The sequence below is a fragment of the Melospiza georgiana genome, chromosome 3 (genome assembly GCF_028018845.1).
Source record: "Melospiza georgiana isolate bMelGeo1 chromosome 3, bMelGeo1.pri, whole genome shotgun sequence".
Taxonomy (NCBI): Eukaryota; Metazoa; Chordata; class Aves; order Passeriformes; family Passerellidae; genus Melospiza; species Melospiza georgiana.
Window position 1 is genome coordinate 70,426,727 of NC_080432.1, and position 231,315 is coordinate 70,658,041.

At 39.3% G+C, this 231,315-nt stretch overlaps 4 protein-coding genes across 12 annotated transcripts in view; 2 read left to right on the top strand and 2 right to left on the bottom strand.

Annotated features, from left to right (window-relative positions):
* The window catches only part of SLC22A3 (solute carrier family 22 member 3), a 26,552-nt gene extending 19,375 nt beyond the window's left edge, over positions 1-7,177 (top strand). Inside the window, exons 6-11 of the mRNA XM_058020691.1 lie at positions 1,516-1,613; positions 1,750-1,964; positions 4,472-4,580; positions 4,825-4,937; positions 6,101-6,200; positions 6,938-7,177. Of these exons, the coding sequence (XP_057876674.1) occupies positions 1,516-1,613; positions 1,750-1,964; positions 4,472-4,580; positions 4,825-4,937; positions 6,101-6,200; positions 6,938-6,995 (693 nt within the window). The 3' untranslated portion in view covers positions 6,996-7,177. The remainder of the gene's footprint in view (positions 1-1,515; positions 1,614-1,749; positions 1,965-4,471; positions 4,581-4,824; positions 4,938-6,100; positions 6,201-6,937) is intronic.
* A 4,370-nt stretch (positions 7,178-11,547) lies between these two features.
* LOC131081223 (plasminogen-like) lies at positions 11,548-35,229 on the bottom strand. 2 transcript variants are annotated; one of them, XM_058020176.1, is made up of 20 exons: positions 35,120-35,229; positions 31,910-32,045; positions 29,624-29,730; positions 26,670-26,784; positions 25,693-25,832; positions 24,959-25,079; positions 24,709-24,827; positions 23,211-23,373; positions 22,519-22,649; positions 21,694-21,859; positions 20,769-20,935; positions 20,369-20,392; positions 19,715-19,863; positions 18,180-18,273; positions 16,491-16,611; positions 15,689-15,763; positions 15,203-15,343; positions 13,981-14,087; positions 12,998-13,143; positions 11,548-12,240 (listed from the first exon to the last, which is right to left on the bottom strand). In XM_058020176.1, the coding sequence occupies exons 1-20, from the start codon at positions 35,166-35,168 to the stop codon at positions 12,079-12,081; spliced, it is 2,433 nt and encodes an 810-aa protein (XP_057876159.1). In that variant the 5' UTR covers positions 35,169-35,229; the 3' UTR covers positions 11,548-12,078. The 2 variants fall into 2 exon arrangements, with proteins under 2 accessions (XP_057876159.1, XP_057876160.1); XM_058020177.1 differs by lacking the exon at positions 20,369-20,392.
* A 12,559-nt stretch (positions 35,230-47,788) lies between these two features.
* AHI1 (Abelson helper integration site 1) lies at positions 47,789-133,134 on the top strand. Of its 3 annotated transcripts, XM_058021069.1 has the most exons (26): positions 47,789-47,835; positions 49,149-49,305; positions 51,874-51,946; positions 52,778-52,899; positions 59,145-59,755; positions 60,304-60,464; positions 60,765-60,978; positions 61,890-62,079; positions 63,575-63,670; positions 65,141-65,326; positions 66,312-66,452; positions 67,430-67,562; positions 68,555-68,678; positions 70,825-71,054; positions 72,064-72,167; positions 72,974-73,092; positions 76,061-76,191; positions 77,481-77,621; positions 79,495-79,697; positions 87,244-87,361; positions 108,720-108,778; positions 114,130-114,195; positions 116,464-116,626; positions 118,032-118,132; positions 128,369-128,448; positions 132,017-133,134. In XM_058021069.1, the coding sequence occupies exons 3-26, from the start codon at positions 51,937-51,939 to the stop codon at positions 132,252-132,254; spliced, it is 3,741 nt and encodes a 1,246-aa protein (XP_057877052.1). In that variant the 5' UTR covers positions 47,789-47,835; positions 49,149-49,305; positions 51,874-51,936; the 3' UTR covers positions 132,255-133,134. The 3 variants fall into 3 exon arrangements, with proteins under 3 accessions (XP_057877052.1, XP_057877053.1, XP_057877051.1); XM_058021070.1 differs by lacking the exon at positions 49,149-49,305 and having other exon boundaries at positions 47,805-47,835; XM_058021068.1 differs by lacking the exon at positions 47,789-47,835 and having other exon boundaries at positions 48,430-49,305.
* Positions 133,135-159,750: 26,616 nt separating this feature from the next.
* MYB (MYB proto-oncogene, transcription factor) lies at positions 159,751-187,118 on the bottom strand. 6 transcript variants are annotated; one of them, XM_058020716.1, is made up of 16 exons: positions 187,081-187,103; positions 183,388-183,505; positions 181,684-181,755; positions 180,939-181,031; positions 180,323-180,543; positions 178,570-178,807; positions 177,710-177,790; positions 177,214-177,309; positions 175,588-175,845; positions 174,177-174,542; positions 172,532-172,674; positions 171,767-171,881; positions 171,551-171,676; positions 170,763-170,873; positions 170,034-170,141; positions 159,751-160,519 (listed from the first exon to the last, which is right to left on the bottom strand). In XM_058020716.1, exons 1-16 carry the CDS (start codon positions 187,101-187,103, stop codon positions 160,403-160,405), a joined length of 2,286 nt encoding a protein of 761 aa, XP_057876699.1. In that variant the 3' UTR covers positions 159,751-160,402. The 6 variants fall into 6 exon arrangements, with proteins under 6 accessions (XP_057876699.1, XP_057876700.1, XP_057876698.1 ...); XM_058020717.1 differs by having other exon boundaries at positions 175,636-175,845; positions 177,205-177,309; XM_058020715.1 differs by having other exon boundaries at positions 177,205-177,309.
* Positions 187,119-231,315: the final 44,197 nt, after the last annotated feature.

The window sequence follows — 231,315 nt, forward strand, 5'->3', positions numbered from 1 at the left end:
TACAGCAATGAACTTCAAAGGATAAACACAGGACTGTTTGAAATCCTGCTCTTTTCTGTTAGTGTTAAACCCTCTAACCAGTAGTTTCATTGAGTATCTCATTGTGACTGATTGCAGGCAGCTTAGAGCAGATTTATTATACTTTGTAGGCAGTATGAGAACCATTGATTCATACTTAGCACATTATTTTTTTCAGGGTAAAAGCCATGTTCAGCACAGCGTGTGTGTATTTATATCAGGACCCTCTGAATTTCACTGGTTGAATATTTTGTAGCACTCAAGCTAGATCATAGATGTCATAGATCTCTGCTCTTTCTCTCACTCCCCTTTTCTTCCTGCTGCCCAGCTTGCTGCCAGTGATGTTGCCAAGCCCATTGCCTGCTGCTCAGCCCTTCTCTCCCTGCTTCTCTGAGCCCATTACTTTGCCCTGTCTGCTCCTCCCTGCCATCCCTGGCAGAAGGCAATTCTGTGCCCAGTGGCCCTGATGTGACAATGATTGCTTGTTACCTTCCAAGTAAATCCAGGTCAACAAGGAGGAAATAATTTTTCCGTTCTCAAGTTAAGATTGGCGATTTTTAAATTGATTTTTGCACAATCATCTCATTAAGGAAAGCTAACAGCCATATCCAGTTATTAGCTGTTCCAACACCTGTGCACTGCTCTGGAGTGCTATGAGCAGCAAGCTGGCTTGCCAACACCTTTGCTTACTGGACTGGAATATTGCTGATCACTGTATTTACACAGAAACTGTGTCCCAGTGTGTTGCTCTTGTGCCGAGACTGAGGCAGGAACAGGCGAGAGGCAGGATCGTAGAAAAGGCAAAGAAGGCTTTATTCAAAAGAACCCTGCTGTCACAGACACATTTTATGAAAAATCCTTTCCTTAGGATTTTTTCTCCTGAGAAGCTGAGGCCTCAGGAACAAAATGTAAACAGTGGTTATCTGCTGCTGTGGAATGCAACAGGTCCATCTGTGATTGGTCTCGTGTGGTTGTTTTTAATTAATGGCCAACCACAGTCAGCTGGATCGGACTCTCTGTCCGAGACACAAGCTTTTGTTATCATTCCTTCCTTTTCTATTCTTAGCTAGCCTTCTGATGAAATCCTTTCTTCTAGTCTTTTAGTATAGTTTGACTATAATATATATCATAAAATAATAAATCAAGCCTTCTGAAACATGGAGTCAGATCCTCGTCTCTTCCCTCATCCTAAGATCCCTGCGAACACTGTCACACCGCGTGGTTTTTACAGAGTGGTATGATAGGTTCTATTCTTTTGGCTAACTAACAGAAACATCTTTCTCATGCACTGTCCTTGAGATGAACAGAAAAATAAAGTAGAAAAACACCCCCTGCAAATTGTTTATACTCAACAAGTTATCACATTTTTCCAACTCCCTAAAACTTCTCACAAGCCGCTGTGAGAAATGCTTGCTGTTTCTCTCTCTCTGTCCCATGGCATCCCCACCAGTGCCTGCCTGCCTGTGACAGCTGACTGCTGCCCACTTGTCTCCTCAGATCACTATTACCAACGAGGAGGTCAGCAACCCCTCCTTTCTGGACCTGGTGAGGACTCCCCAGATGAGGAGGAACACGCTCATCCTGATGTACGCCTGGTGAGTGCCCATGTCACCCAGTTTGTTACCTGGGTGAGGGGTCTTGAGGGAAGATTCCCTTGTGCCTTTTAGGGTCTCTCCAGCTGCTTGCAACCATTTGTTTGCCACCCAACTCTTTTTTCCCTCTGCTGTTTAGGTTCACAAGTGCCCTCATCTACCAGGGGCTTGTCATGCGCCTGGGAATTACCGGAGGAAACCTCTACCTGGACTTCTTCATCTCAGGAGCTGTGGAGCTGCCCTCTGCTTTCCTCATCATAGTGACAATGGATCGCATCGGCCGGCGCCTGCCTTTCGCCATGGGCAACATCGTGGCCAGCGTGGCGTGCCTCATCACTGCCTTCCTGCCAGAAGGTAATTCATTCCCTGCCCTGGGACAGGCTCTGCTGCTCAATGGCACCCCCTGAGCAAGGATAGTGAGCCCACAGAGCTGCAGGTAAAAGTAAAAGCATCTGGTGATACAGACAGCACCCAGTCATGGAACAGCACACCCTATCTGCATGTAGCAGAGCACCTCGTTTCCCTGGCACATGGAACAGCCATCTCTTTGATGGGTTATGAACAACAGCTGGGAGCAGCCCTAGAGAAAACTTCTGTCAAGGCTCTGCACGCTCTGTAAAGGCAAATGCAAGGGGAAAACATAGAAACATAATGGGAAAATACATTCCCTGACCTGGAACACACTTAGTGATGTAAGAAATCAGTGATTTTGGTGACTCATCTTGGTAAGTCTTTTCCTTTACCAACAAAACAATGCAACAACACAACACAATGTAGGGGCTTTGGTTGGCATCACAGAGATTGTTGCCTCGCCCTCACTCTCCCAGGGGTTTGGACAATGCTAAGAGGCTGGGAGAAAGATATGGCTTTTGATTAAGCCATTCTTATCTGGTTTCAAGGACAGAGAAGAGGTCTGATATTGCACAAAGGCTTCCCAGCACTCCTCTCCTTTCTTTCTTTAAAGTGTTTTCCCTACCTTTCCCTACCTTCCCTACCCTTTTTTTGGAGGATTTTTTTTGTTCTTGTTGTTTTTTGGGTTTGTTTTTTTTTTTTTTTGTGGGTTTTTGTTTGTTTGGGTTTTTGGGGTTGTTTGTTTGTTTGGTTTTTTTTTGTTTTTTTTTTTTTGTGGGGGGGGGTTTGTATTCCTAGAGAGGCATTTGGAGGTGCTTTGGATTGTATATAACCAAAGCATTATGCCTTATTGTGGCTGGGGACCAGAAGCTCAATGGACATCAAAAAGGCTTATTCCTCCCCAGAACTGTTCCTATCAAAGTGAGGGACAGTCCTGGCCATCCTAAGAGGTTTTAGTTTCTCAAGGTATATATCATGGGGCTGCCAACAGCCTTCTCTCAGTAGGAGAGGACAGCCTTGGGATTAAGATACTTACAGTTGGACATTTGAGGTCCAAGTCCTGCTTTAAAGAAATCTGTTTATACAGATGGAAAAAACTGCAGCTCTCAGATCTGAGCCCCTTCACACTGTGTTGCTCACAAAATTCCAGTCCCCTGGCAGAGGGAGGGCCCACATGGACGTCACCATCACCTTGGGAGTCTGATGGACTGAAGGGATGCCATGCAGATGACGTGGATTTGTTTTGTTCTTTCCAGCCTTTGTTTATCTTATATATTTTTGAAAACAGAACTCTTCAGGGCAAAAGCAGTGTCTTACAACACGGGATGAAGTTTGATGGTGGTTTGTTTGGTTGTTTTGGAAGGGAAAAAACCCCAAGTGTCTCATTTTTTGGTTCAGGGAAAACGGAAATGTTTTCTTCTTCTTCCACTGAAGATTTGAGTAAACTCAATCAGTGCCAGAGCCCTCTCCAGTGGCAGAGCTCCCCTTTGTGCCAAGTTCAGGCTTGTTGTTTCACTTGCCTTTCTCTCTGCCTAGTGATGGTTAGACCGTGCAGGAGACTGCCCTCTCCCAAGAGCGTGACAGAAGTGCTTGTCACATTCCTTGTCATGCACTTCCAGAGAGCACCAGATCTCCAGAGAGGGGTTGCTCACAATGAGAGGGGCAGCTCTGCCCTGCTGTGTGTGAGTGGCCACTGCATCCCTGCTGATGTCCAAGGGCTTCCTGCTGATGTATTCAGGGCAGTGGCTGCTCACCAGAGCTTGAGTGGAGCTGGGAGAGCTGGGCAGAGCCCACGGGGCAGTGCCAGGTACAGCCTGTGCCAGGTATGATGGAAGGGGAGGGGAGGATGACCAGGATTAGCATAATTAGGAGTGGCTAGAAAAATCACAAAGGGTAGATGGACTGCTCTAGGGAGAATGATTTTAATGCAGCCTTCCTGGAGGTTTCTAAGAGATGTGTAGATGTGGCACTTAGGGACATGGTTTAGTGATGGAGGAGCAGGGGTGGGTTAACAGTTGGACTCCATGGTCCTAAAAGTCTTTTCCAACCTAAGTGATTCTATGATTCCATGCAGCTTTAGAGGTACTTTCCTTGGGGTCAGAAGGTTTTGGGAGGTGACTCAACAGTGTTTCTTGCAGCATAACATCTCTCTGTAGAAAAATACTCCTTTGTGGAGCACAATTTGGATGTGGAAGCTTATCATGGTTATTCTCCCACCCATGCTGTTATGCCCCACCAGTATCTTGAATCAATCAACTCTAGTGATTTCTAATCTCCATCTCACATAACATTTGAAAGCAATAAATGCCATTATAGATTGATACCTACAGCAGCAGCCTTTCAGTCTGATTTGCAGTGTTCCTGTGGTATAATTTCTGCTGACAGGCCTTGGGCTCTCAGAAATGCTCTGCTGGTGTGGCAGAGCACACTTCATGCAGAAGTGTTTCTTTTTGTACTGCTGGTGTGGCAGAGCACACTTCATGCAGAAGTGTTTCTTTTTGTATGAACAGATATCCCATGGCTCAAAACAACAGTTGCCACGCTGGGAAGACTGAGCATCACAATAGCTTTTGAAGTTGTCTATCTAGTGAACAGTGAATTGTACCCTACAACACTGAGGTATGTCACAAGCTCCCAGGAATCTTTCAACTTTTCCCTGTGCTTTTCACCATTTCCAATTTCCTTTGGTTAAACTTGGTTGTCTCCAGAGTTTCCTGCTCTGAATAGCCACTGTTTAAAAAAATGTGGAAGGCATACACTGAAGAGATAATTTTGGAGCTAAGTCTACATTCTATTCCTGAAACTTCTGGCTACTCTGTTTGGTAGCCCCTCTCTAATATCTGGTACTTTTTGTCTTTTGCAGAAACTTTGGTGTTTCCCTGTGTTCAAGTCTGTGTGATCTTGGTGGGATCATAGCCCCATTCCTGCTTTTCCGATTAGCAGCCATTTGGTTGGAGCTACCTCTAGTTATTTTCAGTAAGATTTAATTTACAATATACTTTTGGTTTAAATATCCTTCTCCTAACAGGGCTTTTCTTTTGGGTCAAAAGCAGTGGCCTTATCTCCCCTGCAGAGCAGTGCTTCTCCACCTTATTGCCTAGAGCAAGAGGCTGAATGGCAAATGGTGAAAGGCGATTGCACAGTGTGGAAGAGCTCAGGTCTGCTTAGGTAACTCTGAGCTATGTCAAGTGCTTTAAGACTGAGAAAAATTTCAGCTAGGTTCTGTAATTGCATGGGAGTCTGTGGGTAAACCAGACTTCTTTCTACAAGGTAGATGTGACTGGAAAAAATCAAAATGAAAAGGATAGAATATGAGGGGAAATTTGCACCAGTGACAACTTTAGCTGAAAACAAAATTGGAAAGACAATAGACTTTAATATTTCAAAAGATTACCATTATTTCAAGAAAATTTATAGATAGAAGTACAGTGTTCGCATTATCTAATTATTAAATTCTGCTGCCTCTGAGGGACATATGAATCCCCTCTGTCTTAAGTAAACAGCTACAAAATGAGAGAGGATCAGAGTGAACTATGCAACACTCAGGGAACATTTGATTTTTTGCTCCAGCCCTTCTATTTTTGACTTAATACATTAATATGAATTATATCTATGCAGGAAATTATTCCAAAATATCCATTCCTAATTCAGATTGTATCTGAATGCTGCTCCCCAAGGAGGAGTTTTTGTTCTGAACCACATAATTTACTTTGGCCATGGATAAAGAAGAGAGTATTCAGGAAAATCTCAGAGGTTTCAGGAAACACAGATGCATCCACATGACAGAGCCCTTTGAGAAAAGGCAGATTTGTTCTACATGAGAAATCCCACCCTGGTTCCCGTGCTGTTTTTGTACATTTGCCCATGTGCACTTACCTCAGGTTTTTGACTTCTAAGATCTCCCTTTGCAGAGATCAGGCTGCAAATGAGCTCCTAGCCCTCAAGTGATTTTGTAATAGGCTAAATTAATGTAACATAGAGATGTTTGATTAGAATAGGTTAATCAGAAATAGCTGACGCACTTAAAACATCTCACTTCAAACTCAATCTGAATAAACTTTTCTCAGTGGATAAATGCTGAAAATAAAAAAAGTAACAATGTCCTCATTGCTTTTGTATTTCTTCAATGTTCATTGTAGGTATTCTTGCAGCTGTCTGTGGCCTCCTGGTATTGCTTTTACCAGAGACAAAGGGAATGTCATTGCCAGAGACAGTGGAGGATGTGGAGCAGCTTCCAAGGTATGAGATGGATTTTCTTACTTACACTTGGGTGAGGTTTTCAGGGGATGCTCTCCTCCAACTTTACCAACTGTCATAAAGTATTGATGTTTTCCAGTGTCAAAGTAAATTCCCTAGTTGGGTAGATGCCATGAGCAGGTGGTATTTTCCTCAACAGAAAGCTGAACTTTGCAATATCACTAAGAAAGGCTATTAAAATAATGTATGGTGATAAAACCTGTATTTTTCTCATAGAGACACAAAGTTGTCCTATGCATCTCTGGAAGCAAAAAGCAACAACAGTGCACAAGAGAGGTGCTGCAAAGCATAGTCTGCAACTCTCTGCTCAAAAAACCTAGCCATTACCTCAGTCAAAGCATCCTGTGAAGAAGGGCCCCTTATAGATGCAATTCCACAATTTGTGAGATCGTTTAAAAGTCACATATGAGATGGATTTATAGCTGAAGAGTTTTAGGCACAGCTTACCCACTCCTGGTACACAGCAAGCCAGACTGCCCTGCAAATATCCAGGGACCTTGGCTAAATAATTTGAGGTCCTAGTGCTATAAATGAGTTTCAAGGAGAGGCTTTGAATATTACATTAACAACTTTTGCCTGATTCAATGTACAAACAAAAGAAAGAGGAAATTTTCTATGGAAAAAAATAATGTTTCAGTACTGCAGCTTGGACTACAACTTAAACTACATATTTGCCTGGTTTTTCACAATTATACCCCTCTCTCCTTCTGTTTCAACAGTCATTTTGGAAAATGTGGCAAGAAACGGAAACACCGGGACACCAACTCTTATATTTGACTTTTGAAGGACAGCACTGAGCTAAGAACTTTGTTCCCATACTGGGAATTTGTTCTCCAGCTGCCACCACTTCAAAATTTGCTGCAGAATATGGATTAAACTTCATGTTTTCCTTCTAAGCACAAGGACATTTAATACAAGTAGTGTATTTTTCTATGAATATGGAATAAATACTTGTTTTTTCTGAGTACGCCATTTGCAAGAAAGGACTGTGGTTCTTCACAGAGAACAGAACAGCTTTAAAAATATGGAATGTCCAGCTCAGTGACCTTGTATTTATTTCTGTATCTATTTGAGACTTTTGTTTATTGTTTTGTTAGCATTTACATTTGTGTGGGAAGGATTTAAATGGTAGTGCTTGTTTAGATGACCTTGAGGAGGAGAGGATGGCTATTTTAACCTGTCCTCCTGTGCCCCTGAAGAATCTGGACCAATAGAAGTTATGATGGCTGAAGAAGGAGGGCACTGATCAGGGTGACACTTTCCCTGGTTGACAGGGATGGAAATCGGCAGTGTGCATCAGCAGAACTTCTCTCTGGTCTGATTGTCATCCACAGGGACCCTTTTCAACAAGTGCCCTTCTTCCCTCCTCGTTCAAGGGCTTTCTGAAACGTGGAAACAGTCTCCTCCTCATCTTTCCAGGGCTTTATGTAGGTGTCAGTCCCTGCACAGGGCATTAGCTCTGCAGCACAGATTGTCCTGCTGCCCATTAGTGCCTTCCCCAGACACAGCTGGGGTTCATGTGACACCCCTCATCTCCCCAAGGGAAAGGCTCCTGCCTCCTCTCTCCTCTCCTCTCCTCTCCTCTCCTCTCCTCTCCTCTCCTCTCCTCTCCTCTCCTCTCCTCTCCTCTCCTCTCCTCTCCTCTCCTCTCCTCTCCTCTCCTCTCCTCTCCTCTCCTCTCCTCTCCTCTCCTCTCCTCTCCTCTCCTCTCCTCTCCTCTCCTCTCCTCTCCTCTCCTCTCCTCTCCTCTCCTCTCCTCTCCTCTCCTCTCCTCTCCTCTCCTCTCCTCTCCTCTCCTCTCCTCTCCTCTCCTCTCCTCTCCTCTCCTCTCCTCTCCTCTCCTCTCCGTGCTTTTCAAACACCTCTTTCAAGAATATGCTGATTTTTTCCTTTACAAATCATGCTCTCTGCCCATCCCTACAAACCAAATTCCTTCACCCTGACCACTGCCAAGATGACCTGCAATTTCTGCATTCTGTTCATTATCACTATTTGTCATCTTTCTGTCTTGGGCATAATTTTTTTTAGGTTCTTGACAGGGATGTCAAGCTGTCTTGGGCAGGGATGAGCCGGGAGCTTTGGTTATGAAGGGAGGTAAGTGTTTATTAGTCCTTTGAAGCTGACATGTAACAGAGTAATTCTCTGGCTCTGTAGCAGATACCAGGGACAGACTGCCTTTCCCTTCTTCTGTATTACCTTCATCAAGAATTCTGTCCTGGCCACTGACTGGTGAACAATTCACTCCTTGCAGGGAAGGACTTGAGAAGATGTGGCATTCAAAAGCTATCCTATTATAAACAGAGAAATAAATAAAAGAAAGTCAGTGAGATGTTGTAAAGGACCTTATAAGCTCACAGAAAAACATGTTTGGCACAAGCAGATATAGGACTGAGTTTGGAAGGTTCATACCACAAATCAGTAGCACTTTGGTACAGTCAGTGAAAATGAATGATCACTGCTCCAGTCTCACCATCCTAGGACTCCAGGAGGATTTCCTGTGGTGAGGAATATACTGTGCTTTTCAGCAATTCCCAACTCTCCCTGCCTTTTCCCAGCAACTGCCTTTATCACCAGCCCTTCTGGAGGAAAACAGGACCTTTAATAAAAATCCCAGCCTAGTGTTTGCACACTTTAGGCAGTTAGTGATAAAAGCCTGTCTTTCAAGGCTGTTTCTAACTTACTCTGAGGCACAGCAAAGGTCAAAGGTATGCTTAGCAAAAGTCAGTAATGACTTGGAGATATGAAACTAAATTAACATCTCACAATATATATGGTTAATCTAGAAGACACCACACAAAACTGGAGCTACTGCTACAAGGAGAAACCTTCTCCTAGACCAATACAATCTTCTGTGGACAGCTGATAGCCCAAGGCTGGCTGGCAGACACCAGCCCTGAACTGGAAGCTATGGGTGTGCACTGGCCAGAGGCTGTGTCTCAGTGAGAACCCCAGCCACAAAACTCAGCCCAGCCAACCTCTACTGAAGGCGCCTTGGAGAACCAGGGTGAAGTGATCACATGTGATGCTGGGTGAGCTGAACCCCCCTCTTCCATTCAGCACTTCTTCTTTGTGATTTTTTTAAAAATTGGTGTTTTAAACACTAGCAGCTTGAGAAGATTGCAGAGATCTTTTAAAGCTACAGCTTTCCAAATAAATGTGAATAATATTTGATAGCTTCTTCAGTTAGTGGACAACTAAAACACATTGAGAAATGAGAGATGCAAAGACTTGTTTCCTCCTTTCAGATTATACTTTGTTTTGCATGTGTTGCTCAAAAGATAATGTGAGTGATAAATTCTGGTGGGTAAAATGGCTTGGGGCAGTGTCAGAAGTTTGAATATTTTTATTTCTTAATAATTTGTTTTGTAAAGGACGGCAGAAAAAAGCCTATGCATAATGTTTTGACTTCTAATCTAGTAGTGCTAAGCAACTTCAGGTGGAGTTTGTATTTGGTCATTGCTTTTGTGCTAACTCTTGTCCCTAACAGGGATTTTGTAAGTTGAAAAGCCCTTCCATCTCTGTGAGACTTTGTGTTGGCTCCCGAAGGTGTAGTGGGTGTATGACCAGCAGCCTGGTAATGGTGGGGATACCCTCTTGTGGGCGAGAGGTGACAGAGGAGGTGGTGGAACCAGATGAACAGCTTCAGCAAGGGAGAACCCCAAGCAAAACCAGCTGCCTGGAGGTGGATGCACTTGGGCATGCAGACCACAGAACAGGCTGTTTGTTCAAAAAAAAGAGTCATTCTAAATTCATATGTGCCTCCAACTGCTTAATACTTACAGGAAAGTTCTGCCAGCTTCTCAGGAGGCACAGCAGTGTTCTCCTAAGTTGCTGACACAAAAAGGGCTGTTGTGAGAGGCACCTCTTCACTGAGGGCCGGAACTCTGTCAGCTATAATTGTCCTGCATGTGTGTCCTCCAGAGGCACAGTGAGAGATATGAGGTACACAAGAGACAAAGGGTCACTGTACCATCACCACAGGCACACAAACAATATGTCCTCAGAAACCCAAGTGTGTTTTTCCTGTTGGCAAAGAGGTTTCTTGGACCAACAAACAGATGGAAGTGCTATTTTGGGTCAAATGTGCCACTGCCACCACATGTGCTGGGTTACTTTATCCAGTCTGTGCAAAGGGTTACCACAAAAAATGACAAATTTATTGTCCCTGACAGTCTTGCAGAAGGAAAGGATCATGACTGGCACTGTTTGAAGCGTTATGAGGTGGGACTTCTGTGGCCTCTCAGGCATATCCCAAAATTTCTAGCCAGTTTGGCAAGGAGACCAGGGCCAATAGGTTTCTTTGTCTATAAGCCAGGTATTAACCATGCCTTCAAGAGTTCACATCTGAAGAGCTTAAGAAATCAAAGCCCAAGCTGCAACACAGAATTTCTGTTGTCAGGGAAGAACTGTACAAATCTCTTGGCTGGCTTAATGACCAAAGTGGATATATATGGAAAATATGCAGGATGGTATTTGTGCTCAGTGGATCCCTCTGACCAGACAGGTGGGTGATGTGTGCTTTATCAGAGCTGCTCCTGCTCAGGAAGGCAACGCCTTGAGATGATTTCATCTCCCAGAATCAGACTCCAGAAGTAGAAGCTTCAGAAACCACCCTGCCACCTAACTATGCTTAATAGCTCTCATCTCCCTTTAAGGCACTGGGAGAAAAAACAAACCAAACCAAAACTCTTAGGATGCAACACATCCCTTCTGCATGTGCAAGCTTACAAAAAAACCATAAAGACAATTTTAAAATGACATGCAGCTTGGCTTGTCTGAGAGTGCAGCAAATGGACAGGACAAATGCCACCCCAGGAAGTAGCTGTGTTACTTGGAATAGCCTCAGCACACCCTGGGGATGCCAGAAGGACCCCGTGCAGAGCTGGGGGTCTCCAGATGCCTGTGGGGAGCTCCCCGGTTTATCTGCCAGAGAGCAGGATGGGAGCAGGAGTTCACTGTCAGCAACTGCTTCACTTTGGCAAGTATGAGTCAAGCTTTCCCTGGAAAGAATTTTGGAAGGTTTAAGCTTACGCTCCCTATAACCACATTTGTACATTATCTTCTTATGGAGGAGAAATATGTACATCTAACTATTATGTAGTTATGTATTTATACAAAGAAATAAATGGGTACAGAATTTTATAATATGTAGAAGCATTGTCACTATTTGTGGTACCTATAGATAGCTATTTTCTTTTCTTTACTAGGGACTAACTTCAGGGTGAGGCTATTTTTTAATTCACTGTTTTATATCTTTGATGCAACATTTATACTTTTGTGACACATGTATTTCCTTGACGATAAAAAATATGAAAACACAAACCAAAGGTGTTTCCTTCCTTTTTTTTCCATCCCATGTATTTAATGCTATCAGATGTAACTAATAAAACTGCACAGGCATATAAGATATGTACTGTGAGATTCTTCTTTGGTTTGTAGCATCAAATTGGTAATAGGTTCAGACAACTCATAGAAAATAAAAAGTATTCTCATTTCTTCATATCTTAGAAGCAGAACATCTTGAAAATGATGACCTTAAAAGAAAATGTCATTGAAGAGCTTAAAAAAAATTAAAATACAGGTGTCCAGTTACAGTTAAGGTTGGAATTTTCAACATGTATTTCAGAGGTGGGTATGTCTATTGTCAGACATAGCAAACAAACTATCGAACATATAGAAACAGGGTAACAGACAGTCAGCTGGGCTTCTTGGCAATGACTACTAATTTATACCAATTTAAAATGGATGATCGTATTTATTTTGCTTCCTTACGAATGATTGTAGCTTTAATATTGCACTTGGAATCTTGTATTTCTGACGTGCATGCTGCTTTCCAGGAGAGGGCAGTCCGTACCCAGGATCAGTTGCTTTCCATCACACTTTTAATCCAAGGAATGTAGTTGGAGACTCGAACATAAACACCAGGTTTCATGGGCTGGGCACAGCCAAGGCCCCAAGAGGTGACTCCATGTTGGACAAATTTATCTTGGTCCAGACACACTAGAGGTCCTCCACTGTCCCCCTAAAGAGCAAAAGAACAGGTTGATTCCTTCTTGGACAGACCCTTCCCACAGGAGGCACAGAAACAGAAGTACCTCCTACACGCAAAGTACACAGGAGTTTTAGGGAACACTGGAATTCCAGCAAGGCAAGAGTTTTCCATGCATTTTGTTGAACACTTTTATAATAAAAGCTCTCTTCATGTCACCCAGGCACTACATTTATTTTTCAAGTAAGGGGATTTATTGAAAAAGAATCTGATTGTTAAACTGTAAATTTCTGTGCTTCCTCCCTCAGTCTCTTCTCTGAGGTCTCCGTGGGTTTCTGTTATTACTAGATGATCCTGTGGCACTGATACTTGGAAGTTCATAGTTCCTTTGGCCCTTGTTTTGCCTGCATGGCACTGCATCCTTCCTTGACTGCTAACTGAGATGCTGTTAACTGAGCTAGCTTGGACATTGGAGGTAATCTGGTTGAGGCTAGCAAGGGGGCCTGGGGAAAGAAAATCAGACCTTTTGTCATTCTAAGTTGGCTTCCACACACCTGACTTGTGCAGCTGTGTGTTCTGGAGTTCAGACTTATCTGAAAAATTTCCCTACTTCGCAGCAGCAGACAAGGGAGCAAGGAAAGAGAAGAATCCATGGGCATTTCACTGCTCAGATGCACGTGGTGTGGTAACACCCCAAGGATAATTCTGGGCCTCTAAAGCCCAAAAAAGCAATGCCCTATTTGGTCTGAATGTGCTTACAAGTGACTCTCATGCTGACAGACTTTCTCACCTGGCAGGTATCTGTGCCTCCATGAATATTCCCAGCACAGAGCTCATGCTTTTTAACTCTACCGTTCAAGAATTCAGGGCGGTTGCATATTTTATTCTCAATTACAGGAAAGCCAGTTTCCTTTAAGTAGCCCTCACCAGGAGTACCTTTGGAAATGAAAAGAGATGAAAAAAGAATGAATGACAAAGGTAATTATCGTATTCACAACACACAAATATCAGGATATGGATAAGCAGTAAAATCAGCATAGTGTGCGCTGTGCATACACTTCCCAGGCCCAATATGAAGATATACCAAAATCAGCAGGCATTATCATCAATATTATGGTACTTACCACCTTCTACCACCCACCAGTGACCTTCCTGCTCTCACAGTACATCCATGTGGATCCAGTACCCACAGATACTTGTGGGAGCCATTCCCAAGCCATTTTATTTCTCTATATCTGAATTTTGTGTGGAAGAAATTAGGTAGGAAGCAAACAGTAGAAAAAGGCATGGTGGGAAAGGAGGCAGAGAAGGTACCAATGCACTTCTGAACCAAGATAGAGTGAGAGGTTTTGAAAATGAGGGGTTTATTTTTGTGAGATGTGAACCAGCCTGGTTGGGAGGAAGAATCACTCAAGAGAATAAGAAAAGTCACATTTATGTGATTAAGAAATAACCTAAATCTAGAAAACTTTCCATCCAATTGGGCAAAAGCCCACTTTGGGGAAAAGCATACGGACTGAGAGAGAAGTGACTCCTTAGCTCTGCTTCTTCTCTTGTAGCATCTATTTAGAGGGTTTCAGTTTACATGGCACTGGATGAATTAGGAGAATCAGCGTCAGAGAGACAGTGGGAAGTCTGGCAGCACCTGATGAATTTTGATGAAACAAGTTTTTCATCAATAGCTTGCGTGGGGCACAAGAGAGGGCACACTTTTTTACAAGTATATACCAGTCTGCAAACATGGAGCTTTTAAATGTGTCAGTGCTGTCTCACCTCTTGTGTCTCCCCAGCCCGTCACATAGCACTCCTCTCTTCCTCCTAACACGGAGTTTTCTTTTGGTAAACAAACTGGGATTACATGATTATTAATGACTGCTGGTCTGGAATGAACAAAGAGGAACAATCATTAGCACAATTATACTTCATACTAGGTTCTAATTCAGGTTTCTAAAAAGATTTTATACACATTTAGTCTTTTATCATTTAAATCCTTAGTTTTGTTTGAGTTTTTTTTTTCTAACATGCAAAATTGCTTTTTAGGCTCTAAATCCACAGAAAGTGATACACAAAAGAGAAAAGTCTGAAATGGATAAGGATATAAAAAGAGCCAACAATAATCCAGGAGAATGCTTTGAATTAGGCTAATGCATAGCAAATAGAACCAAATTAGAAATAATTTAGTGGTATTTGTAAAAAATATATATATATTATATATATATAGGTATAATTTAGTGGCATTTGACACCTAGGTGTTAGATTGCTCTTTCTGCATCCAGTCTGATTTGAAATCACTTTCTGTCAGGACACTGAGCACACAGCAGAACTTAAGTCCATCTGGCTTGCCATCTGACTTGCCTTTGGGTGCAGCAAAAGCTCATTTAGAAGACCACATTTTTAATCTGACCCTGTATCTGTTTCAGACATGCACTGCAACCACAGCACTGAAAGCCCAAGCAGCACACATTCACATCTGCTGGCAGCTGCATGGACAAATTCCTTTTGATTGCACAGTTCCACAGAGGGCATTTCCAAGGAATGAAAACAGATGCAAGAAGGGCCATGCTGGGCATTACATCAAACTCTTTGCCTGCCCACTGGCGAGCCCTGCTGGAAGAGGAAATCTCCCCACCATAGCATGGAAACACCATGGACTGGCATCATGCTAATGTTGCAGGTTTCAATCATCATTACCTTATCAAGCATGTAGAAACACAGACTAAAATCTCCTCTAAGCATTACCTCCCGCTATTCTGCTGCCACTGCCTCACCTTGCAGCAGCTGACTCCCAGTGCATTTCCAGCCTGGCTAACTGTCCCCAGCCCTCCTCCCCTCCCAAAGACAGCCTTTCCCTTTCTGTAACCCCAGAGCCTCTGCAAGGAAAGAAAGAGGGGGTCTCAAATCACCAATTGAACACAAAGTACGCAAAAACACTCATTTCTACAACACCAGCAACCACTTTGTCCAGAACAAAGGAGTGCTTCAGGGAAGAAGGTACCTGCTCAGTTTGAGCAGAGCAATATCTGCTCTGCGTGGCTCCTTGAACAACTTCTCTACATCACGGATTTGTACTGACGGCTCAGTTGCCATTTCTCTGTGTAATCCAAGGTACACTTTATATGCAGCTGGTCGTGAGGACCTATTGGAAATGATTGCACATGGTGAGCTGATGAATACACAACCAGAACAGAGACCACTTTCAATGTTACTGAGCGCCTTGCTCTGTCAAAGCCAGATAGCCAGCTTTGGAGTAAACTCAATCCCTTATAATGGCACATGAAATCAAATTGGCAGGAGTTTTCACTGTCACTCTGCTTTACAGTCAAAATTCAGTTTTAATGAATGACAAATAGACTTGGCTCAATTCTTGACTGCTTGCAAGCTGTTTGCAACCAGCTTGGGTTAGTTATCAGGTCTCTTGTTTCTCCTGGTTTTTTCTATCTTGTGTAAGAAGTTGCTGGTGGAGACTATAACAGATACTTACTTTTCTAAGCAGTGGGCAGCAGTAAGAACCCATTGAGGATCTATCAGAGTTCCCCCACAGAAATGCAAGCCATAACTGTAATAGAGCAAAATGTCATGAAAAGGGCGGTGGTTTAAGATGGGGAAGTTAATCCTACTGTAATTTATCAGGTAATATTTCCAACATGTCTGCCTTTACAAGCTAAAGACATTACTCCACAATTTCATTAAGAAATGTTTTGCTTTCCTAGAATAATGCTTCTTACAATGACAGTAAGAGTCTGTGGACATTTTTAGGAGGCCTTGCATGAAAACACCTAGATCTTCATTCTTAGTCAGTGTTTCTATTACTGGAAAAACCCCTGTGTGCAGTGAGGTTCACTATTTTAGAGATTTTGACTTTTTATAGCTCTAATCACAGTCATAAAGCTCTGCAACTGGCTTGATTACCAGTTTTATTAATAATTTTGCCAGTAGGAGCAAATGTTTACATGGAAGGACTGATCAAGAAGTCTACTAGCCATACTGTTGCTTTTATTCGTTGGAAACTGATTCTGTTATAGAATATAGTGACAGATTTAGAGTCATTCTGCCTTCTACTGAAAATGTTCTTGAAATTAACAATTAACAATTGATTCGTCACAAAATAGAGTGTTCTTGGTTGTCCAAATGACCTTCTTTAAGAATAGCACACACAGTGTTTAGCCTTGAGCTATGTTTAAATTGAAATCAAGTTTAGAATGCCTGAACCACTTACTGTAAGACTGTATGAGAGGCCAGGTTTCTTTGCATGTAAAGTCCAACGTAATGGGGAATAACCATACCTGGTACGGAGGCTGATCTGCCAGGGCCAGGAGTGTGGGTGTGAAATACACCCTGCAACAATCCTTTGAGCACACAGTTTTGGTCTGAACTTGGATTTCCCACATTCATACTGAGGAGGAGCTTCAGAAAAGAAAACAATATCACTGTTAGGAACTTAAGTGATTTGCTGTATATTCACTATGAACTCGGTGAACTAGAAGGTGAACCTTTTACATTTGTCACTTCAGCTTCTGATTCTCTTCAAGGAATTCTATACCATGCATCACATATATTTTGTTAGGTTACCTTCATCTGGAACACCTAAAAATGCCTAGTAAATTTTTCTTTTTCACATACAGTTCTCAGTGGCCAGCAAATTACACACAAGTAGCTCTACAGTCAGACAGAAAAAAACCCAACCAAACAAACCCAAAACAAAAACAGAAGAGGAAGGAGAAGAAAAGAGAGAGAAAAAAGAAATAAAGCCTTCCATCATTTTTAAATGGTCTCTTATGGACAACAGCAGTTTAAACATCAGAAGCTGATGTTTTAAACAGATGTTTTAAGCTAGTCTTGCAAAATTCTAAGGCTGTCTTTGAGGAACAAAATTTTGTCAACTCTTATTTCAGGATCATTTGGCAGTTCAGATTTCTCTATTAAAAAAGTAGTTCTTATTTGGCCTTGGTGAACTGAGTCTTATCAACAGAGAATTTAGAATTTTGTCAGCAAAAAGAGCTAACTAAAGAAATTAAAAGCAAATGCCATATTTCCTCTGTTTTTTAGATTACCTTCTCAACAAAAAAACCAGTACTAATTTAAAGAAGAAATGGATCATCAAAATACAATACAATAGTGATGTGAAACTGTCTTGTGAAAATGTGATTTTTTTTTTCCTTAAGAATCTCAGCACAACACGTTCACTGCAGTAACACTTTCACAGGTCCAGTGTGTTTACAACAACAATTTTCTTTTTCTTGTTTGCTCCGCTTTTGGGTTTTGATCTGAGCACATTTTCTTCTGCTCACTGCTGAGGGGATAAAGCAGCAAGAAAAGTCACCCTTCTTTTGAGAGCTACCTCTCTTCCTAGCATAGCTTTTGTTGTTGATAGACATGAAAGGACTGGAAACCAAAATGTTATAAAACTTTATCATTGTACACTTTGCCGCACCACCTCATTCAGAGCTTGATTACTAGTAACAAAGACAAAGGGCATTTGGTTAAACATTTAGGGTCAGATGCATTTTGCAGACACCAGATATGGTACAATATCAGAGGAGGGACAATCTGGTTGTCATCCAGAACAGAACCAGAGCCACGTGAGAGGGAGTGCAAAGATTTTGCTGGTATAAGAGTGTGCCTTGTTCAGCAAGGCCACGCACAGAGTTATGCCAGGAGATTGGGCTGGGGCAGGGGAAATTTCTGCTGGAACTGCCTATTTTGAAGCACATGACAAAACTCCATAAGCTTCAGTGGCCTCCATATCTTGTGGTGCATTTGGAGCTTTCAAGGAAGACCAATCTTAGGTCTTCAGACAGAGACCCTAAGAACATGACTTCCCAAGAGCCTTAATTTCTTATCTATATCTGTTTCACTTAGATCAGTCTTTCACTAAACACCAAGTACTCTCCAGCTGTTATAAAAAGGTACAGGAAAGGGAGACAGTAGTCTTTAAGGGGAAGGGAGACACTAGTCTTTAAAGGAATAATTACGGCACTTGGGAATGTCACAGTACTCCCAGGCTTTTCTCGGGTCTGTTGTGTAGCACCAAGGTCCATTCACATCTCCATCAGGATTCCTGCAATACTGTAACAAAGAATAAAGGCACCAGCTATTAACCAGGGAATAAAAAGGCCAACCAATTAAAGCTTTAAAATAAAATAAAATAAAATAAAATAAAATTGGGAAATATTTTTTAATTTTCATTCTTATAAGTGACTTCCCATTCCTTTTGTCAAATATTATTTCATTTTTCCATTTGCTCTAGAGTTTGGAAAAGGATAATAAAAATCAAACTTCCTCAACTGTCTTCAGACATTAAACTTCACTAGGGCAACCTTGGATCCCTGAGATCTCAAAAATTGGGAGATCTTGACTTCGATGAAGCTTTCTAAAGCACAGAAAATATTTACTCCTGCGGACCTGCAGTTAATAGGAGCAGTAGGATCAGTCCTGAGGTCTTTCCACATCCACTCTGGCTGCATGACTCAGAGACAGGAGAGTGTTGTGTAAGCTGTTCTTGCTCAACCTGTGATGAGGCAGGGCTGCAGTGCTCCCCCTCATGCAGGTGCTGAATCACTCTCTGGGCTTTCCCTGGGCATACTGACTGATCCCTGCCCAGCACACACACCTCACACAACTGCATGCTACCAGCTATCTTTTCCAGCTCCCTTCCCTATCCTGAAACATATCCCATGTCTTAGAGAAAATATATGCTACCAAGAGCCCCTGACAAGTGCAAGAACCAAGAATTTATGACAGGCAGCTTTTAAGAGACAGTTTCCCCAATCTGGAATTCAATACAGGGTATGTGATGCCATCAAAGAATTGACTCAAGCAAGTTCTAAAGTCATCTACCTGGTAAAAAAATAGTTCAAGCTGTCAGCATCAAATAAGCTCTTTGTATCACATGCAAAGCTTGTCACAAATCAGGCAAATACTGTAAATGGGATGTTACAAGGCTAAAGAGCTGCTGATGAGTACATTTTTTAGGACTAGGAAGATAGAGGTTAGAAAGGGTGACTGCCTTCCAGGGTGGTCAGGTACAGGTATCACCCTGAATAAAGGGCTGTGGCAGAGGCTGGAGGGCTGAAGGGGAATTACTGGGGCATGGGGGGCTACAATCCATCTGCTACACATCTCAAGGAACCTGCACTGAACATTGGATCCATCACATCTCCTGTCCCAGGTACTACTGAAACCTATGAGCCCAGGTGTTCTTTCTGTCAGAGGAGACAGAGGCCCTGCCCACAGACCAGCTCTGGCTGGTCCTCAGTACTGAGGAGAAGCAAGGGCCCATCTGAAGCCCCTTGGATGTGCTGCAGAAGCATTCAGTGGAGCTTCTGGGCATCTCTGTGTCCCACAGTGACCACACTGGTCATGGCAGCAAGAACTATCATGATCAGGTTTTTGGATTGAACTGAGGAAAAGAAATTAACAAGGACTTGTCGCCAAATGCTTGCTGAGGGACCCTAAAAAAGATAAGCAAAGCTCAATGACAACAAGTATTAAATGAACAGTTGTTTACATTTTTTTCCAGGCCCGCTCTTGGATGAGTTGTGGGAGTGAAATAGTCGTGGCTATGAGGTCTCTGAGAGCTCCACTCCTGACAAGTTCTGCCCCTTGCAGTTTTTGCCACTGTGCCACGGTAGTCTACACCATTTTCAATAATGCACTCTGTGAAAAATGAAGGAAAGGAAATGGTTGTTAGCTGTGAGCTATTGGGCCACATCCTTGATGGTGAGGAAGCAGAGATAAATTTGAGGAAATACCACTACAATTTACACATCCTACATATTATGTAGATGAGGAAATAAGGGCTACATAGTGTCAAGGATGACTAACAATGATATTTTAATTTCCTTGCATCTTAACAATTTTCTTCATGATCACGAAAGTCATAAATAAAAGAAGCTTACATTTAGTAATCCTTCAAGACTCCAGAAATCAGGTCTACAAATACCATGCACTCATAAAGTATTTCCCTTGCAGGCACTGATATCTGTCCAATGCCACATTTTACAGTAGGTAAAACACAGTAACACGTATTCAGCCAAAATTATTAACCTTCTAACCAGTGAAACATGTCATAGCAAAAACAAATTAAAAAAAGAAAGCTGCAGAACTCTAACCATCTACTGCATAACAGAGTTGCATCTGAACTGAATCAAAAAAAGCCAGCTGTCCTCTGATGGTAAGTGGAACTCTAGAATTGTGAAAGCATGGCACAGGAAAAGACTTTTTGGAGCAGGTGCCAGCAAAATGCCATCACTGCTCCATTTTCTGTTATTACTAGTTGCCCTCCCACAGTAGAGCCATCTGCTTCCTCATGTTTCCAATATTGCCAGATGTAGCAGGTAAAAGATGTGGTATTAGCCTAAAAACTAATGCAGAAACCCTGCTATAAAATACTAACTACAAAAGTGCTCAGAAAATTAAGAGCGTGGATACAATACTGTATTAAATTCTGTATTTATTTAGAGTTTCCTGCATTTCATTTCTTATTAAATTCTTGAAAGTGCTTCCATAAAAACCAGCTTCCTGGTTATGAGCACTTCTGGGGAAGCTGAAAGTATTCTCACCAGGGTTTTTTTCCTCTGCTGTCTGAGGAGGCTTAGGTACAGTCTGTAGCCCCTGGTCGTCACACTTCTTCAGGTCACAGTACTCCCACCTCACGCTGGGGTCGGTGGTGTAGCACCATGGACGGCTGTCGGCATCTGGGTTTCTGCAGTAATTTTGGCTCAGGCCCCTGCAAATGCAAACATATTATATTCCTACCCATGCCATTGTCCTGGGGAGAGCTCACAAGAACACTTTAGAAAGCAGATCTGCTTCTAAATCTGGAGTTAGCATATACCATTTATCATGTACATTCTGTCATGGCCAATTAAAATCGTTTTTACAGCAGAAAGAAATCAGGACACATACATTAAATATTTAAATATGCAAATACTTATTCAGTGATTAACACTTAAAGTAGAATATAATTAAAAAATCCAGATAAGTAAATGCATACATGTATAGCAAAGACATAATTTATTTTTTTCAAATATGGCAATAGTTTTAAAAAAGGAATAGTTTTTTGCATTTTGGAAAAAATAAGTGATAAATATTAGGAATAAGAAAACAATCTATCCCTTCTTCAAAGTTTTAATGACTTGCAGACTAGGAAGCAAAGACTTAAACTCGTGAATAAATTAATGCATAGAAACAGTTCATTTCAGCATAAGGGAAAATTTATTATAACTATTAATTACCTTAGAAGCAATGTAGAAACACACAGTTAATTAGTCTAAAGTATAATAGTGGCACCTGCGGTTTCTTTCAAGATGAAGTTAATAAAAATGTTTCCATGATAAAAGAAGAAGAAGAGGAAGGGATTATTTTTATCCAGTACACTCCCTTCCCAGCTTTATAATCACTGTTGTGCAACGATGATGCACATCCAAACAAGTTCAATGGAACGACCACTGCCCAAGGAAAGCCGGCGATGGGAAGCACACGTACGCGTTGGGGTAGTTCTTGGCCGTTTTGTTGTGCCGGTGCGGCGACATCGAGCTCCAGGCCTGGCACTTCTTCCCCGAGCGAGTGAAAGAGGCTGTGCCACGGTAAGTGACCCCATTGCCCTGATAGCACTCCTCAGTAACTTCAGCCTGCTCAGGCACATCCACAGCTGCAGTGAATAACAGAAACCAATCTCTTGCATCTTAACTCTTTGACACTGATGCTTAAGCATAGAAAGACAACAGAAAACAAGAAGCCAGAGTATTTCACTGATCACCACAGCATGCTCTCTGTAACAGAATCCTTCTCAGACAGTAGATCAAAATGAAGATCTCAAAAGATGCTTGCAAAAATTTAATGATATTCTAGATTAAAATCACTTGTACTTAATTTTACTGTCACACATGGGGATTTATTTCAGATAACAAGCCAAATAGTTAATATACGAATCAAAATTTTTTCAGGATGGGGGCTGCCTGTGTCTTTGCCATGCAATCTTAGGTTTTTGCTACACATTCAGTTTTTAAGGAGCTGGCATGTAAAGCTAACTAACTTTTCCATGGAGCATTTAAAAATACCCCCACTGGGCAAATTGAAAAGACTTCTTTTACTGCAAAATTTCCTGATCTGAGGCAGCAGCTGACTTAAAACCTTCTGCACTTGGCCGCCAGACTGAACACACCAGTGTGGGCTCCACATCACACCCAGAGCTCAACTAGACACGGCAATGCCAACAGTGACAGCAGCAATGCAACTGAGCAGAGTTACAGGAGATTTTTCAAAATGAACCACAATGACCCTTCACTTCCACTTGTTTCCTGTTCTTACCAGGGGCCTCTGGCTTGGCACTGTCACAGGAGGGGATGTTGCAATATTCCCACCGGGCAGTTGTGTTTGTGGTGTAACACCATGGCCTCTGCTCACCATCAGGATTTCTGCAGTAGTTTTCATCTAGGCCCCTAGAACAGAAAACTTGGCTGATAAAAGTCTCTCTTGGAAATCTAAAAGTTATGAACAAATGGAGAATCTCTTGCTGCCTAGTTTAATGTTGCATTTACTAATGCCATTTGTCACATGAATAATTGCAATTTGCTGGTGTTTTGGATGTGCTAAACCAGACACCTGCACAACTGATGAATGAATTAAGAGGCTGTAATACTTTGAAGTCAAGAGTAGCACAGCAGAGAGAATCTAGGGTGAAAGAATCTAGCTCCAAGTAAATATCATAGCTGTACCCTTCTTACTCCACATGGTTTCATCTGAGCAATACAGTACAAGGATGAAATGAGGAGGGAAAAAGTCAGCCAAGAAGAGCTTGAAAGTCAGAAGAGGAGACACCAGTATTCAAGAACAAAGAAATCAATAAAAAGAAATGTATGAAAAAATTGAAAATATGAGATCCAGCAGGTGATGAATGCTGGTGTAACTGAAGGACTTTGCAATACAGATGAAGAAAACTGAAGTAATTTTGAGACTTGGCATTTCTCATGGACACGGAGTGACAGAGGGGTTTCACTTACTGGCAGGGATAGTTTTCAGGAGTGCGAGCGTGTCTGTGGGGAGACTGAGAGCTCCAGTGCTGGCAGGTATTTCCTGATTCAGTAACAGATATTGTGCCTCGATAGTCTTCTCCTCTCCCTGACAGACACTGGCGTCCTGGGACAGGAGGTGGTGGGGGTGTTGCTGTGACAAAAAAAAGGAACTGAAATTAATCCGTGCCTTCTAGATATAGCAAAAAACTAAACCAACAAACCACTCTGATCTTTATAATCAAGTGGGCTTTTTAGATTTCTTGGCAGGTAAGTTCTAAATATCAAAATATTTGAAAAGTCCAAAAGGCAGATAAGAGATCTAAAGATATCTTTCTTGACTTTTCTTTCTCCCATTTTGAGTTCTTCACAAGCAGTCAGGCTGCCAGAAGGGCATTTGCATCTGCCTCTTTACAGCAGCCAGGATTCAAAAGTCAGGATATGAAAATTCTAGCAGCCTCATCAGAACAGATCTGGAAAGTGAGCAAGTGGTAATACTGTGAAGAAAACTGGGGTGAAAGTGTCTGGCCCATCAGTGATACAGACAGGTGTACATGTAAAATAGACGTACTCTGAGTGGTGAGAGACAGCAAGGATGAGGTCTAGTGAGAAATCCCAAGAAAAAGTATAATGGCAAGGACAGGCCTTTAGGGGAAAAGAAAACTGAAAAGGTGGAGAATTCATTTGAAGAGCAAAGCAAAAGCCAAAGTATTTTCAGGAAGAGTGAAACTCTTGGAATCAAAAGAGGAACAACAGAAGAAACAGCAGAAATGCCGGGTGTTTTGTGGAGAAAAGAAGAGAACCCCACAACTTTGTAAAAGTTGTAAAGCTGGTACGTTTATTACAGCACTGGACGCATGCGGAGATTGCTCTCCTCAAAAAAGGCATGCGTACCTCTGAGAACTTCAGGTCTCTTTTTATCTCTCTCTCAAATACATATGCATACAGTTTCACAATAGGTTCATACATATTCATTTTATGGGTTTTGTGTGACATTTACCACTAGTTCCTTTTTATCAGAAAGAATTCCGAGGTCAGGTTGACTTGCCCTTACAGCAGTCCCTGTCACTCTCTATCATCTTCTGTCTCCTCCCCTTTATCTCTGTCCTTCGCTGAAGTAACTTCACTGAGCTTAGGCCTTGCAGTCTGGCTAAATAATTATGGTTTCTAACCACAGACTCAACTCAAAAATGTACATTTCACCTAAATTAAAATGGATTTCTATCCTGGAAAATTTTCACTTTGCCTCATTGGTCATAGGAAAACACACCAAGGAAGGGAGATGTGCTCCAGACAAAACCATTAGAAATGCCTCTGACAGAAATGTCTAGATTCAATAAAGCTATCAGAAGTTCATTTTAAAGTGATTAATTTTTTTCTCTGAGATAATTCAGCTGTCTTTTATACTTTTCTTATCTTTGGGACCTCTTCTCTTTGTTTTAGATCCTCACACCACTCTGACGGGAAGAAGCCTAGAAGCCAGACTCACTGCAACGAGGAATGTCACAATATTCCCAGCGTTTAGTTGGACTGGTAGTGAAACACCAGGGCCGAGGTTCTCCATCAGGATTACGACAATAATTATTCTTCAGATCCTTCTCTGGAAAACTAAACCAGAAAAATAAGATTTTTAGGTTTTAAGATACACTACTAATAGCTGTAACAATTCTCCTGGCTGGTGCAGGGTGGTCTTCAGCCCACCGCTGGTGATAAAGAGCCCATCACAGAACCTGACTCACTTTTCTGGGAGGTATCCATGGGAGTGAGGTTCCTGGGAGTCCCAGCGCTGGCACTCAAGCCCAGACGTTGTTGTTGCAACCACACCATGGTAGTTTTCTCCACTGCAGTGCATGCACTCTACTGTAGGAGCAAGGCAGAGTAAGGACAAGAGAAACAGAAAACCTCTGATCAACTGGTCCAGAAACATTCCTCCTTGTCTCACACGAAGCACAAGAGCCTGATCAGAGCACAAGGCCGTAGTACAGTCATTTTTTGGCAAAGTAAAAGCTTAGTTTCCTTGGTAAGATTACTTTAACAATAAACTTGTTAAAGTCATTTTAGTTGTTGTATTATTCCATGAAAAAAAAACAACCTCAAACCAACACTACAGACTACAGGCTTTAAAAGAACCAAATTGAATCTATTAATATATAATTTAAAATCTGTGCTTTGCTACTGTCACATTTTATTGAGTTCTGCACTAGCAACTGTCATTTTGTTCAATTCTAATTTTATGATATATCAATACACCCATACGCCTTTTTTATCTACGGAAAAAAATACTTTGTGTTGGTGTTTTCAGGGTCTTTTGATATCTTCCTTGTTGATGTTGAAAATGTTTTGGAAAATTTCGTGTTGAACTAAATTCAAGTTTGAAACAAATGCTCAATTGAAAATAAAAGTGTCTGAATAACTTCACATTCTTCAACACATCTTGAAAAAATTGGAAAGAAGTCAGCATGTGTGTCCCGACCTTCACATTCAGGGATGTTACAGTAGTCAAATCTGGTATCGGGATCTGTTGTGTAACACCAGGGTCCCTTTACATCCTTGTCAGGATTTCTGCAGTAGTTTTCCTCCAGTCCTGCTTTGGGATATTTTTCAGGCGTGTAACTGGAACAGAATTAAATGGGATTACAGAATAAGGAAAGCGTCCCAATTATTCAGCTCAGGGCTCTAAAAACAAAATCTTTATCTGAGGACAATTTTGTAGATGTTGGTGCTTAGAGGGCCCTTACGAGTTAGTGTGTGCAATTGCTGAAGCATGAGAAGTGCTACAATGATAGACTTAAGAAATACAGTGCCTCTATGGCCAGTTATGCCCTTAACACTTGCATTTTCTTTGGCTATTGGTTTCCTGCTCAGGCAGGGTACCATTTGGCATGTAGGGAAGTGCCTCCTCTGGGATATGTTCCCTGGGAGACACAATGACAATGTATTTGCTGAAATGTGAGAGTCCTCTGTAACCTGAATGCTACAGCATACGAATAGAAGGTTACTAAATAAACCCAGTTAGGTGTTTTCAATTAAATACAAGAAATACTGCCTTGTTAATTGGGGATTCACTGAAAAAATGATGCACCTCTATCTCATCTGCCGCATGTTATACCTTTGGCCAAGAGAAGTTCTTGCTCTGGTGAGACTACTAAAAAATTCTGATTTCAGCAGAACCAGATGTTTCTCTGTCTAGTGTTTTGCTCATGTAAAGCCCATAAAATTTGAATGCAGCTGCCAAAACTGACAGTGTCTCTGTTGATGATGTAGCATCACTTAGAGGTCTCTGAGTAACAACTCAGATTAGAGAATTATCTTATGCTGGATAGGTACAGAAAATTATTTTATACGGAGATTTCTAACACCAAAAAAAATTGCTTACAAGACAAATTAGCACCTATGTGTGGCTTAACAAAATTTCAGAAAAACATATGAACAGATACGAAAAGACCTTACTTTGGTTTATGTGGGGTATTATCAGCCCACTTCTGGCACTTCACACCTTTCTGAGTTTTGGCTTCTGTTCCTCTGTAATCCACTCCATTTCCCTCCTTGCATTCTAGAAGATATACTGAAATGATATGTGCTTAATCAGTATCACAACATATCAATTGGATTCTAGCATACACAAAATCCATTTTCATGACAGCACACTTAAATATGCTTGATCATATTTTCACTTTCTTATGTTCTCAAAACTAGACATTTTACATTGTAAAAATCTGCTAGATAGCTGATGTCTAAGATGACTTGATTGGGACTGAAAAATGTATCTGAATGCAAAAGAATTTCTGCACCAGAATTCTAGAGAAATAAGTGTAACAAAACCCAGTTATTTTGGGAACACGCCATAGTAGATTTAAATAATAAAGTACACTTTAAATACATTTAAATAGATACTATAACAAAATAGAAAAACATTCTCTTTTTCTTACCTCCTATAAGATTATTATAGTCATGCACAGTAATTAAAATCAAATCTTTAAAGATGGTCACCTGAATTCAGCTGAAGACAAGACAGCTGCAGTTTAGGGACAGTCACTGTAAGGCAATGTGTCCTCTGGCTCAGAAAACTAAGTAGGAAACTCATTTACCATTTCCCTGGAGAAGCAATCTGTCTTTTAGGTTGTGACCTGGTTTGTCTAAGGGTCTTTAAGTAGTGTACAAACTGAATATTCAGTAGAGACGGAGTTCTGCAACAGTTTTTCCCAGCATCAAAGTTGTAACAAAGCTGACATACAAACAGAAGATTAACAGAAATCTGGAGAAATAATGCCATTTTACACAGACCTGTCTTGCCTACAGTGAAAAGAACTAATATTTGAATCCAAAATATGGTTCAGCTTTTCTGAGGGCTGATATTTTAGACCTGAATTTATAGATGCACCCTTAGGAATGCTTTTATTTCAATGTATACATAGAGGCAAGTTTACTCTAGAAACTTTAGCTGGAAGACATTTGGATCCCTCAAACAATTTTGCAATAAAATAACATTAAACCCCTCAATCACTGAACATTGAATCAGTCAAGTGCTGACTCTTCTTGTTTGTGTAAACTTTTGACCGTTTATATAACCTTCAGGGCTTTTCCTTTCTGATGACAAATTACTAACTTTGATCCCCAAACTCAACCCGTGTCCCTTGGGTTAACTCTTTCCAAACAGATATGTAGGTAACAATTCCCGAATGCAGCTTTAATTCTTGTTACTTTTACTGTAAGTCAGAAATTATTAACTTTCTCTTTTATAGCACATACTGTTAAAAAAATAACTTCTGAAACTGTCAGTTTTATAGTAATTGTCATCCTTTTTGTTGAACACAATGATAAATAGCAACTAGGTCCCATCAAGTAATTGCTTAGACTGAAAAAATTACTGCAGGTACAAGGCTGAGCAACACAGACAGCATCTGACACATAATCTGACACATACACACTAGGATGTGTATTTGATGTTTATGATAACAAAGGTCATCTTTTGGTTTCTGCAGGCAGAGGTGCAATTTTTGGAAATTTTGGTTTTGTCAAACAAGTTTTTCACACTTTTAGTGGCGTGTTTCTGTTATTTCAAGAAACTAAAACACATGTCTATGGCCCCAAAACATGTAACAAATCCTCAATGAGTATTGCAGTACCAGGTTCTAACTTCAGTAAATCCAAGGGATGTCTCAAAAATAAACCAAAATTGCAATCTAGCTCCTGATCACAGAAAGAAAAACCAATATGATTATTTACATATAACTTACTCATACAAACTCTTAGCTTTGTTACTCATTAATTGATTCACTCAGTTTTCCTTCTAAATAAGAGCTGCAGAAGACTTCTTAGTGTTACTTATTTGTGATGTATGGAAATTCCCACCTGCTTCTGTGTATAATGCAAGAAATAATGTTCTAAACATTAAATTACTTGCAGAAAAAAATGCAGCTGGCCAAAGGCTTCAGAAAATACCAGGTTGAAAAGGACCCTCAGTTGTCTTTGGTCCATAGCCCCAGAAAGAGCACATTCAGGTTCCAAGGTGAGTGAGACTGCTCAGGGCTGTGGCCAGCCAATATCTGCAAGGGTGAAGGCTCCACAGCCTCTCTGGGCAATGTGGCCCAGTACTCACACACCTTTCTGTGAAAAATTACCTCCTTATCTTCCTTATCAGGCCCTTATCCACAGTGCCTGAACAAAACCTCATTTGGATGTTCGGCTGCAATCTGGCTAAAGCTGTTGAACTACTGTCTAAAATCTCCTTGCAGCTGCTATAGACACAGCATTGTCTTAGCCCACAGGGAGGGATAAGCCATCAAGGTCAACAGAGAAGTAAAGATACATTTTTCTGAAGGTCATGGGTGTTTACTATCAAGTTATTGAGATTCTTGCCTTTTGCTTAGAAACTGGCCCATCAAAACCATTCCATGATTTTCAGCAGTTGAGAACCTGGTTCATTTTCTATTACCAAAGTTAAGTATTACTGTATTATTAAAATCAGTGAACAGCACAATGAAATTTATGTGACATAAAAAATAAACCACATTCCTTCTTCCTTGTATACAGCAAGAGCTCCATGCTTGACAATGAAATTGAAAAATAGTCTTAAAACACAATTGTTTCCTTGCATCTGGCATAAGGTGATAATTTTTGAAACAGGATAAAGAATTGGATAGCTACCATTCCTCAGAGACACATTTCCTATTTTCAGAAAGAATTAGAGACCATTTCTGTCAAATAATCCTCATCTATGACAAAAATATTCATAAAATTCACCACGTCAATTAATGACATAATAAAAATAATAATGGGATAAAAATGTCACCAATTAATTAACTGAAGAGTATGAACATCATACAACAATATACAAATACTATAAAAATAGATCATTTTTATCTGAACCACAGTTTAGTAACGCAAAAAAGATACAGACATACTTCTTTTTTCATAAAGAACTGCATTTGCTCTTCTGAATATCATTGCTGTTTTGGTGTTCTCACTCAATGTTAAACACTGCTGGTCTTTACTGGTAAATAAGAAGGCCCTGTCAAATTTAAGAGAAGAGAGCAATGTAAGAAACAAAACTGAATATATGCTTATTTTCCTGAAAACATTTTTGAGTATTCAGTTGTCATTTTATCAAACACTACAGTTCAGCGATATTTAAGATTGAGATTCAAATTTTTACATATTAAGAAAATATCAATATTTGGGACTGATATTTAAGACTGATATTTCTAATCACTGAGTATTACAGCTCACATTTTCAGTAGTGATTTTCACTTCTAAGTATTCATATCAAACCTAAGTTGAAAGGGAGCTACAAGAAGAAATTATAACAAGGGATTTATAACTTGCCAGAGGTTCAAGAGACCATGTCGAAGGGGATATATACACAAGGCACTTTCACCGAATTTAAAAAATATAAGCAGTCATTCAAGGAGTTAGACACTCCACAGCATGCAGTAGTTACCACAAGGAGCAGGTAAAACACAATCCAGGACCTTAAATTATCTTGTGGTAACTCTTCTGAGAGTAAGCACTCCATAAGTCATAGCCTTCTGTAAACTGCAAAACTGGAGCAGATGGTGTAGCCTCTAGAATAGCATCTAAGGAAACCTTCTGACAGGCCAAATAATTCCTACAGCTTGTTTTTGGGACCAAAAAGAAAAGAGCAATAGCAGCATGGCATTCAATGGGTAACAAGAAAGCTTAATTGGTTAAGCCAATTAAGCTGTCAGTAATGTTAAATTTGTAAGTAGGAAAGTAACTAAGGAGCATGGCTCAATCCACCTCTAAGGTGGGATAATAAATCTGAAGTATTGATCTGAACACATTGGTCTGAAGCATTAATGTGAGGATGCTGCAGTGCTGCCCTGGTCCTAAGCTCTGACTAACATTTATCTTTCTTCCCCCAGATCCTTCCTGCCAGACAGCACCTGTTCTTGCTTGATTGTAATAGATCTCATGTAATTAATTAAGGAGGCATTAACCTGATGTCATTCCAGTGCCAAGCGATGGCAGGCTTAGACCCCAGGGCAGAAGCTAAGGAATGATACTGTGTCTGAATATGCCTCAAAAGGGAACAGTAATTAACTGCCAACTGTAAATATATAATCTGAATATACAGACTTGCCCTCTCTGCCTTCCTCCCTAATATCCTGAACCACGTGCCACTGCAGCTCTGCCCTCTTTGTGGTTTTCAGAGTGAAGCTGGATCCAGGGGAATTGGTGGTATTTCATACAGTCAGCAGACCCCTGTCATCCTTCAGGCTTCCACCTTTTTAGAACAAGTCTCATTTTCTCATTGGAGTTAAAGCCCAAAGTTACAAAACACAGTTAAGAAGTCAGGACCACTGTATCCCTGCCTTGAATAAAAGCATTAAGTAGAACCAAGTACTTGAAACAGCACTGCAGGCACTCTGCTGAGTTCAGAAAGGCGTGCTGCAGAAGGGCTACACTGGAAGAGACAACGCCTCTGCCCTGTATGTGCAGACTGCCTCCCACCACAGCAATGGACATCCCTCCTCACTGCCCCAGTTTCCTGCTACACTGCTGGAGCTCAGTGGGCTGCAAGGCTTTGGCACAGGAGATCCAGCAGCCTCAGGCTCAGAGCAATGGACTCCTGTGGGGCAGAAACCTGAGCAAAGACCAACAATGAACAAAGGTTCATCAGCACCTTTCACGCTTTCTAGCCCCTTCAGCCTGGTTAATGCAAGTGCAGGGAGAGGACTTGGCTGAAAGGGTTTAGAGTCATAAAGGTCTAGGTGGCCATCTCCTTGTCAAAGTAAATAGCAGTTAGAGAAGTCCAAATTCTAGTAAAATTCTGAAAAATGGATTTATCTGCAAGATAGGCAATGCAATGAAAATAAGCAATCCTATCCTAAATTTACAAGAAATTAATTATGACTCTTTATTGCAGAAAGAGTGCAAGAGTCTTGATAAAACCATGCCAAGTTTGTTTGCAGCATGTCAAGTTGTGCATCGAGATATTGTAATTTTTTCAATAAAAGTTCAACATAACTTTCTTAAGTTCTCTATTTTTTCTGTCTTCATCTATATGTCCCAGGCATTCTGTTTGTTTACATTCTTTGTTTTTCCAGCAAACCTCAAACCCCCACAAAGTCATAAGAAAACCCCTGAAACTTCAGACTGCAGGTAAAAAAGGCATATTGTTCCACCACTTGCAATGAAAGATGTGTGGGGGAACCAGTGGAAATTACCTGCAAGCAAACTTTTCTTCATTTTCACATTTCTCTGCACATTCTTCATCACTATTTGCTCTATAAACTTGCTTCATTGGATTGAGCAACCAAGCTCCCTCTGTTTTCACATAGCGGTCTAGAACGCTTCCTTGCACTAAAATGAAAAAGAGAGAAAGGAGTGAAAATGGGAATGATGATTAATTTCAAACTCTCACATTAAATTCTTTGTCATCGAGTCATGTGACATCACCATTTAATTACTGGAATAGTTGGTTAATGGTGACAAAATATGGGTAAATCTAAAATGTCTTCCTGGTATGGCAAAAGGCAGCATTACTGAAAACCCAGTGTTAAGGCAGGACAGAGAAATGGCTTGAACAATGATAACACAAACCTATGGTATAAAGTAATGGCAGCACAAAAGATGACACAAGGAGAAAAAAGAGGGAAGGTGTTTCAGAAAGAAAATATTGGCCATGCATACTTTGGACAAAGCAGAGAAATGGGGCTCAAGAAAGGTGTGGAACAACATTTGTCCCATGCTGTCCATCTATCCTCATGGAATGACTTCAGATTTATCGGTAACCTCCTTACAAAGGCTCCTTTTAAAAGAAACAAACCATCCTCAGTCACTGAGGTTGTCAGATGTTCAGTTTGTCACTTTTGTAATAAACCTGTACTGAACTTACTTAATAATCAAGGTGGCAGTTGTTGCCCTCCATTGCAATGAATTAAGACAAGACACTAAACTGGTAAATAAATTCACCTAACAACCTCTGGGCTACAGCTGCATGTCAAATATATAGGATACTAAAAAGTACAGCTATGTTTAATGGTAAACTCAAAAATTGTTCAAGAACATTTCTTCTTGTAAAGGACTTTGGCATTTAGTATTTTCCTGTTACAGCTGTGCAATCTCAGAATTAGTGCACAGCACAGTGATTTTCATGACTTCCAGCTGCAGGGTCATGGAGTTGCATGAGTCCTATGATTTTTACAGTTTCTTTATCAGTGAGCATATGACTCTTCTGACAAACATCTGGCCCTGGGAGTTACCTGTTCTGTAGGGTTTCAACCCCAGACAGGCACCCTGGCCCCTGGTCACTGCAGGGCATCTCAGTCCTGCTCTGTGCTGCTGTGCCTGGCCTTACGCAATTGCCGAATCAAAGGCAGACAGGGGATGAACCAGACCATGGCTGGAATCTCAGGAATAACAGCCATGCTGCAGAGAGGAACTTCACTTTCTCTGCCCCCTGTCTGTCTCAGCCATGGCCCAATGCCAGCAGCATTGGGTTGTTCAGTGATGTCTTTCCAGCTGAGAAAGGCAACAGCTCCTCCCTTTCCCGAGTAACACTCTTTAGTGTGAAGTGGGCTCAGAAGTATCCTGCTACTAAATTCCTTCACTTGAGAGATAGCTCAGCCTGCAACTGGGCATTTTCTTAAAGATCATTTGGCATCTACAAGTTGAAGCTGGTAAAATAGGGATAAAAGCCAAATTATGCTTCCTCTCATGCGATTGCAAGAGCATACAAGTTACTGCAGGGGTTTTACTGCATTTAAAAACTCCTGGGAAGAGCTTGTCCCTAAGAGTTGGCAATTACCTTAACAGTATGCATGGGAAAAATGGATAGCTGCTGGAAAACAAAAGAATAAGTGAAAAAGAGTCCAATGGCATTTCCACTAGTTATTTCAAAACAAAAACATTGAGAATAAATGAGTTTTGAGACAAAACATTAAACTAGGTTAAGACAATATCATAGGGATGCTGCAATGCTCTCCACAAGGAAAAGAAAAACAAGCAAAGAATTCCTATTATGGTACAGCTTCCATGAAAACTTAGTTCAGTTCTTTTGCAACATTTTGCAACAACATTGCCACTATTAATACAACATTTTATTTTAGAAATATTGACAGGGTCATAATTGATTTGAGTCATAAAATTATTTTTCCCCTTGTTATATTTACATAGCAGGGGATTACTTGTAGGGAAAATAAAAAGGAAAATATGCAATCAATAAAAAGCAGTAAATTATCATGCTACCATTTGCATTATATCTATGATGTTTTACAGTCTCAGAAAGATGTATTACTATCTTATTCAGAAATGCAAATATTTACAACCATTTGTTAAAGAATTTGAAGAAAAAAGTATAATATTTCAGATAAAAGCCCAAATTGTATATTTTTCTCCCTTATATAAAATTCCTACTTAATTGAGGAAGGTATTTGACTTTACAAAGGCTGTTCTTTTGCAAAAACAAAGCTTAGAAACTAGAATTTAAACCAAGATAAAAATTAAGTAAGAGATTTTTTTTATGCTGGGGCATGTCTCCAATACTTCCAGCTAAAATCTACCTATATATTTTCCTAACTGTTACTTTTTCTTATGCTTTAAAACTGCATACGTAAAATGTTTGTCTATTTTACTGTATCTTTATATAAGCATTAGCACACTCACAACTATATTTTTTACTACAATCACAACATATTGTGTAGTTATATAGAGGCCTGCAAGAAGATGTGTGGTCTCAATCTCACAGTTCACTGGAGTTTAAAGATTCCAGGACGGAGAATATTCATATGTATGAAACCCATAGAAATATATCTAAGGAGCTCAATTCAGTTCTTGTGCGCTCCAAAATTTTTGTTCCACAACAATACCTTTTGTACCAAAAATATTGCAGAAACTAACAGTGATCAGATTTGGCCTCCATATCATATGGAATGAAAAATTCACTGTTAAGAATGTAGTTATGAAAAAGACCAAAACTGCAGTGTGTAGAACAAGCTTTCCTTTCCTGTACGATTCTGTTTTGCACAAGCATTAACAAACTTTAGAGCAATCAGAATAAGGATCACAGTGGCTGGAAATAACAGAAAAAAAATTTCCCCAAACCTAAGACAAAAGGCTGCTGAAACCAGAGGGAGCCTTGCCTTTGTGCAAGCCTTGGACAGGCTGCTCCCCAAGGGTGCCCCTGCTGGGAGCCATCAGTGCCCATGCAGACACCACGGCTGCTCCTCTTCTGGTGCCTGTAATGGGCACAGCCCGGGAGCAATGACAGCTCTCACTCTGCTCTGCAGCAGCTCTTGCTGCCCAGCAAGCCCCAAATCCACCATCGTCCAGGGGAGCTGTGACGCAGGGATTTGGGGACCTACCTTCATCACATGGAGCTTGCAAGGGTCTGGCCCCAGCCTCACCCAGGCAAGCAGAAGGCAAAGGACTCTTACCTGAGCTGAGAAAGAACAGGAGGAGAAAGGCAGCTTTGCTAATCCCCATTTTGGGCCAGCTTGGAGGGTGCTGGAAGTTGTGTGTGTCGGTGCTCAAAGTTTTATTGACTTGCACTGGAGTGAGGCAGCATCAAACAAACAGGGCAAGAGGATTAAGTTAATCATTCTCCCATGCTGCTCCCCCCTTGCCGTGGTGTGGCTGTTCAAACAACCTTGAATTGGATGGATTACCAAATCAGATTCAATCATTCCTACTGGATGCTATTAAATGCAAAGGCACTTTCTTGTTTTGCCGGATATATTTCATTCTCAAATGGTTAGGTCTTTCTCTACTAGAGAAAAGACAAGAATAATGTTGCTGGAAAGTATGGGAAAACATGTGTCCAGGCAGGATCTGAATTTCTCTTGACACTAGAGTCCCAATAGTAAATTCAGCCATGCATGCCTGTACTGATTTATAAGGAGCAACTTCTGTTTAATCTCATGGTAAGCATGATTATAATATTCAGATATTAACTCTGTAAAATAGTTTAATTTTACTTCTTTATTAAAGAATTCCTTTTCTGCTGTCTCCTTGAATTACACTTTTCTTTTTTTTTTTCTTCTATTTGGGAGTAGGACTTTATTTTGATTTCATTTAGATTTAAGAGGATACTCTAAACCTTAAACACTAGGTTTAAGAATCATAGATAGCAATTTAGTGTTCTTCCTTACCAGACATTTACCCTCACACTGCATGCACAAATTCACCCAGCGAGGGTGTCAGACTTTGCTCATCTGTGTGTTATCCTGATTTCAACATCAGCTCACTCTGTATTTCCCAAGCAGCCTTTACCTTGGAAAAGTTGCACTGCAGCACCATTTCATGGCTTCTCCAGCATGCTAACTCTCCGGTGTTGCTTCCAAACAACTTACTGAATCAAATGTGCTAGTGACTCACCAGAGGCAGTCACTAGCACATTTGATGAATGAATGAATAGGAGAATATTGGATGGGAAGAACAGACTTGAATGCACACTGCTGGATCAATCTTCTGCAATTGGAGGCCAAAAGTTTACAGAATCATGAGTTCCTTCTAAAAATTAATGAGGCTGTCCACTTCTACATCATCCTGCCTGCTTTAAGTAGAACTTACACTGTACTGAGGGTTTGGGATAAAGCTAGGAGTGCAGGAGTAAATATGTGAGAGAGGCATTCTAGAATGAGAAACACACACTAGCTTATATTTTACTGTTTATGTGAAAAATTTAAAGCTGATCCTGCTTGTGGTCCTATGCTGTTTTTCTCCTGTCAGGTAGTATAATACCATGCTATTTGGCTGTGTTCTGTCTTGAATCTGTTTTAATGCAACTTGTGAACAAGAGCAAAGAACGGGATATCTGCAGAGGCTTGGGATACCACTGATGTTAGTGCAGGGAAAAAAAGCAGATGGGCCAAGGAGTGGAGCTGATGGGAGCTGGACTCAGCTCAGGGAAACATTTGAAGGGTGACAGGGAGAATGGGTGGGATATAATGCAATCACATGTGGGATCAGGCTTATCAGGTTTTAGGACCAGTTACTCATTGGGAAAGAATGGTAAAACAAAGGAGCAGAACACCAAGTAGGCTTTACTAGCAAGCAGACTTTTGAGAGCTATCCAAGCCTGGTTTAGCTCCACATTTTTAACAATCTTAACCTTATTTTCAATTCCATCTCTAGATCCTTGTTTTCATCTCTCCTGCTCTATATCCCCTGACTCCCTGGCTACAAACAGCATCTGGTCACCAATCCCTGGGCCTCCTTCCCATCGGCTATTATCACATAGTGAGTCTTTTCCTTACTCCAATGCAAAATTGGTTTTCTGCTCAGCCCTGCCCTCTCCAGCATCTCTGGCATCTTCCCCAGTTTTCTGTATCTCCCATTTCCACTGAGGTAGTCACTGGGTCACTGTGTTATGGTGGACATCTGGTGGTAAAAGTCTAACAAAAAAAACTGCATAAGTGGATGAGTGCAGCTGTTTCTGCTGCATGGGGAGGTTTGAAAGGCTGCGAGTCTTAACTGAGTTTGTAAAATTCATCAATAAACACTATGTGTTAGACATTTTAATTAGATCAGCTTTTCCTACTGCTTTTCAAAACCAAAGAAGCTAATTGTGGTAGCCAAAGATTTGTTAACACATGTCCAGGATAGTTTGGGAAAATTTGCATGCATCAGGTCAGCAGACTCTTTTGCAAGTTTTCCTCATGTTAAAGGTCTATATACACTTCAAAATCTATACTCCTTCCTTATAGTTGTTGCTGGTTTGGCTCTGGTTCTTTTCTCAATATCATTGTCTCAAATCTGATTAAAATGCACTTACACTGGTGCATTTTAAGAAAGCAAAGAACACTCATATTGCCATTTCATTCAAAGATGGCAATGCAGATTTGAAGAATTCTTAATCATCTCTATCTAAATGGATCTGATCTTGGAAAACGAGACTTTTTACTCCTGGTAAAAAACCCATTCTGTAAATTTTCCACAAGAAAATGACAAAACAGAGGTGTCTTTCATCTGCCACACTGGCACTCCTCACTGTTGTCTTGTGACAAGGATGTGACTTGTCAAGGCATTATGTTTGACAGGATCCTTGTAAACTGTTGATTTATCCTTTTGTGCCTTTCCTTCTTTCCTCTTTCCCCTCACTGATGCACACAGTATCTAAATCTCTCTCCAGTTCTAATCTTGTGGTGTTTGTTCTCATTTATTTGATCACTGTGAGGATCACCCATAGGTGGAAGTTTATCAGATCTTATTTCAGAGTCAGGGTACATTGGTTAGCACAGTGGTTAAAATATAAACAACACTAGGAGGCTTTTTAAATAGAAGTTGACCCTTGAAATTGGATTTACTGTAAGTTCAGAAAAATACCCCCACAAAAGTAATTGCAAACAATGTCAGAACACAGAGCACAATTTTTTGAATAAATTCCCTTAAACATAAATTCTCTAAATTTCAGAATCAGGAAACATCAGAAAACAGACACTGATCTGATATCACTGATATCACTTACTTGCTAAGAGGAAAGAATCAAAGGAAAGATTTTGTTATCTTTAAATGTCTTCAAAGGAAGGGAAAATTTCAAAAGGCATGTCAAAGGTATTGCACATGCACAAGACTGGGATGAGCATGAAGTAAAGGAGTTCATGTAATTGCTCCAAAGAGTACTGCCATGACATAGAGCCATGAGCAGCTGGGAAATAAGGAAGGTATTTTTACTTTCTTTTCAAACACCAACAGAAAAAGTAACAAAAGTGAGAGGGAACTTTGGGCAGCAGCCCCAGATGGATAATGTGGATGGCTTCTAACAGCAGATGCTGCTGACCGTAAGGTAGCGAGGAGTTTGGGAGGGGGAAAGGTAGCCAAGTTAAAAATAAATTCTGTCCTTGCTCTGCACATGAAAGAACACAGAGGGCAGAAGATCTGATAGATAAACTCATCTCTGTGACTTCTAGCCACAGATGTTAATGGATCCAAGGTAAGGAAAATGAGAGGAGGCACAGAGAGGATGTTTCTCCAGTAGTGAAAGCTTCTGTCTCTAAAATGTTCATTTGTTCTGGCTGCTGCCAAATGTAAGAAACCAGCAGAATAAAATCAGACAAATGAGAAGCTAGAAGTGAGCAAACTAAGTGTCACCTTTAGAGCAGAAAGATCTAAAGAATTAATTAGTGAGGTTTCTGGATTGCTGAAAAAGTATCTGGAAATACAGGGATTGTGCAATTGCCTTTAACAGAGGTGTGGAGAGCATTAAAGCCATAGGGAACCTGACAGCCAGCACTTAGCACACAGTGTGCTCTAAGCCTTTGCACATGAGTGACGACTGCATCATGGTGCTGTGAGACAAGAGGGTAAAATCATTCTTCGTTTCCTACTCAGAGAACATCAGACAAACCACAACTAAGCTCAAGAATTACAGACAGCAGAGGAATTGTGCAGCTTTGAGCCCTGCTTGAGTATCCCAGCCTGTAACATCCAGCAACAGCACTGCTTTGGGAATTGGTTCAACCAAACTGCAGTGGTGATCTGCTGTAGCCTGCTCCACGTGTCTGTCAGGGGGAGCACATGTCCTGCACCCAAACTTGTCCTTCCTTGATTTTGTTATTCTCCTGCTGTACTGCTGTCACCACCCTGCCCAAAGAGTGCTACCCACTCTTTACATGTGGGGCTGCAAAACACAGACAGAGAAGCAGCACATAATAGGGCCTGAAATGCAACCCATATGTCTGATTTTCCTTTTCTGTTCTTCTTGGAAGAACCTTTATGTATTCAGGCTCCTCAAAGACTGGTGCACACCAGGTCATTGCTGCAGCTCTTTGTGTTCAGCAGTTCCTGTCTCTGCTGTTCCAAGTCACAGGACTCAGCTGAGAGCTGTGCTCTGGAGCCCATGCAGGGCCAGGGTTGTTGAACTCTTATCAGTCCTTCCTCTGACACCTCATGGTGCAACTTAACCCTTTCACCACTCTGTTCAAAATGTGTAGAGTCACTGGGGAGTCCTTGGATGAGGGTAAGGGCAATTTGGCAGCAGAATGTGAAAGATAAAATGAAGAAAAGAAGCATAACAATTATTCTACTTCTGGTTTAGAAAAGCAAAGGACAAACTGCAGGGGAAAATTTTGCATTTTACCCAACAGTTGTTCAAGTGCTTCCAAAGACCCCTGAAAATACTTGCTATTTTTAAGGTGCTGTTCTGGTCTTTTTCTACACACTTAGGCAGTTCTATACAATGATCAGTGTTGAAGTGTTTTGCTAACTGATGATTCCAGTCAGTGATGAAATCAACTGTCTACAAACATCATTGAGATAAGACGAATGTTTACAGTTCTTTACTTTTCTGACAGTTTCAGAAAAGAGGGACAAGCTACCACCATTTTCCACACAAAGTGTATATTGAAATTTCCAAGTGCATTTTCTGCTTGTCACTTACATATAGGTTTATTTCCATGCTCATTCTTGTGTCATTAACTTGCATAAAGGAGGGATGTTCTAACCAGTTTAATCTTATTGAAAGTAAGTGTTAAAAGGATAAGACAAAAAAATGATGTTAATGTTCCATTCAGGGCTGTTTGGAATGGGATCAGTTCAAGACACTTGAGTCACAGAGATTTTCAACAGTATGTTAGCAAGCTGAGAATACTACCTCTAGGTTAATTTAATATTTTGACAAATTGCATTTGTGTGTGTGGGCATGCATATGTGTGAATGTGTTTATGTGTGTGAATATATCCTAATATAACATCTCTGTTTACAAACAGTTAATAAAATTAATGGCAGTTCCAGTTTAATAGATTTTGTATAAAACTCCTCTATTCTTTAATCATTTTTATGTCCCTATGCAAAAAGACCTTGTCATTATATCCCACAGCCTGCATTTGCTGAAGAAAACATTCGAAAAATTGATTGGTTCTTTTTTTCCTGACTCTCATGTAAACTCCCAAGTTGAGATCAGGAAATTTTGCATTAGAAATCATGGAAAATTTGCTGATCAGCTTTATCATTTGCTCCTATTATACTTTAATTCAACGTAAATTTCTGAAAGATGTGCCATTTACATGTGCTGTGTGTCCCAAATACTGTAGCATACCATGTTCTATTTTTGGCATAGAAAGTGCAAAAATATGAATCACCACAAACTGTGGGGTGGAAGGTGGATGAAAGTGGGGTAAAAAATTAAACAGATGATGCTGTCAGCAACTGGAATTATCTTAATAACTTTTTCCAAACTTGTTCTTCAAACTCTGCAAAATGTTCCCTAGTTGCAAACTACCCATTAGTCTCCTGACATCTTGTGTAAGATACCTTCTTGGGAAAAAAAATGCTTTTCTAGAACTCTGAAAGTTTTGAAGTGTTACAGGTGTCTACAGGGTTAGGATATAGGAAAATAAAAAAAAAATCCAGTGGAACTACATTTGAAAATGTGACAGAATAAGGACAAACAGATCACCAAAGCAGACCCAGAAAGATGAAATGAGAAGGACAGTACTTGTGTGCCAAGGATGCAGAGTCCCATCCAATGATGAAGTGCTGTAGGGTCCAAGTTCTTACATTCTATGACAATATATTGATACAGTCCTAGTAGTAATGGCACACTCCCAGTATTCAACTGTAAATATGGGAAAAAATTTATTATTTAGGCACATCAAATACTGGAAAATGCTTGAAATCTTGCCAGAAGTATCACCTGAAAAGGTGCCTGAATTAGGACAGATGACTGATAGTAAATCAAGAATTCCCAGGCTGCTAGAGAACAGATAAAGCTCCAACTCAGCTGGAGAAAATAATGCAAGATATCCAGACTGTATTCTCACAAAAGCCAAAAAACTACCCCAAGTCACAGAACAACAGAGAGAAAAGACTCAAATAACTGTGAAATCAAGTCAGAGAAGATTCACAGAATATTGCAAAGTGAAGGTCTGACAGTCTTTAGCTCCGGAGAACATCCTATAGCAAGAGGATGGGTTGTTAATGAGTCACACAGATTTCTGGGCAAGACACCTGGTTTCCAAATGTGATGCTCAATAACATCAACATTGCTACTCTGACAGTCACCTCAAGTCTAACCAAAGAGCACTGAGAGGTACAAAAGTCTCCAAGAAGGGTAGCCTTTTTTAAACCTTAAAATCAAGAACCTTTGTTTTCCATTAATCAGCAGCAGCATTTCAGTGACATGGGGCTGGTGGGTTCCATGTCTGTCCTGCTGGGATCTGTGCCTTACAGGCAGACTGTGCAAAGCCTCTGCAGGCAACAGCATCACCCAGGGGGACAGATCCCCAGCAGGCACAGCTCAGCATCTGCTAGCAAAAGACAGAATCAAATCCCAGAAATTTCCATTAGACAGTGCCCACAGGACCTGCAGAATGTCTCACAGCAACCAAAAGAAACAGGAACAATTTTTGGGCCGGGCCATTTATTACAGAGAATTGCTGCCAATGTTTTTTTAAAGAACAGCACTTCTGGCAGAACTTTCAAAGCCAACAGTGCATGGGGGACAGAAAGCAAGTGCCAGATGGCAGCAACCCTTGTGTGTGTGCTCAACAGGTTCTGAAAGCATCCAAATTTACTGAGCATGAAGCTCAAGAAAAGCCCTTGGGGCTGTAGTACAACGGGAGAAAGAGGCAGAGACACACTGAGGACTAAACCTGAGCAAGGGAGCTGGTTTTGAGTTCATATTTCAGGTTTTTCTCTGACCTTGTCCCACTGGTTGATTAGTGAGGGAAATGGCAACAGCAGGCTGCAGAAGTGGCTGTAGGCTGAAGCATGGTCCCCTGTACCTGCCTGTTCAGATGATCACACAGGGAAAAGTGGAGGAGAGCCACCACCATTTCCAGCATTCCTTGGCTAGAGTACAAGGGCCTGGGGTACTGTGACAAACTCCACACCAAGGCCCACGTGCTTGGGAAAGGCAGCCTGCTCTTATGGCCCTGGTGGGGACACAGAGCTACGGGCAGACTGAAGGGGAGAGCAGGAGCTTGGAGACAGGAACAATAATCACGACTTGGAAGGAATCCAAGGAAAAGGTGCTGTCAAGGAAGACTCTTACAGAAGAGCTATTCAAACAAAAGAAATTGATGAATGGGTTAGAATGGAAGCCATAAATCATTGATGAAGATTATTAGGGAGTAAGCAGAGAATCTGCAAATATTTTACTGCTTTTTAGCTGTAGCTTTTTTAAAAATCCCAAAATGAATTTTTGTAGGGTTTGTTATAGCAATGATAAAATACCTAAATACTAGATATAAATACTTTCTATGAGATGTTCAACAGAAAGACTGAAAAATCTAGATGTTCTTGTTCAGATTTAGAGGTCCATTTCTATCGGGCAGGTGTGCATTTTTTTCATAGGTACATCAATACATATTCTCTTTGGAGGTGATATGTTTTTAAATGATTCACAGTAAACTAGAACAACAGCTAAAAATTCTGGAATTAGCTTTGGTTACTAACTGGGAGTCTGGGGGTCTCATGTGTTTCTGTTGATTTTTGTTGCTGCTGGAACATGCCCCGCTCAGTTTCCTTCGGTCACTGCAGTACTGCTTGAAGGACTAAGCCAGACTTTCCTGACACTTTCAGTGGCAATCCTTTTCCACCATCCAGGCCTGATTCCATGGCTCTGGGAGGCTTCACTAACCTGTGGGTGCTTCTTTCTCCACTTCCCTGCAGGAGAGTTAGCTTAGATTTACACTGATTTGAACTCTTTCAAATTTAAGGTGTTTTCCAGACAAGCAAGATTTTCTGAAACCAAGGTTGAATTTTCCAAAATAGAGTTTATTTAGAGGTGGGATTCTGGGACTACAAATTAGTCTCCAAATGGACTTGATTAAAAAACCAAGCCTTTAGAAGAAAGAAAAGATATCTGATGAACCACATCAACAATTACACTCTGAAACAAAACAAGTACATTTCAAAAAAATAAATACTTTTCTGAAAAAAAAAAAGATTGTGGGACTTAGTCTACAGATAAAGTATTGTTAGCCACAGGATACGATAGGGCTATTGAGGAGTTGGGTTTCTCTCTATTAAAGCTTATTGTTTAGCTATTAAAAAGCACAAAAGGGAAAAAAAACCAAAAACATATGCAAATATGCACTAACAGTACAAAGGGAACAACTGTATTTTGAAAAGTTAAAAAGCAACAATGCTGCACTGAGTTACAGGCAAATTCTAGCTCCAATATCCAACGCTTCCAGAACACATCACAAAAATTAGATTTAATGACAAGTGCTGTTACACTGCCATCCTGTGGCAAAGTACCTGAAGTTTCCTGAGAACACAAATGATAACCTGCTTTCAAAAAGACTCAGCATTCTTGTTCTGAGGACAGGAAAACATCAGTAGAGATTTAGCTACACCTCTGGAGATGTTGCTCAGGAAACACTAATACTGAAAACACAATAAAATTTGTCTTCAGAGGGTTCATGACATCATTGTCTGGACACACAGTTTGAACCTGTGGCTTCTGAAACCTAGTTTTCTGGCAGTGAAATAAAATATGTTCACCTTCTTTTCCTCGTGTTGCAAAGTAAATAGACATTCTAGTATGTTAAGCATATTGAAATACGAGGGACTGTTCATGTGACTAATAACTTCAGCCAATTTAAAATGAAAAATATTTATTAAAAATACTCAAAATTACTTATTAAAATTTTAGGAGTCTTGCATTCCCTCTTAATACCAGATCCATAAGATTGTGCCACTGCATAATTCCAGCCTTGCTTCAAGTCTCTGCATTAATATGAAAAAATCTGATTTCCTTAAAACATTTTGAAGTCCTAAACTGAAAACATATTCAAAAAAGAAAGAAGAAACTAGGCTTCTTTAAATGTTTTGCTGAATTTTAGTGTAAGATTTTTTTTTTTGCTCTTGGCCTACAAGTAAAAAATGTAGTAGAATGTGAAAAAACTTTTCTGCATTACAGAATTTTAGCTTTGGGAGAACTGCCACCCACAAGAAGCTGGTAATACACAACAAAAATAAAACCCGTGGTCATAACTGGTCTTGTACCTACTCTGGAGAGAACTTTGAGAAGGTAAATGTGGCTCAACAAAGGCAATGAGGATAAAGAACATTCCTAAACTCTCTTCTGAGAAAGGACTGCTCACTTGCCCCCATGAACTAAGGCCACACACTTCAGGATGAGGAGACAAGTCGAGGACAGAACTAACAGTGAAATCCTTTCAGTTCAAAGACTTTCAGATCTCTGAGAAATAGTCACAGAAATTTAGATTGCCAAATAAACATGTACAGGCATTTCTACTGCCAATAAATATCCACATATTTGGGGCACACCAGCTTTCTAGCATAGTTAGTCCTTATGACTTGCATTCAAAGCACTAGAAATTTAGCATGCAAGATGCAATCATCTCAGGATGCAGAACACCTTGCACAATTGTTCTCTTATTATTAACGAAATTGGTTATTAACTTTAACTTTTTGATCCTTTTTTTCTTATCAATATACGTAAATTTCTTCTCTCAGTTGCCCCAACTCAAGATTCAACTTGTATCAATCAGATCGTTTGCTCAGAATGCCAAATACCAGAAACCCGATTATATATTGCTATCAAGAGAAAATAACCCACTGATCAGTTAAACAATTAACTTGTGCCAAAATATCCCTGCACCTTTAGCACTCTAAGTTATCCAACCCCGATCTTGTTTCTGTTTTGTGCACTCGAGTGACACCTCGAGGCTGTCCCTGCCTGTGACAGATTTTACCTTCTGTCGAAAGTTAGGCTCTGACAAGAACCTTGATCCATTCTTCATCATCCTGGAATTCTTGTGAGATTTTCAGAATGCATCTGGTATCTACAAGCTGTTCACCTGTAACCCACAACATGCCACCTTAGCTCACGTCCCTTTCTGCTTCCCACACATCCCAAATGTAAGATAATGGAAAGCTTTCTCTGAACAAGCACTTAAAACTGAAATAGCAGGTGAACACAGGCAGCACATGCTTTTGAAGCCATTGAAAAACTCTCTACATACGTGTCCATATTTTTTTTCAAAAGCCTTGCTTTTCTCCTTCCAGCAGAATAGAAATTGCACACTTGTCTCTGCTTACAAACAGGATGTGTTGTGCTTGGAGTATGCTTTCTTTTCTTTGGTTTGTTCCACAGGCCATCAAGGTACAGACAAAACTCATCCTGTTGTTTTGGGGGCTGTACAGGTTCCCCTGCTGCTCCTGACTTGCATTGCTTTTGCAATAATGAGCAAAGTCCAAATATTTTTTTTAAATTTCACTGTCAGGAAATGGAAAAAAAATATTTGGGACACTGACACAGGAATACACATTGCAACATCTTTAGCTGTAATGGAAATTTGATTATCAGCCTCAGGAACTGCTTAATATCAGCAGGTCATGTTTTGCACCGTGCAAAGTACATCAGAAAAACTGTAAGACATAGGACCTTGCAAGAAGTAACATGAGGTGAAAAAGTCTTCTTTACATCAGCATGTCAATCCTTGGCTTACAGGAGCTTTCTATCTGGAACATTCTTAACTGCAGAGCAGTGATTTTTAACTAGTCCAGGATGAAAGCAACAAATTTAACACAGACTTATTTGTTTTATCAATTATTTATGAGTAAGAACTGCAGTATTGCCATCTCTCTCTATCCCCAAAAACCCAACTAAACAAGTCAGCTAAAGAGGTCAGATTTATTCTCCCCTGACACAGATAATGGCCCTGACCACTACTTGCTTATAGATCTCAGATGGCACAAAATACCTCATGTTTGTCAAAGGTGTAATGGCCACAGAAATCTTAAAGACATTCTTTTGAAACAAGTGTTCCTGGAAACTTGGCACAAGCTTTTGGTAGTGACGGAAAACCTGCTGATGTCTCGTGCCAGGCTTATTTAGAAGGCTTTACAGCCCCATCACTGCTGGTCAAATTAGACAATATCAAATTTGCTTTCCATGTCAGTGACTAAAAATGACAGGCTTTGAGTTGGCCATAACTGAGCCTCTCAGCTGCCAGGAAGTTAGTTAGGAAGGAATATCTGGATTTCTGGTCCAATCTCTTGTTCAATGCAAGGCCAACCTGAAGGTGAGACCAGGTTGCTCAAGGCCATTATTTCATGGAGTCTGGGGTACTATGAAGGACAGAGAGATAAAAGAATGGAGATGCACTAAGGATAAAGGGAAGCACAGGAATGCTGAGCACTTGGTTTTTGTTGTGTTATGCCAAGGCAACCCAGGACACCTGCCTAAGGAAACCAGAAATATCCCCACCCATCAGCTGAGGGCATGCCAGCATTTGAGAAAGCAGAGGGCAGCTGAGTACAAAAAGAGATAGTAGTGTCTGTCACTGACAACTCATGAGGAACAGGGAAGCCAGGTCTCAGAAGGTACATTCTTTTGGAGGCCAGTGTTATTCATTGACAGAATTTGAGGGATGCAATGCTTGGGAACTATGTCACAAGCATCTGCTCACCTCTAGTTTCTGCGAATTCCTGCCAACTGAAGGCTAATTTTACCCAACTCTACTTCTGAAACAAACTAACCACGTTCATCAAAAACCTTGCACTGATTTCTCAAACCTTCTAGTGTATGAGAGATCATTGACATCTACAATTTTAAATAAATTTTACAATTTTACACAGAAGTGAATTTACAAGTTTTCAAATATGACAAATATGCTTAAGTTTATTAGGTAATTATCCCTGGGGAGGGGGGAGGGGGATCTCCCAAAACACTGCTTAAATCAACTACTAAATGAGGCAACAAATGAAAGTTTCTCCATAGCTCGCTATTTGTGCAGCTATTTGCAGAAAGCTTGTCACTTGCATTCCAAGCCCTTGTCACTCGCATTCCCAGCCTTTGTCACTTGCCCAACAGAGCCCATTACCCAGGGACTTCAATTCTTCCGCAACAAATTTTGTTCGTCTCAGCTCTGAGAGCTAATACGTACTTTCGGCACACTTTTCTTTTACAGCGGACCCGTGGGAGGGCTCCCGTTTCTAATGCATTTCACCCGGGTTTGTTTGTTTGTTTGTTTGCTTTGTGTTTATTTCCTTTCCCGGCGCTTCCCCGCGCCCGCCGTTTCCTTGGGAGCCGGGATTGTTTTGGGCGGAACCACCGGCACGGCGCTGCGGAGGGGGGAGCGGGCCCGAGGAAGAGCCCACTGGCGGAGGGAAGGGGGGAGGCGGGGCGGCCGCAGCCGGGCCACGTCGCGGCGGCCACGGGAGCGGACGGGGCCGGGTGAGCGATGGCCGAGCTGAGCGATGCCCTCGGCGGGGAGCGGGGCCGCGCCCCGGGCCGGGCCCCGCCGGGCGTGTGCCGCCGCTGGTGGCAGTGCGCGGCCCCGGGGGCGGGTTGGGCTGGGTAACGCCTCCCGCCGCTGTTCCCTCCCCCGGCTCCCCTTCCCGCCCCGGGGCGGGGGGCTCAGCCTGGGGCTGGGCACGGCCGCAGCCGCTCGGGGGCCGCGCGGGGCCCGCCGCCGTTGGCGCGCGCGGGCGGGGAGCGGGATCGGGATCGGGGCTGCGCTGGGGAGCGGGAGCAGGGGCGGGAGCGCGGGCGGGCTGGGCGGCGGCCAGCGCGGGCCGGGGAGCGCGGGCGGGCTGGGCGCGCCCGGCGGGGAGCGGGCAGCGGCAGCGGCAGCGGGAGCGGGTGGCGCGGCCGGAGTGGCCCCGGCGGGACTGTGCCGTGCCGTGCCGTGCCGGGCCGGCGGAGCGGCGGCCGAGGGTGACCTGCGCGCTGTGGCTGCCTGGTGCCGGCGCGGCGGCACGGGGCAGAGCCGCGGGAAGCCCTAATCCCAGCTCGGCGTTGTTCCGCCCCCCCCCCCCCCTGCGCTTTTCACGGGCTTTGTAGTTCACTGGGGTGACGTGCGTGGGCATTGCAGTGAACACACTTCTCCATGCTTCCACGTGCTTCTCCATGCCTGGCACCTTGGCTCCACAGCGGAGATGCCTCCTGCACGCGGAATGCCCGTGTGGATGCATCACATCCTCGCTAAATAATTGCCTCGGTTCGTCCAGTTGTGGTGTGTAGCGGGAATGTCCCTTCGTGTCTTTTAAATCTACCACTATTCTTCCGGGCACAGCAGAATGTGACATTGGAAATTAAAATACTTAGGGTGGTCTCTTGCTGAGAACACTGTTTCATATTTAGCATCTAAGATAAAGCAGAAACTTAAAGCTTAATAAAAAATAAAAGTCTTGGATATTTCCTTACATAGAACTGAAGTCAGTAATTTTGATGTCAAGAGTCTGTTCACAACTTTCTCTTGACTAACGGTGCCAAATTTCTGGAGTAAAAGCCCCAACTTGACAGTTCCTATGAAGCAAAAACTTTCTGATACATTACTACTAGAAAACCAAGGGTAGCGCCAGCTTTTTAAAACACTTTAAAAAACTTTTATTAGTATGAGTGTAAAGTCTTTACAGGCACATCTAAACTGGTAGAAAACTGCTGCACTTCTATTAGTTTTTACATAGGTGTTTCCTCATCTGTCAGTTTTCTGGACTGAAATACTGAATTTTCACTAATAAAATTAGATTTTTTTTTAATGTCAGATTTGTCAGTAGTGAAGGGGAACAGATTCATCTCCGTGTAATTTTGCTGCATAATTCTGAGCTGAAGTTCTTTCACATCTCAGAGTAATGATCCCTACATGTTGCTAAATTAGAAGCCTGCTAGTAAAACCCAAGATTTCCCTCTGTGATCCAAAAGGTGAGAAATAAACAAGGCCTGATGTTCTACTTGTTTCCAGCCACTGAAGTTTATGCTCATTTATTACAAGGAAAGAAAAATGAGGAGTGTATTCAGGAAAATCCTAAGTGTGTAATTCTATTTTGTCAGCTCAGTTTCCTGAATGGCCATAATTAGGTAGGAAATTTTTCACTTCCCATTGTGTAGTGCAAATTCTGTATGTTTTGCTCATTGTAGTATGGATTTAATTTATATCTTTTATTAGTGGTCAGTAAAAGTAGGTTTTGTTTGTAGCGACTCTTGTGGCATGTTTAGCATAAAATCTCTGTATTACAGATACAGAATATAGCAACTCAATGAGTACTGTAAAATACTGTGAAAAGATGAAGAGTTTAATGTAGAATCACTTTATAAATATGAATAGAATATTAGAGAAGAGCAAACTGGGTTATTTTCAGGAAAGTATAGGAATTGGAAGTTTAGGCTTTATCAATTTGTATTGTTGTTTATTCCTGGTATCTGGACTATGTCACTTCCCAGGTATGTGTTTTTGTCAGTCTTGGATTGTCTTATATTTACTAACATGGAAGAGATCCAATCTGATCAGACAAAAATGTGTTTTAACAAAATTAATGGTAACTGAGCTTACTCAGGCTGGGGCATGGTGGTTGCTGAACTTTGATACACAATTAAATCTCTCCTATTCTAAGGTGAGATTACACTAAGTAAACAGCCTTGTTCTTATCCTTGTTGATTAATGATCTATATTTACACAAGCCTGATAGTTGCTTTAATGCAGCCTGTCAAAGACCATGAAGCTCTAAATTGGAAATACCTATTAAACAATAGCACTGTCATTTGAAGGCTTTATCTCTTAGTTTTATTGCCACAACAGGCTAGACGCTGAATAAATAAACAAACAGTGATGCAGTCATTGGTGGATTTTGCTAATTCTTCATTTTAGAGTGCTTGTAGATGCAAGGTGACCCTAGCTTTTGGTAAGATGTTTACTCCATTATAATAAAAAATGATCTGTAAAATTAATATTTTGACCTATAGGTTGGTTGGGTTTTTTGGTGGACTGGTTTATTTAACCTTTGACCAGAAGCTTATTTCTGTACTTAGAATAGGTATGCACTTATTTAGTTTTGCTTTTGTGTGCTATATTGTCTCTCATATTTTTTGCTTTAATTTTAAGAGCCCTTCAGTATTTAATTTCTTGTTTCTAATTAGTTTTTGAGGGCTTGTTGAAATCACTCAGCTAATTATAAGATGCTCTTCCATGTTTCTGTTGTTCTCAGTCAGTGATTAAAGTGATAGAATCTGCTGTATTTTTTGAATTTATTTAGTTTTCTGCTCTTCTAAATTATGTGTTTTCTAGCCAATTGTGAATTGACTACTTGGAAAGCAGCACTTAGTAGCTAGTACTTTTCAAATGCCCATTAGGTTTAACCAAGTATAAATTGCAAAAGCAGTTTTATTTTTCAATTGTGTTTTTTAATTTATTGTAAGAAGTGTTATTTTTAACAGTTACTGGTTTAATAGTGACAATGAAGCTTTGTTGTAGGAGCCAGAAGATGTTTTAGATAGTGAAAATATTGCAACCTCATCAGTGTCATTTCAGGCATAGTTTGGATGCGTGTTAGGTGGCCTGGACCAAAATGGTGTGAGAATAATGCAGCCACACATCCTGGCAGTGTTTAATGCTGTGCCTGAATTTGTTAGGATCAGTGCAGTCTGGCTGTCAGGGAATGTGGGTTACTGATGTCTGACAGGAGGTGTTTCCTAGGGAGAACTCGGAGCTGTTACCTGCTGGGATTGGGGGACACAGGTACCAGAGTTCTTGCATGGAAGGCTCAGGGGAGCATCCCACCTTCCTAGGAACCTACACTTCATTAGTTCTGCTGTTTACAAAACAGCTCTTTGTATTAAGCTGTTTTGTAGAGCAGTCTGAATTTTCTTGATGAAAAGATAAACCTGTGTGATATTTTTATTTGCCTTCAAGCTTTGTTTGGATTGCATTTGCAGGCTTTTTTTCACAACCGGGAGCCTGACAATTTTTTTTCTTTAGAGAAATAAATTTCATGTAGTTACTTGTCTGCTTTATAAAAGTACAAATGCTTATATAAACATAAATATTTAGAGATTTGTAATAAAGTTAGATCTGCTGGCAGATACTAACCTTTGTATTGAAAATTGTCAGCCAGGTTCCTCAATGATACTGTCAGGAGAGGAATCTGATTAGAATGGCTTCAATATAAATGGTTTCATGGGTCATTATTATTTAAATAAACTGTTGGATTTTTTAGAAGGCTGGAGGACAACAGTCCTGAATTACTTGGCTACCACCCAGAAATAGCCAAATAGCTAATTAAATTACTATAATGTTGTTTTTTATTTGCCCACAAATAATAAGTATCAGAGCTGGGATTTGATAGCAGAAAATTTCTAATAATTTAGACAAATAGGGAAATACTTATTTCTAAATAAAACACAGTCATCCCTAATACTAATTAGCACAGATTTAATTATTAACTTGAAGTCTATGGAGCACTTATGCTAATGACAGTTGTTAAATATTTTAAATAGAATGGTGAATTCTGAGGAAGAAGCAGCTGTTGTGTTGAGCCACTTCAAAACTGAGGACTGAAAATGAGAGCAGGTAAGGACACTTCGTGTTTGATTTCCTGTACATATTTTATAGTTAGAACTAGGTGCAAATGATAGAAGTTATTTCTGTCCTATATAAATCCTTAATGCTCCATTGTCACCTTTTAGAGTTTGTGATTATAGCTGGTTTTCAAAGTGGTGTTATTTTCTTATTTTAAATTCAGGGGCTTTTGCAAAAAGTTGTAATGACAGTGATAAATATGCTATAGCTGAAGATTCAATAGCCTTTTTCAGTGGTGTTTCAGGCTGCATTTTGAATTCTTAGTTACAAATTAAGCATTACCTGAGGGGAGCTAGAACACCTAGTGCTTCAAGGGTTGAAATGCTGCTGATGACAGTGTCATGATCACAGAAAGGCAAGTGTGCCAGTCCCTGGCTCTTACAGGTCTGACTCAGGATGGTGCTGCTCTGGTTTCCAGAGCCAGTAAGAACCCAGAGCTGCTGCTTCTCCTGGAAGACAGTGTGTCACCTCTGCTCATAAACAGGCACGGAGGGCAGTAATCTGTCCTCTGCTTTGGCTAGCCCAAGTTTTGTACTGATCCTGATGTGTGTGCTCTTCAAAATGTGCTTTCTTCAGGAGACAGGGTGGATGGTGCTGACTTCAGCAACAAGTGAAAGACTGGTGTGTGTGAGTCTGTGTAAAGCTGCTGAGTTATCCTTGCATGGGTTATGTTGCCAGTGGAAATTCTTAAAGTGAATTTCTTGATAAACTTTCCCTGATAAATAATTCTCATCCTTTGCAATTTTAGAGCATGACTATTCACCTTTTTCAGCAATGATGATTAATGAGATAGCAAATCATGCTCTTGATTTCTTTTTGCAGTTGAAAGTGAGGCGAAGGCAAAAACCAAAGTCCGCTTTGAGGAGATCTTCAGACGCCATGCTGGCCTAGCAGACGCAAAGAATCCAAAGAAAAAGAAGTTTGACTCTCAAGAGAGTATTGTGGTGAGTTACAACACATGCAGGCTTTTTTTGGCTGCCTTCCTTAACAGAAAAAGATCAGGAAAATATATTGCAGAAAGTAGATGTAATCATTTAAAAAAAAAATGAAGTGTAAAGTATGTTTCTGCACATACCCCTTGTTTTTGGTGTGGCTTTTATTTTCTTGTGTACCAGTAAAGCATCCTTCTAGCTTGGAGGTATGGCTAAATGCTGTAGACTATAATGGTGGTGAAAAGAAAATGTCACATGCAGGCATGCACTTGTTTAATGTCCATCAGTACTTGCTTTTCCATACCCCTTTATCATAAAATTTTTTACATTTTTCGTACAATTTTTCATAAATTTTTCATAAAATTTTTCAAATTCAATACTGACTTTACTGGGAGTTAATTAGATATTTGAGGGCTAGTAGAATTACATCTGTGAAAGTATTTAATTTTGAGAGTGCTATATCTGTGTAATACAGGTATATCTGTCTAATACAGCTGTGAATTGAGAACTGATGGGAAAACATAATACTATTAGACATAATAATTAATTATGCAATTTTCTACTTTTTTTTAAATCTCAGTAATTAGTGAATTTCTGCATGTACTGAGCTTTGTGTCTTGAGTGATTCCTTGTTCACATGTGAACATTTTTTTGAAGCTTTTGACCTCAGCTTGTGACTTGCAGCTTAGGAAGGGTTCCATCACGCCGACTTTATAGTTAGATTACATTTTTGTTTGTGGCGTATCTGTCACTAACGGAGCCTCAGAAATCCCTCTGAGTTATGATTCATACTGTAATCTTTTTCCTGAAGAGCAAAATAAAAGTTCAATATGAACTTATTCTCTATATACCTGATTATTGACTTAGAAGATTTGGCATTTGGAAAGAATGTAAATTATTTAGGAGACGAATGTTCTGGTTTTTTATTTTCCTCCTGATAGGTTTTTTGTTTTTAGTCTTTTTTTCTTACAATTGTGTCCATATCAGACTCTGGAAATGAACATTCCTTCATTAATACTAATTTAAGACAAATGGATGGTATTTCATGTTATATCATAAGACAAATGGGTGGTATTTCATATAATATCATAAGTGTTACGTGTAGTTATATATATTAAGTATATTCAGAATAGATACATTAAACTTAGTATTGCTAAATATTGGTCTTATGTTGACAATTTGAAGTTGGATTTTGTATGGACTTCTAAAAAATTTATATTCTTTGACGTATATGCTAGTCAATAGTCTATACAAAGAATCAACTTGATGTCTAAAAATAGTAGAGAGTTAGAAGGTGGGGGTTTTTTCCTTATTTACATGTATGTAGATTTAAAAAAAGTAAGTTCTTTCTCATTTAAGTTTACTTTTTAATGAAATGTGAATTTTTAATTCTGTAATATATATTTTTGAACACATAACTGTATGTTCATATTACTTGTAAGTATTTTAAGCTCGCTTTGGTTTTAGAATTGGTTTCCATTCCAGAAGTCTCTGATGTGAAACACTAGTGTTTTGGAGTTATGTAGAAACGCTTAAAATCATACTGACCAGAATCAAAACTCAGTGGTTTGCAAGCAAATTAAGAAGCATTTTTAGGATCAGTGAGGGAGGTCAAATTTCTGTCTTCATTGAAGCTATAAATATTACAAATTAAACCACTTAAAAATTAAGGATTTGAGGAGAGCTTGTATTGAAACCTATTACTGACCACTTGGAGTATTTCCTTAAAGTGTGACAAAGTTGCAGGAGCTCAGGTTGATATTTTCCATGCTGGTTGCGTTCAAGTAGAAATTTCTGTAAAAGCTTCAGCAAATAAACAGTCATTTCTCTGTAAAAAATTCCACTCTGTGTGTGGGAGTGGAAGAGTAGGTAGATGGAGGGGGTTGACTGGTTTTGTTCCCGTTTTCTTCAGTTTGTATGATTTAACAGTACAGAGTTTCACAAATCTTGAAATAATGTGAAATTTGTCAGTGATGGTTGGCTTCATGTCATGCACTTGCCATAAATGGTCTCCCAGCTTTGATCAAAAACAGGTCATAGTTCACAGCCTATTTCCACTTGAAGTGTTCCAGTCTGTTTCCTTTGTCTTAGCTCTAGCCTTTTTGAAAGATTAATAAGACTTTTTCCCTTATGCTCCACTGTTTCTTTGAAACCTGAGTTCTGGAGCTGCAGGGGGTTGCTCTGGTTTTAAATGACAGAAGTGAGGATAAGGAGAGTGCCTGCCTGCTTGCCTGCTCTGCCTTGTGTGCCTCTTGCCTGGAGAGCCTGCCTGGACAGCAGGGAAGCAGTCTGCTTGGAAGAGGAAAGGTTGATGTCTGTAGGGCAGGATGAGTTGAAGCCCCAACTGATAGGAATGAAGAGCTTCTAATGGAGATGGAAATACACATCAGCTGTGGCCAGTGAAAGCTCTGCTTTGCTGTTCAGTAAATAGCTACTGGGGCAGTGGGTGTGACTTAAAGGCACTGTGGAAAAAACAAGCAATTGAGACACATTTAGAAAGTGAATTGGCTAATGTCCCTTCTAGGGCAGCTACTATATTTATTTTTTACCAATTGTAGCTCCTGTTACAACTTTTTAGAGTGAGGCAAGCCACAGATCAGGGAATGTCCAGGTACATGAATCTGTCTAAAGTCATCATGAAAATGGTTGAATTTATTTCATTCAATCTAAATTATGTGGTTGAAGAGAGGATGTTTAAAAACTTTTTACCAGATGAAAATGTTATATCACTGTATGGAGGCAAAAATTTCTTAGACTATAATCTGATCAGATTACAATATTGGAATGGACAGGCATTGGTAACTTGGGTTTTGTGTTCCAGGCAGGGCTGCAGCAGATTTATCTGGCTTGTAGGCTGAAAGGCACTGAATAATTGTTGAGATTTCTACTGGATTTTACCCCTTTGTTTCTTGTGCATAAAATAGGAGAACTGATAATAGTTGACTATATAATCGATCCACACATTTTCTCAATGTTTTCCGTTAAAATTTGGTGGAAAAATTCCAAGCTCAAAATTTTATCTGTAAATTAAAGTTCTAGCTTTGAGTGTCTATATTTTATAGCCTTACACAAGCAATGGCAGTAAAATTGGTTTCATAGTACATTAAGATTTTCTTAAACATCCCACCCAACAAGCCATTATCACAAGTACATTCAGTAACAATCTAGCTGTAGGTTAAGGGTCTTTTATAACCAGTACATATCAGTGTGGGGGGATAGAATATAAGATAATAAAGATAGTGTAGAAAGTAATCTTACCCCTAAGGAGTCACAGCTGGGCCAGTCATCAAAGATTAGGAACAGGCCTGACTTAAACAGGTCTGTAAAGGCTGTCTGACTTACACAGCTGTAACCAATGAGAAGAAGAGTGCTCTAAAAGAGTGGGGTGGCTGGTTGAGAAGGGAACTGGAGTCAGTTGGCTGCTTTGTGAAGAAGAAAGAGTCAGTGCTCTGAGGAGATGCCCACGAGAAACGCCAAGAAGGTGTGGAACTTTTGTGGTAAGAAGACAACAGTATGGAACCCCTGTGATATAATGACAGCATATCAGCGCTTCAGTGGGCTGGCAGTGTCCATCCCCAGTTTTTCAAGGTGTGATTAAGGGCAGAAATTCAGGTACCTCTGTAAATCAGGTTGCACAAGTTTCAAACACCCATGACAAACTCACTCTACAATGCCAGCTTTCACTCATGCATGTTTGAGAAGTCCTTGTGGAAAGGTGTAAGTCCTTTGAAAAGGCGTTGTCCCTGCTGACAGCTCTGGGGCATGAATGGCAGTCATGTGACCTCTGATTGACTAATTTTTTAATTGTGGTGTGAGCCTTGAGTGTCAGCCCATGTGTGTGCCCCTTGGCTGGCATCCATTCCCTGGTCCTCCCAAGCCAGTAGTGCAAGCAAGGCTGTTTCCAGGGGGGAGTGCTTCCTCTGCCCTGGTGTAATGTGGCCACAGAGATGTTGTGAAACAAAGCCTTCTTATTTGTTCCATATTTTAAGCTGAGAAAGCCAAGTTCAGGTCACCAGTCCTCTGGAGTTACTCCAGAGACTGGCCTGTCTTTCTGAGCTGCTTTTCCACCCTAACTCCTTCCTCTAATTTAGTTCAGTGTTTATGTATTGGTTGCTCTTAGTTAATATCTCTCAGTCACGTGTTTCAGAGAATCTATACCAGTATTCCCTCCTGGCCAGAATCCTAATCTGAAGGTTTTTATGAACCTCTTGCCTTTTGCTTTATTGTTTTGTAACTTCTTTGTGTCTTTCCTCTATGTTTAATTATGTCATGTAATTATAGCATGTGGGAAAGCTGGTCTGAATTGAGATTGTATTTATCTGAGGAATTTATGTTTGAACTGCTGTAGCAGCTTTGTGCTGCCTGCAGTATCTATTAATGTTCCTGAAATTTGCTGTAGTTTGAGATTGTGGTGTGTTTTCATTATAGGGAAATGGCCTCAAGTTGTGCTAGAAGAGGTTTAGATATTAGGAAAAATTTTTCCTTTGGAGGGATAGTTAGACATTGGCTGCCCAAGGAAATTATGGGGGTACCATCCCTAGAGCTGTTCAAAAGGCATGTGAACATGGGGATATAGTTTAGGGGTGCTGGATTAATGGTTGCACTTGATTTTAGAAGTCTTTTCCAACCTGACTGATTCTATGAATCTATGATTTTTTGTTTGGAGGCAATAATAAATAGCAAGTTCTAGTAAGTGTTTCAAGCCAGCTTTTGCATCAGGTAGATTCCTTTAGGGAGATTAATCTTGAGTATCAGAGTTACTTTAGAAACTCTTTACCAGGTCATAGATGAGGGCTTTTTGTTTAGGATTTCTCAAATAATCCTGCTACTTGCACTTAGTGGATTGATATTTTATCAAATACAAAAATCAGCAAGACCTTAGTTATTGGCCACTATTGGGTTTTAATTGTCAGTGTGTTTTAATCTTCATTTCTCATACTCTACAGTTAAAGTTACTCACAGAAATAAAGATAAGGAAGTGAACAATCTATTAGGAACATTATTCCATTTCGGGGTTTTTCTTAGTTTATACAAAGCTTGCTCTTTAATTCTTCTCTTTTCCTTACTCTGTTCTGTATTTCAAGTTATTTCTATGAAATTTTCCCCGTCCTCTTGAATCATTGGCTTACAAACAAATGTGATGTTAGTGGTTTCTTTAAGCACGTATAAGGTGAAAATCAAAGGACAATTTTTTCATATTTACTACACATTTTTACAAGTATTTGAGACAAACATGATTCTATGACTGGGAGTTGTACCCTCACTAGAAGGGAACAATGTCTGTGTTTATTGAGGAAGAAGGTGTTGGCAAATAAAGCTTCGTAGGCAGATATGTATATTTCTGTAGGCAGATATGTATATTTTCTCCAAACTTTTAAATTTGCTTTTGTTGTGTTTTAAAGCCCTTTCTGATGTTTCATGTTGAAGCTCTTAAGAGAGATTTCTGTAAGACAACAGCGTAAATGAACCTCAGTGACTTTATAGAAGTTATATCAAAGAACAGAGATCTCCATGTTGACCCGACAGAATTAGACCTCAGTTACTTGCTGTGATCTTTGGGATTATCGTGGAATCATAGTTTGGATTGAAAGGAACCTTAAAGGTGATCTAACCCAAGTGCCCTGCCATGATCAGGAATATCTTGAATTAGATCAGGATGCTCAGAGCTCCTTCCAACCTGACCTTGAACATATCCAGAGAGGCTGGGAAGTGGCACTATGGCCTTTAGTAACCAGAAATAGAAACTTGAAGAAGAGAGGAAAGTTTACAATGTTTTTTATAAAACCATAAAGAAGTGCTTAAACAAATGCATCAGCTGAAATTTACTTCTGACAAGTGACTTTCAGTATAAGAGACTGCAAACAACTGAGCCTGAAATCTGTCTCTAACTTGGATTTTCAGTGGATGAAAGTATTTGTTTTTGTGGTGCATGAAGTCTTCCCATCTTTCACAGTGTAAAACACTAGCATCTGTTTATGGAGTAGACTTTTTGATTTCCTCTTTGTACTGGGTATGTATAAAAGTCATATGAAAATGTAGTGTAACATTGAGGATGAGGTGCCCAAATATTTTTTTCTAGTGTGAACTTTCTGTTGACTTTCAATCTGTTGCTTGTCAAATTGAAACAACAAAATAACTAGATCTTTGATTTAATTTTACTTTGAGTAATGTTGCTGAAGGAATGACATGAAGTGCAGTGTTTATCCTTGGAACATGATTTTTAGTAAAAATATGTTTTATGTTCTTTTCATTTATAGCTTGATACCTTTAGAAATAATATTGATCTGTCTAAGGAAAGTGTGAATGATGAAGCAATTATAAACAACACATATAATCCTGAAGAAGAGAGCCCAAGATTTACAAAAAATAAATTAAGAGAGAAAGCGTCAATTGCAAAGAAAATAAACAATGATGTTGTTAGTGGAGAAGAGAACAAGCAGCCAAAGTCGAACAGGAAGAAAAAGAAATCACTGTTACAAGAACAATTTAATGAGGAGGAAGATTTATATGAAGCTAAATTGGGGAGTTTTGAAGAAAAGACTAATGATTTTCCAAAGAAGAAAACAAAAAGTAAATCACCAACAGATGTACCTGATCAAGAAGGTGATAGAAAGATCAAAAATTCCTTGACTGAAGTGAGAAATGTAACTGAATTAGAAGAGGAAGAGCAGCTAATTCAAGCCTATCAGCTGCATGTGGCTGAGGAAGAGGCAAATGCAATTAAAACGAAAATGAGAAAGAAACTTAAAGAACAGATGTCTGAATCTACCTCTACTGTTCAAAGGCACGAAGTTGCACTGAATAATGAAGTGGGTAAAAAGAAGAAAAAGAAGAAAGAGCGAGCAGTTTTGAGTGAAGCTGAAACAAGGTAACATGACAAACTGTGAATTTTACACAACAGGTTTCATTTTAACATAGGCAGCAGCTTTCTGATAAATTGTTCATATTTTCAAAGTGATTAACTGGATGATTCTGTTATGAAAAAATAGTACTAAATCCTTCCTCAGAAGGCTGTCATGATTAATATTTAGCTCATGGATTCTTTTTAACTTCTTTTTTAAATATTCTTCATTGCCATTTGATGTTTGTTTACTGTGGAATTCACTCTTAACTAACGTAAGATAGTTTTGTGCATGTTTGTTTTTTTTTAGTGATAAGTGATGGGTGTGATCCAGCAAAAAGGTATTTGTTTAACTCTTCACATAAATGCTACTGCAATTGTCTGGAAATTAGGGGGAAAGGAAGAGGGGACAGCACTGAAGAAGGCAAGACACTAATGGGGCTGGGGGCTGTTATGTTTTCAAGATACACAGGTGATGAGTTGGAGAATTTCAAATGAATTAATAATGGCAATGAGTAATTGTACCAATATATGCAGTGGACTGCAGTTGCTGACTGTGATCCATTACCTTGCAGTGCAATGTCCCTTTCTGAGCTGCAGCATCATCATCCAGAAGCAGGTGGCAATGAAAGTCCATCACCGGAAAGATTATTTACATCAGAAGAACAGAAACTGGAGGGAAGCATGGAAAAGCAGAAACCTAAAGCCAAGAAGGTTAAGAAGAAAAGCAGAAAAGGTCTGCCCACAAAATGTTATAATACTGTACCTACTTAGCTGTGCTTTTTTTTGTGCTGCTACAGAAATACTTGTCCATAGTAGTAGCAGAAAAGTGATTGAGCTGTTTGAGTTACTTATATTTCTTAGGGTACTCAGTTGTACCTCTGTTCTTCCAATTCTGAGGCTCATTTGTGAGGATGTTTATTTGATAAATCAGTCTAAAATCTTGAAAATTCATTTACTGTAAGTAGTTTTGAGTTGAGACGGAAGTTACTATGTTCCACTAGTGACAGTTTGTTTACTTTGCTCCAATTTCTAGAAGAGACCACGGAAGTTGCTGCAGAAAATGATGAGGAAATGAAGAATTCAGAAATTTCAACTCAGTCTAAATTTGGTTTTGGCGATGATCTTGTTTTGGGAGTTTATATCCATCGATCGGATCAACTTAAAATTGATCACTTGGTGTCTAATCCTGTGGTCAAAATCCATGTTGTTGATCAGAGAAGTGGCTTATATGTGAAGAAGGATTATAGGTGACATTTAATAAACTGTTTCTATTATCACTGATTACAATAAATAGATATACTCTTCCCTACAAAATTAAATATGAAAATGAAAACAAGGGGGTATTTTAATATATATATATATATATATGTGTGTGTGTGTATATATATATATACATATATATATACACACACATACCATGAAATATCACAAATGAGGGTGATATTTTTCTTTTCCTTTTGGCACATCTAAATGCTCTGCACTGCTGTATTGCTCTTGAGGCTCCCCAGGGCAGTGGTCACGGCACCAAACCTGACAGAGTGCAAGAAGTGTTTGGACAATGCTCTCAGGCACGTGGTGTGACTCTTGGGGATGCTGCTGTGCAGGGCAAGGATTTGGACTTGATGATCCTTGTAGGTCCCTTCCAACTCAGCATATTTTGTGAATCCCAACATAGTTCATTCTGTATTCCTCCCAGAGACAAAATTTCTGAAGTGCCATAAATATGTAAAAGCCAAGAACATGTAAACAAAATTCTTGTAGTATGTCTGCCTTTTATATTAAGAACTTTTCAAATCCTTAAATGAAGTCTAGTTCTTTATTTTCTAAATTACTTCAGTTGCTTGTTTCCACTGTCATTACCCATAATTTTACTGAAACCAAGTTTTAATGGGGCTTAAGCAGTAGACTCCACCATGATCATAATGCATTAATTTGCTAACAGTAACTTAATTGTTAGGATTCCCAACTTCACCCTGTAGTTTTTCTATATGCATTGCAAATTGTCTTAAATTTTCTGTGGGTTTAGAAAATTTTTTCTAGCATCAGACAAATACTATCTTATATGTTTGTCAGCTTTCAGTAATTGAAAATACTGTTTTGTTAAAGGTTGTTTTTTAAATGCTCTAATAATTGTAATTCTTTGGAAATCTTCAAACAGCAAGAAGGTAGATTCATCTTATGAACAAGGAGAAATAGAGCACATTCTTCCTACAATGACACAACCATGTGACTTTAGAAAGTCTAAATCAACAGTTCCGGAGTGGGAAGAGCAAGTAATATTTAATGAGCGTTTTACTTATTTTCTTCAAAACACTGAAGAAAACCCTCAGGTTATCCTATTTTTTGAGGTAAGATGAAATATTTTGCATCTGATTTATGCACATTTTGTGCTTTGGTTTGTTTTTCAACAGTATCTGTTTGACTCAATTGGTCTTTTATTTCAGTTAAATTGGGTTACAGCATAGCTCTAAGGTACAAAGTTAAGTGGAGATACCAAAAGTGGGGTTTTTTATAGGAAAGGAAGGAACTTGTTTTAATGGTAACAAGGAGTACAAAGCTTTTTTCCAAAATCAGCCCTTAAACTTCTGGGGAAGGCTGGTAAGATATGGTGGATATCACTCTTTTTGCATTCTTGAAATCTGAAAAGAGGTGTAAGAACAAGAAAATCAAAGGTAGAATTTGTCTGCATGTAGCAGCACCTCATTGTACCAATGAGCAAACCATTGCATTGTTGCCATTAACATTTTACACATCCAGCCCTCCTGTCCCAGTTTTCATAAAGTAATTATTAATTTGTCCTCCAATACAATTATGTTTAAAGGAAAAAATCTAGGTCATATATTCAACATAATTTTTGGCTTAGGCATTTCAATATTTGTACAGGGTGATTCTGTAGAATTAACATAAAAATGGAAACCTAATACAATAAATATTTCTCGTTCCTTGTTTTTTTTCCTATTTCGAATAGATGGAATATAATTTATTGCCATATGTTTCTTAATGTTTTGTGATGCTTGTAAATGAACATATTTATATAATTAAGAATGCTTAATTGCTTAACAAAAAACTTATTACATTTGTATGTAAAGATTCTTCATGGAAATAATGTTGGAACCAAAAGTATGATTCCACTGAAAAAAACCTATTTGAGTTCAGTGTGGTTTATGAAATACAAATTTGAAACAAGTATTATTCTAAGGGTTTTTTGTATATCACATAAACTTCCCGGTATAGTGAAATACAGGAAAATTCAGGTCCCTGACAGAAAAATGAAGACTCGTTGGCATCCCTCTAAGTGTTCAAGGCCAGGTTGAATGTGGCTTTGAGCAGCCTCATCTAGTGAAAGATGTCCAAGCCCATGGCTCAGAACTCTGATCTTTGAAGGCTCCTTCCGACCCAAATTGTTCTATGACTGATTCAATGACAAAACTGATAAAGCTAAGAAAGAAAAACTAACTTTTTGACTGCCATTTCCCATCTAGATTAATATGCAGCTGGTTTTAGCTGTCAGATTTGTGATCCTAATGATTTCTGAATTATTAAGAAAATTACACATTATTGTTTTTTAGCTCTTATTGAGATGTAAGAGGAGAAAGAATAAGTTTTTTTAAGACTAGACTTCTTTTTTAATGGAGCTTATAAGTAGTCATCAGGTAAATGCATAAGGACCTGTTATTTCTAATTTCATACTTGTGTGGAAGAAACATTGGTTTTGTAATTTTTTAAAATTTAAATATGTTTAATTTAATGAATTGACCACAAATATTTTCAGTAGTTTATTATTATTTACCATGAAGTATACATCCATTAGAAATACATTTATATTCCTGCTGATACTTCTAGGTCCTTGATTCTCCAAGTATGCACCAAGTGAGAGCCAGCTCTGATGTAAAAATTCAGGAAGGTCGTTACCGAAAAATTTGTTGGGCATTTCTAAAGGTACTGTAAATATTTAAATGAATAAATCTTTTTATCTGAAAATTTCTAACAATACTAAGGAGGAAAGCATTTTAAAATATTTTCAGCAACAGAGATGGAAGAAAAAAATCCTTGTGTGCTGTTCTCCCATTTTCCTCATCTTCCACTCCATGAAATCAACACAGCAACAGGCTTGATATTAAAGTATATGTCTTTTTCAAGAAAGTGTAGAAGGTGTAAGATTTTTTTTGTTCATAAAGTACAGAAAGTTGTTTTCTTTTAGGGTTTTCTTTGCATTTATGTGAGTGTGAAGAAAATGACAAATCCACTAATTTCTGTGCCTCAGCTGTTCTATATTCTAGTGACATTTTCAGTTGTCCAGTCTTTGAAAAGACTCACTAACTTAAATATAGGATGCTTTTCATTTTCAGTTGCAGAGTTTGAAGTGCTGTGGCAATTGAGATACAAATGTGCCAAATGTGAGATATGGGTGATTTAGCCAGCACATGTGTACCTTTCTACCCTTTTGAGAGAAACTTGAATGTGTCAATTAGTTCTTTGAGAGCTGACAAACTTCCGTTTTCCTGAGGATTGTTTATTTACACTCCCCCTGTGTGTGATAGCCGTTGACAATCATTGAGCAGTCCACAACATAGAGGAAATGGGAGAAATACAGGAGAAGATAATGGACTGCCAGTGTAGGTGAAGGGATGGGGGCCTCCACAGTAATTCAATACAGAGATTCCTCTGAGCTCTGACCAAGAGAAATCTACTGGAATCAAGGGTCTGCTAACCTGTGTCTGTTACCAGAGCTGGTAGGAACTGTGCATCCAGGCATTCAGTACAGCCTACTCCTGAACAGAGGGAAGAATAAATTTTCAGCTCATAATTATGAATAAAATAGTTGCCTATTCTTCATTCTTACTACATCTGCCTGCATTATCCTTTTATCTGTATCAGCCAGAGTGGAAATGTCTCCATTCAAGACTGACAAGTGTTAATGGCAGTTATTCAGTTCTGTTATTCTTCAGTTCGGAAGAGATGACTCTGTCTCCTCTGGAGTTGGAGAGGTTACTACACTGCTGTATCTTCTGCTCTGAACCAAAGCCTTACCCAATGCCCTTCATTGCAGCATTCAAAGAGGACAGATTTGGAAGAAGCTGTTTGTTGATTGGCAGTCCTTTGAGATTTGGTTGTTTTTAGCAAGTAGTAGTTAAAAAAAAAAAGAAAATAAGTACTGCAGAGGTCTTCCCACTTTCAAGTTATTACTGCTGTGAAGCATCTTTTGAAACTAGGCTGCCATCTAAGATTTAATACTCATTATTTGATCCTGGGAGGATTAAATACATGCTTAGTTCATTATCACTTTTAGAGTTAGTGTATTTCTGCAATGGGAAGTGATTTCAAGAGTTTGTACTGTGAGATTAGATATTAGAAATTATCAATTACTTTTGTGTTCATCTTTCTTCCTCTTTTTAATCACCCTTCCAGCTTGTAGGCGCAAATGGAGTTCTAAACGTTGGTGGAAAACTTCGTCTGCAATTATTTTACCCACCGTCAAGGACAAAGTCACATTCAAATGTTGTTGAGGTTTATGACTGGTGGGCAAAATGTCCTAGAAATCGTTACCCATCAACTTTATACATAACTGTAAAAGGCCTGAAACTGCCAGATCATGTAAGTTAAATATATAATATATAAATGTATTTGCAAATATGCAGACTTTTCTGTAGGAACTAATACCTAGGTAGAGCATGTGAGTCTGTGTTTGTAGGCATGTATACAAAAGCTGTGCTTACATGCAGTATAGAAAATATGTAATAAGAATGTTACATCTCAAGATAGGTGTTTCAAACTCAGCCCTTTAAGGTTATCTTTGAAAAATAGGCATACTTTTCTACCTATAACTTTGAATATCTTGCCACTGGCAGTCTGAAAACTTTCAGAGTAGTTTCTTGAAGATTAACATTTCTTCTTAGCAGAAATGCCATTTTTAAGTAACTGAACTCATGCAGGTGTAAAAGTTCTTTGAGAAAAGATGCAAGTTACTTATCTTTGCTTCCCTGCACACTCTAGCTGTAGTGAGCTGTATTTTTTTCATGAATGAAAGCTACTTGTAAAATAGGCTTACACTGGTATGTGCTGAGATGGGCATTCAAGAGAAATATGGCGTTTTCTTTTCTCTGATGCAAGTACAATATTGTTCTGTTATATAATTTCCTGTTTGTATTTAGAGCTGTAATAGTACCTTGTTTCTTTTGTACTATGAAGGGTGTGCTCACTTTTGTACTGTGAAGGGTGATCTGTGGAAGCCTGGTGAGATGTGCACCCTATCAGTAGTACAATACAATACAGTAGTGAAGTAATTCTGATTTTCACTGACCTTGATAGTTACCAAAAATAGGACATAGTCGATCATTTGAAAAATTGTGGTACCATTGGATTGACACAACTTTGGAAACTTGGATTGCTTTCTGACTCCTGGTTGCTTTAAATTATATTTTGCAATGCAGTTTTCATGTATTAAGCTTTTCCAGTCTCTGTATTCCAGATATAAAAATGCAAGACATTTCAATTAAAGGTACCTTTTAACATTTTTAGAAATTACATTGTTCACTTTAAAAATATTTTTTCCCTGATACTTATTTTTGTTTGCTTTAAGGTTGGTGCTTCTTTTCACTCTATGGCAGCTGTTCAACAGGAGCAAGGTAATACAGCACTGTCTGAGCTCCAGAGAGAAGGATGTGAACCTTCTTTAGATGAGAAAAAGGAGCCATTTAAATGGTCAAGATTGCCCGGACAGGTGAAGCATTTTTCTTTGAATTTTAAATGAAAAGAATTTAAATATTTTATAAGTATTATGAAGTAAGTAATTAACTGAAATAATTAACAAAGATATTTAACAAGACATAAAAAATTCTTATAGATAGTAGAGGAGGCTTAACCTTAGCAAATATGGTTGATTTAACCATTTTTATACCAGAAGAGTCAGGTATTTTTATCTGCAGAATTCGATAAAAATTTGAAAGAATAAGAAGACAGGAAGCCAGTTCTCAGACTTCAGCTTGATTAGAAATATATTTTCTTAACTTTCCTTTTCGTTCGTTGAAGACATTTTCAAAATATGAAAAAAGAGTTTACATGGAAGGACCATGTAGCTACTATGGATATTGCCCTTCACCTTAAACTTTGAATTTAGTTTTGGAGAAAAAGCCATTGGGTCAAACAGAGGTAATATGTTGGGAGAAAGGAAAGGGGTCTAAAATACCAGTTCAGTTTTTTGAGATGTTTCATCTCTGGTTCTGTCTTTAAAAGTCAAATATTTAAATACAGATGAGGAATTTTGAAATTATTGGGTAGAAGACCAAAGGTTCGAGTGCCTGTGGTTGGGTTTCTGAGTTCACACTGCAGTCATTTGGTACTAAAAGATGAGCTTAGGCTCCTTAAACAACCTTGACTTACAGTCTAACTCCACAGCTTACATGACTGATGGTAGACATTTTTAAGCATTTCTTAATAGTAAAGAATTTATTTCAGTTTTGGGTTTTTTTGAGGTTTTTTAAACACGCTAGTTGTTTGCAATAATGGGGCAGAAAGAGATGCACATTCATGGGGCCTAGGTTGTGCTGCAAAAATGTCTGTTTATAATACATTGAATTTTACTTTGCAATGCCATTGAGATGTTACTAGCCTTTTAGAGCTTGTGTGTGTCAGGAGCTATGGGTGTGTTCCCTGCATTGGGTAGTTAATATTCTTACCAATTGTTCCCTGAAAAGCCAGGCTTGCCGCATACCTAACAAGGCCCTGTTTTCCCTGCGAGCCGGAGATCTGGGCTGCTTCTGTATCCGCTTCTCTCACGACGGGAGAACGCTGGCAGCTGCATGTGCAGGAAAGAATGGCTATCCCATTGCTTGTAAGTTTAAATGCATTTTGGCTTTTTGCTTATAATCCATGTATTTGGAAATAAAGATTAAGGGAAGCTAATTTTTAAATTGTGCTTTTTTAGAGTTTCTGGTTTGTAGTTGTGATTAGACTATTGTTCTGTGCATTCAAGAGCATTGAGGAAAATGCTCCTTCTGTGATAGGGCTGGAATTGGCTTTTCCTACATGGTTACGTATACACAGTTTAATAGTATGAAATGACACCATTTCTGCCCAGAGGCCTAATGGAAATACTCAATCAGTTTGCAGAAAGAACATAGTTTCTGATGATAATGTTTTTTAAGGGAAATAACATTTTAAGCATCCACCTCACACACTTTTAATATAAGTTTTTCTTCTAACCTGTCTGGAAAGTTAGATCCTGAAATGTTACCATTTCCAGACAGACTACTGGAAGCCACTCTCTTCTGTGGTCCAGGTCAGTTAAGTACAAACATTCCTTGTAACTCAAATTTTTGACTGCTTCATCACAGTAGCTTCAACTGCATAGTTCTTAAACCTTGCATAAAAGTTTTGAGATTAAGAGAGAGCAGAATTTTAAGTGTACACAAATAAGTGTTTAAATGCAAGGAACAGTAAATCTAGATTCCTTTATTACACAGCCCCATAAAATTATCTCAGTGTTAAAATATTTCTAAGATTGGTCAATTAGTTGTCAAAATTTCAAGGAACCCAACATAATCCTAATCTGGTTCTAATAATTTAATGCAAATAAACTGTTTCTTAAGGGGTAAGACATTTGTGGCACCTGTGAACCACTAGGTGGAAGTAGATACTTGCTGTCTGTTCATATCTAGCAATTATTTCATCCTGTTGCCTCAAAATGAGAAGATAAAGAAAGTGAGTTGATTTATGCTAGCAGAAAATCAGCCTAAGATTAGACTAAACTTTGGCTCTAGTAGGTACATCTGTTTGACTGCAAATACTTACAAAACTTTTATTTTTCTATTTCTAATTACCTAGTGTATGAAATTCCTTCTGGACAGTTCTTGAGAGAATTTTATGGTCATCTTAACATAGTGTATGATCTTTGTTGGTCAAAAGACAATCAGTACCTTCTTACTGCTTCCTCTGATGGCACTGTCAGGTCAGTATGATGAGATGTTCTGGCAGATACCATCAGAAATTCAATGTTTTACTACAACCTGTGCTATAATGTTTTAATTAAAGATTTGGTTACCATGTGACTAAAAAAATACCAAAATTGTAATTGTGTGAATCAGTTATACTGTATTTACCATTTCTAATATATTAATCTACAGTGAAGTAAAAAACCAAAAGAGCTGTTATTTCGAGAAGCTGTTATTTCGAGACAGTTGTAATCTTCTGTTCCTGGAGAAATTGCCATACTATGAATGCAGTATTAAGTTTGCAAATTTGAACACTAGGCAGGAAATTGAAAGTTTAAGATTCAAGTTATGTGTGTAAATTTACCATACTGCATATATGTATGTTGGTGGTGTTCTTTTGGTTTTTTACACTTGGTAAAGTAATTCGGCTTAAATTGCTGTAAATTAATTTTGATAGTGTTGTTGCTTAAATCAAATCCCCTATAATTACAGTGTACTTGCTTACAGCGTTAATGTTAAAATATTGATCTGCTCAGATTTAAAAACCAAAACCCTCAAAGCTGTGGATACGCATGCAAATATCATTGGGACACTGTACAATTTTATTGTGAACAACTTCATTGGTTTTCATTGAGCTTTTTAGGTTTTTTAAGCCCTTCAGACCTGTCTATTATTTCTGTTATGCAGCTCAGTAATGGTACAAGCAGTTGCATATACGAAACGCCGGAAGAATTGTTAAATGATATGTTGTGTGTGTGGAACTGTTTTAGGGGGTTTTTTTCTGCTTGTATGTGGGCATAAAAAGAGTGTGTTGAGAGTTCAGCATGTTTTTTTTTTATTTGGGAGTGGATTATGTAAGAATTTTATATATTGAGATAAATATCAATTTCAGTCATTTATGTTGCCTATAAGAAGGCTGAGCTGTTCCTCAATTCTTGAATTTGTGGCAGCGAGTTGAAACTGCAGTGGTCTGCCTCCTTTTCTCTATACTTTGTGCAGTCACTGTATGAGTTATTAGTTCCTGTATTTGTTGTGAGTTGCCTTCAGCTCCTTAAAAAGTCTCAGCACCCCACTGCTTTAAAGTAATTATCAGTTTATTATTTGGATTATCTCAAACTGAGTTCTAAGTTAACGTGAAGGCAAATTCATGAACTTCTGTAAGTTCTTCTTTATACAGTGTTCTGTGTTATCCTCAAGCCTTCCCAGGCTTTAGTTCCACATTATTTGTGAGCAATACAGTTTCATTTTGTTAGATTAAAATCATTCTAAAACATAGGTAAACTCCTTGTGACCTTTCTGCATCAAATTGCAGATTAATTGCTGTACTCTAAAGGGTTGCAATTTTGTAATTAAGTCACCTCTGAGTAAGCTTAGAATTCTTCAGCAGCCACCAGATGTGGTTGCCTCACCAGAAGTGGGTGCCACTAAAACCATTCAATAACATTTTGTAACTGAATACTGTGTGTAATGTGCTGCTCACCTGTATTTAGTGATCTGGGTACTGTTTTATTCTTTGTGGACTCATCTTTGGGGGAGGCTCACTAAGAAAATGGATACCATCAAATAGATAACGGTAACAAAAATCTGATTTTACATCTATGGTTGGCAAAGGATAGGAAGTAGATGAATAGTAAGAAGTGAATTTATTTGATGTAAACACATAAATTCATTATGTGATTCTTGAGATCATGATCACTGTGTGGCTGGTAATTATTATTCCAAAATGTTCTGGGATTATATTTATATTTAGTGGCCCTATATGTTCCTGTATGGGTTTTCTTGTTATAATATTGTTTTAAATGAATTATACCACAGAAGAGCTTAATTGGGTTGTAACTCCTGAAAGAAGGAAACCAGTTAATTTAATGGAATTCTTTATGAGTATTTTAAAATGAGAAATATATCCATTAAGTAGGTAAGTGGTAGTTAATTTTCTTTGAAGACCAAATACTGATTAAAGTAGTAAATTTTTCTTAATTCTTGTTAGAAAGTACCATGTTAAAGGATTAAATAGAGGTGGAATAAATTGGTGAGATAAACAGGTATTGTTAAGTGTTTGCAAGCATTTGCCTCTAGAACCAGTAGCCAAAAATATGGGCATCATTTATACCTGTGTGTGTGACTGCTTTGTACAGTAGAAAGTCTAACTTTGTTTCCTTTTAGAATGTGGAAAATAGAAATGAAGGCAGCATCTGCAGTGAGAGTTTTCCCTCATCCTTCATTTGTCTACACTGCCAAGTACCACCCAGTTGCTGACTCGTTGGTTGTGACAGGATGTTACGACTCAGTGATTAGAATCTGGAATGCAAATGTGAAAGAAATCCATGGGCAACTGCTACAGGAGCTTGATGGCCATAAAAGTTTCATCAACACACTTTGTTTTGATGCAGAAGGTATGTAATTAATATTGCTTTTACAAATAGTTGTCTTTCCAACTGAAAACCATTTTGAGTGCTACTAGTTTTCTTTACTTCATGGAGACGGTGCGTTCTTCTTCGGAAAAAATTATTTACTGGGAGAATGCTGAGACATTGGGGCAGGTTGCCCAGAGAAATTGTGGATGCCCTGTCCCTGAAGGCGTTCAAGGCCGTGTTGGTCTGGGCTTTGTTCTAGTGGAAGGTGTCTCTCCCTATTTCAGGGAGGTCAGAACTAGATCATTTTTAAGGTCCCTTTCAACCCAAATCAATTGATAAAGAAAACAAGGTGGTAGTAATTAGGTTGTGAGAATTTTAGCTCTAAACTGAAGTGGGAAGGTCGTGAACTTTTCAATATTGACAGAGAATAGGAAACACGGAGAGAAAGGAACAGAGGTTTGACCATTGTGAGTCACGTAAATTGATAGGTTGACAGCTGAAAGTGAGGGTTGTACTGAGATGATCTAGTGGAGCAAGAGTCGAAGATGGGTGAAAGTTAAAACTCGACTTTTTCTAGTATTAGTGACATCATTAGTAGTTAGGTGGTTCATTTTAGTCACTGGAGTAGGTACTACAAAGAGGAAAGCTGTACTTTTATAAAGAATAAATATTTGTGTTTAAAGAATAAGTGTTGGAAAACGTTATTTGTTCTAGTTCAAGGTTCCCTTAATGAATGCATATGTAATCATTGAGCTATCATGTGATGCTTGTTGAGCTGTAAATACTCACTTTTTGCTGGTTTTAGAATATGAAAAAAATTAAAGATATGTTCTGCACCTCAGTTATTTAATGTATATGCTACATCCAGATTTATGGTATCAGGTTATGTCATCCAATATGAGCAAAATGCATTTGCAATGAGTATATTATAGCCAAAGAGATGGAAGAATTGGTATTTGCCTATTCACAAAAATGAGAGAACAAAAGATTGTTTATTTTCTGTATTGTTTTGTGGATGGTATTTTACTCATAAGACATTATTTCTCAGGACACCACATGTTCTCAGGAGATAGTTCAGGACTAATAATAGTTTGGGACACACCTGTCAAAGGAAGTTCTCCACACTTTTTTCAACACTGGAAGGTCAATCAGGTAAACAGGTTTCTTAACTAGCATTGTAATTTTTATGTGTACTGTTCCAAATCTAGTAATCTTATTTGAATTAAATTTTTTTGATACATTACTTTTTGTTTAACTGCAGAGATGTATTTTCTTTAAAAATTGGCATAGAAGAACTGATACAATGTTCAGTGATTCACTGACTTAATTTTTTAAAATTGTTTTGCAACTTAATTGGATTGGTCACTGGAGCAGGCTCCCAGGCAGGTGATCACACCACCAAGCCTGAGAAAATTCACAAGTATTTGGACTGTCAAGGTACATGGTGTGATTCTTGGGGCTGTCCGGTGTAGGGCCAGGAGTTTGTCTTTGTTGTTCATAGCGGGGCCCTTGCAACTAAGGATATTGTAGGATTCTGTGATTCTGTATTTTTTTATATATGTAAAACATGAAAATACTTGAGGTTTGATAAAACTTTTTTAACAGGTAAATACTTTGTTCTCTAGACACAAAAATAAAATAGACCACAGGCTCTAAAAAACACATTTGTTCATACCTTAGAGCCCTGATGTTCAGTCAGCATTTTTGTCATCAGCTTAATTTTTTTAGAAATTCAGAAATTTGAAAATTCAGTCACAACAGAAATCTGCCTCATGGTTGTAAAAAGTTGATGTCTAGGATGTAATGCTTTAATATAGGAACAAACGTTTTCCTTAACCAAATAAAATGAATTGAGTAGAAAAATAGTAATGCAAGAGAAAAATGGGCAATAATGTATAAAAACATGAGTTTTAAATCACAAAGTTATATAATTTTCTGTATTTTCCATTCTTCCGTAGGAAATAAAAGAAAATGATATTAAAGGAACACCAGTAAATCATTTGGAAGTGCATCCAAATGGAAGGCGTTTATTAATCCATGCCAAAGACAGTACCCTGAGAATTATGGATCTCAGAATGTTGGTATTTTTGGTGACTAATGTGTATTTCCTTTATGTTTTAAAATTTACATGGGGAAATAAAATACCACAAAGGTATTGGTTGTGTAGCTGGGGAGAAAAAAGATGTCCTAATAATCAAGGATAGAAATGTTAGGGTTAGGAAATTGTTTCAAAACACTGCTGTGTTACATTTTGGGTGATATTGAGTAAGTCTTTGGGTGATATTGACTAAGTCTTTTAGAGTAGAATATCTAAAATTTCCTAGATTCCTTGGGAACCTAAAGTGGTATGAAGAATACAATGTTAGTCTTCTAAAGATTGAAATCCCTTTTAAAATACAATCTGGGCATGAAAAGAACTTGGAAGTGGTAATATTTGTGTGGTAGTTTTGCATTTTTAAGACTCTGGGAAGGATACTTTGATAATGAAATGGAAATGGTTATCATCATAAATGCTAAAAAATGTAGTGATGTACCTTTTATGGTTTATTAAGCAGGCTGTGAGACAGTTTTGCAGTTTATGATGATTTTCTCATTTTTAATTGTTATAAACATGATTTTTTTAATGACAAATGAAAATAACAAGCAAGAGGACTATAGACTCACTTGAGGTTGGTTTTGGAGGGTGACCAGTTCAACCCAACAATCAAATCACAACAGCATGCTGGTCAGAGCCTTATACTATTGGATTTTTAACATCTTGAAGGATGAATATTTTACAGCTTCTGTGAGCAACATGTTGTAGTGTTCATTCACCCTCAAAATAAAATACTTTTTTCTTATTTTTAAACAGAATTAGCTATATTTCAATTGATGGCCATTCCCTCTTGTCCTTTAATTGGGTGGGAGTGAGCAGAGTCTCTCACCAACCACTTACATATGTAGATAAGATGCACATTCTGTTCTGGAAAGTCACATTAAAGATATGAACAACTTTTCTAAAATGTTTCATCCTAAATTTGATAGGTTTCTTTCTGCCCCTCAGCAAACCCCTGGAGGTATTTAATAGATGTGTAGATGTGGCCCTTAGGTATATGGTTTAGTAGTGGATGGGACAGTGCTGTGTTAACAGTTGAAGTTAATGATCTGGAAGGTCATTTTGAAATTAAGCAGTTCTGTTATTGTCCTGGGTTGAATGTTTGAGCTGGCTGAGGACTCTGCTGTATTATGGTGCGGTGCACATTTCTCTTTTTCTGTAACTGATAAAATATAATGACCATGCTAGAAGCTGAACTATCCACTCAGTCAAAGGAAGAAATTGCTGGATTAAGAGAGGGAACCTGTTGTTTTTTAGGCCAGTGTTCTTCTGTTGCTCCTCTTTCTAAAACGTGCAGAAAGTTTTATTTTGAGAGGGAAACATGGGCATGCATATTAATCTTTAAGAAAGGGTTTAATATGGGGTGCAATTTCACAATTATTTTAAGCAAATTTATCCATTGGATGTACAATCTCCTGCAATCTCCCATACCTCTGGCTGTGTATTCCTAGCATTTCTTTTTTATAATTTCTAGAGGTCTTCTGATGTGGGGTAAGTCAGATCAGTGAGCTGATCTGACTAAAAATTACCCTACAAATACAAATGATTAATTTTCATTTTATTATCAACTCTGATCCAATTTATCTGATAGCTGCCCAAGAGAAGAAATGAGGGAGAGCCTGGGAAAATAAGGGTGGAGAGGACACCACCAGGACTTCTACTTTGACCACAGCCCACAGTTACATTGACTTTTAAGTCTATCAATAAACCACAGGGTCAGATACCCAGCAGTGATAATTTTACACGTCAGCATTAACTGTTCATTCCCTGCATGAGAAAAGAGGGGGTGGAGGTCACAGATGAACACAATTCATTTTGATTGACAGCTGGTTGCTCTTAACTTTCCTCTTTCAACTTGCTTTTTTGATCTTTTTGGATAATACTGCTGTCCTGTCACTTAGGTATGTGATCAGGGATTTGGTTTTAGTTCAGCCCTCTCCTTAGGGTTTCATATGAAGGTTAGTTTTACATCTTGCAGGGCTCTTCTCATGACATCTCAGAGATACTATCTTTCTTATTCATACAGCTAAAACTCTTATTTGGACTAATATGGAACTCTTATTTGAGCTAATATTGCTGTTCAATCATCTAGGATATATTTATTCGGAATATTGTTTGAAATAATTTTCCTGTAATATTAAATGCACTGTACTTCTCCCAGCATACTTTCATTGTTTTTGCAGTAGCAAATGTGAAATAATGCTGTCTTCTGTCCTTGAAGCTATGATGGCCTATTGCTGTTCTTCTTGCCTTAAATTCTGCATTGTAGTACTGCTGCTGGGTTAGTCTCCATGTTGAACTTCGACATCTTTTTTCCAGGCTATGCCTCTTTCAAGCTGATTTATCTTCTTTCCATCCTTTTGTGGATTCTCTCTTACTTGATGCAAACAGACTTTGACAGTAGATCATTATTACCGTGCTGACCAATAGTGTTTCACTGAAAAAAGATTAGGATACCTAAGCTGAAAAATAATATCGAACATTTATAGTAAATTAGCATTTATGTCTGAAATTTGGTGATTCTACTGCTGGTTTCTGATCAAGGAGACATTAGTCTGAAGAGTGCTGCTGCATAGGTGTAATCATTCAAGCTCAAGAAGCATCATGAAAACTTTTCTAATAGAGCTTGGTGTAATTGTGCTAATCTCCCTGTTTTTTTGCAAAGCCCAGGATCAAGATAGTGCAAATTACTGCATCTTTATCTGTTGTCTAGATCTGAGGGTTTCCTTTTTCTACTGAAAGACAAGGATGTACATCTTTATCTATACTGTCAGGTGCAGTGTGAAGGTTAGGGAAAATAAATACTTCATTCTGCAAAAAGTGTGTGCTTGTATATGTATTTGAGATGCAAAGTTTACTGATTTTTCTGAGAAATAGAGGGGGAACTGAGAATTAAAAAGTTACATTGTCTATTCTGAATATATCTTCTATATTTGCAAACTTTTTTTAGCTTGGCGACTAAGAAATATGTAGGTGCCACAAATTACAGAGAAAAGATTCACAGCACCTTAACACCATGTGGTACGTTCCTGTTTTCAGGAAGTGAAGATGGAAAGGCTTATGTTTGGAATCCAGAAACAGGTAACTAATCATTTTATGGGCTTAAGCCAAATTGTCAAAGCTGAGGGGGAAAAGATTTTTTTAAGGTTTATCGAAACACTTTTGATATGGAATGAAACTTTGGTAAGATGTTCTTAAATCCTGAAGCTTTAGCTCAACCTTCTAAATAGCTGTTATTAATCTCTGAGATTTAATTCTCTAGAGGAAATTAGTAGGGGTAATATTTGTAATATCCAGCATGACTGGAGCACCTGAGGCTCCAGTCTGCAGATCTTTACATGTGGTGAGGATCTTAAGATGGAATGCACAAAAATGTTTTAGGTCAGGTAAGTTTTTCTGTTGTGTTGTTTAGATTTGAGGCTCTTGTGCTGAACCACTTCATCTCTGTGGTGGGTGGTCAGAGACTGAATATTTTTGGTGTGTGGTATATAAGACTTCACTGTGAATTAGTCCCCAAGCCAAGGAGTTTCAAAATAGATACCAAAATCTTTCTGAAAAAATGTGACAAAAATGTAGGGTAGAATTTCTTGTACAGGAGGTAAAAGAGATGAAAATAAGAGCAGAAAGTAGCAGAATATCATTTTGGATTTGATGACATTATATTCTGTCTGTAATTGTAATTTATTTAGTATTTTTAAATAAAAAAGTTAAATTTTTTGAAACTGGCAGGATAACTAACAGTTCTGCTTTGAATTTCTTCCCATGTTTCCAACTGTGTTAACTTGAATCTCTGTCACTACATAATTTGCCTGAAAACTTTTTAAAAAGTACAAAAATAAAAGGAAGGAGGAACTTTGTTATTCGTATGTTTTTATCGGATTTTGACTTTTGTTTCCACACAGTAATTGCATTTATAGTGCCATCAGCTGAAGAGCTAATTTTATTTATATTTTTAATAATTCTGTCCTCAACTTTCACTCCTGTTATCAGTGTTATATAGCTGAGATCCACAGCTAAGATGCCTATCTTTGTACAATGCAAGCACAAACAAATACTGTGGAACGCCACCTTTCCAGAACGTGCTTATCAGGACGAGAGAACTCATCTAACCTGGTGCATCCTCCTCTGGCATTTCCTGCAGCTATCGCAACAGCACTAACTTTTCTGACATACTGAATAACTTAAAAGCTTGCAATATTTCCTTCGTCTTATGCCAAAATACAACTTTTCAATCAGGAAATTGACTGAAGAACATTTATTTACAGTGGCAAACACTGTAGTAATACAAGATTTAACCAGCTCTTATTCTGCTGTATTGAATGTTTCAAATATTTTTCCATGGCATTAATAAACTTACTTCACTTCTGCAGGAGATCAGGTGGCCATATATTCTGATCTCTCCTTCACATCTCCACTTCGTGATGTTGCCTTTCATCCACACGAGCACATGGTGTCTTTCTGTGCCTTTGGTCAAAACCATCCAATACTTGTATACATTTATGATTATAAAGGTACAGTACAAATTTTCTTGGTACTCACCTGTAAGTATTTTATTTTTAGAAGCAATTTGGTAGTATTTGTACTTCTTTTGAGAGGAAAAGAAAACAGTCATTTGATGATAATGCATATCTTTTTTTCTGGGAGATACCAAAACTGAATTGAACATGATCCTGCACTACCTGTTCTATGTGATGCTGCTTTAAGCGTCAAGCATTTTGGCCCAGCCAAAATCACCAGAGGTCCCTCAGTTTTTTTGTGTTTCCCACTGTGTGATTTTTGCAGCACTTTATCATATATAGGCAGCATTATACAAAAGCCCTTTTTGCAGTATCAAGGTAGATTATGAATCCAGAAAATACAATTATTTGGAAAGCCAATTAGTAGCTTAATTGGAATCTGAGTATTTTGTGCCAGCTATGTTACAAAATAATGTTGAGGAGCTGTATAGAAATGGATGAGAGTGTATAGACTTCTGATAAGTAGCTGTTATAGCTGTGATGTCATTATGTCAGAGATGTGTTTGTTCCCCATGTTTTATTGAAGAGAAGATAGTAATAAATGCTAAATTAGAAATTTTGGTATACAAAATAAAATTCAGATTGTCCTTCACAGGCTTTTTTGATAGTTGTGTGCATATAAGGACATTTTCATCTAGGGAGTTAATGTGTTAATATGAATTATGCAGTTATTTTTTGTATTAATTATGTTTGCAGGGGACATAGATCTGTAAAATTGATCCTGTCATTATGTACTGGCTTTTTAAGTAACATGTAGTAATAGGATTACTCATATAAAATCTCAGTGTAGGTTATCTGTTGAATTGGTTAACTTTTACAGGAACATTAAGTGGAATGACTTTGCAATCAATATTCAGTGCTATATTCAATTAAGAAAGATATTGGTATTGTAAAAAAACAATATGATTTTGGGGGGTGAAGGGTTTCTTCAGAATTTTTTGATGAGCAGTGAGTCTAAAAAACTTAACATAGTAGTTTGAAATATATATATATGGGCATACACATTTAGAGACCACACAGCACAATCGTAGTTATTTTTGTCTTCTGACTGCCCAACTGCTAACAATAAGACTTTTCATAGATTGTAGTCTTTTTTTTTTTTTTTTTGTATTATTGGTTACTATCTTTATGTTCCTTTTTTGGTTAAAAGCACTCTTTTTTCTTTCAGAAAATAGTCATACTGCCACAGTGTTGAAAGAGTTAAACATATAGTAATACTAATTTTAGTCACTCACGCAATTTTTAAGACTCTGACAGCATGTGTTTTAGATACACCAACAGTTTTATTAATGTCCTGGGCAGAACTTCCATGAAGAATTCTTCTAACCTTTGTTGGCTTGAGACCATAGTACAAAAATTGCAAAAGTCAACTTGTCAGTCATTGTGTCCTGTGCCTGGATAATATGTCTGTCAACTTATGAAGTACTGCTCAGGCATTATAAACTCACTTGAACTAGGCTGGAAAAAATGTGAAATGTCCCCAGCTTGAACTCAGTGCAGGCTTTACAACTTCATTGCCCTTGAAAAATTCCTTTCTCTTCCCACTCTTTCCCCCCCACCAATGCCATATTTCTGTATGAGGAACACTATTGTTTATAAGCAATACAAAAATACCAGTTCTATATGAGAGATTACTAAATCAAATAACTGAAAGTGTGATATTGTGATCAGAAGCATTAGGGGGAAAATGGGGTAGTAAGGGGAAATTTTCATGTCGCTTTCAGGTTTTCCCAATAGTACTGTTGGTACAGTTTTTGATGGTATTTGACTGAAGACATGGCTGGCAAAATGACTGTGATCCTTCCATTTTTGTTCCCATGGCAATGTAAGGCTTCACCTGAGACATTAATATTGGTTATTTCTACAGTTGCTCAACAGGAAGCTGAACTTGTAAGAGATCTTAGTTCATCACTTACCACAGCTGCACCAAGGGGGCCACACTTCATTGGCAGTTTTTCTGAAATTCCTGTGCAAAAAAACTCAGTGATGTCTCCAGCAGATCAGTTTGTCAGTGTTGCAAGAGCATCAATGAGAATGCAGAAGGTGAAACAAAAACTTGATTCTGTTATGGTAAGTCAAATTTAATTAATTTCAGAAATATAGTCTTCCCATATTCTGGAACTGGTATACTTAAAAAAACATGTATTGTCATGGCATCTGGTCTTTAGAAATGAATACATCTGTCACTTATACTAATGCAGGTATAAGTAGCTCTTAAGAGCAATCATAAAAAACCTAATTCTGTTTTTTAAGTACTGATGACAAGGGATTTTTTTTGTGCTGGTGCCCATTGCTGTTTGTACATTTATGTGAAATCAGGGATCCATAGATCATTATGGTTGAGATTCCTATCCACCTTAAAAACTGTATGTGGCATAAATGCTAGGGGTTTTAGGGAGCTGCAGGGCAGGGAGGAGAGCATGTCCTGTGCTGGGCACAGCTGTTTCAAGGCAGCTCATTGAAGGGCAGTATGGAGCAACTGCACAACTGAAACTGGAACCAGACAGAGTATGGCACCTCTGAGAAAAGAGACTTAACAAAGGTCAGAACCTACTAGAGACAGGAAACACCACAGCAGAGGAGAAGTGCAAAGGAAAACGTGTCGGGACGCAAGTGAAGGTACAGGAGGAGGGATGTGAGGAGTCATGTGAAATGAGGAGATATGAAAGAAGACACAGAAGGAGGCAGGAAGGTGATGCAAGAGACTGAAAACAATGCAGAAATGGAAATACTAGGGAAATAACAGAGTAGGCTTGAAGGGAAAGACAGGCGATACACGAGGACATGCAAAAGAAAACACACATGATGGTACATCTCTGACCGTGTTGCAAACAGTGGAAGAATCCATGCTGGACAGGTGCAATCCCCAAGGATGTTGGGTGGTGAAGGATCCATATTAAGCAGTTGAAAAGAGCAAGAAAAAAGAAGAGTCAAAAAGAGCAAGTCACTATGCACTAGTCTCACTCTACTGCCCCACCCTTCCACTGCCTTTCCAAGGGGACTGAGTGTAATATAATGTCAAAATTAAGGAGACTGGGGATTAGAAAGGAGAAAAAAGAGGTGCCTGAAGTGGAGACAGACAAAAAGGGATGAAAAGTGTTTTCTTTGGCTGGGTGTTTTACTCTTTGTCTTGTTTCTCAGTACTCAAATTGGTAATTAAACTTTTTTAATTGGCAATAAATTTAATTAAGTTAAATTTCCCAACTTGAGACAATTTTGCATGCAACAAGGATGCAGAATGTTCCTGAATAGCACTGTGAAGTTATAATTACTTTTCACAATGACATGAACCACATTTGAGTTTGCATTTACTGTTTTTCATTTTGAAGTACTTTTGAGTGCATGTAGATTTTTTTTAAATGTAGTTTTAGGTCTTGTCTGCATTAATAAGTAGTGAATCACAAAAGAAGCTCGTGAGTAGATGAAAGTTGTTGTTGCTGGGGTTGCTGTAACTACTGTCATCATGCTTTAGGGGTTTTACTTTGGATTAGATTTATTCTGGTTCCTTGGCTTTGGCATCCCCATTAGGCCTGAACTTTGTCTGGAAGAAAACTATCCTACAGACCTTCACACAGACCACAGATTTCTGAACTGTGAACTCCCAGTGAACCCCTTCATGAAACAGCACATGGTAGCTCTCATGAATAACACTAGTATGCTGCTTCTACCTTTCAATTACGTGTGGCCTGACACAAGGAAGCAAACCTTGTTTCTACTTTCTGCTCATTCTGTTCTGCTCACCTACAAAGTGAGTGCTGGTGCTGTCAAGTTGTTTATCAGAGAAAGGCACAACATGGAGAGAATGGAGCGTGTAGCCTTGTGTCTGGGACAAGTATTCCAGGAAGATACTCCAGGATAAATTTTTACTGTTCTGGATGTCTGGCCATATGAAGAAAATGATGGGGTTAGAGAGTTTATGAGAACCTTTATCATTGCAACTCTTTAGTCCCAGATTAACCAGTAGTTCTGGACTGTGGAAGACAAATCTGGTTTAGCAGAAGCATCTACAAGTTCCATGTTCCTGTGTGACTAGATAAAATAGGTAAGCCTACAACTGTGTTTGAAAGAATAACTTTCAGCCACTGGAGTTTTGTAACACTAGATTTCCATTGACTAGTTTGGGATGACTAAGTCCACTGTGAGCAGAGTAATGATCAATGCTTTTGACAGCATCCTCCAAGCCCTCTAGCCACGTGGGAGAGGTCCAAAAGTTCATACGAGTCTTCTCCCTGTGTGAGTTTCCAAACAGTACAGGATGGTGGTTTAAAGAATGGACATCCAGTTTGATATCTGTCGCATAGCAGTAGTTATTATGAACACTGAGAGTGTTTCCTTGCAGGACTTTATGACCCACTGAGATATGGGGGAGGAGATTTCTTTGAAAGGAGTCTTAATGCTGATCTTTTCAGTGATCCAACATGAGACTCAGGTGACAGCTGGCATGGGATAATTTTTTGCATGTGGCCACAGTATTGCCTGCCTGATTATCACATTTTGGACAGCCCCAGAATAAAATATACAACATAAAACTTCAAATTTCTATTAATTTGCCATTGAGAATTAGTTTTTAATGTGTATGCAATTCTCTTTCCCATATGAGATATGATGCATGTATGTGAGTACTGGCTTTGCTGGAAGGCTTATCAGAGTTGCATGCTCACATGAATGGTTTGCTAAAGTGTTTGTCAAAGTAGAACTCTTAAAAGTGGCCACTCAGCCACATGTGTGAGAATGTGCTAATATTTCTGAGAATGATGAGTGAAAATGGAGAAAAATTAAACCACATGTAGGATGGCTTGCTGCACTGTGGTCGAGTTGGAACATTAAAAATCTAAATGAGAACACAGGTGTGTTACCTTGTATGTATTTCACAGAATCATAGAATATTTTGAATTGGAAGGAACCTCCAGAGATTAAGTCCACCTCCTGGCACTGCACAGAACCAACCCCAAGAGTCACACCATGTGCCCAAGAACATTGTTCAAATACTTCTTGAACTCTGTCAGGCTGGTGATGTGACCACTTCTCCGGGAAGCCTGTTGCAGTGCCCAACCACCCTCTGAGTGAAAACCTAAACTTTCCCTGACACAACTTGAGGCCATTCCCTTGGGCCCTGTCACTGGTCACCCCAGAGAAGAGAACAGTGTCTGCACCTTCTCTTCCCCTCATGAGGAGGCTGTAACTGCACTGAGGTCTCCCCTTCTCAGGCTGAACAGACAAAGTGACCTCAGCCACTCCTGGTACAGCTTCTCCTACTGGCCCTTCACCATCTTTGTTTCTGTCCTTTGGACACTCTCTAATAGTTTAATGTCTTTCTTACATTGTGGCACCTGAAACTGCGCAAGGCATTTAAGGTGAGGCGGCCCCAGCACAGAGTAATCCTGGTCTTTGGGTCATGTTTGCATGCCCTTGTCACAGACATGTGGGAAATACCATGTTGGGACAAGCATGGTGGCAGCACACCTTGCAGACCTGGCCTAAGGTCACACCTGGAGTCATGTTTTATGAGACAAATGTGCTGGAACAGACAAATAGCAAATCTGCCAACGTGGGTGTCTCTGGTTTTCACACGTGTCAACTTAACAGCATACTGAATTAAAAACTGAAAAATTTAAAACTTTAGAACTTTAAAACTTAACAGCTACTGGATTTAAAACTAACTTTAAAGTGTAGAGTTTAGAGTTCTGTGACTTAGGTACGGATTGGAAAATGTACTGTCAATACATTACATTTGGGTTAAGCTAGATAGAGAATACTCTGATCCCATATAAGATTGGGTTCTTTGTCTTATGACCCATGCCCCCTTTCCAGGTCCTGTTAGAGCCAATAATTTTTTTTATTTTTGTTTTTCTTCCTTTTACCTAAACTTGAACCTTAACAAATTATAGATAAAGTTTCTTCTCTTCTGCGGCATTGCCATTCTTAGCCCAGAAATTAGAACAAAGAGTTGATTATTGTGCTAAAGCTTTAGCAATTCACAAAAGCTAAGATGTTTTGATACAAATGTAAAAATTAATTTCTGTGTGAAACCAGAATGCAGAATTAGCTTCATTTCCAAATAGAGAAATTGCAGAGTAGTGAATCTTTGCAGCAGTTATTTGTCTCTACATCAAGGAACTAATACTAATGCATGATTCTGTTAATGGAGGTTTTTGATAGGAAAACATTTAATTCATCTCTGGCTCTTGGAAGTGCTTATAAGAGTTTTTCATTCAATTTACTATTTATGTTTTTTTAGTTTCGCTTCCACCTAGCAGTAAAAAAAACCAGTTTGTAACTGTCCATAACAAGGGGATGATATATGTTGTGTAGGTATGGAGAGAAGAGCTTTCTTTGAAGGTGTAGTATTCTAGCTCTGAAATTTGCCTTTTAGATGTCTGACACCTTTGTGGCACTTACAAATAGCATCTGTAAATACTCTGTAGTACTAGTCTTGGAATCAATTACATGTTGGCTGCTTTATCTCTCAATATATGCTTTTGCCACATTGTCAGGTCTTAGAGCATTCTATTTTTTTGTCTCATGCAATTCACTTTTAATGTGAAAACTAGTTTCAGTGAAAGTGTGTATTTGCATAATTTGCATAGAGCTGCCCTAACCCAGAAAAGAAAATGCAAATCATCTTTCTTTAAGCCTGGCAAAAATTACATAGGTATCTTGATTGTGATGGAAACAATAAGAATGTTTTAACTCTTAGTTTTGTTCAATTTACAGTAGTAGTAAACTGTGTCTCTGATAAAGCTGTGGTTCATGCATGAAGTAAGCAGAGCCTGTTGTGAAAAATAAGTAAATTCATGGTTGGCTATCTTAGCCAGCTTTGCTCATTGTTATGAAGATATTTAGCAATGATTTCCCACAGCCTGTATTTAAAAAAAAAAAAAAAGTAATTTGGTTCTGTGAATAGTCTTATGTCTGCCTGTTGTAGGATAATTATTTTTCATAGAACAGTGTACTTCACCTGGAAGCAGTTGTGCTTGAATCACAACTCCTCACTTATTAGCTGAGTGCTTCCCATTTCTGTTACAATGTTGTGACTTTTTTTCCTCCTTGGGCCTCTTAGAGATTTAAATAATACTTAAGAGCTAGTGGCAGAAAGGTCATTAAAACTCTAGTTTTGTCTGTGCTTTGGATGGGGAGTCTTTTATTGCTCACCTGAATTCAGCTTCACTGCCATCAAGGGGAGGTATAAATCACTTCCTGTAAGACTACTTAAAACTTTTTTTTTAATATCTTTTTTATTAAAAAGGTTTTCCTCTTGTTTTTAAGGCCTTGGACAGAAAGGAAGTAGTCTAATGGAACTTAGGCTGCATTTTAGAACAGGTGATTTTCTTAAATCCTCAGGACTGCACATTCAGCCCTCTCTTCTGTTTGTCTTGTTGCATTTTATTTCAAAGCACACTATTTGGCAGGTATACAGCTGGAAAATAAAGAGAAGTGAATTAACTGTTGCACAGGAATAATTTACAAAGAGATCCAAATCCCTGGTATAATTTGTTCAAGGACTAGAATCAAGACAAGCTTAGCTTTATAATTCTTCCTTCCAGGATGAACTGGGGAGGCATCTATTAAGTGTTAGTTTTCAATAGTTTGTTCTGTCCTGTTAAACTTGATTTCCAAAGGCCAGTATATTCAACCTTTCTTCATTTCCTGGTGTTATCTGAAATCTAATTTTTGACAGTAAATTTGAAAGAGAGTTCCATTAAAGTATTTGACTGGAAAGCCTCTGTTTGTCTTGTGGTGGACTGTGCACTTAGCAATAAATTCATGCAAAGGGGAGATCTTCTCATTTATCTAGGGAAAAAGGCTCTCCCTAGAGTTTACAGTGGATTAAAGAAGATGAAATACTGGAAGCTGAGATCAAAACATTTGCAGAACACATTATTTTTTCTGTATTTGAGTAAATATGTATGCTAATGGCTTTCCACCATTCTTTTGTATGAGGGAAAACTTTATATTAATGAAGCTTGCTTGCATATGTAAATGTAAGAAAAGCAGATTGATTTTATTGTTGCAGTTGTTCAGAAAAACAGGCTTCCATTCTGATAACATTTCCCAGCTACTACTTACTAGCATTCATTTAGATTTGTATACTGTAGTAAAATCTAGTAGGTTTAATGCTTTTTTGAAATCATGTTCAATGAATTAATTTGATTTTTTATCTTACTTTTCTTTCTGTCAGCTTTGGAGTATAGTCATTAGAGTTGTGCACTTTTGCCGCAAGATTCCTTGTTAGTCAAAGATAATTTTTGTATAAACTTTCCACATTATAATGAAATCCATATTCCTGCACAAAAACCAGACACATCAAGATGGTCAGGTGTAGTGGTGCAGAGGATTTGGTGGCAGATACCCTCTGGCCCAGTCAAGTAATTCAACACACATTTTTATTGCTAAATTATCTGCATTTCAGGTAGTTTGCCAATACCCAAATACTATGCATTATTGAATTGAATAATAAATATTGAATTAGAGAAAGAATTGTTATATAAAATATGTCATTTTTGAGATAGTTAAACCCAATTGAATGGTGATTGTCTCCTTTCTTTAAACAGAATTTACAATGCAGTAGTTTGAAAACTCGCAAGATATCACTGGCCAACCACTTATGTTTAAGGTTCTGATCTAGAGTTTACTGAGGCCAGAGGTAGTACTTTACTAACTGGGAAATTTTAGTTGGATTGAGTAACCATATTCTTTTATTCTCTATGATGAAATAGGCTTGACTTTTAAAAGGGTGAAGAATTATGTTATGTAAATAACTCTAATGAATTTTAGCATATGAATACCTTGCTTGAGGAAAGTTACAAATATTTTATTCAAGGCCTGTTTTTCTTCTGCCTTGGCTTTGGTGTATTAAGGCAGTGAAAATATATTTAACAAACAGTAAAATTCTCATTTGTATCAACCAAAAACTTGAGATAATTAAATTTTTTTTTCATGGACTGTATTGGATAATATTACAAGAGTAAAGTTTGGGAAGGGCTTTTGTTTTGTAATAGTTGTGTGTGTGTGTATATATGTATATATAGAAAGTCCATAGGAAAATGGATTTTAACTACATTGTCTTTGTTGCTATGGAGATTAGGACTGGAATTATATTATGTGTGATTTAAATGTAGGAAGTGCCTGGGATTTTGGTGTTTATTGCTTTACAGAAATCAGTTCTGTGCTAGGATTGGTTTAAGATTTTTTTTCCTATAGTGGAGTATCTATTCATGGATGTAGTGTAGTTTGAGTACTCAAAAAGGAGAAATTATTTTACACTTATAAGTTTATGAGCATATATGCATCTTGTTATGTTTGTACAGGAAGATGCAACAAAATGCTGGTTCAGAAAATTCTGTTTCATTGTTTACATTGCTTGAGAGTTAGTATTCATATATAAACATGCAATTGAGTTTGTTGCTGTTCCAGTAATTTTTCCAAGTCTGTATCTCCAAATACTAAGAAAAAATAAATATTGAAGTTGTCAGTCTTCATCGACTTGAGCTTTAATTTTTTTTTTCCTGGAATTTAATAGTTATTTTCAGTAAACACATATTTCTCTTCTAACTATTGCATCAGTAAGTGACCCAGGAAATTACACTTCACTTTCTGATTTGTCTTCCTATTACAGGCAAACTCAAATCTCTTGCTTCCTGCACCATCATCTCTGTCACCGCACTCCAAGCTAAGGCTGTCGGGTGCTCTGAGTCTTCCACTGAATCCTCTGTATTCTTTCACTGCTGAAAGTGGTAAGTTTCTTTATTTCTTCACTCTTTGTACAGAAGGGGTGATAACTTCTATGAGAATTTTTTTATTTTCTGCCTTTTAAAATTTTGCTGTGCAACTCTTTCAGGGACTAACCCAGTTTTGTTATATGTGATACTGTTTAAGTCCAGTGTGATACAGTCCAATGCTGATGCATGTTTCTTTGTAAAATTTTTCTTTATTTAAGCTGTACACCTATTTATTAGTGCTGTAAATTCATAGAAGAGGATGAGATTGCTAGCTTTTCTTAATTTAATATTTTGATAATATTTGAATGCTTACTGAAGTATCTTAAACATGAGCATTCAAAAAGAATAGGATTTAAAAGCATATATACTACTACAAAACCTTAGTGCTTGATAGTCTATTTGCAGTTGTTTTTAATCTATTTTTAGATTTTTTTTTTTCCCTAAAGATATTTTATATTGAAAGATTTGGAGAAAAAGGTAAGCAATGCAATTATGTACATTTGTGATGCTTACTTTGCTAATAATATCTGTTTCATTGATAATCACAGTATTTAATAATAAAATTTATAATTTCATGCCATTTTTTCTGGGCACCTGTAAAATAAGACAGAAAATTGGCACCTTAATTTCAAAGTGTTTTTGTTTTGTATCCTTGAGAGGAGTAAAAAGAATTCCAGAGGGAGGGTGGAATATATAATGAAATAAAAACACGTAATAGAGATTTAAAATGTAGATAGTAAAGATAGGAATAATCTCTATAATTATATAGAATTATCTCCTAAAGGCAGACAATTTTTTTCGCAAGTGAAGTTATGATTACTTTTTCTGAGCAGCTGGGGAAATGGTCCTTAGCATGGTCTAAAAGATAGACTGCTGGTCTCAGAATCACTTTTAGTCACTAATTCACAATGCAAATGGCCATACACCAGTTAACTTCAGTATTTTTATTGTCTACCTAAACAAAAGAACTTGGAACCATAATAATATTCATCTGTTGCTAATGGATACATGTTATTTCCACTGTGTGTGAATCTCACAGAGGCAGTAGAACACATATGCTTACAAATTTTGAACACTTAAAGTAAGTGGACCAACCCTTTAAAGAACATTAACATATGCTTTTAAGTTGTTCTACATGGCTATTCCTAGTATTGCTTAAACCAAGTAATTCTGTTTTCTTGAATTTCAGTTTATGCAGAAGCACAGATAAAAATGTTGATGGTGACTTCCTAAGTAGCATGAGGGAACATAGGTGTATGTTACAGCTGTGTATGAACACTCTGTGGTTTTGTTTCCAAAGCTGATCTCTACTTCCAGGATGATCCACAGGTACAGGAAAGTATTTATACCAGGGAAGCATAGTAAAATAGGAAACATAGTTAAGGAGCCGCCATGTGAACAGGAATATTTTTAAGGGAAAGCAACCATAAAAATACTAATGGGCCACAATTAAAATAGATTTTTCTATAAGAAAATATTTTAAAATTGTGAAATACTTCTCTGTCGTTTTCTGGGCCTCCAGGTTGTTCTATTATGGTAGACTTGTTTTCAGTGAAATATGAAAAAGATTTACTTATCTATTTCATCATTCCCTATTGGTTATAAATTGTGAAGATAAGTGCTGGTGTTCATAGGTCCTAACTGCCAGATAAATTTTGCTTTTGAATAATAGATAATCTGTACTTAAATGTTTCTATTGATTTATTGATTGTGCTGTGAGGACAGAACCTTTATTTTCTGTGTTGGTTTTATATACAAAATATATTTTCATTTTGTACTTATTTTAATTGGGATGTTGCATTGTTAGCAATGGCCTGTACTAGGGATCCAGCAGATGGTTCCATATTCCTGAAGGTTATGTTGACAGTTCAGTTCTGTCACCTTTTACTGTGCATTTAGTGCTTCTTAAAGCAAAATGCAGAATTCCCATTTGCATGTGTAAAGCTCTGTTAGCAGGATTTTTAACCACGTAACTGGTGTATGTGCATGCTCTAATAGTTTGGTAAGGTGGTAGCCGGTATCTTGTAGTATGGGGAGTGTAGCAGCCTGAATATATGCAGCCCTTTCCTTTTAAAAGACGGTTTAATTGTCTCAGTCTTGCCTGAGGCAGGAAGCAGTGGAAAACAGTGTTTCCATCTATGTGCTATATGGGCAGTAGCAGTAATACAGCAGATCTTTCCTGACGTTTAAATCTTTTCATATCCAGATACATTTGCAGAATTGGCTGTTTGTGACTTTGTAATATAGTACTTCAAATAAAAATAATGTTCACTGCTATGGCTTTTAAATATGTGAGTTCATTTTGACAAATGGGTTCTGTATACCCTGACATATCGTGTGTTTTGGCTTTTCTTCAAGTGCGTAATTTCACAGATTTATAGATTTTAACAAAGCCGCAGCCTTATTCTGCTATTTATTCTATTTCCCCACTTCCCTCAAGAATAGTTAGCTCATGGATGCCAAGGCAAGACTGCCTTTGTTTCCAACCAGTTTGCTCTAAATAAAGTAATTAATTGTTTAATTATCTGATAGAGAGCTTCAGTATCTTTCTCAATGACAGAATATTCTTTATGTGAGATGAGTAAAGACAAGATCATGATATTATTGACCATGGAGCTCAACCCTCCTCCTTAAAGTGGATTCACCTAGAGCTCAGTGACTGTGTCCATTTGGGTTTTGAATATCTCTAAGGATGGAGACTCTAAAACATCTCTGGACAACCTATCACAATATTTGACGGTTCTCACATGAAAGGATTTTGAATTATGTTGAAATTATATTTTGTGTATTTCAGTCTGCTTTGGTACATGGGATTATTTCTCCCCTAGTTCAGGACTTGGCATTTCCCATTGTTGAGCTTCCAGAGGTTCTTGTTGGCCCATTTGTGTGCATTGTCAAGGTGCCTCTGAATGGCAGCATGTCCTCTGCTGTATCAGCTCCTCCTCCCAGATTTTTCTCATCTGCATATTCATTGAGGATGCACTCAGTCTTGTCATCCAGGTCATTAATGGAGAGGTTCAGGTGTGGACACCAGTACTGACCTGAGGAGTGCACCACTGGTCTAAAGTCTCCAGTTAGGTTTCATGTGAGTGGTTACAAGCCTCTAAACTCCCCAGCTCAGCCAGCTTCCAGTCTGCTGCACTGTCTGTTTACACAGTGCCCACCTGAGCTGTTCATCTGTGGAAATGTTATGGGGGACAGTGTTAAAAGTCTTGCCAAATTCAAAGTTAACAACATCTACTGCTTTCCCATTGATTCTGTGCAGTGCTGTGCAAGAGAGAGTTTGGTCAAGAGTGTGGTTAGAATTACTAGAAAAACATAATGAATTTTGTCAAATAGTAATTAGCAAATAAGTGCCACAAAGCAGGTACAGCATGGATCCACTTATTTTTATGTGTTACGTATAAAGCACTTCATTAGAGACATTTCATCAGATTTAACAGAATTAGTTAAAGAAAATTGTGTTGTGTGCCTTCCTCTCACAAAGTTTGTTTAAAATTTGAGGGAAAGGCGTGAAATTTAGTTTTTCTTACTGTCTGTCATGACGACCTGTTTGCTGAAATTTTTCATCAGAATTGTGACTCATTTTACCACATCAGAATAATTTTTGTGTCTGCCTCAGTATAGTTGTACCTGCGCTCATAACATGTCAGTAATTTTGAAAAGTCTGCTAGATGTTTGTCTTTGGAGAAAGTCATCCCCTTTGGGTTTTACATTTGTAGTTTAGATTCACAAAGTCTTATGAGTGTTTAGTACTGTCAGGAATCTGTCCCTAGAGGTATGTAATATTTAAGGTTGCTTAACTTCTGTTCCTCTTCCTTTGCTTTCCTTTGTTTTGTTTTTTTTTTTTCCTACCTTGGAAATGCAATTTGATTGAGATCTGTCTTTGAAAGTCAGAATTAAGGTTTTACCTTGCCTGTGCTGTATAGCCCTGGCTATGCTCATGCTTAGAGCCAGTTTTATCATACCTGGCCTGTAGTGCTGTTCTGCAGCACTGTATTGTAGCATTATCCAGAACTTTGTCTTAAACATTCCTGGCTCTTTCTTCTCATATCCTCCTCTTTCATAACTTCTTCCAGGATGACCCATTTCCTAGTTGTTATTTTTTTAACAAATAGAGAAGTAGCAAAAACTCCAGATTTTCAATTGCTCATTCTAGCTCACAGACATTAAAATCCCCTCTGGAAAATTTTGTTTGCCTTTCCTCCTTAAGACTGTGAGTATCTTTGGACAGTGAAATCACCTTCCTATGAGACACTGTTTTGGAGGTCTGTGGCATGCCATGAAAGAAATATCCGGCATCTTTGGGCTTTATTCAACTGTGATTTTTCAGTAACTACCATAATGTTCAGGACATGCTTTCTAAAATAAGTTTTAGGTTTCAAGTCATTGTAATTAACAGTGACCCTAATTGTTAATTATGTGGGAGATTGAAGCTCGACTATAAATACTACACAGATCTGTTCACTGAAATTTGGACTTCAATAAAACCAGTTAATTAAATTTGCTCTTAAAAATTAATTACGTATGTGCTAGAAACGTGATGGTTCTTGTATCTTTAAAGAAAATCTCAAAAACAAAAAACACAACATTTTGGCAGGGTTGAGAACAATTAGAAATTTTCTCTCCATTAACACAACTGACAGTCAAAGGTGTTTTCCACCTATATAAAGGGAAAGCTTCAAAGCACTCTTTATTACTCTCTAAAAAAATTAACAAAACTGACTTCATATTTAAGTCCTCTGTTACATTTGATAGTCTATTTAAAACTGCTTATTTCAGTCCCAAGCAGATGGTGAAATAGATTTCTACATAAAGATATCAGGAATATTAATGCATCAGTTAAATGTTCTTAAAATACATTTTTTGATTCTTGGGGGTTTTTTTTAGAATCAGAAAAAGGAGGTACAATTTTGCTATACCAAGTAGCAAAATTCACATTGTGGAGAGATGCTACAGAAATGCATATCAAAAGTTGCAGTCTCATATGTATGTTAAATCATTTATCCCCCCCCCCAATATTTCATACTTTCTCCCCAACTCTGTAACATCTATCCTTCAGTACTGCAACAGCCCTGAAGGAATTGGATGGACTTGTTTGGGTTTTTTGGTAGTTATATGCCTTTCACATAATTTTGTGCCACTCAAGGAAGAATCTCTAGAGAAAGCTTGTTCAGTGTTGCCTTATTCTTTTCATCTCTTACTGAGAAACTCTTAGGGGAAATAAGACTTACACAAGGTGTAATTGAACATGTATCAAATGAACAATTTAGTTCAATTTTGTTAGTGTAATAACTTATTTTTTTTCTAATTTTAGAATAATCATTAACAAAATATTCCAAACAGATACTAAAAAACAACAAGACTATATATTAATAGAAGAGTGCATGTATGTGAACTATATAGTCCAAGTATAGGATGAAGTACAGTATTTGCAGCACCTCGTGAAAGAGGTGATTGAAAGACAGAAGATGACTAAAAGAAGCCATGTGGTACAGGCAGCAGCATTGGCATCTTCCCTGCACTACTGTGCTGGAAATATGTAATTTTAGGGTGGGGGAATGTTTTTGTTTAGAGGGGGTGCTCTTTGGAGAAATCAGGCAAATTGAATGGCACATGGATCACTGAAAACATACTTTTTTTGTTCCTAGCATATTTGTGTTAATATTGTGTTTTAACAAATCATATTTTAACATAGGAGTGAAATATCTTCCTATCCAGTTTTTAAGAGAAATGCCTTGAGTATGTATAAAAGACTTCTTGCTAAGAATATAAACACAAGAAAATAACTCAATTTTGTTTTGAAAGGATATTGGGTATATCTGTTCCTTGTTGAATTGTAATGTATGCTGCCTCATTAGCTTGCCCAGCAGCTTCATTTAGATTTGCCGTGATGGTGAAAGCAATTAAGCTAGCAGGGCTGCACAGATCAGAGCTATGGAAATGCTGTAGCAATTTGTCATAATGTCTAAGTTCCATTGACATTTTTCTTTTTATCCCCACATCTTAAAATTGGGGCAGAAATGTTACGGTGAAGAGAACCAAATACACACCTAAAAATGGGTCAGAACTCACACTATTAGTTGAGACTAATCAGAACTCACACTATTAGTGGTGTGAGTGTATTACAATCTGCTATAGGTCACGATGGGGAACTAATTTTACTTTATTTTTTATTTATTAAAAAAACTTACAAAAGGGAAGTAGGTAATGTATAATAATTTCACAAAGTTTCTCAATTTTGTTAGCATTGGTGAGTCTGCTGGCCTTTTTTTGTGTTATTGATTGAGAAAATAATGAAGTGATGTTATGAGGCCTGTGCAAAATTGTTTAGTAGTCTTTTCATTGTTTGCCTGATCTGTTTATCTTTTCCGTTTATTCTTGCTACAATTACTCCCGCCTTCTTCTACAGAGGAAGAAATGCAAGTTTCCCCTTCACTAAGGGATATTCCTAGTGGCCTTGATCAGACAGTCCAGTGAGCAAAATATGTTTTGATAGCACTCTGCTACCCATGGAGTCTGGGGCTGGGCAGAAATGCAGAACACTTTCAGTGTGTGCTATGGAGGTGCTGCCAACATAGGAAGTGATGCATGAGAATAAATGCTTGTGGAGTGGTTAGCTTCCTGCAAGCTGCAATCTGCTGCTAGTAGATTGTGTCATGTGTTTGAAAAAGGGGAATGTGCATCATGATGAAAGAAATAAGTGCCTAGTACTTGTCTCTCACTTTGCAGTTATATTTCTATGGTCTTATGCAGTTTGCTGTCTTCCTGCTCTGTCACATATCTGAAGAACTAATTCTTCCTGACACACTTTTCAGAAATTTAAACTTTTAAAAATTCTTAAGAGGACTGTTCTTATATTTTTATGGAGATGGATTTTTTGAAAATGTGATCCTTTTTTTAAATTATTCTAATGGGACACTGATGCCAAAAAACTTAAGAATTTTGCCTAGTAGTTTCTTTTACATTCTTAAATGTAGAAATGCGAGTTGCTTTCTGTTATTGCAATAAATATGTTATTGCTACTTTGAACAATTCTCACATTTTCTGTAATTTGTAGGATGTAATTGATTTTAACTCTGTGACTGGATCAAGTATGTATGCTTTCTTTCTTTTGGAAACTGAATTACTTAAACATCCCCACTGCCACTTGGTCCTAAATAATAGATAGCAATAATGATAGCAATAATGCAGAATACTAGCACGTAGTTTTTGAATATATTATTCTGTTGTGAGATTTTTTCCTCCTATTAACCAAAGGTAAACATACCTTTACAGTCATTACAAGCCTTTGTTTTAACTAAATATTACTGCATAGTCACTGAGTATTTATTATAATTAGTTAAGTTTTAGATCCGGTTAATGGATTTTCTCTTTATTTTTTAAAAGTTGGTAGGAGAACTCAGTAGAGAGAAATCACCAGCTCAACACCACAGATCAGCTCTCAGTGGCAACGGATGTAATTGCACTGTTTGCTAAGTATTTTTACCATAAGCAGAAGAGCATTAAGTCTAAAGTACTTTTTTTTATATATGTCTGTTAATTTGAATGGGAACTCCCCTGGGGAAAATGATCATTCATTTTAAGATATTCATGTCTCTCGCTTTGACTTAAGGGAAATGTGTAAGAGAAGGGAGAAAGAAAGAAAATAAAACTTTATTATTTGCTTATAATGCTATGGAAGAACTGAAAAATACAGCTTACAGATATTTTTCTCAAAGTTAGTTTTCTTTTAAAACAATAGGAATATCTATCACAAGATGTTTTTGTTATTTTTTATGCCTCCTCCTTTTATAACCTATTTGGCTATACCATTTACATTTTGAAGTAGCTGTGACTCAGTTTCTTTAGTGCAAATAGATTACAAAGGCTCATGATGTTCCAGCTTACAGCTGACTTTGGCAGTAAATAAAAATCAAGAGTATCAGGACACGCCTGTGCCTCCATCATGGTTTACAGGCAGCTCAGGCCATTCTGCAGGAGAAGGAGCTTCCTCAGAGCTCTGTGACCCTGCTGTGCTGCCCACATCATTGGACAGAGTTCTGGCTCAAGCCACAAATACAGGACCTTGTCTTATGGTAGAAGAGCTGGGTGTTTACACTTGAAAAATGAATAGTAAAAATGATTTTTTAATTTGAAAACATAAATTTTATAAATTGATTCATCTAACCACAAAAATGTTCCAATAGAATAGTAAAGACAGAGAGACATAACCATTAACATTGACAGTCTAGTTCTTCTATTGTAAAAGGTTGCTTATCCAGTTTCTTCTGTCTGATTGATAAGATGTTATAAATGTCAGAAGAGTTTGTATTTTCTAGTTAAACTTGCTAGAATTGTTTATACTGAGATCAAAGATACACATGTTCCTTTTTTATATGTTCTTTCTCATATTTCTTCTAGGTAAGTTAATTAAAATATTTCTCTAAAAATTACACTAAATACAGAGCACAATAACAGCAATCTTTGAAGACTCCAAAAACTTTATCTAAAGAACACCATTTATATTTACTTGAAATTGGTGTATGTTAGGGTAATTACTGCTGAGCCTTCAGGCTAAAGGAAGTATTCTCAGCCAAATTATACAAGGGTGTGGATTAAATGAAGCATTACTCTCTGCTTGGCAGCAATGGATATAGATTGCAAAATCGGGGTGTGACGTAGTACTGTGGTAAGTCTCTGCCAAAAGAGATTTGGCCTAAGTGTGCCCTTACTTTCTCAGTTTTGTGGATCCTAAAACAACTGAATCTAATTAATTCCTAAGTTGAGAGGTCCTGTTAACTGTTTTCACTCTGAACTTTTCTGTAATTTTGGGCTGTTGAGCCATGAGACAACAACATGCTTGAATGAAATTTCAGTTGGTCACAGAGAGGGAAACAATCCTTCTGCAAAGGACTGGGCAGTAGTGTCAGTCCTCTTGTCCAGCAGAAAACTCACATCAGCAAGGATGCTGTCTGCACAGCAGTAAACATGAGTGAATAAAATGGGGAAATTGATCCCTGCTTGTATTGCTCCAATCCTTCTGTTCCTGTAATTTCCAGAGGAGCTGGGAGGACAATGCAAAAACCCCAGTAGCAGCCATGGTGCACAGGAGGGAGCCAGCTCCATCTCCCAAGAGGAGACCAAAGTACTTTGACTTCATTGCTGATTTTGACAAATTAGCAAATCCTAAGTGCATTAAAAAAAATAAAAATCTGTGTTTTAAACGTACATTATCCATCCCATTTTGGTACACATGCATACTTTTTCAACTGCTTTAAAAAGCCTTTGCTAATTTTGTTGATAGATATTTATGTGTGAAGCAATTAAACTTCCATGGATTCATATGCACCTTGTTACATTTGTTGTTGAAGCACTGATTTCAGTGAGAACAAACCTCCCTGACATGATTAATTCTATCACCATAACATCTTTTAAGTTGACTTTGAGTATATGTGGTCTGTAGTGTGCTCTGCAGTAGATTGTGGTACTGATGCAGTTTGGTCATTGTAGTTTGATATGGATCACGTTGATCCTGTAGAAGGTAATGCTAGAGGATGGTGGCTTGGGAAAGCATTAAGAAGGCAGAAGGCAGGTGCAGAGAAGTGAGGGCTTCTATAGGTGTGTAACTCAGACATTGCTGTTGTCACACAGTAGTTTGCTGTTATATACCTCAATGTGCTGCCTTGATCCAGATGAAATGAGAGCTTCATGGAGCCTGCATGCTCATTGTTAGCTTGCTTTCTTGCTCGCTGGAGGCTGTAAGGAGCAATGACTCGTTCCTTGCTGGCCTCAAATGAAGCGTTAGAATTCTCTTAAAACTCTGCCTCTGAAAACCTGTATTTGGGTGTTTTTTGCAATCTTATGGCATGCAGTGAAGGATTGCAGAGGTTCCTTTCTCATGTTTTCCTCTTACAATTAAGGCTCAATTTCTCCAGTTTTTACTTGCTGGCAAAGAAAAATATTCAAGTGACAAATAGGCAAATTCAAAAAAGCTCTGTTAGTGTCTCCCCTGCTCACTTGACCCAGGGCTCTGTTCTGGCTTGCTGGACTGTCTCTTTGCAGAAGGCTTTTACTCGACCATGTAACAGATAATATTTGACACTCTGTATCTCATCTAAAGATTGACTCCAGCATACTGCATCCCCATATGATTCAAGATTGCACATCCCCTTTTCCTGTCCTGTCAATCTCTACTCCAGCTGTCTATCTATGCTAGCTTCTGGTGCCTCATTGATTGGGGCTTTTTACAGATTAGCTGAAGGGTGTTGCAGTGGCATGTGTTGATACAGGTCTTTCTGCAATCCTTCCAGAGCCTGACTGGTCAAAGGAAGCAGACTGCTGCAGCTAATATGCCAAATAATAACATACAGAAAATTGGAGCTTCTTTCAAAATATGTGTTGAGCATCTCTTGGTGTGACAGATTGCCTAGTGGCAATTTGAAATGGCGTGAGAATTCATTCACCAACTTCTGGTTGTCACTATGCACCTACAGAGCATAAGATTCACTTTGTGAGGTGTTGTATTTTTAGGTGAAGACCTTGAATAGGTTTCATTTTCCTACTTCCTGCATCTTTGAGTTTTCATTAATGGATAATCACATTTAAGCAGAGTTCACCTTTGTAGTGAAAAAGGATGAGCTTATCCCTAAAGTTGGGAGGGGTGCAGGGGTAGTTTGTGTCTGTCTCTGTACAGAGAAGGTATCCATGAGGTGTGTCACCTCTTCTGCTTGTTCAGGAGAATGTAACAGAGTTATGCATGCTGCTAGTTGAACAACTTCTGTTGTGAGCTGGGCCCTAGCTAAAACCAAGCAGGCGTTTCTTTCCTGTAAGGATTCCAAGCATATTCTTGGAATTTTTCATTTTTGAAATAATTTAAAACACAAGTTCTGAATATATGTATTGATCAATTGGTGGTGACTTTTCACCTTTTGTGTCCAGCAGTTCAATCTAATACAATGTATGTTCTGCTAAATTGTATTTGCTTCTGATTTGGCTGCTTCTGCATAAAAAACAGCAACAAGAGGAGGAGAAATATAGTTGTTCTACTGTTACTTGCAAGATTTGGGGTGTAGTGCCCACCTAATGCACATCTATAACATACCACATCAAGTGTACCTTGATAACAGTACTTGATTGGAAATTTGTTTTACTTCTGGTACAGAACATAAAGGAAACTTCCATCTTTGTTTACTACACACACACGTAAAGGATCTTCAGCAGTTGAAAATGTGGTTTCAATTAAGACTCTTCCTGCAAATCAGCTTCTCTTACCAAAACAATTTTCAGAGTTCCAGTAATCACTCAGAGAGAACAAGGTGTGTCCAGGGTTGTCTGTATCACCATTCTTGAGTTAATAATTGGCACGCAAACATGTGCAAAAACCATCTAGGAAGGTTTACTGAATAAGGCTATTAAAGCAAGTACTTTGAGATTTCCAAACTTAAGAGTGTTACTAGACAATTTTCTATGGTTTTCAGTTGTTTGCTCCTTTTGAAGAAGCAAATGTTTGTAACGGTTGATGATGAAGTCAGTTTGAAACAAACTCAGATATTCATAATGCATAGAAATGGGTGATTCCTTTTAGAAAAGGCTATGGAGAAGAATTTCCTGTCCTTGAATATTCAGGCCTTAATCACCTCCCTCTTACTGATGGTTATGAAAACTTGCTGCTTTTGTGTGGGTTTTGGCTTATTGGAGATGCTGTATGAGTATAGTCAGTAGGGATTTTAGCTGAAGCTGGTAGTCAGACTAGAGAGGATGGGTCATATAATTAGGCTTACATGTTAAAGTAGTTTTTAAGAGTTTGCCACTACCTATGTGATGATGTGAAAAAAACTAGTATGGTATTGTATTAGGCACTTATATTGTATTTCATGATACTATAAAAAATATTTAGACAAATGCTACTTCTTCATTCAGAATTTAATTTTCATTATTCTGTTTATGTCTTTAGATTTACTGTGCAAATAGTCTTGCTTGCAAATTCCTATACAAACAAGGTACTAATTCACTGGATAGGACTGTTACTTCTACTTTCTCACTTGCCACTGAGATAGTGAAAAGTTTTACTGTCTTCTAATCCCAGATATAGCATTTTGTGTTCCTGATTGAACCTTGTAGAGAATTCCGTTCCCTCCAGGATAATCCAGTTTTAGAAATATGGTCTTAGCCTAAAGCTGGGCACAGCCACTCTTTATGAATCTGCCTGTCTTGATTTGCCTTCTTTTACTTCACCTCAGATCAGGTACTACTGTTGTAAATTAAAGGGAGTATTGCCTCCTAATTATGTTCAATGCAAACATTTTCCATGCTTAATTTTTTTGCACATTCCCCATCTAAGACCCAAACATTCTAAAAATCCACTGCTGTAAAAGCAGTAACAGGTTGCTGTTACTAAAAAGCTTTGCAAACCTTGTAGGTAAAGGAAACTGAAAAATCAATGTAATTGAAATCTGTGCCCAGTTGGATCTCTAGTGTGTTGCTTTAATGTTGGACATAACATTTCAGTATATTTTACTCTGTAACATATGATACCAATATTAGTCTCAAGTGCTTTTTCATATGTTATTTACAAGGAACTATATTCAGATTTTTGTTACCAAAGTGGTTGCAGGCCATTATTTTATTGTCCTATGCAATTGGATACTAATTAGAAAAGGCTTACTTATTAATACATGTTCTAGTCACTGATATGTAGAAAAACCTTCTAAAAGTAGTTTATTAATAAATTTTCTGAAAACTCAAAAAGTGTGTGTATGGGAAAATTCTCTTGGAGTAGCTTGGTTTCACCACACACATATTTACATAAAATATCTGACTAATCTAATTTCTGAACTACAAAATGGAAAGTAAACTTGGGGGTGTATTTTAAAGACATGATCTATTTCTGAATATAGAACTGTGTTTGCTGTGAACTTTTTTCCTTACTCTTGATTTGAGGCAAAATTTAAAATCTTACATAATGGTTTCCTGATACAGTGTTTGCCAATGGTCTTGCATTTTTTCAGGTTTGATAATGTATGAACTGTTTGCTATTTCATAGAATTTTCTGGTAACACTTTGTCAGAATTAATACTGAGTACTGGCTGAAAGTGCTGATGTCATAGAGAAAGTAGTGGCTATTCTGGTCATGATACAGACCTGAAATATCAAGCTGACTTATTTTTTCCAGCATATTGCACATGATGTTGTTGATACTATTTTACCTTGAATGTAAATGTTAGGAAAATGCTACAGAAGCATTTACAAGATTTGAAATTTTTTTTTAGATTTTTTCCAGTCAAGATGTGTATTGACATTGTGAGGCTTATTTGGGTAATATAGAAATTCAGTAGTTTATGCAGTAACTGGTTGTTTTTACTTATCTGACAAGACTTTGCATTGCAAAAATATGTTAATGGCTAATTTTGAAAGGTATTTGTGGTATCCTAAGCATATTTTCTTACAGCTTTCCACTTGTAGAATGGCAAAGTAATTTGATTTAAGTAACTCTTAGTAACTAGCCATTGCTGAATTCCTGTTGTGGGAGGAGCCATGTGAAAAAATTACTTTGTTTTCCTTCCTTGCATAATTTTCATTCTTTGTCTTTTATCTGTAGTTAAGTATGTTTTTTTAAAGACACAAGTAGAGTTATGAGGTGATAAGATACTTGACTTTGAGAGTTGAAGGTAGAGTTAAATTCTATTTAACTGTATGCAGATAGATTTAAATTCTTTTTAACTGTATTAATAAATAAAATTTAACTGTTCTACATATTTTTAGAAAGCAATAATAATAACAAAGCCTGCTTAAGAGCTCCATTTCCTCTGATTCAGGAAGGGTAATTTAAAGTAATTTAAAGAGGCAAAAATATTATTAAGCCCAAAAGTGAAGGTTGCTACTTCAGTGTTGGGCATCTACAACTCCAAGGGACTGCAGTTTTTATATTTTGTGAAGTATTTTTTGATAGGGAGCACCACAAACTACATGTAATAGAAAAATAAGTTTCTTTTCTATTTTGTTATAGTTTGTTTGCTTTTAAATAGTCCAGGTGAGCTTAGCAAAACTAATAATGACTTTCTCAGGATATCTGCAGCACTAGAAGAAAAATAACTCTTATTAATACAAAGAATGCGTCATAGTCTGCATTTTCCTTACATCTTTTTTATCTGCTATCTAAAGCTTGTAAATTATGCTGCCAATCTGATTTCACAAAGCTGATGTTATCTCTGGAGGCTTATTGATGTTTGCTGTAGAATCACCTTCTGTTCTCCAAGTTGTAGAAAGAAACAACTGGATACTATAACTTGTGCTCATTTTCAGTGATATCTACTGCCATTGTGATGTAATGTTAGAAGTTGTCATAAATTAGCACGTTCCTGATTAGCATGAATTCAATAAATGTTCTTTACTTCAAAAGAATACTTGGGACACGTGCTACTACATGCATTGTTTATATATGGTACTGTAGAAACTTAACATTTGCAAGAAAAATGTGAGATGATGGTTTGATAAGATTACTCAGAAATAATTAGGTGGGTGTGTAGGCTGCTAAATGTATTTGATTTTAATCTCTAATTAAAAAGTTGGATTTTTTAATTGTTTTTGTGATGCAATAGTTTTTACTTCATTATGCTTTTTGTAAATAGGGGCCAAATTCAGCCTTTTCATTGTGCCTAGGTACAGAATAAATGTTTTCAAATGAAACCCAAAGCCAGTGACAGACAGATTATCTCTATAGTCCTCCTCGTGGAGGATTATTCTGAGCAAACACATATATGTGCTCTTATATACCTTGAACCAGGAATGAAAATGATGGCTAACGTTGAATGAATATCTCTATGCATTCTTTTAGCTGATGGGAGATATAATTATGTTGTGGGATCTGGCACTGCCAGAAGCACAGTGTTTTCATGTGAGTGCTGTCTGATTCTGAGGTCTCTTGTATGAGATTGGAATTGGTTGATGTTACAGCAAAGGTATCTCTCTGTGGATCTACAGGTGTGAATTTAAGCCTTGCTCTGTTCCACTGCTCCAGTGTTTACTTAACTCTGCTGCAAGGACAAACTACCTGGTCACTTGAGCTGTGGAATCAAACAACCAGATGCATTAGCTAGAGATAACTGCCTCAATCCTTAGATAAGGAAGTTACTGTGTTAAAGCATACTAGAGGAGTTGTGTCTCTCACTTCAGGAAAACTCTGACTTGCTCATGGTTTGGGAAGCCAGGGTTCTCCTAGTAGCTGAGGCATCCACTGGGAAATCACATGCTGTGTTTAAAAAAGCTGCAGCACAATATATGGAGCTGCATGGTCCTGAATTGTGCAACTCCCTAGAGGTTTTTTTTTCTAGATAACTTTTTCATACCAGTATTTAGTAAACAGTTGATTGAAAAGGTAACCATTACTTACTTTTTCACTGAAAGCGTATCCTTCTGTACAGACTTTTCTATACAGTGTAATATTTTGAATGGCAAACAAAGCTTGATCTATTGAGATAATTTCCCAATATTATTTTGTTTGTTTTCAAGTTTTCATTGTATTAATAGGGATGGGGAAAGGAAACAAAAATAAGTAATACTTTTCCACCTATCAGCCCAGCTGTTTCAGCTGAGTGTGGAGAGGGTAAGGTGGGGTGGATTTGGGTTTTTTTTATGCCTGCCATCTAAGTCAATCTCCACTAACTGGAGGAATGATGTCTGGCAGCAGTAGAGCTGCCAGAGATTTCTTGTCTCTCATTTTACTGAAGTGTCATAGCATGTAAACAGCTCTCATATCCAATGGGCAAAATAAATAAACAGATGTTTCTCTATATAACTTAGAAAAAGTGAGACAGTAAAGAGAGAGGGATTCCATTTGTCCTATAGATTTTGGGTTTTGGTTTTAAGTGAATAGATTTAGTTTAATAAACTGGAACCCCACTTAGAAAATGAGAATGACATTGAGGATATAGTTCAACTTTTTCAACAGATGCTTTGATAGAGTAAAAAGGTGTGGAAGAGACAAGGAGAGTGGTAGTAATGGCATGGGGTGACACTGGGTGGACTTCTGTCAGTGCAGAATACTCTGCAAGAATTTTATTAGTGTTCATAGAAGGCCTTTGCATTTAGTAATGTTGCCATCACAAACACCTTTGTATATACAGCACATGAGAGCTGCTTGTTTTAAGCACCTGCATTTTAAGTGGTTTGCAAGATCACAGAATCACAGCATTGTTTAGGTTGGAAAAGACCTACAACATCACTGAGTTCAAGCTTTACCAAGGGTCACCTTGTCAACTAGACCATGGCACTAAGTGTCACATCCAGTAGTTTCTTGAACACTTCCAGGGATGGTGACTCCACTACCTCCCTGGACAGCCCATTCTATAACTAAACAGCCCCTTTCATGAGAAATTCTTCCTGATGTCTAACCTGAGCCTCCCCTAATGCAATTTGAGATAATTTCTTCATGTCCTGTCAGTATGATGCAGATTAAACCTCACTAAACCAGTTTTCAGTACACTTTGCTCCTATCAATTCTGCTGTTCAGTCTGGAATATCTTCAAAATCATAGGTGCTAGACTAAATTATGGAGAGCAGAGTTGGAAGTGCATTTTCACCTAAAGCAATGGATATTGGTGAAACATCTGCTTTGCTGGTAAAATGAAAAGGTATGCTTGTGTTAAGTAGGTGCTCCTTTCATCTTGTGTGAACTGCATCTGAAAAAGTTTGTGGTGGGTTTTAAATCTATTTGTGATCATGTGTTTAAATAAAGGAAAAGAGGTTCTTACCCAATATATAAACAATCTTTTTATAGAATGAATTCTATATTATTTAATGTTCTATATATTTAATACTATATTTATATAATATTTGATCTATTAGAGTATAATTGGTTTGAGGATAAAGTCTTTTAAGGAAGATTAATATATATTTAGGTCATTACAAAATTATCTTCATTCCCTTACATTATACATAGTTAGGAAAATGAAATTTCAGAAATAGCTGAAAGCTTTTACTTTATTAACCTCAAAACTTTCCTTTGAAACCTATGGAACCTAAAGTAGAGGTTATATTGGTCACAAAGGCCTTACTTTTGGTCATACTACACTAGGTGACTGTGCTGAGAACATCATTCTCGTTACTGGAAACAGTTTTAAAGTCTCAGAAGATGAGTAGGAAGAGGAATGAGCTGATCTACACATATTCATCTCATTTCTGACTTGCCCTTTTTCCCATTGTTTGTTATTTAATTTGGTTTATTTTAACTGCACTGAGTTGCAATAGACCATTATATAATTCACAAGAATGTCTGCAATAAGAAATACAATTTCTTAGAGGCATTGTTTATTTTCATGTCTTCCAGGATTTTTTGTGGGTTTTGAGACATTAGCAATTATTATAAACCTAAATAAACTCAATTAAAAACAGAATAGTGTGTGACTAGAGTAGGTAAGATTTTTTTCTCTCTCTCTGCATGCTTTAGAGGTGTTTGTCACAGAAATGTCTGAATATTAACATAGTTCAGTTTTCTTAGATATATATTTGTCCTTTGCTCTGTGATTTTCTGCGAATTTTCCAGGGTGAACTTCTGGATGATTTCATTAGCTATAGATTCTATGTGACTAGAAGCCTTAGAGGTTTATTATGCTCACATGCCTTTAGTAATTACAAAATTAATTTCTCAAGAACATTTCAGAAAGTGAGAAAAGGCCTTCTTTTGAAAAGTTCACTAAAACGGGAGTTCTTCTGTAACAAATGTTCTCCAGGCCTTTTTCAAAATAGCATTTTTTCACAAAAACTTTTCACATTGGGTGATTATAGACAGTCCAGTAGGATAAAAGTGGAATGATGTGACTGCTTAGAAAGATTTTTCCCTCTTCTGCTTCTCATGCTATTAGTTTAAAACGAAATCACTAAAGATGCTGTTATTTTAAAGGAAGTGTTCTTAATTATTACAAGTTCTATTCAGGGGCTGCTGTCATATCAATTTCTATATAGGTCAAGTCTATTTGGTAGTGAACTCATCTACTTTGTGCATTTCAGTCCAACTACTTAGAATTTGATCACCTCACACTGATGTGAGGTGATCTAGAGCAGAGAGTAGCTTTTCAGTGAAAGCATGCAATAAGACTGAGACCTGGTATTACAGACACGTTTTGGACAGGACAACTTCTGTCTTCTTTCCTCTCAGGCTGCAGTCATACTGGCAAATAATAAATTGCCAGAAGTGACCAAGGGGAACTGAGGGTACACTTTCAGTTCTCTGTTCAAATAGTATGGGAAACTAGCATGGTTTCGGACTCCTCTCAAGGCAGACAGGTACACTGTTTTTCAAACCAGTTCTTTGATAGGCTCGTGCCATAATTGTAACAATAGGGTTATGTGGACCCTAAAGAAATGTCCTGCTGTTAAATTGTGTTGATGTGAAAATTCTGATCATTTGAAGTAAAGGATCAGCATCTGTTGTTTTGAGATGCCTGATTTGCAACTAGACATTAGCAGTAAGTTCTTCTAGAAGTAGTATGATCTTCTCATGTAAAATTCCATGTAAAGGAAACCACTGAAGAATCCATGCAGAGTAAGATGAAATGCAGTTATTCAAATATTGATACTTTCATTGGGAAGATTATCTTCTCAAGGTGTATGTGTTTTAAATGGGAAGACCGCAGATAAGAAAAAAGATTGTTGGAGAGAACAAGTAAAGCATCTGCATCAATAAAAATGCTTCTCCATTAGTGATTCTGAGGCAACCTTAAGATAGGACAGTTCAGATTACCCTGGGTGTTGGGGCTGTTTTGGCCTTGACCTTACAAAGAATTTAATGACCTTTCCATGAGCTCAGACTAAGCGAGAGTCTCATCAGGTCAGGGTGTGCTGTAAACTTAATTTTTAGATCAAGAGGAAATGTCCTCCTGGAATGCAGACCTCAGTGTCAATATAGTAGTTAAAAAGCATGTACTGCCTGGATGGGAGAGAACCAGAGCAAGCACTCTGAGGCTGTTAGTCACACCTGCTTGATGTCATTTACATGCTTCATCAAGCATGGAACCATATCAACCCCATAGCTGTGGAACATTGCTTTAAAATTCTACTGCTTCATTTGGGGAAGAAGGAATGGATATTCCCTTGCCTGCTGAATGGAGCTTGTTTTGTGAATGAGGAAGATGTGAACAGAATTTTTTTGTTGGTTTGGGTTTGTTTTGTTTGCTTGGCAGTTTTTAATATGACCATTTTGAATGTAGGGGCTACAAAAATGGATGCTTGATAATTAAAAAAAAGTAAGAGATAGCCCTAAAGTCTACTTTGGAGTAAGCAATAGGCATGATCATAGAATATTTGTGCGCAGGTGTGCTGTGGTCTGTTTATACCTCAAGCAAAGTAATAAGAATTTTCTATTTGTTTTGTCTCTAGTAATGGAAAACACTGAGTCTGAACCAGTGCCAGCTTCTAGAATTCCATACAGCACTCCTTATATCTTTGAGTAACAAATCTGTCTGTCCTACACTTGCAGCATAGCAGGTCTGTGCTGCCCTTCATTGGGGCTGAATTGGGAATATCAGTCTAACCATACAGTTTTCACCTGATAAACAACTGAATATAGAGGCTGCACAGCAGTACTGACATGCATAAACATACAATCCAGGAGCACTTGGAAGTAATGCATGTTTTCCTTAGAAAAATGTGAAGGTCAATGATGTTACAGATAAAAATGCAGATTAATGTTGTTTTTAATTAAAAGTTGAATATTTTTCCAGACAAACAATTGTTTTTATCAAATATTTTATATATCTTTTATCTTAATATGGGTTTGTGTGAGTTGGCACAACACTCCAATGCTCAGATTGCCTGTCTCAAAAAACATTTATCATGCAGACGTTTTATTGGTTTTCAGTTTGTTTGTTTTTTGTTCAAAGACTTGATACAACATGTGTATGTGATAGTATATCCATATATAGTATCATCTATGTTTTTCTGACTTGGAGAGTGTGTAGATAACAATATTAATAGGAGTAATATCCCCACTGAGTTTTGGTTAGTGCTGAACAAATGTTTTAGCAAACAGCTTGTTTGAAAAAACGTTGCCTTCAGGACTACTGTTTTTAAGTATGGGTTGAATTCAGAAAATGGTTTACATTCTCATCTCATTCTTCTTCTTAAAAGGGATGGGAAAAAGTATTAAAAGCAAAGTAAGCCTTTCAAAATAAAGTATTTCAGAATTTATACAAGATTTTCCAAAATTATTAAGATAAAGATGTTTTAATTCATACACGAAGCTGAATAATCCATTATTGCATGTATTTAGTATTTCTCACAAGTAGATTAGTCACATGCAGATTTGCAGGAGCGTGGTTTAGCTATCATTATTTGAGCTTGCAGCTTTTATTCTAGTTAGAAATATCTAAATATCTTAACGATTAAACATTTATGAGTAAATCTCCTGTGAAAGTCAAAACCACTAGGCTTTAGAAAATATACTGTAGGTGGAGTTGTGCAAGTTTCCTTGTGGAGCTCTGTCACTACATGGGAATCTGAATCTGAAAAGTCCCCTTTATTCAGATACTAGACTCCTCAAAAGCAGGTTTTTGGTGTGGCAGATGAAAATGAGTTTTCAGAACTTATTTTTCTTTAAAAACAAAATTTGTTTCAAAGCTAGTGTCTCACAGAGAAAATCCAGTGAGCTTAACTCTGTGTTGCCTGGCATTTCTGTACTTGAGAAACTGTTCTCCAGTGAAGCGGTAGCATTTTTCACTGTCATGTTCAACGATTTTCCAATTTTTTTGTATCTTTTCTTTTTAAGATGTTTTCTTAAGTATACAGCTGAGGAGACCAATAACAGAAAGATAAATCCATAGATGATGAAAGGATTTTCCTGAGCTTAGTAGTTAACATAATAGTCTGAAAAGAAAAGAATTTACAAGTACTTGTTCAAGTGTTCTATGTAGAGAGTGAATAAAATAAACAGCAAGATGTGTTGTGATAGGAACTCAGATGATCAAAGGGAAACACTGAATAGGAATAGTTATTCTTTCAGATAAAATAAGGAAGTAATTCCTTTGTGAGTTTTTGTGATCATTTCTGTTGGAAAACTTTGTATGCATTACTTGGAATTTCAATGAAGAGAAAAGCAATACAGCCTAGATAATAGTGTCAGCTTTGAGCACGAGGTGGCATGTGGACATAGCTTGAGCTACTTCTCCAAATCATTTGAATGGAAATATTGGATTAGTTAACCTTGTGTCAGGTCTGTTAGTTAAATAAACCCTCCAACTGTTCCTGACTGAAGGATGCATAGTTGTGATTGAAAGATGCTGCTGCTTTTCATTAGAATTTTGTCAAACACACCCTGCTAACATAATGATTTTAAAATAAAATGGTTTATTCGATGGAAAAGGATAACAAGCAGAAAATTCACAGCCTTTTCTTTTCACAGGGTGCTTCAGCCCAGTAGGAAATCCTCTTAGTCGAACACTATTGGGTAGACTACAGAAGGTAAGGAATTTTCTCTTTGCATTTTTTTTAAATTGATGTTTAACTATCAAATGTCACTATTCACAAGTTCTCTCTCTTGTAGAGCGGTGTTTTTTTATCCTGTCTTTATCCAAAAGAGGTGTCTTCAAACCAATTGTCAAATTAGCTTATGCTGTGACCAGCTGGTAGTGAGATCAGATATCTGCAAATCAAAAGCTTTGTATTTTTTCATTACTTAATTTTTGTTGTTTGAAATAAATAAGTAAGATCACACTCATATGGTTTTTATTTTTTACTAAAAAAACAGGCATTGATGAGTAGCTGAGAGAAAAGCAAAGACAATAACTTGGAATTAAATTCTCATTGCAGCACCATGTTTTCATTGTTTACTCATACTTCATCTTTTTGTAACAAGTTAAATCACAGCTATCCTCTGTTTACTCCATTGCTTATCTCTTAAATATTGATTGTAAGCTTCTCCTAATTATATTAGTTATTTCATTTATTTCTGGTTTCCTGATCACCATAATAAAAATCCAACAGAATCTGTAAATGCCAATAATTGCAACTATACATTTGATGAACCTGTATTAAACACAAAATACATGGAGAAACTAGTGAAGAAAGAAGCAGTGGTGCTTCTGAATACTGAGTGCATTTGTGTCTCCATGAAGCTGGGCCTGTTGTACTGGAGATGTTAATCCTCCTACTCCCATGGACAGAATGGCATGGTTTAATATTCTGTTGTAATTGCACTAACTTTAATTCTTGAGAGAAATTTAATAAATGGACATAAATTACCTTGGGTTATTTATATCTCTTTTGCAATTTCACTTTGGGGTTTGGTTTGGGTTGCTTTAGGATTTTTTGGATGTACCTATTTTAAGAGAATCTGTTGAGATAGTTGTGGAAAGCTTAGATACACAGGATTCACCCAGAAATTTTGAAAGCATGGTTTTACATTGGTTATGTTAGTTGCTAAATGATTCCTGTTCTCCTGTTTTCAAATATTTAGCCATCATATCTAATTTTTTAGGTAAAATATATATTGTTCAACCAGTAATGTAGTGTTCTCCATCACAGCAGGCGTGATAAACTTTTGCAGGACCAACTGTTTTGTGAAATGCTAGGTAGCAGCTAATTTAAAATACTTTTATTTGAGAGGGCTAAATTAAGGTTTTGAATATATTTTTTACTTCTTCTATTATAAACACATTAATATATATAAATGCAGGTTAACCAAGTAATTAAAATTAAAAACGAACATTTTTAGAAATGGTGAAATACCTGAGGAGGTTTTGAATAATTTCAGGAGTTGGGTATTTAACATGTTTTTGAATTGGTCTTTTTCTATTTTTTTCTTTTCTGTCTTTTTTTTGTAATCCTTGTAGGTTTTTCTGCAGCAGCGATGTTTGCATTTCTGATTTCTGTTTGTACATTGCAGGTATTTATAAAGTGCAGCCTGGTGCAGTTTTGGTCCTTTCTTCCTCTAGGCAAATTATAGATTCCCATGCTTATTAAATATTGAATGGCTGTAATCAAATCTGGATTGTAGTTATCTGAAGCCTAAGAAAGTCACTTTACAGTGTCTATGGACACATTAATTATGACTGAAGAAGAATTTATCATTCTTGCCAATTGATAGTTCTAGCATGATTTTAATTTAGCTATTAATACTAGTATTTGTATTTCTGTTTCCCATAGACTAAATTTGTACTTAGTTGTCCTGAGCTAGGACCAGAGAGTGAGAACAAAATACAAAAGTGCTAACAGTATCCAGCTGTTTTCTTCTAAGTCTCATCTTACATAGCATTTAATTTAAAACTTCACTTAGTAAAGAGTAAAGAGATTGCATAGTGTTCTTAGGGGAGGAAAATCTGTGACCTTTAGGATATTGAGGAAAAGGACAATGGAGCAACGGTAAAATCTCAGATTTATTCTGTAGAATTTTCAAATGTTTTGCATATTAACTTTTAAGCCAACCAAGTGTTTTCAATCAGGCTCTAAAAGTTAATTTCTTATTCTTTCTCCTTTAAAAAAAAAACTAATCAAGAAACCACCAAAAACCAAAAGCAGCAACAAAAGAAATCTGCTAAAGGTAACAGCCTCAGAATGTTGGCTATTTCACACTGAGGCTCAGATTTACTGGACACACAAGAGACGCTGTAACACACATTCCTTGTGTTTTTTCTGGAGTGTTTGCATGAGTAATATTCCCAGTTTGTCTTGCACTGTGTCAGCAGGTGTGGGGAGGTGGAGTGGAGGGAAGCAGTGCTACTGGGAAGCATCCAGGCAATAGATGTTTGTCCTTCTTCATGTCCCTGAGTCTGTCACTGATGGGAAAAGGAGGAAGCATGACTTTGGCCATGTGTGCATAGTGGGCTTCACCCCAGTATGTGCTGTGTCTGCCTAAAATTAATCTTAGAAAAGCTTATTTTCCACGTGCTACTATTAAGAGTTAATGGCTAATTAGAAGTTGAATTTAGTCTGTATGTTTATTCTGTTACATTGAAGAGTATGTTTACATATAAGGAAGAAGCATATGAAACTATATGAATAATTTTTTTTTCTTTGAATTTTGATGTTGTGATAATTGAAGTGTATTGGTTCAGTATTAGAAATGAAATTCTTATGTTTTTGCAGAAAAGGCAGCAATGAGATATCAATTGTTCTTTCTCAGTGCTCCTTCTCCTAAGGGAATGAGTACTATCTAATGTCCAAATTCTGTATACATGCCACTATACATCTGCATCAAAAAGCAAAAGCTCCATTTGAGCAATCACTGAAACTGACCCATTAAAAAGTAGTCCTAAACATTTTAATTAGGGATATTATCATGACTCTATAAAAATTGGTACGACAATGTGTCAGGTTACTCTCACATGCAATGGTCTCTTTTGTATCAGCATGTTGAAACATCTTTGTTCAGTTTTGAGTTAGAAATGTCAAGGGTATCTAAGAGGGTTAGTCGCGGATAACCAGTGTGATACTCCATGGTGTAGAACTCTGCATCAACTGATGGATCTATTTGTCTTCCTCTGAGAATGTTCCTTAATGCTGAAAGCTCCTAATAGCTTTGTTCAACCACAATCAGTGTGACATGGCACACTTTTTTAGCAAGCACTTTGTTTCTGCCTCCACAGATGGTCTGCCTCCCAGAAAGACCAGCTCCACAGGACAAAGCTATAGCCCCACATCTGTTCCAGTGCAAGAAAAGGATTAGCTAGTTTCCATCCTGCAGGAAAAAAAGGAGACATTAATATTGTATCAAGAATGATGTATTCATACCATTCAATATGGCTGTTGCTTTTTTCAAATTCCTGAAAATGTGCCCTAATCTTGTGACACAGCATTTAAAAAATGTGATTTCTAAGCTGAAAGGGCACTAGCTTTTGTTGGATGTTTCTTGTGGTGTAGCTGGTAGTTGGCACTACTGGAGGGATGGCAGGGCCCAGCAGAGGCAGTTGCTGTGTGTGGTGGCAGCCGTGGCAATTGCCCTTGACAGCTGGAGGTAGAGCTGTGTGCAGCCGGGGACGTGCCCAGAGCACCTCTTCAGGAGGCACCTCTTGGGATTGTTGTTGCCTTAAAAGTTTTAAGGCAGTGTCTGAGAACATTCAGCATAGTCTCAGGGTGACTCATAGATGTTAGCTTGTTATTTCCACACAGCTTGCTCTCTTCAAGCTGTTCTCCAGTGTTTGAGAGTCACATAAATACTTTATTAAAAAATGAGGGAGAGACAGATTGAGACACAATAATGGGGCAATATGAGTACCCGAGCTAGATACCTAAATAATACTGCTAATAATTCTGATGAATCATTTTTGAGCAACAGGAGGCACTCCCATCCCACAGGCTAAGCACATTGCCTGCACAGTTCTCTTAACCTTGAAAATGAGAATTAGCTGAAACCTGTACAACAGTGCTGACTACCAATAGACCACTGAACAAGCAGTGTACTCTGAACTGCAGCTCCACCAGTCTTTGTTCAAAATTTGTTTATCAAATCGGGCAGTTACGCTTCTTTTTTTTTTTTGTTTTTCCTTCTGTGCATGTACATAATTATTCAGAACTCTTTAGGTGGTAGGCTTAGATGTTCTGGTAGATGATAAGAGCTGAGTGCAACTGTTTGCTTTTGTACTGAGTTCATCTGTAACTACTGTGTATGTCTGTAACTAGTGTGGCAGTACCAAAACAATCTGGAGACTGGATGGAGATCAGGATAGTCAGTGATTTCTTTCCCATATGGGATAAACCCAGCTAAATTATGGAAACCACATTGAGGGCAAGAATCCGTTCTCAAGAATGGCATTTATTCTACTGAGCATTTGCAAGGATTTTCTCTGTAATTTGTAATGATGTTCCTTGGAACACCATAAGAAAAAATTTTTTAAAAAACTGCAAACGCTGAAAATAAAAAGAACAATAATTATAGATAGATTTTTTTTTAAAGCAGAAGAAGAGAAAGAAGTTCATGCAAAAGATATATATAGGAATGGTTGTAAAATATGAAAGAGATGAAGTATGTTGGATTAAAATTTTCAGATTTAAATGGTTATAATGCAATATATCTTTTAGAGGTGGAAATGTTTACTTCACAAAGCACACATTTACCACTTCTAAAATATTTTAATTGCTGTGTAGTATTTCTATACTGTATGGTAGTGTGTATACTGTGATGCACACAAAATGAAGGGGAAATTGGTTTCCCCTTTGTTTAGAAGACCATTGTAAAAAAAAATTAAGTAACACCAGCAAAGGATTTCCACCTTTTCCTTTTTTTTCCCCTAGTCTGTTTTTCCTCTGCTAATTTTCATAATTTTTCTATTCTAAGTCTTCTTTTAGCTTAAGCATTCGATTATTTTACAGAAATCAAATGATTTTAAGGTACAGGCTTATCCTGATTATTGCAATATATACCTACTATTCTTTTGAATTCATTGAAAGTCTGAAGAGCAAGTGGTGAGGATAGAACAATTAGAATTAAAGTACTGAGTATTAAGACCAACCTAAAATTCTCTATTATATGGAAGTGACATTTTTGCATACTGGTTTAGAGGTAAAGTCCACTGCAACAACTTCTTAAATATCTGCTGTAGTGTTTGCAATGCAAACAAGCTTGGACTGCACAGTCTTCAGTCCAGTTGTGTCTTTAGTGCAGTGTACATACTTGAAAAGTTTAATATCTTTTTCTAAACATCTACCAGCCAATAGCCAATATTACTCAGTTTTGCTTAACATCACTTCTGCTTTTTCTTTTGTGAAAAAAGCGTTTTGTTGTAGATAATTCTTACTGTCTTACAGGGAAAATGAAAATATAATCATAGTTTAGCAAAATGCTTCACATTAAAATTTAAAACAACTTATTCTTCTAGAATGAGGACAGCCTGACTGCGCTGGGAGTGGGAGGAGGAAACAGTTGTCCACCTGGGCAAGAGACAGTAAGTATTATGTAATTTTTTGCAATATCTTTTGTACCTGTTATATTGTATCTGCTTTTGAAATCATGTCTTTCTTTTAGCATGATCCCAAGGACATTTTTTTTTTGCTGTAGATTTTTTAATTCTTACAGAGATGTTCATAACTGTATTACTACATTACTTCTGGGTTTATCAATCTTGAAAAACAATATCATAAAATTTTGTTGAATATAGTTTTTTTTTTTTATTTTTTGCTTGGACATTGACCCAAATAGAACTTGACAAATTTTTAAATTTTACACCAGAAGAAATTCCACTGCTTTAGGTGTAATTGTGTGTGGTATACATTCTTCTTTGGTTCTGAGGTGCATTTCTTATATCCTGTTATGGTCATTTTTCTGATCATATTTTGACAGAGAATATAATGGCAATTCCACATTTTATTTCAATTCCCTGGCTTACTAAACCAGTTGTATTACAGGACACATTGGTATATTAATTTCTTATTTCTGAGAGACAGACTTGATTGGTTTGAACTGTTTGTGGCAGTTTCCATGTGACAGAATTTTTGTAATTAAAAAAAAAAAATACAGCATTTGCACTGGAAGTATAATGCAAAAGACCCAGCAAAAAAAAGTATTTCTTGATTAGCCTTTCATTGTTTTTCATGCTGCCAAGTAATTAGTGTTGCATTCCTACATTCCATTTTGGGTTTTGGGTTTTTTTACCTTAAGTGACCTCATGGTTTCATGAGATTGTCACTTAACTGAACTGGGCGCTGTTAGAGCACCTCTTACTGGACATGGCCATGGTGCTCATTAGTGTGGTTTAGTTTGGTTCTGTTCTACAGTTCATATTTCTGTACTGCCAACATCACCTGTAATTATTGTTAGCTTTCCTAATGCAGGGAGGAGAGTTATGATAAAATACATTTCATGGTTAAGCTTCTTTATGTAAATTCAGGACTACTGAATGCATATTTAGGTAAATTTCCAGTCTACTGAAAACTATGCTGATACTAGTTCTTTGGTGCTGACCAGCTCACAAATTGCCACATAAAATTTACAATGGTAGAATCACTTCCATCTTTTCCCATTCATAACTGATTTAATCTCTTTAATTGGTGACATGGAATTATGGAAATACAAGTGACATTGGCTATATTTCTACACACGCAACTTGCAGGTGATCCTGCTCAAAGCAGAAATACAAATGTAAATAGCACTGTGGAATTCAGCAGTCTTAAAATTTAAATGCATGCATGAGTAATAAAAAAATAAGAGTTTTTTCCTATCTGTCTTCTTCAATCCCATTACCCCTCCTATTGCTCCTAATGATCCCTGTTTCTGACCTCTACTTACAATTTATTAGAGGAATATGAGGTGAAGATTGTAGGTAGGGAAGCAGCATTCTGTGTGTAAAATAGGTCATAATTTTGCTCTTCACTTACGATGAGGGAAGTGAGCAATTCCGTTATTCTTTCAGTTCATTTGTTTTCCTTTCATGCTTCTCTGCTCAGAGTTCACTAGGACAGATTTTTGTTCATAAGGCATAGGAAATAAATAAGAAATTGTACTTGATATTTTCATATTCAGGGTAGAAAGCAGGCTTCTAGTAGTTTATTATATGTAGTATCCATGGTCCTGATGACTGTTAGTACTTTTTTTCATAAAAGTATAGCTGCACTGAATTTCACTGTCAAATAGATTTATTATGTGAAATTGAATATAAATGTATTTTTTGCAGATATTTATAAAATTGTATATCCAAATGCTTATTGCTAAACAAAACAAATGAAAAATAGAAAGTAAAAAAGAAAAAATGGACTGATCAAAGCAAAACTTTGTAATGTCTTTTTGTATTAAATTTTTCCTTGGATAAAGCTGTCATACTGTTGAAGTATTTATTCAAACACATATGCTTCATGAGCACACAGAGAATGGGATCTGAAGGTGGTGTAACAATTCTGAGAAAGTGACTGTATGAAGTTTTTTTTTCCCTTTTGCTTCACAAGCAAATTGCTTATAAAACTAACAGCTGCTGTTTTGAAGCTAATCTTAGTGAATTGAATGTTCTTAACCATTTCTGCAATCCCACAGTCCTTTATCTTGCCTCTCCTGCTGCTTTCCCACCACCCCTGATCCCATTAGCAAAACTTGAGGCAGCCTCAGCTTTTACCAAAGTGCAGCTTTGGTTTCAGCTGCTTTTCTGCAAGAGGAAGTGAATGTTGCGCTTTTTTCTCTGTGGCATGGTTGTGATAAAGCTGTGGTGTTCTTATCTCTCTTTTAGGTAGTGGCTCTTTATGACTACACAGCGCATCGATCAGATGAGCTAACCATCCATCGCAGTGACATTATCCAAGTGTTATACAAAGATAATGATAACTGGTGGTTTGGCAGCCTAGCAAATGGACAGCAAGGCTATTTTCCAGCTAATTATGTGGCTGGTGAAAGTAAGTTTACTGCTGTCTTCCTGGTATACCGGTGTGGGTTTAACTGATGCTCCAAGATTTTACCGTGCTGTTCTGCTTATTGTTCCGAAGATAGGAATTTATATAGTACACACGTGGCATAATGATGACTTATTGTGGTGCAAAAATTGTATTAAGTTAGCTAACCATTGCAGTTTCAGCTTATGGAATAAGTCAGCTAACTACTGACTTAATTACCTGTCAGCTGGATTGATCCCTTGTCTCTTCTAACACAGAGCCACCTAATTCAGGCCCCAGCTTGGCAATGTTTTAGGACACATCAAAGTATTTCAAAAACATCTTGGGGTTTTTTCTTATGCAATTTCCATTAAATCTAGCTTTTGTACAAACTCTTAATTTTCCCCCTGCTCTAATGGAGAATGTTCACTTCCCAAATATCTGGATTTCAGATATTTTAAAGAACAGAAGTTTTAAAAGAACAGTAATGGTTAAATCTCACATTTGAGCACTGAAGTTGCTACCAGGTCCTTTTCATTAAAACAGTTTTGATTAAACTGATACAGACTAACCTAGATGATTTTGAACAAATAATTAGTCCACTGCTGTAAAGATGCTCAGTGTGCTGGTGTAAATATTCAGCTTGTGGACACAGCATGTGGTTGCACACTACAAGAAATTCATTTGCCTTCCTAAACTATCAAACTATCAGTTATACTGGTATTTAGAAATCTTTTAACCCAATATTTCTCAAGATGGTTTTCCCCATTTTTTAGTTCCTCCCTATGTCTTTAAAGTGAAATCCAGTATTTAAGCTTCTTTCCTAAAAAACACTTGCACATAACACTGTGCTCACTTCATGGGGTCAATTAAAAGTTAGATTGACTATGCCCTTTCCTATTGTATTCACCTGTACATCCTGTGCACTTTCCCCTGCCTTTTCTCCTTGTAAGATAACCCAGAGAGAAGTCTGAAGGAAGAGTCTTCAGTGAGGGCCTTAAAAAAGTGTTCTGAAAAACAAAGAAAGACAAGACCTAAACAAAATTTTTGAAGCCGTTGTACAATTGTGAAAAAAAATCTCTGGTAAATAATTTGCTATTGCAGTTGATGATCATCTTATTGAATCAAAAGAAACCTGTAAGGTACATTTGTTAAGTATCCACTGCTTCCTAACAGTATGGACTTTGTTCTTAGGTAAATGTTTGAATGGTTTTATACATTAACCAATATATAAATCACATTTAAATCTAAACTTGCTAGTATAAATGAAGGTTTATGGGATAAATTTTCATAAATTCTCATAATTTGCCTTCAAACATTTTTCACCTGGTTTTGTTCACATCCTGATTTTGGCTAGATTGTAACATCATGGTGGTTCACAAATTCTTTCATAGCTCTAATAATGGTGAATTGTGGTTCCTCTTTTTAGAAGAATATGAAGAACAACCTTCAGGATTAATACCAGATTCTGCGCCTCTCCTACCAGAAGGACCAACAGAAGCAGAGGAAGGTTTTCTGACACTAGATAAGGTAATAATTTGAGAAGGAAGGATTCTGTAAGTAGAGGTAGGTTGTCTTTTGTGTGCCACATGGACTGTATTAATTTTTGGTCTTTTATGTAAAAAATTCCTAAGTGTAGATCTCATTCCAGGCAAGTAGGTATACTTCCAGTAGAAGTTTATCTTTATCTTGTGTGGAATCAGCTGTTTCATCGTGTGGCAATTAAATATCCTGCTTACTTCCATCATTGCAATGGGTGGCAAATCTCCCATTGACTCCAAGTTTACAGAGGTTATGTGTGCATAAGCATTCCTCTTCCTGTGATTTTTGTTAGTCAGAATATACAATATGTACAGAAGAAGAAGAAACAGGACGCAGGTTTTAGTCCAGGAAAAGAAATGGACATTTGATTTTTATGGACTGGGTTTTTTTCCCCTGAATTTCACAGATTTCACTATATGCAAAGCAGGCCAATTAAATCTCCTTTCTTCAGAGAATTAGAAACTTTGCATGCTTATGTTTCCCTTCTGTGAAATAAAACCAATGATTGTCTTAAAACATGGGATATCTGCTAAGAAAAAGAGTAATTAAAAATTAGTTCAACAATTGTTAGAATTTAAGAAATTTTTATTTCAAAATGTTTGTATCCTTAGTAAATGTACTTTCCACAACTTTCATTTTCATTTACTGAGATGGTACTAACATGACTACTTTAAAAGTGTTGCTCAGATTTCTTTCAAATTATTTGAACATGTACTTTCCTAAAATTGAATCTAATATTTTGTATCTGATTTGCAAGACTCCAAGCATATTCTGTGTTGCTTAGTTACAACTTTTGGGGACTTCTCAAATGATTCATCTAATCTTTGCTCCATGGTGTATACAATCATAGAATTATTTAGGCTGGAAAAGACATTGCAATGTTCAAGGTTAAAACCCTCATGACTATTTCTGTTGCCCTTTTTTGTGCAGCTTCTGGTTTTAGTAGGTGAATGTAGATATAGCATTTAAGAAGTACTCACTTGGCAGTCTTGAAGCTGTCTGTCTTCTTGAAACCAACTGCTATAAATTGAATTACTCAGTGTTTTGTTCCTAGCTATACTTGAAAAATCACTACTAGTAGTAGTAAATAATCTGAAGTATCCTTTACATCTCTGTAGCTGAGAAATTCCTAGGCAAACCATTGTCCGGGAAATGCAAGGGTGCTCTACTTCCAGATACTTCCATAAAGGTAGACTGGAATAAATATAGGAAAAACCACGTTACTAATGATTTCTTTAATTTATTGTGTACATGGCTAGAGGCAAGGAGGGTATCCCAGAGGATGTTTTTGAAACCACCCAGTTTCACTCATACCTGGATTAGAAGAGACAGAGAAGCGCTGTTATACCTATTTTTATTAGACTTTGTCATTGTTATCCACACATGTTTTTCTGTTTTAATCTGGTTGGAATTTAGTCAATTTACTGTATCACAATACTTTTATGTTCACCAGCTACTGTTACTAACATTTGCAACCCATATTTGTTATTCAGCTGTGTGCAAAGCAACATTTGATTAGTTTTGATTGCTTAGAATTTCTCAAGTGTCTATGGCTAACATATTTTTCTAACGCTAGTTTTTTGTTATTGGTAGTACTTGTTTTAGTAACAGTGAGTTTTAATATTATTTAATTAAAATGCTCTTAAATTAAATTCTGCTTGTACCTTGAGTTAAATTAACTACATATTTAATAATTAGTTGGAATTTTGTAGTAGTCTACAAGAAAGACATAATGAATCAAATGTACAGTATCAGTCCAAAACCAAGCAAATACATTGCTTTTCATCTTGCACAGAGGCCAAGAGTAGTACAAAATCATACAGAATCTTGAGGGATATTGTGAAACAGGTCCTAGAAAAAATTATTTAAGGGGATATACATATGAGATTAAACTAGCAAAGAATGAACACTGGAGAGGGCATACAAAGTAATACCTGATGTGAAGTCAATGCACTCTTCTTTCTTTCACTTTTCTTTCCTTCTGCTGTTAAACAAGATCAGGGAGCATTAATAGCTGGAATGGAACACATCTACTATTGGTAGAAGGAAAACTTTGTTTATGCCATGCTTTGTTACCCTGGTGAGCTCAACTACTACAAGACACTCTTAAATGTGTGTGCATAGGGATTAATTGCTTTAATAACATGTTTTAGGCTGAGGTAATGGCTGAGATTTCAGAAGCATTGGAATGACTGGGAAAGACGATTTGGTGGATTTTTTTAAATTTCAAGTCACATCAGCACTGTATAAACCATCAAGAGGATAGTGACTTTAACCAATGATGAATCAAATCTCTGTAGTACTTATGATGCCTTGAAATGTAATAGATTTACAAAAGCTGCAGAGTTCTGCAAAGAAGAAACAACTTGTCATTCAGCTGTTTGCTAGAATGAATGAAAGTTTTACAGGGCTTTGGCTTTAGGCAATACCAGGGACTTCTGAGACAAAACTGCTAAGATGACCACTGAGGGGGCTCATCGGTTATGGCAGTTCCTGTCTTGCAGCAGTGACACAGCAGCTTTTCTTCCTATTCCTTTCACTTTTTTCAGTATGAGACCTGATGAAGGGAAATGCCAATTTCCTTTATAGGGGAGATTAGAAAAATTTAGTAAAACCCTGCATTTTGTTGGGGCTCTGTTTGGGTTTTTTTTTCCTTGCTTTTGCAGAAAAGCTTTTATTTTTTTAATCCAAAAATATTTATTGAGTAATTAGATTGTTGCTTAAGTTGTTGACACAAGCAGTAAAATATAAATTAATATTTTAGTTAGGATTTTTTTCGGACACAAGAATGTTTTCCCAAATACTTGCTTATACCTAGGTCTGCTATATCTATTGTTCTTTCTGGTTTTTTTTGAGGATTACTCAAATATTTATCACTGTTAAGACTGCAAAACAGTTACTGTGAAAATCATCCTAGCAATTACTTGTGAGATTTTGGTACTGTTCAAGACTAAATAAGGCACTTAAAATATTGACTATGACTATGATTTTAATTACTGGGAATACCTGATAGTCTTATTAAGAATAGTTTTAAAATTGCAGATATTACACATGCATATCTAGCTAATCGTCAGGGCTTTATGAGTGAATAAAGTGGAATTATTAACATTAGAAGAGGGTGTAATACTTAAGATCTAATATTAAGCTTTGCAAATAATTTCTAGAAAAGCTTTAGTTCAAAGAACTTTCTTTCAAAATACTTTCTACCATCAGTTTTGCATTCATAACAATAATTTTATGCAAACCTTGTTTTCCTGCCTTAGGAGTTACTTAACTCCTGAGCCACAAAATTAGGTCATAATCATCTTTAATTACAACATGCATGTAAACTGCCAATTGAAATTTCATGGAGTGAAGTTCTCACTGCACTGATGAAGAATTTCAAGAAATAGAGATGGATTTATCAACTGGCTGCTCCAGTTAATGTGTTGTTTTCAGGTTCCTTAAGATGAAGGTGGAAAGGACAGGGATTCAGATAGGGTTCTGTTAGAAACCAGTGTGGGTTTTGCAAAATTTTGGCCAATCAGAAACATTTCAAAGTCGATAGAGTGTCGTTTTTTTCCCCAGAAGTTTTCTGCTGGCTAGAAGATCTTGTGAACATGTTTTATAATTCAGCGGCCTGCCACTCACTACATGAAATACATGTAGCTGGATTTTGAATATTAAATATGCAATGCCATGTTACATGAGAATAGTAGGAAGTAGTAATAGACAAAATAGTAAATTTAAAACTTCCATTAAAAGTGTAAAAAAGTATTCTTTCTGGTATATTTATCTTTGGAAAATGATGTCAAGATGTAAATAGAAAAAAAAAGAAAAGGCTTACTGACAAGAACCACATTATTGTTGCACAATTTGAATAATCTACCCAAAGGTCATCAAAACTTGATTCCATGTATATTTAAACAAAGTTAGGGATTATCACTGTTCACATAAATAATTCATGGTCTCACTCTTCTTCCCCTGGAGGAGGTCCTTGTCAGACTCTGTGAATACTTAGCCCAGTGTGTCTGAAACCAGCCTGCCAAGCAATTGATGCTTTCCCTTGGGCTTGAGCTGTTTACATGAGGGTAATTTTGTGGGCTTAAAATTTATTTATTGAATCTAAAAGTTTAAAAAGCATGGAAAGATTGTTCCATATTTCAAAAATAATAGCTAGAAGTTTTCCTATTAGTTTCATCAAGTACTTCTATTTTATAGTTTGTACAGTTTCTATTTTCTCCATTAGTGTTACCTTTCTTCAGGTTACTGAGGAACACTTCAGAGACTGATTATCTTTTAGGAAGAGGAGGGAGAAATAGGAAGATATGATTATGCTAATGAGGGAAATACTAAGGAATTAATACAGTGAAACTCTTGCAGTGAATAGAGCTAAAGGCTTTTGACACATCATGAACTCTGTTCATTTTCAAGGTTCAAGGAGATAGCAGAAAAAAATGATTTTCAATTGAATTAGAATGTATTGTAGTGAAGTTCATAATATTGGGCTTCATTCCCAGCTGATATGATTACAGATCTCTCTTTCTGCAGGTATCGACATCTGGGCTGAAACTGCTTTTTTAGAATCAATCTGCAAAGCTACTGTGTACTCTTCCACATATATTGTTTAATAGCATTATAAAATAGATATTTCTTTATGAATCCTACTTTTGAAGTACTAATTACTTTGATCATTGTTTAAGAAATCATTCATCTGAAGGAAATGTTACTATGGCACTATCTATAAGGAATGGGCCATTTTTCTTAATCTTTACCCAGTAATAACATATTTTAGCTTTTAAGTTCTTAGATTTCCTATTTCTTAGTACTCTGTTTTTCCTTTAAAATGCAGTTTGTACTGTTTGAGATAGAATCATAGAATGTGAAGAGGTTGGAATGGACCTTAAGGATCACCCACTCCCAACCCCCTCTGTCATGGGCAGGGACACCTCCCCTAGACCAAGTTGCTCAAGGCTTTATCTGACCTGGCTTTGAACACTCACAGGGTTGAGGCATCCACAACTTTCTTGGGCAACCTGTTTCAGTGTTTCTCCACCCTCACAGTAAAAAATTCCCTCCTAATATGTAACCTAAACTTCCCCTCTCTCCGTGGATACCCATTATTCCTTTTCCTGTCATTACAGGCTGTTGTGGGAATAGTACTCCCCAGTTCAGTGCCCCCACTGAGGCTCTCCCAGTCCACACACCACTCTCTTGCTCCTGCTTCCTTCCCCCTTTCCACTGCACCAGAATGAAGTAGAGAATTGGAGGCACAAAAGGTGAAGATTGTAGGTTGCGATAAGAAGAATTTACTGTAAACAGCAATGAGATAAGAAAGTGAGCAATAACATCAGCAATGTTAATAACAAAAGTGTACAAAAGAGAAAGTGATTCACACCCAAAGATGCTCTCTGTGGAGCCTGCTACAATAAATTTGTGCCAGATGGTTCTGGCTTCTCCTCACCAAGTTTTGGACTGGAAGGAACACCCTTCTCCAAGAGAGTCCTTTTTCCCCCACCCCTGGCAATGACATGAGGTCCTATCACATCTGGGTCTTTGCTGTGCCCCTCTCAGCTATTGCACAGAATTTAACCCTGCCCTGGCTGAAATCAGGACACAGAAAAAGAGTCACTCTCCAGGTTCTCTGTAGGCCTTCTTGAGACACTGAAAGGTTATCAGGTCTTCATACATTCTCCACACAACTTCTCTTCTCCAGGCTGAACAGCCCAAACTTTCTCAGCCTGTCTTCATAGGGATGGTGCTCCAGTCCTCTGATCAACTTCGTGACCCTCCTCTGGACTTGCTCCACCAGTTCCACGTCCAGAACTGGGCACAGCACTCCAGGTGGGGTCTCACAAGAGCAGGGTAGAGAGGCCAGAGCACTTCCTATGACCTGCTGACCACACTTCTTTGGATACAGCCCTTCTGGGCTGTGAGCACACATGGCTAGCTAATGTTGAGTTTGTCATCAGCCATCACCCCCAAATCCTTCTCCACAAGGCTGCACTCAGTCACTTCTCTGCTCAGCTTGTAGGTGTGTCTGGGATTGCCACAACCCAGGTAGAGGGCTTTGTACTTTGCTTTGTTGAACTTCATGAGGTTTGCATAGACCCAGCTCTCAAGCTTCTCGAGGTGCCTCTGGATGGCATCCCTTCCCTCCAGTGTGTCAGCTGCACGTGCAAGTTGAATTACTCTCTCTTAAGCATGTGTGGTGCTACTTTATTGGTAAGCTGGTAACTACGTGTTCTGTCTCAAGAAATATTTACACCTGTGTCTATAGTATTACTTGAATCCTTGATAGAAAAGGTATCTGGTTTATAAGCAAATTAATACCTGTTGGGGGAAAAAAGAGAAGGGGGAACTTCATGCATAGACATTTGCTGTAGGTGACCAGTCTGTTTAAAGACAGGAAGAATCAAGCTGAGCCGCTGAGTTGGTGATACATATTATCTCAGAAGCAAGCTGGTTTTTCCCTTACTCATTTTTCTCCTTAGGTCCTCTTAGCCTCTTTCTGAATAAAATTGAACTTTTTAATGCAAATGTTAATGCAAAGCTGTGATCCCATATAAATTCCCAGAGGCCAAATCGTTAAGAGTGAAAACAGGTGTTCTAAACCATACTGCTTCAATCTGAAGTATCTTGTCTCCACTCTTCCTCCTCCTCCTTTTGTTATCCCTCAAAAACTCATGTAGTGGATTTGATTTCTGAGATGCAGTATTTGCTGGTGTTAAGCCATGACTACAGTTTTCACCCAACAGATTTTTCCCTGTATGCAAAAGAGAGAAATTCATGCCAATGTCTGTCTTGTATACTGAGCCATGGTTCTTCTAGATTCTCACTTGATCTAAGCTAATACTGTTAGATATAAGGGCCAGAATATGGTCAATCTGATTTACACAGGGTTGTTCTTTAAAAACACTGAAGTTGGGGAAAGTAATTGTAAGTTAATTGCATTTTAAATAGGAAGATCATGATGAAATAAATATATGTAATTCTGGTAGCAAAGGTCTCTGCCAGTTGTTCATTTAATGGGGAAATGTGTGGACGAATGCAGAATAGCAGGGAAGAAAGTGATGAGGGAGGTGTGGTGTCACATTTCTCCTGAACTTGACTTGTTAGAACAGTTTTGACAGCAGGCATTGGCATAGTTTTGAGTAGTTAAATACGTGGCTGTGAATCTTTTATCCAGGGACTGCACAATAGAAAACAAGATAGAGGGTTAGCACTGAGTGTAGTGTCCTAAAGACATGCATGAAAAGTCACAGAGACATGTTCATTCTTGCCATCTGTGATCCAATGAGTTTTTAATTAGATGAAGTTCTGTAGAAACAGCTTCTATGGGAGAGTTCCTCTGTAGGCTGTGGAGCAAATTCATTTACTGTCATGGCTTGAGTCATCTGAATAGATTCCCTGCACCACTCTATTCTGTCCATCTACCTCCTAGTCTGCCAGAGAATCTCTGCAGACCAATCTTAGGGACAACTCTGCACAGCCTAGAGGAAAGCACCACCAGAAACATGGATTTAGATGGGACTATGTCTTTAGTATTTCCTTTAGATGTCCTCTGCTTCAGGTTCTTCTAGAAAGTGTGTTCTGAAATACCTGATTGCTCCCACAAGTTGCAGAGGAAGGGTTTAGTGCTTGATTTACTGCTGTGGACTCTATAGCAGGGATCAGGAACTTGATATGCTTTTGTGTATTTTGCCTTTATTTATATTGCTTTGGTTGCTTCTTATGTGGAAGCAAGAGAGAATGTTAAGTATGAAATGAAAGAGCTGTAAAGCAAGCAAGCTCTTTAGAAAAGGACAATATGTACTTTATTACAATTTTCACTTCTAAGATCATAAAGCAAAAAAACCCTTTGGAAAAGCCAGGCTTCTACAGTTGACATGAACGAATGTTCTCTTCTTCTGGTGGGCTATATCTCACAAACAGGGGGAGAATTAGAACATGGCAACAAAATTGAACACTGTTAGTGGCACTATAAAAATAAGCTCATTTTTTTGTACTGTGTTCAGCATTTGTTCTTGTGAACAGAAAAATATTCAGAAGTGTCTGAAACATTAGGGTGTTTTTCTTTAAAGCAAACACTGCCCTAATAATGCTATATTAATATTTAAGCTCTGTGATCTGGAGGAGTGTCATGGCTCACACCATGCTTGTTCCAGCACCAGCTCCACTGCATCTTCGTACAGAGGCAGTGATGATAGTGCAGAGCTGTTTGGAGCTTCCTGGGAGATCTGCCCATGCATAACAAGTGATTGAGATGTTTAGAAATGAACAAAGATGAGATCAACAGCCTCCTCAGCTCCTCCATATTCCAGCCTTCCCTGGCTTGCTCCTGACATTGACATGCCTTTAGTGAGTTCCCAGTGTGTGTTACCACACATCCTTTGCCGAAGATCTGCATGTTTTCCCAGCCTCCACTTCTTCCTCCTGATGCTTCATCCCATTGTTTCACCAGCTCCTTGCATCTGCCCCTGATCCCCTTGTTTCTTCAGTACTGCTACTTCTTAACGTCACTAAGATGGGAAAAGAAGGTCAGGGAGTAGACTGAGGGACACAAAGGTGTGTGGGACAGACAAAAGCAAGTAGTGGCAGCAAGATCTGATTCATAAAGATCTACTGTCTAGTTCCTCCTTTATTGCATGCTTGAAAGCTTGTAGGAATGAAGTAAGAAAGCTGTCATAAACAGTACTTTGGACTGTTGGGTCTCCACAGACCTAGGAATTCTCATGAGTTGCCATGTGAGATGAACAGCTATCTGAAGGCCTCCAAATGTGTGCTCCTCTTTCCTTGGTACTCATACTAAAAAGCTGGGCTTTAATATATGAAAGGCTATGTGATGAGTTCTTTTTAAAACAGATCATAAGAATTTTCAGTTTAGCAGCTTAATTTAGTGGATACTTAAAGCTTCTAACTGTAAAACAAGGATAATTTTCTGTGTTTAGGTATCTGAAAGTATTCAAAATCTTAGTGTATTTTTTATAAGAGGTCAGTCTTCTGTAGCAGCACTTCAGGGAATTCTACAGTTCTTTGGAATGGTTTATATTTTATTATAGTAATTGTATAGTGAGAAGACTCCGTAATATTTGCTCAAGAATGTGGGTAAAATGGTTCAACATCATTCACACAGGATTTTCTGAAAAATATTTTGTTTTCACTGCAAGCAGAATGAACTAATGGTTGTATGTATGGCAAGGAACGACAAGGTTATAAATGCTGAAGGAAGTATTAATTACTTGGAGTCATTCCCTTTACAACACTCCCTTGTATTTTTCATATCAGTGGTATTATATTTCCTTCTTTTGTGTTTACTTTTACCATTGACTTAGTCTCAAGTTTATTACTGTATTAAGAAGGATTTTGTGTGTGAAGTAGATGATTTTTCTTCCTAGCCCTGCCAGTGCTGCATTATTGTATTCTAATAGGCTGACTTTTGTCTAAACTAATCCAGCAATCTGTGTTTTTACAGCAGACTAGTTCTAATGACTAATGTTTGAACATGGTGGTTGTGTGCAGTGTAAATGTATGAATTCAGTGAGTCAATGGGAGCTTCATCCTGTTTATTGTAAGTCAGCAGAAAAATAATATTGAACTAAAAAAATAATCTGTCCCCAAAGACTCAGGAAGGGCATTCATATTTCCTTATGGGAATTCTTCCATTAGGTTTGAGACCTGTTAGAATTAGGTTTATTTGTAGAGGGAGCAAGTTGTACAGAGACCCTCTAATTACTTTGGAAGTGAGAGAATCTACTTCTCCAGATTTGGGGAAATTTTAGCCCTGAACTACAAGGTAACCTGGAGTGATTTGAACTGCTTTTGAATGAAACTTGCAGGATTAAAAAATACAGGTTTTTCTCGTGAAAACTATGCAATAAGAAGGCTTTCTAGCATTCTGCTTTTTTACTTGTAGAAGCACAAATAATTCTTTTAAAACAATGTGCGTTTTAAGCTGGCTTCAAGCAGATTCATAACCTCTTGTTTCTACACATACTTGAAAACTGTCTTTCATTTGCAAGCAGCCTTTTTTTTCTTTTTTTTCTTTTTTTTTTTTTTTTGTAGCCGGGCACTGTTTCCTTGTTTGTAACCACACAGGAGTTAACATTTTATGGCTGATAGACATTCTTTTTCAAACGAGGTATATTCTCTCCTTATTCAGGAAGCTGGTGGGTTTTCTGTGCACATGTTGGCCCTGTTGTCTGTCGTCTTTTTACCTTCCTGCTTGTATTGTCTCTTTTACAGATGTCACCAGTCACCAGTAAGTCAGGGGACCTGAAATTTACCTCCAGACATGACACAGATAGAGACTCAGCTGCAACACAGTAAGCAAGAAATGCTTTTAACAATTTGCAGTGTTATTCCTACAACTGTTGTTTGAAAACTGTGAGAAAGGTTGGAAGAGTTGATTTTTTTTTTCAAGCAAAACAAGAAGTTAGCTTTAGGGTGATCAGTGGGAGAGTGCTTCACACCCAAAATGTGGAGGAAATAACAGTTCATACACATATGCCATCACCAGAAGAGCAAGGACTATAATGTACATGGCAGTCAAAACTCTGGGATATGTGGTTGCTCACTGGCTTCCCTTAGCTGTATATTAGGATTTATTGCTGCAGACACCTTCTAAAAGTTAATTAATGTAAATTCCAAAAGGCTTTCACATTCTAAAAAGATGCCAGCAGCACCTTTGATGATGACACTTGCATTTCTTAAAAATCGTAGCTCTCTTGCGTGAAAGCTGTAAGCAGATAAGATCTCAGCATTTTGAACAGGAGCTTCCACAATATCTTTAACTTTTGCAATCTTTTTTGCTTCAAAAATTGATATCTGAAAATACTTCCCATGCTTGCCATTGTATCTGTCACCTAAGCAAAGTTATTTCACTGCTCATTTTCCAGACTGGTTCCTTCCTCATATAAATAATTGACATTATGCTGCAAATGCAGATACATACCTCATTTGAACCTGCCTTTTCAGGTATGTATCTGCATTTACAGCATTATGTAGATTATTTAGATTATGTGGATTATTAGTAGATACAAATTCTGAATTTTGTATCTCCAGCTGTCTCTCAATTTGAAAAGAAATTGTGAGTGGAAAGTTTAACTCAACCATGATGAGGAGTGGGCTGTGCAACCACACATTGAAAGAATTCAGTGTTGAATTTTGGACACAACTATTCTAGTGTTATATTCATGAAAGAAGGAAATGCCTTAAAAGCAGAGTTATTGTGACAGTTGACACAGTCTGTTAGAAGTCAGTATCAAAAATTTGGGATAACTCAACTCCATTGGTAGGACTTCAGGAAAAAATATTTTGAGTGACATTTCCAGAGCATCCACTGAAAAATGTGGGACCAGAGATTTAAAATGTGGAATCACAAATGATTTAAGAAGATTCCAGAATTTTGGGTCAAACCAAATACAAATTTTCATTTCAATTGAAGCTAGGGCTATCCTGAAAAGGTGTCACACTGAAGAAATAGAGCCCAAAAATTACTTCAGTTACTTTTCAAAAAAGTGAGAGAAGACACCTATGTGCTTGAATCACTGGAATGTGCTCCTTCATTCTGTACCATAGGGAGCAGGAGCATCATGGAGATTCCAGTCTGAATCATGCATGCTCCATGACATAGCACTTCACAGCAGTGACCACACGGACCAGGGTTTTTTCAGAAAAGACTACAATCTGTTGCCTTATTTGGAAGCTAGAAAAGAATCCTCTGACACTGCTGATGCCACTAGTGTGAACAACTGTCAGTATTTCAGTTTATAGGTATTTATACAGCACACGTCAGGTAATAAAACAGCTCAGAAAGAGGGCTGCCTATTTTTCATGAAAACTCTCAGTTTACTTTTACCAAAAACATGACCTGCCAGGATTCTAGTTTTCTTGGTCACTGCAGTCAATGTGTCTTGAAATACCCCTAAAAATTTACATACATGCAAGTGTTGCCATCCTAACTGGAAAAGGTTTATATTTCAGCATCTAACAGCAATATCAACGTGACTTGAGATCCAGTCCAATCTGTACTTAAATGGTTGCTCCACCTAAAACATGCTGGTTTTTTCCTGTTTTCTGTGAAAATACACTTAAGATTCATGTCACACTGATATATATGATATGAAATTTATTTACTGCATAATTCCTAAGAATCCAGTGGTTGTCAAGTACACACTTTCAGTATGGAGAAGTGAAACTTTAATACCTGCACACTTGCTAAGCCAAATGAATGTTTACTGCTTTGTTTATTAGAACAGTATTGTTCACTACAGCCACAATACCTACTGTAAAAGAACATGAATGACAAGTCCTTATGAAATATCTGGTTTTTGAGAATTTCTGCGTGGGAAATAAGGTTTTCCAATAGTAAAACAGATTTTATACAAGATGGTAGTAGATCTTTATCTTAGCCAAGCAGTTAATGTGTCTTCTGCATGAAGAAGACACATGATAGAAGAAATAGTGAAATTGTGCTAAGTTTGATACATCTGATGTTCAAATAATAAAAAGATGAGAACTGCTTCTCAAAATTAGACTACCTTTATATTGGAAATGGCATAGTAACCTTACCCTTTGAATAGTAATGGTTAGCTGCTACTTGTCAGCACAGCCAGTATGTCCTTAGGTGTGTTCCCATTGTGTGGTTTCCTTGAGCTGCACTAGGTAGTGCTCTGCATAAATTTACACAAGACCCAGCTGAACACCGGGTTTGGTACACTGGCACTTACAACACTGAATAATTATGGCTCTGTACCCTAGTTTCCTCATGCAGCAGCACTCCTCAAATTGTTCTAGGAATCCTGACACAGAGGTTCTTAGACTCTCAAACCTTTTCCTTAGGATGTTCCAGTACTCAAGCTGCAGCAATCCACATATTCATGAGTATACAGTTTAGCTTTAAAAAAAGTTCCAACTACAGACAGATATTCATCAGTTCATTAGCAAGGCTGATGTGTAAACATTTTCATCCGTAAAACCCAATTACATTAGGACAGTATCATCAACAGTGCAGCACTTTTAACACCATTTTTGTGGAAAAGACACACATTACATTCTTCAGTTTTGATTCATCCCTTTGCATATGTGTTTCAGCAGCATTAAACAGTTCAGGTCATAAACCAAGAGCCTTTTGTGCTAGGCACAATACAAATTTTGAGCAAAGACAGTACCTTCCTTTGAAAGGTCAGAGTTGAGGTATTGTTACGTATTTATAGTTAAAGTTGCAACTTTTGCCAAGAGTGGGAATTTGTGATAAAAGTGGTGTAACATCTGCATAATCCCTGCCATCATGTGTAAGACCAGTTAGAGGCATCAACTGGAATACAGGAGCTTGACCAATCCTTTTGGCACTGTATGAAGGCTGATAAGCAGAAATAAATAGACATTAAAACCATTTCCGACTCTGTCCTTGTTCAGGTATATTAAAATGGAAAAACTAATCTTAGGCACTTGGACTTTGTGTCTTATTCTTGTTGCATAAATAAACCAGGAATATCTACATAATTGTAAGTATTTTGGTGTCTGAGCTTAGGAAAGTGGAAAAAAAACAAGTGCAATTGCTTTTATGAGAGGAGGAGACTGGTAATTTGTATTTTTTAATTGCATCTGTTGTCTGTTGATCAAGACAAGCTGATTTTTAAGATCATGAGCAGTTCTTTTCAAAGCAATGCTATGATAAAAAGTAGACTAGTGGAGTGGTCTCATATTTTGTCTTCATGGTTTTTCTGCCTTTGTTCTGCTGTGGAACAGTAGTTTTTGTAGTTGTTTCAGCATTGTGCTCAAGAGGACAGGCAGACAATTGCTCTAACACATCAGCTGTAGGTGGAAAAAGCTCTAAATTTGGGCTAACTTTGTGTTTCTTTTACTCTTTTTATATCCACCTTCCTCTAGAGGTACAAAGAAAAAGAAGAAAAGGATACAAAGGAATGAGAGAGAAAATCAGCACAACTTAATGAGCGTCGATACTCCTCTGTCATCAGTTACAACTAATGGTGTTGAAAACGAACCTGCATCCCGTGGGGTGGAATTGAAGAAGAAGAAGAAAAAGGCAGCAAGAGGCTCAAACTTAAGCACAAGTGGAAGGACAAATATTGCCTTTGAGCTGGAGCACCATGACGCAGAGGCGTAATTTATTTCTGAATGCTGGGGTGATGTTCATTACACGCGTTGAAGGCTGCAATTATGATCTCTCTTCCAGGATTAACAACAAACAAATAAATTAAAATACTTAAATATGCAAAATGGTACCAGTTGTGACTTATCAATAGTACAAACCTGTTTTGGATGACTTTTGCCCTGGCTTCCTTGAACTCAACAGAACTTGAAGGTTCAGCTCCTCACTGGACTGGAAAAGAACTGAAACTGTCAAATACAATGTTTCCTAATTTGATATCTGATTAAACTGTCACTTAGGCATTTGTGTAGGCTGTTGATCAATCCATGGCAAGCAAAGAATCAAGTGAAAAAGTGTGATCTAGAGCAAAACATGCCCAACCACTACATAAGTTATTAAAGTAGCATTTTGAAGTATGATGTAAGTTAAATAGAAGAGTGTTCAGGATGGTAAAATACCAAAGGAGTGCTGACATTAAGGTGTACCTGAAAACACAAGCTTTTAAAAAATATTTTCCTGACATCAAATACGTGTTTGGACTGCATTTTGCAGCTTTGAAGGGAGTTGTGGAGTAGCTACCTATGCAACTACATTGTCTTCAGTAGGACTACTTGTTCTTATAAAAATTAATTAGTGTTGCAAATTCCAGGCAGTTGTATTTTTCAAAGGAGGTGTGCTGGTCATAGTAAAGATTCATTGCAGTTTTGTCAGAGTTCCTGGCTGCTTTGGCAGCAGTCTTGCCAAATATACTTTCTTTTGTCTGAATGAAATATTTCATATCCAACTATGCTGTTTGTTTTACTTGTAGTACTTATTCACTTGTAAGCATCATTACTCTATTTTTTTACTTGAGTATTATTTTGTGAACTTTTACTAATGACTTCACTAATTTACTACGGTGTTAAATAAATTATGTTTTATATTAAACAAAACACTTTCTATCAGTTCGTGTTGGTATTTTTTCTGGCTGATGATGTCCAGTTTATTTTTACTCTGCTAGGAAATTCTTTCTCCTCCCCCTCTGAAGCAATAAATAACATAAAATTAGAAAGCCCTTATTTAGTAGACAGGTCACTTGATTCCATTAAAAAAAGAAGTGAAAATAACAATGCTGGGCACTGATGTGTGAAATGCAGCCAGATGCAGAGGACTAGTTGCTGTATATTGTAATATCTTCCTTGCACATGTTTTGAAGCCAGAAAAATCTGTAAACTTTTTTTCTTTTTAGTAAAGCACAGCAGCAAATCCTCTCTTTTCCCCCCACTGGTAGTTGCTATTTGCCAGCAGTCCTAACTTTGCTCTGCCTGGAGTGTGTGCATGAAGCCTTGCCCTAAATGGGGCTTGCGTGTGTGTACTGGAAACTTAGTAATGTCTCTTTCCCCAGTCAGAGGTGGTGTAAAATTACCTCACTCCTGGGGCTGCCTGATTCTGACCAGGCTCCCCACCTCTTATGTTCCTGCAGTGTGTTCCAGCTCATCATCCTGTGTGACATGTGCCATTTAGAGATTTTATAATGGGGAAAAATCTCCACATCTTACATTTCTTAAAATGTCCTGGGTCACATTTAAAACAAGGGCAGAGCGTGACATCAGGAAGAGCTGAGCAGTAGCCAAGATCTGGGAGCTCATTGGAAAGCATTGTAAAATGTTAATTTGCCATTGTCGACACTGAAGACAGAAATAACACTTCAGATAAACACCACGGAGAGATGGTAGTTCTAATCAAAGGCACAGCACCTCCTTTCATGCTTGCGAACTAGGGCTCCAATTATGTTCACTGCTCTGAAGCTGAATAGAGCTGCTTTGCCACACTTTCCAAATTGAGAGGAGAGGCAGCAGTAGTGTCTTCCAAGGCACAGTTCCAAATAACAATTAAGCAGAAGGAATCAGATAAGAGCCAAACATGAAAATGCAGGAGTTGAAAATAAACTTTTCATAATGTTTTCTTGTAATTGCAGTAGCTTTTGTTTTGCTTCTATAATTTTTTTCTTCCCTACCACATGGTTGGTTAGAGACTTCTTTTACTTTATACACAGTGTCACTGCGGTGCTAGTTTTCTGCATTCATTTCACAGAAAAGGAACAAAAATATCTGAAATTTAAAAAGGTTTATGATCCTTCAGTATTAAAATTAGAGCCTTCACCCTAAAATCTCTTTAACAAATTATGAGTGTGGCACAATGGCAAAGACAGCTTTTACCTTTTGTTCAAAAATATGGTTGATGCATTCATTTTTAGAAGAACTGCTTTTTGGTATCAGTAGAGTTTTTATTCTTCAGATATTGCTGTTGGGATTTTAAATTTTCAAAAAAAGGATAAAACTTTTAAATGCTTTAATGGTTTAAAAGGAAGTTTTTTATTAAAAAAACTTTATATAATGCTTCTTGTTTCTGTGATTTTAGAAAATATGCAATCTACATATTTTCTAAAATCACTTTAGAGTGAATATCATGTATATTTGCTGAATATTGCTTAAGTACTTAGAGGACTTAAATTTCAGTGGAAGGAAAGAATTCCAGAAGGAATCAGATTGCCTACTGAAAATTTTCTTTTTTTATTAGATGAAGCATTACAGTGTCCTGCAAAATTGTTCCCTGAGCCATGATGTGTGAATTAAAATGCAAGAGTTATAAAAGTCTCTGTGACACTTCCTTAGAGAGTGACATGAGTTCATTGCTGGAAGAAACCAGATAAAATGTTGCTTTAAAAAGTGTGAATATTAGACATTCATAGCTGCCTGGCAGTAGCAGCATCGTGGGTCTTTCGTTGCTCTGGTGTTTGTAGGTTTTGTGTGTGTGGTTACACCATAGAGTGGCTATTATGTTTTTATGATAGGGCAGAGATATTGAGACCTGTGTGTAAATCAGCAACGCAGAAGAAAATGCGTGGCCGTGTTTTTCCTGTGTTTCCCAATAGCCATCAAATTGCATTTAGTTTTTTCCTTAAAATAATTTGAGGAGCAGACATCATAAAACATAATAAGTGTATTTGTAGCATCACTTAATTCAGAAGGCAGTAGGGGATGGATCACAGTCAAACAAGGGCTAATGAGAACACAGAGGAACATGACAACCGAAAGTCTCTGTTGACTAGTGAACTAAATCTGCCGGCTGGACGCAATTGTCTGACGGAGAATTGAATGTCAGGATCATTTAGGGTTAACAATGGCCCACTGCAAGCAAAAGCAGACAGCTATGAAAAATAGCCGGCATGGTAGTCATTCTGCAGGAACCATGGATGCAAACTTGATAATGAGGCACTTCATTCACTACATCCTTCTGCTCTAATTACTCAGGTGAATAGGAAATACTTCGTTGAAGGCGGGAACAGACTAGAGCAAAAACACTTGTTTGGTAAACACAAAGAGTGATGGGGTTTTTTAATGATCCTGTTCCAGCACGTATGAAATTAGTATGTATGCTGTGCAACCTATTTTATGGATGTGGAAATTGGGAGGGGATAGAAATATGTTCTGACTAGTGGAGTGATTCATGTAAAGATTGGTACTCCAGGGTTTTCCTTTTAGCATTGTGTCCAGTGCCCATACAGAATATTGCAAACAAATTGACTTATTTTAAGTACACCTGCACTTGTAAAAATATACTGTTAGTTCAGTCAAGGGGGTTTATTGCTTGGAGTTTAGCGTACATGCTTTAAGAACAAAACTGCTGCATGTGGGGAATAGAAACAAGAGGAGGTCTGAGAGGGGGAAATAAGCAACTTCAGAAGAAAGCTGCTGCTTGGGGGAGACTTGCAAAAATGTGGCAATTAGAAATTGGAACTTCAGAAGAAGAAACAGAAGATAGCATGTAGGTGTGTTATAGCAGAGCTTTGGTTGCTTCAGTCATGTTTTTTAGACTTTAGAAATTCAGATATTTAACCACTTCACTGTTTAAAACATTTGTTTTGTGACATTTACAGAAACTTTTGGGATGAACTCTCGGGACCCATGAACAACATTCTGTGTCCCCCCAGTAACTCTTAGCTCTCTGGTGTTCTAACTCTGAGCTGCAGCCTACAGAGTTCCACGTAGTCTATAACTTGCAGAGCTGTTAGGAGAGATGAAGCTTTCATTCCCTGATTTCTGGTACAGGTTTTCAGGAGGCACCTTTATAGTTGTCTGCTGTGATAGGCACCTCTGCCTTGATTCAGTCCTCTCCACCCTCTTCATCTGGTGCAAAACAGCTGCAGCAGAGATTGGAACTTCAAGAATCAAGCTGCTCTTTCAAACATTTAATGTCATAGGATCCCTTTCTTACATGTAGATGTGTTCTGCTCATAGGTTTTGACAAGAGTTTTGTCTTTTGTTCATCTGTTGTGTGCAGGTTGTTTGCTGCCCTTCCCTTCTGAAGGGTTTGTTTGCCAGCACTGGGATGTTTATGTAGAGTGCCAGTCCTGCAAGCTGCTCAGAGTAGATGGACTCCTGTACTCAGAGCTCCGGCAAAAGCAGCAAGGAACCAGCTTTGAGCCACAACGTCATGGCTGCAACTTGTGTCTACCAACTTTAGAGGCTGGAAAACATTTTCTCTCTTGCAGTCATACATGAAGATGTCAGCTCTGCATTTCATACAAAACTTCATCCACCTGATTGTTTGTGAGGACTTTGTCAAGCCAAATGAACTTTCAGTGTGTTTGGCTGTGACCAGCAAGTTTACAAGTCCTGTGTAATGCTCAAATGCAAACAATCAGCAGAAGCTGCAGATACCACTTTTAGCAGAAAAAATGTTTCCACACCGGTAAAGCAATATCAGTAAAATCTATGCTCTGAGCAGACTTCAAATTTTTCTTGCATTTATATCTCCTGCAAAGGCAGGGAGTATAATAAACTAGTGTGTAGCAGCTGTAAATTTTCTGAGGATTTATCTAACCACAAATACATCGAAATGGGGAAATAGGTCTATATTAAACTGTGCAAGATGCTGCTGGAACTCAGCCACTTCTGCAACATCCTGTAATTAATTTATTATGACAGGTCTGGCAAACTGAAACACCCAATACGCTTGCGACAGACTGTTATGATATAGCTGTTTGAAAACTCTGCAGTCACATAAAATGCAGGTATTAAAGGAAAAAGAAGAAAAGGTAGCCCAGTGTTACCATTATTTTTCTGTTATGTAGAAATTTTTCACCAGATTCACATTCACCAGCATCCTGGAGTGCACATGGCAGACTCAGTACCTCTGCCTGCACTAGCTGGGAAGGAAATTGTTGCAGAATATATTGGCTTAGATCCTACTGCTCTGGGATCAGAAGGAGAGTTAATGAAGTTCTGTGGACGTGTTCGACTGAGGGACCTCTTTTCACACATTTTCTCAGTCAGCGCAGGCCTAGCCATGCCTTTTCCTGATGAAGTTAATAAGAGGAGCTGAGACACTCAGGGCTGGTTTAACTTTCTTCTTGATCAGTCCATATTTGTTTTACTGCCTGTGTTTAAGACTCTTGGTTTCGTTAAACAATAGTGAAAGAGTTCCAATGAAATTGTCTGTGAGTTGCAAAGAGAAATAGTACAGATCTATCACAAACCAGTTTTTAATGTCTCTAGTTCCTGCAGAGGTGACTAGAGCAGGTTGTCCTTGCATTCAGCTGCTTATCCTAAGTTCATTGCCTCAGTTCTCAGGTAAAATAAATACTGATTTTCATCTTTTTCTGGAGGTTCTTCAATGTGGAACATCCTGCTATTAATCCACAGCTAAACTTAGCTAATTCAGCCCTGTGCAACTGTATGATTTGAAGAAAATCCTCTTTCTCCTCTCCCAAATTTTTGGTAAGTAGAATAGGCTGGTTTGCTCCCTCACTTGCACTGCATGTTTCAAAGAGCACAAGTTAAGCTTTTGCATATCCATTGCTGCAGGTGAGCCATGCAGAGTACACGCAAGTAGTCATCATCAGCAAGTGTTACTCACTTGGCAGTGCTGGTTTTTTATGGACCATAATTATTCCTTTAGTTTCACCTCAACGTTTTTATTTAGCCATTGCATCATCAGCCTGCTTTTTTTTCAGTGTATGTCATCAGGATTTTGACATCTTGTATAGACACTGTATAAAGCAGCTTCATGTTATGTTCTGCATTCCTTTTAGAGCTTGATGGGGATATACAATCATGGGTGTAATAGTGACATCAGCCTGAGATTAATTAAAATAAATGCCATCCAAAGCCAAGCTTTAGCAGGCTGCATAAGCCTATAATAAGCTTATACGGGGCTGGTTAATCCCCATTGTTGTTTAGTATAATGTCATAATAAAAAAGTGACATCAGGGAAAGGGCAGAAGGGGCAGTAAATGTGCTCTGCAGTGTGGCCAAGCACTCCTGACATCCCTGCTCCTTAAGCAGCAGCATGAGCAGGTCCAGGTTGCATTGGAGGGTGACTGAAAGTGGCTCTCCTGTCAACTGAGACAGAGCTACAGAGCCACGAGCATCCCAGGGTGGCTTTCCTTGGTGATGCACTGTGGGTGTGCACAGGCACGCAGAAGGTGTGGAACAACACGTGGCCCTGCACTGGCTTGCTTCCCAGGGACACACCTTCATTGGACCTTGAAGGTCCTGTTCTCCATGGGAAACATCCCAAAATCAGGACTCCCAGTTTAGACCCCAACAGTTCTAATTTGTTGCCTGTATCCAAAGGCTTGGATGAGAAGGAGGTGGGCTGCCCTTAGAGTCAGCAAGGGCACCCAGGACACCCTCCTTAGGGGCTGATACTGAGCAGGGCCAGGGCTGGGGCTGCCTGCTCCCCAGGGATGAGTGCCAGTCACCGAGCCAGCGCTGGGAAGGAGGGTTTCTAGGCAGCGCTTTTGCCTCACACTCGGTTGAGGTGGTAGCTGCAGTTGTCTTTCCTTGCTGTTCTTTCAGCCAGGGTTAGATTTTCTCTGAAAGCAGAAAAAGCCCTCAACTCTTTGAGTTCAGTGTCTCTGGCATTTTGCCCTTTGCACTCTTTGTCACCACAGCAGTGCGGGTTTTCAAGTCATGTTTGAGAACCTGGGCACCTGGCTGTTGCTGAGACTTACTTGAGGCAGTGTTTTTGGTATCAGTTTGTGGGACAAGAATTAGAGACTTGGCTGCCTACAGTTACATCCCTGAGTAGCCTGAATTCACAAGGAAAAAAATTGTCTGATAATTCTGAGGTTCTGCTCATTGGTCAGGTTCTGTGTTGGAGGAAGAGACCTGTGTAGACATGGTCTAAGATACAATTTCCTGATGGTTTGTGCTATCCTCTAGCAACAGCTGGATTCAGTTGGCTTCATCAGGAGAGTTGATATTTTTAACAATGCTTAGCATTAATTGTTTTTTCATGCCAGCGAAACAGAAGGCAACACAGAACAAGTAATTCTGATAGCCATTACCAACATCACTATCAACAAAGATTTCTCCTGAGCCATGATAACTAGAAGAAGAAAGCTGTAAGACTCAAATATCTTCCAGCCTAAATGTCCATACCAGGCCTGTCACCAAAGGTGATGCACCTAATATTTAGCTCAGGCTGCTTGTTCTAAGGACACGTTTTGCAAGGAGAGGAAAGAGTGACTAGTTCAGCACATTGGGGCTGACATTGGTCAAATGCTGTCAAGGTTTGGTCTTTTTGGAGGCTGAGGTTTCTTCATTGAGTCGTTTGAACTCCACCAGTTTCCCACACTAAGATCAGTGCTGTAACATCTGTGAATGTTTTGGGTTATCTTTTTTTTTTTTTAAGTGGTTTGTTCCTTTTTTCTTTCTTTTTTTTTTTTTTTTTTTTTGAATGTGTGGTAAAACATTGGGAATTTGTATAATTGAAGAAATCTATTCCTAGTTCATTTGAACCAACCGTTGGTATGTTTTTCCAGAGCGTTGCCATATTTTCCTATTCCTAGAGCTAGAATTAGCTAAATTTAGATACTTGCTTTCTTAGGACCCAGCAATGGACCACCACAGTTCCCAAACTGAAGATGCATGTGTTTGTGCCTGCAACAGTAGCTGAATGCTGGTTAACCTCACTTGCAGAGTTCTGGTGTGAACTGCAGTTTCTTGTCATGAATACATCTCACAGGGTCAGATTGAATCCTGTAAATTGAGTAAGAACTCAGCCAGAGAGAGGAAAAGAGAATTTGCTGCCATTTGGACCTGTGCAATACCAGCAGAGAAGTGCCTGAGCAGGGCACTGGCAGTCTCTCTGCACAGTGCAGCAGTGTGGAAAACAGGCCTGGCTCTGCGCAGATTTGTGAGCAGTGGCACATGTCACATGGGATTAAGGACTCCTGGAAGGACATGCAATTTGTGGTGCTGCTCCCATTCCCCCTCCCAGCCGCCCTCAGTTCCCTGCTGGCCTCCTGCCTCCTGTGTAAAACTCGGGCTGAAATGGAGAAATGGGATGGGTGGCAGCGTGCCAGCCGCCCGGGCACCCAGCGCCGCTTATCTCCCTGACGGACACGCTGCCGTCCATCCCTGGGGTGACTCACTCCTTGGGCCTCCTGTGGCTCAAAGAACTTACTCACTCCTGCAAAAATCTGTATAAATATTGATATAGCTGCCTTGTTTTACATCGGCCCTTTTGAAGGTTGGCTTTTTTGTGTAGGCAGGTGGGCTGCCGATTTGCCGCTATTGTTACAACTTTTTTGGCTAGAAAGGTGTGAGTGGAAGGAGTTTTTGCTTCTTCTGTCCCAGGGTGTTGAAGCGTCTGCTCTAAGAAGAAAAGCATTTGGAAAGTTAAATTAAAAGCTGTGATCTGGTTCTTAGTGCTGTCTGAAAACCAAGGAAACACTCTATCAAAAGATGTTGAAATGATTACTTGTTTCCACCTTGCTGAGTTTAATTTACAGCTGGTTTTGTGAGTTTCAACTGAAATCAGATTAGTTAACTTTAATCTGAAACTTGTGTCTAAATACTCAAAGACATAATTCATTAGCCATATTTTATCAGTATTTACTAAAAAATACCAGCAGTGATTTTACAAATTTAGAAAAGAATAGGATTACATTGTCATAGGAAATATTGAAAATGTTGACAGTTTTTCACAAAAAAATTCTGTGCTTATTTAAAGACCATTTTGGGGAAAAATCTTTCTATGAAAAATACTGATGTTGGATATTCAAATCAACTCACTCATTGGGCAGTAAAAGTGGTCTAAGTGAATAAGAGTGCATAAGTGACAAGACTTTTGATTTCAGTAAGATTTTTGATAATGTCTTATATGATGTTTTTTATCACCAAAAAAATATGTGGGGGGGAATATATGGTCAACTATCACAAGGAGTTGATGCATAACTAATTAAAAAAGAAAAGCTGTATTCAAAAAAGAGTTATCCAAGTTTAGTTATCATACCAGGGAGATATTGCAAGTGAGGTCCCTGAGGTCAGTTCTCTGTCACTTCTATTCACTATTTCCATTAATGAGCTGGATGATGTAGTTGTATTTATAAAATGTGTGCGTGACACCAGCAGTTTGCAGGCTGTTTGTAGGACATGATCAGAATTAGAAATCACGTTGGAAAATGGAAGTAATGGTGCAAATCAGTAAAATTGGAGGCAGTAAGATTTGTGTTGGGGGAAGAAGGAACCAAAGACAAAAATACAAAGTGGCTTTTCAGTTTAATTGCAGGAAAATGTGGAAGGTGACAGGTTCAAAGGCAAGCTAAGTGAATCATCAACACACTATGTCTGTTTGGAAAAAAGGGTCACCTGAGTGATATTAGCAGAGGTGAAGTGTGTAAGGTCAGATTATTACTTCTTGCCAAGTTATGCTGGTGAATCTTCAGCAGGAATACTTTGCTTTAATTTTGGGCACTGCATACTGGAGCTGGCAGACAAGCTGAATATGGTTCAGAGAACACCAGTGGCATGACAAGAGATTTAGAAACCTACAAAAAGGTGCAAGGGATTGGAATTTTTAGTGTAGAAGAGGTACAGATTGGGAGACATAATAGGGATGCTTAAAGTTTTTACAGAAAGCAAGAAATGAGGTAGCTCTGTTTGGTACAGTCTATGCCCATGTGATTTCATTAAAAAGATCATCTATTATTTTTTCTCTTTCATGGAAAAGTTTAGTTTTATTTTACAGCAGGGTGATGGAGAAAAAAAGTATTTTTGAGTCCATTTAAATTATATGATCATATATTTCCTTTCTTTCTTTTTGTTATGTGTACTATTATTAGTTGTCTTTTTCTTCCTCTAAAATAGCATCTGTATGACTCACTTAGATCAGTGTTGGTGCATAACAACCATTCTTTTAGAAGAAAATTGCGGTGAAAATTTTTTTATTCATTATCTCTTCTGTCATAAATCTCTAGCTGGAGCAAAAATCCTGACCCTTAGTCCTTCTCCAGAACTCGTGAGCCCATGGCTATTCAGTTTTTATTGTGCTTCTCCAGTGATTTATGGCATGACCTTGGGTAAATTGAACCTCCACCTCAATTTCCCTGTCTTTAGCTGAAGATACTAATATTTCTCCCGTGGACAGCCCGAGAGCTAATCTGTGTAAGACTGTCTTGACAATGTCCAGTCCTCAAGCAGAGTCTTAAAAGTTTAGCTGTCACATACCTATGACTCAGTAGTTGAAAAGTAGTCTGTATTTATGGTGGGACTAAGTTTTGAGGGTTTGGGGATTTTTTAAGTACTTCTGTAAAATCATGTTTTTTCAGTCTTATGGCTTGGAAGGGCAATTTGGATTATTTTATTTTTGGGGCTGGGACTATCAGGCATGAGAGGAAAAAGCTCTGGGAAAGGCCTTTGTTTGTAAAGGTGGATTACTCAGCTGTAGTTGGACACTATAATGTATTACAATACACTGTGCTGGCAGCTATAATGGTAGAGCAAGCTCCAGTGGAGCTCCAAAAATCTGGGATGGGAGTCTGGCCAGAAAAACTGAAAGCCTTGAAGTATGTTCCATGGCAAGGAAAGAGAGGTTACTTCTCCCCTCAGGTTTCTTGCATTCAAAAGTGATAATTACCATCAAAACAGAGAGAAAAGATAAATGCTGGATAAGCTGGCAAGGAAAGGACCCAAGATGCTGTCCTCTACAAACAGGAATGCCTGCCCAGCAAATATAATGCCGTCTTGATTTGATAACAAATCAGAAATGTATTAAAAAGTAGTTGAGGAGACCCTGCTTATTTACAGAACATGAGATAATAATGTCCTATCCATAGATAGGAGGGTCATGCTGCAAATCCAGTATTTATCTCAATTGTAAGCACTCTCTCATTAAGAAGTGGAAGTATCTTTATTTTAAATGGAACTAACAAAAGCTGTGACCAGTTAGGCTTTTGAAAAATATGCAGACTTATATGACAACAGTAGGTAGAGGTAGTTCTGGTGGGTCCTGACCTCTTCATCTTCATTTTATTAATTCACTGAGCCATATGTTTAAACTAAAATAAATACTGTGGTACAGTTGGAAATGTCCCACTGTCGAAGAAGTTGGCCTTTCCCCTGTCCATTTATCTTCTTTTGTGATCTCAGTGAATGGTCTGTAATGTCCTCACATTTTTTCTTTCTGGGGTCTCTTTCTCCACAACACAGAATTAACAACATTTCTGTTCAGGAAATCAGGTAGTCTGGAATGCAACCATGTGGTGGACAGGAGGGAAATAATAGTCAGGAAATTAACTACACCATGTTACCATGTTTTGGTTTTGTTGTTTTCCCTACATTTTCCCATTCCCACAAACTCTCTGAAAGCACCAGATCTACTCAGAGTCTGAGAAATCACTTATTGCTTGCTAGTAAAATGTATTTTATCCATCAGTGCTTTAGTTTTATGCTACTTAGAGTACATGTGGATTTTATGGCACATGCATTGAATAATCCCACCAGCCATTCCAATAATTTGGGGTTTGGTGTCAAATGACGGAAGCTGGACAATTTTTCTAAAGGAGTTGCTGATGCACAGCTGAGTGCACACAATCAGTGCATTTAATTGTCCACAGTGTGCTGCATGCTTGTCCCTGAGAAGGCTCCAAAGTGCTGGAGGGGCACCTTTCATCTCACACCCTTTACCCAGACCGAGCCCCTGACGACATTAAAATGTGGAAGTTCTGCAAACAGAGATGTTTTTGAGCTTCACTGCTGGGCAAGTCTTGCTGGAGTCCATGGGACTTGCTGGGCCTCCCTGCTCTGGAATACCCTGATGAGGACTCAGATTGCCCTCCTCCTGAGTTCTGGCAGCTGGACTGCAGAGGATCTAAAGCAGAGGGAGCCCCGGGAGCTGGCCTGAGCAGCGCTGGCTCCTTGCCCAGCTCTGTGCAGCACAGCCCTGCCAGGGTGCCCCGGGCGCTGCCAGGCCCAGAGTTAAAGTGCAGCCTCAGAGCCCGGCTCCTCAGCCGCCGCTGCCTCGTGCAGGTCATGCTGGCAGCACCCTTTGTTCTGCAGCATTTGAAGGGCATCCAAGTTTTGGCATCATTAGATTATTGCCATGGTGCCCGGGCTGCAGATCCTGTACAATAAAAGGGGTTTTACTTTATGTTCAGTCACTATTAGCTGTTATCTGCAGCTTTCATCTAGTCTCCATTAATGAAAGAACAAATAATTCCAGGGACTAAATAGATGTTTGACCATTCAAATATATGCAAAGTGACACCATTTATAAATGGGAGGAAGTTGTTTTGCAAGCCTAGAATTCCATTTGCTGTGGAATTTCCATTTAACAGTGTGAATCCAGTTAAATCCTGAAATACTACACTTAAGGTTTTGTCACACTTCATCTCCCTTTCAGCTGAAGCCTCCTAATGGCTGATATTTCTCAATCCCATTCCATTTCATTAGAGGGTAATTATCTGTTGATACTATTAACATTGCTGCAAAGAGGAAAACATCAAGCTATTCTCCATGATCTTGCTGACTGAAAAAGAAGCAATAGGCTTGAACTGCAGCGAGGAAGATTCAGGTAAGACTTTGAGAAAACATTTTGTGAAGAACTGAGAGGTCTGAAGAAACTGGGCATCTCCATCACCAAACAGTTTCCTATTTTTACGGCCAACAGAATATGCAAGACTTGCTGCTGCAGTTTCCTGGCAAGGGAAATGTTTTCCCTTTCACTGACTCTGCACATGGCATTCATTCTCCAAAGCGAGGGCTTTGGAAGGCACAGCCAGGCAAGTGTTGCTGCAGCGCAGCCGGGGATTGCCAAAGGATTGCATCACATCCCCGCTTTCCAGCAGCTCCAGCCCCGGGGCAGCCCTGGGGCTCTCGGGGCTGCAGGCATCGCTTCCCATCGCTGCTCCTCGGGCCAGGGCGGGCGGTGTCGCTGGGGCCAGGAGTGTGACTGCAGCTCAGATCCCCAGCTCCTGGTGAGCTGTTCTGAGCTGGCCTGCGAGAGGTGAATCAGGGAGGGCTCGGTAGCTCTGACACCGGCGCTGAGCTCCTGCTGTACCAGCACAACTGAGCATTTGTCCCCCGTTTTCCCTTTTTCCTCCCAGACCTCTGCGTTATTCTCTGTTTACCAAAACTGCCTTATTTACAGCTACAGAGGCTTTGGCAGAGCTACCTCTGGGTTTTGTCACAGCTGAAGAGCAGCTGCAGAGCATCCTTACCAACTCTCCACCCTGAAAGCTGAGGCACACAAGACTGAAGGTAAAAACAAGCCCAGATGTTGCCTACGTGTTTGACTTGTCTGTCCTGCCATCACTCAGCTTTCAGTGGTGGGTAGGCAGCTCTCAGAATTTGTGACGAATCAGAGGGACAGTTAGTTCTAATGCAAGTTGCTATGGAAAAACTGATGGTGGGGGAAAAAATAACCTGGACCAAATAAACTTTCTGCAAGGTGAGAAACTGCCCTGCTAGTGAGGTTAGACGTGCACTCAGCATGTGATTGGAGAAAGGAAAAAAAGAAAAGCCCAGTGCATTTTGAGAGGGGTATTTTAAGGTCTCAGGTGAGGGAAGCAAGAAACAAGGGCCTTTCCCTCTCTGCAGCCACTGCAGTGACCCTCGTCCAGGAGGGCTGGAGAGACCCTTCACTGCCAGGTGGAATCCCCAGAGGCTGTCAGAGAAGTAAATACACCCTTGGTAATGACAGCTGCTTAGCTAGAGAGTGAAAAGGAGGCCAATATGTATAATAATGGTAAGGATGGACATTTTCTTTTTAATGGAAGGAGGTATAAATAGCAGGAATGAGATGAAAATGAGAAGCAAAACTTGGGCTACATGTAAATGGAGAAATCTTAACATTGAAATTACGGGACCATCACCTCAGGGTAGCAGTGGAAGCCTGTAGTTTAGGACCTGAACAACCAGCCAGAGAAGGAGCACGAGGCACCACAGTGCAGGGAACAGTCCTGCCTTTTGCACTTGAATTTGCTCACAAGGCTCCTTTGCCACTTCTCCTTGAGGATCTGAAGGAATGTTTAATGTGGACGGCTCAGCCAAACTGCAGCTTTGGGAATTCTTATCTATCCTCAAAGTGTTATCTTTTATTTCAGTTGTTTAGATTTGCTGACTTCCCGTCTACAGTGCTTATCCAAGTTTATTGTTCAGTTTTACTATTCCTTGCTAAACAATTGCTCCTTTACTCTTGACGGTGCTTCTTGAGTGATTTCTCTGTTTATCTTTACCACCAGGCTCAGGTGTTAGAAGTAACATGCTAACCTTGGAGCTGTCTCAGCAATCCAGAGATGCAAATTTTCCCCACAGATTTGCTGGGGTTTTTTTACTTGCATATCAGCCTTTTTATTTGTAGCATAGTTCTGAACTAGATATGATTCTTGCATTTCTCTACTCATGTCATTTTGTTCTAGTTCAGATAGCGTTTGGGGTTTTTTTGTTGGTTGTTTTCTTTCTCTGATCCTTTCTAGGCAAAAAAGGGTTAATTAGCCTCAGTAAAACATTGACAGTCACTGGGGACTGCTGCAACTGAGATGAAAAACAAGGCTGCACCTGTATGCTGGCAATTTCAGATAGATTCTGGTCAACTATTTTTCTCTCCTGCTTTGTTCTGCCAGCTGCCTCAATGCTTTGGATGCAGGTGGAAGGATGGACTTTGCTATCTATAAAAAAATTAAATGGTGAGGACCAACTTCCGTCTCACCTCCCCAGGGATCAAAGTGATTGCCACAGAACATGGCAAAGCAGGAAGCAGGCTGCACGTGGGCTCCATGCGAAAGAAATTTTCCCCTTTTTGCCTCCCTCCTTTCTTTCTCACCCTTTTTTTTTTCTTTTTTCTTTTTATTTTTAATTTGGAAGAGACAGTGAAAGCATGGAAGGAATCCCAAACTGATTGACCATAACCAGGGGAACGAGCTGCCACTGTATAGTACACACCCTGCACATCACTGCTGCAGTTCCTCGATAGAGGAGCTATTGCAGCTCCTCCAGTAAACAAAAGAAAGGCAGAAGATTGCTTGGAAGCCCTGGCTGTGTGTCTTGATGTGTGCCTATGAAAGAAGTTCTCACAGAAACCATGTAGATTTATGTCATAATATGCCCTTGTATGATGAAAATGAGTTGTCCCACCTGCCTGTGAAGGTGCCTTCACTGCAGAGCAACAGAAAACACATGGACTCCTGGAAGGTCCGAGATCTATTCTTACAACAATATTTTACTATTAAATAATTCTCCTAGCAGCAAATTTTGCTTGACACAATAGAACTTTCTGGGGTTGTGCTACACAGTGTCTTACAGTCAGGCTCTCCTTGACATTTCTGACTGGTGCTGTGATAGAAACAAACAACAGGTAAAGAGCAGTAGTAAGATCTGAGATATTTAAATGTGAGTGGAACATAAGACTTGCATGATAACAGTTCCATGAAAGGGCTTTGTGCAGGGGGAAACCCCCAAAATATCCATTGGAAAAGTTAAAGAGTTACACACTAGTTGTGTGGGTTTTGAAAATACTATCAGAAGGAAAAGACATCTCATTTTTCCCCTCTTTTTTCAGTGATATGAACAGATGCTTAATTTAGATTGTTTTCCTGGGTTGTTGTTTTACATCACTTGTCTACAAGCCCATGCCTTCAAAGTGCCATTAAAAAAAAAAAAAAAAAAAAAAAAAGGGAAAAAACCAGAAGTTGCTAAACGGAGATCAGTGACTTACAGCAGCTGAAATTAACCCACATGCATATTGCAATGAAGTGTATGGGGACTTTGAAGGAGGTAACTGGGTCGGGTTTGTGTAATTTTATTTTGAGCTCCCTATGACCTTCTAATGCTAATCTGTTTTAAAACAGTGTATATTTATATGTACAACATGGGTAGCTGGTTACAAAATAACACTTGGTATTAAGAAAGATTAACTAAATCTCACATGTCAGGGCATGCAGTACCCCAAAAAGAATATCTTGGCCTCTCCTCCACCAGTGCAGAAAATACTGACCTGGTTTGCAGGTAGTTCTTCTCGCCTGTCCTACAGCACCAGGAGCCACCTCTGTGGTGTGTGTGAGGCACAGGAGGACAGTGGCTGGATAAAGGACCTTACCTGCTTTGGGACAGGCACAGTGTGCTCTCCTGTGCCCCTGTGCTGTTCGGCCTTTCTGACGTGAGGTGTCAGTGCCACCCTGACTTGGCGTGGCAGCTCCTGCCAGCGCTGGTTGTGCAGCACCACTTCCATGTGCAGTCATGGGACAGCACTTTGTCCCACGTGTGTCCTGCAATTAGGGAATGCTCCTGTACCTGAGCTTGCCCAAGGGTGCAAGTGAGGTTATGCCTTCTGCTGCAGAGAAAATCAAAGCCTGTAATATCTCTGCATTAGCTCAGCCATTGATCTAAGAAACTCTATCAGGTAGTCTAATAAAAATATTGCTCTCCTTGTAAACCTTGTCTGACTCTGTAGTAAATGAGTTACTTTTCCTGATAGCTGATGAGAATTTGCTTGGTGCTTGAATGAGTTTCTGAACTTTCTATCCACACTGTGAAGTTTTATCTTACTTGTGGCAGAATATTGGCATCATTAAGATAAATGATTCACTGATTCTCTTTCATAGGGACAGTTACATAAAGCAGTTACGATCCTATTCATATTCCTCGTTTTACATCCAGATGCATTAGTAATAGTTAATTTTGTCTTACAGAGGATGAATTTAGGCTTATGTTTAGAGTCTGCATTTTTTACCAGCAGTGCTATTTGTAAATAGGCAATTTTATGATGTTGTGAGCTCACATTTGACATAATTTTCAAGTTATTTCAAATTGTTCTCCAATGGTGGAGCTGAAACTTGAAATACTCCAATCTGTCAGCAAATAGTGGTAACAGGAAAGTGAATGCTCATTGCTTGAACAAATAAGCACGTTTTTACCTCAAATGTAAATGAGCCTGAAAGGCAAGTGTGATTTCCTGAAGAGAACTTTTTTCTTCCTTTTTGGATGCACAAACTTTGGATGGTCCCAGTCAGTGGAGAAGGCCTGAGTTGGATGCTATGTTGATTTGGTGTTAGCCTTTCCTCTGGCAAAGCTTTGGGTTTAGCCCAAGTTGACTGGGCTTGCATGTGGGGAGAGGCTGGGAATGGCATCCAAAGGCACATGTTTGTAGTGTGAATGCAGATATGTTCTTGGCAGGCAGGTGGTCCTGGACATGTCTGATGATGAGGAGGATTTTGATACTCCACCTACTGAGCACATTAATGGATTCCCAAGTTCAGTCCTTTGTGCTTTACACATTTCAGTCTTTCCTATGACATTTTGAGATTTTTTTTTTCTAGGCAGAAATCCCAGAGCTATTAATGCCATCCTTGCCACACTGAGAAATGAAACCTGATCTTGCAGTCTTGGATCCCTGCAGAAACTCACACAAGACTTTTTGTGTAATGAAACGCCTAGTTACCATACTGCAACAAAACTGTGTTCAAGTAATAACCAAATCCATAGGAATTTACGAATGCCACAATGCTGATTTTCAAAAGTGGCAATTACATAATGAATCTTGACATTGACTTAACATAAAGGGACTGCCATAGCTTTTTGAATCCTAAAATAAGATCAAATGAAGGTGTCATATCACTTTCCCTGCCAAAGGTTTGTTTTGACTGTCAGAAGACAGCAGTGCACAACCATTACTTTTTTTCTTTAACAGTACTCACCTCTGAGGCTTTCCTTCGTGTGGCAGAGGTATGTGTGTCTAAGTGATATGAAGCTGAATTTTCTTTCTGTCCTAAAGCACTCAAGTTTCTGAAGTGCTGAAACAGCATAGGTGTTTCTGAAGAGGTTTCAGAGATCTCATTCCTATCTATGCTCTATCTGCAGTTCTCTTGCAATGCTATTGAACTATTCCAGTAGCCTTAATATGATCAGATATGAATATGAGGAATAAATGCTGATCTTCATGATGAAGTAATTGCCTAAAATATAAATAAGTGTGGTTAGTGAAGCTTTGCCTACATTAATATGCTTGTTCACTTTACCTGTGCTTAACACAGAAGGGCATTCTGCATATCTGTTCAGTGAAGGCATTTGCATCTTTTAAATTAGTTTTCTTAAATGTAAACTATTGGTGTTAAATGTTGCCCATCTTCTGAATAATCAAATGGTAAAAATTATCATTTAAAGTATAAATTAAAAGATCATTAAGGCTTGGGAGTGCACTACTTCAAAGTTAGGGGAGTCAGAACTGAGGTTTGACATGCAATTAATTCACCCTCCCCTCACTCCCCACTTTTCTGTATATTCATTACAATACTAATCCTAATTACACAGTCACATTTACGTGTGTGCACACACTCATGCACATCTTTACATTTGGCTCCCAGCCAGTAATTCCCATTGCTCCCAACTTGCCTTTACACCCACCTTGCCCAGCTCCGTGCTGGTGTTGGGCAGCCTCATCCTTGCCCTGCAGCAGCTGAGCAGCAGGAGGGACCAAGGCAGCTCAGCTGAGCCCGGTGTGACATTGCATCTGTCCCTGCAGCACAGAGCAGCGTGGTGGATGGCCAGGGGCGGCCCCTCACCCTCAGAGAGGTGGTGTGACCTGCCCAGGAGGGGAGCTGCCAAAGGAGGTGAGACCCCAATGCTCCTGTGCTGAATGAAAGGCTCAGACGGCAAGACTTGGTCAAGTTTATAGGAATCCTCATAGGAATAAGAGTCAAAAATTACATTCCTGCGTAAAATGTTGTGTCCCTGATCCAAAGTGTAAAGCCAGGAGAGTTTCTTAATTGAAACAAATATAAGAATATTTAAACTGGTTATTATGGTTTGAGACCAAATGACAGTGGGGAGCCTAAATGGGTTTTTAATCACAGTATATGCAATGCAAAACAAAAAGTCAGTTAAAGTTCACAGACTCATGCTATGCTAACTAGGCCTACCAGGGCAAGGAAAAACGAGTTTTCCTCAACCTCATTCTCAGAAAGGGCTAAACTGTTTTTGCTACAACTTTTTTTTTTTTCTTCGACATTTCTCTTTATTTGTTTTCCATTCTAGAGTGTGTGCTCTAGTCATTCTCCTACCTGTGGTTAGTGTTATTCAAAGAAGACACACTGCAACTGAAACTCTGAGTTCCCTCCAGCTAGTCCAGTACCACCTCCATTGTCTGAGAATCCTGAAAATAGTTAAAAATAAACATGTTTTTCAAAGTGGACAAGGCTGCCTCTCTAAAATCAGAACAAAAAAATCTTAGCTAAGAAGAGTAGGGGTTTTCTTCAGAACCATGTACATGACCAACTACCCTGAAATGTGGTGATAAGTAAACATTTTTCTACTGAAGAACATTAACCAGGTACATTTTTGGCTGAATATCAGCAATTTTGTGGTGGGGACTGATTGTGCAAGGTGTATGAAGATGCAAATGGTTCAGTCTTCCCTGTGTGTACAAGAAACATCTGACTGAAGTGTCATGTCTGGAGTACAAGTTCAGATTTTTTAACAATCTTAAGCAGTAACTTGCTCAAGCCTAAAATAATCAGGGCTCAGACTATTCATGTTTTGCAATATTTTTAGCAGCCAATAAGTAATCGGTGTGTCTTTTCCCACACAACCTCGATGAACAATTCTGAAAAATAAAGCTGTGTCATAGATTACACCAGACCCAATGAGAATGCAGCAGTTGTGCAGCCCTGAGAGCTGTGGATTCTCTGATACCCGAACCACGGTGGGAGGCCAGACATTCACAGGATGTCCTGGAGCCTCTGATTTTTTCAGTCAAACTTTTTAAGTCCTCCTGAAGAAGATGGCTGCGACACAAGTTGACCAAGCATGTTGTCCGATCAGCATGGACAGCTGTGGCTTTAAACAATGGCAGCCATTGTTAGGTCAATTTTAAAGTAGGTCCTTAAAGTTAATGTGATTATGCAAATGTTGCCCTAACTACCATGGCTGTCTTATATCCTTCACAAATGAGTGCATTGTCACTTTTCATTATGTGCATACAGCCCTGGTGGTTTGGTGGTATCATTGTATCTCTTGGAAATGGACCATGTAAAGGCCATTCACTGTTGGCACTGCATTGTGCTTTTCCCCAAGCAGAACAACCTTGACCCACAAATGAGGGTGGCAGAGATTTTCAGGCCAAAACCTGCGTGTGTTATTCACATGATTACTCCCATTGACTTGGCTGCAAACTCTTGCAGCAGGCATGGAAGAATTAGGTTAAAATAAAGTTGTGAAATTAAGTCCAGTCCACTCTAAATCATGACGTATCTGAACCAACCTCTGACAATCTTATTTCTAAGATAAAAGGTTTTGTATTAAATCACTTGCAGCATAAATTGAAAAATTAACTGGGGGGAAAAAACCCCAAACATGTCAGACAACTTCTGAGTATGATTTTTTCCGTAGTGTCTGTATGATTACTATTATTAATTTGATTTTAATAATGAAATACCCTTTTACAGAAATCCGCGATCACGAATGAGGAAGCTGAGAAATCTCAGGATCTGTGTGATCTGGAAGGTGGAGGATTTCAGACGACTCATCAGTTGGGGGACATGACTGATTTCAGACTCTTGGTTGCATTGCTTTCAATGAAAACCAGTGACTTGCAGTTTCAGTTCTCATCACAGAAGATGTTCTCACAGCAATCTCTTGTTTGGATGGTTTTCTCTTTTTCTGAGTGTGGAGTCTGATGTTTGTCTGAGTTCCGTCCTTTGTGAGTTTTTGTTCTGGTGAACAAGAGTCTCCTTAAAGCAAGCACATGATATCTAGGTTCAGACTGCCTGTTGGGATTTGGGCCTGCTCAGTAAAATATCCTCCCTTTATTTCTAACAAAATACACAATATATGTATATAATAGATACAATAGAGATTTGCATGCACTTACCTAACATGAGTAAAGGTAAGGGAAAATCATCACCTCCCAGGGAGGTCCTTTGCTGACTTGCAGCAGCTGTCTTATGAACACAAACTTCCTCAGCAGATTCAAGGGCATGGAAACTGCAAGGGTGGCACACTCTGTTGCTTGGTTCTCAAAGCATCCTCATCACTGCAACACTTCAACATTGCTCCAGAACTTCGGTGGTGTCCTTGGCCAGCCTCTGTGTTCAGTCCAGAGAAATCTGGTCAGTCCAAACCTACACACGTAGCAGCTGGGCTCTTCTTTCACAGCGCCAGGTTTTACTGCAAAGATTGGATTAGGGTGTGGACACCTGCTTTGGTGGAGCAAGGCTGAAGCTGTAGCACCCTCAGCATGGTCTTCAAGGGAGTACAGGGCTGCCTTTGGGACATTGAGCCTTCTGGAAAAGTTCCTGTGCTCTAGACAAAAGTGTATTTCTGTTATCCCAAAATCCTTTGGGAAAAGTTAGTTATGGATGTTAAAGATGAAAGAAGAACTTGTATCACTAACAGGAAGGCAAAGGAAGGTGTCATAAATTTGCACATTCACAGTACTCAATCTGTCACAAAAAAACCAAGTTGCTCCATTGATGAGCTGCTAGAGAGGATGGTAATAAGTATTTTTTGGATGTCGGACAGACAGCACAGCAAAACTTGGTAGTGACAAAAAGGAGGGGGGACTGCTGGAATAATCAGTATCTTATTTTAATCATCATGCTTGCTGCTTTGTGATTTCTGTGGCAAAATCATGGTGTAGGTGTGTGTCAGGTTCAGTCCCCCCTGACCATGCTGGGTCTGGCTCTGAGATCCCACAGTTGCTGCTCCAGCTGGCTGCAGTGAAGGTTTGCAGGTTTAGAGGACCCTGGGTTTCAGAGCAGTGATGGAGGAGGCCCTGTCCCATCAGTTCTGTAGCTTATCACCATACAAACTGCATTTGAATTTGTTATGGGTTTTCTGTTAAAGGATGTGGCCACAAATCAGAGGTTGGCAAGAAAAGTATTACTGCAACCTCTTTGATTGAAGAAAGTTAAGGGTGTTTCTGTGGTGGTGATAGCTCAGGAGGGGAACCTGTGAGTTGCTGCTCCTGGACTGCCACTCTGAGACCTTCATGGGGCAGCAGGAGAACCCATCCCCTTCCTGAGCAGGTGGGAAGCTGCTGGGAGGGTGACAAAGGTGGGTGTAACATGGCCTGGTGGGCCCTGTTCCTAGTGGGCTTCCAGCTAGGAGCATATCACCTCCAGTGAAAGGCTTTTGTGTACCTCCCTGACTGGAGGATGTTACTTGAGATATAATCAGAGCTTGCTTTTCAGTGAAGGTGATCCTGAACCTGGGGATACCAAGAGAACCACTGGGAGTGTGTGGGGCCTCTGCTGAGTGGGAGTGGCAGCAGCACATCAGCCATGGGCAGGGAAATGATCCATGTCTTTAGTCCTGGCCACGCATGGGCTTGTGTTCCATGCTGTTGTGGAGATCAGAGACTTTTATCAATCTTTTTGGAGCAGTGTTTGGGCCTGAACCCTATCAGGGGCATGTGGCTTGATGAAACACAGATGAAGTGGGCAGCAGTGCAGAGGGGATGGCCAGTACGAGCAGAGCAGAAAAGAAAAGCAAAGTATAATCTCTTTTATTTATTATTTAACTGAAAGTATTTTAGGCCTATGACTACAGCAAACCACATTTCTTTGGTGCAAGAAGGCTTAGCTGAGCAGGTAGGAGCTCTAACCTCTTGCAGATTTCCCTTTCCCAGCCAGCAGCACAGGCTAGCAGCACCTTTATCTGTACAGGAAGGCTGAGCCAGCATCTCAGAGGTCTCTGCCTTGAGCTGGTAGGAACACAGATATCAAAAACCCACCACTGAAAAAGTGATAGCCTTCCTGCACCTTCAGATAAGTCCTGTGCTGATGTACACGATGAGAGAGTTACTGAAACACGAGGGAGGCAGCGGGCAGGAAAGCACACCTGCAGGCACCCCTTCAAGGCTCTCTGGGGGCTCTCTGTGCAGGGAGGGCCACGGCAGGCTTGCAGCTGGGCTGGCAGGAACCGGGAGATGCAGAGGTGGTCGCTATGGTTAGTGTAGAAACCTGACTGGGGAGAGCTTCCTGAAACTTTCTTCTTCGCCGTCTTCGCTTCTCTGACAGATGTGTGCACAGAGCGTGTCTTGGAGCTGTGGTGATGGGCAGGGATTGAATCAAGGGGTAAAAGTTGTTTTCTCATGAAATGAAATTTCCTTGGCTGTGAGTCGAGCTAGGCTGTAAATGTGGATTTGCGCAGCCTGAGAAGTGGAGGCTGTTTTACAAAGCAATTAAAAATCCAGCAATCATTCTGATACTCAAATGGATTGGAAAAATGCCTTCTAGAAATGTCATGTATCAAGAGGGATTATAAAAACCAAAAACAAACTCAACAACCCGATCACCAATAATTTATGGAAAAATAATAGCAGAGTGGATACATTTTGCAGCCCTTGACAATGAGCTGTTTAACCACTGCCAGCTTGCAAACACAGCTGAAGGCAGAATCTGGACCTCTCTGGTATATCTTCATTATCTCACCTCCAGCAGTCACTGAGAGGAAAAAAGTCACAAACAATTTTGTGCTGGTAGCAGGGTCTTCAGTGAAAACCGCTGAGACATCAAAGTCAAGTTCAAAGAAAAGAGGCAAACAAAGGGAACAAGTGCATTTGGTCAGGAAGCATGACTTCCTTTTGAATTAAGACATTAGACTGGAGATTGAAGGATGTGACCAGTGTCTTTCCTTGGCCACCCAGGCAGAGCTCCACCATTGCTCCTGAGCAATATCTGCTCTCATGACTGACTCCACCCATGCTAGGAAACAAGGACACAGGCAAAATGCAGACCAGCGCCTCAAAACCATTCTTTCTCGAACTGAAATATTTTTAACATGCTCATTAAACACAGAAAAAAAATCAACTACCAAAAAAAACCCACCAAAAAACTCAAAACAAAAAATTACCAAAACGAAACAATGCACAAAACCCCAACACATTTTAAATGGATTTCTAGGAGCAAGCCTTTTGTTTTGTGCTTTGCCATCACACCTATCTCAGATCAGGGATGAGGTGGAAATACAATTAAGTGTGGCAGGAATAAGAGGAGGTTATGATTATGATGCTCCCCCATCACAATGTTACAGAAACATCCTTTGCCTGTGTGCCTGCCTGTGTAGGCTTAGGGAGGGCTGATTGTCATTGACTTAGCTGGCATGGATAAGGATCAACATTACAAATACAGAGAAAAAAAAACTGACTTTTTTGAAGGATCACTCTATGCTATGGAATATTCAGTTCCTTGCTTGCTTTCTGCTTTACTTTCAGCAAATTTATTTTGGCTCCTAACTACAAAGTCTGGCTCTTTCATTCAAGCTCTAATATTTTTTTTCCTAAACCAATTCAAGCTCTGGTCCTTTTTCAGTTTAGGCTTACAGCTTACATGGGTCAGACCTGTGGGAGTTGAAGCCCCAGGATTCCCTGCATAGAAGGCTGAAGAATGACAGGGAATTAGCTGGGAAACACCTCACACTCAGATACTATTGTTTTTGCCCTGGCTCCTTTGCCTCTTCATTTTTAATTAATGGCACATGCTGAAATGATAATTTAAATTCCTTTCAGAAATGAAAAGAATTCCCACTGACAACATTATTAAGTTATAATTACAGAGGATGAAAAGGTTAATAGGAATTTGAGCCAAATATCTACTCTCCATTAAATGAGAACTTGACTGAACCTGCTTTCCTTTCACTTAGGTAGGTTACTCTAGGTTTGAGTGTGTCCAGGCTGGACACACACCTGTGCAAAGGGCCACTGCTAGGACAGGCAGCCGTCACCAAGACCATTTACACAGATTTGTCTCAGGACAGCTCTTGCCTGACCGGCTCAAGATGGAATTTGCCAGAGGTGGAACTCCTCTTGGGCCTCTGGAAGATGTGCTTCAGACAGTGAGGAGAGCAGGGTCACAGAGGGACATTTGTGTGAGAAAGGTGTGTAGGAGGTGGCACTTGGCTGCAAGGGAAATGCAGCCACTATTGATGGAGGGAAAATCATCAGCTTCCTGAGTCTGGCATCCAAAGAAAGCCTCTTCCTTCACCCATGCTGGGCACACGTGCATGCAGAAACAAACTGGCCTGAACCTACTCAGTGTTCTGCATTTTCAGTGAAACGAGAAATGGGGAAAAGAAACATTTTCCTCCATATTAGCTCTAAGTGTGCCTATCAAGAAGATGATTATTGTAATAGTTATACATGTTTAAAATGGATTTTAAAGCAAGTGAAGGGTGTAGGGGAAAAAAAGCCCACTCCTTTTTGGGCACCTGCAGGCTGAGCTTCCATGGGATAAAGAACTGTTTAAACTCATGCAGGATCTGTGCAGTTACCACTGGAGCTATACAAGGCAGGAGTGTTGCCTTGAAGTCCTGTTGTAAGCTGGCCTTTCTTTTCCCCTTTTTTTCTCTTTAGAAGCTGTAACACATTGTCTAAGCAGTGTGGCATGCCTCAAGGCAGGCCTGTCCCTGTTCCCGGGTCGCAGGCCGGGTCCCTCAGGCCTCTGGCGCCTTGCACAAGCGGTTTGAGGCGGCAGCCCTGGCACAGGCAGGGGCTCCCGCAGACTTCCCCTTCCCCGTGATCCCTGCCCGGCCCCGGGGTCCTGCCGGGGGGAACTGCTCAGAAACGGCCTCGGGCCGGCTCTCCTGGCCCCCAAACCACACAGGAGGGATGGATGTGAGCACACAGAGCAACGGGGAGGGGGCTGCTGCAAGCACTGCTCCCTTCTCACGCCAAAAGCACACGAGCAGGGACCTGTGCAGAGGGTGGGAAAGACCTTTTTGCTCCTCTCCTTTTCTGTGCACTGCATGGTTTGAGGGCCAGCGTGTGGCTTCAGCTGGGAGGAGTTGGCTGTGCTGGGTAAGGAGCTAAAAGGGCTGGAAGGCACCTTTGGGGGTCAGCACACACATGGCTACTCCTTCATCGTGGAGCTGAAGTCTGCTCTCATGAATATCAGTATGACTTTGAAGCACTTGCATCAACTTACATTTCTGCAATTTATTTTCAAGCTACTCAATAAAATATTTTTTTTTTTCTGACAGGATGCCTTTTATTTGTTTGTTTGTTTTGTCAGGAATTGCTTTTATCTCTAGCCTTCCTAGGGCTGAAAGACCCTCAGGATGTCAGCTGTGTGAGGGTCTTGCAGGTCTGTCCAATTATTTGCTGTGAAGCACAATGCACCAGGGTTTCAAAGTATACTCTCACCTCTGTTTTCTTAAGACAAGCATGGAAAAAAGCCTGTTCTACAGTTACAAGAACTCCAGAATATTTTTCTCTTATTCAATTGGTTTCTGACCTGATTGTCCCTAGATGAAAAAATAAATTAGCCAGCATTGTGGGATAAGGGCAGTTTTGCACAAAAGGTGCAGTGAGTCTCCCACTGACTGAAGCTGACCTGGACTTTGGTGTCAATAGAGATGTGCTCTGAGACCACAACATGCTCAGTACTCAATGTTTTGTGCTGTGTTCCTTCCACTTCCTTAACAATCAATGAGAACTGAGGATTTTGAGGCTATAGTGTACAAAACTCTATTCCTTGCTTATCTAAGTGTGCTGGGAAAAACCTTCTTGGCTTGATTGTTGCCATTAACACCACCGCCAAAAAACTGAAGACAAACAAGATTAGGAGGCCATGCAGGTTTAAGTAAAAAAAGAACACACTTTATTTATCTACAAGGCAGTACATTGTTGTATAAAAAATTAAGTGCAGATAAAGCTGCACCAAATGCTATTAAGGCAGCAAAGTCAGAGGCTGTTATAAAAACACAAAAAAATAAAAAAATAAAATAAAATCAGTGTTTTGCCATATCAATAAAGATCTGATATGGCAGTACAAAGAACCATGTACTTCTAAGAACCTGATTCAGTACACAAGACCCAAGTTAGGGAACAACCAGCTAGACATGGAACAAAAGAGACAACATGAACAAGACAGTGTTCTCCCAAACATATGAAGGTGCAATGCATGCTGTTACAAACCAATGAGAAACAAAACAACACATCCACACAAATAAAAATCTCCCAAGAACAGTGTTCAAAAATATTGCTTATAAAAAAAGGGGAAAAATATAAATGATGTAAAAAAAATTAAAACAAAAAGGTCTGAAATGCTAGTGCATAGTCAATTAGCTAACATCAACATTTGTTTTTTTCCATATAAAGCTCTACTGCTCCTTTTACACTAGCAGCATGTCTACACGCTAAGGTCTGTAGCAGCAAAACACAGTATTCATTTGGCATTTACAAAATTAAATTACTGAATAAAAATATAATTTTTCTCATAAATCTATGTTTCATACAGTAATATTTTTTAAAGCAAGCTAATTACCCACCCCCCCCACCAGAAACACACAATGTATAATGGCCTAGAACCAAAACAGAAAGGAGTATTTCAAGAGGCATGGATGTTTGAGCATTCACGATCTTGATCAGCTTTCCCCTTTTGCACAGACAAGCGTTTGTAGTAATGCTTTTCACTTCGGTATTTTACACCAATTCATTTTGTTCAGTGATTTAAAATATATCTGTGTGAGTACCTGCTCTTTTATTATTACAAAACAAAATAAAAAATAAAAAAGAAACAAACTAAACCCCACCCCTGACTAGCACATCACTGAAATAACAATACTGGTGTATTAAGTCTGTTTGATCTCAAAAAGTACAAGAAAAATTATCTTTATTATAAGACTGCACTTAAGATCATTAATTACCGATTCAAACTCAATACCTAATAATTTAGGCAAGTATCATTAAAAAAACACAAACTCTTAAGTTGGGTGAAATCCAACAAGAATATATATGCTGAGTGACTAAATGCACTTTGTGCTGCTCCCAACTGTTGTACCACAACAAAGATAGGCTCTTCTCCCATTCATGAAAAGTTCTCATGCAGAGGAACAGGAATTTCCCAGTGGAGGTGAAGTGTTCTCAGAACCATAATGCTTCTCTGTGCGCCGACGCTTTCACATCACCAGAGTCCGGGTGGGGAAGGTGGCCATGTATTTGCGCGCCTGATCTGGCAGAGCCATCTGATCCTCGATCTTCCCGCAGGACGCCGGCTCCCAGGTGTTGTTCAGATGCTAAATCACAAGAGAGAGAGACACACATTTAGTTTGAATGCTGTGTGATTTATCCATAGTCCCAGCCAAAGCTGGGCACGCTCACAATTAACTGTTCCATGAACAGGCAGTGGGATGTTGTCCTGTCCCCTGAGAAACAACAGGCAAAAAAATGTCACCCTGACTTCTCAGTGACCACAGGGGCACATAGACCAGATGATCTGCAGAGGGGACAACACACGAGATCCACACTTTCCTGCTTCTCTCTCAGCCAGTGTCTTTTCTATAATGCCATTGCTACAGCCTTGCCTTTAATCCTTTAGGAATATCTAAACGAAAACGTACTTGGCAGACCAACTTTATGGTCAACAGAGCACAGACAGGCTACAGTGCACAGTTAAAATATTCAGTGTTATGACCATGCACGAATTCCTGCTGAACCTCCAATCTAAAGATGCAGCTGCTCTGTCCCAGAGCTCCCTAAGGGGAGCTGACAAGCTCCACAGCCTGCGCAGCGCTGCCGAGGATTCCCGCGCTCCAAGCTGCTCTCACCTGTGGGCAGCGATCAGCGCCCGCCCTATGGCTCAGCTCCCCTGCCAAAGGAGGAGGGAGTGGGGCTCGACTCTCAGCAGAAACAGCTTTTTAATTATCATGCAAGCCATTTCACTTCTTGTGGTATTTATGGAGGTTGCAGACACCATTTAGTATAATGCTAGAATGAGATAAACCTATCTGCAGAGGGCTGTGTGTGCTGTTATTTATTTACTCACTACACATGTGAGACATTTCTCATTGCCTTGAGCTATAAACAGCAATGAAATTTCAAAGCTCCTGGAATTTACCAGGATACACACTTTTATTTTTTTCTATTGAACTCTCTCACTTAGCCAGTGTGTCTGCCTTTCCACACTGAAACTTTCTGTAAGACCTGAATAAAACCTCTATTATCACACAGTTAGCTGTACAAATAGTCTACATTCCAAAAATGCACACAATTGTGCTTATCTTTCCACAAGAGGATCCCAGCACTGCAGAATACTGAGAAGGTGTATGCTCAGGATCCACCAGTAAAGACAAGTCAGGAGAAACTTTTCTCAGTTCTCCATTGCATTTGAAAAGGATCATATTTGCAGCACAATAACTACATTGCTCAAAGAGATGTCCAAAGCCTTGCCAACCTCTAGGACAGTGGATGAATCATAATTAGTGGACTGCAAACCATCTGCTAAGAGCAGAACTGTCCTGGCGTGCCCATGGCTCTTTCTGCCAACTTTTAGTTGCTAACTTTGCAAGAGGATCCTTAAATTATTCTCTGGCCTAAATGTTTACAGAATGCTCTTCTGACTGTAAACAGTGTTATCTGAGACATATGGATAATAAAAGGCTGGGCAACTATGAAATACAGATAATTTCAAGCAACATGCCCTAATCAGGGCACCAGGGCAAACACAGGGGCCGAGGTTCCTGCCTTGGAGGGCTTGCAGTCTAAAAGGGACAAACCCAGTGAAACACTAAGCAAGTGTGTTAGTCCTCTGCAAACTTCTGCTGGGCTTCCCTAGACATGGCTTTCTCTTCTCTTTGTAGGGAAGCTCCAAATGCTGCCTCTTCTCCTGGATGCCATTTTGCAAGCAAAACTGCTGAACTTCAGTAGGAGTTCCCTTTCTGAAGGAGAACCAGGTCAGGCCTCATTTCCTTAAGTTTCTGCAGTTCTTGTGGGAAAGCTGCATTTGTGAAGTGAACAGACATGCCATACACCTCTTCTCTAGAGCTGTGTACCTTGTGCTGTGGCTCAGGCAAGGGCACATGACAGAAAGCAGGTGTGACACACTTTCTGCGTGCCACAGACCCCCATGCAACACACCACAGCTCCTTTTATGTTTTGGTTAAACAGCTTCCAGCATCACTTTTTCAAAGGCACCTACACAAGCTGGGAACCTACAACTCCCTATTGATCCTCAGTGGGACTCAGGCACCTGTGCATATTTTCCCCTGCTGTTTTAGAGGCATTTGCATGAGAAACCAAATTAATGCCTGGTATAAAGCCATTGGTTTTACTTAGAAGTTGGATTTGTTCTGTATACCTCAAAAACAGCTGATAGCTGCCATATATCCATAATTTCCAAGAACAGAAATATGTGTCTAACCAGTATTTCCCTGTGATCCCCCAAAGCTTCAATTCACCAGTCTAGAAATAAGAGATCAGCAGTCCCTTAAATAACTGAAAACATGTAAGGAAAAGTCCATTTGTCACAGTATGTCAATTTCTGGAAACTATAAGTAACTTCAGGTAAGGAGTGTCCCTATTTCATAAATTAGGCTTAATTGTTAGTATCTACACTGAGCTCTTTGTATTAACAGCCATGTGCTTAGTAGAAAAAAAAATCAGTATCCTTATATCACCAACATCTCAGCAGGCTGCTACATGTCACTCCTTCCATGGAAAGCCTGGTCTTCATCTTTACCCTGCTGTCAGTGTGGCAGAAGCTGCTCAGGCAGGCAGTAACCCTCTGCCCTCCCCCTGGGCTTGGCTGCCCCGGGGAGCACTGGGCAGCAGACACAGCCGGCACAGGAGGACCAGCTCCACCCCTCACTCCAGCCTGCTTGAAACAGCTTCAGCTTTGCCGTAGGGACAGAAAAGTTTTCATCCATGTGTTCTTTTCCCCAGAAAATTACACTATTTACACTTTTTCCCCCCCTCCCTATTGTGACAAACTTATAAAAAGAGGCTGACTTTGCATCTTATTGATGATGGTGAGAGCTCTGCTCCAGTGCAGAAAGCAGCATTGGACCCAAAGGAGTGTGTTTTCTGATGCAGCATATTTACTAACACAGCTTTCTATTCTACCCTTGGGGAGCTCAGATAACATTTAAGTGGGTATTTTTAATAAACATTTTCTGTCTGAAGCCCTGACTCTCATCAGCCAACACAAAACAAAGCACAATGCCTGTGCCTTGCCAGCCCTGCAGTGCAGTGCCAGAGGCACGTGTGAAAGTCATCCTGATGGGAGCAGTTTTCCTTCCCTCCCTGGCAGGGAGTGCTGGGTCCTACAACCCAGGCAGAGTGCCTTGCAGGGCCTGGTCACACACAGCTCTGGGATCTCCTTGGAAAAAGGGCAAAAAGGGATCCCACAATGCCTCATTCCCCGCCAGCGTGGCAGCAAGCACCGACAGGGCTCTGTGACAGCACAGTGGCAGTGCCCCACGGACAGCAGTGCCCAACAAATCTATCAGAAGGAAAGAGACCCAAGGCAGAAGGCTACAGGCATGCAGGAAAACAGCACAGAAACCCCAGCCAGAACACTCCTGTTGCAGAATGCTCGTTGCATCCTCTTGACCACGTTTACAGGTCTAACTCTGCAAACCAATGGATGGAAACAAGATCTTTGTAACAAGAAGCCAGAAGGCCTGACCCATACCTCACCAAAATTAATCCAGTGGATTCATCCAGCCTAAATTCAGTCATCTAAGAGTAGGGTGTTCATTTTGGCACCTAAATTCCTAGCCAGTGGGAAGTGAAAGTAATTTCCAGAGTAAATTCTTTCCACATACACAATTTTTTCATTGCCTCACAGGGTAGGAGACCAATCTTCATTTTGCTGTCAATTAAAAGAGTTTAAACCTTTTCAGCCAGTACTTCCACTGTATTTTTCTCTTCCAAACACAGCAGTCTCTCTAAGTTAAATCACGAAGTGGAGGGGGAGAAGAAAGTATAGTACTATGAGTTCCCATAGGATTAAATTACAGATCCATGGTACAATTCCAGCTATGTCATTCTCCCTGTCCCTTTTCTTTTTCTCTCTTTCTCTATTTTTTTTAACCTCAATAATCCTACCAGTACATCCTTCTCCTGGCAGCAAAACTACATTATTTATCCTGTAATATGCCTTCAGCTGCCCTCAGGCAAATGTGAACTGTAAACAAACTGTCAAAGCTGTAACTGGGATATCCAGTTAAAGCACTTTAAATAAAAAACTTGGACCATCTAGAGAAAACAGACCAGAGTAAGGGAAGAAAACAATATGGAAAGGTGCTTTTCTAACAGAACTAGTCCTTCTGCTCTTGTAGCCCAGACTGCCTTTTCATGTGCTGTCTCTATAGCTTAAGAAAGCTCCTGTGTTACAACACCTTTTGTGTTAGAAGCCAATGCCAAAACCAAACACTGCTGCAGTCCTGCAGTGCCGAGCTCCCAACCTGATGAAAGTCTAGTAGAAATCCTTGGGCAAAGAACTGAGTTAGAAGACAGATTTTACATCTCTGCTCTGCTGGCAGATAGCTTCAGGAACTCCAGCAAAGCTAGTGGTGTTACAAACACCACCACGAATTTAGCCAAGCATTGCTGGTATTTAAAAATAATTTTTAAAAAGCTAGTGTATTTAAAATATTTTAAATGCTCAGACTACTAGGTCTCTTATCATGTTTCCCTGCTGCAAAAAGCTGTATTTCTTGCCAGCTTTCCCTTAGATTACATGGTACAGATTGTCTGCAGAATGTGCCACTGAAAAGGCTTACAACAGAAATGCAACACTCCTGAAACAGTAAAACAATGCACTAAACAAAACCATCTCCTAGCAGAATACAATAGACAGCATATGAATAACATGGCTTTCTATTCTGTAAGGATGCAGAACTGGCAGGACAGTAAAGACTAATTAAAAACTAAAGTGACCATAAATCACTTTTTTATCTCATTTGACAAAGACAGACCACTATTTCTACCCCTGCTGCTGGCTTTCCTCTGGGGCACAGGACAGACTTCTCCTAAACTCTGAGGCTTTCTGAGCAACTTAGAAATACAGCTTGCTAAATGTGAAAGAATAAGATGGTCCAGCTTTTCAGCTTCTTTTATAAGCATGATACCAGAGCTAGAAAGAGCTATTTGATGGCATTTAACCCTGAAGGTCTTGCTCAGGTAAAACTCCTGCTGAAGACGTATGAGCTTTCCAAGTAAGATGAATGCACAAGATATGGAAGTGGACTAAGCATCTGCAACTCATGCTCTTCTCCTCTCCAGTAATCTTTTCTTTTTTTCCTCCCACAGATCAGAATACATTGCTGCTATGTGAGTAATAGTTGTCACTTCTCTTCCTGAGAGACCATCGTCAGCCCAGGGCAGCTGTAACTTCCAATCTGTTTGCAACCCAAATTCTGCTGACCTGGGAGGAAAACCTGCAATGACTGGCCTGTAACTTTGAACCTTCTCTGGCTCCCTCAGCTGTGGCAAGCATATCTCCTTCCTGTGCACATCACTTATGGGGACAGAAGGGGCAGCACCAGTGAGAGAAACCTGTGGGGCTACCTTCCCCTGCTGTGCAAATCTCAAACACAGCGTGCCTCCCCCTCTCCCTTCATTAAACAAAGAAAAATATGAGATTTCAGGACCTTCCTCCCCCAAAAAGCCATGGAGGAAAAACAGAGAAAGCCTGCTGTTGCAGGAGACCATGCTGCCTTCCTGGCCATTTTGTCTCACAACCAGCTGCAAATAAAACAACATTTCACTTTTTTAACTGAGAAAATTAAGCTTCATGACAGCTCCATCACTTGAAAAAAGGTAAACCAAGTAACTGTTTTAAAATCCTTTAAACTTACTCTTTGAAGAAAATGGCTACATAAACCGCTGAAAGTCAGGAAATTCGAGCTGAAATGTGTCAGTCTGTGGTTAAAAAAATGGAAAGTGACAGGAGCTAGGGGTTGAAGAACATTCTCTTTAGCTTGCAGGGCTTTTACCTTGTGTTGTTTCCTTTGTTACTGGGGGAAGAAGATATCAAAGCAGTGCTATTTTCTTAAAAGGCTCCATTTCATGGTGTCTTTTGATAGCCTGCAGGGTTAGGTGGAAGGTCTGTGATTTAGCCTACTTTTCTATCTGTTAAAATGTCTATGTTAGGATAGTTTGATTTATGTACCGCTACTGCTACGGAACATAATGTGAAATAAAATTTAACTTTTACATAGGAAGGGCCAGAAACAGAGAGGTTTTTATGTAACCTCTTACAAGGCAAAATTCAAGCACATGCTCAGTACAGATCATCTTTTTGTCTTGGTATTGGAGTATGTTATCCCAAAACCTTAACCCTTGGAAAAGCTGCTAGTGAGACCAAAACCTCCCTGACATGCAGCTAAGTGACAAAAATATAGGGTGCAAAAATACAGGTTTTAACTAACCCCAGGCATGCAAAGCAAAAATATTTGGGATCCATGCAATGGAGAGCAAGTCTACCCCAAGGCAACATGTGGGTTTGGTGAGACATTCCTGTTGCTGCCAGTCTGATAATGCACAACCATGAGATTTGTCACATAGGACAGAAGAGCTGGCTGATCCTCCACACCTTACCAGGAAGACCTTACACAAAACTGCCTTTACATCCAATGTCTTGGGGAGATCTAACAAGGGATTGAATGAGGATAAAGCCCAAACTTTTCTTGGGTCTATGGAGCCTTCTCCTCCCTTTGCTCTATACAACATTGACAGCACCAAACTCCAGTGAGTTTGGAGCTACCTGATCTCACATGCCAAATGATGCAACATGCTGTTCCTGCTAAGTGATGGTGAATCATGTGGTGCTATCTGATATGGTCATCAGCTGCTATTTACTAAATGGCATATGATCAGTCATGTACCCAAATGCAGTAAAAAATATCATTAGAGATGTGTTTGAACATTTGCTACTCTTGCCTTTGGAGTTTAACAGCGAAGCAATAAGTAATCAAGGATTTTGATCAGTTTATCCCTAGCCAAATATCTTTGTGTAAATGTAGTGCAAATTATTAAAGCAATGGAAAACTGTGGGCTGGTAAATATACTGCCTCCCTCTTTTCTAAGTTCAAATTTAAAAGAAAATGGAATTTTAGGAACCAAGCATATTAAAAAAAAACCCCTAAGTTTAGTGCTGTCTTTGTTTCTCTCTTCCCTTTCCATGCACAGATCCCAAGGCACAGAGATTGCTGTAATTCTTTCTTGGACTGAAGTCAATGAGAATTTGCCTAAGTAAGAATAGTTGGATCAGGCCCAAAATATTAACTGCAGCAATGTCAACATATGCAGACACAATTAAATTTCACCCACATGAGTTCCCTCATGCTTAATGTCTACTTTCATGGGATCAGTGGATTTAGTCCAGTTATTTGTTTGTGTCCATGCATGTGTTCAGGTAGGAGGGTGAGATAGCAAACTCTAAACCAGGAAGGGCAGAAAGCATAGGACAATAATGTGATAAACTCTGGTCATGGACAGAAAGCAAACAGTAAAAACAACAACAAGCACAAAGGCAAACTTTTTCCATAGCTTTGCACCCTTTAGACATGCCATGCCCAAGGCACATGAGCCCATTTACACTGGGGTGGAGGAGGGGAAGCATCAGGGACAGGGCAGCAGCAGTTTATGGTGTGAAGCAGAGCCAGACTACACATCCCTTTGGAGCTGCACACAGCCACACTGCTCCCCTCTGACATGAAGCCAAGCAGCTTTACCATTCCTTTTAACCACCACACCAAGTCCCAGCCAGAGAGTGCAGCCATTGGCAGACAATACTGCATTGTTAGAAAAAGTCTGCATTTCATTCTGAAAAAGCTGTCTGTGCCATCATCACAGAAACCCCAAGCCTCATTCTTCATTTAAGATTACATTTCAGCTGAAAAGCTCAATGTTCCACCAGCAGAGAGAACAATTTTACCTTCATACTAGTACACCAAGAAGCTGCCTACTAACTATTCATTTTGGGGCTTTTTACAACTACTTTTTCTTTCAGTTCAACACACTTTAAACACTGAGAGGAGTTGGGAAGTCCTTTTTAACTCAGTTCCTACTTAAGAAAAGGTTCTCTTTATCCAAACAATGAGCATACCTGACTTTTAACATGGTTTTCCTGAGCAAGGACTGAAGAATTGAATCCAGAATGATCCACAAATTGACTCATGTAAACTTCCTGAACAAAATCAGCATGAGTGAGGACAGAAGGTTAAACAAGCCCTTTCGTTTATAGCAGCTTGTAAAGAAAATATTTTTAGATAGCAGGAAACATAACACCGGTACACCAAAGATCAAAAGATCCTATTTTACAGACCTCTCAGATCCTTCTCTTTTATTACAGCCAGAGTGCAGGCAACTACCACTAACAGGACAACACACAGCCCATGCTGTTAGCTACCTGAAAATCTTGTCCTAAATATATGAAGGAGTCAGAGTTTGGCTGTTGGGACCGAGCAGGGCTGAGCTCTTGGGGACCAGCAGCCTCCTCCCACACACCCACCAGGGAGCTCCAGCAAAGCTGGAGACCCAGGCTCCTTTGCCACGAGGTGGATCTGAATTCAGCCCCTATATACTGCCCTAGATCAGGGGCAGTGGACCTGCAAACCCTTCTCTTGGCTGTCTACCACAGTGCAGTCAAGAAACACAGTTCATGAGGGACCAGCAGATAAACAATATTGAGAGTGAGTCTTTGGCCCCTACAGATGCCCCCACACCAAGGGGAGTCCTAGTCCCTGCTCTCCAAAGCTGTTTCTCATCAAATGATTCTGCAGCACAAAATACAAGCCTACTCCATGGCAAACTGTGCCAAATGGGGATGTGTAAAATTTTACTATCTCCTTTTTTAATGCCTGGCTAGAAATGCCTAATCAAAACCAGCCTTTACTCATTCCTTCCTACTGTAAATAAGCCTTAATGTAAATTCTGGAAAGAGGGAGGAAAGAAAGGATTAGCCACATGGACTGTCTGTCTGAAAGTCAGGAACTATGGAGTTACAATTTCCTTCCTGACAGTGACTCACCCTGGGGAATGAGACGCTTTCCTTTATTTCTTCCATGTGGAGATGGGCTACAAAATCACTTAGTCATCTATCTTGGAAATACAGAAATTATGCTTTGTTTTCTGAATGACTTGCTCTGGGTTTCACCTAAAGTACACAAGAGCTGCCAAACTGGCTGCTGATGACTTTGGTGGGCTTTAGATCAGCCCCTGTGCAGCAGCTCTGTTTTAAAGTACAGCAAATGTCTGTGTTTGGTAACACTTGGCAAAAGCACAGACACACAAACCCCAGCCTCACATGTGACTTACATTACAACAATTACACATTTAGCCCTCACTGGGGAAAGGCCATCCTGGTGCTGGGCTGAATGGGCAGCACTGGCCACACCTGTGCCAGCCAGGCAGCGCTGGAACCTCTCCTCTCACCCCAAGGACAGTCACAAGCTCTGGCCACCACACCACACTACTCAAATCTCCAAAACAGCAGTGCCACCTACAAGAAGCCTATAGAAAAAAACAAAACCCTTTGGTCCATGTTAATTCTCAGTCCTACCAATTCCACACTGCGCCCAGCTGAGTTACAACACCCCACACACAGGGCTGGGCCCTGTTTGGCTTCCTGGCTCTGCTGCAGCCACTGTGCCCTCCTGCTCCACAGGCAAAGGGAGACCCTCAGCCACATTCATCTGAACATTTCATTCTTCCATACCCAAAATCAGCCTGTGAAAAAGCTATATATGTATATATGGATTCATATGTGTATATTTTTATATACTTTTATCAAAGAATAATTACCTGTAGAGGACTAGCTAGTGGCCTGTTTCTAGGTACTGCAACTGTTTTGTGAAAACTGTCATCATCTTCAGACACAGGCATCTTTAAAATGGAACTGGTAAGAAGATTCTGAACAGAAAAAGAAAAAAGAAAAAGGTTTTCAGCAACTCATGAGAACAACCTGAATTGGAATGTATTGTAAGCAAACTCAGGCTGAGTGCAGAAGTTGCTACACTGGGCACAGATGAGGAGCAGACCTCAGCCTGGTGCCTCTGGGACTTGGCTTTGCAGGAGCATTGCCCTGTGCAAAGGTCTTCCACCCAGTGAAAATCCAAGTTCAAGAGTAAGAGTAACACTGAATAGTCCATAAGCCCTGGCAATGCAAAGGGAACTGTGCTCATGCAAGGTCTCCTTTGCAAAAACCAAGAGAGATTGTCTCTCTCTCTTTTGCAAGTTTTTAATTCCATGATCTAGTAATTTCTGCACACAGGTGCAGGCATCCTCCAAGTGCATGCTCTCCAAAGTCTGTGGGCTGCAAAATGACTGCAACTTCTGAAACCTTCTATAGGCATCAGAGTGATAATAAAGAGTAGCATTTTGCTTTTTATGCTTAGTACAAGAAAATGACATAGAAATAAGGAATAAAGCCCACTTGTGAAGAAAATCAGAAAAAATATGCTCTCTCAATTGCATTTAAGAATCGAACAGGGATGTAAAACAAAGGATTCCTTTGATAGTGTGAAAACTTACTGGCACATCTTCCATAGCAGACCCAGGTGTAAAGAGCTGAGTGTTCAGGTTTTCTCCTTCCCAGTGATTTGAGCAAAAAAAATTTCCAGCTTTATCTGTTGGGGACTCCACCTGAAAGCAGAAAAGGCATGATTCAACCACCACATAACTGACCAGGAGATTTCTGTCAGTTGCTTAACAAATTGAACAAATATTCTTCACAGAAGTGCATAATACATGTTTACAGAAACATCTTTTACAGCAGCCTTGCTCTTTGCAGAAGAAAAAAGTTCAAGGTTCTCCAAAAAAATCCCCATCTAATAAAACTTTGAATACTTGCACTCAGTGCTCTGTCAGTATTCAGGAGTTTAATCCCCTAGAAAGGTTTGAGAATAAATGTATTTTTAGAACTTTAGTGACAAAGTAATATAATGCAATGTCCTCAAATGTTCAGGTTTCTAAGTCACTCCATGGAGCTTGGTCCCCATGGGGTTCTTCTATACTTTTCACCAATATTTGAAAGATTCAATCCAAATTCATGTCTAATTTTTCTTTTCTTTTTAAGTTTCAAACGAAAACTGCATTAGAACGGCCCAAGCAAACCCCTGCTGAAAACAGCAGAAAGACTTCTATGGAAATCAATGGGAGATGAATTAGACATGCCTAGTGTACTATATGGAACCGACACTAAGATCTTGGGGCTCACATGAAAGAAAAACAGACACAGCTATTTAATAGAAAAGGCATTGCTATAAGTTTCTCAGCAAAGAGTTCTGAATTAAATTGCCTCAGGTAAGTTTGAGATTTACCTCTTGTTTGATTTTCTTCAGCAAAGGGGGTCCACTTTCATGTAGCCCAGCCACTATTGCAGATTCCTCTGACTCCTGCTTGATAACATCCTGCAGATCTTCTACAAGATGAGTTGGAGTTTGAGGCTGAAAGAAAGAAAGAAACGTTATATCCAAGTCCCATAACATCCCTCTGCACTAATATCAAAGCAACTTTTATCATTGTTTCCTTCTTACCAGCATCTTCAAAGGACCGTATTTGATTTCCTGAGCTGCAAGTGCGTTTTTGAATGGAGTGGGTGTTCTTGGAGAGCTTTCTAATATCGACCTCTTGATTGCTGGAGTCCTGAAACTTTAAAAAGAAGGAGAGGAACTTTAAAGGAAGATGCTTGGAAATACTAGCTCTTTACAGAAATGCATGCATACAGGCAGTATTGTTGTAAGACTTTGGAAAATATTTCCCTATCATCCTGTAATCCATTTTGCTTTTACAGCAGAACATCTCTTTGACTTCTTTGGAAAATATTTCCCTATCATCCTGTAATTCATTTTGCTTTTACAGCAGAACATCTCTTTATTTTAAAAACTGGTGAACGTATATGCATGGCTTAATAACCTACCTCAATAGTAATAAAACGGAACTTTTACTCCCAACTAAGAAAAATCTGAATATGTGAGCAAACAACTCTGCAAGAAGCACAAAATCATAGAATGGTTCAGGATAGAACAGTCCTTAAAGATCAGCTAGTTCCAAACACCCTGCCACAGCCAGGCACACCTTCCATGAGATCAAGTTACCCAGGGCTTCATCCATGGATAGGCCACTCACTTTTCTGGCCAGCCTGCTCCAGTGCCTCACCACCCTCTCAGTGAAGAACTCTTTCCCTGTATCTAACCTAAACCCACCCTCTTACAGCCCAAAGCATACAAAGCTGACCCAGCACTTTGGTTCCAGATGTGAAGATGTGGCCCCTTGGGAGTTCAATAAGACAAGAGACTTACACATGGTTTTCCTTCTGAGCTTTGAAAGCCTGGTCCCTGTGGAACGGGGAGGTAACTGCCATCTTATGGCCGCACACCGGCGTGGAGGTAAGTGCAGGGTTCTCCAGGTTCAAGTTTTCGTGAGTGGATGAGGTGTTTAGGAACTGCACGAGTTGAAGAAAGAAAAAATTAACAGGAACATCCAGATTACATGGCTGACCTCTTAAGCTGACGTTATTCAACAAAAGAAAAATAAATTATTTTCTCGTGATTGACACAAGTCAGTTTCCTGACCCTATGATATGAGTAGGGGTATATGGGTTACCTGACTACATTATGAAAAAATACTCAATGGTTTGGCTCAGGAAGCTTGAGAGGGAAATTCTAAAGGAAATGACACTCAGTTCCAATGAGAAAAACTTTCCACCACTTTCAGAGCCTGATTTGGATTTTCTCCAAATAAATTTTAATTAAGAACCCGTGTGCCCAAGAAACTGGGTGAAAATGAGCAAGGGATATTTAAAAACAAACCCACAGGAAACAGAGTTAAATTCCACAAATATTTATATGGGGCATCTAGGAGCTTTTAGGGCAGTGAAAGTGTTGATGACAGGAAAATAAATTTCCTATAATCTCTCTCAAAAGAAAGTACTTCATATTCAGAGTATAAAATGAAAGCTGCCACCTGTGACGGATGCGTGGAATACTTTGGAATGGAAACAGCTGACTGAAAAAGAGGTAGCACTATTTGTTTGGAGAAAATTGCTCTTGCATGTGTTCTACCTAGTAACCTAAAATATTGTTTCTATTTCTAGTCTACAAATCTGTGAGCATAGTGGTATCCTTTATTCTGACAACAATTCAATGTATTCCCTTCTAGATTCTGTCACTTTATAAAAATGCAGCATGTAAGAAAATCTGGCTTTCACTGGAAAAATGACATATGATTAAAATAGCTAATAGGTAATGGGAAATACAGCAAGAAATCATTACATGAAATCTTTTCCTTCATGAAATAGTGTTTCTTTGACATCAAAGATTAAAGCAAACCAACACACACAAACAAAAAATCCAAAACACTTTTAAATAGTGCTACAGCTGTGAAACAAAGCAACCATCATCGGGAATTTGAACCAGGCCATTTTAACAGGCCATTTTCCTCCTCATTCCTATTCCAACTCTCATGGCCTGGGCACAGGATGGCAAGTGTGATTTGAATTTTCTGGTTGTTATCAGTTTGTCTCACAACCTGAATGCTATTTAAATGTAGTTTGGGGTTTTCTAGGTCAATGAATCATACTGTAAGTGGACAGAGATGGAAAGTATCACAGATGATCAGAAATGTTAAACTCTAGTAGCTGGAGTTAGCAGCCAGAGTAAAGCAAGGGGTCACACTCCCCTACAAAAAAGATTCAAAAAGGCAAAAAACCAAAACAAAAAAACCCATTCTCCACAGCTGAATTTAAAAGTCAAAAATCAACAGTTAGCTTGCTGATTAACTAAACTCAGCAGTGAAGACTAGGAGCAGTGAGAAGATTCAAACACGGAGTGAAATCAACAAGCACAACGGTAATTAGTCATTTGTTCCAAAGGATTAGTTTCTAAATTGTTAAGGCTGGGGTGACTTTTGAGAATTAGTAACATCTGTGCAGAAGTCTTGATCTACCTGCGAGGGAGAGAAGGGCAGGCTTTTGACAGGGGAGCGCTTAGGAGGAGTTGAGCTGCTGGCGTCAGCTCGGACCAAGGCGCTACCGTGGCCACTGGCTGAGGGGCCGCAGTGCCCTCTCCTTTTGCGTAGAAGGAGCCACGGAGCCGCGCTGCCCTGGGAGGCAGATAAGGTCTTTGGTGAGCCAAGAGAGCCCTGACTCGACATGACTTTGCTCAAATTTGTGGTGGGCTGTCCTTGCGGTCTGCAAGCACTGGCCCCTCTCTGCTGAAGCTGCGCGGCTTTGCCTGGGGGAGCTCTGCTAGCCGGAGTGTCTGTGTCTTCAAAGAATTCAAAAGTGCTGAGATCACCCCATGATGAAGGATCCTGAAACAACGTGGGAGGCACGGAGCTATAAGACAGTGCATAGTGCCACCTCATGAAAATACAGCGCTAGGATATGTTTGTAACCAACAACAACAACAAAGTCTTCCCCAGTTCAATTCAGCCTGACCCTGCTCATGGGAGCAGCAACACTGTGAACACAATTTGTGTTTTCAATACATACCTTGATCTTATCAAACTGTCTGACATTGTAGCAGTGTTGCTGGCAACAGAGTCCCTAACAAATGAGTCAAATTATGTCCTTACTATTTGCTTGCACAGTGTTTTCTGCTTGGTATGATGATGGTGACTTTTGTTACAAAAAAATGTGTGCTGTAGACCAAGGCTGGCCTCCTCCTAACATGCAATGCTGCTCTGGATGTACTGAAAGGGAAATGATACCGAATGAAGCAGACACCTCTGCTTCTGAAGGAGGTTGCCACCAACAAAAGTAATTCAATGTGCTGCTTTACATGTAGCATCCCAGAGGATGCTAATGACAACAGGTCCATATCAATGTCAGTCAGATACTTGACACTTAAATGTGTGGTTACAGTCCTTCACATATGCCAGGACAAGTCCCTTAAACTTTGAAAAGCAGCTATTGAGGCTGTAACGAAAAATTCTAGAAGATGATGCAGCTACATGAGCGGCCACACCCAAACCTATGGCATGTGTCACTTCAAATACCAGTAAATATGATCGCATTGTTTAAAATTTTTCATGGTATCTCTGACTGTATTTTAAGGAGACTTAAAATTGAGAGATTGTTTCAAGCTCCTACTGTGCACCTTGCTGAAACTCACACTCCCGTTTCCAAGATGTAGCAGGAAAGGGAGACACCCCAAAAAAGCATACGCATCCATGCTTGAGGGCTTCATTTACAAGCAGCTGCATTTTGTCATGTCAGAAGATAAGCTTCAGATCCTGAAGCAACTCGAAGTTACTTGGGGAAAAAAATCAACAATCACATTTAGGACAATCCCAGCTCTTCACCCCTTACTCCTTGACCATGCACAAATCCACCTGAGGCGGCGAGTCTACTTACGGAGTCTATTAACTGGAGTGTTTCAGCAAATTCTAAGAGATTCTTAACATTGTCCAGGATGTTGCTCTGGTGAACAATCATGCACCGGGCAGGGGATGCACTTTCCTCAGGTAAGCAACCGTGATCCACCGGCGGAGATGGAGTGCAGTGGTGATGCTCCCCCAAACAGGAAACAGGTGCACTGTCACCACTGGTCCTGGTACTGTCAGCAATTGTGGTGCTGTGCCAGCCGGGGTAGTTTGATGTGTGGTTCTGTGTCTAAAGGAAGAAGAAGGCAAAAAAAAAAAGAAGAAAAGGGAGGGGGGAAAGGCAGAAGGAACTTAGCAATGAAATTGCACAAGGTGTCAGATGCCACTGGAGGAAAGATAAAAGTAGTTGCATCATCATCTAAAAGCTTATGCCTATGAAACAATTGTCAAGATGTTTCCTTTCATCAGTGCAAGATCTTGTTTTAAGTAATACTGGCATTGTATTTGTTATACCAAAGTTACCTCACAATTTACTTCCAGGATTATAGGCATATGTCATTACTAGCACATAATCAATTCATACTTTGTTACTCCAAGTGCTCAAAAAGTGTCTGCAAGTCCTTTTCTGTAAGAAGCAAGAAATGGCAGGATTTCCCTACTGAGCGCTCAGCACTGTAGGAGCCTAAAAGTTTTTAGAGTTAGAGTTGCTTTTGTCTGCTTATCTCCTTTTCTTCTGCTATCCCTGTCTAATGCTACAGCTTACACCAATGCAATGAAGAGGCTGTCAAATCAACGTGGTTAGGAAAGCAGAAGAACAAATTAACAGAAGTTTCTTTCCAGTGTGATCATGCAACAGAAGAAATTGCAAAACATCAACTAAAGTTAAAAAGTGGCCAAACTAACGTATCATGCATGCAGTTCTTTTACTAATCATTTAAATATTGCCCAAAAAAAAAAAAAAGAAGGTTCTGCTGGCTATCACCTATCTTCAAAAATGATTTTGGGATTCTTGGCTTTGGCAACAGTGTTAAGTAGTTACACAAGGGGCTTCCACACATTAACATCCAATGGCATATACAACCAAGTATGAGAATTCAGTAATAGCCAGCACTTGCTCCACACATGCAGTTATGAAGAATCTAACATTATTCAGAGGAGTAAAACAAATTCTCAAACATGCACCAAGTGAAGCTTACGAAGTATATAAAACACAGCTGAAGGAAAGAATGCAACAGAGAAGAAAAATCTAATGCACAGGCACTACATTTTCATCACATGAACCATTGCACACTTTTAGAAACACAGATCCTGTTATTGATCAAAGGTCTGTAGGATTTTCAATTTTTAAAGGTCTGTAGGATTTTCAATTTTTGTGCAATCATCACGTTTCCAATATTACGTCATGTTACGGAGCCCAATCCTGCTCCCACTTTGCAGAGTAAGATACCTGCAAAATTTTTTGATTTTTTGTCAGCAAAAGAATTTACGAAGCAGATACAGATTACATATGTGCTATGTTTCATCCTTTTAAAACGGAAATATAGAGCCTTGATTAGTACTGAAGGCAGAGGGGGAGTAAAAAGTTAAAAAGACAAGCACTGGGGTAAGGCTGCTATCCCTCCATCCAAGCACACAGTGACAATCTTACTGGTAATGCCTGCTGCCCTTTCAGTTCATTCTCAGTCGACATTAGTAGCAACTCTAATTCCTTTATTCGCTTTTCTTTCTCAGGGTCTTCATCATTATAGTGTCTCTGAAATTAAGAGTTAAGGGAAAAGAAAAGATAAAGGTCTGATAGGATGTAGCAACTCAAATGCTCGTGGTTTGCCGACCTGTGGTTATAACAGCCAAATTAGATTCCAAGATGAAACAAATGTCAATTGTGTTTTGCACCACCAAAGTCTCTGCTGAATTTCAGTATAGACATTTGAAATGGAGAAAGTGAAGGCCATCACACCAGATGTCAACTACTGCATTTAAAATCCACTTCAGAAGGAGCAATTACTAGCCATGTTAGAACTCCCCGACCTTCCCCATTTTCTCTTTTCACCACACTTAATACATTAAAATGTTTCCTTAATGAATGATGTCTGCATTTTAGTTTATCAAACATTTAAGAAATTGACTCTTGAAATAAGGTTCAAGTTATCTACCTGGATAGCTGCAGCAGCTGGCTGAGGTACATTGACAATATTTACATGCAGTGCTACTGGATACGGGATCTGACCAGGAACCTAGGTCAAAAAGCAAAAATTTATTATTTCCATCATATTATCTGCGTGCATTGCCAATTTTTGTTAAACATACTTTGGTGTTAGGTACTTAATATTTGTAGTCTGTTGAGATGAAATAACAAAAAAATAAAAATGTTTACAAGAAAAGTAATCATGTTTTTAGGAATATGACTGCAAGCATTAGAGAGGAAGAAAGAAAATTCATATATGAAATATTTACCCTTCCTGAATGAGAAAAGATGAATAATTTATAGACACATTTGTAAGGATTTTCTAAATTGAAGTGAAAAAGCAAAAGATGCAATTTATTATCATCTAAAACTCTACAATGCAACTGTCTGAAGCAGGAGCCTGTTTCATTATTAATCATTAATAGAAAAGAAATCTGATTAAAAACAATACTTGTTCACTTGGTTCTGACAGGCAACCCACAAACAGAATACTACTAAAGAGAATGCGGGAGATTTTGACATGGAACACAGAATTAACCAGATTCAACCGATATTCAAGAAATTTAATATTCCCAACTCTAAGAAATATGTTAACTGCTCCCAAGGCGTTAAACCAGCTGTACCCAGTTCCACCACCTGAATGCCACCAGTTTGAAATGCACTTATTTTCACAAAGTCAAAGAACTCCTCATCTGACACCAAACACATCCAAGTCCACCAAGACGAAGAAAACCCTTCGTGCTGAAGCCAGGCCTGGCTAAGCTGCGCCCACGTGTCCAAGGAGGCAGAAGCAGCACCCCCTCCCCACAGCCACGGGCAGGCACTCACGTTCTGAGGCTCGGGGAGGTGGTAGTAGGGGTAGTCACTGCCCAGCGGCGGCTGGCTGGCCACCGGCAGCTGCGCGGGCGGCGACGCGCTGTGAGCAAAGGCCATCAGGTGGTTGTTCTTCTGAAAGCCAGCAGCTGCTGAGGAGTGGCAGGCTTTGGAGGACTCCTGCAGGTAGCCCTCCTGCTCGACCTTCCGGCGCATGGTGGAGTTCCAGTGGTTCTTGATAGCGTTATCAGTTCTGCAACAGAAATGCAGGCGCTCGAGGAGTTTCAAATACGAGCATTTACAATGCAGACAGGTCAAATGGGCAGGGAACTGCTGTCTGCATTTCTGTTTAAACCCTGAGCTCTTCTCTGACCTTCCTCCTACCCCCACCACTACAGACGCTACTCCCAACTTCTCAGGAAAGATGCTCAGTATAAAGGTTAGGGAAAAAGAAAAACAGGCTACGGTTGTTTACATACTTTTTTAAAGCAATCTCTCATGACTTACATCCTCAAATTGTAAGAAATTACTAATTTCATCTTCACCTCGTTCCAATGAAGTGAGGAGACAACAAAGGCTAACTTCCCTTTGAGGCTATCCTAAAGGAATGCCAACATCATCTTCTTATCTCTTAATATTTCAGTGGAGTCTTATTGTGTCATTGCTGGAAAGAAAGACTGAAGAACAGCTGTGAACAGACTAACTTCCAAGCAATTTTCCAGCTGGTCACCTAGACAGCAACAACAACATGCTGTACATACAAACTCAGTAAACAAAACTGCTGGGATTTTTCTTACATGCAGAAAAACTGAGATTGAAATCCTCACATATGTGTGTCAGGAAAAGCAAACTTAACAACTTTGTGAGATTTTAAGAGTACATTTTAAAACAGCTCTGCTATTTGAAAAACATCACCACTGCATGTTATCATTCAAAGTAGTATCTGTGATGTGTGAAAAATATTTCCAAGGGCTAATTTCTTTCTTGTTATCTTCTAGAAGGTGAAAGCAGCCCTGAATGATTGCTGAAAGGGCTATCATGATCTTAGGCCTTATATTTAGGTCTTGAAGATGTTTTATCAAATAGCAGGAAGAAAAGAAGGAAGAGAAACCTCTCCTTTGCTTACATTATTTGCTTGCCCACATTTTGAGTCACTTTCAATCAAGCAAGTAAGACACAGAATCTTTGAGTTCATATACAAGCTATACAAAAGCTTTCAGTGAGACAAGTATTTCCAGGACCAGAGTTTGAGGAAAAAGTTTCTCCTACTTTACACATGGTTTTTTAACAGGTCAGAATCATCTGGATGATTCAAGAGCAATTACAAAAGTTGAAGAAGCCTTTCTTAAATCATTTTGAATAAACAGACTGGATTTCATGTTGAAGGCATACCCTTAGCTGAATGTAAATTATGTTCCATTTGCAGGCCCTGATCCTTCCCTGTTAAATTGATTTAAATTTTGACAGTCATCACAGGCACAAATAAGACTGCACAGACATTTAGGAAACTCTTATGCTCTTGCTCCACTTACTGGCTTTTTTACCTGTGGCAAACATTAAAAGCCTGAAAAAATAGCACACTGCTGTGTGTACTGACCAACCAGTGAAGTTCCCCACTGAGAAAAAAGCACATTGGTGTGTCACTGGCTTCCCAGGTTTTGATTCCAAATTTTTTTCGATTTATACAGTGCAGCCTGAGGCAACCAAAACAGACTGCTCAGACCTGCAGCTTTTTCCTTTTTTAAGAGCTAAAAGCATATGTCATTACCGTCCAGGCAGCAACTTTGCAATCTCTGCCCATCTGTTTCCCAGCCTCTTGTGTGCCTGGTAAATAATTCTATCTTCCTCTTCTGTCCAGGAGGTTTTCTTCACTTCTGGATTCAAATGGTTGTGCCACCTCTCCCTGCACTGTTTTCCAATCCTTCCCTTCAAATGCTTAGCAATGACAGACCAGCGCTTTGGACCGTATTTCTGCACGAGCTCTATTACCTTCAAAGAAGGACATAAAAACTGCCTGTATTTAATGATGCATGATGAATCAATGACATTTTTTCCTGTGGTGAAGCAATATTTTCAACAACATTTCTCAAAACTGCCAAAGTAAAACTAATAGCAACTAAGGTTCCCCACTTCCCATTCATATTTTTACCCGAAAGGAAAAATCTGGTAATAGTTAAGGCATTTCTAGACTGCAACTCCACATTACAGTGCTGTAAAGCAACAGTAATTTATTTTCATAGCAAACTTAGAAAGCACTACACAAATACAATCTGCCTCTGGCCACAATAATGTTGAGACCACCAAAGTTTCCAGTAGTTTTGCCCCAACACTTGAAATCTGCTCGTAAGGCATTAATCAGACAGAAGGAAAAACTGATTACCTACCCTTTGATCCTCCTCTTTAGTCCAGGGACCTTTGATAAGTTCTGGGTTTAGTACCTTCTGCCATCGGTGCTGGCACTGAACATCTGTCCGATTCTAGAGAAATGTGAAATACACAAAGTGGATAATTCTTTAGAAAAGATGATTTAGAGTGAGAATGCTCTTATTCACATACAGTTGTTTTGATGTATTTCACTACCAACTAAGACTACTAAACATCACAGAGTGATACAGTAAGTCTGAGAAGAAGGTGGTCAACTATCCATTTGCTCACAGAATAGATAAGGTTTCCATCACTTCTGCATTGAGGACTCCATCACCAAAACTACACAAATTTTATCTTCCCCATCTGCACAATATCTGGCATGCTTCCACATGCAGTATTTCAGCAACAGCCAAACACAAAGAAATTTTCTTCAAAATAATACTTCCAATTCACCAAAGTTATTTTTTTAGCTGTGCTGAGACATTTTGTTTCATTGTCACATTGACCATCTAGTGTGCAAGTCCCCACCATCCCCCATTTTTGCTTGTTTTTTTCCAACCCTTTCTGAGAAATGAAAGGAAAAATAAATGCAGAGGTTTCCACAGTAATCTAACTGCATTTCTAAGGTCTCAATTTGTGGAAGTTTTATATCTCCCCTGAAAATGTAACTATAAATCAACCACTCCCCTTCCCCTTTATTAAGGAAACCCTTTGATAAAGAATTGCTACTAAGCCTGGAAACAGAAACCAATATCCACTTACAGGAAGGAAATTGGCAATGACTTTCCAGTCTTCTGTGCCATTCTGCTCCACAAGCTTCTTCAGCTTTTCATCCTGAATCATAAACCCCCCCCAGAGATAATTAATATTGCAATCTCTTATTATCTAAATGAATTTTTTTTTAATTCATTCTTGTAGCTTCTTATGCATCTACTTCTGCTTTCTGAGTGTAAGGGAGGGTCTGTAGTCTTTGCACGCTTTTAATTCCTAGAGCATAAGATTTTTCTACTCCTTTGGATTTTGGTAGGTTCTTTACTGTGCTGCAGGAGAAATACTGACTTCTGTGCAATTCTTTGACTCACAATATACATTCCCATTTTACTCATCAAAGCACTGTAGCTGTTATTCTTGGACTGGATTTACAGGAGGAAATGGGTGTTTAGATGCCAAGCATCAGAATAACCTTGAAATTCAGTAACACTCAGGCACTCAGCTACCTGGCACCTCTGAAAATCACAGCCTTAAGCTTTACATCTCTTGCAAGTAATGGGAGTTCCAGTAACTTGCTCATGGCCTATCCACCTACAATAAATGCACAATAAAACTAACAGCTCCTTTTTGCTCCTGCTCTCTGTGAGGGAGTTTTGTATACCTGTAAATAGCAAAAAATTTGGCCCAATCTTTTTAATGGTAAGGCCAGAAATATAGACCCTAAAGACAAAAGAAACCAGTCTTATGTACTGGGAAAGACCAAGATAGAGTAAAACCAACCAGAAATACCCCAGGAGATAAGAGGAGAAGAGTAGCCCTCTCCTTCCCCAATTAGCACCTCCCAGTATGCTCCCAGTTCATGCAACAGGACAATGGCCTTTGGACCTCATGGCCATCCTTTCCTCCCTGGCCACATCACAACCACATCCACCCTTGCAAGGGCAGACTATGATTTAAAATAAATAAATAAAAAGCTTGCAAGGGGTGACCTGCCACTGTTTTTACATCAATACACATTGTTAGAGAAGAGAAAGTCAAAACACAACTCAAGAACTGTATTAATGTATTCCACAACAAACTCAAACCAGTTAAATGGCCAAAGGAGATCCGTCTGGCAGAGGAGTTTGATACCACAATTTCCCCAGAAAGTCAGCACAAGGGTATCACATATAATTCTTGATCTTGAAAAGCAAAATACATCCTGAATGCTCAGTTTTGGTACTGCTGGATTTCTGTCCCCTCCAGCTTTTACTTTAGTTCCACTTGGAATCATAACAGTGCAATTAAAGTGCAAAATTCCAGTGGTACAGAAGGACTGCAGCAGTTTTTGCCGCAGTGGTTTGCTGCTGCGGGACACTGCACACAGGCGGGTTCTGGCATAGCAACAGTTTCCAAACAGAAAGAGGAGAGTAGCAACAATGAGGCACTGCTACAGGTGATTTGGAATCTGCTTTGGAACCCCCAACAGGGATTGCACAGAGATTCACACATCACATGCTTTAACACAGACCGTGGTGGAAATTAAAAACTTGTGTTTACATGTTTTATTTAAAAGGTAAGAACTATGCTCAAAGTTAAATAAAACACTGAATATAGCTAGTGGGTCAAAAAAGTTGTTCTCAGATATGGGACTGTCACTGAGGTAAGTTTGTAGATTAACAATATGGTGAAGAACATGAAGCAATTTGAAGAAGAATGTGATCCATGCTCTCTCTTATCTTTTTACATGCAGGAGAGGAATGAACTTGGATTTACCTCCTCACGGGTCCACCTGGTTTTTCCTAAGTGGCGTTTTCCAGTCTTGGGAAGCAGACCATCATAGTCGTGATCATAGACCTCAACATCTTCTTCATCATCATCACTACTATATATACTGCAAAAGGAAACACAGCGAGACAGAGTGGAGCATGAGGACTTGAGCTACTTAATTACAAAACACAACCCCCCCCCACTACAATCCTTACAAAGGTTACACAGATAAAAGTTTTAAAACTTGCACAACAAGATTTTGTTCTGCATTCTGTTGTTCTAGTATTCTGAACTGGTTCTGCTGTTTTTGGTATCCACAGATACAGGCAAAGGGCTGGCAACCTTCGTGTTACTGTGCATGTTTAGACCTGCTCCTAATGTTAGATCAGTGGTGAATTACACATTTGGCAAACTTTCAACCAATGAAGGTTTCAAATTAAAATACAATGTTTGGGACAATAAAGACAACTAGAGGCTGTGTCCAGTACACGAGTACATGCTTAAGATCTTTAACTCATGCCATACACATTCTGAAAAATATTAGTGTTTTTGTATGTTTAATACAGCAGATTGTTATACTGCTCCAAAATAAAACCGACTGTGTAGCAAAACAAAAAGCTAAACAATAACCTTGTTTGAGAAAATGTTTATGGGCCCTATATGAGAAGGGACAAGGTTTTACAATAAGTAAAGACAGTAAGTGGCAGCATTAACATGCAATAAGCTCTAATATAAAATATGCCCTCCATTTATGGGTTTGGACAGATAAGGACTGAAGACAAGTTTGTTTAATCCTGCAACCAACAAATGAATGACTGAGCCTTTCTGTAGTCTTCATTTCTATAAGTTTATTAGCTCTAGTCTATTTCTAAATCCCTCATACTGTTTTTGAAATACTCTGCTCACCTAATTCATGACTAAGGGATTTCCCCAGAGGCTATCTATGGGTAAAAAGGACTCCATGACTCTTTTCACAAACAGCACCTTCTCTACCTAGCTAACTAAATCTAAAAGAGTGTTTTGCAACAAGACATGCCTTTCTGGCGGACAGTATCTTACTTCTAACTTTTAAGGTATGTGCAGCAGTTCTGATACTTCAGCTAAGAGCTGCAAGCCACGAGTGTTAGAAAGGGGTCAGTGTCATTAAGATTCAAACGGTGATATACCTGATGGTCTGGCATGCTGTGGTATGTTAAAAGTATGACTAAGACATTAAAAGAAAGTTATTTTGTAATAAAATTAACAGGCGCTGTTTATGCTGTTAACCTGCTTTCAGGAGATTACTTTCAATTAATTTGCAGTGCGGCACGGTTACTGTTTGTCAAGATGCAAACACCTCCGAAAGGCAAGCTGCTGAACATACATTCTTTAAAAGCACTGGGCTAATCACACCCTACATCTTCCACCCTGTTTTCTGGCCTGTGCCATGAAAGAGCATGCTTACATGCTACATGTAAAAAGTTTTCCACAGCCTGCTGCGGTGTGTGTGGCCATCCTGCAGCCTCTGCCGGGTGCCCCTGTCGCACCCACCCAGCTCATCGCGCCCCCCGCGCCGCAGTCCGGCAGCCCCGCCATTCACTCCCTATTCCCCAGATCCCATAAGCACTGGGAGTAAGCCCCGATGGAAGCTCCCGCTCCGCACGCACCCCTCGCTGGCAGCTGGAGCCTCCCGTGCTTGAGCAGAAGCTCCCACGCTCCAGCTGCCACACGCGCGGCTCCGTCCCCAGCCGCCGCTCAGAGCAGATTCACTTTTCTCAGTGACACACAGAGACAGCTGCGCCGCTGCCCATATGCCAAAGGAAGTTTTGTGGCACAGTTTCCAAGTATCGTTTTGAAAATGAGTTTTCCGTAGACGGCAAGCAGCAGGTACGCATCCATCGGCGGCGCTTCCTGCGCCGCAGGGAAACGCCGCTCTGCAACAGCAGCGCAGCACCAGCGGCCAACAGGTTTAAGGACTTCAGTGCGGGGCCAGTTCTGTAACAGGGTTATTTAAATGACTGGGGCCTCGCTGGCACCGCAGAACCGAGCAAACTTCACTGTACTACCTGCGTTCTCCAGCAGGAGAAAAGTGCCCGGGGATTCCGGGACTTTCTTCGGTAGTTTCTTCAGTCAACCTGGCACTCAGCAATGCTCTAAAACTTTATTTTGCACCTCCGGCCGCAGCCCTGAAGCGTCCCCCCAGGCGGCTCGGCACGGCACGGCGCTCCGCCCGGCCGGGAGGACAGCGGGAGTCCCCCGGCCGCCCATCAGCGCTGCGCTGCTCGCCGAGGCAAGCGGCTTGTGCAACGATACACGGGGGAAAAGGCAAAAAGAAAAAAAAAGGGGAGAGGTAAAAAAAAAAAAAGGTAAAGCAAAAAAAAAAAAAAAAAAGGAGGTGTAGAGGAAACGACTCGCTGCTGTTACCGTGATTGAAGGAATTCGGGCACCAGCCCCGCGGGGCAGAGCCCGCGCCCGCTCCCGCCGGCGCCCGCTGGATGAGGCGGACCCAGCACCGAGCGGCCCCGGCCTCCAGCCCCGAGCGCGGCCGTGTCCCGGCGGGAGGCGCCCGTGAGGCAGCGGTAGCTGTCCCTCTCTTTCGGGAGACACGGGCCGGGTGATTCACCGCCAGCCCTAGCGACAGCCCGGCTCTGACACTCAAAAGTACAGCCCGGCGCTCGCCCAGCAGCTCTCACCGCCTCCTCCCGCACCGCAAGCCCCTCTTCCTTAGAAAGAGCCCACCAAGACCCCTGTCCCTCCGGACGGGGCTGGCTCCCGGGAAGCGACAGGCAGCGCTGCGACCTTCTCCTCTGTCACAGCCAGCCAAAGGGGAGGGAGGAGGGGAGGATGCCGGGCTGCAAAGAGAAAAAAGCCTCCACGTGTCCGACCCGCCGTCCCCGGCTAATTAGACAACAACCCGGCTCTGTGCGCCCGCGCGGCAGCGGGGCCACGAACGCGGCCACGCGGCGCTGCCGCCCCGTCCGGTCCGGTGCCTCCGGGGCACCGCCGCCTCCGGGGCACCGCGGCCCCGGCCCCCGGCGCGGCGTGGCAGGGATCGCCGTGGCCCGGGTGCGCGGCAGGCGGGCGGGCGCGGTGACAGCTCCGGCCGAGCGCTCCGTCGGAGCCGCAGCCCCCCCGCCCGCGCTGCCGCGCTCCGGCGTGTGCCGAGCGGCGTGTACCGGGAAAAAACTAAGCCCCGCAGGCCAGAGTCGCGCTTCCAAAGGCGAAAGGGCCGCACGAATAAAGGAAACAAAAAGTCGAGGGAGCGAACCGAGTCCCCGCACCCGCCGCCCACCTGTCGCCTCACCCGGCCGGGAATGAATGAATGAATGGGACGGGACGCGCTACCTGCCACCGCCGAGCCCGCCAGACATTGTCCCGCCTTGCGACTGCGGGGCGCGCAGCTCCCTCGGGCTCAGCGCCGGCTCCCGCGGGCGGCGAGCACCGGCCCCCCGCCGGCGTGCAGCGCGGGGCCCGAGCGCCCCGGCACCGGCGGCTCCGCGGCGCGTCCCGCCGGGCTGCAGCTCCCCCGGCGCCTCCGGAGGAGGAGAGCGCCCCGGCACCGGGGGCGGAGTACACCAGGTGCGCGGAGGACGGGGGGCTGCCCGCCCGTCCGCCGGCAGAGCCGGGTGCCCGCTGCCGCTTTCCCCCTCTCCCGTCCCGCGCCCCGTGTGACAAGCGCGGAGCGCAGCCGGCCGTCCCCGCCCGCAGACAGCGGGTTACCTGTGCCGGGGTCTCCGGGACATCCTCGCACCGGCCGCTGGGGGAGGAGGACGGGGGAGACAGAGCCCGCGCCCGCCGCCGCGCCCTGCTGCCGGGCTGCGCCTGGGCGCCCTGCCGCCGCGCACGGGAGTGCCGAGGAGCCGCGGGAGGAGGAGGAGGAAACAGGTTGAGATTAAAGAGTAAACTCTGTAAACAGAGATGCCATCAAACAAAGGGCCCTTGGACACTCCCCCTCCCGCCAAATCTGGCGCCCCTGCAGTGCGCAGGCGCCTGGCGGGCCCGTGCCGCGGCGGCGGGGCGCGGGGCGGGCGGACCGGGGCCGCGCGCCCCACGGGGCCCTCGCGCCCCGCCCATCCCGCGCGGCAGCGGCGGGAGCCGCTCGCGCCAGCGCCGCCGCCGCTCCCGCCCCGCGTGCCCCCGACGGCGCGGCCGCAGCCCCCCCGCGCCCGCACCCCGCGGCTGTCGCCGATGGAGCTGTCGGGACGGGGCAGCCCCTCTCCCCCGGGCACGGCGGGTGGGAAGGCGAGTCTCCCGTGGGGCGAGAACTCTCGGGCGAGACCCCGCGACCACCCCCGGGCCCCGCAGGTGCCTCCCGCCGACGGGGGGAGGGTGGGCCTTGGCGGGTGCACCTGCTCCGCTCCCTGCGTGGCGTGCGGGCTGCAGCCCTGGGGGCGAACGAGCCCCGCTGGCGATAGAAAGGGAACTCGGAGGGGCCCGGGGCTGCCCGGTGCTTGGCTGCGGTTGCCTGGCCGCGGGGGATTTCTGCTATAGTTCCCCTTGCTGCTTGCTGCCCGGCGTGGATGCTGCCTGCGCCGCGGCGGCGGGAGGGGCGGCGGGTCTCCGATGAGCTCCAGAGAACACGTTTTTTGATACAGAAATGAGTCAGGACGTGAAAAATGGCGAAACATGCAAAGTTCCCAGGCTGCGCTGCTGCTTGAAAAATCATGGCTTTGCAGCGGTTTCGGCGCACTCGCCCTTTCCTCAAAGGCCCGCGGCTCATCAATGAGCTGCCGACGGGGCGGGCCGGGCCGGGGCGGGGCCCGGGGCCGCTCCCGAGCCCGCGGCGTCGCTGCCGGAGCGCCGCAGTGTACTGCGAGCCGGGGCCGGGCACCGGGCACAGCCCGCGGGCAGCCCCGTACCGCCCCGCCCCGCCGCGGCGCTCCGCTCCCGGGGGCTCCCCGTAACGCGCGACACCGGCTCGGCAGTGCGGGGACGGACACGCACCGGGGCTGACTCCCCCAGCGCACGCATCCCTTCTTGGGATCAACCCCGGGCTCAATTAGCCGGAGGGTGCGCGTCGTGTCTGTTTTGCCCTGCCCGAGCCTCCGGTAGGAGGTGCCGCGCTTACCGGCCTCTGCACACCTGTACAATGGGTCTGCTGCACCGGCACCGGCGTGAGTGCCGAGTGAAGGGGCTCTGGACAGTGCCGTGTCTGCAAAGCATTCCTCTGCGAGGGAGTGTGCATGGGGGGTTAACACTAGTCTGGGAAACTGAAGACTAATTCAGCTCTTATTTCTATAAAATGCATTTTGGCATCAGCTGAGAACAAGGCTGCTCATATCCAGTGGATTTTTAAGTTGTTTTGTAGTTTGGGTTTTTTCTCCCCAGTAAATATGTATTTGGGCAATGAAGGAAATCAGGAGGCCGGAGAAAATACAGAAAGATGTCTTAGTGTCCAGAGTGTTGCCAGGTGTTTGGGATATTACTGTTGCAAAATCAAAACTGATAATAAGCCACGAGAGTATAAATTTTGTGAAAAATGTTCCTGAACCCTTCACCGAAAGTTATTTCGAGTTTTCTGAGTACTGCTCGAGCAGTGGGTATTGCTTACATGCACAGAAGGCCAAGAGCTGGGCCTGTCATCAGTGCAGCTGTAAGGATGTGACAGAATTCACTGGATCTACTGTTCAGGGTATGTGCTACTGTTCTGTGACTGAAAATGCCTGTTTCACTGAAGCAGTGTGGTCATTTTGCCTCCTGTATCCCAGAGAGGTACAAACAAAACTGTGCAAGATTATCTCTTCCTTCTTCAGCAGGAAACACTTTCCCTTATTGATTTTTGCAAATATTTCAGTGTTAACTGAGATAAATCCAACATCTTCCCGATTTGGATGTAAATTTGCTGAATAAATGCAAAGAATGTCTATTATTGCTCTCAAGAGAGTTGTTAATATGCACAATTTTCTTTTGACAGCCTTTGTTTTGCAAGGCTACATTTCTCTTCCAGTGACTCTGAAGAAACACTTTTTTTTTAATCCCAGATTGAAAAAAGAATTCACTACATTTGGTTTATAAGATTACATAAAATTACAAATAAAACACATCTTACTGTGTTCAAAACAGAGAGGGAAATGACATCTCTGCTCCAGGTTTAAAGGTCAATCTTCCACAACTCACTCTGCATATATAAACCCCACTAAAATCAGTAAGGTGTGTCCATGCACTCCACCGAAGTTGCTTCATTCTTAATGTTTAAAATTTAGCTAGAAACAAGCCACACTTCTACTATTTTGCTTCATTGCTTCCTGAGCATCTGTAGCCTGGGAGACTTTGATGTGTGAGGGTTCTTTATAATATATTCTTTGGGCCAAAGCCCAAAAGAAAAATCACCCTTTTGCGTCTCAACTTAGATATCATATGCTTTAAATGTGAAGTAGCAGAGTTCTTCTTACATTACCCTTCCAACTTTATTAATTAGTGATGTCTCTGACCCTATTTATGGTAATTGCATCAACTGACATAGTAATTGTAAGCAGTGTAACTGCATGTTCTGGAGGGTTCTTTTTTCCTGACACGAATTATATCGGTAATTTAATAAAAGTAATTATATAAATGGTAAATACAAGTTGAATTACTTGATTTCCTGCACCTCCACTACAAACATAAACCTCAAGATGAAGTTTAAAAGCATGTGAAGGAAGTTTCAAGAATCCTGGTTAAACATCAAATCTGTTGATGTCAATCCAATCTATGTTGTGTGCTTCCTCTCTGTTTTCCTGTTGCGATCTGCTGTTCAGCTGGCATGGCTTGGGCTGAGCATTGCCAGCGTCAGTTAACCAGGCAGAACCCAATGGAAAAGCAATCGTGAAGGAAGTTCAGCTGTGAGAAGAGCAGTGAGCCTGAGCACCAGGATTTTCCAAATGTACAGGAGATTGTTGCATACTTTTTTTTAGACTTTGGAAACCCTCAGCAGCAGTCTCTACCTATGTGTTCCTATTTTTTCAATGTTTGTCACAGAATCTGCAAGGAATACTGTGAAAACAGTGTCTAACAACTTGGATGATCACACATGTTTTTGTCCTATCAAAAGTTTATAAATTGCCACCTTTCTCTCTGGTACAAATATATTTTAGAATTCAAGAAGCATTTTTATAAATGTATGTTTTTGTGTGCTTTTTTGTTTACTTTCTGCATTTCTTTCAGCCTATGTATCATAAAACAACAAGGAACTTTCACTTTTTTAGTTTCACTTTTAGACTGTAGTTACGGTAAAGTTTCAAATGCAGTTGTGGTATTTTTATAATTGAACATCAGGTGATTTTTGGTATTTTGGCCAGAAATGTTTTTAATAAATATTGTTAAGGCATCTGAAGCAAAATAAAAATGTATGTTTTCCTTTGATGTAGACTTCCTCACAAGTTCCTCATAAAAGGAGATAAGAAGGTTGATTAAAAGTTATGGGGAAGGAGACTGGGGTTTAATGCCTCTTTTATCATGTATCGAATTACGTCCAACAATGTGCATTAACATTTTTGTTCCAGTAACCTCCTCGGTGTGGGAGGGCCAGGCAGGTGTCCTCCTGAGGGATACCTGCCTCAAAGGTGGCTGGATATGTTAGCACCCAGATTTGCATGTGTGCTGGGATTCCAAGAACAGCAAACACTTAGGTGTGAGTGGCAGCCACGTCCCTGCTGAAAATGGGCATAGCCTGGTCCTGGCTAAGGTAAAGAAAAAAAGGCAAGAGATGTGGGCCCGCAGGAGATGCAGCTCCTTCCACGCCATCACACATTTTCTTACAGCCAGGCTGAAAAGCAAGAGAAAGGGTAGGAAGCTGACTGGAAACTTTTAGCAGCTGGAAACAAGGTCTCTCCTAGGATATGCATCCCTGTGTTTATAGAATGAAGAAGTGTTTGGCTCCTACTCCAGCAGTGTACATGGTGTAGCCTAGATCTTTAAGTCTGTACCTCTGGTTTCTGCACATGCAGTTTAGAGCCCTCTAGACTGCTGTTACCCTGATTATAGCAGAGCACCTACACTGAACACCCAGTGTGTTCTGGTGTACAACAGAAATGAGATAGCAAGGGTTCAGACTTACCAGTTGTTTGCATTATATCTTTTTCTTTAATTATTTTGAAAGTATAGTTGACCTTAGGTCAGGCAGCAATAAAAATTTAATGATAAGGTGAAACTGAATCAATTGAAATTTTATAGAACTTGATGAAATTAGGATCTTGAGTGAAGGAGCAAAGGTAAACCTTACACTCGTCAGCAGAGGCTCTTTTTTGTGGCAAACCCTTTTTGTTTGTGTATGGCTTGAAAGGATAGTAATGCCTGAGGCCTTCCAACTGCAAAAATAGCTTGCTATAGCAGCTGAACATATGTTGTACAAAAGCTCTTTTTTCATTTGTTCTGAAAGAGCACAGTACAGTAGGTGCAAAAGGAGGCTTGGGGCAAGTGACAGCACATCTTTGGACATCAGCAGAACCCCATGTCCCATTGGCTGCCCGAGCATGGTGGCCTCCTCTGAAAACCAGCCTTTCCCTGTACTGCCTTCCCATGTAATTCCTCATCATCACGCAGAACAATCTAATTTCTTTTTAAAACACAGTGCTAACAATGAGAAGCATTCATTGCACATATTGCAGCTTCGTCCTTTTAACCTGCAGTGGAGCACTGACATTCCAAGTAATAGAAAATTTGCCATTTGGTGGGGCATTGACATTGTATGTTACCAGAATACCTGGAGCAATACAGCCTTTCCAACTACTTTCATCACACATGAGACTAAGTGATTCCTTGACTTTATTTTATTGCTAGCAACTACTACCTGAAAGGCCATCATGATGTTTTATTTATTTATTTATTTATTTATATAAAATATGATGTAATAAAAATACTAGACAAATTTGATTAATAACAGAGGACAAATAAGTGAAAACATATGCAAATAAGCTTATTTCCTTAAACGATTCTTTTAAGCATACTAATATGTCAAAGAACAGCAATATGCACTTCCAAATGATAAAGTAAGCCCTATTCACAAAAGAAGTGATTTGCTCTGTGTAGATGTTTACCTACAAGGGTGTGGTTACTATAATGTATGCCTGGCTGGCAAGCAGAGAAGCTTTTGTTCGTGGTTGCTTTTAAAAGTGTCCTCTGAGGGAGCTGCACCTCTGCACCAGTTCAGCAGGGAATTCTGTCTGTCCCTTCTCTCCCAGTTTTGCTCTTGTAAATGCAAAGCAACTCTGGTGATGTTTCTCATGGTTCTATAGATACACCTTGCTGTGCCTGAAAGCAGAGCTTAATCTATAGACTGTAGCAGTGCAGTTGAGAGCAAACACATGGAAATGAGTTTAGCCACTTATTTGTGCCATGCACAACACAGCAAGGTCCTACGGACACCAGCAGCTTACATGGAGCCCTTTTTCACTGTCATGCAGCTGGAAAGGCCTGGTTCCCCATTACAGCAGTCTTTCTTCCCTCTTGTTCTATTGACTTGATAAATTGGAAGGAAATACAAGGTAATTTACACCAGTTTAAATAAAAGCATGGGCAGACTCCCATCAAGTCCATTGTCTCTAAAATTCATTAATGTCTCATATTACTGGAAAATATGTAAAGGAGATTTATCTCCTTCTGTGGTTCTAACTCACTGGTTGCAGTCATTTCTTACCTATTTTCTTTTAGATGTTAACCCATTATTAATTGCATTTTTTAAATTTGTCATGGACACTTATGCTTCTCACACAAAACCCTATTTCCTGTGTAGTCTTTTATTATCTTATTAAGATATTTTGTATTTTATATGCTTATAACCTTGATCCTTTCAGACTTTCTCCCATCATTTAACAGAGTGAATATTGTGAAGTGGAATCAATCTCTTCTTTTTCCACTCTCCTACACACTTACTCTATTGCTTTGGTAGACTATTGTAGGCTAGCTACTAGAGCTTTTCATTTTCACCATATCTGTTTTACATCCTCAGGCCCTATGTCACTCCTTTCTGTATTAGTCAGTAAGAGGTGCCAAAATATTGGCAAGAAATGTAATTTTTTCAGGCCAAGACAGAATTAATCACCTCCATTTCTGTGTCTTGCAACCCTTGTTACTCACTGCTGTTTCAGAGGTAGTCAAATTAGGTTTGCACTAAAGCGGTGTGTACAAATACAGCAGTGCTCCTTCCTCTCTTCCTTGTGTCCACAAGGAAGGCCATTCCTTGTGCTGTCATTTAATTCCATGAAGTTACTCCTACATCACACTGTTAGCTTTTAAACAACTTTGCTGAATCTTAGCAGCAAGAACAAGTGGTTGAATAGGTGATTACTATCACTTAGAAAACTGAAGCAATCACTATGTTATTACTAACTCTGTGTGTCCAACAAAGTTTGGGTATGAACTTTGAAAATGTGTTCACCAAATATTTTTTAGCAATAATTCTTCAAATTGCATGTTTGCGTGCACGTTTTTTCAGTGCTGGAAATAACTTCTGTGACCTGCAAAAATATTTCCCAAGATATCTTATAAATGTCAATTGACAACATCAGCCAACTTGTGGTTTGAGAGCTTAACCCGATAGGAAAAGGATAGTCAAAAATATTGAAAAAGCTTGTGCTCAAGAGAGGGCACCTCAGCAGTACTGGGTGCCTAATTTTCATTAGGGATTTAGCCTTTATATGGTTTACATGGCAAAATTAGCTGGAAAATTATCCTTGGTGGCTAATTATAAAATGGAGATGGTTTAGTGGACCCATAAAGAAAGTGAGTAGAGCACCAGGTCTGTGGCCAGAGTGACATGCTGGCAGAGCTTGGCTTTGGGTCCTCTGCTGTGCGGTAACTACAAAGATAAATTGTGAAAATGAAATCAGCTTTGAAAGACAGGTGTCAAAGTGGAATTTTCTGTGCTTTCCTTTACTTCTCCCTTTAGTGAAGCCTGGTGAGTTATATAGAAAATGATACTTGGAAGACTCTTTCATACATTTAGATACCCTGTTTTTTTTCTGTGCACTCTCTCACACGTGTAAAAGAAGCCATTAACTTTCACATTCACCCTTCCAGTGCTTTCATTGCAGTCATTACTAATGACTGCACTTTCTGGACATGATGGTGTTTGTATCCCTATTCTTTAATGTTTTATTACTTCTGTTTTGCGCTTCCCATATGTTTCCAGGGAGAATTCCCTTCTTTCTTTTACTTGTCTTGTTTCTGCTTGCTCTTTCTGTGTATGCCAATTAATAATGAAGGCTCTGCCTGTGTTTCCCCTCCCTATGGCTCAATGTGGTTTTCTCCAGCTCTCACTTTTTGTGAAAAGTAGGCCATCTACTGTTGCTTTCTAGTATGGATTACAGATTCCCCAGCAAATGGCCATGCCATGCATATAGCTCCAAACTGGACTATCTTCCTGTTTATTGGAACTTCTTATTTTGCAGGCAGATTGTGATGTAATACTTTCAATAGCAAACTGAAATCTTATTTCTTTTTTTCTTTCTTTTGAATAGTAACCAATATAATTGGTTCATGTTCATCTGCCATAAACCAAGTTTTTTATTTTGTAATCTAGATAGTATTCAGTGTTCTGGTTTGCTAATCTAAGACTTTTCCTCAAATGAACATTTTTCATAGTTATACATCAAGCACCTTTCCTCTTTTCCATCTCCACTGAAGTTAGAGGGCAAGAGATAATCACCTATTGAATTAGGCAGCTATTAGTGACAGTTTTTGACAGTTTAGCACATCTTTGTTGTGGGAATTTTTTTTGTTTTCTTTTAGTTTGGGGTTTTTTTCTTTTTTTTCTTTTTTTTTTTATTTCAGTGTGGTTTTGAACAGAAAAGTGACTTTAAAAATTGAATCTTGGTAGTACACATTCTCCATATGTCTTCTGAGTCATATCTGGATCTTACACTAATGAAAACAAACTCCAGTGCTGTCAGCACTGTAAAACACAAAGAGCCTTGAAAAGGGAGCTGGCCCATCATCTGCCTGTTGTACCACCAGGTCTGCATTTTGGTTCTGTATCTGATTCCTCTGCTATTTTTGGAGATACTACAAAAACTGAGCATTGACAGTGCTCAACTTTTTATCAAAGGTGAACTTGGTGTGGGGGCAATTGTCTGGACTTCATTTTGATGGGGATATTTTTGCTTGATTAGAATCACATGCAGCCAAATACTTTGGCCAAAGCCAAATACAGCTTTTCTGGTCTGTACTTTTAGTCAAAGTTGAGTATTTATTCCTTTCCTTCCTTCCTGTGAAAACTGACTGAGGGGCTTATCATACAACATCAATTTTGTAAAAAAACTTTCCTTTATTTAGTGACCTGTTAGTCTTAGTTCTGCAATAAAATATTTACTGCTTCGTTTATTAAGAATAAAGCATGAGTATAATAATTTTATCATGGTCAGTTAAATTTTTGTTCACTTGCAATTACATATTATTTCTCAGTGCCTTGTCTCTCTTTTCACATTAAACTGTCAATAATTTTTTTATTTCAGTTTTTGGTAAGTTGCATTTCTCAGGGATGTTCCCTTTTCTCAATTAGAAATATAAGGGATTGCAGTTCCTCTGGGGAGTGATTTTTTTTTTAAATCGAACTACTTCACATAAGCAAAATTACAGAACCATTTCATCTTCTTGAGTATCTGACTCTTTAAACCGGTCAGAGAGGCAGCCTTCCACTGGGTGCAATTGCTGTGCAAAAGAAAAGGAAAAGTAAAGTTGGTAAAGGCACCTTTAGTAGCTCTGAGAATGATAAATTTAGATGGATCCTCAGTGCTTTGTGGGGAGAAATATAAGACAAGTGAAGACAGCTCACTATTCTGTAACAAGGCATTTAGAGAACCAGCTCAATTGCTGAGGGGTTCATATGAATAAATAAAGCATCTGTCCTTACTGATCTGTCACTTGTCAGATGTTGTTTTAATTTGATGAAGGAGCCAATATCTGCTTATGGCCCCTCTATCTGTTCAAATATAACTGGAGAGCAGGACTCAGCTCTTGGGGTGAGGCACTAGAAGTCAACAATGGCAACACACCAGCTAAGTGCCACCATGGAGCTGTGACAAATGACATTTTGACAGACATGTAGGAGCTATCTGGTTACACTGGAAGGGCCATTAAATTTAACCTCAGATGTCCTAAATCTCAGTGTGGCAAGCCAACACACAGGCACAAATTCTCTCCTCCCAGGAGCCAGTGCCTTCTAGAGGTTGAGAATGAAGTTGAAGGCATTTACTCTGGGATAGAGTAAATCTAAGTCCAGAGGAGTTTGGACAGAACTGAGAAGCATTTTTAATATTTCCAATATAAATGGTTAAGTATTCAATGGCAATGCCTAAATGGTCCATCTCTAGTTTTCAGACTTAGTCAAATGAATGTCATGAGCTTATCAAAGGAGCTGCTTCTTCAGACTACTTTGAACAGGGGCATAAATCCCATACCAGTTCATGCTGTTCAAATTAAACACATTTCACTGAAGCAAATATGTATTAAACCTATTTTTACTCTATCAGAGGTTGCTTTGGTGTCAAATCATGTGATTTTTTTTAACCTCAGATACCTCTTTGCAAGAAATACAGGCAATGTTGCTGTTTCTGTTAAATACACAGTTTCAGGTACTCCTGATAATAACAGACTTCAGCATTTTCTGTAGAAAAGCACTCACATGATTTTGCTGAAACATACTGGTTTTTCTCCTCACATAAATTCTCATCTAAATGTTTCAGAAACAGCTGGGCATTGTCAACATGGTCTGTACAGCCTCTATCTTCTGTAAGTAGGTAGGGCAATATATAGAGTTTCTTCCAGTGTCAGTCACTGGGATGGCAAGGGCTTCTCTGTGAAGTCTGTTTTATTTAGCTGACATAACAGGAGCTGATCTGTAGTAACTGTGCCAAGGAAGGATCATCTTGTCTGCACATTTCTTCCAGTCTCTGCCTTTGCTTCAGGACATTGAAGGCTGGTGATAATGCACTAGAAATTATATCTTGCCAAAAAAGCTTTGAAACCTTGCCCTATAAACCCTGGCCTTTTTTTTTTTTTCTTTTTTTTTTTTTTTTTTTTTCTTTTCCAGTAATAGTTCCTCTGGAATTCCCCAGTAAGAAAACATACTCTTAACCTTCCTAGTGACATTTTAGTTGTACTTGACAATCACACAGTTCATAAGTGTTTTGGCTAATATTCTAGCCCAGCTGGCTATTTCTCTCCCTCTAGCGCACAAAGATTGATATCCACCCTGCTAGTCTCCCTCAGACAAAGCTGGCATTATCAGAAAATCATCTATTTTTTTTTACTGCCTTACTAAAGTGTCAGAATTCCGAGATTCTCATGCTTTTTTTACATGCTGTAGGCCACTCTAGAAATAGTGAAGTTTTCAGCAGTTTCCAAAGGCCTCAGGGCCATCCTGTCTTCTATTTTCAGCTTCCTCTCCAGGTTTTAGGGATTACCCTAAACCTACAAAAATATGGGGGTTTTTGGTTGTAGCTAGCAATTCACTACTGTTTGAAAAGGCAGTCATGACTATTTACTCTCTAAGGTACTGGTCAGGCAAATGTAATTCTGTTGGTTTTGACTTTCTGAAAGTTCCATGGCCTGTAGAATTCCCCGATCCTCTTGTGTCTGTGCTTTCTTCCACACCATAAATATGTTAACATTTTTGTTTCTGTAACTGAATGACAGGTTGGGATATCCACAGTTATCAAATATTTCTCCAAGAATAGCTTTGGAGTAATTTAGCCCAATGGAGTATTAATAGAATTTTTTGTGTAAGGAACAAGTCACAAAAGCTTCACATGATTTCAGGAAGGAAGAAAGAAAGGAAGGAAGGAAAGAAAAAGAAAAGAAAAGAAAAAAGAAAAGAAAAGAAAAGAAAAGAAAAGAAAAGAAAAGAAAAGAAAAGAAAAGAAAAGAAAAGAAAAGAAAAGAAAAGAGAAAGAAAGAAAGAAAGAAAGAAAGAAAGAAAGAAAGAAAGAAAGAAAAAGAAAGAGAAGATGAGTATTTTATTTTTGCATGGATGAGACCAATACCATTCTTTGTGTTACAAGAAACATTTTCAGGCAATTTGCTACACTACACAATTTTTAAAATGGGTGCTGGAAAGGCCCCATCATTCTGTATTCCTTTCCTTTCTAATACAGATGAGCTGACTATGCAGAATGACCTCAGGGTAACTGTAGTCAGCAGTGAAACTCACAAAAGATTCATTTGTAGAATAAGTGACTTCCACTGGTCTCATATCACACAACAGCACAAAGCCCACCAGCTACTTCCCTTTGCAGGAGGAAAATGCTCTCCACTTGCAGTTATCTTCTCCATGTTGAGAAATGAGATATGATCACTGCACCACTGCTGCATCACTCTCCAGTTTTTCATCCTTCTTGACACTTTCAGGAGATCCAGATTCTTCAGATGTTCCCTTTACTTTTGTATCAGCTGCATTGCTATGACACTACAGCTTAACAGACTGCAAACCTCTCTCTGTCCTGGTCTCAACCAGCAGCCCCAGTGTGTTGTCTCCTCTGTAAACTGCCCCCTCCCTTCCAGCTTTCCTGCTGAGCTTCTGAGGGCAACGCTGGCTCATTTTAGCTTGGATTGGCAATGAAGACAATTGTATACTGGCTGTGACAGTAGAAATACCAAACCTGTTTTAAAGCTCCTGTGCTTGCCATGAAGTAGGAAACTTGCTTTCCAGGGTTCATTACACTTAGAGACACAATAATAGAGCCTGAGAAGAATGGCTCTGCATGCTCCTCCTGGGTGCCTTTTGTCAGCACACATCTTAAAAATTACCCTTCCTCTGTAATTTCCTACATTTTGCATTTCTAGCACATCTGTGATCAAGATAATTCTTTAAACACTGCCTATTGTTTTGATCACGTGTGCTTGCTACACTTTTCTGCTTCCTTTCAGTAGCTGCAGACACTTTTGTAGTGTCTGTCTCAAATACCTTGTTAAATGGCCAGCTTCCTATTTCTCAGGATCATCTCAGTGGTGTTCCTTGAGTGCCAGTGGCATGTGACTAGAAAGCCATCCACCAATGCTTTTCAGAAATAACAATTACGAGGTTAGTCTAAAATTTAATTACTTGCACAGATACATCTTAGCAAGCACTTTGCACTTTCCTTTTTTCTGTATTACCATCTCATAAAGCTTTATTTAGATATCAAATCAAGCTATAGCTAAGTTTCTTGGTACATTCAAGGCCTTCATATTTTCTTTTATTTTTTCCCCCTCCTTGATTAGGAAAGCTATGATTGGCAAACCAATATTCTCTTCCTCCACTATTGCAAACTGATGGATCTTTCCTCTATATCTAACTCTCAGTATAAAAATTTGGTAGCTGCCTGTGAGAACTCCTTGTATTTTGACTATTCTGTAACTTCATCAGCATTTTAGTACTTCAGAGTACTACGGCCAGACTCAGATTTTCATCTTTAGCAAAGTTAAGGTTGTTCATCTTGAAATCACACTGGAAAGCAAGTGAAAACAGGGTGAAATGTGGCAAAAAGCCTATTCTTTTTGTTCAGCCTGACTCATATTAATTTATCTCTAATTATCCATTTGGGATAAAATTTATATGAATGACACATTTCAACTATTTGTACTTCATCAGTTTAACTGAAAAATGTTGTTTTTAAACTATATAGTTTTTCATACAGACAAACCTCACTTGTGATACACAAATAATACTATTGACTTTCATTTAAATTTCCTAGCTACATATACTTATTGATGCACTGAGTTAGTAAAACCTACAATCTGAAGCTCTTGGAAAAGTTACTAGGTAATTTTTAGAGATAATACATGGCTGACCTCAGGGTTTATTGATTAGCTGCTTCGTTCCTGTATTGAGGTTTGGGCACACAAAGAACAGGTTTTGGCAAGCTCTCTTAAACTGGCAAAGATGGAAGGTGAGGGTAAGAAATCAGTGAGAGGAAGTAAAAGTGTAAAGTCGCGTAAGGTACAGGTTGTTAGATATTGATAGAAAAAGATGTGTACAAATATAAGTAAATTCATCAATTTAGACAGAATTCAGACTTGCTAAGATGCAGCACTGAATCTGGCTTTTGAACAGGCTCCTTGCATGTCATACTCCTGCTCCTGGAATATGAATCAAAAGGATTTTTCTGTTCATGCACAAGAGAAAAGGACAAAGTCCAGAACACAACACATGAAGGTCAGTCCCAGACGTAATGACTGCAAGAGCAATGGCCAGCAGAAATTCACACAGCTACAACTTCCTCAGGTGCTCAGGTGTAACCTTGTGGCTGCTGAGCTCACTTGCCAGAGCTTCAGAGAAAAGGACTGCATGCTGCAATTGATGTGCTGCATGGTCCAAAGCATATAATCTAAAGCAGGTCCAGCTTAAGGACTCTTACAAGGGTTAATAACACCTCTATTCTTTAGAGGACATTGCAAAAGTTAATAATTTGAAGTTCGTAACAGTGACTGAAATGATTGTGATGTAAATCAAATGAAAAGTTACTGAAGCAAAAGAACTCTGAGTGATATCCCTCTTTTAAAACTGTTTTTTCTGCTCCACTTCTTTTTTTTTTTTTTTTTTTCCACTCAGTGGAAGTCAACAGAGACATTAATTTTTCTTATATTTACAGATTTTTATTACACAGTATTTGGGCAATTTTCTAAAAGGAAAGCAGTATTTATGTCTTTTTTTAAGGTCTTCCACATCTCTGGCCTGCTACCGTTCAGTCTGGGCTCTTCTGTCAGATGCTAAGGTCTGTTTCATTCTGGAGCACAATGCAACGTGAAGGGTAATGGTACCACTGTCACCCATACAAGTGAGACCTGATTAAATGTGCTGGGGCTTCTTCTTTCATCTGGATCATTCCAAACTATTTTTTTTCCTTTTAAAGCCTAATCACCACAAATGCCTGAACTATTTGTGAGAAAAACTTCCTTGTTGATTTTTAATATTCTAATCTTTCTGTTGAGGCTTGAGAGATTTCAAAACACGGGGAGGACCTCTAACAAGGGCACATCTGATATATAAAAGCAGCAAAGAAAACAAAGCAAACAGAAATTTGCATGAAAATAATGTTCTTTTGAAGCAGCAGAGACAAACATGCAGTGCCATAGTTGTCTCCTACTCTTACAAAACATCAGAGCCTCCGTTAGAAATGATAATGGCAATATTAATGTGGCTCCTTATCTGAGACCTGCTGAAGTCAGTTGAAGGCCTTCCATTGATTGCAGGGAATATTAGATCAGGCCCTTTCAGGACATATTTTGGTCAACTCTTGTCCAACCGTTATTTCACATAGGAGAAACGGGGTTTATCTCTCTTCTGCACTCTGGGCTTCTATCAGCAGAGTGACATCCAAGTGAGGGATCCAAGCACCAGAAAAGTCCAGGCTGTCCCAGTGGTGAAGTATACAGGGTGTGGAAGTTTTTAGAGTCTCAGCATGATGACACATAAGAGAGAAAGGGAGAGTGAAAATAAATCATAGAGCAAGACTGGAAGGTAAAGATGTAGAAAAATATAAAAGCAGCTTTTTCTTCAGTTTTTCTACCAAAAATAGTCCAGTCATGTTAAGACGTGAACAGGTGGGAAAGTACAGCTTTGCAGCTTTAAAATTGTACATTGTTTTTCATCTGTAACACAAAAGGGAGTTTGAAAAAAGTGAAAAACGTTCCAGCAGGTTTTGGAGCAGGAAGGAAATCATGCCAAATTATTGCTGATGTTCAGTCCTTACAGGTGTGCTTTCTTCTTCACCTTGATGGGAAATCCCCTCTTTTAATCTCATACAATGTAGCAGAATGTCTGTAAGCAACTTCCTACCTGGTGTCCTTTTCTTCTGCTTTTCAAACCACAGTGAGGCAACAGGAATTGCGACCCTGCAGGTTATGGCAGATGGATGAAATCGTATCAGCTTGCACAGCATCTCTGGCAGTGGGGCTCTGCAGGGATGCTGGCAGCCCTGTGCAAGCAAACATTGGGCAGAGCAGGGGCCAGCTTCAGCTGTTTGCTCTGGTTTGGTCTTCTTGCTCCCACGTTTTCCAACAAAATTTGCTTTCCTCTTACAGGATGTTGCATTTCAGTAGGGAAGTGTTGGCTGTAGGTGTGATGAGCATTTATTTTATATTATTTCAAAATAAAGATGATGAATGGGGAAAAAGACCTTTGAACCCGAATCCTATCATATCTTGTCACCATTGTGCAAACAGAACTAGGTACTAATACCACTGTTGCACATTTTATTGTTCAAAAACCAAAATGACCAAAAATAAAAGGAAAGGACAAGGATGACCCAAATGTATAATTTCCTTAAGATCTTCATATTCTTTTAAAATGTTAAAAAATCAGAAGACACTGTTAAAATAAAAATATTTCACAAGATTTTATTTAATTTTTAAATAGTTTCAATCTTATGACATTATCTGCTTCCATGTGTTATTTTTCTCATGATATTTAATTTTATTCAATTTTTATTGTTTAATTTAATTTTTTAAATTTAATTTTTATTTTATTTAATTTTAATTTTTTTTAAAACTTCTACATTGATGCTACTATGATGTCTGTATTCTGTTAAACATTAGAGAGAAAAATAACACTTTTTGCTTCTGACATCATGCAGCAGAACCATTTCAATGTATAGTCTTTTGATACAGTTGCTTTGATGTTTTTCCAGAAACCTTTTGGAAGTTTGGTTGATTTTGTTTGTTTTTTTTTTTTTAATGAAACATGTTGCAATATTTTGACACTTTGCCCTAAATTTGGAAATGCAGTTTCTTCTTATCTGGCACTAAGCTGATCATCAGCACCATTCTCTTCTCAGTTTTCATGGAGTGCATATGAAATCAGATATTCTTGTAGAGCCATAAAACCAGCACTAATTCTCTTCCCTGTGCACTCACCCACTCACCTGGGACTACAGCTGAGACATTTTTCCCTTCCTGTAGCAGCACAGACTCTGGGACCCTGATAAATCTAGAGAGCTGGGAAAAATAAGGGGCCACATCTTATTCCACTTCTTTTAGTAAGATACTGTCTTTTTTCTTTTTTGTTTTTTTGTGATTTATTAGTACAAAGGACAAGGACAGAATGGGAAATGAATACATCTCGTAATAATTTTGCAAACATACCACAAGAAATGTATACCTCAGAATATTTGATAACAATTCACATGTACATTGCTACTTCTATATGTGCAGTGAAAACATAAAGAATGCCACTGTAATTTAGAAAATGTGAATTGTTGAAGAGATTAGTATAAATAGAGGGAAATATTCCATCAATTTCATTTGTAATCATTATTGGTTTTCACTCTTTTTTGCATTCAATAAAGTGTTATAAATTGAATATTTGACTAGAGCAAATTAAGCAACAAGTTAGAACAAGCCTTGAGAAAAGAAGTTTATTCATGACTTTTGATCAATTTCCATATCTTTAGATTTTTAGTGTGATGAGAGATATAATTAAACAATTTTCAACAAAGGCCTCATCCAAAACTTGTGAAAGGTAATAGGTACCAGCACAATTTCATTAAAACTAATTGGCAAGTCTCCTTCATTAGAAGGAGCAAGACTTTGAGCATGGTAACTTGCCTGAGTTTTGAAAATTCAAGCTTTATGTTTTGAGATTAAAATTCCTGTTCATACAAGTACAGCCTGTTAAAAGTAATGAACAGAAAGTAGAATGGAAATCTTGAAGTGCTTTTTCAATTAAACAAGGAAAAAATAATGTGAATTACTGATTTTTGTAATACCTTGGCAAGAAATTACAAAAATGGTTGATAATTTCAATCTTCACATTCTGTATATTGATATACTAAACTGATGTTCAGATTAATTATTATAAAAATAATTTTTCACTGAAAGAGTGGTCAGGCCCAGGGAGATGGTGGAGTCACTATCTCTGCAAATGTTCAAGAGGCGTCTGGATGTGGCACTTGGGGATGTGGTGTTGGGGTGATTATTGTGGTACTGTGTTGATGGTTGAACTAGATGATCTTGAATGTCTCTTCCAACCTTGAGCATACAGTGACTCTGTAAACTGGCAGGGCATTCTATACTTACTATTGCAGCTTTTTCTATAACAGTGTTAGCCAAAACCTTAAGGCCTAAAATAAGTCTTGTCACATATTGAAAGCAAAGTATATTTCAGAATATAACAGAATATTTCATTTTGAAAAAAAAATCAAATATTTACCTTGTTCTGCTGATTTGTGATGAAACAAAGTGTTAGTATCTCAGAGCTGCCCAGGGAGTGACACTGAGTTGCACACTGGTGGCTGCTTTCTGCAGTCACTTGCATGGCTCGCCAGTCCTTTGTCTCGAAGTTAGAAATTTTGCCATTGACTAAATAGACTTTTATTTTCTTTGGAATAAATATCTTTCCCAGCATTTCTCTTCACCTCAACACCACCTTTTTCCTCTTGCATCCCCACAGCTATCTCTTATTTTATATGGCTGCAGCCATTTCATCTCTGACAGACCACTGTGGGCTCAGTCCAGCTGGTTATGTGCCTCATGGACTTCTTGTGACCAAAGTGTCTCCATTTCAGGGAGAGCTGTCTAACTGCAATGCCTCTCACAGCCCCATCTCTCTGTGATCAAAATCATTGTGATTTCAAGCTGATTGTGACCAGCCAGGAGGAAGGAGAAAAGAGGAAGGACGTCGGTGCGGTTATGGTGTTAGCCAGAGCCTCTGGGGATGAAGGTGTATTTCCCTGTTCTGCCACAAATGGCTGTCGTGGCTTCAGGCAAATGACTTGAACTACTATACAGGTCCCTAAAATGTTGCTTAGGCAGCAGAATAATGCTTTAAAAGGTACAGTCCTGAAACCACAGATGGTCATGGCCTAAGCTTCTGCATCTCTCTGCCTGCGTGAGAAGTGCCTCAGTGAGAACACAACTGAACATTTCAGGGCCTGGCTCGTGTCTGAGCTTGCCTGGCCAAAGAGCTTTGGTGCTTCTCCACCTGCTCCTGCTGCTGGGACAGGGCCTGGCTGGTGGGTGTCCCTGCTCCCATCCCACCCGAGCGTGCCCCGGGCGAGGGGACACGCGGGGCTTTCACTGCACCTCACAGTCACACCTTCCAAGGGAATGCCCTGCTCATCCCACCCCACCTGCCCACATACCCGGGGAATGCAGAGGCTGGGTGCTCTCTGAGGTGGAAGCAAGATGGGGATGCCTGGCAGGAGCTTTCAGGAGCTGCTCACAAACTGAAACCTCATGTAACATCCGGCAGGAGGACATTGGGCCATCAACATCAACGTGCCATGCAGCACATCCATGCCTGTTGGGCTGCCCTGCTTGCTCATGTAGATGCAAGAGTGGGAATTAAGAGCAGAGATGCTCCATGGCATCCTTTTTGTACCTTACCTCCCAGTGCTCTGCAGCATAGATCTCCACCCAGAAGGGAGGATTTCACACTCCCTTTAAGTTGGGTCTCATCTTGCTTGAGTAAAAATTTCATTAAAAAATACATAAATAAATTCTCTCTTGGAACAAAAAATATTAGGCCAAATCCTCTTCTTAGTCAAATACATATAATAACCAAAATCCTTGGAAATTTCTTCTCTATCTTTGTAGAAGAGTCAGAGAACCTCTTATTTTGCCCCAATTTCCTTTACTAAAAGGCAGACAAATATTGTCCTCTATTATTTTAACAAAACAGGTTGGGAAGGATGGGAGTTCAACAACCTGTTTTCAGTGTCTTACAGACTTTTACATTTCCCTATTTTTTCTTAAGTGAACTTTTCCCCACACCTACTTTCTCACAGGTGTGAGAAACTGATGTACATTTGACCTCCTTTCTCCCCTCTGTTTGCACTCCACCACTGTCAGGTGATTAGTCTAACTTCTCCAAAACTGTCTTTCTGTCTATCTTGTTAAAATCTTTTATTTTCATATCCTGACTCTCCTGGTGGTAACTTGAAAAAAAAATTAAAATACAGACATTCTTTCATTAAGTAAAAGGATGCATTTCAAGCCATGTTAATTAATCTTTGACAAAAGCTTAAGGAAGACAAGACAACTGAAGTTTTTAAGCCCCATTAGCCAGTGAGGAGGGGTGAACAATTTTATGAGCTGGAAACACGCACAAAAAAAGGCTAAAATATTTTGAGTTTTGAAATCTTGTGCAATCATTTTGTGAAGGAGATGAAAACTGGAGTAGAAATCTAGAGTACTTCAATGGCTGATATCCAAGGGACAATGACTTTTCAGAAAGTTTGAGAAAATTAAAAAAACTAGGTACAGTTTCAACATATTAGTCAAAATAACTACAGTATGTTCCTTGGGCACTCCTTGAGTAGTTGAGAAAGATTAAAGATTGGTTTTTTTCCTTGGTTTCAGGATTGTATCATGATGTATTGGATCAGGAATGAAACAGATCAAAACCAACTCTCTTTTTCCCTTCTTCACTTTAGAGAAGACAAGGTCTGTATATGGAGCACATACCCGGTGCATACAAAAGCAATATATAGTTTCAGTATGAAAACTATCACCTCTGTGCTTCAGAATCCTGTAACACATGCATCACTTAATCTGGTGTATGCTGTGATTGCCACTCTCAGGAGCATGGCAGCACGAGAGTAATGCAAGCTCACTGTGTCCTTCAGTCAGTTTTGGGTTGGGCCCTGGGTTGTCCTTGAATTGAGCACTGGCTCACTCCAAATCCTTGTACAAGCCACTTGGGGAAATCTTTTCTAAAAAGTCCCCCACATTTTGAGTTCTTCTTTTTTTTTTTTTAATGTAGCCTAAATTAGACACCTGCTGGTAAGTCTTTAAAGCCAGACAACCGTAAACAGAGGCATGCAAAGTCAGTGAATACTTTTGAGTCCCTTCAGCCTTACCTCTGTATGGCTGAATAGTTTCTGGTGTGATTTGGGAGGCCCAGATGAGTTACATCAGGGCTAAATTGTGAAGTTTATGTTTATGTGTATAAAATTTTTAAAGTTTTTTTGTTGGGGTTTTTGGGGGATTTGTTTGGGTTGTTATTTGGTTTTTTTTTTTCCCCCAAAAGCTGATCAAGATCTTCATACTGTAAAGACTAAAGGTAAGTCCTCAGTCTACTTGTATACCTGTCTATGCAATATGGCTTTCTTGATGAAATGTATCTCTCAACCAAAGATGAAAGCAAGGTATATTCCTTAACTTTAGGGACTTACGACTGAGCTGAACCTCTCACTCCAGTGTTATTGCCAACAAGAAGACATTGCAACTCAGTTCAAAAATGCAAAGGAAGGTATGAGGAGAAAGCACATCTGGTGGTTACCTTTTTACTGCTAAACTTATCTCTGTCACAAGGAATTAAAAGGATATTCAATAAACAAAACATTGAAAACTGAGAAATCCACAGTAAAAAAGAACATTACTCATGAAAGGCATGATCTTACTTTCCCTTATTGGTAAAAATGAATCACAGCTGTATGTGAGAGCTAAGTGAAAAGAAAATCAACTGTAAATACTGCTTTCTTTTTCCTATCTTTTATCCTGTTCTTGTACCTATGAAAAAGGTTGCTATAAAAAAGAAGTTACATTTTCTGAAGCAATATTCACAGAGGCAGAGTCTTCACAACACTCAGCCAGCCAGCTTGGAAGTTAACCTAGGTTCACTCATTTTCTTCAGTTGCCCAAGCTTTTGGTCAAGGCGAATGAGACCACTTTTTAAGGTTCAGCTCATCTACCATTGGACTTAAAGCCACAATTTTTGCTTTTTTTGGGAAACTCCTGTACTCAGCTAAGATGGAGAGGTGCTGTTTTGTCTGAGCAGGCTTTTGAATCTTTGATTCTGAAACCTCGTGCTTGAAATTTTAGTTTGCAAAGTTTGCATAATTTTTATGTTTGATCAAGCCTTCTTGTGTCTTAGTGCCTGTGAATAAGCTTGGGCTTTTTTATGGGCAGTTCGTGATTGAAAAATAAAGAGAAGAAGTAGGGATGATTTCACTTTGAAGTTAACAAAAAGTATAAGTATGACTCAGTAGATAAAAGAAGTCCTGCCCCTAAACTTGGCCTTAGTGGTTATTGGCCTTTGATATAAAATCCTGCATGTATGATATATACCAATGTTCAGTAAAAACAAAAGTAAACCCAATTCTATTGAATGATTTATTTTTTTACAATAAAAGATGCCTTATAAACCAGAAATTTTTATATATATGTTTTTTTTAATTCTTATCATTCTCCCATAATACTCCCAGGTAAAATAGTCACACAACACAGATGGATATATTAATATTTGAACAGGTAGAGCCAGATCCATGATCTCTTATAAATCAGACAAACTTTTCCCAAGTAGTGCTGCAGCCAGTTTTCCCTCACTGAGGATCAGTGCAACTGTAAATGAATGGTGAAAGTGTGGAGCTACTTCCAGAAGACTACTGCCACTAAAGTAAAAACAATTGCAGTTGTGAGATTATCATTCAACCTGATCTTTAAATACTTCAATCATTCTTCTAGGGAAGTGAGTAAAGTCTTCCAGAATCTCTCCAAAAGGCTTTTATCACCCATCTGCATAACCACTACCACTTGTATTATCTGAAGTGGTCTTTGAGTCAGATCCATAGGTCCATTTATCAACTTCACAATACCATATGCCTCTTCAAAACTACCCAGCACAAGCAATATCCTTCCACCTCTGATTTCACAGGAGAACCAGAATGGATCCCAGGCTTAGCAAGAGGGTTTAGAAGTGGAATAAATCTAAAATGCAATATAGATGTGACTAGAATGCTTTTAGGGACCCATAGTGGTGAAGGGGGCCTATAGTGGTGAAGGGGCACAGGTGGTGAAGGCACCATCAGAAATGTCCCCAGCTCAGAATAAATCAGTATTTCCTTTTTTTCCCTAGCCATGTAATATGTCATCTCTCTGCTGTAGTGGACAATTTCTACTGTACTGTCCTAATCACTATGGAAACATGAAATACAACTGGATTCAGTAAACCCAAGGCAGAATCACATCCACTTGAGATACTGTTTTTGTTTGGTGGGAAGTCACTGATAAGCAGATTTGAAACTAACTCAGCCAACTTATCTACCTGATGGTGACCACATCAAGATTCTGCTTCTCTCCAGGAACACCACGCAGACAATGACAAACATTTACTGTGGTAGAGATACAGCCTTCTGCTTCTTCCTTCTGTGCTTCTTATGTCTATTACCTGTCAAAGAAATGAATTAGTTTGGTGTGAAGTGAGCTGTGCTTGACACACCCGTGTTGCTTTTTTTTATCACTTTATTATCTTTAAGGCTGTTGACGTGGATTGTTCAGTAATTCATTACAATACTTTTATAGACTGATTAGTTTATGATGCTTGGCATCTTCACATCTTCCCTTCTCCCTTTGCAAAGACTTCTGCCTTTTCTTATTTAATAGAGCTTTCCTTGTCTTTGTTCCCACATGCAATCATTAATATTTGGAAAAATATCTTGGTTAGTTCCAAAATCAGCTAGTTTGGCAACATCAAACTTTTTCTCATTTTGTCTAGGGTAAATTTCATCTACCTCTGCAGGCTAAAACATTAATGTAAATTTGTTCTTTAACCTGCTTTTTCTGTATTCTGTCTGGTACATTCTGTCCTTCTTCAAATACATTTTTTCCATGTATCTGACTGCAGTGTATCTTTTATGTTTGTGTGTATGTGAAGCCATGCTTGCTTGTTTGCTACATTACCTAATGGATTTATACATTGTTTTCCTCCTCCTTTTAATATATTAATAGCTACTTTTTTCCTTGCATTTTATGCCTCATGATAATTTAAATATATTTTCCATCTGAGATTTTTCTGATTTTTCCCCATTGATCAAACTTGGAAATAATGCTTATAAAATAATATGCCTTTCAAGAGTGCTTGTTGTAGAAGTAGAAATCCTACTGTAAAGGCCAGGAAATTCAAGTTTAAGTTCTTAGCTTTCAAAATAAAGTTCCCAAAGAATGAGAATTAAAGCATCTGGGAAACAGGCAGCAGTTGTTGTACAAAAAGGAAATTACTTCCTTTCACTCAAAGCTTAAAACAATCAGCTGCATATTATATGACACTATGAACTAACTCAAATATATTGGATAAAATATTTGTAATATCAAGAAAATATGGAAAAACATGACTGATGTTATCGGGAAAATAGTGTCATGATTATATAAATATTCTATTTTTAACATAATAATCAATATAAAAATAATTTTTTTCCCTATAGATTATATTTTATGTTTGACGCACAGGTGCTGTAGCTGTATCATCAGATGTGTTGTGCTTATCATGTAACTGACCTAAAATCTTTGAAAAGTGTCATATGGACTTCTCAAATAGCTTCTGTGAATACACATTGTCCCTTGTATAGTCATGTATCTTTCTCTCTTCTGTTTAGAAGCCTAGGCTTTTATAAAGAGTCTGTATTTTCTTTTAAGAGCTGCTGTGATATGCCTTTGAGCATGTTTCATTTGTTGTTTTGACTGGCTTGACTTTTCACTTCAACAATTCAGCTGAATTACAAGTCTTGCATTAATTTTAATTAATCCTTTTGATAACATTAATAACAAAGAAGTCAGTCTTATCAGGGGTAAGAATCAAGAAGGATTAAGAAGCTGAAGCATGAGGGACAGAATAGAACATGAATCAGGTCTGCCAGATGGAAAATGAAATGATGAAGAGAGAAGAGTAGGGGGTAGCTCATGGAATAGAGAAGAATGAAATTGGTGAGTTGGGAGTTCACAAACTATCAGACTTGCCTTCAGACATCCCAGCCTTTTCTGAGAGGCACAGTGAGTACAGGCACTGCAGTTCGGGTATTGATGACACAGAGAAAGGTGTCTGTCCATGTTCCTGTACTGTGTGAAACTGGGAGCAGGTCACAAGTGGTGGCTGTGGAGAGATCCCATGCCATGAGCCTGTGCTGGGCTGGAATGCCAAGTGTTCAGGGATGCCTACAGTGAAGGGAGAGGAGGTGCATGACCTAGCCCCAAGCCTTTCCCAACCATTCCATGGGGCAGTGGTGCTCCAGATGAAGGAAAAGATGCTCCACCTCCCACCTGTCACCACATCCTCTGCTTGTTCTCTGGAGAAACATGCTGACCTTCTTGCCTTGGCCACATGGAAATTTTTTTAAGTGGCCTGGAAGAAATAAAAGAGTTGGCTGAAGTAGATGGGTATCATACAACTGAGGGCAACGATTAGCTATGAATTTCTGGGTGCTGTTCTGGCCACATTAACTTGAAATAGAGACTGAGTTTTTAGTGTGCTATTATTCATAACAGAATTTTCAAAACACTGCAGGACAGTTTGTGACTAGCTCCCAGTGAACATCAGTGAGGACTAGATGCTCAACTCTCAGCTGCACCTCCCTTCTGCATCACTTACAGGGCTGGCAGAAGGCTAAGTCAGGGAAGAGGTGACTAAGGAGCACTGGGGAGGTGAGTAGGAATAAGAAAGGGAGAACAGCAACAGCAGAACATACCCAGGTCTTTGGGTTAAAGCACGATTATATTGACAGGGATTGGCAATCAGCAATGGAAGTATGGATGCAGGAAAACACTTCCTGTGGTTCTGAGAATAGAAGTAATTTTTTAAACAAAATAGTATTTCATCTAATTGCAGGTTTCATGTGTTGAAATCAGTTGTTACTTCATTAGAGTGTCTGCAGTGTGGCTGGTCAATTTGCAGATCTATAGGTATATAGCTGTATACATATACACAGGTATATACACTATCTATCTATCTATCTATCTATCTATCTATCTATCTATCTATCTATCTATCTATCTATCTATCTATCTATCTATCTTTCCTTGGGAATCCAAGAAGCTTTTCTCTGACTTCTAGTGTTGTGTTTAAAATAGCATGATGGCTGTTACTATAATACAGCTTTATCATGTGCACTATTTAAGTCTGCCAAAATAAATGAGAATGTAAAGGAAAGAGAGGGATGGTGGCTGACTGAGTAATGTTCAAACTGTCAAATTTCTCATTAATAAATTAGCTGATCCTAATCTAGTTGACATTGGGAAACCATCCAGGATTTTTTTTATTATTTAGGGTTTTTGATATGACTTTTTATTGGAACTGAAACCACTGCTTCCTTGGCTATGATTACATCCTTCCTCACCACAGAGTGCTCGGTCTCATTCCTGATGCCTGTGCATCAAGACAAAGGAGGAATAGGATAAGAGGAATAGGACAAGAAAAACTCTTTGCTGAAGGCAGCCTAGAGAAGAAAGCCTCTGGTAGGCCGATGCAGATGTGAAGATGCTCAAGCTTTGCAAGAAGCTTGGGCTAGAGCTGGGCCATTCCATCATATAAAAACAGTCACAATTTTGCAATGATCCTGCTGAAACTGGACCTTTCCTTTCCCATCTACTTGGAATAATTATGTATACTCTTATTTTGTCCTTGAACATCTTGGAATCAAAATCCCGACAACAAATGCAGAGAAGATAAGTTCTGTTGTAAAAGACTTCTGTGAACTGGCACAACTCACCCACTTCTATGTGGGTGAGCTGTGCCAGTTTTAAATTGTCATGGGAAACCTCTGGATGTGCATATGATATGCCTAAATGTGGTGCTTGGGAGAGCTCCTCAGAAGTCTGTTCTTCAAGTTTTGTTCCTGTTCCAGTTCCAGCAGGCTGGTTCACTAGCTCAGCTTTCTGGTTGAAGAATGAACAATTTGTTACTTAAATACCTTTGGGTTACAGATTAAAAGTGAGGTTTGACTAAGTATCAGTGTGTGGTTGCTGGATGCTGGGGAACTAAAAGACGACAACCAGAGGGAAAAGAAGGCATCTCATGTCTTCTGTTCAGAAACAAAGGCAGAGAAAAAATAAAACCCTTAAAAGGGGAAAATTAAGAGTTACAGCAACCACATATTAGAGCTAATTGCCCGGACACTTTAAGAAATTTGATTTCAGTGTGGGGGAACTTAATTTGCTCTTGGCAACAGGGTAGAATGCCTAATTCAACTTAACAAAAATACGTTTTTTGAAAGAGGAAACAAGACTGACAGAATTTTGGCATGTCAACAAAAAGTAAGAATACAAAAAGAAAAGGATTAGTGAAAAGAAGATCAAGAAAGGATCAAAAATATATTGGCTAGAGTCCAGGAAACATTTGTTACATTTTATAAGCAAAGCTATTCTTCCAAAGTGTGTAGAACAGAGGAACTAGCTGATCTTTACCTAAAGCAATATTGGCCACCCTGTGTGCTAATGAACAGATGTCCCCATAGGAATCAGAAAAACGTTGATCTCCCTACGGTAACCGAAATGGCATAAGCTGCCAGGTCTACCTGCATCTTCCTAAATGGAAAATTCAGTAGGAGCTTGGACATTTAGATCTGTGAGTAAACAACACTGCCCATATATTTAATACAATGCAAGTAAATTATTTTACCTTTAGTAAAAGCTTTCTTGTTTTTTTACTTCTATTTCCTGCAACATAAGGACCTGAGCCACTCCATAAAATGGTCAGCCTAACAGAAGGAGAATATTTTTCCATGTGATGTTCAAGTGTACTGTGGCAAAACCAGTGCTGCAGGACAGCCAGAAAGTCAATATATAGATTAATAGTTAATATAGTTAAATCAACACAGTATGTATTCATCAGGAGGTTTCAAATTGAGAGATCCCTCATTTGCTAGTGGCCAATGTAGGCCACTAGCAGATACTGAGCTAGATCAGTCTTAGGTCTAACCCAGGAGAAATATTTTTACAGTCTACTCTTGCACTCCTAAAACCTTTGTATTTGCCATTTTTCTAACAAATTTGGGAAAAATTTACTTTTAGCTGCTATTTCCAGGTAAGGGTTGTTAACTAAACAAATAAGCATTCTGTTATGAAGTCAAACAGATTAGCTCAAGACAGGCTCAGATTGGTTCAGTTAGTAGTTAGCCTCTTCAGTATTACACTGAAAGGGACTAGGAGTGTTCACAGGGTCCACAATAATACAAGCAACAAATAATCCTAAACTTGATGGTTTTTTTCAGGTGGTTGCAATCACTGATGTATGCCTTGAAGTAGAATAAAAATTCAGAGCAGAATTACTGGAAGAATTATCTGACTGTTGGTGCTGCCCACCCAAAATTTTTATGTTACCTGTGCGTAATAAGATACAGACTGAACAGAGTAAAAAACTTCTTCCTGCGGTATAAACTAGGAAGTGTATAATTTATTTTATTCAAATAATTTCTCTTCAATTCAGATTAGACTTGAATGACTTTCTAAAACTATTTGAAGCTATTTCAAGACTGTATTATGTCAATTTTCAAAAGTGTTGCCTGCAAAATTTGTCTGAATACCTTGATACTGCTAGGATACATTTTTACCTAAATTCAGATCAGCTAGGGAAAAAAACACTTAGGACAGAAGACTGTGGGAGCTATCAAGAGGACTAGTAATTGTAGGCCAGAGTCTTTCACTGCTAAACTGTGTCCACATGGACACTGCTAAATACATCAAATTACTTTGATTTAGCTAAACTCAAATGACCCACAACTGTCTCTTTCTGATATGGAAAAAGTTTTTTTTGTTTTCAGTTTGTACTACCTCATTTGGAAAGGGATTCATGCTTGACTGGGAAGAACCTTCTCATACCTGACAGAAAGTTCAAGCTATTTTTATCTGAGCAGTGATAGTGGTGACTGACTCAACCTTCTGTGTAAGTAAGGCAGGAATCACAACTCAAAGGCCATGGAAGTAACCAAGAGTCATAATCTGGTGGCATTCTGGTGATCTGCTAGCATGGGTTCTGTTCCCTTGGCCCAGTTCCTGGGAGGTGACCATTACCACCAGAATTCCAAGTAATTTACTTGGATCAAGTAGAGAGTTTGAGATAGAGCAGTCAAGATCAACTCTCTGCACTAGAAATAGCCTTCCAAGATACTAGGAGCAAGTAATGTAAGCAATCTTACCCACTAGAGCCCACTGGTATGGCTGTTTAGAGGCTTAAAAAGAAGAAGAAAACTCAATCACAGGGTTTTGATATGAAAAGTTACTCAAACTATTTATTCACAAGAGAAAAAAAAAGTTTTTGAAAAAATTAGAGATTGTTATGATTGATATCAGAGTTTTTTAAATGGCAGTGAATCATCAGAAGTCACTTGCAGTGACTCATACTGTGGTCAAAACTTTCATATGTCAAACAGGTATTTTTCTCAAAGAATACCTTTTCATGTTTCTTTGTTTATATTCAGTTATTCAGGGCATGTCTTTGTCTTTAGTCTTCCCCATGAGTCCATACTGTGAGCCAGTCTGCCAGACTAGCTAATTGTGCAACAATATGTTCTGTACCTCTTCTGGTTCAGCCATGGTGAGCTCCACTCACCTTTGGACTACAGTGTGTAGGTACACAAGAGGAGCTCTCTTGCTGATTGCTGTGGGATGGGTTGTGTGGGCTTCTGCCCAAGTGCTGAGAGCAGATTCTCTGCCTCCTGCAATCTGGCCCTACATCCAGTGCCCACTGAAGCCCACTCATGTTAGACTTCACGGAGCTCTGCACCTGGATACCCCTTCAGAATGTAGCAGCCATATTGTCATTTGACAGTGCTCTCAGTAACATCATCAGGATGATTTGAGTTGTCTGGAGTGATGCTAAGACACTTTTAGGAAGAAGGACGCAGTTGTGCTCCAGGCTTCCTGCCCTTACTAATCACCTGTGCAATGGCAGCTCTTAGAGGTTCCACAGCAACTAGGTGGGTAGGATTTCATTTCCACGTAATACACTATTTACCATGCTACCATGCTACCTTCAGGACATACACCTAAAACCACTTCACCCCATTTTCAGTAACACCTGTTAATTATTCAGTACAATTTTTTATTTTGACTCTACTCAGTCTTCGGGGATGAGTTTTGCTGCTGATTTTAAACATAACTTTCTATTGGGCTTGAGTTTTAGTATTCTTTTCTGTACTGTATATAACATGCCTGTCTTTGGAATTTTTCATTATTTTTACTATTAGTGAAGAATTGTACCAAATAAATATGATGTATCAATGTTATTCCTTACAGACACATTTGGAAGATGTGATCATATATAATGAAAGGACCAGAGTTTCTCTGAATACTTCCTTAGAAATTAAAACCTTTTAAAAAAGCAATTTTTAAAGTTTTTGTATATATTTTTAAAGAAATTCATTACTGGTTAATTTTAATGGTGTTCATAATAGGGACTCATGGAGAAGACTAAGAACAAAGAAATATCGTTAATAACTGAATATAAACAAAGAAACACCAGAAGGTATTCTTTGAGAAAAATACGTGTTAACATATGAAAACTCTGACCACAAGTAATAACTTCTTTAGAGGAATTTATTGCTGGTTTGGTGATTTGGGGAGGCATATTCCTTACCAGTACAATACAATCTTTTACATAGGAGACCTGATCCTTTATAAAGGTTCAATTTAAAATCAAAAAAGTTAAAGCTGTAATGCAGTTTTGCTAGCAGTTGCCCTCACATCCCTCCCTCCTGGCATTTTTGGAGAAATCAAGGATTTGCCAGAGGTGGAGTAAGCGTGTCTTGGAAACGTTCCTGGGGCACCCCAGGGTTCCAGCAGGGCAGAGGAGTCAGGAGCACTCGCTAATCTACAGCAGTGACCAGGCTGACTCCCACGGCCCTTGCTAATGCTGGCTTCGTTTACAGCTCTTTGTTCAACTCCCCAAAGCTTGCATAGAGCAGCACTTCAAGGAATGGCCGGACTTGAGGAAGTAGTGAGTGGAATCTTTGAGACTCCTCTTCTGGTATGGTAGGAAAAAAAACTGCGGAGGCCTGTAACAGTGTGGTCTATGGATGTGTTATCTCTGCTCTGGTGTTTGACAGGCTTTTGATGCCGTGATGACTCATAAAAAAAAAGAGTTGGCAGAGAAGCCACGATGGGCCATGTGCCCCACTGGTGATAGCAATGAAAAAACAATGTCTTGGACTAAAAGTTTGTCTCAGCCTTTGTTTCAGAAGATACCTTTTGTTATCACTCTTTGCTTTGAAACATATATTCGTACAATTCATTATGCTCAATTTTGGTCTTGTACTAATATATTAAAATACTTCTGTGACAGTTATTATTTTTTAATTGGTCTTGAGATTTTTGTCAGTAGTCTAGAAAAAATTAATAATGCTAATCAAACTGAAATGAGAATCAAATTTTCTGTGTGCCTGTATTACAAGTGCTGTAATTGTACATTGTATTTGTTTATGCAAGTAAACATTTGAATGTTTAGAAATTATGCATATACATATCAACATATTCCTTAGCTATTTTGTACACATACTTAATTACATTTAAAGATGCATTTGGGGTATTTATTCATGCATATGCTTATTGAATAGCTTACTGCATGCTGAATATTTCTGATTGCAGGGAGGTTTTGTATGTGTAATTAATAGGTTGTTCCATAAGCAAAGGAATTGATGGCTTCCTACAGATTTGAATCTTTTGTACCTTAGCAATTTCGACCTGTCTCAACAATAATATTTTCATGGCTGACCTGACAGGATTAATGTGCTCTGTGGTCAGCCAGTATGTGTAGGTTCATTGGACAACAAGGCAAATATTTATTGGAACTGCTGAGTTCTTCTTCCTTTTGCTCTTCTGCAGTATTAATGTATGATGGTATTCCACTAAGGAGTTCAGTTCCAAGAAGCACTTAGGATCATAATTATCCTTAAGATACTTGCCACATTTTGAAATGTCTAGAAACTGGCTAGTGAAGTCAGAAGGTATGGGGCAAGAGACATGCAAAGGAAGAGATAGACCTCTGGACACAATCAAATGCTTATCACCTTAGGAATTCAAGTTGAAAAGAGTAAAATTCATGACATTTCACTTACAGTATCTACTGTAACTTTTCAACAGCTCCAGGACAGAGTTTGCCCCAGATCTATGGTTACCCTGGAATCCATGGCCTGAAACTAGGTTCAACTGAAAAAGCAACAACTAAAACAACAAAGTCTTGTATGGTTTTATTGTTGCAAACAAAACCTTCCAAATAAAGAGCAGTAAATCAAAGATTTTTTTCCTTCTTGGCCCTAGAGACAGCCTGATGTAACATAGCAGGTAAATCTTACAGTCACATGATGACATGGGCTATAAATACATGACTCTCACACAGTCGTTCCTCTGATATAGCCAGAATGACCTGTAACTCTCTTTGTTTGCGTTGTTTTTACCTTAAAAATTTTTTCAAAATTTCTGGTACTTTTGTATCTCCTTGGCCTAACTTTAGTCTTTTTTTCACTTTTTTCTTGTTTCTAGTATTCATGGTCTCTTAGCACCTGTTGACTGTCTCATTTCCCACAGTTTGTGTTATCATGTGATAACACCAGCTGAAGGGTGCTTCTGAAACAACAACCACAAAGGCAGACTGTGGTTTTGAGAAAGGCACATTTTGCAGAGGGTGACATCCAACACTTATCATGATGCCACCTGCATCTATATTTGAAGTAGTCTCAAAAGTAAAATGAATCATGTCTGACTTTGTGTAAGTGTCAGAAGTCCAGTGTAGAAATTTGAAAAGAAAATTAGCTGCTTTTATAAAGAAGTTGAAGCACTGAAGTCAATTACCTTCACTTGGATAATTTGAGGCCCTAACCATATCATCACATACCATGACTCCTGCTCTTTAGCTCTTTCCTAAATAAAACATCCCCGAACTCAAACACATTCCCATCCTACCTTGTGATCCCAGTAGCAGCTGTACCCACAGAAGGTCTTTTTGCTTGGAGTTGCCCCTTATTCAAGTAGAGTGAACATCTTTCCTAAGACTTCATTCCCTGCCTTCAGAGATATTGAGTGAAGCAGGAAGTGACACCTGCTACCTACCTGAGAAGGAAACTCACCACCCTTAGGGAAGACCTATGATTGGGCAGCAACAGTCAAAACTCCCTCTTTCCTCCCCATACAGCCAGACAAAACTAGGATGGTATCAGTAGGTGTCTTTCAATGTTCAAATACTTCAGCTAGAAGGGCTGGGTCTTTCACATCACTGCTTTTGCCTAGAGGATATGATACCTTTTGAAAGAAAGGTACTGCCAGAAAGGCCCCCAAGCCATGAGAAATACTAAAAAACCAAACCCAACCAAAAGATGCATGATGACTATTTAAAAAATACTTTCTATTATCCCCTCGCATTAATGGGAACAATGAATGGCCTCCTCTGCCTACCTGAACCTGTGAAGAAATTCAATGCCATAAAAATTAACACTATACTTGAATCCATACTGAACAGGCACCTACATAGTAGGCTTTGATATGCCACCCTCCCACCTCAGAAACTAGTTCAGAAACAAGTTTGATTCTAAGACAGCTTCAGAAAACAACTGTATAGAGTTGTGACCAGAATAATTCAGATCAGAATAAGTCATTCCCCTGTAAATGCTCAGGATTTTCAATTCTCAAAATGCTGTTTTGTCATTACAATTACAGTGATCCCATGCTCAATTGCACCAGTTGTCAATGTTTCCTCAAATGTTACTTTCCCTGGGATGGACAACACCTGTCCTTTTCCTCAGCAAGGACAGTCAGCCCAGGTAGCTGCTAGCCTGCTTTTAAGGACAGCTACCCCACGCCATATTCACTTGGGAGAATAAACAGGAAACAAAATACGCGAGAACTGGGATGCAGGTCGAAAACATGAGTATACACATCTTGGAGATCCTGAGGCTGTGGTATATGTGCTATGTTTATTAGATACTCAGTAGTCAAGACAAATAGATGGGAGGAGTGGAGTATGTGGAGAGGGGGTGTTGCACACGTGGCAGAGAAGCAAACTGTAGATGAAGAACCTAAGAGTGTGGCTGCAAGCTTAGATAAAGGTCACAGAGTTTTTCTTACACATGCAAGTCAAACAAGGTCAGAGCTCACACTCATGCATCTTTCTGCAGTTTCTGGTACTTCTACAGTTTTAGCACACTTTGATCCTTGACAACTAGCCCTACTATCCCAGAAAATGTGTGGGTATCACTAAGTGGACAGCATGTTAAAAAAACCTTTCCCATTAATTCTGGATAAAATAAATCTGGTTGGGATGGGGCGGTAGGGATTTTTGGAACTCGATTCAAGCCATGTCATGTGTTTTCCAGGTCAATGCACAGTTTCCAGTCTGGTTTACCTAAATAAATGTAGTCCAAAAGACCTGCTGTAGAAAGGGAACCAGAACAGAGTGGTCAGGGGCTGTTGGCTGCATGCTTTGACCTCTTTTTCTGTCTTTCAAGCATTTACTCAAGAGATATAGGTAAAACAGTACATCTAAAAGCCATGAATCAATTAAAACAAGAACTTCTTCAGATAGTTTATGTAGGAAGCCAGGTTATGTGATAACATTAGACATTTCTTGATTTATAATCTTTAAAACTATCTGTATTCCTGGACAAGACAGAAAATAATGTTTGTCAGAAAGGAACAACAAACTCACACAGAAACCAGGTAAATAATTTGTGTGAAGATGAAACCTGTCTCAAGGTTAAAGGTAGTTAGTTCCATTATTACTGAATGCTGGAACTAAGTTGTAAATCAACAGAAACTTGTGTGTGGGTAATAAATGAACATAAAGTACTGTCTTCCAGCTCTCACTGCTGATACCAGGAAAAGCCTTACAGTCTTCTCTGGCTGGTGAAAGAAGCATAATGAAGTGCAGTATTTCTAATTAAACAAATCACATGGTTTTTTTGGTAATTACTTGCTGTCTTTTGCAGACAGGCCAGAGGTTTCATTCACCTTCTTGTATATGTTTTCTTGTCTTTGCAGAGATCAGTGTTTAATTTTGGGATTTTTTAAGGGGAGACATTTTGATTTTTCAGAATCAGGTGGGATTTTGAGAGCAGAGATCGATATACTGAAATGAACTCATTTTTGTTTCTTAGTGGGAGGCCCACAGGAAAGAGAAAAACAAGTTTCCTCAGCCCAGACAAGTTTAGCAAGATAGTGTGAGCTGAGAGCTCAGACATAGACACTGATCATCTGCAGGCCATGTATTTGAAGAGCATAGAGCCCTTATTGTTGATGGTGTACAAATCCCCCCAGGAATTGTCACACTAATATTGCATAACCAACCACTTTGTGCTCAGTAGAAAAAATTTACACTGATGAACAGGGGCACTCTTTGAGAAATATCCTCATGTGAATTCTCATGTCCATGAATCAAACAATGAAAAAAAATTATTGCATATAGCTATAAAAAATACAAAAAGTTTATTTACTGATGGCGGCTTAGCTATAATCCTTTATCAGAAGGGACTGTCCTAAGCCATGATTGCACTGTTAAGGTGATGGTGTTACACAGCTGCCTGCAGATCACCCACATTTGTGTGTGTGTCCCTGACAAACAGATCCCTGAAGGCCACACTTGCTTCTTCCCGTGATCCCATCTGCCTCTCGTGTCACTGAGTCATGTCAACACTGTTCTACCTCCAACCACTTTGCCACTTGAAAGGTTAAGTTTGGGCTTCACTTCTCGCTTTTCCGGGCTAAGTTTAGTTCATGAGAGGCTGCTGAAGTACAAACAGGTACCATGGAACTGGAGCTCACTGCAGTTGTTAAGGGTGAAGCCAAGGTCACTGACAAACAGCAGGAAATCGACAGCTGAAGTCACAAACACCATTAATGGAAGAGCTTTGCAACATATTGGAATGAACCTGTTATACTCACAGAGGATGGATGGATGGATGGATGGATGGATGGATGGATGGATGGATGGATGGATGGATGGATGTACAACATAATCCCCAGAGTAAGCATGGCAGTACAGCTTCCCTTGATGCTCATGCCTTCCCAGCTCACGCCTTCCCTAACTCCTACCATCAGAAAGCCTAATAAAAACTAGTTATAATCTACAATTTGCACACTCTGGCAACTGAGATCTACATTTTTAAGCACAAGCATACTTTTCTTCACTCATCTGCTGACCTGTGGTTATACAAGTCTCTCCATACTTTGTTTTTCATTAGGCATTTATCCCTCAAGTAAAGAAGAGAAACAGAGTAAGGAACTATGTCTGTGCTGCATAGAACTGGTAGAAATGATTGATTTTTAAAGTAATGATTTAATCAATTTGTTTTTAAAAGGTTTTTAAAGATTTGGATTCTATATTATTACAATTGCCCCTTTTCCTTGAAGATCTGGTTGTGGAGAAAATGTGTATAGAAGAATCCATTATTCCCTTCTTGCCTGGGGCTGCAATTATAATGCTAGGCCAGATAGTACCTATTACCTGCCTGCTTCCTGTTATTTTTGGAATGATCTTAAACAAGGTGAAAGTGCTTATTCAGGGTGCAGGAATAGGAAGGTTTTATTTCACTTATCCAAATATAAACACTGTATTTAGTCAGTATTTTACATGACAAGCTAAGGACCAAAATCAATTCATCTTTATGTGAATCTTACAATAATGTCAAATAAATTGGATGAGACCCTGAAATAACAAGAATTACACATCCTGTGGGAATCTGCAGATGTTGCACTGTCGTTCTCAGCTGTACACCATGTGGCAGTTCTTTTTTCACTTTCTAACCCTCACAAAGTATTTACTGTTCACAGTCAAGTGTGTTATGTCTGTATTAGGCTCAGACTATAAATAGTCACACTGCTTATAACTAGAACAGATTGTTTGAGCATACTTGTGAAATAAAACTTTTTACATAAAAGCATTCACCTTTTCACCAGCTAAAACTTTCTCATCAATACTGCTGATGCAGAGGTCACATTTAAACTGTATTGATGGTCTGTCTGTGTTTTGCTTTTTGTTGCTGGTGCAAAGTACAATAAGAGACAAATTTAGCTTCCAGAGACAGGATAGCATAAAGATTAGCAATCTGTTTGGGTAAAACTGAATGTAGACCTAGTTTTACAGATTCTGCCCATACTGAAAGAATTATATGCAATCATTTTGACTTTCCTCAGTTATTATTTTCTTTTCTTTGTGTAAATATCTTTATTATTTTTGTCCTCCATTCTGAATTGATTGATTTCTCCCTTGCTATTTACAATAGGGAAACATCTCAACAAGATTTCAATCGCTCACTTTGTGCCTTGGAAGCTTGGAACCAGTGTGACTAACCATGGGTTCTTTAATTTACATTGGTAAGTAATACAGTTTTCTACTATTTCACACATAGCTTAGGATTCTTTTCAGAATGAGAGCATGACATAAAAGACAGAAAAATCAGTTCCTCTGGGTCTATACCTGAAGAGAAATTTTTTAGAAATATATGGTAGTTGCATACCGGTTATAAAGTGAAAGTTTTAAATCCTGTAAACTTAATGTGTAATCACATTAAAAGTGTCTGTGGAGCAAAGCAATGATGCTCTTTTGTACAACATTAATTTATTTCAGGAGCCTACAGAAGTCATGTAATGTGTACAAATGCAACTCTGCTATAAGACTTACAAAGGGACTTCCAATACCTTGACAGTATTTTGACTGGTCATAAATACATGTGTGTGTGTTTATTTTCATCTTTGAGATACCAATGTTTTACTGCTATTGCTCTGGTGTGTCATTTCTGGAGAAGAATCATGCTGTTTTCAGTAGGGTAAAAATACAGGAAAAAATACAGATAATCATTTTTCCAAACAGCCTACAGCCTGAGACAAACATGTTTTTTCGTTGAATAATGACTTTTCAACAAACAAGTTTTCTTAAAATTTTCAAACCAATTGATTGCAAAATACCTCTTTTTTCCTCTTTGTTTTGAGAAGTGATATGTTTTCTTGATGTGCACTCAAATATATGTCAAGTCTGCTTTAAAATACTGGAAATGGTCATGTCTTTATTGCAAGGTGAAGTGCTCATACAAGCACATAGTAGTTGCTAAGTGCCTGTAATTTTGTAAACTGGCAGGTTTCCTCACCTACCTAGGAAAAAAACCCAGTACCATGCCCAGGCCTCTTTAATGCCCTTCCCTCAGGAAGAGTACATTAACTGACATGCAAACCCGACCAAGCAGCAAAACAGAAGATATTTCCCCTGACTAAGGCCCCTACAATCAGGAGCCCATGGACCCAGCTGAGTTTCTTGGTCCTTAGCAGAACTCACTTGATGCTTTCTCCTTTGGTCAAATGAAGGCACAGGACTGGCTGGTTCCAGTGCTCCTCTCCCACCTCCTCAGGCTCAAAGGGGCCCTTGGTTATTTGCCTCCTCTTTGCTATATTTCACTTTCTTTTAATCTTGTATTTCCACAGATAACATCCATTGACATTTTCTCACTGTCTGAGACCATAGATAAGAAATTTGCTATACCTATTATTATTATCTTTTGTTGCTCAGCTCATGGTTTCTCTAGCAGTAATTGGGTATCTAATACAATTTACTCCACTGGAACCCAATGTAAAATTTTGTGCTTTTGTTCAATCAAAATTCCCTATTTTGTATAGTTTGTTGGCTGGTTAGGGTCAATTTGATTCATGAAAGTAAACCCAATTATCTCTATTGACTTTCTGAAGGTTTGGACCAGGCCCCAAATGAATTTTTATAAAAAGATGACCAGTTTCTTGTAGTTAGACAGTATTAGTAGCATTCTGCTGTAGCTTTTATTGGGAATGAAATGTGGATTTCCTCAGGACCACAGATGAACTGAAGTAGGAATATTTTTCCGTTACTATTGCAAAGGCTGCCCTTACTCATCGTGATAATAACATTTCCAATCATTCTAAACTTTCCTTTAACAGAATTATGTGATCAATACAGGGGGCTGGCATTGCTTCATAGCTGTAAATTATAACCTCACATTTTTGAAATCCAGCAAATTACTGATGCATCTATCTAATGCTTCACCAGAATAAGGATTCTGAGTGGCAAGTAGACATTTTGTTACTAAATTTATTGTTACAGGATTACAATGTATTCTTGATTACATTTCACTTAGTACACTTTTATACCTTGCAAAGTATATGACAGTGACGTAATTCTAAATTCTGCAGAGTGTCAATTATTAAGCACTGAAAAGAAGAAGTTCAGTAAGTCCTGAATATCCTACCATCAGTTAAATCACTGTAGATAGCCTTTGACGATTTCTATTAAATACTTCAGACTGCAGGAATAGTTTATGTCAAATAAAAGAGCTATTCCACAAGCTTTGAAGGGATGAAATGTAGATTCTTTTGCACTGTATCTGTTGTCCCCTAACTAATCTTCACAGCTGTAACCAGAATGGTCTCTATATCTCTGACCCATCACTGGGCCCACACTATGGCTAATGTGAAACTCTGCATACACACAGAGCATGTAACATTAACTTTTTTACATGTTTTTTCATCTGAGGGAGCACTAATTTGAGTCCCCCTCTTGCATCTTGCCACTGAATTTATGAGGATTAAATATATGAAAATTATTTTTTCATAAACTTTGCTTTCATAAAGTTTGCAAACCTCTTCCCCCACAAAAGCCTCCACAAAAATTACTAATGTAGAAGGGAAATTAAGTTTCAACTTTTTTCCATGAGTGCAGGGCAAAGAGAGACTCTGTTGCTGCAGGGATCTCCTCCATTCCAAGATGATGTAGTTGATATTGTAAGAGGTGTTAGCCTCTGGTGTTAGACAGGTATTGTCTGCAGGAATGATTGCTACAAGGTACCAGGATGAAGTATTGTGGAAAAATATTTTATTCATAGCAGAGAGACAGAAAGAACCATTGTGTCCTTGCATGGTTTGGGGAAAAAAAAAATTAATGATAACTGAATTTGGCTTACACTGCAATGCTATTGTGTCTTTGAGGGAATTCATTCAGTGGATACAAACATAAAACACATGGGATTAAATACAAAGATGAAGTCCATCATATCTGCAATCAGCAACAAAATAATATCAAACAATTATAATTTTAAGCACACTAAGCAAACGTTTATATAGTTAGCCTGTCCTCAGAGCTTAGAAACTGAGACAATATTCATTTCGGATGAGTTTTTTGGAAGTAGCATGATGTTTAATTAGAACAGCCACCACAGTTCAGCTTTGGACACCACTATTAAAATATTGATTCACAAGATCTAAGCCATGTTTGCTTTTATAAAGCACAGATACGAAAACTGGGGAGATGAGTAAGGTATCTCCAGTTACACTGAAATCATGCTGTCACCCACGAGGTAGCTGCTGCAGCTCCCTAAGACCAAAAGCTTACATGCTGCTGATCGTAAGATATGGTGTACAAACTTGGAAACTTTGAACTGGTAATTTTATTTTTTAATTCGTGTTTCTCCTTTACACTTTATGGCTAATGTTTTCCTATTATCAAGGCCTTGCATATTTTAAGCACCCACCCAATTCTGTGGTATTATGTTTTTTTTTTAAGGTCTGAGTGACAAGTACATTGATATAAGTGAATCATCATTTTGCAGGCATAAATTTTTATCAGATCGGTTTTCTCATAGATTTATACATTTAAGACAGGGCATCTGCCATTAAAGATTAGCTCCTGGAAGATAGGATGTTGTCCTAGTAGCAAATGATAGAATTTCATACTTTAAACATGTGAAACAAACTAGATAGTAAATGAGCATCTTGTTAAGTAGTTTCTGGTTATCAGATAAGAAAAAATGGAACTAAAAGGATATTATTGTCCAAGATTTCTGCTAGAGTCACTGCTTTGTGCTGCAGGACTGCATTTGACTCTAGGATACAACAAATATGATGATAAAGCCAAAAAAAAGCAATAAAAAAATCATCTGAAGTGCATTATATCCTGTGATTGCAAGATAAATTAGCAATACCTTCTATGGGATTCTTCAGTGTTCAGTACATGAGAATCATTTGAGAGATAAAGAGCGACTTGATAATTTCTTGAAGAATCACCCTTTGAAAGTGACATTTTTGGGGGGAGGGGAAACAAAAGACTTTAGTCAAAGACTGACATATAGGATCAGTCTGAATGAAGCCATGTTTCTTATTCATCAAATTATGCTCCCTGACACACTTAATAACACCACATAAATCTCTTCAACCCGATGCATCCCACTTTTACAGATTCAATACTGAGTCTCATGTGGAAAGAAATGGGACTCAGAATACCCATGGAGGTAGTGGATTTCTGAGAGAGGCAAGTACAGGGAGTTTCCTTGACTCAGTGGCCCAAAATATACAGCTGGGTTTGTCAAAGGCAGGTCCCAAAAATGTAAAGCGCAGAACACAGAAAACAAAATCAGAGTAATTCCAACATAATTCTTAGACTTTAACAAGCTGTCTTCCCAACAAGCTAAGTATTACTGTGCCTCCCAGAAGCACACACGTGTCAGCATTTGATTTTATTTAAAGTGTATAAAAAGAGATCAGTAGTGAAATGTCCCAGTCAGATTTGCGGCATGAATTACTCTGTACAGGAAAGCTATGGATTTCTCAAACTGTATTTACCCTGCTTTGATTTGCAGAATTGTGCAATCTCTCTCAACAGGCATTTTACAGGATCTAAGTTCACTTTGGTATTTTTTTTCCTACAGATGCAGTAGAAAAAGGTCTCACTGCTGTTACTGAAAGCTTGATTGTGTCTCTATGTCCAGTCATTACAGAAATATTGATGAAGTCACAGTTTATGGTAGTAGCCAGGATCCATGACAAACTTTTTAAAGTGCTTGATAAATTGATGTATATAATCACACACAACAGAATGCTGCCTATATGCACTATAAATATGTGTATGTGTCATAAATTGCATTAGTGTGGACACGTGCATCATATACAACCAAGTCATAATGACAGCTTTCTGTTTTGCCTCTTCCTTAGGTCTGCAGTTCCCTTAATTTATCCTGTCACTTGTAACAAGAAAGATGGAATCTCTAACATGAAAATTTTAATACCTTGCAGAATTTTATATAGACTTTAAATATTTACTGTGATTGTGTTTAAGTATTCTTGTCATCTACACAAGGATGTAAACTGTTTGAATCTTGCCAATTTTTTTAACCATGATCATTTATCTTGCTCATGAACTTTGTAGTCTATTTCTGTGCTGAATGAAAATTGTCTACTTTTATCAGTTTAAAATTTGCCTTCTTTCAATTTCAAGGAAATTGAGAAAAGCTGTTGCTATGACAAAAAACCCCCAATGGTTTTTTCTGAGCCACTCCTAGTATAAACTTTGGTGATGTTCCATTTTATACATCTTCTCTGTAACACAAACTCTTAATCCTTTTCATCTTTCTTCATGTAAGATATTTCCCATACCCCCAATGATTTTCATCACTTATCTCTCTCTGTACAAACTTCACACAAAATGCCATTCTGTTGTAATAAAATACTGGTTTTATTCAGAGGTAAAACCAATAGATAATAGGCTTTCATTGAGTGCTTCACAGTGGCTTTAGCTACCATGCTCTTGGCAACCATGCTCGAATTTGAGCTCCTTCTGTCCCAGCTGTGTGGTTCGAGGCAGTTCCCCTCCTTGCAGAGACGGAACTTCCTTTTCTGGCCCCGTATTTGGGTCACTGCAGATGTGAAGCAGTCTGAGAGCCAGCAGGGAGGCAGCAGGGTGATAGGGGTATTGGGGATTGAAACCAAAGTGTTACAGAAAGTACAGATTCATCTAAATCCACTGAAATATTTTATTTCTTATTGTAACAGGAAGTTTACATACTTGTGAGGAACACAAATGTGGTCGACTTGGCAGTGTTAGGTTTATGGTTAGATTGGACTCAATAACTGTAAAGGTCTTTTCAAGTTTTAATGATTCTATGTTAAACGATACAAATAGGTTAGTTTTAAAGACTGAATTGCCAATGCATTACCATTTGCCATCAGCTGCCATCTAACTTAGCTGTTAATAGATCCTGTTGAAACTGTGTAAGGTCTTGACTTAACATAAATCACTCATATGTGAAACTTGTTGTTCTGCACTGATCCATTCCCAAAGAAATAATAAATATATTTAACAAGCTCATTTGTACTGGGGAAAATTGGAGACACTTGCTATTTACCATATGTACAAAAATGATAATTTATTAATACTCCTTGTTTCTAACTTTTAAATCAGCTTCTGACTACATGGCATCATTTTAGACAAAAACAGACATGTATTTACTGGCTGCAGTTCTTTTGCAGAACTAGTCAGATCATTTAGCAGCTGGAAATGTGTTTACTGACCTCGATAATCTATGTTTTAGAACTTAACAGCCACACCTGGCCACGTGGTAAAATATCTGGAATTATGCTCTTTTTTTCTTGGACCAGGCCTTGCTTGACTTTGGTTTAAAAGGTCAATACAATATTGAAACAGACTGAATGTTTTGTAACTAAAACTACTAAACTACTAAAAAGCTTGGCTTCACTTTAAGAAGAAATATGAAAGACTTTCTACTTAGCTAAAATGAAATTATTAAGCATTTTATTAACTGATTCTTACAGTTACAAAAAAAAAAATTCATAGTGTTGGGGCTGGGAGTGCCCAGCAGATTGCTGAAAAAAAGGGAATTACCAGAAATGCTGCCACCTGGATTGAGACCAGTGATCTTAGTTCACTTCTTAAAGCACACACCTTAAAGTAATATATAATCTCAGTGGGCAGGAAGGAAATGAATGCCAGAAGTGACCTGGTTAGTCATTCCTCAGTCAGAGCTTCTGGAGCAAGACTGACAAGGTTCTCTGATGGTGCTTTAATTGCTGCTGAAGGAATAATGTTTAGTTATAGAAGACTGCTTTGCTATCAGATGAATACTTTTCATGAACCTTGCATTCAGGCACAAGTAGCACTGACTGAGGTATAGCTAGGGCTTGAGAACAAAAGCTTATTATTTCTTGGATGTCTTTCCCTAAAACATTTACATATGTCTCAGAATTAAGAAAAGGCAAGGAATAATCACAGTGTATCTATGACTCTTTGAAGATACTATGTATGAAATATGAAATAACATGAAGAAATTGTGCTCCTGTAAGAAATTTTTGGTTTTGGGTTCTTTTTTCCTTCCGTCTTGTATGATATAATCTATTACACTTTAAATTAAGAAAAATAGCAACATTTCAAGTTCACTATTAATGCCATGGAAAGACTACATAGTGTATCATCTCCATTTGGCTTACACTTACAGTCACCTTCATATTTTACAACTGTTATTTATTTTCCTGTTTTGAACTAATTTTGAAATCTTGAAAACAAAGTTACATTTGACTATCAAGAAAATGAAAAGAGCATAGTATCTGTGGAGGTCACAGATACGATGCTCATTCACTGAAAATCAAGAGAAATAATGAAAAAATTCAAACATGAAAAAATTATTATTTGATAAGCAGCTGGTGATTTCTGTAAAAAGCATCAATAAGAAGGATAAAAGAAATATCTTTGCAACACAATGGTCAGGTGTGAGAAATGGGAACTGTCTCTACCTGAAAGAAAAAAAAAAAGCTAAATGTACATGATTAATATTTACTGGAGTTTTTAACATTTGAAGAATGAGATTGAAGTAATTTCAGAGGCTGGAAAGTGTGTCTTTTCCAAAGTAAAGCTGTTGGAGGCAGACTGGCAGGATGCTCTATAGTTGTAGTGATATAGTGTCTCAAGTTACTGAAGGCTCAGAAAGCAGATGCTGGAATCAGGTTTTGAATTTAGAAGTGTGCTACCCTGGCTGTAGTAATAATGGATGATAGCAAGTCTCCACTTTTGTGTCTTTGACTCGTGTCAAGAGATTAGGACAGATAAGGATTAGCACAACTACTGTGAAACCTCTGCTGCAGAGAACTTGGGCCACTGAACGTCAACAGGACACCAGTATTAACCAGAAATCTTTGTTTCCAATTCTGTTTTAATCCTAGCACCATACGGAAGTCATTATATAGAGCCTAAACCTGCTCAGCCACATGTGCTTCTCTGTAGAAATTAGTTAGAAATATGCAAATAATATAAGGAAACAATCTGCAACTTTGCATACTATTTGCATATGAACACAGACTTTTGGCTTATGGTTAATACTCCCTGCCCCTGGCAGTGACCAGGAAGGATGTGGAGTGGCAGATAGTGACAATCTTGGCATGTGGGCAAGGACAAGACAATAGTTAGGTGGCAGGTAAAGAAGCAGGGCATGTTGGCTGTGTACTGGGGTGTCAGAGGACACCTGGAGCATGCAGGTGGCTGGAGGGGGACTCGATTTCTGGTATTCTCAAGACTGG

What these genes read in the sequence shown, in the direction of transcription:
- MYB (XM_058020715.1), bottom strand. Translation starts at nt 187,103, where the DNA reads ATGTCCCGGAGACCCCGGCACAG. An exon ending in GCTCAGAAGGAAAACCATGT is followed by an intron (nt 171,882 to 172,531) that starts GTAAGTCTCTTG and finishes TTCTTTTTAAAG; the next exon opens with TTTCAGGACTCCAGCAATCA. An exon ending in ACGGTCCTTTGAAGATGCTG is followed by an intron (nt 171,677 to 171,766) that starts GTAAGAAGGAAA and finishes TCTTTCTTTCAG; the next exon opens with CCTCAAACTCCAACTCATCT.
- LOC131081223 (XM_058020176.1), bottom strand. Translation starts at nt 35,168, where the DNA reads ATGGGGATTAGCAAAGCTGCCTTTCTCCTCCTGTTCTTTCTCAGCTCA. An exon ending in GCTGCCCACTGCTTAGAAAA is followed by an intron (nt 15,344 to 15,688) that starts GTAAGTATCTGT and finishes CATTTCCAATAG; the next exon opens with GTCCTCACGACCAGCTGCAT. An exon ending in GGGCTGGGGAGACACAAGAG is followed by an intron (nt 13,144 to 13,980) that starts GTGAGACAGCAC and finishes TCATTTCCAAAG; the next exon opens with GTACTCCTGGTGAGGGCTAC.
- AHI1 (XM_058021069.1), top strand. An exon ending in TTGAGTGAAGCTGAAACAAG is followed by an intron (nt 59,756 to 60,303) that starts GTAACATGACAA and finishes ATTACCTTGCAG; the next exon opens with TGCAATGTCCCTTTCTGAGC. An exon ending in GTTTTCTGACACTAGATAAG is followed by an intron (nt 118,133 to 128,368) that starts GTAATAATTTGA and finishes TCTCTTTTACAG; the next exon opens with ATGTCACCAGTCACCAGTAA.